The sequence below is a fragment of the Triturus cristatus genome, chromosome 6 (genome assembly GCF_964204655.1).
Source record: "Triturus cristatus chromosome 6, aTriCri1.1, whole genome shotgun sequence".
NCBI classification, from domain to species: domain Eukaryota; kingdom Metazoa; phylum Chordata; class Amphibia; order Caudata; family Salamandridae; genus Triturus; species Triturus cristatus.
The window spans coordinates 282,809,738-283,098,095 of record NC_140589.1 but is presented as its reverse complement, the minus strand read 5'-3'; the positions used below and the strand labels follow the sequence as shown (position 1 = coordinate 283,098,095).

The following is a 288,358-nucleotide window of genomic DNA, read 5'->3' as shown; positions in this document are numbered from 1 at the left end:
TGACAACTCCAGATGTATGATTTCATATTTGTTAATGGGTTGAAGCAGCATGTTGTATCAACTATGATACCTTTTGATTCACATGCCATGTTCATGCTATATACTGACATATACTAAGTTCGCAATGTTATATGTACTATGTATTTGAATCAGTATGATATGTAAATTGTGACCTTCACGATTCATTTTCTGTCTCTCTCATTCACTTACACATAATACAACTACATAATCTTTCGAGTAGTATTCATCTGATTATTTAGCAAGGACTAGGATTTCATTTTGATCAGCCACAGTGTAACAAGTCGACTGTGAGATTAGACGCAAGTCACTGTTCCAAGATGGCCGCCGACTTCGGCAATTTCTACTGTAACGTCGAAATTGTCAACGTTAATTATAGAATACTATAACATAGTGAGAATACTGTAGTAAGGTCAGTAACTTCCTTTCGTGCAACCCTGGGACAGCACATTACCACTTACATCAGGCACATTCACCCTATTATAAAACACCTTACAAGATGTCTGCCTCATCCTCGGCAGATTCGCTCCACCTATTTTTCGTTTTAATTGCAAACAGCTGTTTGGCAGCTCAATAATGCCTTTAAATAAACGCCCACAACCTCACACGCCGCTCGAGTTCCCACTGGCGGACGGGATTTGAATTCGTTTCCACTCTGACAAAAACGTGAGTAATATAACGAACATACTTGGCCCTTATTAGATGATGTAAGGTTTACATACCGTTTAGTTTAAGTGGTAGCGGTCGTTTTTTTGTAACAGCACCACTAGTGATTTGTTCTCAGACCTCCTGCTTCATTTTGTAGTCATAACATCGCGGCAGTCTCCAAGATCGGCAACATAGCACCGAGGTTCACTCTAAATGATGTTGAACTCCATGACAAACATAACAAAAAGTTGTCTTTCGATTGCATAACGCAAGACTACAATCTCCCTTTGCAACTATGTTTTAAAACTCGTTGATATAGCGCCTCACGATCTAAATTAATGAATATCTCGGTGCTGGACCAAACGTTTTCACTCTGTGGCAGTTAATTTGTCGCCCTACTTAGCTGACATCATGTTGCTCTTCCGCTCTTTAGATTATGCTGATTTAAGAACTTCAATCCAGGAAGGACCAATTGGCCCCCCTTTTGACGCACAAGAACAGTATATTCAGAATACTGACTCACAGTGCTGTACTATTCCTTCATAGACATCAAAAAGGAACACTATTACACAACTAAGACCGGGTAGGTCCTAATAAGAGAACTATAAACAAGCTCTCATTTCCTCCAATAGCTAAGTTCATTACTATATTATATTTGTTTATTGCTTTATAGAACGAGCACAACCAAAATCGATGAGGAGATGATATCACCTCTAAATGAATGCAATGATTCATAAGTAAGCATAGTATCAGAATGTTAGACTCTATTGAGCTACCATCAATAACGTGCATGCTTTGCACTCTTTCACCTAACCATGTGGCAATTATAAATGCTGCGACAACCATTGGAATGTGGTGTCTCTCTCACAACATTTATTAAAAATGATCGCTCTTTCACACACGGGCTATCCCTCTTTTCTCTATCCAGTATGAAGAGAACTTTATGTTTCAGTTGTTGTAATTAATTGACACTATGTTCACACAGGAGTCCCCTTTTGAAATCTCTACTGTCCTGAAGATGGTCTGACGGATTGACGCCCTCACTGACCGAAACGTCGACTACATTATCCATTTCCACATCATATATGTACAGCTGATTGCTCTCCAAACATGAGATAGATCTCTGTGTTCTTTATTGGATTGGATATTTTTTGTGTCATGAACTGTGGATAATATTTGGTTGTTTTCTCCTTTCATGTTACACTGCACATTCAATTGTCCATTGTACTCTTTTTTATTGATTGTTTATATATAAAAAGCCAGTGATTCTTTCACTAAAAACGATACCCCGTGTGTGTTGCATATCTTTGATTAAATTCAATCAAATAATATGTGGTTGAGTATCAGTCTTGAACTCATCTAAAAATTAATTTGCTTTGTACAAAGAAACTTAACTTCTCTAAAAAAATCCCTTGTTGGCACACTACTTTTGCAACTAAATTTGCCCAAGCCCTCAAGGGTATATTGGGTGTTACCCTAAGACTATACTGTTCAGCATATATAGCTGCCCATTTTATGAAGGAATGTCCCACTTTCCAAGTGTTCATTTTTCCAGATAATGGCCCTTGCACATAACCTAAATATAAAAACAAATATTAGCAACAGGAAAATATATAGATTCACTTATTTTCTAACTTATCTTTCACAGCATTTTGATTTCCATCTCCAAATTCTGCGGATATCGGACCATAACCAACCCAGTCTTGCAGCCTCCGTAGCTGCCCCAATACGGAATGAATGAGTGCCAAAACACATAGGATCTTTCCCCAACCTGCTGATAGCCTTTCTCAATACAGGTAATAGCTGTGCGATAGTGATCCTTCTCCCGTTTGCATGACAAAAAATTTCACCTATGATGAAAAACCCTTAGCTTTGAAAATGTTCCATTCCTCCACGGAGCGACAACCCCCCCACCCACTCTTGTTCAAAGATACCCATTTTCCCCTGCCTAATTGAATCGTCTTGGATGCTCTCAACCAGATCCTTATTCTTTGCTACTCCAGAAATATCTCATCACTACGGATGCCCGCCTGACTTCTTAAACCCAACAACTCTGATGCCCTAAATGCACCAAAAAACAACCACAACATGCATACCCTAAACTTGAAACATTCAAATTTGTCATAGCGGCATTTGTTGTAGTAAATTAAACGTCACTAGTTCTCTTAACCATTTTTTGCCACTTTGTTCCCGGCTTAGACCTTTTAAAACTCTCTTCACCAGTACTCCCTCCACTGGGTCCTGACCCCATCACAAGTGACCATAAAAGGAAATTCCTGCTAATTTTCCTGCAATAGTGGTGTGTGATAAACCTTTGTTTATCAAATGCAGCACAAAACCTAATAGGAGTTGTTCCTTATCTATCCCACTCCCAAGCCGAGCATCAATGTTACCATAACTTAGGATTCTCTCCAGGTTTCTTCTTGTGGATGAGGCTACTAACTTTTCTACGAGCTCGACTAGCCTCAATCCCCTCATGCCCAAACGCTCTGTGGGATCTTAGTCTTGTTAATGTCTGTTGTGAAACTTTTGCCACTAAAATTGAGACAGAGTGTCTGCGATACTGTTATTTGTTCCAGGAATGTGCCTAGCCTTAAATACAATGTTAAGTTGCAAACATTTTAGCAGAAAATCACTAAAGAGACGCAAACCTCTCGGATCCTTCACTTTCTGTTTATTAATTATTGCAACAACAGCCATATTGTTCACGTTGAAAAGAACTGATCTGTTTCTGAATTCGGCCCCCCAAACAAACAATGCTACAATCAATGGGAAGAACTCTAGGAAGGCTATGCTGTGCCCCTGCTTCAACCACTGCCAAGGCCAACTTTCAGAGCACCAACGACCCTCCCAAAACAAACCAAAACCTTTCGCAACAGGCACGTCAGAAAATATTTGTATCGGCCACATCATGTCTTCCTCGACAAAATACAAAGAGGCTCCATTAAAGTCCACAAGAAACTTCAGCCAAATGTGCAGATCTGCCCTAATAGCCATTGATATCCTTACTCTGTGATGAGGGAGATAGGTACCAGACATGGACATGGCCAAACAACTACAAAAAGTTCTGCCCGCCCTGACCATTCTACATGCAAGATTCAGGTAACCCAATAATCTCTGTACCTTTCTGAATTCCAATTTCCTTTTATCGATTACTGACGACAAGAAGGACCTTATCTCTTGAACCTTCTCAGCAGGTAGCCTGGGTAATATTTCTACTGTATCTATTTTGATTCCCAGGAAAGTCGACCTTGTGCTTGGACCTTCAGTTTTTTCTGGTACACCAAGCTCTTGTGTCATGACCTGAAAGATTTGTAATGTCTTCCTGCATTGATAAGTGTTCCTTTCACCTATGAACATGTAATAATCTAGGTAATGACAAACCAGCTTGTGACCACTAAACTGTGTAAAGCAACATTGCAAAAAAGTGCTAAAGGTCTCAAATAGGGCGCAGGATATTGAACAATCCATAGGGAGTACTTTATCCACATAAAATGCACCATTGAAATGCATGCCTAGTAACACAAAATCAGAAGTATGTATGGGCAGAAGTCTAAATGCTGACTGGATATCACTTTTTGCCAGTTCTGCTGCTTTCCCAGCTGACCTAACCAATTTCAATGCATCATCCACCGATGCATAAGACACACTTGAATCCAATTAGGAAATAAAATCATTAACTGACAGGCCTTCTGGCCACGATAAATAATGTAGTAGGCGATATTCCCCAACAGTTTCCTTGGGTACAACCCCCAGCGAAGAAATGATCAAAAAGGGAACACCATAAAAAAGGGCCAGCTATTCTGCCTGCTGCTACTTTTGAGTTTAGCTTCTGCTGAACTACTTGTGGAAGCTCTTTAGCAGATTTTAAGTTATCTGACCAACGCTTCTGCCTAGGCCCCTGATAAACAATTTTAAAACCCCCTTTGAAACCCCAAAGCAATTTGTTTTTTTTTTTTATTTTTTATTTTTATTGAGCTTGATCTGTTTCATTCAAACAAACAAAATATATATATTCTTAGTACAACAAGAGGTACATCAGTTAAGAAAAACAAAATCATTACAGCACAATACGAATGCACAATTAATATAAAATATAGAAAATGCAAAGTAAGTCTCTACATGTTTTACATCGTCAAATCATATCAGCCCTTCTCTCTACAGGGGGGTGATCATACATTTGAATACCAGTTGGAAATTGGGGCCCAAATCTGGGTACCCCGGAGTCTTGTTTTCCTGCCTCTTGTACTGTATATAGCTGTCTCCTGCTTATAGATGGCAAGAAATCGGCTAAGCCACATCTGAAAAGTAGGTACATTGGGATCTTTCCAACAAGCAGCCAAAATGATACGAAAAACGGCTGTGCCCAGGAAGACAATCCTCTGTTCCTCCAAGCTGTACCCCAAGGATTCGTCAAAACCTAAAAGAAATAGGGTTGCGGAGGATCTAAGAATCCGCCCGAATATTTGAGTCCAAAATCCTCCAATCAATGTTTGCAAATTATCCAATTTTGGGCATTCCGCAAACATGTGAATTAAGTTTGCCTGTCCCTGGCTACATCTAGGGCAGCAATCATCTAGTCGCATTCCCCAGGTAAAAAGTTTGGCCGGGGTAAAATAAAGGTTGTAAATAGTTTTGAAATATTGTGCTTTGAGATTGGGCGCTAAAAATAATGTTGTGTAGAGAGTTAGGGAGTAGTCAATATCTACATCTGGGTTTCCAAGTTTTTGTGCCCAGGATCTCTCCACCCGATCTAAATCGTCTTTAGAGGATTGAGAGAAAATATCATATAAAGTGCCTATCCTAGTGGCTCGTTTCTCAATAATAGAAAAAAAGGGAAAACTATCTAAGGTGATATTAAGTTTTGATTTCCGTATATTAGTAAAGACTTGAAAATATTTTAAATAATCTGTAGATGGAATATCAAATCTCTGCTGTAGTCTCTCAAAAGATGGAATAAAATTTGGTCCTAGAAAATGACCAAGTGTATATATGCCTAAATTCTCCCATCTCCTAGAGACATTATCTATCATAGATGATGAGATGATCTTGCTATGCCACAGAGATGTATATCTTGTTATTTTAGGTATACCTAATTGTTTTGCGGCCAGTTTCCAGATTTTCCATGCGTCTCCAATCACCTTGAACTTGGTCTTTTTATAATAAGACGCTTCCAATTGTCTCAGAAATAGCCCTTGACATTTTTCACCCAATCCCAGTTCAAAAATGGAAGGAATATAGGAGTCTATGTTGGGTAGGTTGGCCGGTTTAACTTTAAAGAGAGGGCCCATTTGTTGGAGTAATGTCGCCCAGAGATAAAATGTCAGGTTCGGGATACCAAGGCCACCTCTATGTACGGAGAGAGTTAGTAATGGTAATGCTCTCCTTATTTTACCATAGTTCCATATAAATTTAGATATCGTGGAATCAAAAATTTTGATAATACTAACGTCGGCAATCAATGGAATAGCCCGGAACAGATAAAGTATTCTGGGAAATATACTCATTTTGATATAATTCGCCCTCCCGATTATTGAGAGATGTAGGTTATCTACCCTCTTCAGATCTGTTTTTACTACCTTAATCAAAGGATCATAGTTAAGCCGGTTAATCTCTTTTACCTCAGGAGAAATAATTACACCAAGATAAGTTGCATTTCTCACTTTGTAGGGACTTTCAAATATGGTATTATTTGTACATAACACCATAGTTTTATCTCTATTGAGTGAGTAGCCGGAATAAACACCAAAATCCTGGGTTAATTGTTCTATTTCTGCTACTGCTTCGTCTGGATTCGTTGTAAGCACAGCAATGTCATCGGCATATGCCAATATTTTTGTAGAGTATGAGCCCACCGTAACTGGTTGTATTTGGGAGGAGTTAAGGAGCTTTAAAATTAAAGGATTAATCACTAGGGCAAATAATATCGGGGAACAAGGACAGCCCTGCCTAGTGCCTCTTTTTACCTCAATAAACTCTGACTCAAAGCCATCAATAAATAGTTTAGCTCTAGGGCTGACATACAGAGCTTTTAAAGCTTTGACAAAGCCTGGGCCGAAGTTATTATATTCCATTATTTCCCATAAGAACCGCCAAGACACTCGATCAAATGCCTTTTCGGCATCGAGTAAGATCATTGACATCTCTCCCCCCGTGACGCCCATGATGTCAAATAAGGCAATAACTCTACGGGTATGGTCAGTTGTTCCTCTCCCCGGGATAAAACCGTGCTGCCATGGGGATACAAGATGTTCAATGATCCCCCTCATTCGGTTTGCAAGTATCTTGGAATATAGCTTTGAGTCATAGTTTATAAGTGAGATAGGTCGATATGAAGATGGAAGCTGGGGAGGTTTCCCCTTTTTTGGAAATATTACTATGTTAGTATGTTTCCAAGACTCTGGTGTAGCTGAGTGATGTTGTATTCCCAAAAAAAGGTCTAATAAATAGGGGAGTATCTGTTTGCCCAGCACCTTGTATAACTCTAAAGGAATCTTGTCAGGACCAGCCGCTTTCCCATTGGCTAGATCCGACAAAGCAATTTCTAACTCTACCATTGTGATTTCTTTCTCTAGTTCTTCTCTATCTCCTTGATCAAGTACTCTAGATAGCTCTGATTCCGACAACCACTCGCTAAGAAAGGTTTTCATGTCTCTTGTAGATAGATGCTCGTTATCATTTTGATATAGTTTTTGGTAGTATTTTCGAAAGACATCTACTATATCTTGAGGGGAGGTATACTGTTGACCCTCATATTCTATATTCTTTATTTTGTTGTATGTCTCTTTCTGTCTAGTTTTGAGAGCTAGTTGCCTCCCTACTTTTTCCCCTGCTTCATAGATTCTGTTTCTATTGGCTTGATATATTTCCGCTGCTTTTTGCGTTAACGAGCTATTAATTTCGGTTTTTAAGATCAGTAATTTTTGTAGTATGTCAGAAGTTGGTGTTCCTTGCTGGATTTGTTTGGCATGTACTATTTCCAAGTTAATAAGTGCCGCCTTATGTTGCTTGTTAATATTGTCCTGAGTTTTCTTACATTTAGCAACATACGCTATAGTCTCTCCTCTGATTACTGCCTTAAAACAGTCCCATACACTAAATCTGGATGTACTATATTGATTACAGTCGAAAAAAGATTGAGAAACTGATGTAATATAATTAATATAATCTGGGTTCAAAAAAAGCTTCCGGTCGAACGACCATTGGAAATTAGATCTATTAAAACTATCCAAATCAAAAATTAATGTAAGTGCATTGTGGTCAGAAATAGTTTTGGGATCTTTAATTATATCAATTAAGGCTGTCCTATGTATTGATGTCATAATATAATCTAATCGAGCATACTTATTATGGGGATAGGAGTAATAGGTAAAGCCATTATCATTCTGCCTCAAAGTGTCCCAAGTATCCCTTAAATCATGAGTATCCATCAGACAAGATATTGCCCTATAGACTTTAGGTTTCCGGCCACTGTAATTCCGTGGGAGTCTGTTGTTTACCGATTTTTCTATATTAATGTTAAAATCGCCACACAGGATAAGTGGGCCAGGCCAAGAAGCCAATTCTAGTTCAAGTTCAATAAAGAGTTGTGGGTCATCCAAATTAGAACCATAAAGTGAGCAAATGGTTATATCCAATTCCAGTTGAACCACAACCCACCTACCAAATTTGTCGACAAGTCGACGTCTAGGACTCCCCAAACCGGGTTTTGCCAAAATAGCAACCCCACGCGTTTTAGATGTTGGAGATGTTGCTGCCATCAGGTTATATCCAGGAAATTTTAATAAATTTTTGTCGCATCCAGCTATGTGAGTCTCCTGAATACACAGAATGTCCACTGGGTCCTGACGTAGCAGTTGAAACAGTTGGGCCCGCTTTCTCCCATCATTGAGACCCGCTACATTCCAACATCGTAGTTTTACTCTCCCCATTCAAAACTATTCCCCATTGGACCGATACCACCGATGCTAAATAATTTGCGCCACCACCAGCCAACTTTGCATTCGATATTTACTCCGTTCCAATCAATCAAAATAGTTGATGTAAAACTCCAGTCACTTACGTAGATTATAATAACAAAAAAACCTTTAAGAGTTCCTATACTACAGATCAAGCTCTTTTCTGCATTTTTCCCCCCCCGTATCCCCTCCCGCCCCCCCTCCCAGCAGGCCCCTGCACCCAACCCTCCCCCCTCCCCACACATGATGTGAGGCAATTAGACTCTATAAGAGTCTTTAGTGATGGAGAGATGCTCCCAAGCCACCCAAAGAAAAACAAAAGAAGAAGGGAAGAAGAAAAAGGCCCAAAAGAAAACAATAAGGAAGATATAGAGAGGCTTATAGAAGCATATAAAGACTAGTATTTCTTATATATCTTTATATCATTCTATCAATCTATCTTTGTTAACTCCGAATGATGTCCAATCCATTCTCATTTCTCTCCCTTTACGTCAACTCTTATTTCCACAATTCTCGAATTCTCTATTGTATATATATCAGTGTTTCAATATAACAGGCTTCTTCCCATTCTCAATATCACTGATAGACCATTAAGTGATACTGTCTAAAAACTCTTTGGCTTTTACTTCCGAAGTAAAAAATTTGGTCTGGCCATTATATATAACTTTCAACTTAGCAGGGTTATTAAGATAAACTAAGGCTTTCTTCTCCATAAAGGGTTTAATAAGTTGTCGCAGACGCCATCTCCTCTCCACCGTCGTGTGGCAAAAGTCCGGTCTTACAAAATAGGAAATGGAGTCCCTAGTCCGTCGAGCTTCTGGCCTGGCTCTATCCGAGATGGCTTGTCGAAGAAGAAAGTTTCCGAAAAACACAAGAACTGCCCGTGGGTAATTGTCTTGCTTCCGCGTGGTTCGTATAGTGATTGGAGTTCTATGGGCCCGTTGAACCTCATTCTCCCAATTCCATGAAGAAAGCTCAGGAAGTGTATCTTTGAAAAGCTGAATGATGAAAGCTCGAATATCAGTACCTTCAATATTTTCAGGTATTCCAAGAACGCGTAGGTTGTTACGTCGTAAGCGATTCTCCATGTCCTCGAGCTTCCATCTTACATCACTCAATTCTGCTTCATGTAATCCCACTTGTTTCTGTGTAGCTGCAGCCTCTGCCTCATTAATAACTATACGGTCTTCCATTTCTGTCATTCGGGTGTTAAACGCAGTAACAGATTTTGACAGTTTACGCACAACGCCCTGGACCTTGTGCAAAGCAAGTTGTGCTTTGCGACCATCCCTTGATGTCTCTTCTCGATGAGAGGCGATAGCCAGAAGGACTGTATCCATCACCGAGGAGAGCGTAGCATCCTGTTGATTTGGAGAGCACCGCTGCGTCGGTTGAGAGCCGGTGGCTTGTTCTTGAGACCCCAGTGCGGTAGCAGGGGAATAATCCCAAGTTAGACCCTGGGCCCTCTTCTTCCGTATGGTAGCTCTTTTACTTTCCCGGGATTCTGCTATTCGCGCGTCTTGGTCGCTCTCCGTATCTGAGCCAGTATTAGTTTCGATATCCAGTTCAGAGTCATCTGACCATCTCACATCTTCCATTCCTTCCGATATTGAATAAAAGTCTGAAGGATCCCTGTCGGTGTCCGTTGGATCGGGAGTTATCTCATCCCCATCAGCTTTCTCCTTGCCGTCAGGAGCCTCCAGTAAATCTCCCAAATTTTTAGAAGTGGCGCCAAGATCTGCTATCTCATGACCATTCTCTGGCATATTGCAAATGGGTTGGTGTTGCAATACTTGCTCTTCCTGCTCAGCCAAAGCCAGAGTAATTGGGGTTATAGTGGCTGTTGGAGTGATTTCCAGTACAGTTACTGATGCTGACGTGAGTGAGCCTGCTGAGGTAGTCTGTATCGATAATGTTGGAGAGGCTAGAGCGACATTAGACAAGACAGGAGTATCACACAAGAGAAGATTCCCTGTATCCTGTATTCCAGCATTAAAGTCTTTCCCAGCCTTTAAATCTTGCGCTCCTACCATTGCACCTTTAGGCTCATTATAAAGCATAGGGCTGTCCACTCCAATACTTATAGCAGCCTTCACTTTGGTATTCGCTGTTTCCTTTTCCTTAATTATGCTGTTCTGAGTTTGTCCACAAGGTGCCGCTATAGGCCCAGAAATGCCTCTCAGGTCACCCGCGATTAGAGAAGCAGCTGGTTTCTCTAATGGGCACAGCTGAACCTGAACCGAAGAAGGCACTGGAGCGGGAGTCCTCCGGAGCAGCTCGATCACGGATGGCTCAGCGATGGCGACAGGCACACCCAGCTGCTGTCTTGGGGCCCCCGCTGACTTTCCAGCCCCCGCGCCGAGACCTGCAGCGCCGCCGCTGCCCTTCGGACGCATGCCGCCTCGCTTCATTGCAAGCTCTTTGTCACGAAGAGCCTGCTTCGCTGCTCTAGTCTTGGCTGCAGCTGCAGCTATCGTAGCGGCGTTTTTCGGCGCCATGCCAGAGGATACACGAGAGAGCCTCCGGAGAGACAGAGCTGACTGGCCTTCCTCCAGGGGTCCGTCCTGCTTCAGACGAGTGGATACTCCGCTGGCCTGGACACGGGCGATCAATCGGAGTACAAGCAATCCAATCAGGGAAGTGCAAAATGAAAAACGTAACTGTAGCGGAGTAGGGTCCGTAGCAGACTCCAGAGATTGACCTTCCACTCTGCTCACGGACATCATACCAGGATCACCACACGAGGCTTTAAAGAACAGCGAAGAATAAGGTAAATCCTTTTATATTCATTATTAGTTTTTCTTAATTTCTTAATTACAGCCGGACCTCTTCCTCTCAACCATATTTTGTTTTTGGCCTTTTTGAAACGCTGGCTTGGGAGCTGCCTCAAAGCGGTCTAACAGGCCGCCGCCATCTAGCCCCAAAGCAATTTGGATGCCGCCTCTGGATCTAAATAAAACTTCAAACAGCTTGATAATACCTCAAGTCTAATTGGTGTATGGACCCTTTGCTGTAAATTTAAATGACTGACCTCTCCCTTGCTGCCCTCTCCCTTGCTCACCAAACCTTGAGCCTGCGAAACATTGGGTGAGTGGGTGCTTTCCCCACATTGCGAGCACTCAGGCTTGTAATGGCAGAATTGCCTGTTACAAAAACCTCTGTTAAAATTCCAGCATGCTCCTGTAACTGGTGTCTTACCTCTCCCAGATGACACCGCCCCAGACTTTGGCGGGGCAATACTGAAAGGGCTGATAAGTGACCGGTAAACCACTTGCCATATGCGTCGTAGCTGGAGGGTGAGAGGAAGAACTCAATTGTAACTATTATTAAGAGTCAATGTTACCCCATGGTTTATCGTTGAAGATGGCTCTAAACTCCTCGTCATAAATTAACGAAGCGTAGCCACCAAAATGCGTTTGTGCCTTGAGTTTTATGTCGATGTACTTAAACACAGCCACTGCTCTTTCTTGATGTCGTTCACAGTAAATGCTCGCATAGATAAGGAAAGCAGATGTCCAATTTTCTATTGTTTTGGGAACTCTAGGTCTTTTAGCTAATTCCCCCTCTTCCTCCGTGGAGCCCTCTTTTGCCTGAATATCCCTATGTAATAGTTTAAAGACATCAACAAACGGATACATCCATATTCTATTCTTAGTGTTCTCCGATAAGTGAGAACCTAAGGGCATTGCAATACCCATAAACGGAAGTTTTTAATGGATATTTTTATCTTCCTCCTCTTCATCTTGATCATCTTTTGCAACCTCAACCACTTTCTTTGCTTGTTTACTACAACGCTCCAGTAGACCCCTTCCTCCTGAGCCACCACTTGTACTTCTCACCACCACTCCAGCTGCCCAATCCGGCTACTCTGAGCAGATGGAAAATGTCAGCTAGCTTTTTTTTTTAAATCAGGGAAAATCTGCCTGTTAATGCACAAAGTAACTTATTTGGTAAAGTAACGGGGCCCCTGCAAATACTGGTAATACCCAAGCAGGGAAATAACTGCATGAAAAGAGGTGGGAGAACAACTGGCACAGTGTGTTTAGACTATAAAAAGCAACAACTCTAGAAGAAGGCAAACCATAGAAAATACAAATAAAACAAAAACAGGGTTATTTTTTGGGAGAATTACTTATAAAGAATGTATTCTTTTAAATACACAAGATATCTTGTGTATTTAAAAGGGAATTACTTATAAAGAATGTATTCTTTATAAGTAATTCTCCAAAAAATAACCTTTTTTGTTTTATTTGTATTTTCTATGGTTTGTCTTCTTCTAGAGTTGTCGCTTTTTATATTCTAAACACACTGTGCCAGTTGTTCTCCCACCTCTTTTCATGCAATGCAATGCACAAAGTAACTCCAGGTCTGAGGAGTCAGTCTACATTTCAGGGGGAAAACTGGTAATGGCTGGACTTTGGGGCAGAGATACGGCAGGTAACTTAAATTCTGCTCCCCACCCCTCGTTTTTCAACACCAAAGCCTGGCCAACTTGGAATGAGGGCATTAGGGTGTGGTTCATCCGTATAGCCCCCTCAGGACATAGAACTCATATTAGTGCACCTCTCCCTTACTAAATATCCCCTCCGAACATGGCTCCCTTAACACATACATCACCATACACACAATACATTCCAACCTCTCTTCTCGGTGCTGCCTCTAAGTACATCGCTGCTACACTACAAATACCACCAATTAGAGTCTCTGAGCACAGTACTACACTGAAAAAGATGGTGTACCGTTTTAAGTATGTTATAGCTCCTGCCAAGACCCATTTTTGGAGCTCCGCTCACTTTGCATAACTGTTTACACAGTCCTGCCAAGTACCACACATCAGGCATAAGACTAACGCATTTTGGTATTGTGGTCCGCATCACCGCACCAAAATGCAAAGTCACGCATTTATAGCACCTCCTGAAGTTGCTGACAAATGGAGACCGGAGCGCTGCTATTAGCGCACATTAAAAAATGCACGACTACGCGCTGCTCTGGCAGCCCATAGTATGTTACAGACTGCACAACTAGTGGTGCAGTGCAACTACGGCACTGCCCTGGTGTTTTATTATAATTTAGATCTTCATCTGCCTTTCGGGTCGCGCCAGCCAAGCTACCTCAGCTGTGCTCTCAATGGGGCTGCAGCACCATCGTAGCGTTTGCAACATTGTTCATTTGCCACCGAGACAGAAAATTAAGTAATTAACTGGGCAGTGCGAGCGGGCGGAAGTTGTGTTTGTAAGTTTTGTTTTTGAAGCCCCCACTGCTCGCACCGCCGCCTGTGCCACTCATCATGATGCCCTGCTGTGACTGACCGGACAAGGCTGCTTTGAGGCTCCTTGTGGTGGCTGTGGGTCTCTCAGTCACTCTGGAGACCGGGGGGCTCCTGCCCCTGGACCTGCTGCAGCTGCTACTATCATGCTGCAAAGACAAATAAAACTGATGATTTTGAGGACCCATGCACAGCGCTGGTGATATACGAAAGGCCAGAAACCACGCTGCCAGACAGTCAGCCACCCTCCAGAGGGGTGTGCTCACAGCAGGATGCCCTCCACATCCACGTAGAATAGCTGGTACATGAACAAAGCTTGTCCCTGGAAGACTCTGGTCCATCGAGGTCTGGTGAGCCTCAATAATCTGACATTTAATTATATTGTTGTATCTAGTGTGAACGCATGAGCCAAGCAGTTCACACCTCCTGCTGGTTTGTATCAACTACCTTGTGGCCTGTTCTATTTTCTTGTGGTTGCTGGAGTGCTTCCATGTCCGTCCATTAAGCACTACAGCAATCACAAGACAATAGAACAGGCCAGTAGGAGCCTTGAACTGCTTGGCTCATGCGTGATCGGCGCAGCAGGCATGGCCTCGTGCTGACCTCACTCACTATGTTGACAGCACAGCACTGGATGCTGACACTGCTAGGGGTGCATTCAATCAGGACACTCCTTCGCTTTTCTTCCAGTGTTGAATGAAGAGGCTTCCATGTGCAGAATATTCTAATGCCCTCCAAAACACCAGGCAGCTGCAGATTGAAAGCAAGACTGAGTTATTATGATAATTTATTTGCAGGCCACTGAGATTATGCGCGCCGGGGGCCTCACATCCTGTCACAGTGCCCTTCCATTTCTGGTACAACGCAGCAGTTTTAAGATGATATTGTAGTTTCTCCTTGTTAAAATAGGTGTAATTTCTGCTATTTTTAGGTTTCCCTCCTCTTCATTGCTTGATTTTGCTCGCGAGAAAGTGTCACTCATTGCTTTTGAATGTCACTCACAATTACATTGAAATAATGAAAATGTCACATATAAGCAATCTGAAACCTAGGCAGCTATGTTTGAAGGGCAGGTACCAACTGGGGAGTCGATGTTGGGATCTTATGGGCTTTGGCCAGGCAGCACACCAAAGCTCGAGTCCTGTGGTCAGAGGAGGCTACATTAACAGTACACATGCTGGAGTGAGCGGCAGAGGGGGGTAACAGTATAGTATGACTGGGCTTGGAATCATGTGAACAGCTAACAATTGCTGAAACGACGTAAGTCCAAAGATGTAGCGCTGGCACGATGAACAATAATTCAGCTCTTGCACAAAGAGGAGTAAAACAGACACTTCAAGAGCTCTGGGTTGCAGTTTGTGTCCCAACTAGAATATTTACAAAGACACCTGACGGTAAGAGGGCCACTGTTGATGACGTATCTGCGACTCTAGTACAACCCGGGTGGATCTCGGCGGCCAACAGGGTTTAAAAAAAAAGGCAGTGCCGAAGAATACGGAAGTCCTATCTATCTACCTTGAGCTTTTACACATTTTAAAACTCTGGCCTGAAGAACTAGTAGCCTGGCGGCACCCTAACTCCGAGGTCGCGGGTCTACCTTGATCTTATCTCGCACTGCACCGCATACACTGTACAGCTTCTTCGTTTTTATTATCCCAATGGCTGACTCTGGAGAGCCGATTTGCAGCAAGCGGAAGCGGGAAAACGAAGCCAATGGCGGCTCCGAGGACGGTTCCGAAGCGCGCGTCTCTCCCTTCGCCGGTTTCCAGCTGCAGAGGGTCCTCGGGGATTCTGCTCGTGAGAAAACCATTTTTCTACACGGTAAGGTGAATGATGAAACAGGCGCTGAGAAGGATGCCGTGGTGATCTTAGAGAAAACCCCGTTTCCTGCAGATAATATCCCCGACATACTTAACGGCGACCCTGAGCCCAAACTGCAGATGCGCAACGATGTGTACAGCACGTACAGCCTGCACCCTCCGCCGCAGCTGAATGAGGTAAAGACGACTCTGATTTTTCCAGCAACAGAAAAGCATATTAAAAAATTTCTGCGGCAGGAGGTCTTTCTCATCCAGGAGACGGGGGAGGATTACAAGAACATCACCCTGCCTTTTATTGAGTCGCAAAGCTTCAGTTTACAGTGGGTGCACAACATACTGGAAAAGACAGCTGAGGCAGACCGAATAGTCTATGAAAACCCAAGTCCTACTGATGGCTTTGTCCTCCTGCCTGATTTTAAATGGGATCAAAAGCAGATGGATAACTTGTACTTAATTGCAATATGTCATATTCGAACAATAAAGAGCCTGCGAGACCTTTCCAGCGAGCATCTTCCCTTGTTGAACAACATCTTGAACGAAGGCCTGGACGCAATTCGAAAGCGCTATGCCATCAATCGGAGCCAGCTGAGGATATATGTCCACTACCAGCCTTCTTACTATCACCTTCATGTCCATTTCACTGCCCTGAGCTACGATGCGCCCGGCACATCCGTGGAGCGCGCTCACCTTCTGTCTGATGTCATCCAGAACCTGCAGCTGGACTCCCAATACTACCAGAAGCACACCATGACTTATGCCCTCAGAGCGGATGAGCCCTTGCTTCAGAAGTTCAAAGATGCGGGGAAATGCTAGTTGGCGTGACATCTGAATTCATTTTTTATAATATTTTGATATGTAGTTCTTTTTTCGATTAAATGCATTATTTGTTTTTACATGGCTGTTGGTCTGAAAAGAGGATGCATCTCCTATTAATTACCCCTTAGATGCAGGCTGGAACACCTGCTTCATATCTATGGAGGTATGTACAAGATAGATCTAACTGATTTTTATAATAAACTTCAGAATTTTAAAATAATTGATGATTCAGTATAATTTTGAGATGTAAAATAGTCCCTCGTGCATTCCAACGAAAGCACTCCATAGCAGGCTGAATGATGAACAGCCAAAGCATGAAATGATAAAAGAATACTCAACTGGTTACAGCCAAAACCCAAACATATGTATATTTTCAAAGATTGGCAACATTAGGTCTTGCAGCCAGCTGAGCTATCGAGTCAGGCCTGAAAAAAGGTCATGGATGCATCGTGCAACATTTGATAAATATGTTTCTTTCAGCCAAAACTAAAGCACTCGAGGCGTATGCCAGAGGTAGCAGGAATGGAGGATGGGTGATGAGGCCCAAAAAATACAAGTAATAAAGCATACAAAAATACAGATCCGAAATGGCAAAGCGCAAACTACAAAGCAGCTCTTTTACAAAACGTTTGGCCAAAACACCTTCAGTAAATGCAATCGAGTAGTAGGATTTTTGTTGGAAATTTTGAAACCATGAATTTCCATGTCATAAGCATACTACGTTAAATCTAAAAGGTATGCATTTTGAGAATGGAACATTTAATTTTGCCATTTCTTTTTATTTAGAGATGTCCCCTAATGTTTATCTTGTGGATTTTCCAAATTGCTTCATAGATCCATGACCTTTTAGGGGCTCTAAGGCCATAGCTGTGTGCCATTATGTGGTCTTAGTACTGCTACGTGATGCTTTTCGATTGTCCCAGAATTTCTTGGCATAACATACCTTGGAAACAGTTTATCCCTCGTATAAACTTAGGGCAAGATTTACTTATGAACCATGCAAAGCAGCGCAGCAACCAAAGTTGCTGTGCTACATAGCGCAAAAGGGAGACCGCAGGACAGCGCCATAACTACAAAGATATGACTGTGTTGCTGTCATCCCCTGCTCCCTAGCATAAGGGTGTGTGCGTGATGTCTGACATAGGTTTTGTACTAGAAGGGTACCATCAAAATACAAAACTTGGACATAGCCTAAAAATGTTCTAACTTTGCGTATGTGCTGTAAGTTTTATGTATGTGCTGTACATTATAGCACACATGCAAATTTAGAAAAATTCTGAGAAAAGAAAACTTGTCTCAAACATTACGCCTGCAGTGATAAAGCATACACTTTTGGCGCAAAGCCCTGTCTACCTTTTTAGGTTGAAGCCTACCAGACAGCCCAGCTGTTCGGTTTGCTAAAGACATCTTGGGGACATTAAGAAAGCTGACCTAGGAATGTAGTTCACTCGTTGCTTACCTTTGGCTTTGTGGTTTGTAACTCACATTTGCTGCCTTTTTTGCTTTGGACGACATATGCAAAAGAAACCATTGATGGATGGAATGATGGACATTGCAAAAATTCACCCCCAGTCACAAGGATCTGGGTTTAATCCATCATTCTTTTGCGCACCACACCACCCCAGTTTGGACCCAGCCATATGCAAATCAGTCTTGACCCTGTTCCTTATGGGAACAGTCCAACTTGAATTGCCAAGCCAGGTCCTCACTGGACCGGAAACAAGCATCCTGGGACCGGTTTCAGGGCATCACCCTTCATCAGCCAGGCTAGCTTGAATCCAGTGGTGTGAGCACGGGACCCACATCTGTGCATACCCTTCCTACTTAGGGTGACATGTGCAAAAGAAACAATTGATGGACTTAATGCTGGACAATGTAAACATTCACCTCCAGTCACAAGGATATGGGTTTAATCCATCATTCTTTGTGCACCACACCACCCCAGTTTGGACCCAGTCATATGCATTTCAGTCTTGACCCTGTTCCTTGTGGGAACAGTCCAGCCCGAACTGCCAGGCCAGGTCCTCCCTGGACTGGAAACAAGCATCCTAAGACTGGTTTTGGGCTTTCAGCCTTCATCAGCTAGGATAGCTTGACTCCAGTGACATGGAGCACGGAACCCACGTCTGGGCATACCCGTCCCACTGGGGGTGACAAATTAAAAAAGAACAATTGATGGACAGAAATTAGAACAATCTCATACATTTACCCCAGTATAGAGAGCTGGGCCTAAATCCATTGTTTTTTTGCTCACCATGCCATTCCAGTTTGGACCCAGCCATATGCAAATCAGTCTTGACCCTGCGCCCAATGGGAACAGTCCAGCCCGAACTGCCAAGCCAGGACCTCCCTGGACCGAAAACAAGTATCCTGGGACTGGTTTCAGGGCATCACCATTTATCAGCCAGGCTAGCTTGAATCCAGTGGTGTTGTGAGCATGGCACCCACGTTTGGGCATACCCTTCCCACATAGGGCAACGTGGGTCCTGTGCTCTCCATGCCACTGGAGTCAGGCTATCCTAGCTGATGAGGGCTGAAAGTCCGAAACCGGTCTGAGGATTCTTGAGCAAAAAACAATGGATTTAGGCCCAGATCTCTGTACTGGGGTGAATGTATGACATTGTTCTGCATTCTGTCCATCAATTGTTTTTTTTTGCTTTAGGCAGTCCAGCTTGAGTTTGCCTCTCCCATTGCTCAAACCATTTTTTTAGTGTATACACTAACTCACTTCCTGTAATCAGGCATTTAAATCTTGTTTTTATCTGGTCACATTTGCTGTACATTCAAAGACAAAAAAGAGGTCAGATGTCCTCCTCTGTCGTCACTGGATCTTGGTGTTTACTTTTCTTTCTTTGTTTTCAAAGTGAGAGAATTTACGTAACGACACAGAGTACCAATGCAAGAGGAGAGGGTGTTGGATGCTTTTTTTTTCTAGCACACAAAAAAATTAATGTGCTAATGTTTCAGAATATATCCGAATTAGCACAAACGAAGCACATTTTTATGTAATTCTGAAGAATGGTGGAAACATATTTGAATACGATCAAAACACATGAATACACTAGGTAATGACATTTGCACACAATATTGTTTGAGTGCAGTAAAACCATATTTCAGGGCAAACGTAATGATCATTTCTATTGAAAATGTGTTGTCTATAATGGCAGTGCGCTTTCACACCATGCATACCCCACACTGTGTCACTCCACTCTACGATATGTCACCACTCTCCGCCCCTCCACTCTCAAACACTCTACAACACGCCACTAAACTCCATTCCACTCCACTTACCCCACTCCACTGTGCCCCACTCCAGTCTAACCCACTTCTCTCCAATCTATCCCAATCCAATTTGCCCCACCCTACTCCACTTTGCTACAATCTACACTACTCCACTCCAATCTACCCCACCCACCCACTCCACTCTATCCCAATCTACCCCACTCAGTCTACACCAACCCGCTCCAATTCAATCTAACCCAATCTACCCCACTTCACTTCAATCTACCCAATCCACTGCACTCCAGTCCACCCCACTCCACTCAATCTAGCCCAGTCAACCCCACTCCAATCTATCCACGCCACTCCAGTCCAACCCACTCCACCCCAATCTACCCCACCTCAATCTTCCACACCAGTCTAATCCATTCTACCCCACTGCTGTCTACCCCACCCTAAACTACCCAGCTCTAGTCATCCCTCTTCAACCTACCCCACTCCATTCCAATATACCCTACTCTAATCTACCCCACTCCACTCTTCCCCACTCTCTCATTCCACTTTACCCACTCCACTCTTCCCCAATCTCAATTCCACTCTAATCTGTCCCACTTCACTTCACTCCAGTCCAATCTACCCCACTCCGCTTTATCCCAATCCAATCTCCCACACTCCATTACACTCTACCCCACTCCAGTCTACCACATGCCACTCAAATCTACCCCACTCACGTCCAATCTAACCCGCTCTACCCCACTCCAATCTACCTTATCCCACGCCACCCCCTACTACAATATACTCTATGAAATCCACCCACTCTAATCCACCCCACTCCAGTCTACCCCAATCTACTCCACTCCAATCTACCCCATCCCAATCCACCTGTCACCACCCAATCCAACTCCACTCCAAACTACCCCACTCCTATCTCGCTCCAATCTACCCACGCCACTCTGCCCCACTTTACTGCAATCTACCCTACCATAATCCACCCAGTATATCCTACTCCAGTCTACACCACTCCACCCTAATCTGCCCCACTACAGTCCAATCTATCCCAATTTACTGCATTTCACTCTTCCCCAATCTATCCCACTCCACTCAGCCTGATCTACCCCACTCCACCACAATCTACCTCAATTCAATCTACCCCGCTTCCCCACTCCAGTCTACGCCACCCTATCCAAATCTACCCCACTCCATTCTACTATAATTTATGCAATCTACCCCACCCCACTGCAGTCTAGCCAAATTCACCCCATTCATGCCCAATCTACCCCACTCCACCCCAATCTAATCTACTCTAATGTTCTCCACTTCATTCTACCCCACTCCAATCTACCATGCTAATCTACCCAATTCCCCCACTCAAATCCACTCTACTTTTACTTCAATCTCACTTACCATAATCTACCCACTCCACTCTACCCATCTTCACTCCAATCTACCCTACCATAATTCACCAAGTCTATCCCACTCCACCCTAATCTACCCCACTACACTCAAATCTAACCCAATCCACTGCATTTCACTCTTCCCCAATCTATCCCACTCCATTTACCCTGATCTACCCCACTCCAATGTACCCCACCCCAATCTACCTCAGTTCAATCTACCCCACTTCCCCACTGGAATCTATTCCACTCCAATCTACCCCATCCCAGTTTACCCCACCCCATTGTACTATAATCCACACAATATACCCCACTCTACTCTAGCCCAATCCACCCCACTCTTTCCGCAATCAACCCCAGTCCAGTATATGCCAATATATCCCACTCCACTCTACCCTCATCTTCTTCACCCAATCTACCCCACTTCAATCTACCCCACTCCAATCTACCCAACTCTCCCACCCCAATCCACCCCACTACAATCTCCCCTGCCATAATCCACAGATCCATCCTACTCCAATCTACCGCACTGCGCTCTACTTGAATACACTCTTCCCCAATCCATCGCACTCCACAACATTCTACCCCAATATATCCCACTCAACTTTACCCCAATCTACCTCAATCCAATCTGCCCCACCCATCCCAGTCTATGCCACTCCACCACATTCTACTCTAATATATCCCACTCTACTTTACCCTAATCTACCCTACTCCAATCAACCCTACTCAGCCCCAGTCTACCTCAATTCAATCTACAATCTGCCTCACTTCAATCTACCACGCTAATCTACCTAACTCCACCCCACTCAAATCTACATCAATCCTCCCCAGTCCTCTCTATGCCAATCTACCCCATTCCACTCTACTCCAATATACCCCACTCCAATCTACCCAACCCTATTAACTTTTACCCATGCTTAACAGCAGCCACACTTGTATGCAACATGGCTAAAACACAAAGCCAAAGATAATAGTTCTCGCATAAATGAGACTATTGGCTTTTTTAGTAGATAAGGTGTTACGTCAAATACTATGGGGCTGTATGGGAACACCCCTGTACTACCCAAAGCGCCTCCCCTTAATGTAAATGTAAGGATTTCTTTCCAGCACAAATCGCGATTTGCACTACAAAGTAAATCCCAATTCAAGACTGCCTATTTGTATCACTTTTTGTGACACTGCACCGCTGCAAAGCCTTGATAATCTCATTTTGTGCAATCGTTTGTTTTTGATCTCGTTTTGAACATTGCCACTGAAGGACAGCTATTATGACAAATATCGGAATGGGAAGCGGGACCCCGGGCCATTTTCCCACACATCCTGTGGGACCACAGTGAAGAGCGAATGAGCAGTGCCCTGGCGTGGGCAGCTCAGGGGAGTTCTCTGTTATGTGACTGTTTTAACATCCTACTAGCACCGGGTCCAGCTCCTGTGCTTTGATGTGACTGTGGACTCCAAGTGAGACCCTCTCTCCCTCCCAGCAGAGGTGCCTAAACAGACACGTGCGCTTTATGGTCTTGTCACTGACACTCGGAGCTCAATTAGCGAGGCTGCTAAACGCAACTTCCTTTCATCTGCTGATGCCAGGCAGCTGGGGGCCACCTCCCTAGACAGGGGAAGGGACGGGCCGCCCTAAGTGGCTGGTATCATTTATGTGTCAGCTGTTTATTCACCCCCTAATGATCCCTGTGTTTATCCTGAGCTTTCAGCGGGCGCTCTTTATTGTCGTCACAAGGGCGTGCAAAGCATAGCACAGGCACCAGTGCATCGGGGAGACCATGGCTTGGGCACAACGACTGGGAAGGAACGAAGGTAGGCCCAATCCGTGACTTTTTACACGTACGGCATACGTAATACACATGGCACCGTTTTGTAAGCCCAAAAATAATTTTTAAATACATTTAACGTATTTCATAGTGATCATAAAAAGCTCAAAAGCTCATCAGGGCGCTGAAGAGAACACTTTTTTGTCGCAGCAGGGCCATCCAAAACATGATCTGACTTTGAACATCATGGTGTGCGGGTCCGGTTAAGACAGTATGGCAGAAATTAGAAGTGGTTCTTTAATTGAAACAGTCTTCGACAACTCACTCATTCTCAAATAATAAATAAATAACTGTACAGTTAGAATTACATATGTATGTTACATAGACTTATTATTTGATGCACAGGATGTAAAAGCTATTTTGGAACTAGTATCCATAAGCAGTTTTTTTTGGGTTTTTGGCCCACTTGAAAGCCATTATTACAACGAGGGCCAAACTATCTGAGATTCAGTCACAAATCTTGGCGAGATGGACATCCTGATGCTCACTCAGTCCCCAAAACAGGCCTGGTCCTCCATCTCTTGGGAGATTCTGCTGTGTGCTTTATTGCCACTGCAGCACTTCTATGCCACTGCACGCTGCCTGAAATGCCGATAAGGGAACTGGAAAGTTGGGATTTTATTACGGAGCAATCTCCTGATTATTACACTGATCTATTACAAATGGTTTACTGGAGCCGAGAGCGAGAGCTTTGGCATTGGACTGGACATGTTAAGATGAAAAAATTTACTGACCGAATAAAGTTATCAGCTAAACCATTCAAGCAATAACAAAAACATCAGCTAATACCAGGAGAGGCCACCAAAAGTACCAGCTAAACCATTCAAGCAATAACAAAAACATCAGCTAATACCAGGAGAGGCCACCAAAATTACCAGCTAAACCAATCAAGCAATAACCAAAACATCAGCTAAAACCAAGAGAGGCCACCAAAATTACCAGCTAAACCAAGCAAGCAATAACCAAAACATCAGCTAAAACCAAGAGAGGCCACCAAAAGTACCAGCTAAACCAAGCAAGCAATAACCAAAACATCAGCTAAAACCAAGAGAGGCCACCAAAAGTACCAGCTAAACCAAGCAAGCAATAACCAAAACATCAGCTAAAACCAAGAGAGGCCACCAAAATTACCAGCTAAACCAATCAAGCAATAACCAAAACATCAGCTAATACCAGGAGAGGCCACCAAAAGTACCAGCTAAACCAAGCAAGCAATAACCAAAACATCAGCTAATACCAGGAGAGGCCACCAAAATTACCAGCTAAACCAATCAAGCAATAACCAAAACATCAGCTAAAACCAAGAGAGGCCACCAAAAGTACCAGCTAAACCAAGCAAGCAATAACCAAAACATCAGCTAAAACCAAGAGAGGCCACCAAAAGTACCAGCTAAACCAAGCAAGCGATAACCAAAACATCAGCTAAAACCAAGAGAGGCCACCAAAAGTACCAGCTAAAACCTCTTCACACCAATAGGTAAAAATACAACCTTAGAGATTATCAGACACCAACTTTCGAAATGTGAAAATATCGTATACAGAAATATCATCTGATCTAAATATTGTCGTAAAAATCATTTGCAAATATATCATCCCTTCAGGTGTAGCTTTTCTATTATTTAATCCAATGGTTGACATTAGTGTAAGCAATATTTAGGACACAATATTTATGCTAGACAATATTCTGACAAAGTAATCCTGGTACCGTACTGCCAAAAACTGGAGTTGAGGTTGATAGATCTGCAGGTCAGCAATATTCCCTACCAAGAACCAATTGTAATAAATACTTTCTCCATGTCAGTTCATTAGATGAACAAAAATAAATGTGCAAGAAACTGGAGCAACTAGTTACCCTTTGTAACTAATCAACTTGAATTATTACCACAGAGTGACAAAATTACTCTTTCCCTTAGTTTAATGAGTCCATAGAACTCAAAGGCATAGCTGTGAATAATACTGAGAACTTTTTCTAACCATGTCCAAGTGGTTCGGGTTGAAATGCAGAACACACTCCCAAAATGGAGAACAGTGTGTTTAGACCAAGCCGGAGCAGGTAATAGCATAGTTATAACATTGGTGGGCTGCTCACCTGCAGAGTGGGTGAGTGAAGATGTCTCAAGGTGAGAGAGAGATCATAAATATCATGGCTGACGTGGACCGCCTCTCGGAACAGGTGGTTGAGAATGCCTTTTGGACACCGAGTTACTTGTATTATTTTTAAAATTGCATAGTTTGATTGAGAGAAGTTTGAGGGCACTCAGACACAGCTATTTTTTAAACAATTGTCGCCACTCCCAAGGAGTGTAGTGGATCAAGTTGTGTAAACACAAAAAATAGGAGTTTGAAGAAGATGGCAGGCATATGAGCAGAGATGCTAACCATGTTGTCCACGAATGACATCAATTCTATGTCACAAATGTTTATTTAATGTCTCCATTCAGAGTTGTTTTCTAATTATTAATCAAATGTGTAAAAGATGAATACAACTAGAAACTCTTTTTCAAACACAAGTGACCTCTGGTTGATTTCCTCACACCGGTGCTGCTGCTATTTGCGCAGTCCTGGACCAAAAAGTCATTTTTGCTAAGAATAGTACAGAGTAGTCCATCATCTAAAAATGAGCTTTAAGAGGCTGACATGGCACGGTCAGCTGTCTCTTTAAAGGAGTCGTACCCTTTTGCAAGGATTTTGCTTATCTGTCTTTTGGTACTGTGACTCTTCCCATTTGTTTTAAAAGTATTAATTCACATGTGAAATAGGAACACCTTATTGTGTGGAAATGTTCATTCTTAACAGGCTTGTGGGGCCTGAGATTCCCCCCCCCTAAAGAAATGTGATCCTTTTTCGGTTGAGACTGCCTGACTGCTCAGCTGTTTGGTTGTGAAAGACCTATTGTGGTCTTATCAATAACATACAGGGACTTGGAGCCCACCTGTTGTTTTCCATTGGTTGGCTTTACCGTCACTTTCATTTGCCTGCTACTAATCCATGTCAATCTTGTGTTTGTCCATCTCATGGAGCATAGCCTTTTCCCCATCTCTTTTGATTGGCTGTCCTACATGCTTTCACTGCTCGCTTTTCAACCACTACTTTTTGATTAGGTCTCGCTGGCGTTAGCAGCGCGCATGCGCTACTCTCGCCATGCGAGGGCTTCTTGGAATCGATACGATTCCAGAAGCTCGCTTTCTGCTCCGCCCGTGTTTTGCATTGGTGTGCGTCATTTTGCGTCACCAATTATGCAAAACCGGGTGTTAAGATTGTCCAGGAGGCTTTTTAGTCCCTCCTGGTTATCACCCAGTCCACTTTTGGCCCCGCCCACTGGGATTGGATCTTTTACTTTCGGCGGGAGACAGTGTCTCTTAATTAGCCGCTAAGCTCTTTTTTCTTTTCTTTGTGGGCCACTTTCACTGCAGGCACAACGTGTTTTTTTTATTAACGGAGCATTGCGCTTTAATGCGCTTTAATGCGCTTTAAATTTTAAATGCAGTACTGGGCTGTATAGAGACCTCATTGCTGCGTTACATGAACGGATATAATAGGCTCTTGCTCTACAAGGTCTGCTGGCTGTTTGTTTAGCAAATCCATACAGCGCAAACTAAAGTTACATTACGCAAGAGCACATTCACACAGGAACACATTGCCTTATAGGAGGCACGGGAGATTAACTAATTTTCCCAGAATCACACATTGGTAAGCCAACGCCGTGACTCGTACAACACCAGCTTCCGCACGAGATCATCATGCGTGATATATCGCACGCAATCATCATGTGTGATTAATCAATTCATCTCCCCATGGTCCCCCTGTTTACTAAAAACGGGGTGCTAAGGAACATTCACATGCGCAATAAGAAGGGACCATCTCTTTAAATCTGTTTCGTGTTCTATCTACTCACCGTTTTTTTATATCTAATATTTGGCCTCTTTCTGCTCTCCCATGTGCCCCCTTCGAGATCCTCCTCTCATCCGCATTCTGCCAGCACCCTCCTACCCAATAGTCATCCACCACCACGTCCACCACCACCACGATGTCCACTACCATGTCCACCATGTCCACCACCACGTCCACCATGTCCACCACCACATCCACCATGTTCACGACCACCACGTCCACCACCACGACATCCACCGCCAACACCACCACCACGTCCACCACCACCACCACGTCCAGCACCACAACCACGTCCACCACCACCATGTCCGTCCTCCACCACTACGTCCTCCACCACCACGTCCACCACCACCACGTCCTCCACCACCACGTCCTCCACCACCACGTCCACCACATCCACCCCCACCATCATGTCCACCACCACGTCCACCACCACCACGTCCACCACCACCACGTCCTCCACCACCACCATGTCCACCACCACCACCATGTCCACCACCACTACGTCCACCACCTCCACATCCACATCCACCACGTTCACCACCATGTCCACCACCACGTCCACCACCACCACATTCTCCACCACAACCACGTCCACCACCACTTCCACCACAACCGCATCCACCACCACCACCATGTCCACCACCTCCACATCCACCAACACTACGTCCACGTCCACCACCACCATGTCCACCACCACGTACACCAGCACGTCCACCACCACATCCATCACCACCACGTCCTCCACCACCATGTCCACCACATCCATCACCACCACGTCCACCACATCCATCACCACCACGTCCACCACCAGCACCACGTCCACTAGCACCACACCCACTAGCACCACCACGACCACCACCACATCCACCACCACGTCAACCACCACCAACACGTCCACCACCATGTCCACCACGTCCACCACCACCACCACGTCCACCACCACCACATCCACCGCCAACACCACCACCACGTCCACCACCACGTCCACCACCACGTCCACCACCATGTCCACCACCACCACATCCACCACCACGTCCACCACCACCACGTCTTCCACCACCATGTCCGTCCACCACCATGTCTGTCCACCACCATGTCTGTCCACCACCACTACGTCGTCCACCACCACTACGTCCTGCACCACCACACCCGCCACCACTACGCCCTCCACCACCACGCCCTCCACCACCACGTCCACCACCACTACATCCACCATCATGTCCACCACCACCACCATGTCCACCACCACCACCATGTCCACCACCACCACCATGTCCACCACCATGTCCACCGCCACCACGTCCACCACCACCACGTCCACCACCACCACGTCCTCCACCACCACCACGTCCATCACCACGTCTACCACCACCACATCCACCACCTCCACAACCACGTCCACCACGTTCACCACCATGTCCACCACCACATCCATCAGCACCACGTCCTCCACCACCACCACGTCCACCACATCGACAACCACATCCACCACCTCCACATCCACCACCACATCCACAACCACCACATCCACAACCACCACGTCCTCCACCACCACGTCCACCACCACCACGTCCACCACCACGTCCATCACCACCACGTCCTCCACCACCATGTCCACCACCACCATGTCCACCACCACCACATCCTCCACCAGCACCACGTCCACCACCACCACGTTCCCCAGCACCACGTCCACCAGCACCATGTCCACCACGTCCACCACCACCATGTCCACCACCACCACATCCACCACCATGTCCACCACCACATCCATCACCACCACGTCCACCACCCGTGACAGGTAAGTGTCACTGGAGGGCAGGGGTAATAGGAGTGTCAACCCCGACTGTACATGGGACATTTAAGGATGCATTGGGTGCGAGAAGACGGGAATAGGGGCTAGAAGTATTACACCAGACCCAAGATACATTTTGAAGAAGCGCAATGTCACAGGGGCTCATGTAAAGGCACTCCCAGCATCTCTACCTCACAGTGGCATACCTGCACGGGCCACTCACTCAAAACAAACATTGGCATAGCCAATAGGTCTTGCCTTTGGGACCTTATAAGTGTTCAGCCATGCAACACTTGATGTTATTGCACCAAGGATATTGTGATGGATAACTAAACACTTATAAGGTCCCAAAGGCGAGACCTATTGGCTATGCCAATGCTTGTTTTGGGTAAGCACTCGACTAGAGTGCATATGTTTTCCAGCTGTCTCCCTTGTGTACTTCTTTTCTCCTGCACTCTGTTGCTCACTGTCGCCCCCGAGGTTCTCACTTCCCCTCCATGTTGCTCTCACTCTCATGTCCTCACCATTGTTACTTTCTCACCTGTGTTCTTCCCTTACCCCGTGTTGCTATCGCACCAATTCTTTCTTCCAAACCCCACCATCCATATTGCTTCCGCTCCCCTCCCTTCTAGTTGCTTCCCCCACCTGTGTCCTCCTACTCTTGCTGTTGTATCTCCACCCCACCCCCTGTGTTTCACTCCCACCTGCACCCTCCATGTTGCTCCACTCTGCTGCACCCTGCTTGTTGCTTCTCCCACCTATGTGTTGCACCCCCTCCTGCGCTTAATAAGACACTTGCTCTTTTTTTCTTTTTATTTGTTGATCCAATGCGAATTTGCAGATAAAACGCAAACAAAAGTTGCTGCGTCATATGATTTTCGCCCTTATTTTGCCATGCTGCACAGCATCAGGAATACCGTGCAGCCTGGCTAAAAACCATTAATGCCAATAGGTCTCAAAAGCTAGACCTATTGGCTCTGCCAATGTTTGTTGTAACTGCAGTTATCAATGCATAGGTTTAAAAAAAAATATTTCTATTGTTTTCACCGACACACGACTGGTCATCAAGAACATTGTTGAAAGCATTTCAACTACAAAAGTCATCATCATCTCCATTCTCTTTGCCGCAGGTAAGTCCCTTCCCACCTCCAAGTCAAGGTACATACAATTACAACTTCGTTCCATACGTCTTGGAATGACCAACTGACTCCCCCACTCTTCTTACTGTGTTTTCCGTATCAACTGTTACATCAAGCCTCCAACTCAGCAGTACCGCACACTCACTGCTACATTTACCTCCCCCTCTTCCACTCGCACACCTGCCACATCCTCCTCATTCTGCACTCCTGCCTCCATTTTCCCTGCTGCCCCCTCATCCCCTGAAAGGCCTCCAACAACCCCGCCTAGACATCTAGGTGTTCCATTACCTTATCTTTTTTGGGCACATTTGTTTCTTCTCTGATGTCTATTGGACTATATCCCCTTTCAGGGGAAAAAAGAAACAACCTTCCATTCCAGCCAAGGGGTGCAGAAAGACTGTATGACCCAACTTCGGGTGGGGGCTTGTGTCGATGTCTCCCTAACCCTTCATATTTTTAAGGAAAATGTTCCTTGTTATTTAGTAGGCTTTCTGGTTTCCCCCGTGGGGGGCAGTTTTGGGGGTAAGCACCCCTAGCCACTAGCCAAGTGAAGCAGAAGGACTGTTGTGGGAGTGAGGTGGAAGCATTGGACCAAAAATAAAAATTCCCTGATGTCTAGTGTGCTTTCTGTCCCACAGGAGTCAGATTGATGGTTAACCCTGCCAATTTAATTTGCGAGGCAGAAAAAATGTATGGCCTGTTTTTGGTTTGGGGCATGGCCTAATGCCTGTGCGGGCCAACCCCATGCCCTTTAAAGCAATTACTGATGTCTATTGGGTTTTTATCCCCTCTCGATGCGGTGGGATTGGGGGTAAAGACTGTCGCTCTTCACTGAGGCCAGGGGGGCAGAAAGACTTTTGTGCCCAGGAAAGGGGAGAGCACGGGCACATTACCAGCAGTCATTGCTCTGCCCTCAAAAATAAATCCTTGGTGTCAAAGGTGATCCCCAAGCAAGGATCCACTTGGGGCAGATAGCAATGGAAAAGGGAAATTCTCCCCTTCTCAATAATATCTCCCCCTTCAAAGTCAGTGCTCGGGAGGTGAGCTGAGATATGCCCCCGAGCAAGGCCTTCTTTAACACTGGTGGTACCCTATGCGACAATGTTTGTTGGCGACCCCCCCATTGACCACCACTGCTACAGATTCCTTCACCACGCCCCTTTAACAATGCCCCTCAGTCTCCAGAACCACTGTCTCTCGATTCATTTAGTTTTATAACACCACTCATACCACTGTAAGGCGTAAGAGCACTTTACATCACACACACATTGCACAGAGACAGTAATAGTTGTGGAAATCAGTGTATAGGAAATGTTACATCAGACAGGACTGCAAGGTGTAGTGTAGGAGTAACATGTCATCGATACTGGTAGGCAATATAGTTTAAGAGTCCTTATTCTGGAAAAGCACAAATTCAGAATTTAAAATGTGAAAACATTGTTAGGGGTTCTCTTTAATAACAAGAATTATTTTCTACCCAAATGAACCTTTTTAGCAAGATTAGGATAATGAAAGTTGGCAAAAAAACATATAGCTCTAACATAATTCTTGCAGTTTACACGGAGCTGTTTGATGACAGTTAATAGCTCAATGTTCTATATTAGGATTTTGACTTACAAACGACAAGTAACAAAAGGAGCTCTCTTACAGAAGCAGTAACCAACTGACCTATTTACATTACATGCACTTTGTTATCTGCATGATACACGTTTTTAGCAGCAGTCATTTTAACCTACTGGGCTACCTTTGGATGAGTCAAAACTTCCAGTAGACAAACCTCCCTCTCTTTCCAGGAAGACAGTTAATCACCGGAGTTATCTTGACATTTTAATTGATGCCTGATAATTGCTGGAGGCCAGGACCTCCGAAGCAGATGCTTTTTAAATGACAATATACTTGCAAAAATGACGCCCCTACCTCAAGTCAGTGCCCGGTGCAGTGACACCGATCGCACCACCCTAAAGCCGGCCTTGCCCCGAGCACTGAAGAAAGTTCTGTTTTATCTTGGGTTTTTTTAGGCACTGGTAGATAAATGATTTGCCCAGAATCATACGATGTTAAGGTGATGCCGAGACTCAAACCTAGTTCCCCAGCTCCAAAGGTGGCTCCTGTGGCCATTACACCACATCCTCTCCACTACACCTACACTTTTACTGTAATGATGTCAGCTTACCATGTACGCTGATTGCTATTTACAACAATCAAAAAAACAGTCTTTGGCTGCTGGGGAAATTCTGCCAAGCCGTGCTAGACATGTCCTTAGCACTTGAGAGGCAGTGCTAATGACCTGCTCAGCATGTGCTTAGCACGTAAGAGGTTAAAGTCAGTAGGCCTTTAAAGGTGGATTTTCATTACACAGAGTTAAATTTGTAGACAGGTGTTTTATTATATGGAATCCCAAAGATTACCATAGTCAGTTAGCTGCTTTCTTCCTGTATAGTCATTCACTTATGTTAGTTGCTACATGTCAGGAGTTCCATGTTCTGTATTCCAATCTGGAATGCACTTCCTTAACATGTGTATGTTTGAAAGCGCATCCCTCGTGCTCTTCTCATCAACGAAGTACGAATGCTGGTAACAGTCATTGGCAATCTGTTCTTCGTTGATGAGAGACGCACTCCTGTGGTTACGCTGTTACTTGCAATAAAGCAACACTTATTCTTCAAGCAACTGGCTCCTGTGTTTCCTGCTGCGGTATTTACATGCTTTACATTTGGCGACAAGTGAACCGATAGCGATTTATCACCAGTTTTGTGCATTTGGATGGATTGAACTTCCGCTGAGCTGCTCTCCTTCGGATCCCCTCTACAGCCTTCCTCCTTCTTCTCATCGTGCTCCGCTTTACCTCCGCTTCGTCACAGGTGTTTCGAGGTGCTTCATTTTATGGAATTGCGCACTCGCAGCTTGTTACCCTGTGCGGCACTGCGAGATCCACCGCACCAATTGAATGTGATGACATCATCATGCACCTGGCGCACGACGGCCATCTTAAGTGAGTATCTCACCTCCGAATACCTCTGCTCCGTACGTCTACTCGTTGTATGGTTCAGATGACATAATCACGCAAACAACGTTAAGGTGGTCATCTTGTGTATTTCAATACACTTTTCTTCATCTGCTCTCAACTAGTTTCCTTCAGAACAGCAGCTCCACGAACAGCATATTAACGCTGGGCACATCGGAAACCAGACTTCTCACAGAGGTATTCCGCATATTAACGCTGTGTACATCGGAAACAAGTTTCTTCACAGAGGTAGTTTTCTCCAGTTTTCTCTACACAACAAAACTGATATTTGTGGAAAATACTTAAACTTGTACTTCCTTATTTCGGATTTATTTTCTTTTACATGTACTATTGTAAGAGTTGACTTTTCATTATTCTGGTGTATCATCATGTTTTAAGTCATGTCATCTAACCAACATATAGTACATTTAAATCATTTTTTACCCTCATCTGGAAAAACCAAAGGAATTTGGGAAAATTTGGTTCCGCAGTTTTGAAAATTACCTAGTAGCCATTGATACTGAAGACTATTCTCGCAGAAGCAAATTAGCTATTCTCTTCAGCCATCTAGGCAGTGCTGGTCAACACATTTTTGACAATCTTCCAGTCTCTTTACCACCAGCTGGGGATAGTGATGGGTGGAATGTTTATACTGACACCATTCAAAGACTCAACAAAAAGTTTCTGGAACAACCAAGTGCAATTTTAGAGAGATTAAACTTTGTGAAAAGAAAACAAGATCCAAGTGAAACTGTGGAAGAGTACATTTCTGCCTTAAGAAATTTGGTGGCTGACTTTAACTTTGGTTCCTCATTCGATACTTATATTAGGGATCAATTTACTTATAGCTGCAATTACAAAAAGATACAAGAAAAAATATAAAGTTTTAGGGACCTTTCCCTAACTGAGGTAATTGATATGGCTAAAGGCATTGAAAGAGCTATAGTTTTTTTCTGAATGCATTGCTAATGATAATGTTTCTTCTGTTAATGTAGTTCAGAATGAGTCTTCTATTAATGCAGTTACTTTCAGAAACAAATTTTCTAAACCTTTTGTTAAAAGAACTAATACTATATGTTACAGATGCAGTTCAGGGTCCCATTTAGGTAATAGTCCTGTTTGCTCTGCAGTGGACAACAGATGTGCAAAATGCAGCAAGATAGGTCACTTTCAGTCAGTTTGCAGAGACAAACAAGTAATTCAAGTCAGTTCCATTCTCTCCCAAGATTGCACTGAATATAATATTAATAATGTTGATAATGATGTTTCTTTACAAAATGTTCCGCAAAAAGTTATCCTCTCTGTTGACACTGATTGCCATCCACTTCTTTCTAACCATGTCAAGAATCCTACCTGTCTGGTAATTATTGTTGATCTTAACATCGACATGAAGGCAGACTCAGGAGCTCCCGTTACAATCATTTCAGACATTTTATTTAAGATCACTGGTCCTCTCGCACCTTTTTAGAGAGCACAGACCTCATTCTAAAAGCATATAGTGACAAAAAAATTGATATGCTTGGTTTCTTCTATGAAAATGTAACTTGCTTCGGGAGAAACATTTACACCACAATTTATGTTGCTTTAAAAGGTAAGAACATTGTTGGTTGACAAGATTTAGCCAAATGGGTCTCAAACTAGTGCCTGGTTCAGACAACCCGGTACAAATTAATGGCGTGTCTGTTGCCTTGATTTCAGAGTACGTAAATAGCGATGTACAAAAGATTATTTTGGAGTTTCCTGAAGTTTTTAGTACATCCATAGGCAAAATAACTAAATTTGAACATGTTATTAAGTTGAAACCCAATGCAGTTCCTATTTCAAATAAACCATATCTATTCCTTTGAGTGTTAGGGAAGACTTTTAAAAGTTACTTGATGACATGGTCTCTGTAGGCATCATTGAACCAACTGATTCATCTGAGTGGGTCAGTCCGATTGTGATAGACAGAAAAAAGGATGGAAATATTCGTTTATGTGCAGATCTACGCTCCCTCAACAAGAACATTTTAGTAGATTGCCATCCTCTTCCCAAAATACAAGATCTGTTAACTGGTATCAGTGTCTGCATTTTTTCCACACTGTTAGATCTCCGCTCAGCATATCACCAGATTCCTCTTGCCTCCCTTTCCACTGATCTGACTACATTCGGGACTCCTTTTGGTGCATACAAATATTTAAGATTACCCTTTGGTTTGGCCTCTGCGGCCAGTGTAATTAAAAGATTCATGAACCATATTCTAAAAGGAACGGACTCTGTGGAAGCATATCAGGATGATGTGTTAATTTTTTCAAAAAACAAGGATGAACACATGATTACCTTAAAAAAAGTTCTTAACACATTTTTAAGGATCTGGGAATTACTCTAGGCAGAGACAAGTGTAAATTTTTCTCAATAGAATATTTGTGTCACACCATTTCTTCATCTGGTATCAAATCTAAGTTGTCTCTTACGCAAGCCATCTCCAAAGTTGCAATCCCCAAAGACAAAGATTCTTTGAAATCATTTTTGAGCATGACAGAGTATTTCCAGGTTTATTGCGGGGTATGCTCAAGTTGTACAACCTTCACGTGCACTCCCAAAAAAGAATTCAAGTTTTGTCTGGACTCAAGAAGTAAACAATGCTTTTGATCTGGTCAAAAGATTGATCACAAAGGCACCTGCTCTTTCATCTTTTGCCCCAGGTCAAAAATGTTTGATTTCTGTAAATGCAAGTCAATTTGGTTTAGGAGCAGTACTATGTCAATGTACTGGTGGGAAGGAGCACACAATAGGCGTTGCCTCAAGTGCATTATCTCTTTGAGAATCCAATTATAGTACAATAGCGAGAGAAGCTCTTGCATGTACTTGGGCTGTTGAAAAGTTTAAGACATTTATTTTGGGTACACCCTTTGACTTATTTTCTGATCATAAGCCATCACTTCACTTATTAAATGGAAATGGCACTGTGAAAGCTCTGCCAAATTGGTCTGCATACTATCTCGATTACATGTATATAATTTTGTGATGAAGTACATTCCGGGTAGACGCAAAGCCGATTGTCTTTCAGGATTACCTGTGGAAGACAGTCACTCCGATTCAAAATTTGATGACATTGAATGTGTTGTTGCTTCTATTGAAGACATGTTCAGTTCACCTTCTTTGTTCACTTACAACGACTGGATTTAGGCGTCCAAAGAGGACTCTGTTCTTCCGGCTTCAAAGAACATGGGTGTTTCAGGTTGGCCTAAAGAGTGTTCTTTACCTGCTTCTCTTAGATCTTATGCTGAGGTGTCAGATGACCTCTCTATTGTAAATATGCAGACCAAAATGGATAGATAGGCGCACTCCTTGTAGTATGTGGTAAATGAGTCTGAAAAAGTCAGTGGTTCAAATTGGTTAATCCTCCTGAGTATGAGGATGGAATTATACACTGGAAGCGCAGTCCTCAAGGCCTGAGGGGCGTCTAAAACATGCACTCAATATTAATTGTAGGATAAATTATTCCATTCTTAATGAGTTTTTTTGCGAATTTCTTTATTTTATCTGTTATTCTTCAATAGATTTCGTTCATTCATAATTCATGACGATACTTTTATATCCATATGTTAAAGATTTACATGGCCTGATTACCTTTCTCTTTAACACTTCGTCTTGGGATGAAGATCGTTTATTCATTTATTTACACTCATCCAGAGAACTTTTTCACTTAGAATATCGACAACTGAATGGTATGGAGCACCTTTCTAGTAACCCATATTTACTCCACTTGTTTTCCACGTTCTTTCACTTAAGATTTTGCTTGTAAAAGACATTCACTTTACAACTTGTACAAGCAGTTGGGCAATTGAGCCATTTGTAGTACTGAGCTCAGGTTTCTTTCTGTCTTTTAGAAAACCCCCTGATGAAGGGCAATAGCCCGGAATGCATTGGGCATCAGGACATATGTAAAACTTTAACATATGGATATAAGAGTATTGTCATGTATTATGAATGAACGAAATCTATTCAAGAATAACAGATAACAAAATAAAGAAATTTGCAAAAAAACTCATTAAGAATGGAATCATTTATCCTACAATTTAATATTGAGTACATGTTGGAGACTCCCCTCAGGCCTTGAGGACTGCGCTTCCAGTGTATAATTCCTTTCTATTGTAAATTACATTCTCATGCGTTGGGATCAGTCTGTTCCCCCTGTTTCCTTTTGTTTTAAACATTTTCAGAAGACCATGAAGGTCTTTTGGGTATAAGCGGTACTTCTAGAAAACTAAAAGAGCATTTTTGGAGGCCTGCCTTAGATAAAGATGTTTCACAATAGATATGCAACTGCCAAACATGTTTAGTCTCGGACAAACACTGGAAAACTATCAAATCTCCTTTACATTGTGTTCCTGTTCCTGAGGATGCATGGTCAAAACTAGCTCGTGACTTAGCTGGCCCCTTTGATTTGCTTCCTGCTGACAAACGGTATATTATTGTTCTAATAGACTACTATTCAAAATGGGTCGAATTTGAGTTCTGTAACACACCCATTACTTTGTCAGTGATTAATTTTTTGTCTGGAGTTTTTAACTCTGAAGGTTCTCCAAAAGAAATAGTCACTGACAATGCCACACATTTGACCTCTTTGTCAATGCAAGATTTTCTAAAGTCTCATGACATAAAGCACCCAAAGGTTGCTCTGTATTCCCCTTCTTCCAACGGCCTGGTTGAAAGAATGAATAGGTGCATAAAAGAGGGAATGCAATCTGCTTTTGCCTTCAATTGTTCCAGGTGATGACTTTCTTAAAAATAAACTTTGGTCTTATGTCCCCACTCCTCATTATACAACAGAGATCTCTCCCTTTAGACTTCTTAAGAAAAGAGACCCCAATGGCAGTTTGTGTCCTAACTGGATAAAAGTGTTGAAAAAGAATGATGAGTCATGTTTAGCTTGTAGAGACAAACAAAACATGAAAAGAATGTCTTGATTCAACAAAACATACAGAAAAAGCATTTTGACTCTATGTATGGCAACGTTTCTCATGATTTTCAAGTTGGTGATTGGTTCATGGTAAAAAATCCAAACAGGATAAAGAAAGGTGCCTCAAAATTCTCCTTCCCAGTACAAATTCTCAAGACTGCCAATGGATCACTCTTTTTGGACAAAGAGGGTTGGTGGAACAAGAGGGTTGTGGCCAAATTGTCTCCTGAACATGCGTCTAAAATCCTCATCTCCATTCTTGAGGATAACTTGAATTATTTGCATTTCACTTTAGGGATCTCATCTAATGAAGCTTCAAACAGTTCTGTAAATAGTCAAGTTAATCATAATGTTGTTACTTTTGACACTTCACGTACTAACTCACAATCTGTTGAATCTACTCCTCTACAAGTTCATCAACAAAGTGAAGTGAGTGGAGGTGCATCATCTGCATCTGGTGTATGCAGGTCATATCGTAATTGCTTGTTTCCCTCAAGGTTTAGAGATTTTTATTTGTATTAAGTTCTCTGTCACACCACCTTTTTTCCTTAGGACATGTCTTTTTATTTAATTTATTATGGCACTGAAACTTATCTGCAAGCTTGTTTTCTTTATTTTGGTGGGAGTGAGATGATGTAATGATGCTTTCTTCCTGTATAGTCTTTCACTTATGTTAGTTGCTACATGTCAGGAGTTCCATGTTCTGTATTCCACTCTGGCATGCGCTTCCTAAGCGCATCCAATGTGCTCCTTCTCATCAATGAAGTATGAATGCTGTCAATGGCAGTCTGTACTTTGTTGATGAGAGACAGACGCACTCCCGTGGTTACGCTGTGGTTACGCTGTTACTTGCAATAAAGCAACACTTATTCTTCAAGCAATTGGCTCCTGTGTTTCCTGCCACTGTATTTCCATACTTTACAGAGGTTAAAGCCAGTAGGCCTTTAAGGGTGTATTTTCATTACACAGAGTTAAATATGTAGACAGGTATTTTATTATATGGAATCCCAAAGATTACCATAGTAAGTTAGGTTTTTGGTGTTGATTACCACCTTTGACAAACTTTGGGGTAGATTTCCACTTTGGGAATCCTTGTTATGCTTGGAGGCGGTGTATTGTTTTTTCAGCTTTAATGTTGTATATATTTGTAATTTTATGACTGTACCGATTGGTTGTTTTGTTACAAAGCTTGGTCTTAGTTACAGGAGGCCTGGGAATCCTGAACACCATAGACAGCAGGGAGTAAGTATCTCAGGGGAAGAAGAGGATTGTGGGAGACTCCGGGGGAAAAAGCTTAATAAAGAAGCAAGTTTTACCGAGCTCTGTGTCCATCTTGTTTTTCTCTAATGATGTGACCGCCTGCATTTTTAAGGTGACCTGTCAATGATTAAGGCTATATGCCTAATTGGTTCTTAGAGAAAAGTTATGTCATTTGCTATAGACCTGATCTCTTTATTATGAAAATCTATTACAAATGTAGTAGTGCTTGCTTATTTATTGTAAAAAACACATGGTAAAGCCAATAGGCCTTTAAGGCTGGATTGTTAGTACTCTGCGTTAAAGCTCACAAACAGATATTTTGTTACATGGATTCTTATAGATTAGTATAATAGATGTTAGACCTGGCAACCTTAGTGTGGTTGTCCTTAAACATTTTGCCTGCTTACCTCCACTTTTTGCTCTATTCCTTTTGTTGGCCTTAGAACTCTGAGCACTTTACCAGTGCTAACCAGTGCTAAATTGCTCTGTACTCTAAACATAGTAACATTGGCTTATCCACAATAGGCATATTTAATGTACCTTTAAGTCCCTAGTAGAGGGCTCTCCCTATGCCTAGGGCCTGTAACGTAATTGCTACTAGTGGGCCTGCAGCACTGATTGTGCCACCCACACAATTAGCCCTTTAAACATGTCTCAGGCCTAAGGTGTGTATCCATGTGTTGGGGAGGTAGAAGGTCACCTAGCAGGAAACAATGGTTAACTGATCTTGTGTATTGTAAAGACACACTAAAAACGTATGAAGAAGAGCTCCCAATGGGTGTCAGACCAAAAGAATACTGGCTGCCACTGTCCGAATATCTGAGATCCAACCGGGATTTGCTATCCACTCCAACTATATAGCGGTATATATTACCATGTACTGTATTTGTGTAAGATATCATGATACATCTACATTATAAGTGTGCGCTCTGTATATGCTACTCCTACTGTATTACTGTAATCTGGGATGTTCTTTTTTGTTTTGAACTGTTATTATGACACTGCTGTCATATGTATGCTTATAACAAAAGCTTAAATACAAATAAAAAAAACATGTCTCAGGCCTGCCACTGCAGGGTCTGTGTGTGCAGTTTACATTGCCAGATAGATTTGGCATTTAAAACCCCTTACCAAGTCTTAAACTCCCCTTTTATTACATATTAGTTACCCCTAAGTTAGGCCCTAGGTAGCCCATAGGGCAGGGTGCTGTGTAACTAAAAGGTAGGACATGTACCTTTTAAGTTTTGCATGTCCTGGTAGTGAAAAAAACCCAAATGTTTCACTATCGTGAGGCCCACTCCTCTCATAGGTTAACAGTAGGAATTCCTTATTACACTTTTAATGTAATTCTTGATTGGGAAGGTGTAGTTCTGTCATGTTCCATATAATTGGAATGGTAATGATAAATCTTCTTTGATGGCAAAGATGGATTTAACATTACTATTCTAGAAATGCCATTTTTAGAAAGATGGCATTTATCTGCTCTTAAAGCTATGTGTGCCTGTAGCCTGTCTCCAATACATGTCTGGGTGGGTGACAGCTTAACTTTGTGCATTCCCTCTAGACAGGCACACACAAAGGAATGTTGGGTGTGTCTGAGTGCCCATCTGCAACTTGATGGCTTATCCTGGGCAGAATGGGAGGGATGAGCTGACACACCTGAATAGGCAGTGTTATGTCCCCACTCAAACAGTTGATTACTACCCCCTGTAGATAGTCTGGAGCAAGGCTAGGAAGAAAATACCTCTGTGCACTTCAAAGACCCTTCTTTAAAGTCACCCCCACTTCAAAGGCACAAGTGGGTATAAGTACTGGTTCTCTGATCCCACCAAATCAGACACTTGTGGACCTGTAAATAAACTGTCAGGAAGAAAGACTGCTGTGCTGCTACAAGGACGTCCACTCTGCTTGGACTGTGCCCTGGAAGAACTGCTTTTCTGCTGTGCTGCCCTGCTGCCTACTACCCTCTGCCCCTGTTGAGGAAGACCTGGACTTACATTTGAAACCAGAGTGATCTCCAAGGGCTTGCTGGCTTGCCTTGTGTTTCTCTGAAACTAAGGCACATCAAAGTCTCACCTCTGCTCCTGTGCCTGGTCCATTGGAAGTGGATCCAGATGCTTGCTCCAGTGAAACCGACGCATCCTCTGCGGCGTTAAGCAGAATTGACGCATCACCGCTGTTGGTATGGCAAATGGCACTCACAACTAGCACCATCGCCTAAAAGAACAGAAGCATCTGAAACTGCCGCCTCGCCGCTGCTGCAGTGTGAGTAGAAAACAGGGCATATGATCCCATTGCTCCCATTCTTGTGCGCCCACTCAGTTTTTCATCCTTTCATGGTAGAGGAAAAGAGCACTGTTAAATTGGGTATCAATAAACATCCATTACGTGTCAACAGCAACAAACGGGTTCTTCGGTTGACAATGCGCTTTACAAATTCACCTGTTATGTTTGTTACAGAGAAAGACTGCGATGATGTGGCCATTCAGCCATACAGGGTTATGGGTGTGTTGACATGGTTCATCTTTTGATTGACTTTGGCTGCCGCCAGTTTAAATAGATAAGAATTTACCTCCCCAGGACCAGTTCCTTGTATTTATAAGGATGTCAGAAGACATTTCACCTCACCATCCCGAAGAGATGTCAAAATAGTATCTGGATATCCTATGTTACTTAACCCAATATTGAGACAACAGGAAAGGTCATAAAAAACACCCTCCTGGGAGTGTTGGCAGTGCACTGGCCTGGAGAGTAGTTGGAGTTCACTGAAGCTACATAGGTGGCCTCCCCAGAAACCCCTCGACTGGGAATGTCCATCTGTACAAACCAGGCCCTTCCTCTCTTACATGTGTGGTGGCTTGAAGTCTCCACATGCTTAGGGCCAGATATGTTAATCAATAGGCTCCCCTTTGCCACTGAACAAATCAGCAGGGCAGTCGCTGGAAAATAGGCCTTGCAAAATGCAAGAAGTAGGGCTACGGTAAATGAATGGTTAGTATGAGAGATCTCCCAATTTCCCAAAGCATCATAAGAAAGGTATATGTTAGAATCTAGAGCATTCTCTTGCAGTGCAACCAGCATTCTTTTCCAGGCAGCAGATTCATCATGGTCATGGCAAATGATTTTAGCACATGGGCGCACGCGTTTCTCTGTGTTCCCCAGGTGTGGAGGCAGGCCTCCCCAATGACTCGGGTCTTTACCTCCAGCAGTGAGCTGTGTAGGTAAGAGCGGTGGGGCCCGGTGTGGGAGTAGGGAGGATTTCGACAGACGTAATTGACGGAAAAATTATTTTCCCTCATCGTCGTCTGTCGAAATCCTCCCCTCCCCCCACCCGCCCTCACCGCTCTTACCTGCACGGGCTTTAGCTGTTTACCTCTTTCCCAGTGTGTAGCGGATGCATGTAGGTGCGTTTGGGATGTTACATGTCGTTTGTATCTGGGAGACTGTGTAAAGGGTTAATCGTGTCCTGCACAGGGCCAGACGGGGAAAACATAACCAGTGCTGGGAAAAATGTTCATACCAAACACCCCTCCACCCCCACCCAGGACCCGACTGGCCGGGGGGGAGGGCAGTTTTGCAGCAGTGCTGCATTATCGGCCCCCAGTAACAAAAGAAGCAGTACTTCGCACCTGCAACAACCGCCACCCCCCACAGGGGGCTGGTCCAACTAAATTGGCAGGACTGAGTGGGGTTCCCAAGTCCGGCCTTGACTCCACCTCACCCAGGGGAGACTGCAAAGAGAAAGGTTCATAAGCGCATGGCTGGGTCATAGCATAGCAGTCCATCTTGCTATGAAAGCATCCCCTTAGCCTGCTATGTCTACAAAGGAAATGCCAGAGAGGTCAAATTGCTATTTCCACCTTGGTATTGTTGCACAAAATGGTGGTTCATTGGTTCCTCTCAAGGCTAGGTTCAACTCTGGAATCAGGAGGAGGTCTACTGCTGAAAACCTCCACCCTGGAAGATGAGGAAGCCATACCCCCAATGTGGAGAGAAGCAGGCCTCTGTCCAGCAAGGTTCAGCTGACTGAAGACTACATGGTGACTGTGGGTGACTCAAAGACGTGATATACACAGGAACCACAAGGACCTTCCTGGTCAGACCTGACCAACAATAGCAAGAGGATCAAGGAACTCTAATTTTGTCAAAGCTGGCTCTGTGAGACGACGTCCCCCAATAACACTGAAAAGGATTTACAAGGAGCATTACAGGACCTCAAATATGTTGAGTCTTTAACGCCCTCTACACACCTCATTTCATTGCAGACTTTATGATTGCTTGTATCTGCAACTTTTCAGTCTGGCAAGGTAATAGGGTCTTTTACTCTTTACACCATGCCCTAATGTAATATTGTGCTAGCTGAGACCAGTGACCCAGAAACATATGCATCATTTCTCTGTCCCTACGGGCCCAGAGATATTGTGATTTGAAATCGTGGTTGGGATGCAAGCCTCAATAGCATTTCCCCGGGGCTCTTCCGCGGGTTCAACTATTGAAAATGTGGGTTCTTTGCTTACCCAAGTGATCCCACCAAACCAAAATGCCAACTGCAGTCAGTCATTTTAGATATATATGATTTAGAAGTTTGGTAATCGTGGAGGACGTACTTAGGGTGATAAACCAACTTCAGCACCAGTTGCCTCCCTGCATTAAACAATGATGACACCAGGGAGGCATAATCTGCATCCAAGACCCCTGGACACAGACTACTGGATCTCCAGGAGCTTTGTTGATTGGACACAATATTTTCACAATAACAACTGGCTATTTCACACCATGAAAACATATTTGACTTGGGTTTGAGTGCTGTTCATTTTAGGTTTTGCCTAAAGGTGACTTTTAGCCGTCAATTGTCGAAGACATATTTTGGACAATAGCAATACTTACAGTTGGCTTTGAGGCAGACTTCCTTATTATCAGTTGGCTTTCTCATTTGCTTGCTCCGATGGTTGCCCTTCCTCTTCTGGTTGTCTCTCCTCTGGAGCACACTTCTTTACCATCCTTTTGAGCGAATGACTTGTATCCTTCCACTGCTCACCTTTAGGCTACCATGTTTTTCTTTTTCTGTCAACCCTCCATCAGAATGCATGTGTTTTCTTCTGCTCTTCTTTGTATACTGCACCTCTCTTAAATATCCACCCCTTTGTGTGTTCCATGTTGCTGCTGCCTATCCCTCAGCTTGGCCATTGTTTCCCCAAGGCTTCATTGATTTGTTTTCTTTTTTTGTTTTAAATTCTTCCTTGCCCCAAGGTCCTCCATTGCTCCCCCTTCATTGATTTCTCCATCCACCAGCTTCTCGTTTGCTCCCCTGCCCATCCTGTTGTGTTATTTAATTAAAAAAAATCTATGAATTTCGGAGGGCTGGCAGCTGCAATTCCTTCTGGGACGCTACTTTTACAAAATGCTCTTTCACTCATGTTTAAATTCATATGTATTAAGAATGGTGTCCATCTGCCATCTTTCATCCGCCATCTTAAAATAGTAAATAAATAAATAAAATTGTGCCTGCATCCTGCAGTATACATGTGCATGCATGGTAACACATGTAAGAGCATATGCCGTGGTGATGCCTCTGTGCATACATCATTGTGCTTTTTTTCTTTTGTTTTTAATTTTTGCTGATGTGGAACAGCATCAGTAAAAAGCTTTGTCAAAGCATTTAGGTCTACATGGAGCTAAAAGGCAAGACCCATTGCCTTTGACAATGGTTAATCAAATTCCCAGTAGAAAACACAAAAGAAGGGGTGAGGGTACGTACTCGCCTACTCTGAACCCCCATCAATACTTAATCCACCAAAGGGAGTAGGGAGTAATACAAAGATTATTTGTGATGGCACCTGCTATGTATGCCCTCACTCACACAAATGTGTGACATGCTTCATCATAGGGCTGCTTACAATACACCCCGGCATAGCCACGCATGGGATGGAGCAATAGGGTGGGGGAAGACAATACAACACAAAAAGAGACAAAATATGTCACAGTGGCTGGGAACGATGGTAATGAAAGTGCAGTGATAGGTGAGTTAAAACTAGCTCAGAGCTGTCGCTGTGACTAAGACTTTTATTCTTGGACCCTCTGGCCAGAGTTAAAAACGTGAAGGATGGAGGTGATTGGGAGATGCTATGTGATCCTACCACCCCTCCTTTACTGCCAGGTGTTCAACATGTTTCGGCCGTGTGTGTGTGCCCCACATGCAGGGGCACGCCGGCCTTCCTCAGGACTCTACCTGTCCCAGTATATCGATCCTCTCACCTCGCGTTGAGATACGAGAGTATCATAAAAAACAGATTTTCCGTGTCGAGGAATTACCTCTAATAAGTAGTGGGATTACTAAAACAGGGGAAAAATAGGGGACAAAATGTGAAGGAATTAAAAGAGAGGAGAACAAGCTAATAGGAGTAATCTTCTCTTTAATCCATAATATGCTATGTGTATCGTGATTAGTCTACACATTAATATAAAAGGGTATATCATTCATTCCCCACAAGACAACAATAGTACCTCATCCTCCTGGTATCAAATGTGTGCGACGATAAATGTGCAATCCACTCTATCAATGTATAATCATAACTACAATTAAAATATCAGCGTTACCCTTCATCCTGCTGAAGTCTGACCAGTCACATCCACTGCCCCACATGAGGTCCGGTGCATGTGTACTCACCGAGTTTACACCTATTTCAAGTTAGAACTGGCGACGAGCAAGGAGAGACCCCCTCTAGTCACACTCTTAATTGCAGGAGAAAGGAAGAAATCACAATGAGAGAGCGTCAAATAATCATTGCAGAATGGCAAGATATAGTACAAGATATGTCTCCAAGAACATAAAGAGCAATTCTAGTAATGGTAATAACTCGTTGTAGTTAGAAGACCGTTATTGCTATATAGAGACATCCGTCCCTGTTCAACGTCTACTAAAATGTCAAAATACATCGGCATGATCACCGAGGAAAAATCACTCGCAATGCCCCCAAATGAGCTTGACTAACAGGTAATAGCAGTCGAGCCACAAACACTATCAGATGGAACCGCCATGTCAGTACCCCCATGGTAAATCCCCCACTCCTTACTGGGCCATTTTTTGTCAAGGGGGCGCCACATTGGTGTAACTTGGGTGGATCAGTGCAAGCACCCATAATTGTTTAAGCAAGGCATGATATACTAAGCTTGGCAGAAAGGTTTTTATGTTAAAAAAAAAAATCCTCATTGAAGCAGGTGCTGATTCCAAATATTCCACATATTTTATGTTTAGTGATCTGTACAGCACATGTCTGATGTGTGAAATGTTTCAGACTTTGTCTAGGCATAGAATATTGTACTATAAGGGTTGCTTCCAGTACAAATCCTATGCTCGGGATCACCTACACACCTCTGAACCACTGTGCTAAGTTTGTGAGTGGCTCTAGGCAGCCTGTTTGACTTGAGAGCAGCAGGAGGCTATTTTTAGGCCACGCTTAAGACAGAATATCAGCTGTCTATAGCAAGACCTATTGTTATCTTACAGTGGGCTTAGCGCCTTCCCATTGTTTACCATTGTTTGGCTTCATTGCCACTCTCATTTGTTTGTTTGTTTCCTATTTGTCAGACTGTAAGTCCATCCCGTGCTTGAACTTGGGGTGCATACAAACAGGGGGGCACATGCTGTGCCTCCCTGAATGCATCCCCACGGTGACAGGGGCATTGAGGCCTTGTAGAGACCCCTTTGTTTCCCCACAAACAGCCTTTTCATGTGGGGCTCACAGCCATTAAAAGACTGGTGGTGGGGAAACTCATGATATGCTTGGCAGAAAGCGGGGTCCCCGCCTTACATATTGTATACCCCTGCCCGGGAACAGCGGTGCCCTGGTGCTGCTCCTGGCAAAGCAGTGGCAGTCCGGATAACCGCCTCGTAATACGATGGCCGCAGATGCTACTTTTTGGTTTTTGGTTAAGCACTCAATGAGAGTGCGTGTGTTTTCCAAGGTATCTCGCTTGCTTTTCTCCCTCTCCACATCGTTCTGCTCTCTTTTGCCTGTGTGTTTTTCCCACTCTGCCCCCACATTGCTTTCTCACCCATGTTTTCTTCCCACAAGTTCCACATTGCTCTTTTGCCCATTTTATCCCCCACCTGTATGCTTATGTTGCTTCCTTCACCCATACCAACCCCATGTTGCTTTCATCCTCCACCAGCGTCCCAGTGCTGCTTCTGCCCCACCCAATTTAAAGAAAAAAAGAACACTTTTGTGCCTTTTTTCTTTTTCATTACAGATCCAACTCTGTAACTAAAAAGAAAAGAAAAGTCACACTCTTGCACGGTGTGCACCCCTACAGAATGCCAAATCCTCATGTGCCCAAAGGTTCTTTTTTTAGTTCAATAGTCATGCATCACAGCATTGGGGATGCTGTACTGCATGGCTAAAACCATTGGCAAACTCAATAGGTCTCAAAGGCGCGACCTTTTGGCTTTGCCAATGCTTATTAATAAATGTAGCCCTCCACTCCTTTCTCCCCCATGAGGAATCCAGCATCTTTGGTTGCTGTGCTGCAGTCCTCAAGAATGTAATGTAAAAATCTGACAGCAAATTTGAGGCATTTTCGCCCTTGGTATGGCATAGATACCTCATTGACTGAGATTGAAATATCCCTTATAGTAGATTTGACGACTGGGTGTTACTGAATTTAGCCATTAGTTGTCATCACCATAATAAAAACGTGTTTCTTTAGATGTCCCTTATGTACAGGAAGGGAAATCCCTAACTCCCACTTATCATCTCCTTCCACCTTGACTGACGCTATGACTGACCCGCCTTTCTAAACGCTTTACACTTCGCCAAACTGCCAGAACACTCTTCTGACTCACCCCCCTGGCCTCTCTCCCCCTCACCTCATCAGACTCCCATCCCCGACCAATACAAAACCCACTTAATCCCCCCCTTTGCAACCCAGCTCCCCTTCAATCTTTTAACTCAGACACTAACGAACATAATCTCTCAACCTTGACGACTGAACTTGCACGATTTAGAGAGGATTACAACGCCCTTAAATCGATGAGCTTCCTTAATCACAGATTCCCTCTGTTCTTGCTCCCAAAACATCTCCCGATATAACCGATGGAGAACTACACCCCTATTCAACCGATCACATAGGCCTCTCCGCGCTGTGAGCTACCTATCCACTTCTGACCTCATTGACCTTTGCAATTCCTACCTACCTAAACCTTTGATTACAGATCATCCCCTCTCATATGCCAACATCCCAGTGAGTGTGGGAACTAACAGAATCCCTTCCCCACCCATCTCCCCTAGACCCCAGCTCAACTTACCACCATACATTCTTGCAATCCCACCAAAGACAACCCAAACCCCCTATCTTGCATGCTTGTGAACTGCCGATCCGCTGTCCAACATGCGACTGAAATATCAGAAACCATCCTCACCGAAGCTATTGACATCGCCTTCCTCATGGAAACCTAGCTCAATGACCACTCAATGGCTTTCCTTGACTTACTCACCCCCCTGGCTTCTCTATTATTAGGAAAGACAGACCTGACAAAAAAGGGGGAAGTCTAGCAATAATTTATAAAAATTAACTTCCTTTTAAAGGACACAGACCACTTAACCATTGAATACCTTGGCGCCGAACTCACTGCACAGGGCAAATAGGCCCAGAGAACTGTTTAACATTGTTAGAAAACAAACATCTTCTGCTTCCCAACAGAGGATGCGAGGAAATTGCTAACTTCCTCTCGGATAAAATCGTCAAAATTGATCAATCCTTCCATCTAAGTCAGGCCCCGCCCCCCCCCCCCAACTTGCCGTTGACGTTGCAATAGATTTACCTCCCTTGTTGACTCCGCCCCTACCTCCCAATCCTTCCACTCACCTACCCGTTTCAACTTCTCCTGAAGTCAGCCTTTCCAACTTACAGCTGAAACACAATGCCTCCTGGCATAATTTCCACCCTGTGTCTGAATACGCAGTCCTTAATATCATTTACAAACTCAAGCCGACTTCACACACCAAAGACCCTCTCCCTTCTAACGTTGTCAAAGATCTATAACCCATCATTGCCTCTTACTGGACTGCTATCATTAACACCTCCTTTGCCACGGGATGTGTCCCCAACTCTCTCCAGCTTGGACAAATCACTCCCATTCTTAAAAACCCCTCTGCTGACCCCTGAGACCCTAACAATCTCTGCCCTGTCTCAAACCTCCCACTTCTATCTAAAGCCCTTGAAAAATGTGCTCTCCGATAATTGGATAATCACATCTGCAATTACAACTTACTTGACTCCTTACATGGCTTCAGAAAAGGATGCAGCACAGAAACCGCCATGCTAAATATTGTCCATGACATCCACTGGTCCCTCGACAATGGTGAGTCCTGCCTACGTATTCTCCTCGACCTCTCTGCTGCCTTTGATACTGTTAACCATTCTTCCTTATTTAACTCACTTAAAGCTCGATTTGGCCTTAATGGTCTGGCCCTTAAATGGTTCACCTCTTATCTCCAACACAGAACACAACAAATTAAAATCAATGACTGCCTCTCTAACCCTACACCTTTCTCCCTAGGTGTCCCTCAGGGCACTATTCTCTCCACCTCTCTCTTCAACCTCTTTATGGAACCCCTTACCTTTATTCTGAAACAAGCAGGAATCAACTATCACCTCTATGCTGATGAGATCCAACTTTACTATAAGATTAGATCCCACTCTGATGTACTTTATCTAAACTATACCTTGAGTAAGATCCAATCCTGGTTCTTTTCCAAACACCTCAAACTTAACCCTAAAAAAACAGAAATCATTCTCTTCTCTCCTAAAAACAACCAGCTCCCCATTCAAGGCTGGCTCTCTGACCTTAATGCCCTCAACTGCTTGCTCTCCTTATCAAACTCAGTGAAATCACTTGGTTTCACTATTGACAAAAACCTTACTCTTAACAACCACAAAAAAAGACTCTGCTAAAGGAGCTCTCTTCACTCTCCGTCATCTTAAGAAAGTCAAACCCTTCATTCCATCTGATGACTTTAAATGGGTTGTCCAATCCCTTGTCCTCTCCAAATTCGGCTATGGTAATGCTATCCTCACCGGAACCCCCAAAGTACACCTAGCCCCTCTTAGATCTGTGCTCAACCTAGCGGCCAGGCTAATTACTGACTGTAAATGTTTTGACCATATCTCCCCAGCCCTCAATTGACTACCAATTGAAGAAAGATCCTCCTACAAGACTGCATGCATAAGGCCCTTCACCGTTGTACCTTACAAACAAACTCAAAAAAGCGGGCTGCTCCCGACCGACGAGAAGAACTAATGCTCTCCTCCTCCCCCCGTTAAAAAAGAAAATCACACAATCTCATTCTTTCTACGGGAATGCCGTGAACATCTGGAATGCTCTCCCTAGGGACTTGCTCTGAAACCCCACCTACCTCAGCTTTAAAAAAGACCTAAAATTTCACCTTCTCAACAAATAATGGGGTCCATAAACTCGCCTTTGACCCTACATTCAACTTCCCCCCCCTCTGGTTCCACTTTATTTTCTTCCTGACTCTTGCCTCTCCCCTCCTTTTTGATTTATCACCCTCCTCCCATCTACTACCCCTACCCCCAGCTCCTCCTTGAATCTCCATCGGACGATACTTCCTTTCTCCCTCAATTTGTTCTCACCCATCGTTATTAATCAATGTATTCATTTCCCGCCAACCAGCCTAGAATTTTTGTTCCCCCTTTTACTCAACAATGAGCTGTTCTTACGTTCTTGTTATCGTGTAAAATAGTTTTTCTTGATAACATCTACTCATGTAAATAGCTTTTTGCCCATTTGTCAATGTAATATTGTTTAATCTTGCCTGTCTGTGTTTTATCCTATTGAACAACTGTCAATGTTATGTTATGTTATGTTATAAAAAGCTTGTAGAGCGCACGGACACCAGGGGGTTTCATGGCGCTAAGCTTGAGTAGTGTTAACGGCGAGAAGGCTTAAGCATATGCTTGCGTGAACAGCCAGGTTTTAAGAGCTTTCCTGAAGCTTAAAAGATTATCACAGCTCCTAATCGGTAACGGTATGGTGTTCCAGAATTTAGGAGCAAGGTAGGAGAACCTGCGGCCGCCTTGTCGCTGGAGCTTGAAGCGAGGGGGGATAAGGAGATGAAGGTGGGCGGAGCGCAGATTGAGACGCGGTGTATGTTTGGAAATCATGTCGTTGATGAATTTGGGGCTCCTGCAGTGTAGTGCTTTGAATATCACGCAACCAGTCTTAAATGCTGTGCGTTGGGCTAAAGGTAGCCAGTGAAGTTCGGATAGGCAGGATCTAGCAGAGTGCCAGTTAGATTTTTTGAAAATTAGTCTTGCGGCCTGATTCTGAACCAGTCAGAGACGGTGAAGTAGAAACAGGGGGAGACCAAAGTAGATGGAATTAGAAAAGTCGAGACGCGAGAGGACCAAGGCGATTACAACCTGTGTGAGTGCTGAGTGAGATAATAGGTGAGAGATCTTGCGAATTTTACGCAGTTGAACGAAGCAATAGGAGACCACTGCCCCAACCTGTCCTTTAAGAGACAAGGTGGAGTCAATAGTCACCCCCAAGCTCTTCACGGCAGATGAGGGGTTAGGAGGGGCTCCTAATTCAGTAGGCCAAAAATGGTGGCCCCATAGGATCTCACTCTTCCCGGGCAAGACCAGTTCCGTCTTACCAGGGTTGAGTTTAAGATGGTTAAGATCCATCCAGCGCTGGATATGGAGCATGGTGGCTTGAAATTCGGCCACTGAGTCAGAAGAATCGAGAGTGAACACTAGCTGAAGATCATCAGCATAGTTAAAGGTAGTCACCTTTCTACTTTTTAATGAAAAAATCAAAGGTTTGAGGTATAGATTAAAAAGGAGTGGAGATAGGGACGAGCCCTGTGGCACCCCACAGGTGGTAGAAAGTTTGGGGGCTGTGAAAGAGCCAAGGCGGACTGCCTGTGTCCTGTCTTCAAGAAAATACTTTATCCAATTAAATGCAGGACAGCTGTCAATGCTCATGTAAAGCGCTCTGATACCCCCGGGTCTAGCCAGCGCTATATAAAACCTTTCAAATAAATTAATAAATAAATAAATACATAAAAAATGGCATTTTGCTTTTTCCATGTGTGCTGCACAAGCCAACACACACGGAAAAAACCAAAACAAGGAGAAATAATGCATTTCTCCTTGCTTCGCCATCTTAAGACCAGTTTTTACCTGGTCTTAATTTTGTCGCTGCCTCCTATGTACGCCACCCTTGTACATAGGGAGCAGCGCCAAACTGAATGGGTGTTGTGGTGGAATGCCCACCGCAACAAACACTGCCCACCCCTTTCACTCTAACCATAGCATGAAAGGGGGCCTTATGTACAAGGCAGCGTTTGTGGCTTAACGCTACCTTGTACATAAGGCGCAGCCCCTATCGCCACCACACCGTTACTATAGGTGACGTTGTGGTGGCAACAGGAGCTTGTACATATTCCCCCTGGTTCTGAGTGGATATTGGATTGTGGCTATTCACCTATGGCATATGCTATCTTAATTCGAAATCTTCAAATGGGACATGACAGGATTGTCCCAAGTGGGTGACCTATGGAGAAAGGGGTAAGTAATATCCTTTTCGCTTTTGCAGCAATAATATGACCTGGCAAATACAGAACGATATAGATACCTACAGGTGCGACACACCCTACAGATAAATATCTCAGCAGGAGAGACACTCCCTGAAGTATGGTCGTTAGAGGATAGTCTCCTCGACGAGAATATGCCTAAAAAAGCAATATCACTGACCTATCGGAAATTGATTAATCACTCTCCCGAACTCCTCATGCAACTTCGCAAGAAATGGGAGCCAGATCTAACAGTTAGAAGATGAGGATTGGTTTGAAGCATTGGCTTCACTCAGGGAAGTTGCAATCTCGTCCAGGCTTAAACTGGTACAGTTAAAAATACTTCATAGAACATATTTCTTGGGGCCTGCACTGGTCAGGATGGGCTACAGGGTAGGTAGACTCTGGCTGTAGGCGGCAATGCGGCAGTGAAATGCACATTTATACACATAATTTGGGAGTGCACTCAGATCAGTATATATTGGACAGAAGTAGTCCACTGCATGGAGGAAACCTTGGGACAAAACTTGGCCCCCAAGGCTAAACGGTGCCTGCTAAATATGTGGGAGCCATCGGACTTAAGTAGCAAAGAGAAAATATGGGCAACGTTGGGCCAGATGGTAGCTAAAAGGAATATCGCTAGAATGTGGGGGGCACAGGTGTTTCCAACAGTGGGTGCTTGGAAGAAGGACATGGACTGGTTCATGTTCAGGGAAAGAACAGTGTATGTATCCAGGGGATGCCCGAAAAAATGGACACAAATATGGGGCAAATGGAATGCATACAGAGAGAATATCTGTGCTCCTCCTCTTCTTCCCCCCCCCACTCAATAAATCAGAAACTATTGATAACAGTAACCAATAAACAGCTTTGTGTGTTTATCAAATGTGAAACCCATGTACCCCAGGAGAAATGTAACTGTATATTCATTATTTCACAATTGTGATGTGTGTAATGTTAATATAATGACATCAATAAAAAGATTTATAAAAACAAAATTCTAAATCTTATTAAGCAAATGAGACAAGAATGCTAAATGACAGTGCCACTAATTAAAATGTCCCAGTAACTACAGACAGGGGGACATATTTATGAGGGTTGCGTCACGTTTGCACCATGGAACATGGTACAAGCGTGACACAACCTCTAAGTACGATTTTTTAAGCCGTGCAAAGCCACTTTGGGTGGTTCTGAGTGTCTTCAAAACTCTAGAGTAACACAGCTCAAATCGCTGCATTGCATTACTCTGCCCTGGGAAAGCATTCCATGGGCATTGGATGGGTCTTCTCACGCAACTCCCATGGAATTTGATGCTTCTCAAGATTTGCAAGGGTGTGCAAACCTGGGGATGTGCAAACATCTTATGTCTTACCAGGGGAGGCATTCTGCAGCACCCATAGAAAGAGGAATATGCCTCCCAGGATTGTTTAAAAACCATTGTGCATCCAAGGCAGGCACCCTTGCACCACTGTGCAAGGGTACCTGCGATGGCGCTAGACTGCCAAAAGAGTGCCAGCGCTGGGAAAAGGACAGAAATGCACCATATTCAAACACGGCACATCCCTGCCCTTTTCCTGTCACGCCATGCAGTGCAGCGCAACACAGAAGGCCAAGGCTAAATTGCATATGTCGGGTCCATGACGTAGCACAATGAGCAAAAAACGATGGCTTGGAATGCAGAGTAATTACTTTTATGTTTTACTCAGATTAACAGGATCACAGAGCACATATCCCTATCATGGCTTCTCTTCAACTTAGGTGGATGCCTAATAACCTTTATCTGGAAGCTGCCACAGCAGTGTACCATTTGTGCTCAGAAGAAGATCAAAATTGCTAAAAATAGAAACCATTGAAAAAAGACATACATAGATTGCAGAATGTCCACAACGTCAAACCTTGGTGTGGGAACATCAGAGGTTTTCTTAAACATGATGGCTGGCTAACTGTTCCCTGGATGTCTCCCTGAATTCTCCTTTAACTCCTTGTGTCCAGATTCGAACTCTTCCTCAGGGGAGTATCCAGAAAAAAGAAATATCCTCCACTTCGAACAAAATTCCAAATGGAGTAAGCAAGTGAGGCAAACAAGCCTGGAACATGTTTGCTTCCTTCCCTGAAGCAATTCTGAAAACAATGTGGCTAAAAGGTACATTTTGAGCCTTAGTTCTTAATAAATGTGGTCATCCATCAGTCCCGTTATGATAATAATAATAATAATAGATGAGTTTCTAAAGCACCTGGTTATACTGACTATTATGTCCCCGCGCTGCAGCTAGCCTCCCATCTTGGTTCGGTAACATAAGACGATCCTACAGGCTCAGAGAACTATATGTGGAAGAGCCAGGTTTTTCGTTTTTTTCGGAAGATCCTTTCCAAAGGTTCTGACCTAAGTGTCTGAGGGAGGCCATTTCAGTGTTTAGCGGCAAGACAGCGGAAAGATCTTCCTCCCATTCTTACTCTTTTGATTAATGGTATTTTCACCTGTCCTGTCCCCAAAGATCTCAAGGGGTGTTAGGGGCTAGTAGACTGTGTGGGGAGCTAGGTCCCGTTCCCTGCAGGAGTCGGTGGCTGATATATAGCGTTTTAAAAATAATTCTTTCCCTCACCGGGAGCCAGTGTACGGCAGCATGGGCGTTCTTGGACGGAGCTCTCCTGGGCAGCATCAAAACAAGGCGAGCCGCCGCGTTTTGAATGCATTGTAGTCTTTGTATACACTTCCCACTTGCTCCAAGATATAGAGCGTTCCCATAGTCCAGGTGGGATGTTACCAACACATGGACCAGGGTTTTTCTGGCGGATACGGGGAGCACATCTAGCGTCTTCCGAAGGCCCTTTATTATTCCGAAACATTTCCCGGCCACAATCCTGGTGTGCTGGTCAAAGGAGAGCTTCGAATTCAGCTTCATCCCCAAGTTCCTAACCTGATCATTTGGGGAAAGGGTGGGGCCCAAAGTCTGTGGCACCAATCCTTCCTTTATTCTCTCCAATTATGTTTCCTTCTCCACATCCATTCATCCATCTGTCCCTCCATTACTGTTGATCCTTCTGTCTATTGATCCACCAATACACCCATCGGTACTATTCTGCATCCATTCATCTCTCCATTCATCCACCCACCCCTCACTTCTTATCCATCTATTCATCATGCATTCCATTCATTCAATCTTTTCTATCCTTACTTCTTTCATTCATCCCTGTCCCATCCTTCTCTGCAGCCCTCCTTCCCTTCCGATCGTCTTTCCTTTTGGTCCTCTTTTGGCATTTGTTCCCCTGCTCAACATCTCCATCATGCTGTGATCTTGCAGAGGGGAATATGATCTTCTATGTGGAGACCAGTGTCCCTGAATAAAGTCAAACGAGCAACAAAAAACTTTTTTTTAAATTATATGTTGCACACAATGCCCTATGGCATTACAAATACAATTGGCCGCACAACCTTCCATTTTTTTTTAACAACAGATTTTATTGATGTTCTGCAGTACCAAGTGGGCAGAGCCCGACAAAAGTCATACATGTACAGGGCAGATTGTAGAGACTGTAGGTACTGGAAAGTTAACTCCCAGGAGGTCTGCAGAACATCAGACGAAACACCCCCCGTCCCTCCCCCCAACCACGCACCGCACATCCCATGAAACGTAAGATAAAGTTACAGCAAGGAGCGTCCATCCACATCTGTAATGAGTTAATGCATTAAACAGGCGAGTCAATTACTAGCAGCCGCTCAAGAGGGTCCTGGTTTGCCGGCAGCATAAGGAGGGATAAATCTATACCCCGAATTTAGCCCACCTGGCCCAAATCTTCCCGTGTTTCTGCGGGCAGCCCTTCGCCTGAAACACCGCTATTTCGGCCGACATACATTTATCTAAAGCCTTCTTTCATGCCTCAATACCGGGGGGGGGAGGGGGAGGAGAAGCCTTCCAGTGTTGAGCAATATCCCGCTTGGCTAGTGTAAGGCCCAAGAATAGGAGGTGTCTCTTGTATCTATTACCCCCAATATCCTCTGTGCTGTGCAGCAGTTTCAGTCTGGGATCCGCTGGAATGTCCAACGCCAGTGGCTGCCCCATACAGGACAAGACGCCTGACTAGAAGGGTTGCAATGCCCTGCAGCTCCAGACTGTATGGAGGAACGACCCTTCATTCGAACTACAGCGGAGGCATAGGGGGGGACTGAATGGCCCCCATCCTCCAGAGGTGGAGGCGAGTATAATATATTCTGTGGAGGTACTTAAATTGAATCAGCCAGTATCTAGTGGAGACAGCGGAGTACCTGGGGCTAGCCAGCGCCTCGGCCCAATCATCGTCTGTCAGGGCCGGTACGTCTGCCTCCCATGCCGCTGTATGGTAGTTTTGGAGTGTGTGGTGAGGGTCTGATAAATTTGATGGATTTTGTGGGCCCCCAGATCTCCCATCAATAATCTACCCTCCAGTGGGTGAAACTCGGGTAAAGATGTGAGGTGTCGTATCAGGGGAGACAAGGCATGACGAAGCTGTAGATACCTATGGAACTGGGATTTGTGTAGGTCAAAATCCTCCTGCAACCTCTGAAAGGACTTAAGCGTTGGCCCATGCATTATATCCCCAAGTGTAGAAATCCCTATAGTGTCCCATCTGCGGAACCGGCCCAAGGTCGAAACAGGCCAAAGGTGGGATCCCTGCCAGAGGGGAATTGCGCCAGTCAACTTGCCCCACCAACCCATAGACCTGGACACTTGCGTCCATATCTGGATCACCGTCCGGCAGGCTGGAAGGAGAACTTCTAAGGGTGAACTACTTTATAGAATGTGAAGTAACGGGACGTCTGCCATGAAGAGCCTTTCCACAGCATAGGCTGGGTCCGCTTGAGAGCTGTTCCACCATTCATTGATCACCAAGAGCTGCGAAGCCCAGTAATATGCCCGAACGTCAGCTGCCGCAATCTGGCCGCAGTATGTGGACTGAATACACGTCGCAAGAGCCACCCAGACTGCCCCCCCTCCCCATAGGAACCTGATCAGGAGCGCATTAATTTGGAGAAACCACGACGGGGGAATAGGATATGGATAGTTCTGCAGCCTATAAAGGAAGCGTGGCAGGGATACCATTTTAAAAATGGCAGATCGGCCATATAGCGAGAGAGGGAGGTGAGACCACACCGTCGTTTCATCGCGCACTGCTGGGAACAAGGAAGCTATGTTGCATGACGTAGCTACGTTGGGACATTTTGTGATACTTGAAATCCTCATCCGCGACGATCAGCTGCGCGGCCCAAGCCTCACTCCTCTGCTCTCCACAGATGGGGAACAAGCTGGATTTGGACGGATTTGTGCACAGTTCGGATGTCTCCCCAAATAGCCGTAGAATCTGGAGTAACCGTGGCCCAAGGATCAGACATGAAGAACAAAGCGTCATCTGCATATAGCGTGATCCTATCCGAGCACTCTGGCGACCAGTCCAACCCTCGGAAAAACGCGTCCAGGCGTACCCACACTGCCAAGGGCTCGATTGCCAAGACGAATAAGAGCGGGGCGAGGGGGCATCCCTGTCTCGTTCCCCTGCGAATGGGGAAGGGGGCAGAGTGGTGTCCGGCCACGAGGACCTTGGTGCAAAAACAAGGCCCTAGGTTAATAGCCTCTAAGAGTTTAAAAAGGTAGGTCCAGCTCAACGAGTCGAATGCCTTATCAATGTCCGTCAGCAGGACGGCTACGGGACGTCCCAAACGGTGGGCCACCGCTACAGCGTTGTGGGCACGTCTAATGTTATGTCTGGTGGAGCGTTTTGGCATAAAACCAGATTGATCTGGGTATACCAGATCTTGGATACACGTGCGGAGGCGGTCGGCTAGAACCTTCCCCAGCAGTTTAGGTTTGAAATTCAACAGGGATATGGGGCGATACGAACCCGAATATTCTGGAGGGCGGCCCAGCTTGAGGAAGACGACTATCTTGGCGTGTCGCCAGTCTGCCGGCAGAATACCCTGTTCCGAGGCCTCAAGTCGTGCCCTAAGTAGGTGAGGGCCAAGAGTCCTCACATGTGGGCGCATGAAATCGCATGGGAACCCATTTGTGCCCAGCACACGTCCTGGGTGTGTACTGGATAGCACTGCCTGTATCTCATCTAGGGAGATGGGCTGATCTAGGGCGTCCCTCTGTTCATCCGAGAGGCGTCGAGGGGCAATATCTGAGAAAAAGTCATCTATGAGTGGGTGGGCTATTACCTCGCATTCCTCGTATAATGCCGCATAGAAGGTGGCAAAGGCCTGCACCACCGCCTCCGGGAAAGCACATACGTCACCATCCAAGGACCGCAAAAGCGGAACCTGCGTCGGGGAAGCTCTGGCGAGGCACAGCCTATGGAGCATCTGGCTGGACTTGTCGTCCCATTGATAAATCCTATATTGGGTCGCTGGCCAGGCATCCTTAGCACTATCGGTGAGCATCTGGTGTAGCTGTTGCTACACATGTAAGAGATTGCGTCAGGCCCCGGTGTGGAGCCCTCTACCATTTGGGACTGTAAAGTGACCTGCCTGTCTTCTAGTTTGTGAATCTGAGCCAGACGGCGGAGTTTCTCCTCAGCTTATATTGGCCCCTCGAATTGTAGGCTTAAAGGCTTCCCATAGGATGGTCAGGGACGGGGACGTCCCGACATTAAGATTAAGGTAATCGGCAATTGCCCGATGCAGCATTTCCTGATACCCGGCATCTCTAAGCAGCCAGGGAGGCATGCGCCATCTGTGGGGGGTACGGCGGGTCAACAGGCGGAGTCTGAGTTGGACCGGGCAAATGATCAGAAAGACCTCGGGGTAGGATGGAGGTGTGTGACACCCTGTGTATATAACTGTGAGGGAGGAACAGATAATCCAGGCATGAGAGGGTGGGGTGGACGGATGGTGCAAACGTGAACCCGGCCTCCGAGGGATGGAAGGACCGCCATGCATCGGCCCAGCCCAGTGTGTGTGTCAGTATGTTCAATTTAGACCTGGGAGGTGGGGCATCTAATGGTCTAGCCCACCACCTGTCTGAGGGATCCATTAAGTCATTCCAATATCCATCCAGAATCGTCAGGCTTCCCGAGAGACCTCCCCACAGCTGCGTTATTTTGTCGATGAAAGTCTGGCCTAGCGGAGGAGGGACGTAAATGCTCCCTATTGTGATCTGTTCCCCGGCTATAGTACCAGAGACGACCGTGAAACGGCCACCTGGGTCTAGCCAATGTCATGTAATCAGGAGTGGAACTCTACGGTGGATTAGGACTGCTGTACCTCGCGCCCCCCGTGTGAAGCCTGAGTGGTACACAGTGGCGAACCCATAGCGGGAGAGGCATGGAGCATTATTACCCAGAAGATGCGTCTCGTGAAGTAATAGAATGTCGGCCAAATAACGCCTCTCCAAATGTAGCACCACCCCCTGCTTGACCTTATTCAGTAAACCACGCACATTCCAGGTAAAAATGTTGAGTTCCCCTAGTGGAGGGTCACCTGCCATGTGAGCCATGTCTGGTCCTCAAAGTGTAATAAAATAGATGATGTGGAGACGTTGGGACAAAACGGTGCGTGAAATATCAAACAAACAACAAACAACCCCCTCAACTTCTCCCCTCCTTCCCCCCCATACTTCCTGAAACGTGGAGTATCTGTCGCGGTGGAATCCCGACCCAGGCCCCAAATGTGATGACCCAAGCGGATCCCCCAATGGATCCCTCCCCTCCTAACATTACCCAGCATAACTCAGAACATTAAGGGCGTATTAAGTTCAATACCTTCCATGCCAAATAATAGAGACCGCAGCCCCCAGAATCCAAATCACCCCAATATGTGGCTGTTGCTAGTGACCTGCCCAGTTCGTGGAAAAATAGGATAGAAGAAGTCTGAGACCCCCAGGTTCACCTCAGTTCTTGGTGCCCGTCTGGCTCCGAGCATGCCAGCTGGAGCGGGATCTGTGTCGCCGATTAGTTGCATCTCTGCTTTGTCGGCCACACCTGTGAGAACTTTGGGAAGAGTCTGAGTCTATAGGGGTGGCGAGTGCGGCTGAAGGTTGCGTCTCTCGTCCGTCCACACAAACACTTCCTTTTGGCGTTATAGATCACCTTCAGGCGTGCCGGGAACAGTAGTGCATAGGATACATTCAGCTCCTGTAGTCGACGCTTGGCTGCCACGAAGGACTGACGCTGCTGCTGGACCAACAGGGTGTAGTCTGGGAAGACCATGATGGTATGGGACTCAAAAGTCATCTTGTCTTTGTGGAGCCAGGCAAAGCGGAGGATGGCGTCCCGATCGGCATAGTTGAGTAGCTGAGCAATGACGGGCTTCGGACGTTCCCCAGGCGGCGGCTTCTTGGTCAGGGTGTGGTGGGCCCGCTCAATCATGTAGCAGGAAGACATGTCCCCGGGGGGAAGCAGCACCCTTAGCCATCCCAAAAGGAAGGCATCCATCGAGGGCCCCTCACAACCCTCCGGGAAGGTCACCAGGCGGATGTTATTGAGACGGGCCCGCCCCTCTGCATCCTCGACCCGTGCCGCTAGCTCTTGGGAGGCCACAGTCAGCCAGTCCACCTTCTTCTGGAGAGTGGACACTGTGTCCTCAACAGTGGACTCCTTGTCTCCGTTTCAGTGAAGCGGTTGACTGCCTTCCGGAGATCTTGGTGAAGGAACGACACCTCCAAGCCCACGGCCCCGATCTGGGACTTGAGGGCGGTTTGCGACTGATTAATGGCCTCTAGTAGCGTCGCTGTGTCCGAAGACAGGCCCTCTTCCCAGCCGGGGTGGTGGCGGGTTATTGGTCCATGGTGTGCTGCTTGGGGGCCGTCGCACCATGTTGATCTTTGCCCATAGCGGCTTGAGGGTCAATCCTGAAGATCCACACCAGATCCGCCCCCACTGCCGTCAGGGATGAGGAGAAAAGCCATAGGAAAAGGGCGTGCGGCAATCTGCGGGGCTCGTCACCAACCCCAAGCTGGGCGGGGGCACCGTATCAACGTCTCCAGTAGTCGCACATACCTGGGCCCCAGTTGATGCATGTATCCGGCCCTCTAATGTCCTCCGGTGTGGTGGGGGGCCGCCCGAGTGTCGTCGGGTTGCCAACACTCATGAAGAGGGCCGACCACAGACAACACGGCCCGGCCGCTCACTCATGCCGCCAGTTCTGGCGGTCCAAGTCTCTACGCCTTGTCTGTCTCCACAGGGAAGCTGGCGCGGAAGGTAGCGGCAGAGTGCCCCAACGCCGGTACTGATGATGGGCCAGGGCCCCGGCCGGCAAAACCCAGGGCTCCCAGGCGGTGACAAACTTCTGCAACAGGGTGGTCTTCACTGGTGATTATACCATGAGAGGTTAAGATGGCCACAGTCTCTGGGCCTGTTCTCCCAGCGCACCCCCGTCGGAGCTCACCCCTGCGGCGGACCTCTCAGCTCCAGGTAGGCGGGTTGAGAAGCCCCAATGACATCTGGGCCGGCCAGGCCCGTACACAGTCCAGTGGGTGCCAGGCCGCGAATGGGTCCCGCCAGGCCCCTAGCTCCGATCACGCGGGTTTGCTGTGCAAGGGGTGGGGGAGGGGCACCCTTATGGCAGCATTACGGCCACGCGATCCTCCCGCTCCGATCGCACTCTTATCACCCCTTAGGGATGGGGTCGTTGTCAGCGCTCACCCAGGACCTCTCAGGTCGGGATTGTAGGAGTAGGGTCTGCTTCCTATGGTCACCCCCACTTTTTGCTTTTGTTTTACTGGTTTTCGACTTAGATGTGGCTGTGGGCCTGCTAATCAGACCCACAGCCCAGCTGTTCTCTCTCTAAATTCATACTATGTACTTTAGGTACATAACCCAATTGGTAAGGATCACCTTATGAGTCCCTGTACAGTGTACCTTAGGTACCCAGGGCATAGGTGTACCCTCGGCCTACCAGGGGCTGCAGCATGTATTATGCCACCCCTGGCTGGCCTCCCATCATGACACAACTGGCTGATCACTCAGCTGGGGCAAGGTCGTGTAATCACCCCTTGCTTAGGTATAGTATTCCTATACCTACCTTATATATAGACACATGGGTAACCTGTAAGCCACTCCTATGGCAGGCCTTAACAATCCTGGAGGCAGAGTGCTTGGTAACATGTGAGATGGTGCTCTAGCATGAGCTGAGCCTGTCTGCAGCTTTCGGAACCATGTCCTTATAGCTATTCTATGATATCGCCTACCATATACTCTTAAAGTGCCTTATAATCCTTGCGGTTATGGTAACTATGGTTTGGCTTTATCAAAACATGTCGTGTAAGGTGTCTAACACTCTGGAATACTACCCCCACACCATTTCTGGCGATGAGGATAGTATTCCCCCCTTCTAGAGGGAGAAGACATGTTAAAATCCTACTTACCCGGTTAAAGTTAACCAGAGCCCCAGCATCGCAAAATGGATGCTGCTGCCACAGACACAAGTCTGACCTCCTGCTGCTGGGAGTCCTCCCAGCAAGGGAGGCTTGGACAATAGGTTTCCTGCCTTGGGAGGTGCTAGCACCACCCCAGACAGGACTTAGTGTATTGGGGCAGGGAGGGATGAAAGAAACAAGACACTGCCTGGGGCACACAAGGTGTCTCATGCATAGCCCGGTTCAAACCGGTGCTGGGGCACTCCAGCCCCAGCCCCAGCCCTGGCGCGAAACTGGACAAAGGGAAGGGGGTGTAACCACCCCCCTCCCTGGTCCCACCCATAGGAGGGACCTAGCAGGTAGTCCAGCCCCCCAGATTAGTATAAACGTGGGAGCTGAGTCCCTAGGACTTTAGATTATCCTGAACTGAAACTAGACACGAAACTCTGGACCTTCGACATTCGACGACAAGAAGACTGAAGAATCTCCCTTGTGGCCAAGGAGTGGCCACCCTGTGCAAACAGGCACCACCAAGCGACCTGCCGTTTGCTTTGCCCAAGTTCTACGAGGAACCGACTGCAGAGCCCGACCAGTGCCTTGACTTCCAGACTTCTCCGACCCTGATCCACATCCACAGCAGAGCTGAGATCCGTGGAGGCGACGAGAGACGTGGGACCGGCTACTTGGGGAAAATTGGTGAGTAGCTTCCAGCGCAGCTTCTGAGGCATCCTCGAAGTTGTGCTCTGGGGATTGAGAAGCCCCAACCCCGAGCACCATTTGCACCAAAGATCAGCCCTCCACACTCCACGAGTTCTGCGTGGGGCCCTTCTGCATTTTCCTGCTCGACGCATCTGTCCGGTTGCTGGCCCATTGCCTAGTAGCCTCAGTGACGAAGAACCCTTAACTTTCCACCACTGGTTTGGCTCCTCCAGACTGGCTCCTGCTTCCCTGTGAAAGAGAAGCACCTCAGACCTTCCTGGTCTGCACCTTAAGCGAATTTCGATTTCTGCGTGGGTTGCCTTTGCCAAGGCTTGTTGACTCCAATCGGGACATCGACTCCGCCATCAGCAAGATCCTTCTTGGGACAGCTCGTATCCTGGTTCTGGTCATCCTCCACGCCTCCTGGTCTACGTGGCTGCAGAGACAATCTTCAAGACATCACCTATGTTCTGCACAACATCGCCTGGTTCCTTCCTGGTTCCACCCGGTCACTGGCTAGTGACCCAGACTTTGTCCCCTCTGCTTTCAGGTGTTCTTCCTTCAAGATCCATCCTTGGGTCCACCGGACATCTTCCTCCTGGCCGCCCGCCAGCATCTTTTCTTCAGGCATCCATAGGATCCAGCGACGACACCCGACACATCTTCACACCTATGCACCCGTCTCCTGTGGGTGAGGTACCGCGAGTACTCCGGTGCTCCAGTGGGGATTGACTATCCAAGTGTCTAAGTCTTTAGTTGCTTCCTCCTAGTTACTTCGGAAGTGTCCTTATTCTTCCTATTTCTAACTACTACATTCCTACTGACTTTATTGTAACCCGCATGTGTGACTCCACACTGCACACGCTTCGCGTGGGCCTCCCACTTCCTAACTATTGGTAGTGTAGTGTAGCCCCAGCGATTCCCTAGGCCCTAGGCCTACTCCCTGTTCGTGACGTGGTACGTATACCACTTTCTTAGTATATGGTTTGCGTGGCCCCCGGGCCTAACTGTATTTTTCTTGTGTAACTTAACGTATGCTACTTAAGAAATTGTTTGTACTTAGACCTCTGAACTCATAAAGAGTGCTGATGGTATATGTTAGAATAAATACATTCTACTTTTATATATACCTGGTGTGGTGTCCTTTCGTTTGGTATTCAAGGGATTGTGATGGTATAACAGCTGGCTTCACATACCATACAGAGTTTAGCCTAAGACTGCTCTTGTCCATGCTACCACTAGGATAGCTGGTCTATAAGGTTGACTTTACAACCAATCACCATAAGGGTTGTATGGACTGATACAGGGTGTACACTAGAACTAGTGACATCATATAACAGGCCAACTTCTCACATTGGTGAGCAGCGGTTTGGATCTGAGCTTGCTGTTGTGATACCATTATAACCTTGAGATATCAAATTGAAAGATCACATTAGGTACTGTAAGGTACATATAAAACAAAATCTTAGAATACTTAAGTTCTACTGAACTTAGTTGTTGTAGGTTGAAGGGCCTAGCACACCCTGACACCAACCACTAGAGAGGTTTTAGTAGATACAACTAGTGTAGGTAGGTGCACACACCACACCCTCACTAGATCATGTCTCTGAGAGGAGATCAAGATGATTCTCTCTCAGGAGTGGTAAATCCTAGAAGGATACCCTCTAGATATGATAACCTAACTTTTCAGGAGATGAGACAATCGTGTACCTCCAGAAAGTTAAAACAAGGTTCCAACCCTACCCTCATTTATCTAGTGGAGATCTTAGAAGAGTATGATGCTCAGAGAGCCTCCCACGAAGGTACCTTAGGTACAGATGAGGGTCTGCCCTCTACAGAAGACTCCCCTCACCACACTGATCCAGATGAGTCAGAAGGGTTAGAAGAAGAAGGGACTTCAGGAGATGAGGTAGACAGCCAGGTCCAAGTTAGGAGACTTAGCCAGGCTAACTTAAGCCTACATGGGAGTCAGAATGGGATCCCCCCATTCAGACCCCCAAGTGGACTTAACCAGAGAGATAGGAGAGGTAGATCCCCCTTCCAGGGAATCTATCCACTCCCATGTCTCTAATAGCTCCAATGCCTCTTCTCATAGGGGAATGACTTCTCCACAGAGAAAAGAGCATAAGGCCAGAATGAGGGAAGTCAATCTGAGGATTGAAAGGGAAGAACTTGCCCTTGACAAGGAGAGACTTGCTCTGGCCAGAGAGCAAACGTTAAGTGGGTTAGAACCCACTGGTGGCAGCATTATCCCTAAGGATAGAGACAGGACATATGAGAATAGAAACCTGAGCAAGATTGTCCCTCCCTACAAGTGTGGGGATGACAACCACAAATGGATAACTGCTTTGGAGAGGGCTTGCAAAGTACAGCAGGTACCCCAAAGTCAGTGGGCAGCTATCTTGTGGCTCTCCTTCTCTGAGAAAGGAAGAGACAAGCTCCTCACAGTTAGTGATGAGGATGCTGATAATTACACTGTCCTGAAGAGTGCTCTGATTGATGGGTTTGTCCTAACCACTGAACAATACAGGTTGTTGTTCAGGGATACCCAGAAGACACAGACTCAGGACTGGACTGGCTTTGTTGATTGTGCCACTAAGGCTTTGAAAGGCTGGTTATTGGGTAGTAGGGTTAAGGACTATACAGGATTGTATAATTTGATCATGAGAGAACAAATCCTTAGCAACTGTCAAAACCAGCTACTTCATCAGCACTTGATTGACTCTGATCTGACTTCTCCCCACAAATTGGGAAAGAAGGCAGATAGGTGGGTCAGGACTAGAGTTAAGCAGAAATCCCAGAACCAGGGCGGTGATCAGAAAAAGGCAGACCAGAAGGGTAATGAGCAGAAAGCAAAAGACCAGAAGTCTTCACCAGGCCCCCAAAAGGCTCAGGGGGAGGGTGGTCCCAAAAAGGATAAAAAGAAAGATGGCCAAAAGAAACCTTGGTGTAACTTTTGTAAATCCAATTCCCATTGGTATAGTGAGTGCACCAAAAAGGACAAGCCCCCAACCACCATTGTCCCTAAGGCAACTGTACCCCCTAGTCCAGCTGTAAGTGGTGGTTCCCAGCAAAAGGGTGTAATAGGGTTAACACTGGGAACTGAGGTGGATTCTGGCCTAGTCAGAATACCAACTCAGGCTGTTCTGATCTATGACGGGGACATAGCTTTGTCCTCTACTGTGAGTCCCAGTAACCTGGGCAAATATAGACAGACTCCTTTAATCAACCATAGGATGGCTCAGGCCTACAGGGACACAGGTGCTAGTGTCACAATGGTGACACCTGCCTTTGTGGACCCTGGACAGATCATGCTAGGCGAGAATTACCTAGTGACCAACGCTAGCAATGCCACTACCTCCCATAGTGTGGCAATTGTTAACTTCTCCTGGGGAGGGATAACTGGCCTCAAGAAAGTTGTGGTAAGTTCAGACCTTCCTGTAGAGTGTCTGTTGGGAAATGACCTTGAAACTTCAGTTTGGGCTGAAGTGGAGTATAGGACCCATGCAGAAATGCTGGGAATAGATGCACATGTCCTTGCTGTGACTAGGTCACAGGCCAAAAAGTGCAACACTAAACAAGTGCTGGATCCTGGGACAATGGACCAGACACAACCCAAGAGAAAGAGCAGTAGGGTGAAGGCTGTGCCTTCGCCCCTGCCTCAGGTAGAGAATCAGCTCTCACAGGAGGAGGATTCTGAGAGCCCTGAAGGAACTGTCCTAGAAGAACTGGAACCTGACCAGGTTGAGTTTCTTGGGGCAGGGGGACCTTCAAGGGCAGATCTGAGGCAGGCACAATTAGACTGTCCTTCTCTTGAACCCCTCAGACAGCAGGCTGCTGCTGAGGCTGCAGGGAATGCTCAAGGTAAACATAAAGTGTATTGGGATGAAGGGCTGCTGTACTCAGAGGCTAGAGACCCCAAGCCTGGTGCTTCCAGAAGGTTGGTCATACCATGGAGTTTCAGAGGCTTCCTTCTTACCTTGGCCCATGATATTCCCCTTGCAGGACACTTAGGCCAGAATAAGACTTGGGACAGACTTGTACCTCACTTTCACTGGCCTCACATGTCAGAAGATACCAAGGAGTTTTATCGCTCCTGTGTCACCTGCCAAGCCAGTGACAAATCAGGTGGCACCACAAAGGCCCCCCTAATACCACTACCTGTGGTGGGTGTTCTCTTTGAAAGAGTGGGGATAGAGATTGTAGGACCAATGGACCCACAAACAGCATCTGGGCACAGATTCATACTGGTGATAGTGGACCATGCCACCAGGTATCCAGAAGCTATTCCCCTGAGGACCACAACAGCTCCTGTTGTGGCAAGGGCCCTGCTTGGAGTGTTCTCCAGAGTGGGGTTTCCAAAGGAGGTTGTCTTTGACAGAGGTGCAAACTTCATGTCAGGATATCTGACTGCAATGTGGAAGGAGTGTGGTGTTAACTACAAATTCACTACACCCTATCACCCACAATGCAATGGGCTTGTTGAAAGGTTCAACAAGACCCTAAAAGGGATGATAAAAGGTTTACCAGACAAGCTTAGGCGAAGATGGGACATCCTTTTACCCTTCCTTCTGTTTGCTTACAGAGAGGTCCCACAAAAGGGGGTTGGCTACAGCCCTTTTGAACTTTTGTTCGGGCATCCTGTAAGGGGACCCCTAAGTCTAGTAAGAGAAGGATGGGAGAGACCTCTCAGACAACCCAAGCTTGATATAGTGGATTATGTGCTTGGCCTCCGATCAAGGATGGCAGAGTATATGAAGAAGGCATCTAAAAACCTTGAGGCAAGCCAAGAACTCCAAAAAGCTTGGCATGACCAAAAGGCTGTGCTGACTGTGTACCAGCCAGGACAGAAAGTGTGGGTGTTGGAGCCAGTGGCCCCAGCAGCACTCCAGGACAAATGGTCTGGACCCCACACTGTTGTTAAGCAGAAGGGAGAAGTCACCTACTTGGTGGACCTTGGGACTCCCAGAAGCCCCCACAGGGTGCTTCATGTCAACAGGTTAAAGGCATATGTTGAAAGGCAGACATGGGCTTGCTCATGGCTACAGATGAGGGGCAGGAGGAAGAGAGTGACCCTCTCCCAGACCTGCTGACTCAGAACCCTGATGATGGTTCAGTTGATGGTGTGGTCTTTTCAGACAGCCTCACTGATCATCAGCAACAGGACTGCAGACACGTTCTACAGGCCTATAGATATATGTTCTCACTGACCCCAAGTCAGACAAAGTGGTGCACCCATGAGGTGGACACTGGTGACAGTCTGCCTGTGAAGAGTAAAATCTACAGGCAACCTGACCATGTCAGGGACTGCATAAAGATTGAGGTACAAAAGATGTTGGAGCTGGGAGTCATTGAACCTTCAGAGAGCCCTTGGACTAGTCCTGTAGTTCTTGTGCCAAAACCTCACACCCAAGATGGTAAGTGACAGATGAGGTTTTGCGTAGACTACAGAGGTCTCAATGCTCTCACTACGACAGATGCCCACCCAATACCTAGGGCAGATGAACTCATTGACAGATTGGCAGCTGCCAAGTTTCTGAGTACATTTGACCTGACAGCAGGATACTGGCAAATCAGGCTAGCTGAGAGTGCAAAAGCCCAAACTGCTTTCTCAACCCCAGGAGGACATTATCAATTTGTGGTAATGCCCTTTGGCTTGAAGAATGCACCTGCCACTTTCCAAAGGTTGGTGAATCAAGTCCTTACAGGCCTGGATGACTACTGTGCAGCTTATCTTGATGATATTGCTGTCTTTAGCTCCACCTGGGAGGATCACCTGGTCCACCAGAGGAATGTTTTAGAGGCCCTGCAAAAGGCAGGCCTCACTATCAAGGCCACTAAGTGCCAGATAGGGCAGAGCAAGGTTGTGTACCTGGGCCACCTAGTAGGTGGGGGTCAGGTTCAACCACTGGAGAGCAAGATCCAGACCATAAAGGACTGGACTCCTCCAATTACCCAGACACAGGTCAGAGCTTTCTTGGGCCTGTCTGGGTACTACAGAAAGTTTGTTAAGAACTATGGGTCCATTGTGACACCACTTAATGACTTGACCTCCAAGAAAATGCCAAAGAAAGTTCAGTGGACAGTAAGCTGTCAGAAGGCATTTGATGACCTGAAGCAGGCCATGTGCACTGCACCTTTTCTGAAAAGTCCAGATTACTCCAAAGAATTCATTGTTCAAACAGATGCTTCTGAGTTGGGTGTGGGAGCTGTTCTTTCACAACTGAACATAGGTGGTCAAGACCAGCCCATTGCTTTTATTAGTAGAAGGCTGACCCCTAGAGAGAAACGTTGGTCAGCTATTGAGAGGGAGGCCTTTGCTGTGGTCTGGGCACTGAAGAAACTGAGGCCATACCTGTTTGGCACTCACTTCAAGATTCAGACAGACCATAAGCCCCTCTTGTGGCTAAATCAGATGAAGGGCGAAAATCCCAAGCTTCTTAGGTGGTCCATTTCCCTACAGGGGATGGATTTCACAGTGGAACATAGACCTGGGACTGACCATGCCAATGCAGATGGACTCTCCAGATATTTCCACTTAGAACATGAAGACTCAACTGGTCAAGGTTAGTTTAATGTCCCTAAGTTTGGGGGGGGGTTGTGTAGGAGAGTAGGGTCAGCTTCCTATGTCACCCCCACTTTTTGCTTTTGCTTTACTGGTTTTCGACTTAGATGTGGCTGTGGGCCTGCTAATCAGACCCACAGCCCAGCTGTTCTCTCTCTAAATTCATACTATGTACTTTAGGTACATAACCCAATTGGTAAGGATCACCTTATGAGTCCCTGTACAGTGTACCTTAGGTACCCAGGGCATAGGTGTACCCTAGGCCTACCAGGGGCTGCAGCATGTAGTATGCCACCCCTGGCTGGCCTCCCATCATCACACAACTGGCTGATCACTCAGCTGGGGCAAGGTCGTGTAATCACCCCTTAGTTAGGTATAGTATTCCTATACCTACCTTATATATAGACACATGGGTAACCTGTAAGCCACTCCTATGGCAGGCCTTAACAATCCTGGAGGCAGAGTGCTTGGTAACATGTGAGATGGTGCTCTAGCATGAGCTGAGCCTGTCTGCAGCTTTCGGAACCATGTCCTTATAGCTATTCTATGATATCGCCTACCATATACTCTTAAAGTGCCTTATAATCCTTGCGGTTATGGTAACTATGGTTTGGCTTTATCAAAACATGTCGTGTAAGGTGTCTAACACTCTGGAATACTACCCCCACACCATTTCTGGTGATGAGGATAGTATTCCCCCCTTCTAGAGGGAGAAGACATGTTAAAATCCTACTTACCCGGTTACCCAACATAGATTTGAGTAGTCCTCTGCACATGGTTGTCATAAGTTGGGTTTTATGGCACAAGTATTAATGGCCATATCATGTGATTACAAGTATGCAATTTGTATTATTTCCAGCCCTGAGGAAGCCGTAGGTTATCCCGACCACGGCGAAACGCGTTGGCATATGGGATTGGAACTAACGATCTTAAAGAAGACGATCATTAGAGCTCAATTGAACTGTGTTTGAATTTGTTTCACTTCAAATGCTAAATGCACTGTATAAGTTGTGTGCTCCGAAAAGACTGTAAAAGTGTTTGTTCAATCCTCGGATTGAGTTTAGGGAAGTATGGTGTTCCCTTCCCTCATTTTTGGATGCACCAGAATATATGACGTAGTGTAGTAAAAATAGGTGATTACCATATGAGCGCTATTTACCCTGTACACCCAGTAGTATTGACAAAACTCTGGACCTTCGACATTCGACGACAAGAAGACTGAAGAATCTCCCTTGTGGCCAAGGAGTGGCCACCCTGTGCAAACAGGCACCACCAAGCGACCTGCCGTTTGCTTTGCCCAAGTTCTACGAGGAACCGACTGCAGAGCCTGACCAGCGCCTTGACTTCCAGACTTCTCCGACCCTGATCCACATCCACAGCAGAGCTGAGATCCGTGGAGGTGACGAGAGACGTGGGACCGGCTACCTGGGAAAATTGGCGAGTAGCTTCCAGCGCAGCTTCTGAGGCATCCTCGAAGTTGTGCTCTGGGGATTGAGAAGCCCCAACTCCGAGCACCATTTGCACCGAAGATCAGCTCTCCACACTCCACGAGTTCTGCGTGGGGCCCTTCTGCATTTTCCTGCTCGATGCGTCTGTCCAGTTGCTGGCCCGTTGGCTAGTAGCCTCAGTGACGACGAACCCTTAACTTTCCACCGCTGGTTTGGCTCCTCCAGACTGGCTCCTGCTTCCCTGTGAAAGAGAAGCACCTCAGACCTTCCTGGTCTGCACCTGAAGTGAATTTCGATTTCTGTATGGGTTGCCTTTGCCAAGGCTTGTTGACTCTAATCGGGACGTCGACTCCGCCATCAGCAAGATCCTTTGTGGGACAGCTCGTATCCTGATTCTGGTCATCCTCGACGCCTCCTGGTTCACGTGGCTGCAGAGACAAGCTTCAAGACATCACCTGTGTTCTGCACGACATTGCCTGGTTCCTTCCTGGTTCCACCCGGTCACTGGCTAGTGACCCAGACTTTGTCCCCTCTGCTTTCAGGTGTTCTTCCTTCAAGATCCATCTTTGGGTCCACCGGACATCTTCCTCCTGGCCGCTCGCCAGCATCTTTTCTTCAGGCATCCATAGGATCCAGCGACGACACCCGACACATCTTCACACCTCCTGTGGGTGAGGTAACGCGAGTACTCCGGTGCTCCAGTGGGGATTGACTATCCAAGTGTCTAAGTCTTTAGTTGCTTCCTCCTAGTTACTTCGGAAGTGTCCTTATTCTTCCTATTTCTAACTACTACATTCCTATTGACTTTCATGTAACCCGCGTGTGTGACTCCACACTGCACACGCTTCCCGTGGGCCTCCCACTTCCTACCTATTGGTAGTGTAGTGTAGCCCCAGCGATTCCCTAGGCCTACTCCCTGTTCGTGACGTGGTACGTATACCACTTTCTTAGTATATGGTTTGCTAGGGCCCCGGGCCTAACTGTATTTTTCTTGTGTAACTTAACGTATGCTACTTAAGAAATTGTTTGTACTTAGACCTCTGAACTCATAAAGAGTGCTGAGGGTATATGTTAGAATAAATACATTCTACTTTTATATATACCTGGTGTGGTGTCCTTTTGTTTGGTATTCAAGGGATTGTGATGGTATAACAGCTGGCTTCACATGCCATACAGAGTTTAGCCTAAGACTGCTCTTGTCCATGCTACCACTAGGATAGCTGGTCTATAAGGTTGACTTTACAACCAATCACCATAAGTGTTGTTTGGACTGACACAGGGTGTACACTAGAACTAGTGACATCATATATCAGGCCAACTTCTCACAGGGATTGTGTCCGCCGCCGTCTCCTCTCCGATGTTCACGGTGACAGGCAGCCACGGCACAACCTCCGTCACCCTCCAGCTCAGATGTGGCCTCGGTCGAACGAACATGGAGGAAGGCAATCCGGACCTCTATCGCCGCCGGAGCACCTCAGTAGGGTCGCCGTATGCCCCCCAACAAGAGACCCACTGGAACAGCTGCTGGGGTCCAGAATAACGTAGGATTTTGGCCCTGGAAGGGAGCGAACAGTGGAGCTCTACAGAGACGCGTCCGCCATATTCGGCTCCCAAGCCACGCCTGACAACAACCTTCCATTTTGAGGCAGACTTGAAACCCAGAAGACGGAAAGGTGGAGGAAGGGGTTGTGGGTGTTGCAAACTGTGAAGCCTGGATGTGTGTAGGCATGCGAAAAAAATGAAATAGCTTCAAGGGCACAGTTATCAATGGTGCAGTGGCATTGGGGTCTTGGGGTCTTAGGGGCCTACTGCACCCCATTTATGGATGTATTTACTAGTGGTAGAGGCTCAATTCCCCTGCTAGCATAAGGGCACATGGCAACCTTAGCACTGGCGGCTCCTCCGCTAAGGCAGAGGAGCGTCGCCCCACTGCTTCAACTGCAAGCTGAATCCCAAAAATAAAATGATAATAATGTTCCGTTATCATTTTCTTTTTTGTATTCAGCTTACAGTGGAAGCGGCGGGGCTGGGCTGGGCTCACCGTGTCACAGGGGGAAGAGTGGTGGCAGTGCCTTAGTGTGCATTACAGCCTGGGTGGAGAACATGCAGAGCCTGCCACCCCCTGTCTGAGCGCCGAACCACGGTGCTCAGACCAATCACAACATTGCTGTAAGGCAGCATTGTGATTGGTCAGAAGATTCTGGGAGGCCATGTGCTTCGCTTCCTGGTTCCTGCTGCAGAGAGGATGGAGAAGAGGCGGTGGCCATCAGTATTAAGATGTTTTTTTTTTAATTCCCCCCTCCCTCTGTCCCTCCGCCTCACCTCCCCGTTCAGTGTAGATGCCGCTACTTAACCTTAGTACACCATAGAACAACTACAGAATATTTTAGAATGGAATGCTTAAGTTTTTCCATTCTTAAAGAATTAGCTGCATAGGTTAATCAACTTTGTTAATTTGCTGTATCCGAGCAAGGTGCCTAGAAGTGGCTGCGATGTGTTATACAAACCAGGGTAAGCACATATATGCAAAAAAAAAAAAGTGCTGGGTCATTGTTGAAAGATCTTGGCTAGTTCCGGCAAGGGCAACGATGAAAATGATTTGGCAATTATCGAGCAGGAAATGGGAAAGATTTCTTGCTAGAAGAAATTGATAACATTTCTAGTGTGTGGGAACGGCAAGAACCTAGGGCCCTATTTATGACGGGGTTTGCATCGTGTTCGCACCAAGCAACGTTGTACATGCACGACGCAAACCCAAAATACGATTTATCAAGCCACGCAAAGCCACTTTGCATTGCCCTGAGTGACTTTATAAATCAGGAGTAACGCGGCGCAAATTGCTGTGTTGCATTACTCTGCCATGGGAACACATTCCATTGATATTGCGTGGGTGTTCCCACGCAACTCCAAAGGATTTTGAATCATTCCCAGATAAACCATTGCTGGTAGACTTGGCAACGCACCAAAAAGATACTCCTTTGCAGGGGAGGTAAAACGAGGAGAAATATCTTCATTTCTTTTCGTTACTTCCTCTTTGTATGTGTGCTGCAGCCGCACACACAGAGGAATATACCTCTGAGGCAGTGCTTAATTTGAGCCGGAGCTGAGCACCTGCACTTAATTAGTTTCCGGTGCTCGGCACCAACACCTAATTGTCAACACCACACTTAGGGCAGTCTGCCACAAGGTGGCGCTACTCATGTAATTTAGAGATGAGCAGTTTAACAGTTGTTTAGGAAAACAATGTACATAAAAAAATTGCTCATACCTGCCTCCCCAGCCATTCCTTTAGCTTTGGGGACCTGGAAAAATCTGAACTTTCGCATTTACATGCGAGAGAGATGGTTAGTAGATGTTTGGCAGCGATGACAGGGGCAATAGGTGGTGCAAGCTGCAGTGGCCTCCTGGTCAGAGCCCTGGCACATCATATTTTACAAATTAAGCACTGCTCTGAGGATTGTTTTGTGCAGTAAAAATAATCCTGCATGCAACGCAGGCACCCTTGCACCACCCAGCGTTGGCGCTAGGCAACCCATTGTGCATCAGTGCTTGGGAAAGGACAGGAATGTGCCATTTTGTAATAAATACAGTTCCTGTCCTTTCCCTGTCAAGCAGCGCAGCAAGATGACTTGCTGCGCTGCGTGACTTTCTTATAAATCTACCCCTTAGCACGAATCAATATTTCATATAAGAAATATCAATTCTGTTTTTTCTTGGGAGACAGACCTTCCCAAGGGGGCAAACCCAGAAAGTTTTAAGGCATGGGCACAGTGAGCAATTGCCCAGGCCTCCCAACTTTAAAGCCCCTCGAACCCCAACTTTAAAGCCCCTCCCCAGAAAGGTGATCTCTCTCTATATCACCTCTGCCTATTTCTCAACTCCTCCCCCTCTCCAGAGAAATCTTAAGGATTTTGGGCCCCTTGGAAAGACATATCAGTTGTTTCTGTGCGAGTCCATGTCTAAAAGTTTAACATAGGTTACAATTTTTGGACACTGTGCTGGCTTATATTTGCAGTAAATGGGGAATCAAATTTAAAATTGTTCCGAGCAGGGGGCCGTATATATGTCCTGCCCATGGCCCTACACATCCTTAAAAGGACACTGGGCGGGGCGGGATATTTCAAAACAGGACAGTGTTTCTGGAAGCCCAATAGAGCCGAGTGAATCCCAGCTCTGGAAAAGGATAACTCGAGGCAAGGCCCTGTCGTACTATCTGTTATGTCTCAGCTCAGCCCGGCTCTCTTGCTAAAGAAACTGACGGGGACTCTGAATAGATTTACTGCCATTGCGTGTACGTGAAGTCATTCAGTATTGTGCATTTATGTTACTAAATTCTTGTGTTATCGTCTATATAGTCACCTATCAGGGCGATGTATATCAGCGTGAGGAGTAAACCTCGCCAATTTCTGGTGCTGAAAATACTTTGCAAATTCTAGTCAGGGTTAGCAAATCAGCATGATTGATTGGAGCGAAGGAACATTTGCCGGGCAGGAGCCATTTGGCATTTCTAGATTCTGCCGAGCGGCTTCCTGAGGGGCAATTAGTATGAACGTGATAACGATGCCGCCGAGGCGCTTGGCTAGGCATGTATGAGCTTGGTTGGTTTTTATGGTGGTGGTTGGCGGCGCGGGGACGGTAGTCTGGAGAGGTGCTTGCATATTTCCAGGGCTGTGTTCTCATGATATGGAGTAACGACCAGAGCCGCCGACCTTGGAGCTGGGGAACCAGGCTCATCATCCTGTGATTCTGGGCAAATCACACAGTCTCCCCGCGCCTACCAAAAATGAATGTGTCCTTGTGCACTGTAACTGCTGCTCATGTAAAGCGCTCTAATACCTTCGGGTCGAGTTCGCGCTATATAAAAACTGCAACAACAAAAATAATAATTCGGGGTTCAGCTACTCAGGGTTGTAAAGTGTCGTGGGTGCCTGGAGAACTTGCCACGTCACTCTGGCGCTTACGTGCAGAAATTCCAGCCGTGCTACTAGGGGGCGTATGAACAAGGAACAGGGAAAATTAACGCTAAGGGCGCTTAGCGTTAATTTTCTTAACGCCTGCTATCGCTGGATAATAACGCCTGGTTAACGCGTTATTAACAACGCTAACCGCCTAGGCGATAAAAAATCCAGCGATAGCGGAATTTTGGGAGGTTATCGCTGGTAATGCAGCGGTAAAACTACAAGGATAGGGATATCCTTGTTGATAGCCCATGGTGGATTTAGCCATGTAATCCACCTCCCATTGGATTACATGGCTAAATCTGAAAATTAGCAGACGTAAAAAAGCAGCGTTAACCATGGTAAGCGCTGCTTTTTTGTCTCTAACACGGTTAGCGTGAAGCTTGATAATAGGAGAAATGTCGCATAGCATTTCTCCTATTATTTTGCTCTGGAACGCCCACTTTGCATCTCATTAGAGATGCAAAGGGAAGCGAAGTGAAAAAGGGTGCTAACATGCGATTTTGCATGTTAGCACCCTGTTGTTGATAGGGCGATATTTTTATCTCCGCTTCTTTGGCTTTTAAAGCCAAAAAAGCAGAGATAAAGCCCTTGTTAATATGCCCCTATGTTTTTTTAAGGCTGCTTCTCTTTAAAAGATTCCGGGGCATATTATGAAGGACGGCGTTAAAATTATCGCCGGTTTAGCGGCAGAAAACTGCCGCTAAAGCGGCGATAATGGGCTTGATAATATGCCCTGGAGAATTCCAATAGAAGCCCATGTTCACACCAGAACATGGACTGCTTTTGGAATTCTCAAGGGCATATTATCAAGCCCATTATCGCCGCTTTAGCGGCAGTTTTCTGCCGCTAAACCGGCGATCATTTTTAACGCTGTCCTTGATAATATGCCCCTTCGTTTCTAGAAAACTATGACCTACATTCAATAACTTTTCAGGAGGTGCAGCAAAACGCAGTGTTGCGTTGCGCAAGGGCTACAACACAGCACAGCGACATATCTATTAATGTTGTCAGCTGCTGCCTTACGTGAGGTACAGTCCCGCAGAGGAGTGCGTGCACTGCCTAGCACACGATTTTTACTGGAAGCATAATTTTAAAGTGCACATTTCAATGTCAGGACAAGCATAGAGGGATCTCAGGTACTGAATGTGTGCTGTGCACTCCAGCACACATGCAATCCATGGCTTTTTTTGAGAAATTAAAAAATTTATGTTTGATAGCGCCTGCTTTAAAGAGGTATTATTTTTTAAGGCAAAGCTGACAATAGCTAACTTAGTGGCCGGGCATTTGAGGCAAAGCCTGCGGGTGTTTGCACTGATCCACCCAAATAACATCCCAGTGACGCCCCCATGGTGCAGTGAAGTAAAGTGCTTTTTGCACCGAGAAAAGGGCACCATTCAAGGGCAAAATTCCTTTTTTGCTTGAAAGTAAATATTATGTACCACTTTGCATCGGTGTAGGACCTTGGGGGCACATGTATCAAAAGTCCATTTTGCATTTCCTAAATAGTAAATTTTAGGTAACTGCTATTTAAGGAATGCAAAATCCTATGTAGGAAAATAGCAATTACCTAATAGTGATTCCTACAGAGTCGCAATCACAATTAGGTAATAGCCATTAGGTAATACTACTCCATTCGTTCCAATGGGCCAAAAGGCCCATTGGTGCGAATGGTTTTGCATTACCTAATTGGTAATAGCACATTAGGCAATGCAAAACTAAGGGTGCCCAGGGGCCTAAGGACCACCTGAAGCACCCCCACCCCCCAAAAAAGTGCTCATGTAAAGTGGGCATGTGTGTGCTACAGGGCACTTTGAAAGATGCATTATTTGTGCATTTTCAAAAATTGCAAATGGTTACCATCGACTTGGAATTGATGGTATTAGCATTTCCTAAATGCACCGTTTGCATTTGGAAAATGCTTGGTACATGTACTTAGAGAATCACAAGCGATTCTCTATTTGTAGTCACAATTTTAGGTAATCACAAAGAAATGAGATTACCTAAAATGCATTGCCAAAGCCTTTCATACATCTTGAAAGACTACTTTGCATTCACAAATGGTCAAATATAGCGATTTGCACTGTTTGAGAATGCTAAATAGTTTGATACATGTGGCCCTTAGTTACTCTGGGGCTTAGCCTAATAAACTGGCACGGAGTGTTCTGCAGCAGTTAAATACTAGAAGTAGCTCCAGTGAAGAAGGATCCATGGTAGAAATTATTCTGTTTGATGCACTTGAGGTATGATTCTACCGCCACCAAAAACAAGCATTGGCAAAGCCAAAAGATCTTGCATGGAATTGTGTGGCATGGAGTGGAATTGCATGGCACGGAGTTTAATTGTGGGGTGTGGAGTGGAACTGAGGCATGGAATTGTGTAATATAGAGTGGAAATGTGTGGCGTGGAGTTGGTTGTAGTGGATTTGAGTGCAAGGAACCAGATTTATGTGGTGTGGAATTCTGTGTCGTGGAGTGGAATAGTGTGCCTTGGAGTAGTCAGTCAGTCAAAAAGAATTAGTCTCTAAACAGCATAAAAACTCACAGAAATTAGTCATCATTCAACGCGTAAATACAATTCGTCATTATGAAAATGTATATAAGCCATTAAAATCTTCTCATCAAATTCATAAAACAATCATCATAAAATATATGTGAATAAGATCTTATCATAGGCTTACATAGACAACACTGCATTCCACATAAAAAGATAAAAACCAGGCTTAAAAATGACAGACCTTCTAATAATTCAATAAAAGTCTTTTAAGGGCAACCAAATATCTCCCTAGGGCACAAGGAACATCCAGATAAAGCATATCCGGTAAAAGTACCCCTGCTTGCGCACTGTTTCCAATGCCATATTTTTAAAAAAGTGGTCCTAAAATAGTTTTCTAAAGGGTCTGGACTTTTAAACAATCAAGAGGATGTGTAGATTATCGCATTTTACCCTCAAGCCACAGGTACGTTACCAGATACGTCCATCATCTGCATTTTTACCTTATCACTGCTATAACATGGATTAATACTGATTCTCAACCTTAACAGTTGGGTCCTGATTTTCGTGTCCTTTATTAACTACTGTTTTGAATATGCTATCATGCTGTAATTAATGTCAAATTATTGTAACTTGTAACACGCTGTCTCCTTATGTAAAGCGCTCTGATACCTTCGGGTCTAGCCAGCGCTATATAAAACTCATCAAATAAATAAATAAAAAGTTCATATCTGAGGCAATAGTTGGGCAGTGAATCTACATAAGGGAACCTCTCCTCCTTTAGCCATGAGTTGAGCATGGATTGGGCTGAAGACTTCCTCATTAAGTACTGCCTGGCAATTTTCTTCGTTACGATGCAAAGTTCAATCCTCGTGGTTTCCATATGCAGATTCTGGAAGCCGAAACCCATACTAAGACTCATTGCACTATACATATACTCCAGGTTTTTCCTGACGCCCTTTGCCCACTATGTTCTCCAGATTTTTCCTGACACCCTTGGCTCACCCTGACACCCTTGTTCTAGTAAAGTTCGGAGTAGAACTGTGTGAAGAGGCGTGGTGTGGAATTGTGTGGCATTGAGTAGTATTGTGTGGAGTGGAGTGGTATTGATTGGCATGGAGTGGTATTGTGTGGCGTTGAGTGATACTGTGTGGAGTGGAGTGAAATTGTGTGGTGTGGAGTGGAACTGTGTGATATGGAAAGTTGCCCAAGTTGCCACTGAGTTGCCCTATCGCCCTTCAAGCCTTGTGCTATACAAATGCAATTATAATCCAATATCTAATACCTTACCAAGTACCGCGACCTACAGTCTGTGTTAATATCTGATGGTTTTGATGTGATGCAGGAGCTTGTTAGTATGTACAACACTTCTGAGAGAACTGGTTTGTTTATAAATAAATGCATTTTAGACCAGTAGGGGCTAGTGGGCAAGGGAGCAGCACACATCATACCGGTTGGGGATAAAGGGGATGGAACTAAGTAGCAGCAGCGTTGTGGAGCTACAAATGTTAAAAGCCATTTCCAAACAGGAGTTGCAGACGTGCTCAGTACTCAATCATGATAGAGAATGATAGTGAGTAACAATCACCTTGTTGTGAGAAGAGGTGAACAGAATAGGCTGTCGGAGGTTTAAACTAAACATATTCTTGAGTTGAAAATCGGGGAACTCCATGACAACTCACTCAGATGTTGGGGTTGGGAGGGTAAGAAGCAACACAGAGAAAGGGTGGTTAGGAAGGGGAAGAAACATCACTGAGAAGGGGCAGGTGGGAAGGGGAAGAAGTACCACAGACAAGGGGGTAGAAGGAGAAGAAGAAATAGCACCTCAATCACAGCATGACCAGCGGACAGACACTAATAAGGATGAATCAATCTGTGCTTGGTCCATGCTCCACAGAAAGAACAGGAAGTGAAGCCTGGCATGCGCTGGCCTCTACCATGGATCACCTCTTTAAACTATGAAAGACTACAACAAACTCAAAACACTGCTGCCAGACTACTGCTCCATATAAAGCCCCTGCCTTAAAGGTCCTACATTGGTTACCGGTTGCCAGAAGATCCACTTTCAAGCTGCTTTGTATCACCCTCAAAGCAATACATGGAACAGGACCATTTTTCATCAGGAAGAAAATCATAAAATACGTACAACAAAGAAAACTCCACTCCAGATTTGTGCACCATCTCAAAATCCCAGCATACATGAACAAAAACCATGGGTGGGACATCTTTCTCTGTTCAAGCAGCCAAACTATGGAAAACATTGATCAACAGATAACCATGTTATCTTCAGAAGATTACTCGAGTGGTCTCTTTACCAAATGACCACCATATACAAAATACAAATGTACAGCAATGGAATACACAAGACGAAAATGGTGCATATACCTGTGTTTATAAACATGTATACTTTGATTGTATGTATGTATTCAGCTATGTGCATTTCTTTGTTCAAATGCATGTATTACATATGAATAATAATATATACTGTTTTAATATTTATGTTTTACAGAAGTACGCAGGATGTGTACCCAGGATGTGGAACGCACTCCCTATTGACCTCAGATGCAACCCCTCCTTCTCTTGCTTCAAAAAGGACCTGAAACTCCTTCTCCTCAACCAATACTTTACCGACCAAGTCAACCAACCTGGCACCAATAACATTATGGACTCCCCCCCCCGCCCTCACTTTGACCTTCAAGGGTGGTGGTTATCTGACTGTTTCAACCACCTGCGTCTTTCTCCCCTCACTGTATTCATAAGAATTATGTCTTTGCTTATATCTTTATGCATCCTCATGTCCTGCAATTTTTCTTTTCCTTTGTGTATGTAAAGTGCTCTGATACCCATGGGTCTAGCTAGCGCTATATACAACTTTATAAATAAATAAATAATAACTATATAAAACTTTATAAATAACTAAAAAATAAAAAAATACACATGTATATATTACTTATGGTTAAAATATATACACTCCTTACATTTATGCTTAAAATGTATATAGTTTATTACATTAATAACATAAGTATTCGACTACATGCTTATGGGTACCTCCTTATTATGATCATGCATATCACAACATACAAGCTGACTCATGCTGTACCTCATTTACTGCTATGAACTCCCAAACAATCCTTTCTAACATCTTTCCTCCTCAATCCAGCCTTTATCCTATTCATTCAAATAACAGACTCACATGTTTACCTCCAGTCGGTGGTCCCAACTGCATTATTAGGATGTGACCACACATGATATGGTCGCACACTCCCATTTCTCTGTGGGAGCTTGTGCTGTGGCCGTAAACCGGCATTAGCACAAGCTTCTATATAGAACTATTTTTTTGTTAATCCCTGCACCGTGTGGCAGGCACCTAATGGTGCCTGCCACGTGGTGCAGGGATTAACAGGGGTGCACCATATGTGACCCCCCCAGGCCTCCAACCGGAGGCCTCTGTGGCAAGGGGGCCCTGCTAGGGGCCCCCACAGTCACTTTCTGACAGGCTTTCCATGTCGGAAAGCCCAGCATGAAAAGCCTGTCGGAAGCCAACATCATAATCCCCACAGCGTAAACGCCATACTTAAGGGATTATGAGCAGTCTGTGACTGGCTGTCGTGCTCCTTGAGCCCGTCGGAAGCCAGTCGGTCTGACCGGCTGGTTTCAAATCTGACAGCCTTCCTAGTAATAAGGCCCATAATATTTCACAAACTTTTCCACATATACTACCACCTGATACTTTATTTCCAATGACTCCTTATTCTTATTTTCTTATATCCAATGGTTCATCACCTCAGCTAAATCCTGGTTCTTAACTTTTATTATATTTTGGTTGTCCAAGTACCCCCTTTACCTAATAGAAAACCAAATAAAAAGATAACATAAAATACAATTTCCCAATCAGACCAAACCAATAAAAGTCAATGTGTACTCAAAAGCAGCAGCTTATCTGAGTACAAACAACCCCTATCTTCTGTGCCACAACATCAGAGGGTGGTCCATGATTGCTGGAATTAAGCTACAATTTCAGGATACCCACTGATAATGTAGATGATTCACATTTTTTACATCTTGCTAGCCTCATTTAATAGAAAAAAACAAAATAAAAAATACTTACTTGTATAAATGAATAGAGGGGCTTGGGTCAGCCCTCTTCATTATTTGGCCAATAGCATAGCCCACTTCAGCCATTGGCTCTCTTGCATTGTGAGCGACATAATTTTTCCTGATCACGTGTGCACATCCTCATAAAAAGAAGAGCACTTCCTTCATTGCTAAGGTCGGTGGGCCAATACTTTATGAACGCCCTTTCCTTGCTCTTATTTATCCCTTTTTTGCCATCATTATATGTGCCATTATCTTCAGGTTACAAGGACAATAGCTCCTTTTTTTCTGTCAAGAATCATTTGTCTGTGATGTGATGTGCATTAAAACTAAAAAGGGGTTCTATATCTGTTATAAGTTCTTTCACATAGTAGTTAACACCCATTTCTACCTAAAATATATTTCAAGGTTAATTATTTTTGAGAATGTAACATTTTTATTGCAAGCCTATGGCCACCACATTAAGATGTTGGACTATTTACTTTCTTTTTATTTATGAGGCATATGCTTGAAATAATAATAATAAAACATATTATTGCATCAAGGCCATATCTATTAGCTTTGTCAATGCTTCCTATTTATTGCAGGTATATGTTTCACAATTAGTGGCAGGTGGTTGCAATTTTAATACTCGTTATTCGGGTAATTTAGCTAAACAGATACATACCAATATGGTGCTCAAGTTAGCACGCAATGTAATGTTCATAGCAACATGGAGAGATTCTCAAACAGTTTTAGTTGACTTTCCCTTCACTTCCAGATCAAACTAGTAAATTCTTCAAATACTAAATAAGTGCAGAATTTCAAGATGGCCCTCATAGACAGCGCCATCTCACCATGTGCGGCATGACGCAGGACAACTTAGGTTTAATTTGATCAAGACTTGTATTTTGGGAGACCATTAGTTTTGCTATTTGTTAGCCAGGTGATTGATCTAAGGTATCCCCAAACCAGTGCAAACTAAAAGCATGGGTGACAGGAGTTTGCTATACAGTATTAGTCACAATTAAATATTAATTTTGTGACAGGAGTACAGTACCAAATTTCCTCAGGCCTGGCTAACATCTTCTGCTGGGTTTATTACCAAGAAAGCTATTGTTTAGTTGACACCACACAGTTATTTGAGACTCAAGCCTGTATGTAAGATGGCTTAATGGGCATTCCCGAGTATGTCAATGAAGCAAATAAGTAGCCTGGCCAGCTTGAGGGTATCTTAAGACCGGTTTAATGCAGCCTGCCTGAGATCGACTTTCCCTGAGCTAGCTACAAACATAACTGACACCAAGGGAACCACATACCTCAGCAGCAAAGAATGGAACACTACATACATAACATTCCACATCAAATCTTACAGACACAACATATCCCCCTCTCTTCCTTATCCCAAAAGTTACAACTAAACGTAAAACACCGAAACTATATAACACAAATGACTGCAAGAGTAACATTACTGTGGCACATAGTTCTGCAAGTACACAGGTGGTCTCCACTCGCTCCTTGTCTGATCCATGCTGACATCACCTTCTTCACCAACATAGCTTCGTCTCACCCTTTCTCCTTGATCACCACAACCAGGCACTCTCCCCTCAACAACATCACTCCTATGAATATCTTCTCAACTCGTCATCACCCATCAACATACACCCACTGCAGCCATCTTCTTCACTCTTCCTATGACACTCACCCCTTTTTAATAGAGTGCCACTATATGTCTATTCCACTTGTCACCATTCTCTAACATGATGTACCATTCATGTACTTTGTTAACTTTAAATGCCCCCCTGAACTTAGTGAGTCCTTTTCTTACACATCCATGTTTAACTTTGACCCAATCCCCTACTTTGATCGTGTTTCTTACACATCCATGTTTAACTTTGACCCAATCCCCTACTTTGATCGTGCACAGCACATCTTCCTGACTGACTAGGGTTTCGTCCTTTACATTGCAATCTTTTAACCAACTCAGTATCAATTTGGTCCTCGATTTCCGTTCTCTCATTACCTCAAACAGAGAAACCAGCATGCCACTGTTCATTGTGGTACGATGTGCCTATACCACCTCATTTGCCACCACTTTGAATGACCATTTAAATAGCTCCTTTCGCGAAATGGTTAGCCCTTTCTACAATACCATTGGCTTGGGGATTATTAAAGCAGTGCGATCACCCTAGACTAGAAGTCAACTGTGCACTAACTATCCGCCCTCTGATTGGTTTGGATTACTGCTGCATGAGATATATTAATTACTGTGGTCCATTTAATACTTCTTGGAAGTGGATAATATAGGAAATGGTGATAAATGTAGCATAGTTGACTGTATTTTGAGGCTGATACCTTCACATTTCGATATTAAAACCAACCGTCCACTACAATGCTTTTGTTACTAATTCACTGCTTTGTGGCTTTGAAATTAGGTGTTTGAATAATGTCAGATGAGACCTACTTGAAGATGTGATTAATGATTGAAATCAGGTCCATAAGCCATACATACGTAGAGTTTTTCTATAAATAAAATCAGAATTTTTCTCCTGTCAGTACAACCAAAATATTGTTTCCACAATTGGAAAAATTGAGAGAAATTCACCTAATTATTAACAAGATTATTATATGTGATTTGAGATTTTATCTATATTACTTTACAGTACTTAGACGTTATGTTACAACATGACTCTTGTATACATATTTATAGCCCTTTCAGATACAGATGTGTGGACACGCCCATATCGTGAAGTCTTATCAATAAAACACAGATCATGCTTGGCTCAAAGACAATTATCTTTTTAATGTCCTACTGTGGAAAACAAATAGCTCTTACCTAAAGTAGTGTATTTGTTTAACTCTTTTCATGATCGTACACAGTATAATATATGCGCAGGTCTAACCAAGCGATGGTTTAGATGTAAAGAGTGCAATTAATTTGTAATGTATTCAAAATGGAATATACATCTGGGTTCTCATCTGTATATGAACTTATCCTCTACAATGCCCCATCTGGGTCTTGCCTACCCGGTTTATTGACTAATTAAATTATGTAGTCTAATCTTCAACCACCTGCGTCTTTCTCTCCTCACTGTATACATAATAATTATGTCTTTGCTTATATCTTTATGCATCCTCATGTCCTGCGATGTTATGCAATTTTTCTTTTCCTTTGTGTATGTAAAGCGCTCTGATACCCACGGGTCTAGCTAGCGCTAGAACCTGAAGCTCCTTCTCCTCAACCAATACTTTACCGACCAAGTCAACCAACCTAGGCATCACTAACATTATGGACTCCCCCCTCCCCCCTCACTTTGACCTTCAAGGGTGGTGGATATCTGACTGTTTCAACCACCTGTGTCTTTCTCCCCACACTGTATACATAAGAATTATGTCTTTGCTTATATCTTTATGCATCCTCATGTCCTGCGATGTTATGCAATTTTTCTTTTCCTTTGTGTATGTAAAGTGCTCTGATACCCACGGGTCTAGCTAGCGCTAGGACCTGAAACTCCTTCTCCTCAACCAATACTTTACCGAGCAAGTCAACCAACGTAGGCATCACTAACATTATGGACTCCCCCTCACTTTGACCTTCAAGGGTGGTGGTTATCTGACTGTTTCAACCACCTGTGTCTTTCTCCCCTCACTGTATACATAAGAATTATGTCTTTGCTTATATCTTTATGCATCCTCATGTCCTGCGATGTTATGCAATTTTTATTTTCCTTTGTGTATGTAAAGCGCTCTGATACACACGGGTCTAGCTAGTGCTATATAAAACTTTATAAATAATAAATAAATAATCTTGAATAACCTATTCTTTTGTGAATCAGTGTACGTATTGAATAGTGTGATGGGCTGAATAGACTATTTAAACACTTTGTGAGAGTAAAATAATCCGTGGTCTTTAGTTTAAACATTCTTTTTAAACAGTTTAAATGATTTTTGACTAGATTGAAAGTAATATTTGTAAATATGATTTTTTATGGGGTTGTGTGTGTGGATAGAACACTGGAATGTGTATATTAAATTTCTTCCAATGGAGAGTTAATACAATATTAATGTAACTTTACAGCCTTGAAGTAGTTCTGGAGAAGGAAGAAAATCCTTTAAATGACCCGATATTAAATATGTTTTTATGTAGAAAAGATGTTCAAATAGCATTTCACCTATGCAGTACCTAAAGGGACTCGGCATTGCATTAATTATGGATCTACTATCATATTGTAGTGAACTCTGTTTGGAATTACTGGACGAACTATAGAGTGGCTCTCCCAATTTGGAATAATTCATGTGGGTAACCAACTTAGATTTGTACCCATTAAGTCCATTGGCAGCTGGCTCAGGGAGAAGGGCACCGAGGAAAGACACAGTGTGATTATTTGGAGAATGTGATGTTTTTTTCCCATTGCTGCCTTTTTGTAAATTCAAAATGCACATTCATCGTGTATGCATTCCAAAAATCTGGCATGGCTCGGGTCTTCGTGGATCCACACTGGACACCGCAACCAAAACCACACATGGAAGCGGGCACCTTACAAATGTCACACTCATCCGTGCATCACCAATTGCATTTTTTCCTCTCGTAGGACCCTTAACATGGCTGTACAACTGTCCAGACATTTTAAGGATTCATACCTCCGTCTACTCCAAATCATTGTTATTGTGCCTTGATTGTAGCACCGGCTCCTGTAAATTTGTCATTTGTAGACAATGCCTTATAAACTTGACATATTGCCTGTACTCTCACTGACAAAATGTATTACAGGCAGATTGATCAACGTGATATTTCCTACACAGACTCACCCAAACTAAACCAGTTTACATGCCAGACTTTTACATAACCGCACTAATAGCCTTTCCAACTGTTCCTCCCAACAAGTCAATAAATCCTCCTTTACATAGGTAATACTTAAAACTGCAGTTCTCCCCAACAATGAGGGTAAACGGACCCTGACTACATGACATCATTCCAATAATATTTTAAATCGGACCTGGATTTGTTTCATCTGTGCCTCAAACTTTGTTTAGAGCGAGCCTTAACATTGTTGGTAGAATGACCAATTTCTAAACCTTCTTTTTTTAAACAATAAAATATTGACCATAGAAAGAGCAGAAGATGTTATAGCACACAGGAGAAAAAGCTCAGTGATTGGCTCCATCCAAGAACCTACATTTGGGAACTTATCACATGAATTCGCAAAAATATAATTAATCCATAGCTTTTTAAATGTCTCTACACAACTGTATACAGCTGTAAATGAGTAGTTTTCGATAACCGCTGTTTTCCACCGATCGCAGACAATGAGACTGAAGCCAGAGTTGTCTATGATGTCACATGGAAACTCTGAGGTGATAAACTCCACATTATTCACAACTGACCATGTACAACTTTATGCTGTAATTCTCCTCTCAAATGCTTTCTCCATGATCCCATGGATCGGTCATGCAGGGGTATGGGGGTCATGGGAAAGCTATGGACAAAATGGCTTGATTATGTGTGCCCCTTCAACCAGATGCTGTACATTCAAAATTATATATACCTGGTCTCCTGCCAAATAGGCTCACCAACCTCTGGTCATCTTGCCCTCCTATGAAAAAGAAAACATCCTCGTATCTTGACACCCTCTCTCACTGCCCCTTACAACATCCTTCCATCAATCCATCCACACATTGAAAAACACAAAAGAAATACACCTGACATTTTGCCACCCAAGGTCTGTGCACTTCACTCACAGTGAGAGAATGGAGAGCAAGCGCTTTCCTGACAGCGCATCTCAGTGAGCCACTATAAGCATGTAGAGTAATTCCCTGTCAATGTAGTATTTCTGAAGATGGCGGTTGGTGGTACCAGTGTACCACTTGCATTCCACCCACCTCCCTCAGGTGTGTGTAATCCCGCAAGAGGCAGAAAAGATGACAGATCACCACCCACCACTCCATTGCTTTGCTTGGTCTCAGAGACGACATAACAGTGGCAAGCAACTTAGGGCTATATTTATGACCTGAGTGGCTTCATAAATCTTGAGTGAAGCAACGCAGAGCAAACCGCCGAGTTGTCTTACTCTGCGATGGGAAGGTGTTGTGTGGGTGTTCCAATGCAACTGACTTGGGTTTTTACAGAAGAACATAAGACACAGCTAACACTCCTCTGGTCAGACTACAATGCACACCCTCTTTCTTGCTTTATGTCCAGTGTAACCAATTCAAGTGATCTGTAATAACCAAACGGTGGCACACAGCACTTGGCAAAACTCTCAAATTAATAAATCAATTCCCTATGCAACTTTGGGCATAGTTGAACAAGGGGGTCCTACCAATACAGATTTGCACTGGATTTTATGGAATAGAATAAGAGATGAAAAAAAAGCTGTATCAGAATGTGAAATTTTGAATCTGGAACCACATTAAATTTTACAAATCTCAAAAATTGTAATTATACACACTGTACCACAAAAAAAACATTTAAGGGCCGTTGTGTAAAAAAAACGTACTATTTACTCACCACTCTGACAAATACCAACAGCAGGCATTGCAAAATGTTCTTTTGTTTGATGAAGCCATCTTGGATTTTGAGTGATATGATTGTTATGAGCCCCAATGTACCCCAATATAGGCCTGGGTAGATGCACCACCTTTTACCTATTTGTCCTACCTTGCTCTATATAACAGTTCTGGCGCTGAACTTTTACCTAGTTATGTGCTGAATAAATGTTGTGTGGTTTTCTTCGAAAACTTGCCTCATTTATTATGCATGAGGATTCTTAGTATCACACAGAAGGATTATCATCTTCTGTATAATAACTCTGTTCAAAAGTCACCGCTATCGTCATCATTGACTGACAGGCCCACAGTACCATTCTAGGTAGACCCCCTGAGGGTACCTTTTGGGTATATAAGCACCACATCTTCGCTGAGTAAACCAGAGGAGAAGTTTCCATGCTGACACGTGACTCTGGTGTCCCTACATGCAGAAGCTCCAGCACGCAGTAGTCTGACATCCCTTGAGGGGTGTCCAACTCGAGACCAAGGTGGGGTCCTTCGTTCTTTCCCATAACGGGGTTGGCTCTTTCCTAGGGGGTTTCTTGGCTTCACACCTACATACATGCTAGGTGCACTTAGCTAGGGGTCGCACCTTAGGAGTATGCTTGATTATTGCTATGTATCTATACGCCTGCATATATTCACTGTTTTAGCACCATGGTAGAATTCTACCTTTAATTTATTCTGTCGGTGCTTGCAATCGTATATATCTGTTTCTGTCTAATGGTTGTTGCAGCACACATATTATATACTAGAGTGACTCTAGTTCAATAAATGCTTGTTGAAAACTTCCCCATCGTTTACTCTGTATATCTCTCTGAGAAGAAGTGAGCATGAGTGACTGAGCGATAAGTACTGTACTGTTTTCACGATCCCTGAAGGATCAAGGGTTGTCATATTCGATAGTTGCCAGAAACTATACGCTCCTTGGTAAGGTTAAGGGGCCTACAGTGGCACTGTGAGCTAGCTGGTTTAAAGGCTAACATGTCCTTTGGGGGTGTCTGGAATCAGTCTGGACACAAATACCATAGTTCATGTTGTCTAAATGCACAGATCGTATGTATTATTAGAAACTACACGACATGATAGCTTTCACTGGATGGCCCCTTTAATATAGTGTTATTCGTGGCTCTGACAGAGAGTCAATAGCGTGAATGACTAGAGTCTAAATCCAGTAATTCACTGCTAGGCTACAATAACAGTGGGTAACAGTACTTGTCAACCACTGTGGCAATGTCATAAAGGAATTCCAGACTGCTTTAGCTGGGCTCCGTGAAAGCCTGTCAATGCAGCATTTGAAAGCAGGGAGCAATGCTTCTGAAGCAGAGGGAAGGCGAGGCACAGAGTGGTGGGGGTGGGTGGCAGGAAGACCTGCATTTTTTAAATTTGGGACAGGGAGGAGAGGCCTTGTTATGGCTCCCCATTTCTCATCTGTACCTGCGTAGTATCTGAAAGCAAGGGCAGAGGATTTTGGGGGGCCATGCTTACCAAAATTATAGATGGGTAAAACGTGAATTATGGGGATGTTTTTCAATGGGTTATAATAGACAACAAGGACAACTTAAGTTTCGCTGTCATTGTCTAATTGATGTTACTCGGAACCCCTTGGGATAAAATATCCTTGTACTTCACTGTTAATCTTCGCAGGAGTCACATAGTCATACAGCCAGCTGTCTTGACTCAAAGGCACTTCCTTCATCTCAGAGTGAAGAATATGCTTGAAGATTGAAAGACTAGACATATTGGTGCAACTTCACTGCCCATTTCACGCGCCCACCACTGTACAATCACTAACCAGCCTGCTTCAAGCACATCACCGTCCTGTGGGTCCTGCGGGTTATTTCCTTGCTAGGTCTCACATTGGCTCGGGCTGGTTGACCCAATTCAGCAACACTTTTTAAAAAACTTTATTTATGTTTTCCAAAGATACAACACCATCAAGAATGACCCACCATAAAAGTTTAGTATACAATTGCATACTAGTATAGCACAGGTAAAAATATTAGTTTCTTGTGATTCACATTATGAAAATTTCACCATCTCATGTAGGAGGGAGAGCCTACCTTAGCCCACTTTTCATGGTAATTCCTAAATCCCAGGCCAACCCATATGCCAGTTAGGAAGTCATATCCAAGCCATCCACTCCTTCAAGGCATTCCCATACAGGGCCACTGAAAGGGAGGAAGACTCAGTTAAGGAGTGAGTGCTCTTATTTATTTATACCACTTGTAAAGTGCATCTGTCACCAACTGGTATCCTGGTGCTAAGGTGAGTGGGAAGGTACCGCTGTTGGCATGAAATCATCCGGGGGGGAACACATATGCAGGATTTATTTAGGAAAAAGCCATGCTTTAGAGGTTTCCTAAATTGCAACAAGGCTGTTGCAGATCTAACAGATGGTGGCAGCTTATTCCAAAGTTTCCTGCTTTAACTGAGAAAGCCCGGCCCCCCGGTCTTGTCTTCCGAAACGTATTGTCGTAGATCAAGTTTGTGGTACTGGTGCGGAGGCTCCACCCCGGGGTATACCCCTTCAACCTCCTTCATCGGGGTACCGGACCAGCACCCTTTAGAGCCTTGAACACAATGCACATAGCGTTGAACAGAATCCTCTGCTTTAGAATTAGCCAGTGCAGTTCTTTCACGGCATCAGTAGCTGACGATCTGTGAGTTCTGTTTAAGGCAACAATCGCCACAGCCACTTGGACTCTCTACAGTCTGTTCAGCAGATACTCAGGTGTCTCGAGTAACAGGACATTACCGTAGTCCAGCCTACTGAGTATAATACTACGAACTACAAGTGATTTGGCTTGAGGGAGCAACAATGTTAGCACTTTTCTGATGCTTCATAATAGTGCAAAGCATGTGTCTGATAGTTTTGTAACATGGTTCTCCATAGATAACTTATTGTCCAAGTTATAGACCATGTCGGCTTGTACTAACTCATCACCAGGTGGGGTGTGCCAGATGATGGGGTTGGGGGAGAGAGCCATAGGGATCTTGTAAGCCAAACAACACAGAAATTCTATTGTGTCCCATTAAGTTTTAATGAGTTTGCATTCATCCAGCTGACTATTTCCAACATGCCTTTTTGGAAAGCTGTTACTATCGCCTCTTAGTTGTTATTGAGGGATGAAATCAGCTGAGTGTCATCGGCGTAATTAACCCCGTTAATGCCATACTTCTTTATCATAGTGGTAAGTGGCTGCAAATAGATATTACAGAATATCAGGGTAAGCGCTGACCCCTGTGGTACGCCCTGTTGTAACACTTTTAATGCAGAGCAGTAGTGGGGGGCAGAGAGACCGCCTGACCCCAGTACAGTAGGTAGGACTCCAGTCACTATAGTGCTATGCCTCTTACTCCAATTAAAATTAATCTGGACAGCAAGACTTTGTGATCTACTATGTCGAAGGCAGCCGACAAATCAAGTATGATGAAAACTGTTGAGTGCCCGCTGTCTACCCACATTCGTAGCTCGTCTAAAGCAATAAGTAGGGCTCACCCTGTACTATGTCCTGGTCAAAAGCCAAACTGCTCATCATCAAGGACGTACTGAGATTCCAGATATTGAGATACATTTCTGCTCAAATAGCGCGCTAAGATCTTTACTGGGAAGGGGAGGAGCGAAATGGGCCTATAGTTACTCAAAACCACAGGGTCAGCGGATGATTTTTTCAAAAGGGGTGGGGGTAACAATTGCTTTCTTCCAAGTTTGGGGTACCCTACCCATCTTCAAGGGTTGGTTACACACTAGCAGCATGGAGAGAGCAAGCTCCTCTAGCAACTCTTTTGACAGCTGTTGAAAACCAGGAGATTTAAAGGTTTGCTTGCTCTTTCCTTGCAGTCAAAGTATGCTTTAGTTTAGCTCTAAGGAGGTTCTTCCATTGATAATCTTTGTGTATCCTTTTGGCTGTTTGGATGCACTTCCTGTATCCCACAGGCCCACACCCAACCCTGCTCCATCTTCCGGAGTAGCTGTAGTCACATGTCATTAAGGAGCTCTCCATCACTTGTCGCACTCAGCAACGCACTGGACTGCAATTTTGGCCTCAAAGAGTAAGTAGTGCACTATTAATTGGCTGGCAAATGTATCCCCGATCGCTACTGGTACACTTGACATTTTAATTCTTTCTTGTAATATTTTTACATGGATGCTATCCTACATTGTTGCAAAATAAACTGTTGTGAAAAAGGGAAACTTTGTAAAACATTCACTGTAACCAATTACAAATGACAGTTTTCTATTTTAGCTTTCAGAGCAGGTTTCTCCAACAAGTAGCTTGTGAGTGACTGGCAGCTCTCCAGCTATCTGTAAGCAGCTCTCCCATGTGCGGCCCAGACTACTGAATTGGAAGCTTTAATTTGACTGAATTAATATACATACACCAAAATCTGGAGTGTATAATAGAGATGACAATGTGCTTTCTTTCAGATCTCATAAGCCGATATTTGGAGACAAATTGCTGAAATGCCAAAATTGAGTGATAAACATGTAGCTTTGGGAAGACTTTTTAGGTCTCGCCTGACCAGCACTTTAGCGCTGCTCTGGCGAGACTTATAGTAAGCGCGTTTTGGAAGTGCAAACAGTGGCTTTGCAGGCCTCCAACTACAGTGCATGTGACCCGTCCGGGCGCGCGCACCATTTGGAGTCCTGCAACCACTTGTTTGCTTTCACTTTAGCCGTGATTCATCGCACCATTTGGCAGCCTGCGTGCCCGCCCCCACTCCCCCTCCCACTCCGTCAGCTTCAGTGCGCGCTTGTTTTCAATTACATCTCTGTATAATTTGGGGGCTTTTCCCTCCCCACACATTTTTGTATCCCTTTGCACACACACTTTCTCTCCTCGGCCCAGCCCCTCCTCCCTCCACTCAATTGCTGCTAGTCACACACCAACGCGAGTATAAACAGTCGCTTGAAACACATGATCTACAGCCCTGTTTGGCTGCTTCAAACACTTTTTCCTAAATTTTATCTTTCGCACCATCTGGTAGCGCCTTGCCTAATGAATCGGTTCGTCCTTCACTTCTTTTTACCTCCCCCCCCCCCCGTGTTGGCCCTACTTTGACATTATCTGCTACTGATCAAAGGGTTGTATAGGAATAAACAAACGCTGTAGCAGTTTGAAGCCGCTATCCCAGGATAAACATACCTCCACACAGTATCACTACCCGCATTTAATCGGCTTCTGCACATTTCATTTTGCCCTTAATTTGCACACTTACAGGCAATTGTACTCTTGTACAGCTTTATAAACTGCTTTCGAAACTATGCACAATACAAACTCGACGCCTCCTATTTAGCACACACCTCGCCTCCCTTTCGCCAAAAAACGTCAACACGCATGCTTTCTTATTATCAAAACTGACTTCAAATAGGGATTCTACCAAGACCCCATTTCTGACTCTTAACTTTTTATTCTACCTCATTAAAAGCCCCTTAGATCTGCCTTGTATTAATACTACTTTTACAAACCCCTCTTCCCCGCCCACTCTTCCCATTTCTCCTGTATGTAAGTCTATCCCAGCTTCTCCCTTACCTGCTAAAATTAAGGCCCGTTGCACCTTAACCTAATTTCTCCCAGTAGCGCAACTTACTGTACCTACAGATTTAATTTACACTACAAATAAGTCATCCTACCGCCAAAGCACCGCCTGCTCCAAATCGCTGCTGCACCAAATTATTCTTTGCACTGTTTTGTTAGAAAACACGCAAAGGGCGCGTTCAGGTCTATGTTAGTGCTGGTTAAAGCGTGATATATGTAAACACAGACGCTGCGCTGTTTTTAGGCTACTAATACAACACTAGCATTATTCCGCAGAGTACTCCTCCTCACAGCAAATCGGTTGCGCCACATTTACTTCAACCATCAGGCATTAATTTAGCCTTTTATGCTATTCATAGCCCACACATATGCACTAAACAGCTTTTCACTACCTCCCATGACAATTTGCAGGGCTTATACCCACACAACCGTTTGACCCTTGCTTTTTTTCCCCTGCCCCTGTCAGACCCCTCCAACCCTCAATTACAAGTTGCTGCTGGTGCGCACAGTTATTTATCTCCGCACTCTGGTACTGCAATAACCTTGTGCACAGCATTAGCCCGCAGCGTCACACTGCCCATCTACTAATGCGCTCTTGTGCCGTGTATTTGCCCTTACTACCTATTGTTATGTATCTCACGCTGTGACTTACCACCTCCGATCGTTCTTTCCCTCCCACCCACTCATTCCTCCCTCCATTCTGCGACCGTGCTGGTTACCTTGGAATGTGACTTTTACAGTGTTAACATATCAAGCTGCAACCCACAAAACACTTTAAATCCACCTCTGTTCCCTCTTTCCTTCCCACCCACTCCTTCCTCACTCCATTCTGTGCCTCTGTGAGTTACATTGCACTGTCTGTATTCCAAACAGTGTAAGGATCACAAGCCGCAACCCGCAAACACTGCATTAGACATACAGCACGCACACAGTTTACCATCTCTGCACTCTGCTACTGCAATAATCGTGCGCAAAAGCATTAGCCCACAGCGCCACACTATCAATCTACTAATGCGCTCTTCCCCGTGTATTAGTCCTTACTACCTATAATTCTCAAGCAAACTGTTTACTGCACATGCCTTACAGTCCCCTTATTCTCCATACATTTTTGTATAATTTGGGGGGGTTTTACCCCCGACACATTTTTTGTTTCCCTTTGCGCACACACTAACTCTCCTTGGCCCAGCCCCCCCCTCCCTTCACACAATTGCTGCTAGTCACACGCCCCTGCGACTATACACTGTCGCCTTAAACACATACTCTCCAGCCCTTTTAGACTGCTTCAAACGCTGTTTCCCAAATGTTATCTTTGGCACCATCTAGGCGCCTTGCCACATGAATCTGTTCACCCTTCACCTGCTTTTTACCTCCCCCCCCCCACCCCCCCATGTTATCCCTCCTTGAACATTTTCTACTGTTGATCAAAAGGTCGTACAGGTATCCACAAACGCTTTAGCAGTTTTCAGCCACTAAAACACAATAAGCATTCTCCCATAGAGTATCACTCCCCACATTTAATTGGCTTCTGCACCTTCCATTTTGCCCTCATTGATAGAATTCCACACTTACAGGGCAATTGTACTCTTGTGCAGTTTTATAAACTGCGGACACTATCTTGTGCAGTTTTATAAACTGCGGACACTACAAAGCCGGAGCCCCATATTTAGCACAACTCCCCGCCCCCAAAAAAGGCCTGCCACATGCTTACACATTATCAACGCTACGCTCTAGCGGGGACCCTATGAACAACACATTTCTGGGTCTGACTCCGTATTCTGCCTCATTAAGCTTTGCCCCCTCAGCCCTGTATTAATACACCTTTTAAAAACCTTCTTCCCCGCCCACTCTTCCCATTTCTCCTAAGAGTAAGTCTATACTTACTTCTTCCTTACCTGCTAAAATTAATGCCCCTTGCACCATAACCTCATTTTTCCCATAGTACAACTTACTCTACCTACACATTTAGGGCCTCATGTAGGAAGCCAAATACCGGTCGGTAACGGCCGAAATTCGCTAAATTTCCCGTTACCGACCGGTATTTAGGCATTTGCTATGTAGGGGGCTGGTTTCTGGATTCGGTATTTACCGAATCGGAAATTAAGAAATCGGTAAAATACAGATTCGGTAAATACCGAATCCAGAAATCAGATGTAGGGAGCACTCTAAAGAGTGAAAATTAGTATTAGAAATTCGTTATTTACCACCAAATACAGGTTGGTGATAAATAACGAATACCTTGCAAAAAGCAATATTTTGCAGATTTAAGAGTGCCATGTGGCAGACATACATGCCCTTAGGGCATGTATGTGCGCCACATGTGCACACATGCAAGATTCAGGGGTGCAACAGGGTGTCAATGTGACACCCTGCCACCCTTGAATATGCTCCCCCCATTACCGAATCGGTATTTACCGAATCGGTAATGAGGCATACCTTCCCATTGATTCCTATGGGCCTCCAGGCCCATAGGAATCAATGGGTAGGTATGCCTCATTACCGAATCGGTAAATACCGATTCATAATTACCGAATTTTTCCGATTCGGTAAACTTTACCGAATCATTACCTACATCACATTTACCGATTCATAAATACCGAATCGGTAAAATTCGGTATTTATGAGTCGGTAAATGTGAGGCTACCTACATATGGCCCTTAATGTATACTACAAACAGGTCGTTCGGCAATTAAGGGCAAAGCACCCCCTGCTCCAAATCGCTGCTAAGCCAAATTATTCATATCCGTGTTTTCATACAACACTCGGAGCGGGCGCCTTCAGGTATATGTTGGTGCTAGGCAGAGCATGGCATATGTATACACAAAGCCTGTGCTGTTTTTAAGCTGCTAATGCAACACTAGCATTATTCCGCAGGATGCTTCTACCACATGCTAATCGGTTGCTACACATTTAATTAAACCATCAGGAATTATTTTTCCCCTTCATACTTACAATAACATACACATGTGCACTACAGAACTTTTCCCTGCCTCGCAGGAAAATTACGTGCTCGCACACACAACAGTTTGCCCTTCACTTTTTGCCTTCCCCTGTTGTACCCCTCCTCCCTCAATAACAAGTAGCTGCTCATCTACACAAGCAACTATCTCAAAACTGCCAGCAATGCTATACCAATATCACTATAGTAAACTATTACCCCACGCAGTAGATACTACCCATTTGTAATATGCATACAGCGCTTTAAGTTCAGTACAAAAACTAGTGACAGCACGGCATGGGTATACACACACGCTATACTAATTTATTCCTGCTGATCCAAACGGGCTATTTCCCTGCACAGTAGTGGTACCCACATGCTAATAGGCTCCTAAACATTTAATTTTACCCCTTAAAAGTTATTTTACCTCTTTATACACCTACAGGCACTACACACACCCTAAAACACTTTTTGCTACCTTATAACTTAATTTCTGCCGCAAATAAAGAATTTCCTGTTCACTCCTTGCTCTTTGCCCACCAGCCTAATCCTCCGTTTATTACATGTTACCCATTCAGTAATGCGATCTTCTATCATTTGCAATGCAATAGGTCTCGCATTTACGCGAGTTTGGGCTATTGGCATTGTAAATGACAATGCCTTTTATTTATGTTTTGGATTTTAAAACATAAATAAAAGGCATTGTCATTTACAATGCCAATCGCTTAAACTCTCACAAATGCGAGACCTATTGCATTGCAAATGCTTGTTACAAATGTTATTATCTCGGTGCCAGAGCCATTGCAGCTATGACTGTTCTTTATTATTCATGTAGAGGCGTTGCATATTGACAAAGCCTTTTATACATTACTGCTGGCAACCCTGATCGCTAGTAGTAATCTTACGTATAGTGGCCAATAATGTATGCTCCCCTGATGTTGTCAATATTACAAAACATATAATATTAGCAGCTCTCGATGAGTTTCATTAAACATAAGAAGCTCTTAGTACAGAAAGGTTTGGAGACCCCTGAAGGAACTTTATTCATTGCTACAGGTTTTTTTTCTAAATTAAGCTGAGTCTTTCAGTGTGGAGGTTGATTTGTAGAGTTATCTGGGTGGAGTGGTGAAGGGCATAGGTTTGTCAAAAAACAAGAAGCTGGGGTGGAGGCTGGATAAATAAGTTGACCCTCTGGACAGTTTTCCTTTTGCAATACACAATAAAAATATTTTTCAAATCTTAGTGGGGAGAACAGAGATATTTATTGGGCATTTATAAACATGTAATTTTAGATGCGTTTCCATGCACCAATAGACAATTTACCACACGAATTGTGAATCCATTTGCCACATATGTGGTGCGTAATAAGCCACATAATTCATGAACGTGATATTCTCTTCTCGGCTTCCTGTGTGTGGCATTCTCAGACAGCCCGGTAAAAACAGACTCAGCAGCCGCTCAGTTCTCACTGAAGTGCTTGGCGCGTCGCAGAAACCTTGTTAGAGGGAACCAAAATATTTGTCACGAGAAGTGTTACTTTCACACGGGCTCTTGTTTGAAGGCACCGGGGGAGCGACGACAGGAAACCAAAGCTTTAAACTTGACAGGCTGCTTGACGAATCCTGCTTGTAGAACAGCATCCCTGGGCGGAAATGGAAGGTTCCTCCGATAAACCCAGGTCTGCAGGCGTTTCCACGTTCCTGATGTTAGACACACGTAGCCGAGACCGTGCCTCTTGTTTTCTGCCTGTGCACTCACCGTACACCCAAACCTGCGCATTTGCACAGCCACCGCATGGACTGCTTTCCTGTGACGTAGCGGTTCTGATGCACAAGTTAACTTAGTTTTAGGTTTAACGCGGTGGTGCCGAACTTTATTTGCAGCTGCTTTTCTGCATGAACCCGGCCTGTCCCACTATTCTATTTTTAATGACGTTGCCTCATTGGCCTAACGCAAAATGACGCCACCTTGCAGAATGTGAGTTTTCTATATCCAGGGCCACCGGAATTATGCGGTAGTGGAGGACCAAATTATGCAGCAAGAAATGGCAAATTCTGCAACGCAATGCGGCACATTTTGTGATAGGATTATTTTGTAATTTGTACACCTGTTAACACTGTCTGGGCAAATATTTCACCTCATTAGTGCTAGTTTAACAACCAAATGCAGCCATTAGCAACTGAAAGGTGACCAGTCAACCTTTGACAAGGGCGTTTCACTGCACGGAAACACGTTGGTACTTTTTTTTAAAGTAACTTTTGATCTGTGTGGGCTAGAAACACATTACTTGTAAAAATCTGCATATGATGTAGCAAGTTCATAGTTATATGAAAAACGCAATGGATGCATAATCACATAATTCCAGTGGCCCTGCCTAGATTTTCGAGATATTCATTGTCCTTCGGCTGAATATGGGGCTGCTTGGGTTGTACCCTGTATTGCATTTAAATAGCACTACATACTCCTAATGAAGCACATTATATTCCAAGATAATTTTACTTTTCATCACCCCAATCCCAAGGACTCCTATCCTGATCTGAACGTTTTTTTTAGATTGCGTCTCTTCCTTTTCTATGCCATGTTATGAACTTTTTACAAGCTCTGCCATTTACACTGGCCCAGGTGGCTGCCTTGGTTTGCAGGCTGTGGCTTAGGCCCATATCTGAAAGTCCACAATACACTGGGGTCCTTGTGGATACCTGCCCATTTTTCTAAAGTTTCCTTGTCATACACAGAGTTCCAGCACTCCCAAATATTTATGAATAGATCACACTAGGAGGAATAACAACATCATTGCACAATTTATGCCTCACTTCTAACCCACGAGAAGGAAGAAAATCCACATGAGGGAGCCAACACCTTTTTGGTGTCTGTGGATGGTAGGTTGTGGGCTGTAGGTTGGTCTCTACAGACTTTGCGCTGTTGCGTGAGAAAAAGAGACTGATAAATAGACATATTGTGTTGCATAAGATGAGAATAGACAGTAAAAAATACCTACTCTAAGCTAAATGTACGAGTGGTCTGTCAAACAAACAAGTGGTAAGAACAAGGTTTTTAAAGCGCGTCAAAATCCAGGGTGGCTGTCAGTCATTCATATACTACCAAGGAAAGAAAACTTCCCTAGCCATCATGAAGGAAAAGGAAGATTCTTTCAAGGTCATAGAGGTGAGGATTATGCAATCAATTATTTATTCACCACATCAACAGCCCAAACCATATCATTACCAAAAACGACATTGCTAGAGACCAGCACGGTAAGTTTTCGAAGTCCAACCAATCAGGTAACCCTCAAAAGCCATGAGAAGAACACACACTTTTTTCTGCACTCTTCAACCATTCAGCCACAGGCGGCATCAACCACCAGGTCCTTAATCTGGTTTCTCTTTCCTCCCTAGAATAAAATGAACAGGACAGCCATTGTTAGATCAGAAAAGGATTAATTTTCATCAAAGAAACACTCCTCAAGAAAAAGGACACTAAGCACATAGCACTAAAATTCAAGGGAAGTCAAGAACATTTGATCAGCCTTCAATAACAACAAAAACAGCATTTTCATGAAGCCCAACTAGCTCATACCACCTGTCATCCTTCCAGGGCAAAAAAAAAAAAACATGAATACAGTGGACAGGGATAACCTGCAATATAATATAGTCTTCAATAGAATCTTACCTTTCCTTGACAACAGCTAGGCAATTTTTTTAAATTAGATTTCTGAATACTTAGGCTTCGATTATGCACGCTCAAAGTTTGCTAAAAACTTGAGAAGCATACTCTGGATTGGCTTGAGAAAAAAAAATCTGTAACAGACAGAGGACTGATCCATCACTCTCGTAAGCTCTTGTATGAAAACTTAGGAGGCCATTTTGACACTAATTGAGTGAGCCCTAAAAACTGAAGTATCAATGCCCGCCGCCTAGGTTACTCCTTTACCCACCACACTAGGGTAGAGGATGCGACAGGCCAAAATGTTTCTTGAAGGAAATTAAAAGCTGGTTGGTATCCCTATGGTGCAGGGCCCTCACAATATACTCTCTCAGTCATCACTATATACAGTTTTGTTTGGTCCTAAACACTGGAATAAAAACAGCACACCTCTTGGCACCCCTTAAACATAACCCTGACAAATAAGAAAAAAAAGGGTTGGGTGGAATGGCTTAACTAATCTCACCCACTGGTAAATACTTATGGCTGCATTCCCAGTCTACCTTTCTTTGCTTAGGCCACCATACCAGCTGAGAGAGGCATGTGGAAATCACCCTGGTCGTGCTCCAAAAGAAAGAACCCATGCTGGACTGCAGACCAGGTCCCCGCTGAACCGAACATAAGCAAGCCCAGACAGGTTTTAACCTATTTGGCCCTCTTGCGTAGGGTGATGCTTGGTTCAAGTGGCACAGTGAGCAGAGGACCCACATCTCGGTATACCAGTTACACTGAGGAATACAATAAAGCAATGGGTGGAATGCTCAACTAGATCTCATCCATTGGTAATAAAATGAGGCTGCAGCCCAGTCCATCGTTATTTTGTCCACAATGCCACTTAGGACAGGGTAGATGTTCTAATCAAATTGACCAAAATGTTCAGTGTGAGCATTCAACAAGGTAGCAATCTATAAAGCAAAGCAACATCATTAATTTGGCAAATAGTTGCTTCCTGGAAAGATCCTCATTTGCTGGTCACAAAAGGAAGAGATTCACGCCCGAATTCATATCCCAAAGGTGTTCCTGGAGTTCAACAGATAAACTCCATTAAGAGTTTACATATGAGCAGATGTTACCCACCAAGCTTCCATCCACTATCTTGTGGATTTTAGAAGCAGTGAGATAAACGCCTGCTTGTCGGAGTTGTTTTCCTGGTTAAAAATTGAAGTGCTGGAGTTGCCGATTTTTAGGGCGCGTGGGTGTCCTCGGAAACACTTCAAGAACTGGAAGCGGTGGGCTGATTACAGGGGCATTTTCCTTGCACCGGTTCCTGCGGATGGAGACTTGGGGCCTATTTGAATGTCAAGCGTAGTGCTGAGCTCTAATTGTATAAAGATGGTTCTGGTGGTGTCTGGCGGTGGTGTGGGGAGGGGGTGGGTTGGGGGGGGGGGGAGGGGGATTTTCTTGATAGATGTTGTATGAATAGCTCTTCATTGTTACTCTATATGGTAAAAATGTCAAGAGTTGTTGCTATTTACTATATGGCAGATCCCCTGGGTTTACAGGGGCCTGCAGCCCTTGCCTTCTTGATCAATAAAAAGTGTTAAAAAAAAAAATTGAAGTGCAATCCAGAGAAGTCAGATTATTTTCTTTGGCCCTAATCCTTGTGAAGCATGGCGCCAATGGTGGCCACAGGATATGTCCCCCCGTAACCTCAGTAAGCACCGTGAAGAACCTTGGGGTCAAGCTAGACGCTGACCTGCACATGAAGGCTCAGATTCAAACTGTTGCCAGCACCTGCTTTGGGCTATTGAAAATGTTGAAGAATTTTCTTCCCCTGCTCCCGGTCTCACACAAGAAGACTGTAGTCCAGGCCCTGATTGTATCAATTACAAAAAATGGGGTGACCCAATACCAGTCTTGGACCTGGGCTCAGTTAGATACAGAAAACAAACTAAACCTTTCTTTATGCAGTATAAATCAATTTATATCAAATCAATTCTTCGGAGCTCACGCAATGTCTGCTCACAGTAATTAAAACATTAGAGGTAATGATATGCAACAACCAAAAATGTCCAAATTAACATAATTTATTCAATCATAATTGGACTCGCAGTGGGAATCTTACTGCATTATTTGAATTTACAACAAAAGAAAGAGAGTGGTTGCTCAAGGGGAATGTGCAAAAGGAGAGTGCTCAAGTGAAGGGAATGGAAAGGATCCCAAGTGAAGTAAGAAAAGGACTTGGAGACAGTTCAGCGATTGGATTGATAGAAGAATATCAATTTAGGTAAACCTGGCCATACAGCATCAATAGTTCACAAGGTCTATTTACATACATTTTGCAATCCAGGAGTGTATAATTATTTAGCACCGCATGGATTTATTTTGTTTTTTTGGGTCCAGGCTTAGTGGGTATGGGCGTCGACGTTTCAACTCGACTTGGGGCACAAGGGGTACTTCAGGCCACGGCCTGTAGGTCTTCCTAAGGACTGGGATGGGCAACCAACTTCAGTGATGTGGTGTCCGTGTTCCACAATTAATAAATTGGGTGTCAAGGTTGTGCACATGAATAATTACAGGGGTTACAAGGTAACCAAATTGACCAAGTTAATAAGGCTTACCCGCAACATTTGCAGAGAGGACAAGTAGTGTCCTTACTGGTACAAGTTCAGGAGGCATACGTCCTCTTCTGAAGGCAAGGGGCTTGTGGGTATATTTTTGTCCGATAGATAATGTCCCTATGTAAGAATCCACCCTAACCCGTAGTTCAGGGTAGTATGACCCCTTAAATCGGTTCTTGGGCATTCAATGCAGACACTATAATTAAAATTAAACAGAAACAGACACGTTAGGATGCTGACTGACTTCAAAACAAAATTTGAACAAGAACAGGAGGCAGCGGGGGCCGTGTGGTGTGTCAATTACCTGGAGCGTCAGTCTCCTAGATCCCGCAATCCATACGAGAGGCAATAGCGGGGAACCACAGAGTTTATAAAGCAATGTATGCCTTGAGGACGTTCAATGGAACGTTCCGCTTGCGTGAGCGTGAGCCTCACGCTACTCAAGCTGTCATTAGTCGTGTTACTGGAAATGAAGGAAAGACTGGGTCCCGCGTAAATACCGGGCAGGCAAGGGATCGGAGATATGTTTCTTAGAGCTTCCGAGTGGGTAGTGGAAGCTTGGCATGAGTGTAATTGGTGGCAATAACATTAAACCATATAAGCAAGTAATGGACAATATTACATGGAACATAAACAAATTGTTTTCAGTGGTGATTGCATGAAGTATAGGTACTGAGACAGTACAATAAATACAGTGGTGATTATACTGCGCATGCAGTAATTAAAATACAAACAGACAATTTAATATCTAGGTGCAATATATACACTGGTGTGTGTACAACGCATTGGATCATGTTTTTAAAAAAATTAAAGCAATTTTAACAAACAGTAACAGCGCAATGTCGGATTGAATTATATCAAAACATACATATGCCTGTATCTTATCCTATAAGGGACGCAATGTGCGCATAATAAGTGCTAGTACATACAATATGCAGTGCAATATATACATCAAGTGCCATATTTGCAAGACAGTAGATCTACAGTTCATTGTACGTGTGTTCAGAGATCAGACAATGTGAGGTAATATACAAGTGGTTATGTCTAGGATTATCATGCTTAACCTATTTATATACAAGTACATGGTATGAGGTTTAGCCATTGTTCAGTACTGCCACCTGTTTTCCTATTTCCTCATATTCGTTGAGGCCCCTTGCTATCGTGTCAAAGAGGTGTATCCACCTACATTCGCGCATGTTCAATATGTTTGAGATGTCTTCCCCCATCCTAGGGTTGGGCTTAACTCTTTCTATGACCCACCATTTAAGACTTTCTGGTGTGTGTCTAAAAGTAGTGAAGTGGTCAACCAATGGGGCGCCCTGTACCCTGCAACGTATGCGGCTGCAATGTTGAAGGATACGGCTTTTGACTTTCTGAACAGTCTGGCCGATATACATGAAGTCGCATGGGCATGTTATTGCATAAATCACTCCAGATGAGTTGCAGTTGCTGTGATCCTGCAAAGTGTGGGTATGGTTGTTGTGTGTGAATTGTTTGACTTCATTCGCCATGGGGCATGCCTTCTGTTGGCCACATTTGTGGTGCCCCTTAACGGGTGGGATCCCCCACAGTGTCGCTACCTGGGTTTTTTCTGCAGTGGGTATTTCACTACATGTTCCCTTACATTTTTGCCTTTCTTGAAGGCGTGCAGAGGTGGTGACATGTCGCCTAATTCATCTGCAATCAGATGCCAATGCTGGTTAATGATCTTTTTAATGGTGTTGCTCTTGGTGGAAAAAGTCGTGACACATACTATATGTTCCTTATCATGTTGTTTATGCTTGGGTGTTAGAAGGAACTCTTGGTGGTTAAACCACGCATGTTTGCGTGCCTTTTTGAGGAGTCTAATGGGGTATCCCCTCTCAGTGAGGCGTGATATCAGTCCTGTAGATTCTTCAATGTAGTCCTTTTTAGAGCAATTCCTCCACAACCTCAAGAATTGCCCAAATGGTAGGTTATCCCTGAGGTTGCGGGGATGGTGACTGGATTACCGCAGGAGCGTGTTCCGTTCACTGCTCTTCCTATGTAGACTGGTATATAGTCTTTCTTGCTCTGCAATTATGGTGATGTCCAAGAAATGGATAGATGACCTGTCAAAATCCAACGTAAATTGGATGTCATTGGAACGTGTGTTAAGCCAAGTGTGAACATTTTTCAGTTGTTCTTCATTCCCTTTCCACAAAATCAGCACATCATCTATATAACGGCGCCACAATTCCACACATTCGCTGTATGGGTTGTTGGCATAAAAAATGTGTGTGTTCAACCTCATCCATGAAGATGATGGCTAGATTGGGGGCAAAGCTAGCGGTTCCCCGCTATTGCCTCTCGTATGGATCGCGGGATCTAGGAGACTGACGCTCCAGGTAATTGACACACCACACGGCTCCCGCTGCCTCGTGTGCTTGTTCAAATTTCATTTGGAAGTCAGACCGCATCCTAACATGTCCATGTTTGTCTGTTTAATTTTAATTATAGTTTCTGCATGGAATGCCCAAGAACCGATTTAAGCGGTCATACTACCCTGAACTACGGGTTAGGGTGGATTCTTCCATAGGGACATTATCTATCGGACAAAGATATACCCACAAGCCCCTTGCCTTCAGAAGAGGAGATATGCCTACTGAACTTGTACCAGTAAGGACACCACTTGTCCTCTCCGCAAACGTAGCAGGTAAGTCTTATTAACTTGGCCAATTCGGTTACCTTGTAACCCCTGTAATTATTCATGTGCACAACCTTGACACCCTATTTATTAACCATGTAGGTGTGGAACACGGACACCACATCACTGAAGTTGGTTGCCCATCCCAGTCCTGTGGAAGAAACGCAGGCCGAGGCCCCAAGTACCCCTTGTGCCCCAAGTTGGGTAAAAACGTCAACAACCAAACTCACTAAGCCTGGACCCCCCCCCCCAAAAAACACATCCATGGCGTGCTAAATAATGATACACTCCTGGATTGAAAAATGGATGTAAATAGACCTTGTGAACTATTGATGCTGTATGGCCAGGTTTACCTAGATTGATATTCTTCTATCAATCCAATCGCTGAACTGTCTCTAAGTCCTTTTCTTACTTCACTTGGGATCCTTCCCATTCCCTTCACTTGAGCACTCTCCTTTTGCACGTTCCCCTTGAGCAACCACTCGGTTTCTTTTGTTGTAAATTCAAATAATGCAAGATTAAGTAAGATTCCCACTGCAAGTCCAATTATGATTGAATAAATTATGTTAATTTGGACATTTTTGGTTGTTGCATATCATTACCTGTATTGGTTAGACACATTTGGACAGAAAAACCTATTTGGGCTTTATTAGTAATTATGGCCACAAGCAAAAGGTACTCTATTTCATCGTAACTACATTAGCGAGGTCTTGGTTTGCCTATTGTTCTGTCTTCAAATAATGCTAAACAGTTTTACTGGTAAATGCTACCAAGATACCAATTATCTCTGTGCAGCATTAAGAACATAATCTATGCAAGTAGTTGGGAAGTGTAAATACAATGTGAAGAGAAAACAGGGGCAAGAGTATAATCTACACACGGAGTGATAGTTAAGGAAACTGAGGACACAGCATGAGGGGAAGGAAGAGGCAAAAACATACCATACATTTTTGACTTTCAAGATATTTGTGTTAGAAAAAAGCGAAAAAGTAAAGCACTCTCTAAAGCAATGCAAGTCTGGCCACTCTTTATTGCACCTGTAGACCTACGAATTATTGGAGCAAAGGAAGCCTTCTGGGCCAGATGTGCACACCCTTTGTTGCCCAGACTCACCTAAAAACATTGGGCCAAATATCCTTTTCAAAGAGTTTTCTAAGATACTTGGAAAAAGGTTTCCTGAAGATGAAACCTGGAGCCACTGGCCAACCCACTTAGAGGCTATATTCCCCAAATTCATGCATACCTTGATCAGTAAGGACCACCTTCTGTCTATGGCGGTCAACAGTTTGTGTTCCTGTCAAAACACAGATCATTGTGACCAGTCTGATAGGATAATTAGAGAGATGGGCTGTCCGGTGAACTTCACCTCCTCAGCCATATTTAGAGTCTTCACTAAAGAACTTAGAAAGATCTAGAAGGTTTTCTTTGCATGACTTCCAGGTGTGGTTGATGACTTTATATGGGTCCTTAGTGGATTTTTTCAGGGGGGCGTGGTTTGGACGCCGATCGGGATGGCGGCGTGAGCCTGCAGCTCCGTGCCTGATCCCCGATAATTCTCCTGTTGACCGGCCAAAACGCGCCGCTGGTGGCGCGAGCCTGCTGTGCTGGGCGCCGGGACCGAAGCGGACGGCGAGAACGCGACGGCAGGAGCCCGGGCGAGGTGCTGGACCTGGATCGCGGAGTGGGACGTGTGGCGATCACAGAGCAAGATGGCGGCAGCCCCGAGCGGCGGAGCCCAACTGGTGCCGGACAGAGGCTCGCGACTGCGGGGGAGGCTCGCTGCTGGCGGGACTGGGCAGAACCGGTCGCCCACTGTCCGCGATCCCGGGGACCCGGTGTTGGTACGAGGAGCTTTCCGCCGCGGCGGCGGCGGGGGATTCTGCCGCCCCTCCCCCATAGCGGAACACAGCGACCTAGTGAGAGGAGTCCGGCTCCTGGAGGGAGGTGCGGTGCGAGACGCCACACACAAAGGCGACCAACGGAGACAGTGAGGGGAGCGGTGGATCCTGCACCGGGCTTAGGGGCTGAGTCGCTGCCCTCATCGCCGGCCCCGCTGGGGCACGGTTGCCTGCGGAAGGACGAAGATGACCGGAGTGGCTGCTGGGCTGCGGAGGGGACTGGCCCGGGCGCGGGATGACCACTAAGGGTGTCGTGCCGCCTTTGCCTCCCGGGCACGGCCGGGCGGCGCTGTCGGCCACGGCTGGTGGGGCCCACGATGACCCGGAGGGCTCGGCACAGGAACGGCGCCTGAACAAACGGCTGGATGGGATCCTGGAGGCGATCACCGCGACCAAGGACGCCTTGCATCAGGACATAGCGCAGGTTGCCACCGGACTGGGCCTCTTGAGGGCCGATCATGCCAAACTGGCGGACAGAGTAAAGGACAATGAGTTGCTGCTCCAGGAGCTCAAACCAGCAGCGGTGACCGCGGAACGCAAACTTGCTGATATCCTGGGCCGTCTGGCGACGCTGGAGAAACGGGCGGAGGACGCCGAAGGTCGCAATCGGAGGAACAACGTGAGGGTAGTGGGCCTGCCGGAAAAAGTTGAAGGGGATGACGCTGTGGCCTACATGGAGAACTGGTTTAAAACGACTGTAGCCCCGGAGGGCCTCTCCCCCTTCTTTTCCCTGGAGCGGGCGCATAGGGTCCCGGCTCGCCCGCCCGCGCAGGGCCGCTCTCCCAGACCAATGGTGGTCAGACTCTTGCATTACAGAGACCTACTGATACAGAGGGCGCGCTCGGAAGGCCCCTTTCAGGTGGCCAATAGCTCAGTCACGGTGTTTCCAGACTACACGCAGGAGGTCCAGAAGAACAGGGCTTCCTTTCTGGCAGTGAAAAAAGAACTGCGGAATGAGGGTCTACAATATTCCTTGCTGTTTCCAGCGAAGCTGAGAGTTATCGTGGACGGAACGACTCACTTCTTTCAGGCCCCTGCTGAGGTGTGGACGTGGTTGGAGTCGTATCGCGCTGGCACGGCCCGGGGGGGGGGAAGGAGGAAAGGGAGCGACAGAAACCGGTCCAAGTGCGGAAATCCCAACGCATCCGCAAACGCAACAAACTCCAGAGAGCAAGGCGGGACGGACAGATGGCGGACGACAGACGGGGAGCGCTGGCTGCGACGGCGATCATTACGGGCTCACAACGGGAGCAGACATCAGTGGGCTCGGACTCTGGTGAGGAGGCCGGGCAGTCCGGCGGAGAGGTATCGGAGGCTGACAGTTCTGGGGGGCCGGCGGTCACCCCGCAGACGGCTGATGGATTATTTAACGGGTGACAATGGGAGTGAGGCCACATTCACGACTCCTGGTCTGGCTGGGGGTCCCGGTGCTCAGCGGACTCGCAGGTATGGTGCTGCGACACTCCGGGGGTTATGGGCTCGGGGCGGGGGCTTGGCCTGCCCTGGGTCGGCTCTGAATCACCCTCGCGACGCCCTTAAGGCTTTCTGTGGAGACGACCACAGAGTAGGGAAGGTTTGGAGGGTTGCAGGTTTGGATGGGGGCTGATAGTGCATTATTGGGTCCTGTTCTGGGGAGTGGGAGGGGGGGGGGGCGTGGGGGGGAGTTTGTGGGGATGTTTTGGTTGAGGGGTTCTGCTGCGCTGCTGTAGGTGGGCCTGGGACACTGGTGTGCTGGTGGGGTACTGGCTGCAATGGGGACGTTACCTAATTTGAAATGCCTCACGTGGAATGTTCGTGGTCTCCGCACTATGTCTAGACGATACAAGGTACATGCCCACCTGGTGAGGCGCGGCATACAAATTGCATTCCTGCAGGAAACTCACTTAACTAAACAGGAACTCACTGCGCTGCAGAGGAGATGGCGTGGCCAGGTGTTTGGGACTACGTGTTCAGCGTTTGCCAGGGGAATGTTGGTATGGGTGAGGGCGGGAGTCCCATTCCAGGCCACGAATCAGTTGGTGGACCCGGAGGGTAGATTTGTGGCGGTGGAGGGGAGGCTTTATGGTCAGGACGTAGCTTTATGCATTATATATGCTCCCAATACCGACCAGGCCCGCTTTTTTGCTAGCCTGACGGACTCATTGGCGCACTTCTTAGCGGGCCCCATATTGATAGGAGGGGACTTCAACTCGATCACTGATGTGGCACTGGACCGGTCGCACCCGCCATTGGCCGACTCGCCAGTGCGCCGGTTAGCGGCGCACACGGCGGATTGGCAGGAGAGGTGGGGACTGATAGATGTGTGGAGGGAGCAACATCCGGGAGACCGGGACTATTCCTTTTTCTCCGCGTTGCACATGCTGCATGTCAGGATAGATGCCATTTTGTGCAGCGGGGCCCTGGCTCCCGTGATGGCCCACACGGAGTATCTCACTAGAACTATCTCGGACCATAACCCGTTGCTGTTGACGGTGCAGTGGCAGCGGCCGAGGTCGGCGGTCCCAACATGGCGGTTGCGACCGGATACATTGGAAGACCCAGTGTTTAGTGATGCGGTCCGGCAGGGCGTAGAGCACTACTTTAGGGAGAATGAGGGCTCCACTGCCACGAGGGCGGTGGAATGGGATGCGATGAAGGTGGTGACCAGAGGCATTTGTATGGGCAAATTTGCGAATGTACGGTCTACAGTCCTGAAGGCTCTGGGGAAGGCGGAGGGGGTGTTGCGGGATATGGAGCAGCGTAGGCCCGAGCGACCAGATTTACAGGACAGGCTGCTTGAGGCGAAGGAGGTGGTAGCGACTGAAACAGAGCGGCTGCGGTGTTTTGATTACAAGTTGTATCTAGTCAGAGTGCATGCGGAAAGGGACAAGGTAGGAACGCTACTAGCTAGACTAGCTAACCCAGAACCCCGAGGTTGCCCGGTCATGAGCATTCGAACGGAGATGGGGGAGGTGGTTTATTCGCAAGAGGCAGTGCTGCGGCGGTTCAGGTCATACTACACGGACCTCTATGAGAGCCAGCTGGGGGTGGAGGACTCCGCAATAACTGACTATCTGGCGACTATTTGTCTCCCGCGGGTGGATGCCGAAACTGCGACGGAACTGGGCGGGCCCGTCACGCTGCAGGAGATCCGGGTGGCCATTAAGCAGATGGCCAGAAACAAAACGCCGGGGTGGATGGCCTGCCGATCGAATTCTATGCGCAGTTTGTGGATGCCTTGGCGCCCAGACTCTTGCTGGTCTACGCTGAGGCCATGGAGCTGGGGCGTCTTCCCCAGTCGATGAGGGAGGCATTGGTGGTGCCGCTGTTGAAGCCCGGCAGGGACGCCTCTGATGTGACGTCGTTTAGACCTTTGTCTATGCTGACGGTCGATTATAAAATATTGAGTCGCATATTGGCCACTAGATTATTGCCACATATGACCAAGTTGGTTCATGAGGACCAAGCCGGTTTTATCCCCACCAGGAGCACGGCCTTGAACATTCGCCGCCTGGTCCGTGTCAGACAGCGTTTGGGGCCCTGGGCAGCGGCCAGCCGTGCTCTCCGTGGATATCGAGAAGGCTTTCGATAGCCTCGAATGGGGGTACCTCGATGCGGTGCTCGAGAAGTCCGGTCTGGGGGAGGGGTTTGGATGTTGGACGAGGGTCCTTTACTCCTCTGCTACAGCCAGGGTGCGGCTGGGAGCGGTCATATCCACAGCTTATCCGGTGCGCAGGGGGACAAGACAAGGTTGCTCGCTGTCGCCCCTCTTGTTCACCTTGGCGATGGAACCTTTGGCGGCACAAGCACGGACGAGGGCGGTGTATGGCGGGGAGGAGACGCATCATATATCACTGTACGCTGATGACCTCCTGCTGTACCTGGAGGACACCGGTGACGCTCTGGACGGGGCTATGGGGCTGCTGTCACGCTTCGGCAGGCTCTCAGGCCTCAAGGTCAATTGGACCAAAACCTGTGTTTTCCCGCTGCGGGCAGATGTGCCATATTCCCCTCCCACTCTGGATGTGGTATGGGAGGCTACGTGCTTCACTTACCTGGGGGTCCGGATATACCACGACATCGGGAACCTGTTGGACGGTAATATAGGGCGTTGTATAAGGGCCCTGAAGGGGTGCATGGCCTTCTGGGCAGCCCTTCCGCTCTCGGTGCTGGGCCGGGTTGCGCTGCTGAAGATGGTGGCTCTGCCCCGACTGCTCTATTATTTCCGCACCCTGCCACTATGGATCCCGCAGAGGACTTTCAAAGAATTGAAGACACAGGTTACGGGCTTCCTGTGGGGGACCGGACGGAGGAGGGTGGCCCTGACTGCTCTGATGCAGCCTAAATTCGAGGGGGGACTGGCGGTCCCTGATTTTGAATTATACTACCTGGCGGCACAGCTACAAGTGGTAACACAGAACGTTGCTAAAGTGTTCAGAGGCCCGGAACAGGGACGGGGGACTGGCATCCAGAGGCACGTTCTCTCCTACATAGTCATGCAACAGAAACTAGACCCAAGAGACTTATCCATTGAAGAGAGAACTCTTCGGCTCTGCTGGCAAAGGAGCATGAAGAGAGCGAAAGCGGCGCGACCATATGCACCGGAGATCCCGTTGGGGATGCCGACGGCGTTGCCGCATGGAGGCGACTGGTCCCCGCTGGCGGAGTGGGAAGAGCTGGGGTTGCAGATGGTGGGGGACCTCTACGTGGATGGGGCGCTGGCCCCCTTCGGGGTTTTGCAGGGGCAGTTTGGCCTCCCGGATGGGAGTTATCTCCTGCATGCGGCAGTGAGTGCGGCGCTACAAAAACATTGGAGGGAAGGGTTGGCGGAACCCACCGCGACCCTGACCTGCCAGTATGTGGTGATGGCGGCGGGAACGATTAAGGCGGTGACCTGCCTTCAGGCTAGACTGCGGCAGGAGGGGCTGGAGCCGCTCGCGGCATTGAAGGAGCGGTGGGAGGAAAGCATAGGCAAACCCATCCCGGACACGATCTGGAGCCACATCCAGCGGAGGACCTGGAAGGGTAGTGGGAATGCCCGCTTTCAGCAGGTGCATTTCTTCATCCTACATAGGGCATATTTGACCCTGGGAAAGATTAGTCAACACTTTAAGGTGCGGGATGCCGCTTGCCCGAGATGCTTAGTACTGGGAGCCGAATTCGACCACATGCTGTGGGGGTGCCCGAAGCTTGGGACATACTGGGCTGAGGTGGGGGAGATCTTGAATGCAATAACTGACCGGGAGGTGGTTTGACATGGCGTCGTGTTTACTGCTTTGGTTCCCTCACATGGCAAAGACGAAGGTGACGAGCAAATTCATAGACTTAGGGCTCATGTTGGCCCAGAGAGAAATTACATGGCACTGGAAATCCCGGGAGGGCCCATCAGTCGGGTGATGGATGTCCGAGTTGTTGAAATGGTCTAGATGCGAGAGTGAGATTAGGAGGCGGCAGGCAACTAAGGCGGATAACGAGAAGGGGTTGGAGTGGGTGAGGGCTTGGGAGATGATCGTACAAGCTCTGCAGGATCTCGGCTGGAGCGTGCGGAGCGCGTGCGTTAGGAGAGCGGAGTTCCTTGAGGCTGGGGAGACTAGATGCAAACCCCGATGATTGGTACGCATTAGTGTTAGGAACCACTGGTAGGGCCCACATCAGCAGCAGTTGGGGGGTGGGGTGGGCGGGGGGGGGGGGGGGGGAAGAGTTAATAGGGTAGGATTGTAGTGTTTATGGCGAGCGGGATCTGGGGAGAGAATCTGATAGGAACGAAAGCAGAGGCTCTCATGGGACATGGCCCGAGCATCGCTATGAGAAGATCGTTGTGATAATTTGATTCACTGTCAAACTACGCCGCCCGGCCTCCGGGATGTGGGCTAAACGGCTGTGTGTATTGCTACGACGAGGGGTGTGATCTGAGATTGTACGCGGATGCCGGTTGCCCCGATGGATGTTTTGTTTAAAATGCTGCAATAAAAACATGCTGAATGGATTTTTTCAGAAAGGTGGCCATCTAAACAGCAATTTTCAGGATACAAAGCAACTTATTGGCCAGGGTTGGTGGCGGACATTCCACCCTTAAGTGTCTCCTGATCTTCTCCAGTGGCGTGTAGATTATATTTCTGACATAACTGCTCCCTTCAGTTCCAGAGCCTCTGCTTCAGATATCCATTTCACCTCCTGGTTTATCTGCTCCCTTGGAAAATTTCCTGTTAGGGGAACGCATCTACAGTCTGTCCAAGTCCTTTTCCTGTTCTGAATCCCATCCCCAGAGGACAATCCCTGCCCCATTCTCCCTTCTGTGCCAAAGGTTCAATTCCCATGAGGGAAACCATCTAGTGACGGTCGGACTAGCAATCCATACCACATAGGTCCACCTCCTGGCCGCAATATGCACGATTCCTCCATGAATGCAATCTCTAAAAGACATTCTAAAAAGGCGTACCATTTACTCTTGCCTTTGCCATGGTTTCCACAGGCTGGCAGCTAGGTAGACTAGATCTACCATTTTCTGGAGCGCCACTTAAAGGCCCCTTGGGGTATTTTCAGTGCAGCCTGAAGTTGTATAGAAAAGGGTGTGTGGGTGCAACACAGACAAACTTCTATGGTGCCAGGGACCAATCAATGGCAGTCTTGGTAGAAATGGGTCTACCTTGATGCCCACTCTAGCACCTGTTCTGAAGCTGCACCAGTGGGCAGAGGACCATGGCAACCAAGAAATGGGCTCCCAATACACACCCACTGGTCCAAGAAATTGATTCTCAATACACGCCAAATGCACCGATAGAGGCAGGGGCTCTAGGTATGGAGAGCCAAGGCCTTTCAGGGTGTGTCCTAACTTAAAAGGAGACTACTTGATGGAGCTACCACCTCACATGACCATTTTGCACGCAGGCCATTAAGTCAACCTAATGGAGAGAAAATTATCCAGTATTGTGTGGTAAGAGCCTGAATGACTAGAGCATTGTTCACAGCAATCAATCATAGTTCAATACACCTACCAAATTGACTTGCTATCCTCATAAGAAGAAAACAAGTACTTATCTTCTTGCTTTAGCAGTGAAGAAAGGAAGTACTTGATGGACTAAGGCAGGATGTGCATCACATCTCGGGACTCAAAGCTTCTTCAAAGGAAAACAAGCTCTAATGTCCAAGGCCAATATAGATGGCAGGAGTAAGCAGAGCATGTGTATCTACAGCCACACAAACAACATGTAGTTTTGTTATGAATGTTGTTGATGCTGCTAACGTAGTGAATACATAGGTGATTGCATAATTAAAGCCTCCATGTCTTGGCAAAATCCATTCCCACATTTTAGAAGTCTGGACTGGCCGTGCACAAGTGCAAAACTGTTTGCTCTTGCACCTACTCGCTTCAGAGTAAAGTGATGTAGTTTGGCATTAGGTACAGTTTTTATGCTGGAGTTGGAGTGGTCCAGTGCTGTGGATTGCGCAATGTGTGATACTCATTGCTATAAAGAAGAAGACTTGCTAAAGGCAGACACTGCAATGATTAACTGGCTGGTGAGATGGGAGTCCAGATCTTTGGAATTAACTTGAGGTCTTCCACGAGTGCATTTCAAGGCTTCAGGTCACGAAGAACATTATATGATTAAGTTATTGGTTTCAATGATCAAAACACTTGACGTAAAATAGACATTGCAAATGTGAAGAAAATGTGGAAAACAGTAGCCCATAGAGATTTCCACTTCACATAAAAGGTCTGGAAATGTTTAAAGGGCAGAGGGTGATAAGCCTTAAATGCACTGTCCAATATTTATATTTTGAAGTCATTCTTAAGACCCTACATGGATAGCTGAAGGAGGAACTGCTGAAGACCCACAAGGAGGCTTTTCTCAGAGCCTATAAAATGTAGACTAGTTTTTAGTCCTAAGCGCCTTACTAACAAAACAAGCATTTACAATGCAACGTTCTCGGCATTGTTAAAGTTAGAGCTATTGGCATTGCTCGTGACAATGCCGTTTCTTTAAATGTTTTAAAAAGAAAAACAAACAAAAATAATGTCATGAGCAATGCCAATAGCTCTAACTTTACCAATGCCGAGACCATTGCATTGTAAATGCTTGTTGTCTATCTGACTGAGTCGCTAATGGGGTCGCTTTTATGTTATTGCCTGTGCCGGTTTTCTGCCCCAATCCAACCCTGCTTTCTAGCGCCTGGAAACAGAGAGCTGCGCTCAGCCACCTGCCATCTCGCGTCAGTCGCATGGGAATGTGCTGCCAAGAGTCTGACTCTAAGCGCCTTCTCTGCGCGTCAGCTCCCCGCTGCTTTCTCCGGCGTGGCAGTCTGTCACGACAATTGAATAACAACCGTTACTATGCCCCCATTGCCACTGATCCCACCCCTCGCCTATCTAACACTATTTCCATGTTAGTCAACGAGGCATTAACCAACGGGTGGATTAACAAAAAAGAGGCAGATTTCCTGATTGCCACAGAGCCAAGGACACCCTATTTTTACACTCTACCTAAGATACACAAAGGCACAACACCGGTCCCTGGGCGCCCAATAGTGTCGGGGATCGGCTCGATTCTGGAACCACTTTCCAAATTCGTAGACCATTTCCTACAGCCTTTAGTAAGAGATATCCCGTCCTTCATCAGGGATACTACTGATGTCCTAAGAATCATAGACTCTATAGAAGATTCATCCTGTATCGACCTCCTCATCACACTTGACGTTGAGGCGTTATATACTAACATTCCTCAAGGAGATACACTGACAGTCGTTGAAGCAGCTTTGAACGCATTAGAGTGGAATTCACCTACACCAGTTACATTCATCATGGAGTGTGCGTCCCTAGCCCTAACTGAGAACTTCTTCGAATATAATGGGCAACTATACCATCAATGCCAAGGCACGTCGATGGGCAGCACCTTTGCGCCAAGCCTAGCCTACCTCTATATGGCAACATTTGAGAAAGAAGTCATCAACACTGCACATAACCCGTTCCAACAACACCTTATTTTTTGGAAGAGGTTTATTGATGATATTTTGATTTTTTGGCATGGCCCCATCGACACTTGCAATAGATTTGTTCAGTGGATTAATCAACAAAATCCATTTCTGAAATTTTCTCATACCATTTCAGACACACACATTGCCTTCCTCGATCTGAATATTAAACTATCAGGCGAACAACTGTCTACAAGCCTCTATAAAAAATCCACAGATCGTAATAGCCTTCTCCTGTACCAGAGCCATCACCCCAGAGCGCTAAAAGATAACCTTCCCGTGGGACAATTCCTACGTATCAGGCGCAATTGTACCTCCACGAATGACTATAAACTAGAAGCCTCCTCTTTAGCTCACAACCTTAAGACTAGAGGCTACCCACAGAAGGTGATAACAAACTCAATGAAGAGAGCCTTAAATTGTCCAAGGGAGGCACTATTAGAAGTACATGATAAACAACCTGAGGACATCATCACGTGTGTAACTTCGTTTACACCCAATTCCACGTCCACCAAAAAGATCATCTTGAAACATTGGGGCATTCTAAACACAGGCGACCTGCAGATACCTACACCCAGGTTTGCTTATACCAGAACCAGTAACCTGAGAGACATCTTGATCCAAACGAGACCAAGAAAGCACACTACCCCATCACAAACCACCTTATGGGGCCTCCCACCGGTCAAAGGACACTTTCCCTGCGGTACGTGTACAGTGTGTAAATTTACAACAGCCACCAAAGAAATTGCGTTAAGACCTAATTTCAAGTGGAACATACTAAAACACACGAACTGTAACACTAAACAGTGTATTTACCTGATTACTTGCCCCTGTGAGTTACAGTACATAGGGATGACCATGCGTCCAGTTAAAACTCGCATAACGGAACACAGGAGCAACATACGTTGCCAACGAACAACGACAAAACTATACAGACATTTCATGGAGACACAACATACTTCTGACTCACTACATTGGGTCATATTAGAATCCCATGCCCAGATATCCAAATCCTCCCTTTTCAGACTCGAACAAAGATGGGTACATAGACTTTCTAGTCATATCGATGGCCTCAATGATGACATACCCTGGAGCACATTATTGTAACTGGGTACTGTTTACTCCACTTGCCTGAACCTATTCCAATCTGAGCTCTGGCCTATTTTATGTCCATGATTCATGAAATTTATTGTCCTCGGGGCAGGATACGAGGTTCTTTGTGGCCCCTGTGTGACCTTAGTGCTCATGATCACACTGAGTACAGGACCACTCCTTCACTACTTTTTTATACTTGTTATATTTTTATATATCAATGGACCATTCCACGTATTGTGTGATTATTGACACATACACCTGGCCCCTAGGAAGTTGAACTTAGTGAGGACGACAACATTGACACTCACATTATATGTCCATGTTGGAGAAACACGTAGAGTTACATGACATAGCCCTCAAGCCAAGTGCTAACCGTACGTCATTTATAATGAGCCACCACTATCATGATCGATTTACGACTGTCATGAATCTCACAAGCACATATTGTGTTTCACATCTGACGCCATTCGGGAGTAATGCATTAACCTGAGGCATTCTACAGTGCATGATTATCTCCGTTGAAACGCCCCATTCCCGTTTATGTGTACTCCTACCGTAAACATTACTCTGGTCACGCGTCCTCTTAACCTTGTGCCAGTAGCGTTATATATTGCTATACGCATGGCCATACCATCATTGAGAGACATCATCAGTCCGTGAGACGACGTCATGTAGTCACTTTGTGACAACGACGCTTCACTTTACCTGTGAGTAGACACTTGCTCTTTTAATTAACACGTCACACTAAGGCGGACAGCATAATATATTTTTTCACTTCACAACTCTACAGCGAGGCACTTCAATTGGCCGAGAGAGAACTTCACTGGGTTACCTAGCAACGATCACGCTCCCGTTAACCTGGGACCAATCATTTGATTGCATTGCCATACCATCATTGAGAGACATCATCAGTCCGTGAGACGACGTGATGTAGTCACTTTGTGACAACGAGGCTTCACTATACCTGTGAGTAGACACTTGCTCTTTGAATTAACACGTCACACTAAGACGGGCAGCATATTATAATTTTTTCACCTCACAACTCTACTGCGAGGCACTTCAATTGGCCGAGAGAGAACGTCACTGGGTTACCTAGCAACGATCACGCTCCCGTTGACCTGGGACCAATCATTTGATTGCATTCCCCGAACGCGCCTCGTCATGACGCGCCACACACGCGATGACGTACCCGGAATTGATGCATATCTTCTCTCACTCCCCGTCGGAACCTACCACCCCGGTTCCTGGCGGTTTGGGTAGGTCGCTTTCTTGAACGTGCATTCACGTCGGTGAGTACATATTTTATTGTCCTAATTATATTGCCCTGCTACACTCGAGGAGCCACATCTGCCCATTGTCTACCGGAGCCCTCCGGGTCTATTCCTACGGACTCGTTGTACCGAGGCCAGTGCCACCTGACTCGACCTTGTGTCCGCACCGGATGGATCGGGTCGGGACCTGGTAACTAAGGCTCTGCCTGGCTGCCTTTACGAATTTACACCTCCTAATTGGTGGCTCTCTCTATTTTTTAATATAGATGGTGTTATTTATATTTCCTTCAATACACAGATACTAATAAAATGGTGTTCTGGCAACTTCTTGTCCCCTCCTTTAGGACCCAACTGGGTTCCTTTTTAACCGCCAGCACCGTTGCTAACAATAGTAGCAACCATTGTAGGTGAGTCCTTTCTTTCCATATAAATTCCTTCCCTTTCTTGGATATTAATTCATCCTACTTACCCTGCACTCCCGAATGGCGTTCGAAACACCACTAGACAATGATATTGCGTGTTGCACGCCCGAGCACGGTGATCACTCTTGACACTATATCAATAGCTATGTACAGTATGAATATCTAATTTTATTTGTTATAAAAAGTCTCTTTTTTCCCCAACAGGAACAAACCTTAAGAAGTGGTATGTAGTAATCACCTTACCACGAATAATTTTGTAGACAGTAGTATTTTGATCCTGATGAATTGCCCCGATCCTCCTGACTCCAGCGGCATGAAACATGTTGATCACATAGAGTAGAGCTCTTGTCTAGATACCTTATTCCTAGCAAATTAGCCACTCTACACATTTTTAATAGGGTAGTTGACCTTTGGAATAAAGTTGAAGTAGGACCAACTGACCCGTTTTAAATTCCACTTTTCTGCTACATCTTCTTACACTAGGCCCCTCACCCCCAAGCACCCTCGGCAGGAACAAAAGATCCCCGACAAAGAGCCCCGATTTCGGGAGCCCGTCAAGGATTGCAGTGCCGACTTGACGAGGGGCAGTGCTCATATGATGAAGCATGACACCTAGCTTGCTGGGTGTGTGAGAGCACTAGTTCAAATTAAAGGAATTTCCCTTGCCTTCATCTGGGTGGTCTTTTATAGTTTTGACCACCTGTGATAAATTTGTTACTCGCTCTTCTCCGTCACTGTACATGAGGAACTTTGTACCCTTCTTTGTTACTAGTCTGTCAGGGTAACCAGGTTTGTGGCTTCGCCCTCTCCATTATTTCATGCAGCGTTTGGTTTTACTCTATTTTAAGTTCTTTCTGCGTTGCCGTTTCCTATTCATGTTTTCAAATAAGTACATTCTACTCGCCTTTGCGGCCAGGCTTCTGAGGGAAAATGTGATGTCAGTCTAGAGTCTAGACTAAAGACAGACTCCCGCTCAAACGGTGGCATGAGGGGAGATCGGGCACTGCGAGCTGGGGACGAGGCCACACAGGACTTGTGTTAAACAGCGCTTGCAGCTTCATCCGTGAAGCGCTATAAAGAACAGGCACAGCTTGGGATGGGCGTCAGTGTCCCAGGGAGGATGAAACGCCGTGCCAGCCGTGCTGGACGCAGCAACCGAGGTCGGAGTATTAATGAAATACCCCTGCCACAGGTGCATGGATATACTGAGCTGCTTCACTGGCTGGATTGCATGGAGGGTCGCACAACCTGGGCTGTGGGGCAGACAGGCTGCCTGCCCTTCACGCGCCTCTGCCTGCGTGGTCGATGGCTAAGACTTCAGTGACTAGATAAAAGGCACAAGCACTGCCGGTCTGGGGCCGTGTTTCTCTTCCCTCCCCGAGCCAACTTTCCACTCTCACCGTGCTGACGTCACGGTCCTAGACTCCAGTCCGTATCTAGACCCAGTCACCCCGCCGGGTGTTAACCGGCCGAATATCACCCCTGCACGGCATGCGGCGGCTCTCCACCAGTCCTGCTCCGGTCTGCTCCAACCCTCAGTGTAAACATCACCTGCTGCAGGTGGATCATCGGCAATTACGGAAGGGGCGTGCCCACCGAGCGTGAAGTCAGTAGTGAAGACGCAGGCGTTTCAAGGACAACCCCCCACCTTTTGTGTCTCTCTCTCATAGAAAGCTTGGGTATGGCGAGGCGGCTTTTACACTCCTCGGGCTGTGCAGGTTACATTCAGTAGCCTGGCTGTGACGTCATAAATGGAGAATACCTTGTTACAGTGGCTGTTTGTGATGCAATGGGCTTAGGACGCTACCTTCTAATGAATGATGGCATAGGCTTAGAACGCTACGTTCCAATGACTCGTGATGTCATAGCTCACAACGCTACATTACACTGGCTTTGAGATGTCAGGTAGGCTTACACCGTACCGCCCACTGGCTGTGATGTCATAGGCTTAAAATGCTCCATTCCAACGGCTGTTTGTGATTTGATGAGTTTAGAACGAATCATTCCACTGGTGGTTTGTGATGTCATAAGCTTAGAACGCTTCATTGTAATGGTTTGTGATGTCATGAGGTTAGACCGCTTCATTCAATCGACGGCTTGTGATGTCATACGCTTGGAACGCTTCATTATAATGGCTGTTTGTGATGTCATAAGCTTGGTACGCTTCCTTGTAATGGCTGTTTGTGATGTCATGAGATGAACAGGTTTCATTCCAAATGGTGCTTGTGATGTCAGGAGCTTAGACCGCTTCATTCCCTCGCCAGTTTGTGACGTCATAAGCTTCGAAGGATGCGCTCCTGCTGTATGCACTTCTGACAAGTAGGCGTTCGATCACCCTCATCATTCTCCAAAGCCAGGCATAGCCCACCACTGGCACGAGTCTGCACCGGCCCCCTTCCTTCCTCCAGTGGGGAGGAGGCGGGATGCCCGCGCTCTCGCCGGATGGTTAAGCAGCTGAGCTGACTCAAACAGGTTGGCCACAGCACGAGTCCCGGCCTCCCTGCGTCACCAACAAGCTGAGGGCACCGGAAGACACCACCGCAGCGTCCTTTTCGGATTCGGGGGTGTGTTTTGCTGTTGTCTCCTCGTTGAGTCTTCTCGCAAAAAACACGCCCCCCGATCCGAAAAGGACGGGGCCTAATCTGAGTGACTGACCTCTTCTCCAGTGGCTGGCCAGCATTTACGAGGCCAGCCAATGGAGAACAGGGGAGAAGAGGGGCAGGTTAAAGCCCCTCTTCTCCAAGTCATAAAATCTCCGACTTCCGGTTCTGCCTTTCGGCAGACCGGTAGTCCTCGACCTAATAAGTGCAAGCGAACAACGGACGTCTTGCTCTGCGACTTGTGAGACCAACTCAAATTGTGAAAGAAATTGTCCAAGACCAGGCCTGCCAAGTGTCCCAGGTTCACGCATGACCAGCTTATTCAAGTTTAGCTATTTTTCTCAGCATTCTGGAATAAGAGACTTGTTTTTTCCACTATTGAATCACCATTACAAGTTTGAGAATGAAAAGAAAAAACTGGCGCTAAATCAGCAAGTCCAGCATGGACCCAGGCAGTTTGGCAGCTATTCATGGCATTCATCAACCTTTGCCTCACAAGGCTGACAAAAGAGCTGTGTGCCAACTTGACAACCCAAGTGAAAAGTTGCTAAGAACTTCAACTTCCCAGCAACTGTCACTTTTTAACTTTTCATCAATGGCAAGGCAGCAGGCTGTTTCCGTGAAGGTCTCACCATAGTCAGATAGACGGTGAACAAGTTCCCCTTCGAGGTGTTAATTTTGGTGGGAAAAGCTCATAGCCGGAAAACAAAATTTCATGCCCAGGGCCATTATGCACCATGCAGATACTTTCAGTACCTTCTCCTAGTCGATATTTCTACCTAGGGACTTTGTCTCTGAAATGGATTTTGGATTTCTCCAGCGTGACAAGGCAGTAGGCTATGGCCAAAGAGGGTGCCACAGGGTCAAATACCTTCTTCCCAAGAGTCCACTGAAATAGATTTGTTGCAGCAGAGAAGGTGTATGCGGGACAAACTGGTTGTTTCAACCCAGTGAAGTTACGCCTTTTTCAGAACAGCACTAGTGGCCAGCCCTGGTCTTCTAGAGGCTTAAAGTTAGAATTTTTCTGAGGCCCAAGACTTTGCAGTGTTAAGCCCCTTTTTCCTCAGCTCTTCACCCAAGGCTCCCAGGCTTCGGGGGTGGAGGCGTGCTGGTTCAGCAGAGGTCTTGTGAAGGGTCCAGTTTTGATGAAGCAACTGGTCATTCAAGAAAAAGTGATTCTTCAGCTAGTCGTGTACCTGTAGCCACTGACTCTTGGAGTCCACTTCTTTGTCCTGGGTACAGGAGGGAGCCAGTCCTTCAGTGCTCCTCTTAGGTTACAACAACTAGGGTTTTGTTCTCTTCTGAAGGTTCAGAAAGTGTTCCAAGGAGGGTTCCTTAGGTGCGAACATTTATGGTTGAAGCCTATGGGTGGGAGGGACTCCTGCTGCCTTCCTTAATCAATGGGGTGAACTTTCCCAGGGTTAATCATTACCTCTTAATTGTAAGTTCTGATTGACCTACTGCAAACAATTCCATAATGTGCCTTACTCCTAAAATCGAAGAAGGGGGAAACCCTTACTCCCTTGTGCAGAGCCTGTGTGTCCACCCAGAGGTGTGGTTAGGGAAATGAATACTCCCCTCCACTGCGCCTACAGCAAACTAGTTTTCCTCCCACTGGGTTTCGAGCCAGCCTGGCTGTTGTTGGCAGGAGAGGAAACAAAGGCTTGCCTCCCCCTCAGGTTTGTTTACATTTAATTGTGAAAAGGCAGACCTCAACTTGCTCCTTTACAAGTTAATGGGCACAATCCAAAGGACCCTTACTGCAAGGGGAGAAAAACATGTCCCCACACTGAGGCTGTCTCTGCTCTGGGAGCAGTTTTCACATCTCATTAAGGTAAAGCACTGAAAGACCAGCTAACAGTAGGCTTATGATATATTATCTGACTGGATGTTCAAGCAAGTAAAAGGTAACTTTCTAAAAGTTACGGTCTCTAAATATTTGTTACAAATCTGACTTAAATTTGATTTCTAATAAACATTAAACAGTCTGAATGTTTTTGGGAGTTTTAGGTTAGTTACAAATTAAAGTTTATAATCTGTACTTTGACATTATCTATGATTTGGCTACAGCTCTGCCAGTGAAATTAGCTTTTGGAGGCTAGTCCCTGGAGGAGCATGCAAGTTAAATTTTTTGCATTTCACTTCTGTTGGGAGGGAAAAGTCCTTTGCATAGTGATAGACATGCACCCCTGCCTTGAGTGCTTAAGTGTACTGTGGTCTGCCTGTGACAACAAAAATCAGCATTAGGGATCCAAACACAGATCATGCATCTGTGTCATGACATTAGGTCATGTCTCACGGTTTGCGTTCTTGTTGGACTGGGAGGGGCACCCAAAGCACTACCCTCATAGTGGTGGAATGTTACTGCTTTCACCAGGAGTTAAGCAGCACGAGCACAGTGGTGGCAGCATACCATGTATCGATCAGTAAGAGTTAATAGGGACTTTTTTTAACCTGTGTCACTGGAGTGAGGCCTACATGCTCACTCACTTTTTAAAGTTTCAGTACTGTGTGCTTAACTCGCCCTTTGGCTTACATTGATGTAAGGTGCTGCACAGTGCAAGAGTGGTGACTGCACTGGTTGGGTGTGCATTTGGGAAAGGAACATTACAGGAGTAGAGCAGTGCATTGCATGCATGGTGAATGCGTGCACTGGGTGTATGTGTACCTGCGAGGAATGCAATACATGAGTTGTAGTGCTTTGCAGCGCATGCATGTACTGGGTGTATGTGTACCTGCGAGGAGTACAGTACATGAAGGATGTGTTGTTCAGCAGTGCATGCATAGTAAATGTGTGTGCTGGTTTGTGTGTGCCTGCAAGTGGCACAATGCAGCAGGGCTATAGTACTGAGTAGTGTGCACAGAATGAATGCGTTTGCTGGATGTACCTGTGCCTGGGGTAGAAGAATGCATGGATGGATGGAATAGTGCAGGACAGTAAGTGTGCAGTGAATATGCACTGGTTCAGTGTGCCTGTAAGGGTGCATTACATGGAGGACTCTGGGTTCCATTTTGGGAAGCCCAGGCCTGTCTGGTGAAGACATGAGGAGGTAGAGGAATTCCAGACAGACAGATGTGTATTGCTGCATCAGTGAGCTGAGAGGGACACACTGAAGTGTCAAGGGGGAGTCTCTCTCCCTTCTCCAAAGGGTGCTCTTTCAGGCAGAGAGAAAGATCTCAAGGAAGGGACCTGAACACATCTCAGGAAGGAGATAAGGCTTATAAGCTGAACACATCTCAGGAAGGAGATAAGGCTTATAAGGGAATCATGAAGTGTGGGGATGGGAGCCCAAGATCAACCTTTTGATGCACATATCACTGTGGAGAAGTGTAGCTCACTGGTTAGAGGAGGCATACCCTGAAGCAGAGATCAGACCCGGGACCTGGGTTCGATTCCCGACGCAGCAGGGTCCAGAGCCCAATTGTCCACGGACTCGATAATTCTCGCTTCGGTGCCCACTCTAAGCACGAGTTCACACTATGCAGCTCTGGGCAACAAGCCTGCTTAATCTCCACAACGGCCCCCCGCGGCGGGATGCCTGGCTTTCACCTTGGGGATGCCCAGTACGGGTTATCTTAGAGGGAAAAACCAGGACGGGTTCCCAATGCAAGCGCCAAGATGCCCGTAGGGTGATAGCTGCGCTCTATAAGTAAATCAATCAATCAACTGTGGCAGACATTCAGGTGTGAACTCTTAGTCACTCCCATGACTATGTAGTGGAACTATTATATTCAGAGTCTCTCCTGCTGTGTCAGATGGCATTTCAAGAGGGTGAGAAGAAGTATGCATTGTGAAGCTTTATGTTGGGGTTTGCTTCTTTTACAGGCCCAGACCCTAAATCGCATTTGGAGTCTGGAAATGGACTATAAGTAGGGGAGCTTGAGATCCCAAAAACTGTAATCTGCCAAACAGGCAGACGGGCAATGTGAGGAGGGGAAGCTCTGCAAGACCTCTACCTGTGACGACTGGGGGCCAAGGCCTGCTGGTGTTCCTGCTCGGTGAGAGGTCATCACTCACGGAAAACAGGGCCACTTACTTGGACCCTGGAGCATCAGCACCTGCCTGCTTGCCAAGAACAGTGTGGCCTGTTAGGAAGAGGAGAGCATGGAAAGGAGTAAGGTCAAGTGGGAAGCCCTGTCAAGTGGACTCCCAGTGGGAGGAGACAACTGCTGCACCGATCAAGTTGTTGTCCATGTCCAGATTCAGGTCAGCAATCCTCATACTAGGAGAGGGCCTCTGCGAAGGTAGCCACGTTGAGAGTGCCATGCAGTAAGGACAAAGCCTGTATGGCACCATTGCAGTGATCAGCATATGCCAATATGCCAGTAGGGGCCGTTGGGGAACATACTGCCTGTTGAAGAGGGCAGAAGCCTGTGTAGAACTGTACAGGAAATCCTGTATGCCAGGAGGGGCCACCATGGTGCAGATCGCCATGTGGTGAGGGCCGGTGCCTTGTCTCGTGGTGGTGAGGCAACCCCATATGCCAGGACGGGCTGCTGGAAACCACTGTGCCTTGCAGATCAGGCCAGAGTCTGATAACTCTAAACCGTGGTGACCCCTGGGTCATAACCAGAAATGAGGACTGTGAAGGGGGTAGCCCCTTGCAGCACACGAACACAGGAACCACAAATTAGTGGGCCTCCTGCAATACGTATTTAAGAGTTCACACCCGGGAGGTGGAAATACACACTCATTCCTACTTTGGAGCCAACGACAGGAGTAATACACAATAAAGTGACATAAAGCTATGTATACACCCCTCCCTTACAACCCCACAATAGACCTCCCTCTGCTCATACAGTGGCTGATGGCTGTGAGACAGAATGACACTACGCTGACCCCCAATATAGTACAGTGAAGAATCTCCCAAGACACTTGGTTTAGTTTTAGTTATTATACGTTTTTCTTAAACAGCCATTACAAGTCGTTATGGAGCAGTATCTTGGGGGGGCCTTGCTCAGTATCCTGATAGACCGAAGGATGTCTCTGGTATGCATTATTATAGTGGGGAATAGATGAGACAACAAGGCAAGTGTGGAGGTCAAACTAAGGAGTAGACATGACCAGAGATTAGCGGTAATATATGAACCCCCTTAGTGCTGGAGGCCTGCTTAGCTACAATACTTTGGTAACCTGGCGTATAGAGACATGCGATGTTCATCCCTTAAATGTAGGTCGATGGCCCATGGGGGTTGCTCTCTCCGATTGTAACACTGTCTAACCTGGTTGAATATACCCCTGTGATTTGCATTGGCTATATTGTAATGTAGATTATAAAATGCACATAAAGTTAAGTTTAACAAAACAAGCAACAAGGACTGCAACTGATCCGACCCATTGGACTGAGTGAGGATGCCATGGACACATCGCCTCATCATTGGGATTGGGATTGGGACCCCCCCCCCCCCACACACACACACACACCCCTTTCCTGGGGAACACAGAAATTTACTTTGCAGGAGGAGCACAGAAACAGCTTGGATAGATTCCGGGCCAGGCCACACAGGCTCAGAGGAGAGCCTGCACCTGCAGAGAGCTGCCTCGCCTCACACGTGCAGCAGACCGGACCGGACCTGTGAGTGCCCTCCAGTACACTGTACGCATCCTCTGAGACGGTAAGAACAAGGACAGGTCTATCGGGCCCTGGGGGAGTCACTGCTAAGAGTGCTGCAGTGCCAAGACACAACTATTTGCTAAAAATCGGAGTGGGCTGCTGGGTTAAGGCCTGCTAGTGAGTATTCCCTAGATGCGGCCACCAGTGAATGGGGAACAACCCTAATAACATTGCAAGGAGTGTGGGATAGGGATTTGCCATTGAAACACTAGAGCTCCAACATCAAAGGGGAAATGTGTTTATAAATGTCGTAATGAGTAGAGGTAGAAATAAAATACTTTGTATTAAAAAAAAGATTTTCACTGGATGTTGATTTATTGCTACTACTGTGCGTTATGAGTTGTGTTTACTAATCTGTATCCAAACTTCACCCCCCCCACGCCCTCACCCACAGAGGGAACCGTAGGCTGCTAGTTCACAACTATCACAGAGTAGAGTGCAGAAGGGGTACTTGGCCCAGTTGCTCGGGATCCATAGTAGGTCGGACCCTGGAATATCAGGAGTAAAAGGCCTCAACCCCACATGGTTGGGCCCAGTAACCTGTGGGGTGCCTTGTGGCCTGATGAAAGGTTCTGACAACTTCTAAATATTAGGTTAGGAGGCAAACAAGGTGTACTTGGGGGAAACCTTTTAATATTTAAAAGCAGGGTTTCCTCCCCTGTCAAAAAGCTTTGTTTTAGCAGGGCTTAAGCTGCTGCAGCCAGGATACACAGGTAGGCCCGATGTCATGATTCCCAGGCCCACTATGCATGGCACAATAGATGCTGCAGTCCACAGATGGCATTTAAGTGCCATGCCCTGGGTACATTTGCTATACCATACACTACAGACTTGTATGCACGTTAAATAAGTTAGTCACGGGTATGCTAGTTTAAAAGCCCAGCATAGGCACTTATCTTCTGTTTGGCAGAAATAATGTGTACAGATTTCTAAACTAGCAAAACAGATCGGGCGAAAAGTCTGGGGGATGGGGCAGGGGGTGAGGGACACAAAGGATGGTCATTTGCTACATCATGTATGCCTACAGTGCAGCTGAATGAACAGTACCACATTTAGTAAAAGTTGAAAGGCTCAGGAATCCATTCGGAAGGTGACATATCTGCCATATAAAGAGGTTTCCCTCCCACATGGAGCCACATATTACATTTGTAACACAGAAAGTAGATGCAGTATTTGCATGGCAAGGATGAATAATTTTCATTGAAAATGATCAACCCCTTGCCGAAAATAGGTCTCAGATACAATGTGCTTTTCTTGTGATGGTAAAAGTGTGGATGATTTTTCCCCTTAGTTTTCTTCTTGCACAAAGGTTTGCTTGATCGCCAAAGAACTGGGCTCATTAAGAGCATGCAATCTGAAACCCTAAATAAACGGTGGTCTAGCCGTTTGGATTGATCTCCACATACAATGCAGAGAGCATACATTCCAATAGGGGCCTGAAAAATCAAGATAAGGTAAATGCCAAAACCAAAGTAATCACAAGAGGCAAACGTAAGTTCCAAATTACATTAACTGACGAGAGGCGCAGACTGACAGCTGAAATCACTGGTCACCACAGAAGGACAGGCAGGGAGTACTCTAAAAGAATACAACAAAATGCCTATGCATCCTTTGGGGGGGGGGGGGGGGGGGGGGAGAGATCCTTTTTTTGAACACAAGTGCAGAATATAAACAACTGACATCAATATTGTTATGCATGTTTTTACAGCTTCGAATATACAACGAAAACAATTCTCAATTTACTTCACTCCCGTGGTTGGTCATGGTCGGCAGTCGCCGTACAAATCATCCCTCGATATTTGTTCCATGCCCCCCAGCTCTTGGACCACTTTTGCAGGCAGCCTAAACCCTCATAAACCACTCTTTCAGCTTGCATACACCAATCCATGTCTGTCACCCAGTCTCGGCATCTAGGACCTTTCGTATCCCTCAATGTCCTTGCAAGGTTACGCTTTGCGACCATACCCCACAGGGAAACCCAAGTTATTTATTTCGCAGTTAGGTCAGTCACATCCCATATGTTAAGGAGGCACCATCGGGGTGAGACCTCCAACTCTTTCCCACACAAAGGTAGAATTTTTGACAATATCTTCTCCCAGTAGAGCATAATCACAGGACACTCCCACCATTGGTGTATGAACGTTCCCTCCTGTCCACAGCTCCTGGGACATAATGGCGAGTTCAGCGCAGCCATTTTAAAAATGCCTCACTGGTATAGTACACACTGTGCAGGACCTTTAACTGTACTAATTTAAACCATGAACAAATCGCTACCTCCAGAGGAGACGCCAACACCTCCTGCCACTCCTCATTCATATCCCCTACCTCGTCCACCCATTTTAAACTTATTTTACCTAGATTTTTGGGTGTGCTTATGCATCCTTGAGACTGCTTTTGCATGTTATATATAGACTCCACAGCACTTGGGTCCTCATCTTATGGATTCCTTCAGATTTCTCCCTGATCCATCAGTCTCACCATCACCCTATAACATTCTAAATTCCTCGCATGGTTGTTTTCTAATTTGTGCTTAAAAACTTAGGTCACAAGTAGGAAAATGCTCAATAAAAATTAGACAGAACCTCTTCCCTTACTTTAATTATGTCAGTTAAAAGTAATTTTACTTTACATAACATTCTGTAAAAACCTAGGCAACTCCCCAATGCTCACGCTGCCATGGACGTCAGTCAGGGGTAGCAGGTAGCCACGGTGGGCCCTTTTGGTCCTTTGGGACTGCTCTCAGTCTGTGAATTTATAAATCCTAAACCTCTACCTCCCAAAGGTGTCCTCTTGGTGCTGTGATCAGGAAGTAAGGGAACACAAAACGGGAGAACCAGCTCGAATCAACTTTTCAGATTCAGATCAAAATTCCAGGTCTTAAGTTTTCAAAGAAATGCCATCAAGGTTCTTTTTTTCAGCTCCAAGAGAAGAATATTCAACAACTTTGAATCAAACACCAAAGAGGTCGCCACGCCATGCCACATTAAAAGCTGCAATACTGAATTTGCTGTAAGAATTAACATTACGAACCACCAGCAATCCAGATCATTTTTCGGCTAAAAGTGTTGGAAAGTTCTGAATTGACATCCTATACATAAAACGCTACCTTGAAGCATAGCAACGTGATGGGAAGCCAGTAAAAATATGTAATCTACACTGTGACAGGTTCAAATTTCTTTAAACTCGTGATCATCCCACATGCTGGATTTTGATGGTGGTGGCGGGCAGTAGATACAGCAGGAAGACCTGTAAGAATAGACTACAAACGTCCAGCCAGGAATGGACAAAGGCATCAACTGTGCACAATCTTTCCTTTTCTGAATGTTTCCCTCAGGATTAGGTCAAACGGTGAAGATCATAGCATGCTTGTGTGATTAAAGCCATTTGTTTAATAAGAGCTCAAGGTTCATTAAGACACCAAGATCCCAAACCGACAGAGCCGGACGGGTACACTACGGCTGAATCCCAAAAGATCAAATAATGTTTAGTAAGAAAGATATGACTGAAAAGGAGAAAATTTCTAACCAATTGTGGTCCATCTACTGAGTCAGTGGTAATGCTTTGTGCAAGAATGACAAGTCCAGACTTCCACCCCACTCAGCATCTGAGTATCATCTGCATACGCTTGAACCTGGTAGAATGAGCAAGAGAAGCAAGGCGGATGTTGAACGGCAGCCCTGGTCTCAATGGCCATGACAGCAATGTCTGGAACAGCTAGTGTAGGGAGTTCTTGTTTTCCTTGCCTTTGATCTAGCACCTTAGCAACAAATGATAAACACAAGGGGTAAGAGTGGAAGAGGTACTGAATCCTGGGATGTCACCAGGGCATCCGAGTGCATGAGTCCATTGGCACTAATCCAGATATTTTATTTAATTGACAAAGGACACAGTCAAATGTTACTCGACAGTTTTACAGCGTACAAAGTGATGTTAAATATGCGATTGTCAATCAGCACTTGCCTGAAAGGAATATTATGCATGCATGTGCCTGCTTAAAACGAGCAAAGGTTTGTACATCCCAATTCAGACATTAGATCATTTCACGTGTGACTGGCTTTAATTCTAGATCAAAGGCTGTTCTAATTCGGTTTAAGTTTAATATGCAACATCACAAGTTATATCATATTAGGGTGTGGAAATTACAGCTTTGAAGCTGAACCACAGATTATAAATATTGAATTTGAAATCTCATTACCTTCTTAAAGGTGATTAAGGCTCCATTCAGATCTACTACAGCCGACATTCCACACTGTGGGTGTCTGCTCTGAAAAGCAGAACAAAGGTAGGGGAACTACGACGTTTTTGCTATTTGATCTCAGATCATGTGGACATCAACGATTTGAACTGACTTTAGCCATTGCACAAGCCAGAAACACAAGTTGAAATATTTTAAGCATCCGATAATTATTGAATGGGTTAAATACCTCAAGCTTTGTTCAATTTCAGGAGGACACCTGGCAAAATTTAACAGGGGAAACTTGCATAGTAATTGCTGTACCATGCAGGTGAGTTAAACACCAAAATCTGCATGTTACTCCCCTCACACTCGTAATAGGTGATATTTATCGGGTGCGATCAATAACATACCACGTGTGAGAAGTTGGCCTGGCATATGCTGGTCATTGGTTATAGTGGCCACCTTGCACCAGTCCAATTCGACTCTTAAGGTGATAGGTTAAAGACAACCTTTAAAGAAAGCTATCCTAGTGGCAGCTGTGGAGAGCAGCCTTAAGGCTAAGTCTTGAAGGAGTGTTAAGCTTATTGTTTTACCATAGATAACCTCTTGAATAACCAAATGAAAGAGTAGTCCACACAGGTATATATATATAAAATATATGCATTTATTCTAGGAATAACCCCACTAGTCTCTTTATGAGGCTAGAGGTGAAGATACAATTCAATCAAGCATTGATAATTACAATAAATAGCACTGGAATCACAAGGCCCCAGGGGGGGACCAAACTATATATAAAAAAAAGTGGTATAAGAACCACGACAATTATACAGACAATGCCTAGGGAATTTAGGGTCGCTGGCCCCTTGCGAAACCACCCAAGGAGGGTGGAGGAAGGGGACCCACGGGAGACGCGTGCAGTGACTAAAGTTACTGTCGGGATCTCTATTATAGCCTATCGAGAATGTCGCGGTTGAATTTTACAAGTTTAAAAACACTACTAGCAGGAGTTCAAGTTCAACACTTTAGAGTTAAGCTTTTGAAGGGCCCACACCCACGAGAGTACCGAGGTACCACTGTTACCTGCCCCAGGGAAGCCGGGTGCTAAGTCGTTTTCGATGTCGGGTCGCGGGCTGATTTTCAATGGCAAAATGTGAAGAACTGCTGCTAGCCACAAGCGTCGTCGTGGTCATGAAGAATGAAAATGTAGATCTTGTAGAGAAGGACCTGAAAGCAGAGGGGACAGAGTCTGGGTCACGGCACAGTCACCAGGGGGCTCAAGAGAAGGAGGCCTTAAATGTCGGGTGCTTCCAGGTGGAAGAGGTGTAGCTTGGATCGTCAGCCACGGTGTCCAGGAGGAGTCAAGGAAGGCCAGCTTCTGGAGGGCGACTGTCTCACAAAGGATGAGGATCGCTGCGGTGTTAGTGTTTGGATTGGATCCACCAAGCCTTGGCAACCGCAACCCACGCAGGAAACACAAAGCAGCTACTGGTGCAGACCCACGAGGTCTGAGAGAGGTCTCCAGCAAGGAGACTGAAGAGCAGGCCTGGAGCAACCAGAGGAACTCTTGGAATTGAAGATTGACCTCTGCTAGGGCCCACAAGTCGAGAGACAAGGGACCGCGGGAGGCAGCAATTTGGCGTGCGTAAAGGTGCGCCCACGGGTCGCTGGAGCGGGCTAGGGCGTCGATCTTTGGCACAGATGCTGCTGAGAGGTTGGCTCAATAATGAGCCAAAGCACAACTTCCCCACTCGTTGGGGTCGGTTGCTGTGCAAGAGGTGGCCGGTGTCCTGGGGTATTGGGGATCTCGGCACCCACGGGGTCCATGGTGCAGAGCTTTGCTGTGCACACTCACTGGCCTCTGGGATGCTTGGAAACCCACCTCAAGGTATGAAAGAGTCGATGTCCGAAGGAGCAGCGAGGTTCCAACCGGGTCACTTGCAGTGTGTTAGGTGCCTGGCAAGCAGGGGGGTAACTCCTTTACCCCAAGGGAGATTTCTTCAGGTAGCTGTGCGGCAGCAAGTCGAAGGTCAAGATTGAAGTTCAAGAATAATCTGAGGCTCTGGGGACCCAGTATTCACCTTTATCCAAAGATTAGGGGAGTGTCCAGCTCCAAGCTCACCAATGAGAGGTCAGGCGGGAAAGGGTGGCTACACCCTCTCCCCTTTGTGTGTTTCCCGCCAGGGCAGGGGACAGGATGCCCCTGAACCAGTTCCAGGCGGTGTATGCAGAATGTAGGCACTGGAGAAGCCTACGTGAAACTCTGAAAGGCATCCTATGGTGCACCCACCCAGTTCCAATCCACATAGTCTGTCTGGGGAGGTGGGAACACCTCCCTGCAACAGGATGCCTATTGTCCAGCTGCCTTGGCTGGAGTTCTGCCCAGCAACAGGCAGCCAGAGTCGTGTGGGTGGCGGGTAGCATCCATTTTGTACTACGTGTGCACTTTTAAATTGGTGTCTAAATTCTGCCACTTTTCCCATATTGCCCCTCTAGCAGGGGGGAATCATGCCCTCAGTCTCATGGCTGGATTGGGGGTATGATTCCTACATGTTTGACACCAAACACGATATGGTTCTGTGTAGCCATTCTCAAGTTATCACGCTATCGCGATATACTTATAATGCGGTTAAGAGTATAAGGTATGGCTACACTACAAACAACCCAGTAATGATTTTACGAAGGTTGCAGAGGGGCCCTACTCAGGTAGGGGTCCCACCTCACACATCTCAGCACCCTGCCTTGTCGGATTAGCAAGGCCTGCTTTAGGGGTGACCTATGAGAATATATGTGTTGTATTAAGTGGGATACAGGATACCTATATCCCTGTAAGGAGTGCAAGCACCACCTTACCCAGACTACAGTAGTGGTCTGGTGATGTAATTTGGTATGGCTGTCCCAGGGGTGGAACAATAAGTGATGCAGCCCCTGGTAGGACTCTGAGGGACCCATGCCCTGGGTACCATCTACAAGGGGCTGATAAGGGGTCCTCAGTATCCAATTGATATGTACCTAGGGTACTCGCATCAGTTTTAGGGAGGAAGCAGATAGGCTGGGGTCCTGGATAGCAGGATCCCAGCCAGACGAGTCAAAAAACCATCCAAATACCAGGCAAAAAGTTGGGGGCAACCATATAGTCAGATTCCACCTTCCTACACCCCGTAGTATCGTTACTTTTCAGGTGCACTAAATAGCACCTACTTGTATTCAGGCCCTAAGTTGGTAAACCAACTGAAGCAGTGTTTCAGTAATTCAATTTACAGTGGATAAGGTGTCCACCACCACACGCTGCAAGTTATTGAGAATGAAATGGCAGGAGATCTTCACATGTACCCAGGCCTAACAAAAAAAAAGTCCCATGAACCACCAAGTTCACATGTACATTAAATAATCTCACCGTGCATCCAGATATTTGATTTTTAGCAAATGTTTGATTGCCAAAAAAAAGGTAAGGGGCAATGGACACAAGAAGGGAACAAACGCACAACTAGGTTCCAAAAACATGAACTGTTTGGTCAGAAGTTAGCTAAAGTTCACCATTCCCAACTAGTCCAACAATGACAACCTGTGTGACACTGAAGACAAAGCTAAAACTTTTCTGTGGACCACTTGAATTCAGCTTTATCTAGATGACAACAGAAATGGTCCCAATTGTCGAAGATGGCCCAGGTGCGGGTATGTATTACAGAGCACTGGATGACGCCGCTCTGTGGTACACCAGAGGGGAGGAAACATAAGAGACCAGTGTGCTGAATGCAATAAAGTCAGATTTGCAGCCTACTGCTTTTCGGCCACTGTCCTGAACCTTCAAGTGCCTTCAATCTGGGGACTCATTGACAGTGACCCTTTAAATCTCACATTTCTGCAGTGACTAAAACCAGCTGTTCTCATCGGAGTGCATTTTTGCCAGTCCTCCCCCATCTATTGTTTTCTCAGCAGGAGGCTGCTATCAATGCTTTCATCTCCACTCAAACTATTAAGCAAACATATGCTTTTCTTACAGGACTCGCCTGCAGTTTTCAGTGTTTCATCCAGACCACTCCTGAAGATTAAGTACAGCACATTTCATGAGGTCTCTTTACATTGGCCGACTCTCCATGGCCAGATTCAGTTTAATGCACTTTCTGCGGCACATAGATCATGTCATCATTGAACAAGGAGTCCATGAGCATTATGAGCAATCTCTTCACTCTGATGCTCAGGGAATCACTTAGTTTCACTGTTCAGGTGCTCTTTCAGGCTTCAGAACACCATTTATTTTAATGTCCTACCAAAGCGGCGTCATCTGGTATCGGACCATCTCAAGTTACATCTAAGCCTGAAGACCTGGTTATGCACCAAAGAAAGCGCCACTTCTTGGTGGGGTCTAAAGTGAAACAACGGTAATATGATATTTCCCCTTCTATCCCCCTTTCCTTTTCAATCCAAATAACAGACTAATATCCACCACTCAAATTACTTTCATATTTCACTATACTAATTCACCACTAATCCTTTATGGGTTCTGGAGTAGCATGCTACTCGCCAAAAAAGCGCTTCAACACCCCATCAGGTGTAACAAGCGCTATATAAATGCAAACCTTTTTCCCTCTATCCCCCCCGCTATCCTTCTGAATCCAAATAACCGACTAACATATCCACCACTCAAACTACTTTCAAATTTTACTACACCAATCCTTAATGGGTTCCGGAGTAGCACGCTACTCGCCAACAAAGCGCTTTGACGCCTAGTCAGGGGAAGTAAGCACTATATAAATGCAGTTACAATACAATGATTCTCTCTGGAGCCTAAGCTATCTAAAAGAATCGTAAAACAAAATACAACTCAAGGAGAAAGTTTCATCAACCTAACCACGGCCAGGAATCCACAAAATGTGTGTCCACTGAGACAGAAGGTCTAAAATTTGAGACTGACAGAATGGGGTGAAATCAAATTTGCTCAAACACGATCTAGAATTAGCAGACAAGAGCTGCAAAGGAAGGGGTAAGCGACTTACTTGTAACTTACTAAAAGATCTGTATAATTAAATGCACCACTGAATAGCGAAAAAGTGACATTTTGTGGTCAGACTCCCATCATTCAGCTGTGACCGTTAAAACTGTTTATCTAGTCCATTTAATCTCAAAACGAAAGTTTGAGTTGGGCGACCAGTTCAATGCCAAAGAACCTTCAAAATTGGACTGTAAGGCTGAGAACTAAGCCAAGTGGTTCTTTTTATATTTGAAGAGGGTCGAAAGAAAATTATAAAAGTAGCCGTTTTATAGACTTTATATTTGTCTAATGATTTCGGCAATTATTGTTTTAGGATTGCTGAATTGTATGCATTATTTTTCCAGCATGCAAACTTTCTAAAGCAAAGGAAAAATTTGTATCCTTGGTAAAACCTAGATGAGCAGGAGGTACTATGATGTTTTAAAATGTAAGTAATTACCCCAAAATAAAGTAGCATTCCACTTAGAGCATTTTCACTTATTGAAACTCTATTCAGTTGTAACTCTTCTATTGACCCACAGAGGTCTACTGGAAGGCAGGTCTGTGCTGCAGGACGCCTGTTAAAGGTCTCTAGGTGAATGGAGCGTATCCCATGTGCAGTTGTGAAACAGGACCATCAATTTAAAGCAGATCTTGGTTTGGTCTGGATTGGCTGAAGTGCACAAAAGTTTCTCCAATGTTGAATGTGCCTACACACCCCTTTATTGGTGTTACTGCAACAGTAGAGCCTCAACTAGCAAAAACTGCATAGCTCTAATTTCTTGACATTGTAGTAAACCAGAGTCATCTATAATCAAAGAACCCAAAGCTGACCAGGGTCAGTGCTTCTCAGACCGGTCCCAATGCTTGACACACCAGTTTGTTAGAAGATCACATTTCAAAGCAAAACCTCGAATACAAATAAGTTAAATACTTTAGTGATGCTAAAGATGTAGTTCCAACTTTAAAACGGGGGTGGCGGGGTGGAGTCCATGATAGTTGCTTAGTCTGCCAACATTTTCCTGATGAACGCATTATTTGCCTCTAATGCAGACCACCATTTGGGGTCTTTAAACTAATAGGGTGACCAGGCGGCATGCAGGATGTTGGAAACTGGATTTTTGTTGCAGTACCCCCCACACTTTTTGCCTGGCATATACCTTTAGCACCCACTGCTAGTCCCTGGTAAATGTTACCCGAGGTACTAAAGAGGGTCCCCTAGGGGAAGCAGCACAGATTGTGCCACCTTAAGGGACCCCTTTCACAAAGCACATGCAGGGCTGCAATTGCAGGTTGTGTCCTGGTGCAGGCAAAAGTGAAAACATGACATGTCACATCCCTGTGGGTCATGTACCCTGACACTGCATGTAATATGTGTAAGTCACCCCCTACAGCAGGCCTGACTGTAATAAGGCAGGGTGCAGAATATTACATGTTAGGGCATACCTGCATGAGCAGGTATGCCCCTGTGCTGGCCAGTCCTATTACTGCCAGTACACATGACCAGTGAAGCCATTTAAAAAAAGTGTTGTACACTGGTGAAAATGAGTTCCCTGGCTACATGATGGCTTAACTGAAAATAGGGATGTTTGGTATCAAACTTGTATTGGTAACCCACACTGATGCCAGTGTTTGATTTACTAATACATGACCAAAAGGGTACTTTAGAGGTGCCCCCTGAAAACCTACCAGCCTCTGGTGTCCTTCCTGACCAGTTTATGCTAGCCTGCCACCCGAGACGCTGTTCTTACCTAGGTCAAGAGCCTTTTGCTCTCAGGAGACCTAGAACAGTGTCTGGGAAAGGGGTGTAACACACCCTCCACAGGATGACCTGCTGATTAACCTCCTTGGGCTGGCAAGCGAAGAGCTGCCGCCTTTGGAATGTGAATCTGGCTCCCCCTCACAGGAAAGGAAGCTGACCCATTCCTCCAGGACCCCCTTGGCACCAGTACAGGCAGAGCTGACCTGGTACCAACCCTGCTGGCCGGTCTGCATCCTCGTCAAATACTGTGCCGTAGTCAACTCATCCTGCAGCTGTTGACTCTAGAAACCTGGGAGGACTGCCTGTCTTGACTTTCGTGAACAGCTGACCTGTTCTGAAGAAACTTCAAAAGAGGAGACTAAGGCCTCAGGAACCATCAAAACCTTTCACCCGAAGTCACCACTGCATATTCACCTCCAGCTAGAGTTGAAGTGGGCCACTGGTGTCAAGGACCTCCAGCCCTCCATTGTGGTTTCACCCCTCCTGGACTCCCAGATGTCACCTGCAGCCTCTGCATGCAGGCTGCTCCTTGGTGAAGGACCAAAGGCGTCCTCCCAAGCCCACCCAGAGGCCTGAGCGCACTTGCTGGCTCAGCCCGACTGGCCTCCTGGCCAGAGCTGGAGTGACCAATCTCCACTGAAATACATAGGGCTCCCGATGCAGTTTTGCACCCTGCCGCCCTCGTGCCGCTGGTGGTGTTCTGTTGGTGCTGCCTTGTACCTTGCCCACTAATCACCTTAACTCCGGGAGATTGGTCTTGTAAATAGCTGTACTATACCCATTTGCATAACCAGCTCTTCCTTCCATAGGATAACATTGCAGAACTCAAACAGTGCAATGTGTCAGCTTTAAGGGAAAATTTATATTTAAAAACATACTTACCAGAATGATTGGTCTCTGATGCCTAAACATATATAAAGATACTTGCTATTTTTATAAATTGGTGTGTGTTAGAAATGGGATTTCTGATTGGCTAGGGCTTGCGCCAAAGCCAGGCAGAAACCACCACTCTAGTCAGGGCAAGGAAGTTACACACCAAAGATAACCCCTGCTCACCCCCTTGGTAGCTTGGCACGAGCAGTCAGGCTTATCCCAGAGGCAATGTGTAAAACGTTTGCGTGCGCACCCAGCAACACCACCCAAGGCCCACCACAAAAGAAACTCCACACAAGGCATTATATAAAAATAGCCTTTGTATTATACCAAAACACATTAGATAATATTCACACAATTTACACTGTGCCAACTGACACTGGGCAGAATTTTACAAGGGACTATTTACACGGGACAGGGCCACATGGAACACTGTCGGAATCAGCACAAATCACCAATTTGTACATGTAGAACACATACTAACTAACACAAATTATCACGGTAAGCACAACCAGTAACTACTGGCACAATAATGACTTCAGCGTCATCACACTAGAATCAGGTATAAAACCTATCCTGCATCCATCACAGGGGGATAAACACATTATGCAATTTCTCATAAGTCTAACGCATTAGACCTTACCTCTTAAGTATAACTACACTAGGGGCATACATCACACAGGGAAGTACAATCTCCCTAACATCAACCTAAACAGGTAAAACAACCTCCTATGCAGAAATCCTATCTAGAGGTATAAAATGCAGGGTGCGCAAAACATACTATACACAGTACATTTCCTAACACCATAAGCATTAACATATGAATCACGATAACACCTCAATCACATTAGGGTCTAGGTTGCGCCAGAACCTAAACGTAGCAGCTGCCCACTACTTGCTGGGCAGCTGGGGACAAGAACAGGGCCTAAACGCTGCAGCTGGCACCAAGTGCTGCGCAGCTGGGAAAGTCAAATATGAGGCAGGGGCTCTCAATGGCCCTTGAAACCAATGGGCCCCACGTTGGAGCCATGTAGGCTCTAAACATGATGGGGGCAAGCATAGGAACGAACCCAGGCTCCTCTGGCCCTTTCTACTGTCGTGGCCCCTTGAAGTAAATATGCCCCCAGCACTGTGGAGCCACACGGGGCTTGGAAAACGAATCTGCCAAATGTTCGAGCCTCACGGGGCTCTGTCAACAACTATGCCTCCTTTCATTACAGCTGCCCTCTAGCAAGCGGGGCAGCTGTAGGACTGGTCCATCTGGTAGGCGCTCTGGCCCATCTGGGCTCTCCATATAAATAGCGGTGGAGCGGCCCGCTCTCTGGTGGGACCGCTCCGGATCTGGGCCTTGACCGGCACCACCCCGCCCCCTCGAGCCCTCACTCACTGGCTCTGGGGGCAGGACTCGGGTCCAGCTTGTGTTTTTCACCCGGGCCCCCTCCTGGGCACGGGACTCCTCTGCTGCACACGCGGGGCTCTCTCTCCTCCTAGGAGAGCCCCGCTGGGAATCGGCCTCCGGGTGCAGCGCACGGGGCTCCCTCTTCACAACGGGAGCCCCGTAGCAGTAATGGCCGGACTTCTGGGTGGCCATCCCCCAGCCGGGGAAGGCGGAAGTGACGCCAGCGGCCCCACCCCCAGACAGGCAATGGCGCCTGTCTTCCGGGTCACGCCGAGACACAGCCCGGCCGTCTGTGTTCACTGGGCGCAATGAGTGGTAGGTTCCCTCTGAGGCAAAATACCCAGCGGGGTGGGCACCCGCAGTAGACAAGGTCACAGCAGCCATAAGCGGGGTGGCACCCGTGCAGTTAAATAAAAATAAGCACGGCGGTCATGGGGGGTGGGCACCCGCTCTGCAATGAGGAGTGCGGCCATGAGGGGTAGGCTCCCTCAATATAAAGAGCAACTTAAGATGCAGCACTCCCAGTTGCTAAGGGAAAAAAAAAACACCCAGTCTCAAAGAGCAAATGGAGCAAAAGGTCCCAGCAAAAATGTCGTCCAAGGTGGAAAAGGGCAAGGCAGGGCCCAGGGCTATAAGAAATCCAGCAAGAGGTTCCAGGGCATAGCTGGGCCCAGGGAGGCAGCCCTCCTGGCAAGTCCTCCTGGGACCCAGCAGCAGCAGCACGCCCTGCAGGAATCAGGATCCAACAGCAAGAACATTTTACATGGGGTCACAGCCCCTTTTTATACACATTTTTCCTTTGTCTCAAGGTGCAGGGAAGGGGCGAACCAGTTGCAACTGGTTCCTGAGCACTTTGTTTTGCTCAGCCCCTCCCTATTCACAGAACAGGCCAGGGTCATCAGTTGCACCACAGGGGGCGGAGCCAGCATTGTGTGGGGAAAGCCCAGCCCTATTCAGGTCCCAGGTGTACTCCTCCCACTCATCAACATGCAGCTCTCTCCACCCACCACTGGGGCAGACCCATCCTGACTCCTGGGGCCAGGCACACCAGCCAATCACACGCCAGGCAGTCACTGCACATTTATGCCAGTGTTTAGAAGTGGCACTTCAACACTAGCTACTATAACGCCGCACACATCGCGCAGCATTCACTCTCACGAGTTCGCACATACCAAACTCGACCCTGCACTCCGCACGCATCAGGAACTACCATGGGCACACAGGTCCCCCATGCATTCCTATGGGAGGGCAGGTCAGTCTCACTAAATCACACAGAGCGCACGCGCTTTCCTCTGGGACACAGTGTGAAAGCGCCTAGAGGCCAAAAACCACTAGTACAACATAGGAAAAAGGATAGGATAAATGCAAAAAGTTCTAGGGGTGAACTTGCCAGAAGGGCCAAGTCCAACAGTGTGGATCTCCTTCTTGAGTTGTGGATGTCCTTTATTGATCTAGTGTATTTGCAAATGTCTTGCGTTTCTGTGTTAAGCCTAAGGCTGCTCAACCACACTAGCCCCTAATGGAGCACTTTGGCATTGCATAGCAAGCCTGTCACTCATAAGGAAACCCCTGCACACTGATGTACTGAATCTGATATACCATGTAAAGTGCTAGCTTCTTACACAGGACATTTAAAATCAATATTTCAGCTATATGACTCAGTTGCCACATTTTAGCGACAATTCATTGTAGCATTTTTGCAATATCTTGATATGCATCTTGAAGAGTGAAAATAACACCAAAGTTGATGTACCGTCACAATAGAAAACAACCAAAAGTCCAGCATTTTAAATTGCAGAGTTAGTTCCTAATAGGCACAAAGTAACAATTCACAACACAAATGCTCTTCCTTAGTTTAAAAAAAACAAACTAAAAACGCTATGCCTTGCACTCCTAACTGTATGCTTGATTGTCAGTTAAAACTTAAATATTCCTAGACTCCTAGGTCTAACCGGGACGCTTTTTCATCACTCCAGTCTAATAGCTCCTGTAAATTTACTATTGAGTACATTCGGAGGTGGTAAGATTTGTAAGGCAGACTGCTTATCTAGGCTACCTATTGAGAAAATTGAAAAACAATATTGGAAAACAGACTGAAGAGTGTTTTCTGGCATGTTTCAAGAGAAAGAATGGGTGGATGCTGTATCAAAAAAAAAAGATAAAAAGTTTGAGCAAAGTGATACTTTTTTTCTTTAGGCCACACTGTTAACGTATCTATGGACTTACAAATGTTTTAGAAGGTATTAGATGAATGGTCTATCGAAGGTGAAACACTAGTGTGGGGAACAAACTTGTACCACCAGAATGTTTGACAAAGAATAATATCTACAGCTCACACTGGTCATTTGGGTGCTACCATTACAAAAAATATATTTTTTTGGTGGCTAAAATGGACAGATCTAGATGAATGTAAAGCTATGCACAAGATGCAATAGGAGTAATAAGGTATTGATCAGAGATACTGTAGAATCACTTGTTCCTTCACCTAACAGCATGGCACAGAATAGGCCTTTATTTTTTATAAGCTCTCATGTTTTACCGCCCAACATGAGAGGTTATGTTAGTTTAGATTTGTAGAGCGCCAAATCACCAAAAGGTCTCCAAGCACTTGCAGCATAGACCAAGAACCCGGGAATCCCTTATTCCTGCTAGACTGAGCACACAATAGGGTGGATTTATCCAAATGCCTCAGTGAACAAAATGGTCTTGAGTTTACTCCTGAACGGGAGTAAGGTGGCTTCCCTACACATACTGTCAAGTAACTTGCTCCAGATCTGGGAAATCACCACTGAGAAAAGCCCCCCACCCACCAAGGTAGCTCTATTAAAGCGCGGGCAGGCCAACATGCTAGACTCCTATGACCAGAGACAGCGTCCGGGCACATAGGGCTTTAAACGGTCTTGGCTGTAGATGGGCACCGCTCCATACTGTGCTTCATGTGCAATGCATAGGCCCTTGAACCGGACACTGCTTGATAGGGAGCCAGTGTAGCTGTTGTAGCAGGGGGGGGGGGGGGGGTGGCATGTGCTCTTCTTGGTAGTTTAAAAATCAGCCTTGCTCCAGAGGCTCTGACCGCCCTGACTCCTCCACGCTTGACAGAATACTTGATGGCAAACTGTCGGAAAAGGCCATCTCCCTTATCTATAAGAAGCTCATTAACAATTTGGTTGACCTCCTGATCAGCCTGAGGTATAGATGTGACCACGATGTCGTGGGTTTGGACGACGAGGAGTGGCGGGCGGTGGTGGTGGTGGCCTCTCCCCGTGAGGTGGCCATCTTCTCCCGTCTCCGACTGGTTCAACATAAGCTGCTTCATAGATCTGTCGGGCCGCTGTTGATTCGCATGGGATATATCCAGGATGGTTGCTGTACAGGAAATTGTGGGCAAGATGGCAATTTTATACTCGTTATCTCGGAATGTGCAGTTATCCAGGGGTACTGGGAACTGGTGGTGGGCCGCATGGAAGAGGCACTGGGGCAGGGGATTCACTGCAACATCAAGTTGGTGTTAAACATCTGGGACCTGACTGACCTAAACTCTAGGGAGCGAATTTGGGTGACTCTTGGGTTCATGATTGCAAAACGGAACATCGTACGGCTTTAGAGGGCTCCAAATCCGCCGGCAATCGCGGACTGGTCCAATGACATGGACTGGTGCATGGTAACTGAGAAAAACATCTACGAGGCCAGGGGATGCCCGAACAAGGGGACACATGTCTGGGGCCTGTGGAACACCTATAGAGGGGAAATCTGTGTGCCCCCACGGACTAGAGACACTGTCACAGAGGATCTTGTTGCTGTTTAAACAAATGGGTTGTCTGATTATGGTCACGTGCATCTATTGGCTAATGTTGCAAATGTCCATTATGTGTTGACCTGACCGCACATTTGCTATGTATGTATCATGCCTATTTCTTTAATAATAATCAGCCTTGCCGCATCACTTAGAACCACCTGAAGTTTCCCCAGAAGTTTGTCAGGAAGCCCTGTGTATATTACGTTACTGAGGCGTGACACAATTAATGCCGTAACAACGGCATGCATGGTGGAAAATGACAACAGGGTCCCAAGCTTCCGGAGTTGCTGCATCAGGCCCGTACAACTCCCCACTATAGCAGGCACCCGATTGTTTAGAGTTAACTTGATGTCCAGCTTGATACCCAGGCTCTTCACGGCTGGCACCGGTGTCTGTGATGTCAAGCTCCTGGGGCCAAAAGAGACTGGACCAGGGTGAAGCCCCGATAGCAAGAGCAAGCACCTCTGTCTTATCCAGGTTTACCTTAAGTGAATTAGAAGTCATCCAGTTCATACTGAACCGGAGGATGTTCTGAACATTGAGCTGTGCATGAGGGGAATTATCAACTCGTACAATTAACTGGGTGTCATAAGCATAATTAAACACCTGAGAATCCAATTTTGCCAGTGCTTCTACCAACGGCTGAAGGTAGATATTAAATAGCAGGAGGGGACAATGCAGAGCCCTGCGGAACCCCCCCCCCCCCCCAAAAATCGCAGGACGCCCTGCCTGGACATACATTCTCCTAATTAGACCTTTTGAGATCGATCCTCCAGAGGTAATCCATTGGGAACAGTCCCGGTGACTGCCAGCCGTGGGACACGGGCCAACAGCTGCACGGGGCTCAGCTGCGAGCCTCAGTTCATCCAGCACTGGGAGCATCACCAACTCGGTGCCGTTGTGGGCCCTAAATCCTGCTTGCAGTGTATGTAACACCTGATGTTCTTCCAAGAAGGACGAGAGAACTCCAAGCACATGCTGCTTGAGAACTTTAGCCAGAAAAGGAAGTCTGGAAATGGGTCGGAATTTTTTCAAATTGATTTCCGCCCCTGTTTTTTTCAGCAATGGAATCACCGTGGCTTCCTTAAATTTGTATGGTATCTTCCCTGTTGCCAAAGAAAGATTTAGTAAGGACTGCACCTCTGGCCCTACCGCCAAAATGACCATTTTAAACACCCTTGGAAGGCAGGGATCTTCTGGTGACCCAGATTTTACTTTGGCCACAATATGGGCTAGACCATTTGAGTGAAGTGCAGGAAAGACAGCCGCCCTGAAAGTCAAGCAGGTCCACCACTGATCGAGGACATGAATTTGAGAGTATTGCCTATTTCTGTGAAGATGTCTTTGACTTTAGCTAGAAAGAAGTCTTGTACCTTTTCACTGCCAGCCTGATTAGAAACCGTACTTTGTTCTTTCATTCGACTCAACTCAGTACGTTAAAGGTCTCTTTCTAAATGTCTGTGGCCTCCCTAATTCTCACTTTGTAATAGGCAGATTTATTTCGGATAGATGCTTTGCAGAGGGCTAGTTTTGCTTTATACATCTCCTGGGATTTTAGGTGGTATGATTTCCGCCAGTGCCTTTCGCATCCACGGAGCCCGTTTTCCCCCTCTTAGTTCTTGCATATACCATGGGGCCCCCTTCATACTGTTTGTTATCCTTTCCCTTTGGGCAGGAGCCACCATGTCAATGGCTGTCCTCAGCCAGTATGAAAATTCCTCGTACTCAAGTCTGAATCACCAGACTGTGATCCTGAATGTAATCTCAATTAATGCTTCCTTCAGCTTGGCATCCTCTACCCTACGCTAAGTCCGTACCACCATCCACACTGAAGATAAGTGTTTAGGGCGGCTACCCACAGGGAATTTGAAGCTGCTCAGATAATGGTCTGACCAGCTACAAGGTCTGCATTCTGTTTGTAACCTGGCTGATGACGTAGTCCAGATAAGGTTTAAAGTATGACCCTTCTCGTGGGTGGGGGACTCCACAATTTGTTGCACCCAAAGATGGTCATAACTTCTCCAAACCTACTGGACACAATTTCTTGGTGTCAGATCCCAATGGTAGTTGAAATCCCCCAATACCAGAATCTTTTGGCATCTTGAGCACAAATCACTAACCACTTCTTGGAACAGATCGTTAAATGGCGGGTTTGACCAAGGTGGGGGGGGGGGGGGGGGGGAAGGTTTGGGGTAGTATACCACTACCAATATCAGGCAGGATGATTTGAGCCAGATCTTAATCCCCAGTACCTCCGCCCCATCTAGGCTCTCCTAGACTATTTTCTCAGTGGAGCGAGTCCTTAGGCTAAATACTGCAACTCAGCCCCCTCTTATTCCCCTGAAAATTATATACACATCAGGGCATCATAGTCTGGGGAAGTCAGGCCACTATAGCGGTACCCGAGGTATCCTCTAACCATGACTGTTAATGCAAGGAAGTCTAGCTCCTCCTGGAGGAGGGTAAAAGATTTCTAAATCATACTTTTGAAGGGACAGTGTTTAGCAAAGCAGCCTTTAAGCCAGAGGGCACGTCTAACCCAGCGTCCATAGCCCTGAGCCAGCACACCTCATTAATGGATCCCCGATGTCCACTAGCAGATAATCTGAGCGGAGCCGCTCTACTAGAGAGTCCGAGAAGGTCGGGGTGTGGTTTGCACTTTAATTCACTAAGTTCTTCCATGGAGTAAACTAATTTTTGACCAGGGTTCCTGGCCCCTGGCGGGCGCAGACGGGCTTGCCTTAGGGGCGCCTGCTGCACACGTCCGCTGCGCGTCCATTGCATTGGTCTTATGACCGGGAGTAGGGCATCAACTAGAGTGCTAACCCGCCCCAAGACGGAAGTGGAGCCAAATGCTTTCTCCACACAAACAGCACACAGCTGCAGTGGACCGGAGAGCAGGCTTTTTAGGAAGCTGGCGTGAGAGCAAAGGACCAAGCCAGTAGGTAAAAACTCAGATTTTAAAGAAATACAATGTTAAAAAATAGTTTAAAACTGGGCTGATCAAATACCTCAAAGGTGCAAAATGGCAATTTTAAAAGCACTTGAAATTCACACTATCGTTAGCTGGGACTATGAGCTGCAGGGTGGTTGGCGCGAGTAAGGGACACCAGCGGGTGGTTGGCGCGAGTAAGGGACACCAGCGTCTGATCTGCTGCGCGTCAGTTGCAGCAGCGGTCCTATGACCAGGAGTAGGGCATCAACTAGAGCGCTAACCCACCCCAAGATGGAAGTGGAATCAAATGCATTCTCCACGCACACAGCTGCGGTGGACCGGAAAGCAGGCTCTGTAGGAAGTGGGTGTGAGAACAGAGGACGAAGCCAGTAGGTAAAAACTTTCATAGTGGTAATTGATCATTTGGCTAGACGGGTTGAGGTTAAACCCATCAAGGTGCCAAATACCAGCAGTTTAACTGATTGTTTAAGAAAGATTTTTTTATCTGAGAAGGCTTCGCGGGGGAAATATTGACTGATATTGTAGTGTAGTTTGTTTCAGATATGCTTCAATTTCTGAATAGGTGTGGAGTGAAACATGCCAGCACACCCTTACATCACACAGAGGATGCAAGTTAAGAAGAGGGTCAGTCTGAAGAAAGGAGAGGAATCTAACAAGAGTAAGACGGTCAATTTTTCATTTAGGGGCAAGGAATATAGTGGGAGAAGTCTGACTCTGTAGAAAGAAACATACATCAGTCTCCAAATCCTACCCATCAAGGATCTCCACAATGTACGAAGTGCCTGTTTTGTATGGTCACCCCCCACTTTTTACCCCAATGCGGATAGTTGAGACTCAAAGTGTACTGAAGCCTGCTACCCAGGCCCCAGTGCCAGGGCCCTCTCCCCAAGCACAATAGAAGCAATTTAGTACTCCAATTGGCAAGGCCTTTAACACCCATGCCCTGGGTACCACTTTACTAGGCATTTACGCGGGGGTTAAAAGGGTCACCAGGACCTGAAGCACTATTTTTGCCACCCTGAGTGACTCAAGAAAACAGATGACAGCAGACCTGCCATTGCAGACTGCAGGAACAGTGTAAAATACTCCAACTCTACTTTGCCCTCACCATGAGCCGAAAAGTCAAAGCACTAGCTTCAATATGCACCAGTCACGCCGAAGATAGACCTCCTAACCAGAGGAGGCACGGTAAAATATTAAAGGTGTGGATGAATAAATGCAAGTTTATATGTACCTATAGTAGCCTTTTCTATTAAGGACTATGAGTGATCAGCAGTCTAAAGGAGAACATGGGCTGGCCACAGGCACCGAGGTCACCAGCTCCATTATGGTACCACCGAACATGGTCATGTTTGTTATCAAACAGGCCTCATCACTCCAGGCAGGATTCCAATGTCTGGTTTGGTGTATCATACACCCAGGTGGCTACCTTAGAGGTTGCCCACCTGGTTGGCCCAGCCTTTCCTGTGCTCTGGCTGGCAGCCTGCAGCTGCTACCACCAACACAGGAATCTGACCTCCGAAACAAAGGCCTGCCTGAGAAGGAGGTAACACCCCCTCCTTGACAGGATGGCTAATTAAGTGGCACATCAAGGCGGTAAGCTTCAAAGCATGCACCACCTCAGATATAAACCCTACTCTACTAAAACACTGGCTGCAGCGTGGCAACTAGAGGCAGCTTGCAGTCATTTTGTTGGATATTTGCACTAAACACTACTTTGCACTTTACTAAAAAAAGTTTCCCTCCGTTATTACCTTCATTTCTAAAAAAACACAAAAAAAACAAAAAACAAGCTTTTAACTTGGTTATTTTAAAAATGTATTATGGTCAGTCGTGTGGATCGTGCTCGCATGGGGGGGGGGGGGGCAAAGTGAGGAGTCAGAGCTCCTACCCTACTAAAACACTGGCTGCAGCACTGACCGATGTTGCGCCGCAAGATCATCGGCGCCTGTCCACAGCTGTCCGTGACTTGGGCCAAGCCATTCTGTCCGCTTTTTTACCCTATACCTCTAATAGAAACCTCGCCTACGAACTTTATCAACTGGAGACCGCTCTTGTAATAAAACTTGACGAATTAGGCATACTTGGCCAAAAATTTGATACGTTCCTCTAATCCTACTATCTTGTCACTCCAAAGCTGGTCCGAGGATGCTTGCTCCAGTCCAGGGAGGACCCGGTTTGGCAGTTCGGGCTTGACTGTTCCCATGAGGAACAGGGTCAAGAGTGATTTGCATATGGCTGGGTCCAAACTGGGGTGGGGTAGTGAGTAAAATGATGCATTTAACTCAGATCTCTTGACTGTGGGTGAATGTTTGATTCATTCAGCATTACGTCCATCACTTGTTGCCACAGGAACACCGATACATTCCCTTCAAAAACGGGTTGTAAAGATATACAATTATGTGGATGATATGCAACTGATCTTCTCCATCCATTATACTCTGGAGTAGAGGACCTTCTTTCAGAAACCCTGCTATACATCCGGGATGAATTATGAATTGAAACTTAACTCCAATAAAACAGATTGTGGGGACAATATACAGCAGTGACATCCTTTTTTTGGCCCCCAGAAATGGGGACTGCCCTCCATACCCAAGAAAGCAGTAAAGAGCCATGGGATACTAACTGATGAAGATCCATCCATGAAATCTCAATAAGTGCAGTGACATCCTCAAGCTTGCTCCAGCTGAGGAGAATTAAAAAAAAACATTAGTTTTCCTTTGAGGTAATTTTTCAAATTACCATTGCATTGGTAAATTCTTGTATTGACTATGCCAATGCACTTTCTTGATCCCAGTCAGCTTAAAGGACAGATTGCAATTGGTCCATAACCAAGCAGCTTGGCTGGGTTTTGGCCAAACTCAACACTGCCACATTACACCCTTGATGTGTAAGCTTCATTGGCTCCCTCTTACCAACAGATCTGTCTTTAAACCAGGATGTCTGATTAAGTCCCTACACGGCATTGACCCTACCTTTATTTCTGCAAGAATTCTGAGTTCCATCCCTAATCAACTCCTTCGATCAAGTAAGTTGCATTATACCCAAATGTCAAAGGAAGAGACTGGGAGGTGCTAGGTTCTCAAGGTATGCCCGGCGTACATGGAACTCCTTCCCAATACATGAGCAGGCTAAACGTCAACTATTTAGGGTTCAGAAAGCTGTTAAAACTAGGCCTTTTGGACAAGCATATGGTTAGTCCTTAGCAGTATGGCCGCTCTTGCTGCCCCAATTCCAGCACCAAGAGATCTTTTTCGTGAACATGCGCTTAAGTGTCTATAACATATGTACGCAGGCTGACTCCTAAAGGAGGAAGCCATCCTCCCTCTGCCCCAGGAACGTTTGCACCCAGGCAGGTGGGAAAATTGGTCAAGAGTTGTGAAAACCCAGAAGGAAAACTAGGCTTAGGGTGGGCTACCTGATCTGTACAGCCATTTTTAGAAGTGGCAGAATAGAGGGTTCTGGGTAGAACATGTGACACCCCCGGATGTGGTCACCTCAGGGGTGGATAAGTCCTAGGGCAAGTAAACCATTGGCCACTTGCACCCACACCCCTAAATCTAGGATTTAATTGACACCCCAAATACCAGAACCTCAGATCTGTGAAGACTGCAAAGAAGGAAAAAGACCAGAGTCCATGACAGCACAAGCTACACAAACCAAAGGCGGTATACTCTGCTCCAGGACGAGTAGCACTACTTGGACAGTTGGCACAGGTGCAAAGACCGGCTCCCCCAGAGAGAGGGACCCCTTGGAAATCACCACTAGGCTCCATTGAACTAGTGGCACCAATACACAGGTAAAAACAGACTCCTGGAACCAAAGAATCGCTGGCCATTGGGCCCTCTGAGGGACCACCCAAAAGTAAATGGTCCAGTGCATTGTGGGAAGCTTAGTCTTGATCTGCAGCAAGTTTCAGGCAGCTACTGTTTTCCCCTGGATATCACAGTAACATCTCGCTGATCTTACTGCTCCCGATGCTGGTTGGTGATCAGTCTGGTTACCACCATCTTTAGACAACTGCAACAGGGAACCACAAAAGACCTTCACTGACCACAGCAGTAGCCCAGTTAAACTTTTGCATCCATTTGCTCCCCAGAACTGTCTAAGCAGTAAACTCAGCTCTCCCACAACTCCTGCTTTAGCACCAAGGACAACTACGCAACTTGGCCAGGTAAATTTGAACTGAGTGATGTGGGTTCCCAGACCAAGCCACATCACCATATCCCCCTGTGGGTTCCATGGAACTCGACCCGCCAGTGACAGTCACTGGTACTCCCCCTCCCCCCCCCCCACCCCCATTGACTGCAATGGTAAAGTTTCGCAGTAGTGAGTTGCACAGATTTATTACATCTGCAACGATCCATAACTCTCGTTAAATGTATCCAATTAGGTTTGTTTGTGACTAAGGTCCTAATTATGACTGACTGGAAGTCAGCCAGTCCGCAGCAGCTGGGAAAATGCTGCCAAGCTGGCAGCATCCTGACTGACGAATTACAACTTTCCTGCAGGGCTGCCGGTGTTGCATTGGTGCAGCCAAGGTAGCAGCATGCTTCGGCTCTAGGAGAGATCATGAAGCCAATGCCGGTCGCACTGCTGTGCTGTCAGCAAGTCGGGTGCACTGTTTGCATGCAACATGTTGTGCATGGCAAAGAGTCCGCGCACCTACAGGACTGGCATGGGGGCTAAAACTGGGCCCTGGCCACACATGGGCCTATGTGCCCAGGGCCATTGTGTGGCCCTTTACCTGCCTTTCAGCCAACCTTTTCATGGGAGTGTCCATGCCACTGTAATTCAGACAGCTGTGCCCATGCTGGCACTGCCTCCATTGACTGCCGCTTTCCCCACCACTGCTGTGGGAGCTGCGATCTTGGAGGTGGCACAGCAGTCTGGAAGTAGTCTAGTGGCGGTCAGACCGCCAAATGACAATGGTCCCTAGACCGCCTAAGTAGTAATTGGGCCCAAAATGTATTTTTTTTAAATCAGCTTTTTTACAAAGATTGGTGTTGAAATTCCTTTAAGTCATGTCAATTACTTCTCATCCATGTTGGTACTCTGAAATGCTTAACACATGTTCCTCTATTAAAGCCGGACTACTGTTTATCAGACTACCAGGACGGGGCTATGGATTTCTTATTGTGAATCCAAGGACCATCTTTGGGGTACTGTGATAGTATTACATAGTGAGGCCTACCCAGCATCACCACAACACTTCCGTTTCCTACACAAAATTCCTAGAAAAGACCCTCCCCCCCCGCCCCGATTGTGTTCTCCATTCAGCTCAAAGTCTACCATTTCTAAAATCCATACAGCTACCGGGGGGGGGGGGGAGGAGAGGAGGGGGAGGGATAACCACATTCTCTGTTTGTTGCCACACATTTAAAGCTACTACAGTTTAGAAGCCGGATAAGAGCATACTTATTTGTCTAGTTCCGGTCGGTCTGATCATTCAGTACTGTAATCACTTTAGGCCCGTAATGCTTTTGGCAACCAAACGTTTTATAAATTCCAATTCATAGACCAAACAGTAAATGTTTATTTAACCTACTGGCGGTTGCCAGTAGGTAGTTATAGTTAGGACCTAGTGGTAAGTGTGGTAAGTGTCCTAAGGTAACTAACTCGTGCCCTTGTTCGGCACTGCTATTTACCCCACATGTTACATAATATCTTCTATGAAATCATTGATCATAACACTGCAACATTTGCTGTAAAATTATGGATGAGAAAGCTGCATGGCGGGCACTAGCTTGTTACCTTAGGGCACGAGCTATAGTTGCTTCAGATAACAAATTGAGATAGATTGATTTATATATATATATATATATATATATATATATATATATATATATATATATATATATATATATATATCTCAATCACGTAACATATCTTCTAAATCAATAAATACTTTCAAGCATGTATGGTTTAAATATCTGCAATTGTACACATTTTAAGACAGCAAGGCATACCCTAGCCTGGCTGCAATAGATGGAATAGCCTGTTCACCACTGCAGGTAAGTTTGATCCTTGAAAGGTCATGCTGTTGCAAAATTTTTTAGGAGTGAGGCGTTTGGAACAAACCATTTTGAACAATAAATTATGGCATATCCTACAACTTTTCATAAATGATAAATTGAATTCTTAACCATAAACCACAAAAGCACTTCAGTACGGATTAGAGGTTAATAATTCTGACAGCCAATGGACAACTCTAGCTGCAAATGTCCAGAATTTGAGATTAATTTGAGGGACTGAGTCACAAATCTGCATACACTGGATTAGTCCAACATTCGTAGCAAACCACTTTTTATGGATCCACCAAGGCTTGTCAAAGCAATACGGGAAATGTAGGATTTTGTGGATTTTCCAGAATTCTAAATTTGTAACACCCACTCTCAATAGGAAGACAGTAAAAGGATTAAAGTTGATAATCTTAAACCTTGCTAGGGCAAACAATCAAGTTTGTACAGCTACTTCAGTGTCTGACTTGCCACGGCAAATACCATAAGAGACCTTGTAACCACACAGTTTACAGGACAGTCCATACTGCTAGAACACAGGAACTATTCTGCAATAGTCACTGAATGGTTTCGGACTAAATCAATGCTTTAAGCATAGACCATGTTGGCCAGTAGTAAATGCACTCATGGCTGTGGTAGACTGCCATAGGCTGGGTTGTAACTATTATTAGTATCAGGACCCAAGAGCAGGAAGCCAATCGCACCAAAGTCATGACCATCTGACCACCCAACAAGGTACCGGGTGGTACCAGGTGGCACCTTCTCCTTTGCAGGCATTGGGGCTTTTGCATCCTTCTCTGCCATTGGCCACTGAAAAATACTTTGTCGATATGTGAAACCAATCTCCACAAAATAAAGACCAAATCCAGTTCACTTTTTTGGTTTAATAAACAGGTGCACATTCATAAATAAAACAGATCAAGGAAGCTTGATTGAATTGAAGTTACAGCCATCAATGTGCTCTAGAATAGAAAGAAAAAAAAAAAAAAGAACTATTAATTTACCAGCAAATTATACAATATTTATTGCTATAACTACAGAATATAGTCTGAGTTCCCTATGAAAAGTGTTTAGACTTCATATGTGAGGCTTATTTTTCCTTCTTTCCACTGGCAACCTAAGATATAAAACATGAAAAGATCACCCAGGTTTAACAGTGAGCTTTCTTTAATAAAAATCTTTGAAGCAGTACAAAAAATACCTTTAACATTCAAGCTGCAATCAGGGCCTATTAGTGGAACATTTTGGGGATCGCCACAGGAGGGTGATCCCCAAGCAGGGATCCACCCACTAGCCACCAAGGAGGGGGGGGAGCAGCTCCTTGGGCAAGGGCTTTGCTCCCACATTAATTTTGCCAGTGTCTGTGCCGGCACAAAGGTTCTACCACTCCGCGATCGTCAGTCTCTCAAGTAAAATGATACCTCACTTGTGTGGGTGGGCCAACTGCCTGTGACGGCCAAAACAGGGGTATAGCACCGCGAATTCTAAGCGATACATTTTTTTTTTTTTAAATATGCTTTTATTCGATTCTGCATTGGACAGCCACACAAGTGAGGTATCATTTTCTTCGAGATACCAAGGGGAATGCTAGGTGGTAGGAAATTTGATTCAGCCCGGTGATCCTACAACTTTCCCACACAAAAATGTTTAAAAAGTTGATTTCAACAAAATGTCAGGTTTGCAGGGGATTCTGGGTTGGGAAACGTTGGTGGAATCCATGCAAGCCATACCCCACAGGACTCCCCAGGATGTCTAGTTTCCAGAAATGTGTGGGTTTGGTAGGTTTCCCCAAGATGGCCGCTGAGTCAAAGCCAAAAACACAGGTCGCCCCACCGCAAAACCAGGTCGTTTTATGAGGGGTAATTTTGAAGTCTCCGCAATAGGTTTATGGGACTTTCCTGTTGTGTGTACTTGACCCACCCACACGATTGAGGTACCATTTTTATAGGGAGACTTGAGAATGTGGGGTGGGTGGGTGTTTGTGGACCCACGCAGATTCCAGAACTTTCCATTACAGAAATGAGGACTTTTTTTTACAAAGTTGAAGTTTTGCAAGGGATTCTGGGTAACAACCTGGTGAGAGCCAGACAAGTCACCCCATCCTGGATTCCCCGGAGTGTCTAGTTTTTAAACATGTATAGGTTTGCTAGGTTTCCTTAGGTGCTGGCAGAGCTAGGGTTCAAAATATACAGCTAGGCACTTTGTCCAAAATGTAACGTGGACACACATTTTTACATTGAAACTGACCCTTTTTTTGCAGTTTCCTGTTAGCGGCACTAGGCCTACCCACACAAGTGAGGTACCATTTTTATCGGGAGACTTTGGGGAATGCAGAATTGTAGAGCAACTATTACCTATTGACTTTTGGTTTATTTCTGCCTTCCAAACGCAAGGCAATGTGTAAAAAAGAAGTCACTTTGAAAAATGTCCTATAATTCACATTAGTATGGGTACCCACAATTTGAGATGTGCAAATAGCTACTGTTTCTAAACTATTTTGTTCCCATTTCAGAAATGTATAGGTGTCTTACATACCTATTGTTCACGGTTTATATTTTCCCAAATAAATTGCTGTAACCGGGTACACAAAAAACCTTTGCAAGACGCTGCTCATTTATTGGCTCTGGGTTCGCAGGGTTCTTGGTAAACCTACAAGCCCTATATATCCACACAACAAGGGTCAAGCGGATGTAACTGTATATTGGTTTAAAAAAACCTGTCATACTTAGAAAAGTAGGAGGTGAAAACGTGGGCACAAATGGCTTTTCTTCAACTTTTCCTATATTCACTGTATTAAAAAAAAAAAAAACCTTACAGATCTACACAAATGACCCCTTGCTGAATTCAGAATGGTCTACTTTCCTGAAATGTATAGCTTTTTAGGATCCATTATTGCTTTCATACCCTTTTTTACCATTAACTGGAAGGAGGTTGAAAGTAGAAAAAAAATAGCAAAAATAGGCTATGTCCCAGTAAAATGCCAAAACTGTAAAAAACAAAAGTTTGGTTTTCTGACAAAAGTCGGTCCCTGAAAGCTGGCGATTTCAGCACCACAAACCCTTTGCTGATAACATTTGCAGGGGGGGTGGGGGGGGGGGTGGATGAAGGGACTTTCATCTGCAGCTCTCCCCCCCCCCCCCCCCCCCATTTATAAAAAACAAAATAAGCTGTATTTTGGCCAATTTGAGTCCCCTCCAGGGGAACCAACAAACCCTGGGTACCTTTAAAAGACTCAAGTTTTTGAAAAAAAGGACAAATGTGGCATGGATACCTTATGTGGTCAAAAGGTTATAGGGGCCTAAGCGTGAACTACCCCAAATAGCCAAGAAAAGGCTTAGCGTGGGGGGGGAGCTAGCAGCGAAGGGGGTGAATGTAACAGTGGATGGAAGCGGGGTAGCAGAACACAGAAACGTGCCTCGGCAGCTCAGATGCGTTACCTTCGTGAGTCCTGCTTAACGTTCTGCCACAAACTGGACCGAGCCGGAGGAAACGTATCCGTGCACGTCGGGGCGATGGTCCACACTGCGGCCTGGAGAAAGCAGACACATTAAATCCAAATACGAACCAAGGCATCAACGGTCAATCATTTAATGCACAATAGGACGTAAAGAGGAAGACCGATGACCGGCACTAGTGAACAGTCTCTCCTGTGGGGTTGTACAGAGAGATCTTAAGTCATCCAGTTGCACCCGTATTTGAGGCGACAGCTCCCACAAATTCGCCTTGGACAGGTTAGAACTCTGGATTGGATTGGTGACTGGACAATCATGCCACGACAGCCACGATTGTAAAGACTTATCGCCACAGGACACAAAGGTGTATTAAGCTGAATATTTAAATGAACATTTTAAAACGAGACGCACTTGTGGGTTACCAATGACTAAACTACACTGAGTGAATTAAACTCAAGAATTTTAAGAATGCAGTGACAATGACCGGATTTAAACATGGTGTAGGTTCGGGTAATTTTTAAATGGAAAGTTTGTCACGTAAGACGCAAACTATTGTGGGATTTATGTAAATAAGTAATGAATGAACAAATAGTGAATGATGTCCATTGAAAAGTGCCGCCCGTTTCTGCCTCAGTTTACCACTTGCCACAAAAAAAAGTGGTAAAGAGGACATCGATGGAAAACACTTGTGCCCACGGTCAACGATGCTAAAAAGGTGCAGCGGCGTCCTCGCATATGCAGGCACTTTAACTGGTTTTCCCCTCACAGTACACTAGTCTGGATACATATTTTGTAGGGCGATTGCAGAAGTATCCCCCCCCCCCCCCCCAAAAAAAAACCACCCAAGTACAACTTTTAACTCGCGCCAGCAAATTAGGGTCTCTTTAAAAGACCTCTACAAAGTGGCTTAATAAATTGACGCACGCTGTTGATGTGGCGAGAGTGCAGCCCTTTGTATAAACAAGTCAGAACTTAAAATGTTACCATTATTATACTAAATGTTCTGGTGCCATCTAGTGCCCAATGTTTATATGTCTACTGAAGCCTTGCTATCAAAATCAGGTCTCCAGCCAGCACCAGCCATGAAAGGGAACGAGCACGTGCCTAGCTAGCAGTCTGACGTGCAAGCATTTATGTGCGTTAAATCTGGATTTATAAGGCGGCAACTGCTTTACGTGGGTGAATCTAAGTGATAAAGCAGGCCACACACCAAACTCAGTTTCAGGTTAACTCTAAAAATGAGGGTTGGCTTCAATCCAGCAGCGCCCTGGATTAAACAAACACATCGTTGAGGCAATTTGCCATCAGTACTTGAAGTGTAAAGCAGTGCAGGCACTCTCCCTTTCGAATGAAAGAAGTGCGGGTACTCCATTCCGGATAGCATCTGCCCATCCAGTAACCTTGCAGGCCAAGCTTTAATATGTGCCCACTTTATTTATCCACGTGTGCACTTCGTTTCTTGGATTATCCGATATTCTGAACAGGGCTCCGCAGCAAGGACATTCTAAATGCCAACACACGCCTCGTCGGGGTAGTGAGCGCTATATAAAATGTGATTTACAAGTAACCTTTATGGGGCGAAGGCGCTCCGCGGACAAACCAAAGCTCTTCTCCAGATAACTGAGGGTATTCGCTTCACAGCCTAAAAGGCCTACAACGTATTTTCGATAGTGTTCATTACCACACGTCTTCAGCTTTAAACTGCTGCAAATAACAGGTGCTGGTCATAAACTATTAAATTGCACTCAATTTAGCACCCCAAAATGGCAGGCCGAGATGGCCTTGACGGGATTTTAGGCACGTGATCTGCACCAGAAGCGAAGTGGCATTGCACAGGCACCCTTGTGAATGCATGGAAAGACTTACATACAGCTCCAAGTCCCAACAAACTAGGACTCCATTTCAAATGCACTCAGGGAATAAGCACTGTAGATCTTTGTATAGCATGAAGCTTCCCGAGTCTGCATTAGATAGAGTGCACCAGGGGCGCTTTGATATTACAGAAGGGGCTGCAAACGCTTCGTCTATGATATTGATAGCACAGGGACACGTAGCACCAGCGCAGTCTTTAGAGAGTTCCTCATTTTCAAGGGGCATGACCCCATGCAAATGAAGAAATAACTTTGCCTATGCAGCCACGCACTATTGAGGCCAACAGGCTCTTAGGAGGCAGAATGTGTGCCCCCACCCTTCTCCCCCGTAGCCCTCAGGAGGGGAGGGAACAGGGTGGACCCATGGAACACAGACAGCCCCCCCCCACCACCCGCAGGAAGGTACTTTAACTCACTACGCCCACCTGGATGGGGTTTTTGTGCCCACTTTAAAATGCATATAGCCGCTGCCTACACAGAAGATGTCGGACGGGCTTATAAACAGACAATCTGTAGTTCACTGAATGCGCTTCCTCCAGGCCACACATGTTGGCAGCTACCCTTGGGTCAGTGCATTCATGAATGGGGCGCGCTATCCCAGCAGGCACTAGATGCACTTTTTTAAAGCTACACCTTGACTCAAACTCACACAATGGGCCCTATATAGAAAACGGTCCTTAAAAGACTGAGGTGCGCAAGGTCGAAGGCAAAGACAAAGCCCTGAAGTGGTAGCTGGGATCTGACAGCACAAGTGTAATGTTACCAGGTCATGGTGTAGTATTCTTTAGAGGCGTCCTCACCTTTCCCAAATCGGTGCAAGATTGGGGCAGTTACGATCAATAGAGGTTGTTCCAAATCCTGGGTGCATGGGCGGAGACGGCCTGCTGAGTTGCTGTTATTCATTTATAAATATTTCTGCAACTGCAAAAGGTGCCCTGGAGACTGTTTAAAGCACGGGGTGCAGAACATTCTTCCACGATAAGCTGCAGGGAGGATCACAGGCAGACAGTTTGAAGGGGATGAAATTCCAGCACTCACCTAGCCTTTGTTTATCCGGGATGCAGCGCCGCGAGCAGAGCTGGTCAGCCAATGGGAGGTTGGAGCTGCAGATCACCACGCTGCAGTGAAAGTAGATCTGGGAGGAGGAAAGGAGGCACAAAATGCAACTTAAACCCAAGACCAAGTCACATTAGCGTACCGTGCAAAAGGTTTACAAAATGGAAGAACAGCCAATTGAACAATGCAGAAAGCACATCAACGCAACGGCTATGCTGGCTGGATATCCAATACCAGCCCCTGCGGCCATCAAGGAGTGTAGCAAGACTCCAGTAGGCATCAGGAAGGAGAGGCATCCATTCTAACCTCCCCACGAATTTAATGAACTGTCATTTATTTAGGGTTGACTTCTTGGTGCATTATGTACTAGGTTTTTTGCTTGCAGGGCCCTATGTGGGGTGTAGCTCAATCTGAATACAAGAACATTGCATGTTGAGCAGAGATGTCATTCAACAGCATGAACGACTTACACTGGCACCGTCACTCTCATAGCCCGTTACTTTAGACAGAGCTAAAGAGTGACAATGAGAGCACACACAAGAGATAAACAGTAAGAGCAAGTGAAGGCAAGGGGAAGCTGCAGGGACTGTGCAAGCAAGAATGAAAGCAAAACGTGTAAAATATGGCACCTGGCCTGAATAGCGTCTCCCATGCCATCTCTGCAATAAAAAAGGGATTACAGCCCCGCGGGCCACTGACCAGATAGGAGAACTTAGCCTACACAGACCACGAGTAACCTGAACAGACCAAGTGAACGTAAAAGGCTACGTTAGAGAACCATACAGAATTGGCTGGTGGTCATTCACCAGGACTCACAACAAGAGCCATGAAAAAATAGCAAGCAATTTACTGTTAGTTTCGGCCATAAGCTGAACACAAAAAGCCAGGAGGTGTCCTGGCACCAAGCCCACCAGGAAGGAATACCAGGTCAAAGAATCCCCCAAAACAAGCTCCAGGAACTAACAGTGTTGAATACTTGGTCTCGATAGAAGGCCTACATTGCTAGATGAAAGAAAGCAACACACCAGAGAGTCCTAAACCGACTATGGACAAGCATGAAGCGGGAAACCATCGGTATGTAGCAAAGGTTGACAAGGTTGAGTGGTCCACACCGGGAAACCAACAAATGTGCACAACCTCTTCACATATTAGTTTTATTGTTGCATACTAAATTCCAGCGGCATCATCTGTTTCGCTGTAGGTTGGATTTATTCCAATTATTCTCAGCTTAAGTTACAAGTAAAACCTACTCTTCACTATACCCCACCCAGATGCATGATTCACAGTTCTTCGGAAGAGGTCTAGATCTAACAACCTCTAGAAAACAAACCACAAAATACTCCAGACCAGACATAGAACCTTTATCACATTGAGCCGGAGAAAAGCAAGGCCACGGAATACGGCCCATCATGGTTCTTTGTAAAGAGCCACAAAACACAGACTAACCACAAACCAGAACTGAAGAGTAAAAAGGTACAAATGTTCCCCACTTGGTACACTATGGGAATCCATATCCCATAACCATTTATCAACCAAGTCTCATAATTCATTCAACTACTGGATGTGATCAATTAGTATTACTCCCTAGCCTCAAAAGTACACCAGCGAGATCACTTTTCTTGGGCTAAAGGTGGATACTCAAACTTACTTTAAAAATAAGGAGTACTTACTCCAATTGCACAATCCTTTGCTTACTCCCTTTTCACAATAACGTGACAATCTGCTTAATACCGCAATGAAGAAACTAGCACCCAGCCTGCCCCACTGCAGACCATCACTAGAACAGTTAGACAGCATTTTTAATTAACATGAACCCCAAATGTTGTAATATTAACATAGAACATGTTATATGAAGGAAAAAAGAAAAATGAAAAGGCACGCCACAAGGTTCGGCTTAACTGCCATACACAAACTTATCACTCATAACCCGCACGAAATTAAATCAAGTGTACCTTCCTAATACCACATCTGCCAACATTAAAAAATAAAAATCCATATGAAATAGTGCTAAATTTAATACTTACAAATATAAATTAGTCTACATTTTTTTTAAATTATAAACAAGCCATTTAAAATTTGGATTTAAACATTAAAGATTAAATTACTTTTATTTAAATCTATACAATACTTTTAATTGATGCATAAGGACATTTATTTTTTACTTTAGGTGGGGGGGGGGGGGTTTAAGTTAATTTAAACTTCAGAAAAATAATTTTAATGTAGTATTTAAAGACTGAATTCCAAATCAAGCTAGTGTTAAAGCATTATTTGTTCTATTTAAAATAAAGTTAGCAATATCTAAACATTTACAATCTTTTTCAAGTTAAATACCTTTTGTACTTTTTCCTATACTCTATTGGGAGACTCTGCAGTATGGGCAAAAATCTCAATTCGTTAAAGGGAAAACAAAAAACAAAAAAGCTTATCAAACTTGGAAAAAGTTAGTAATTTGTTAAATACTATTGTAACCCAATTTTATACATTTTTAAATAAAGAAAAACACTGCACCATAACAATTTTGAAAGAAAGGTTTAATTAAATTAACATTTCCCCAATTTTAAATTAATAGATTCCTATTAAATATTTTTCAATCCTAACATTAAGTGGACAGCATTAATTTATTACCAAAATATAATTATCTTTAATCTGAAATCCAAAGGATGTTAAAATATTTTATAGTTTATATAGTAGGGGTAGATATGCAGTAACACAATTATACTTATTAATATTTAACCTTTTTGAATAAATCTACATTAATTCCTATGGAGTTCGATTTCAGTCCCTAACCTCCATTATTTCCTATGGGAGCTTGTTGCAGTATCAGTGGGGGACCATGTGTGTGGTTCAAGACTAACTACTAGTTGGCAGTAGTAACTTGCACTCACATTTGGATCCATCCCCTTTAACAGGGTGTGGAGACATCCAAGTCTACTCATCTGTGAATAGCTACAGTAGTAAAGTTACTCAAAAGAGCAGGAGTAAATTTACCGGTGTACATTACGGACTAGTGAAAGTTCACTTTCTAAACAGCCCCTCAAGTGTAATTCACAGTTCTCTTGCAAACCTGGTACTTTCAAATCAGAGCCAAGAGTCGGTTTCTCTAAAGCAGGGAAACATAACAGAAGACAGCTACAAAAAAGTATCTTATTGTGGTGAACCAAGTCAAATCTATTTGATGACCCTGTGGTCAGAGGGAATTCGAAGAAACCCCAGTAATCAAACCGGTCTCCATTCAAACAAAGGCTAGTCTGAAACCTGCTCAGATGTCATGAGGGGATCTGAGGCAAACAAATGGGACCCTCCAGCATTTGAAGAGGGTCCACTGGTACCCCCATATCGCACATATTTAGCCCCCTCCCCCCCCCCCCCCCCCGCTATTCAGGGGCCTTTGTTACATCCCTGGAGAGGAGTTACATCCCTGGAGAGGATCCGCCTCATGTACAAACGCTTGCCACGCTAACAGTTCGTACAATGAGGTCCTCCTCAGCTTACATTCCAACACCAGAGAGATCACGGAACATGCATCAGTGTAGAAAGAAGCCGAACAAAATAATTTGCATAAAGGCTTTGTGATAAAAATCGTGATCAGAGAAAATGGATGAAATACAAATGACTTGAGCAACCAGGGACCATGACCTCTGTGAGGCAAAGAACAGCAAAGAGTCAATCCGAAAGTGTGAAATATTCAACTGTAGCAGACGTCCAATGAGAGAAAGTGTGCGTGTGCTAAACTTGTGCAGCAAAAGCGCCATTCCCAACAAAGTTAAAGTTGTAACATTGAAACTACTCTCCCCTCCCCCCGGAAAGAAAGGGTACTAGAAAAAGTAAAGTAGGTGGGGGAAATTGAATCAGAACAGCACGTCTTATCTTCTATATCGAAAAACAAAGATGACTCACACTCCCTCCCCAGATTGTAGAAAACAATCTATTTGGACTAAGCACTCCAAAGGCTATAGTTAGACCGATAAAGAACAAACCAGATCGGTTTCTAGAGTCAACCAAAAAAAGAACAGAAGATTCAGAATCCCTCTAGACATCCAAGTCAATCATAAGTTGTAAAGCACCCAAGATCAGGTATATATTTAAGGGGCACGTTCATCTTTGGTTGGCGCTGCAATAACATGCTTTTTTCAACTCAATGGTACTCATTTTAAACATCAGAATAATGAAGGTCTAAGTGGACTCGCCAGAATACAAACCGGTTACCAAGAGGTCAAACACACTCATGGAACAGACGCATTAGTCCACTGAGCTTCACCCGTTAGAGCAGCATCCAACGGGACAGACCACTCCAGGGAGAGGTCAGGAATTTAGGCCCTTTGGCCAATGGAGGGCTAGAACGTTTCATTAATTTTCCAAAGGCTAGCACAGTTGACTATTTCAGGAAGGACTGCGATATGGAAGCGGGACAAAGTGGTGATGAGCACCCTTCCTCTATACATTGAAATTTATTTCACAAATCTGGTTTGCTCAATTTATGATACAGCTTGCATTACGATAGGGTAACCTCAGTCTTGTATAGGTGAATGTTAATAAATGGAGAACTGAATGATGTAGCATCTATCCTCTACGGAATACCTTTTGGATGCAGTGGCACACTTCAAAAATATCCCCAACTGGTGAACAAGAGGCAAAACATACCAGACCTTAAAGAACAGCACATTGGAAGCAGCTTTATTACAAGAGGTCTTCACAATGCCATGGATGCTGTATTGTGCGCCCTCCGGGCCAGGTTAACTTCCCCATGCAATTTTTTTTGAACAAATAAAAAAAACAATCTTAGTCCAGCGAAACTCACCGTGCCCTGTGGGATTTGCCTGAAGGTAAACATCTTCATTTGAAATCTCTTAAAGTGGCTCGGAATACGCACTCTCGAATCCACAGCAACTGGGTGGAAGACAGTTTTGTAATCATCGGCGGCATTTTCACAGCTTAAAAAGGAGGGAAAACACTCTGAACAGGAGAAGGCAACAATAATGTGACCAGTCAGCAACAGCCCAATATGCCTGCAGTTCATGTTACGGCCGGAGTTGGACCAGGGAGCTAAAACAAACGAAGAACGCTGCACATTCCGTTTCAGAATCTCGCCCAGGGTCACACGTGCACCTAAATACCGCACGCCACACCCCCTTCTAGATCCAGGCTAAGGTTGCAGCGCGCGCGCCACTGCACAATCATGTGGAGGCCACTGTTGAATGGGCCTCCTCTCGCCAACTCAAACTGATGAGGAGTTATCATGGGAAGGGTACGGAGTGAAAACTACCGAAATCACACATGCCTCCTAGGAGATGGAACAAAAGGTCAAATCAAGCACCCATCGTAACATACAGAGAAACTAACCATTAGCAGAGCAAATAGGTCTCACCTCTGGGACCTATTGGCTTTCCTACTGCTTTTGGCAATGCTCTACAGGTATCCCACCAAATGTGTGTAAAAAACCAAAAGTGGGTTGACGAGACCTCTGCAGGCGGAGGCATTATTCCACTGTCCCATGCAAGCCCGACAATGTATGTACATGCATGCACTGGAATGCATGCATGCAAGCAAAGTGGGGCACCATTTGCTTTAATTTTCTTTAACCAACCCAAGATAGCAGGCCCCACTTCGACCAGTAAATAAAAAGTGGGGTTTAGCATAAAGTACAGTTTTTTAAATAAAAAACTGTAAGTCAGAAGGGGAATAGCATTGTGTGAGACAGACCAACACAGGGGTTGGAGAGAAGCACACAAGGTGAGAAGCAACCTAAAGTAACACCTGGAGCAATGGGTGGGGGTGGGGGGGGGGAATTACATGGTGGAAGAGAAGGAAAGAGCTGGAGAACACATGCACTCACAAGTGCTTAACCAATACGATAAAAAAGTTCCCTAAAAGTGAGCAATGGATGGACAGACTGCATCCAATAAGAGATGGGAAAGGCGCTATGCTCCAAGGGAGGGACACAAGATTGACCAGCTGGGAGTAGGAACGCCATTGAATAAGCAAATTACAGTGTCAATAACTCCAACCAATAGTAAGCAATGGGTAGTCTGTAAACTATGCTTGGCAAGCTCAGACTTGAGTTTTTTTGCAGCTAGCCCACAAGTGCCGTGTTAGGCTAGAAATAAATAAGGGCATGTATGGCAATTGAGAACGATAGCCAAAAAAGCATTTGATCAGCAATCATACCAGTTATATCTGACAAACTCACTACATCCAAATCTTTGTTGGATACTGAAAGAAACTGGGTTGTTTGAATGAGTGTGAGCCCTTCAAGTAACAGCCAGTGTCCCCCATTAGGGCGAGCCATCGTCACAAAATTAACCTATGCTTAACCCTGTGGTAGCTTGGCACAAACACAATCCGGCTTAATTTGGAGGAAATGTGTAAAGTGTTAACAGCGTACAAACTGCAAAAATTGAACACAGGAAAAAAAAAAAAACAAAAAAAAACCATCAATTTAGGAAAAAAATTTAGTTTGAATAATTTAACACCAAAATGACAATTTCAATCAGTAGAACTGAAGTTAAGTATTTTTAAAGGTTAAAGTGAAATATTGCCCCTATAAGATCAAAGCGCTAACCACGGACTTCTAGTCACACAAGACTGGGGCAAAGTCGAAAGTAATGGCTGACCACGATGGAACGCGGGTCTGACGCATGGAGTGGATTTAGCCCAGTATCCGCTTTCCTTCAGATTTAGAAGAAAATGTCTGAGAAGGTAAAACTCAGCAGGGCAAGGCAGCTGGCAGTGTCTGAGAAGTTGATGTCGGTGAGAGTTTATGTCGGTGAGCCGCTAGACAAACGCATGTTAAAGATTTCTACAGTCTAACTTAGCCTTTTTTTGGAGGTTAAAAATCCAGTGGGACAAAGCGGCAGGCTGTAGCTCCATATGGGCTCAAGTCTGAATACCCCTTCTGCAAGGAGCCACTGAACAGGATTTGCTGTGCAGAGCAATGTGGGAGCTTCAGTTAAATCAGGCCAACCGGCAACAGAACAAGCAGGTCGGTCCTGGTCTCCTCTTGGAGCACATTTTTGCAGATGATTTTCTAAGTGCCAAGTTCTGGAGGCCTGGAGAGGCACCATTTGGCAGGTCAAGGTGGTTGTAGCCTTTTCAGTCCATGAGGCTCTGATCAAGAGGGCAGCAAACTAGCCCTTGGAATCTCTTTGGAAGCCTGGGTTCAAGTAGAAGAGCAGGGTTCAAGTAGAAGAGCAGGGCTCAGGTAGCAGGGCAGACCACTGGGGCCTCAGAGGAGGCTTCGGGCAGCATAGCAGTCCTTCTTGGAGCAGAAACGCAGTCTTCTGAAGTACACAGCAGGCAGCAGTCATCAAAATGCTTCCACCAGTCCAGAAAGTGAACTGAAGAGTGGGTCTGAGGGTCCCTTTTTTATACCGGATGCCCACTTTGAAGTGGGAGAAATGCTTGGAGGCCAGCCCACCCCCAGAAGTGTCTGGAAATTCCTGCCTCCCTGCTCTGGTCCCAGTCTGTCTGCAGGCACAGTAGGCTGGTGTGAAGGGGTGTGGGTCAGTCTTTTGCAGTGCAAGTGAGAGCTAGCACCCCCCGCCCCCCACCCAAATCATGGCCATTTAGGCATACCTAGTCCCTATTGTGTGGCTGTCTGGGAGGAATATACAAAGGCCAACTGACATTCACACCTAGTCATGTGACAGAACAGGCTGCAGGCACCAAATGGTTACAGAAGAAAAATGCCAACTTTCTAAAAGTGTATAAAAAAAGTGGGTGGGTTAGGCCCACCTGGACCGAGCCCCTTTAAAGTATCAATTAGTGTTTGGGTGCTAGACTCCATATTAATTTGCACTATAAGAACCACACTGGAGTTGGATTGCCCTTGTGATTTATTTCACTTTCATTTAGTTATTTTCCCCCAAATAAACATCTCATGTCTTTTTGAAGGACAACTTTTTTTGTTCATATATACACTTCACAATAACCTTTCAACATAAAGAAACTGCGTAATCACATAATCATGTGAAGAAGAAAAAACAATAGTAAAGTAGACCAGTCCTTCATTCTAAATGAACACCTGGCAGAAATTTCATTATGAATAAACACTGTCCTGCCGGTGTGAGCTAGGTGGGATAGAATACTAAAGGAATAGGCATTTTGCCATATTTCCTAACTAGTACTGATTTATGTGCAAATATTCTTCCCCCAACAAGCTTGGTCAACGCGTTTGACCCTCTGCGATTTGTGGTGTTCGCCTCAGGACCAGGTCTGTGCTTTCACTGTGTTGTTACTAACTGGAATCTGCAGTGGTTTCCTGTTCAGAACTGCTTGTAGCAAGGTCTGAATAATCAGTTTTGCGACTGGTTTCCTTTTTGTTCAATGAAATTCATTAGCTTAGTTTTGTTTGGAGTGCGCGGTATGACTTGTTTGGTATCACAAACCGGCATGCCTCCCACAGAGCAGGGTCTTCCCAGGAGCTTTGATTGGGCAGAAAAAGCAGTTGAAGATCTGCATTGCTGTTATCCACATCTTCACTCCCTTCGCCTGTGCACAGCAGGTGGGAGCCGCAGTTATTTAGAGTGGTTTTGGTGCTGCAGTTACAAAATTGGAACTGCAGGCCCAAGGCCATGGCCAGATGTAAGCTTCACTGAGCTGTGCCAGAACCGTGGCTCTGGTTCATGAAGGTTGCCCCGGTACAGCCATTGCTATTTTGGAACTGCGGAAGGAGGGGGGCTCACAGGGGTCTGCAGTTCCGGGAGCTCAGCCACAAGTCCACAATGTTCTTTTTAAACATAGGGAGGGGTCTCTTCAGAGCACACCCCCACATGGTGAGGGAAGAGAGCTGCAATGGGACCCTCTACAGGAACTCACCTATTCCTTTCATGTGCACTCCTTTAATTGCACTGGGGAAGAGTCCCCACAACCTATAATGGCAGCCGCAACATTTTCTCCCAAAGTTACTGCCAGACAATTTTATTCTTCTGCTAACACAGATCAGTCTTTTGATCCGTGTTACTAAAGAGTCCGAGGGGAGGAGACAAGCCCTCGGCCAAATCAGCCATTAGTTTTACAGTTATGATTCAATCAAGGTCACTTCAGGCATACCACCTTTGACAGATACAGAATGTTAGCACTCTAGTTTCTTTAGAACACTGGGGAGGGAGGCAGCAGGGTCATGGATTCAAACAGAGGGCAGAGGGGAGGTAGAAGGGGCAAAGGCAGCAAACTGAGCATGCCGGGCAGGAGAGCGGGGCAGTGGCAGCACAAAAGACCACACAGGACTTGCAGGAGGAGCAGCGGCAGAACAGACCAGGGAGAATGCAGTAGCAGCAAGGCAACCATGCAGGAGAGGAGAGGCTGTGGCCGCACAATAAGCCTAGGAGGGCAGGAGTGAGGGCCAGGGGCAGGATTCCATGCAATGAAGGCCTGGTGGAAGGGGGCAGAGTAAGCAAGTTGAGCACCGGGCAAGAGTAGTGACAGCATAAGACCATGGAGGGCATGAAGGGATAGGGACATGAACTCTAACAATTGAAGATGTGGGGGGAGGGATCATAGGACACAGGGGAAGCAGGCTGACCAAGTTAGGCAGTCGGAAGCACCGAGGCAGCAAAATGGACAATGCAGAGCATGCTGGAGGAGCAGAGGCACCTCAATGGGCCATGGGGGTAAGGAGGAAGGGGGCAAGGGCACTCACAAAGGGCATAGGGGAGCAGGGCAGGGGTAACAAGCTAAACAAAGGACTGGCAGGAGCAGCAAAGGATTGCCAGGACTGGAGCTAAGGGCTAGTTGCATGGACAAAAGTGGGCAGGAAAGAGGAGGGCTGGGGCAGCAAGCTAAGCACAGAGGGACAACGGGAGGGACAGTGACAGCACAGACCGTGCAGGGCAGGGCATAGATGGACAATGAAGGGCAGGGCGGAGGGGGCAGAAAGCTGATCAGAGTAAAGATGGTGAATGTCGGGCAACCTTACTTCAGTGAGCAGGATGGCATGGGAAGGAGGGGCAAGGGCTTGCACATGAACAGAGGGCATGGGGTAAGTCCAGAGGCAGAAATAAACGGATCATGGAGGGAAGGCTGGCAGGAGCAGCTCAGTTGGTCACAGAGGGGAAGTGGCATGCACATAGAACAGATGGGAGGATGGCGGGGACAGTAAACTGACCACGGCAGGCAGAGGTGGGCACAGGTCTTGCAGATGGGGAACAGATGGCAAGCAGGAGGCAGGGCAGCATGGTGACCAGAGCCCAGGCTGATGTGGGTTGCCACCAGCAGAGTTGGTCTGTGGAAACCACGTATTGCAAATGACCAAAGGCTGTGAGCAGTTTGTGTTGGCTAAATAGGTTCTTAAAAATAAAAAATTAAAATCAGGAATTCATAAAACACAACTGTTAAATAGACTGCATTTAATCATGTTCATATGACCTTCCACCACCCCCCAAAAAGACCCAAAAAGTTCACAGCAAAAACAAAGTTAGTTAATGTGACATAGTTCGGTATGGTAATAATCTAAGATCTAGTTTTCTTTTTTTAAATAAGTTCACAAAAAATTAGAGGAAGGTTAAAATAACCTAATTCGGAGCTGAAAGGAGTTAAATGAATTCTTTAAAAAACCCCAAAACATCCACTTAAATTCAGCAGTTACAGTTCAGTGAACTTACTTGCACTCCCACCATGCTCTGCTTACGACCTCCGATAATACATCACTCATGACATGTTACAGGACAATAATAACTTTGTTCACTTAACTCCGTTCAGCGCCACCCCCCCCCCCCCCAAACTATAATCTTACTGTAATAACCATGGTTTACTTGGTATTTTCCCATATTTTTTTGCCTCCTGTTGCTTGGCCATGGAACCCTGTACTTTACTCCTGCTAATCAGCCATAAAGTGCTGGTCTATACACGATTGGCAGATTTAATTTACTTATAAGTCCTTAGTATATGGTACTACATGTACCTAGGGCCTGTAAATTAATTGGTACCAATGGCCGCTGCAGCACTCATTGTGCTAAACACTAAAATAGCACTTTACACATGGACTGCATGGGCTGGCCTGGAGCCATGTTTTAGTTTTAAACTGCCATTTAAACCTGGCAAAATAAACCTTTTGTCAGCGCCAAGGCTTCTTTTAATGCCTAAATATGACCCCTAATGTAGGCCCTAAAAGCTCATAGGGCTGAGTGCATGATATGTAAAAGGTAGGACATAATGTACGTTTTACATGTCCCCGGCAGTGAATGATGTCCAAAACTCCAAAGCAATTTTTTACTGTGGCAAAGTTGGCTCTCCCACAGGAAAGCACAGAGTTACTTTAGAACAGCATTAAATTACTTCAGTTTGGGAATAGCGAGAAAAAAAAAAAAAAAAAAAAAAAGATTCAAGGATTCATTTTTACTAATGAAAATCCAACTTAATTGTAAAGTCAGATTTATATCAGGTTTTGGAAATAAGTTTATTTTCCTGCTTAAGCCAAATGTCCCTTTCTGCCAGTGCCACCTCACTGCTTCCCTGGAGTGTTGTGTGCTGTATAGTTCCCAGGCAGTGAAGTGTTCCTCCCCTGAACAGGGTGGTCTGTTGATGTACCCAGACACATACACTTCCCAACTTCAAATGACGCTTAACCAGTCACTGGCAGATGCAGTTCACTACTGGGGTTGCCTGTCCTTTATCTCTCCAGTCAGCCTGGCACCAAACCCAGTGGGAGAGGAGGAACAGACCAAAACTGGGTTAGGGGTTGAATATTTTCTAAAGACATGTTTCCAACCTACAGGCTGGCACTTGGCATAAATGAGGACACCACAGACCTCTCGAACACTCCTGGACCTGTGTGGATCAGAAGGTCTGCCCCATTGTCTGGAGAACCTGACCAAAGACTGGACCTGCTAACCTGGAACATAGGTCCCCAGAAGGGACCCCAAGTTGGCTGACCTGTTTGAGCTATTGGAACAGAAGCTTCTAGATCTCTGCAACTGCCCAGTTCCAAGTGGCCTACCCATGCTGCTGCCGTTAGTCCAAATACCCATGTGAGCAAGAAGCAAGGTCCACTAGAAAGCTGGGCAGAAACAGCCTCTATGCAAGAGGCTTCAGATTTAAACCCTGCTGGTACCATCTTGTGACAAATGCAGCTCTGTTGAGAAATGGTCCCAGGTTTTTTAGGTCGAGCATTCAAGACCTCTTGTATATACATGTGTAGGTACTTTGTGGGCTCTGGAGATCAGCCCTAGGACTGGACTGCTTCCGCTTAGGGACTTTTATTTTCTGTTCAACTGCCTCTATTTAATGGTCTTGATCGAAAATACCCAGCAGAGGTCAGTAAAATACCAGAATCCCTTTCGCATTCTCTAGATTCCAGTCCATAGAAATAATCTTCCACAAGCACCCGTAGACAATATTTCACAAATCATGTATTTTCAGTGATATGACCACCGAAGGCCCCGATTTTATATTAAAAACAGAGCTTTGACTATACCATTTCCCGCTGAATGGCAATATTTCTCTCCATGTGTTCTTATACCTGGTGTGTCATGCAGTTTGGTGCTTACTTTCCCTCCATGTCAAACAGTAGATATTTCAGCACCCAGGCCAATGTGCTGACCCCCCCCCCCCCCCCCAGGATTTATAAAACATGTATTTCTGGAAACAACCTTAATTTAATCTCATTTTGTAGTTGCCAGTTATCGATGCATCACAGAATACACTTTAAAATGCTGCAAAACAGAGCAAGCATTCAGAAGATCTGAAGCAAAACTGGTTGCTTTGTATTTAACCAGACTGAACAGTCTATCATAGACCAGGGGCAAAATGTATATGATTTTATACTCCTCAAACTACCATGCTACTTCACGTACTGAGAACCAAATTATAACATCTTGTATTTTCAGTTAAGAGAAATTTGGGAAGCAAATGCTAGGTTAGACCTTCTGAAGATCTACTTTCCACAGCTAGGAAATGTAATTGCCCATTGAGATGGCCATGGGTACAGGCAGAGCCTGTAGTGCACATATACCATGCTCCCAAAAGAATTCTTGCTGCAGAAGCAAACTTTCAGTGCCTTGCAGCCTTGGACATCATTGAAGCAAGGGATGCACTAGTACATATGTTTAGTTACGTAATGTTGTACATCAACATAAAGTATAACTGAGAAGTCACAAAGGAGTTTTCCTAAACAATCAGTCATACAGGGACATAGGAAACTTTTTTAAAGAGCTGCAGGAAATTACACAATACCATTCCAACATCATATGGTGCATCACATAGTGCGGAGTTCGTATTAACAGAATCATGCATACCTGTTGACCACTATATCCCACTGTGGAGTGCTGCGTCGGTCACTGGAAGGTGTAGCCCAGCAATTATCCAGAAAGAGCTCTAGCTGTGGATCTTGAGTATACTGAAGTTCAACTTCAAAATACAGTGGCTCCTGCAAGTATTTCACAACCGGATACTCCTGATTACTGTAGAAGTCAGAGTAGGACAGATCTAAATTGGAGACAAAATAGTAATTAAGCAGAGGGCTTTCAAATTAATATAAACTTACTGCATAAGATAATAAATATCGTACCCTGTGTAAATGAAACCAATGCTTTTACGGTAACTTTCACATGCTACAACTTATTCCAAAGGGCAGAGTTTCTGGTGTCACAGAAAAATCAAATCAAAGAAACACAAACTAAACAAGCAGTTCACTTTATGTAGCAAGTTCTTAAAGAAGCACATGTTTAACTTACCCAGTGCTTCAAAGCACAAGCTTTCTATTTAAGTTTTGAACTAAGACAGGAGGAGGATGTGGAGTGAAATTTGTGGGTGGGTGGGCAGGGGAGACCGGGGAGGTACTGGAAAGAAAAAACCAGGGTGATGGAGGAAGATATACATTTAGATTACCTTCAGTTGTGTTTTCGATTTAGATACCCGTACGTAGGTTTCCATGAATCATGTCCTTATATAGGCACAATTTGCATTGCCCTTATTTAGGCAAAGAATCCCAGTCCCAAATACAGGCATGGTCACCTACATCCGTCCATCCCACATCACAACGAGTTCTTAGAAACCAGACCCTTAGGCCATCGGGACTTTCCCTAGCTAGGATTGATTTCTCCAAGAACTCAACTATTCTGTATGAACTGCTGTTCCTTAGGGGTTCATCCAGGAGGTCTTCCTCTGCCCGACTTTACGTCAATGCTAGCATTCCTAAACACCATCCAGGTATAAATATGCCTTCCCTTACCATGGCTAACTACGGCACAGCACAACTTGACTGCACGGTTCGCCACGGCAAGTTCGGAAGATACCATATCCCGGTCTGACGCACTGACCAGAGGCTGTCATCCCTACTTGCAGAGAATCCAGCTTCCAGTGTTCTGACTCCATTTGCGGGTCAGAGTTTGAGACCCGTAAAGAGATTCCCACCTCACTCATTCTAAAAGATATGGAGCTGACCAGGCGCGCAACACCCATTGGTCTCAAAGGGCTTCAGTCCCCCCCGCATCATGTGTGGCAGCCCAGGATGAGAGCTTCCCAGGAACACAGAGCCGCACCGAGCACTTCACAGGTCTTTAAAAGACCATTTGCATGTTAATGGGGCCTTACTGTTTCACCCCTTCTAAGAGCCCCTGCAGCTCCACTCTGCCTATTGCTTAAAGAATCAGCCCACCCGAATTTTGGCTCTAGTTGCGCATCTGGAGCGGACTATAACCTAGAGGGACTCTTGGCATACAAAACTTAGTATACATCATACTATAGACAACAGTACCTACTCTTACCTTGTACTACACTTAGGTTAGGTACACTGGGGTAGAATTATTTAGAAGCATCAGACGAGTATTCACTTTTTAGCCTGTGTTATTTATGTATATATGAAAACCGGTTATAGCTAAAATGCTAGTGCAGTATTATTTCTTACTGCTTACGCTGTGCGCACATCTTGCTTACTGTCTAATGATTGTAACAGCTCACATCTTACACGAGAAACAAGACTGTTCAATAAAACCTTTTCTTTTTTAAACGCCCTTCCATTTCTGTGTAACCCTGAAGAAACTAAGCATGCACGATTGAGTGAAACCATTATCTATTGCCTCCACGATTCAGAGATGCATTCCGATTCTAAGGGAAACAAAGTGGTCATGTTTATTCGGTTATCAGAAACTAATCCCTTTTTCATTCGAGAAGTTTCTAGTGACCTCTGAGTTAGCTGGCACACACAAGTAATTACGTTTAATGTACTCTATAGGAGCATACTGACCACAGGTGCAATGCAAAAACTACAGTGTATATTATTCCAATGTGCAGAGTCTAAGGGAAATAGGAACTACACTTCTATTATGCATCCATGATAAACATGGATTCCAAGTGGTGACAGAGCTATGAGTGACCATGCAGGTGTATTAAACATCAACCATCATTCAAGTTAAGCTTCCCTAGGATATGGACTTCTACCTGCTTTCATTTCAACTTGTTCTGCAAATCCTTATGCTACAAAATACACCATCAATGACTTAAAGTACCTGGTAACCATCACCTATTTCACTGCTCACCCACCCCTGTCTGTACTGAAGCCATGAAAAAAATAAAATAAAGCAGGACTCTCCATTCACGGAATATGGAGGCTGTCTAGATGCACGTTGGGTAATTTTACATGCAATCAAGGAAGAAAGTCCAGGTAGACCTCAGTCCTGGTTGACCCAAAACTAGTTATTTTCCCCATTTTGGCCCAAATTATGCAGGACCCCAACTATAGCATTTTCCCCATTTGGACTACATATTTGAGGGAGTGCAATTCAAGAAATGGAAATAATGGTCAAGACCTTGACAGAATTCATTCTTGTATTCAAGACTGAACTGAAGGATTATACATCTCCCAGAGCATATTTATTGTGCTGTCCCACAAAATGAAAGAAAAACCTTTATTAAAACCATAAAGTGGTGGAATACCACCAACATACAGCAAAAACACATCCAGAAATTACACAAAATTATTCACCATCTCAGAATTTCAGTTCTGCCTTGGACATCCTTTCATTGCAGACAGTTCATTTTATACATGTATGCACTCACAAGGTTCAGTCAAAAAGGAGTATGTTAACCTGTTTCTTTGCACAGTTTAGGACCTCCCAGTTTAAAGTAAGCCAATGGAAGGCTAGCTACTGGTTGAAATTAAACACTCCTAGAATGATGGGAGTTTTTGGAAAAGTTAGTCCAGCCCACTTAGGCAAAGACTCACATTGAGGCGTGCTAGCTAACTACGACAACATGCCAACTTTGTCCAGTTACTAGTGCACCAGTTATAAGGTGAAGTGGAAGCGGACAGTCCTCATTGCATGTTGACATATTTCCAAAGTCTAGGATCACAAGCAGATCAGCAAGGCTGCCCCCTACTTCATGAGCAATTATTAATTCGACCTTAAATTAACATTCATAATCTGGTGGCACATCAGTGTCAAAAACACAAGAGACCCTCTGTACTATGCTCATTTTCAGCCCAACTGCAAAATTTGACATTTCATTTTTAGTAAAAAAGTAATGGGTTAAATTGGCTACTCTACCAGCCAGAGGGGAACTCATTGATTGGCTGGGGAGAATGAAAATTAGCTCCTGGCAATGACCATATGCGTCTGTCTTTTGAGCAATCATGTTTCAAAGATCTTTTACTAGGAAAAAAAAAAGAAAAAGAAAAAAAAAGGCGGGGAGACACTTTTCTAAGATTGCCCGTTGCAGATTATGTAGAATAAGAAATTACATCTTGGACAGTCCTAAACAAAATGCTCACAAATCCCAGATAGCACAGAGGTTCAGTACACAAATGGTGTCCTGTGGACTCATGATGGGAGAGGGTAGAAATAGAAGGGAAGGAATCTGCTGAGGAAAAGGGATTTAATCGTAGAAATCCGCAGAAAGCTCAGATTAGCATTTGGAATATATAAAATGAAACTTCGTCAAATTGGGTGACATCACATTGCTGAGGAAATGGGATGTGCTGAAACTATCAAAGAATGGGTACCTCCGACTGAGATTAGGACACTTTATAAACCCAAGCAGAAACCATGTTTCTTCAGACTCTGCTTAGAAAGACAAGAATATTTTAATATACCAGTGAGCTCTGAGGTGATCTACCTCCAGCTTGAGCTTTGTAGAGTTACATCATTCTGATAGGCCATCTAAAAGAATTAAAATACACAATGGCATGCGGAAAAGTAGTGCTTTAGCTTTCCTCCTCTTTGTATCTGGCGGACTTACCAGCCACCTGCAGAGAAAATAAGTTATTCTTGCCCAAAATGGGAGATGCCACATACTTTTATTTTATGCAGGCCACCTAATTCTGTATTATACAGCAGTAGATTTACAAAATAAGCTTGAATGCCTCGTAAAATACATTTTATGACTATAGAAAAGATTAAAATAATGATCTTTGGTAAGATTACAATGTTTCTTGGTTTAGAAAAAGTTGAGGACATACAATCTTATAAGTATTTGGAGGTTATTTAACAGAACTCTAACAGAAATCTAAATTTGAATGACCATCTAAAAATCAGAAAAGATCAGAGCCTTATTAACTTTAGGAGACTTTGGGCCATATTACGATGTCGGGAGGACGCAGGTGGAGGAACAGACAGTAGGCCGGCAGTTCAGACCACCCAATTACAATGCGGCCAAATATGGTGCCGTTGCAAACTCCCATTTCTCTATGGGAGCTTGTGCTGTGGGCGGATTCCAGGAGGAGGACCTGGACGACTGTGCGTTGTCTGTGTGGGAGCCATTTGAAAAACTTGCAAAGCATTTGAGGATGTGATCACAGCATTGACCAGTTTGTTCATTGTGAGTTTGTCATTAAAGATGATGCAGAGGTTTCTGGTGTGGTCTGTGGGTGTGGGACCCAGGTCAGGTGGCCACCAGGAGGAGTCCCAGGGGAAAGTTCTAACTTCTGAAGATCAGGATCTCCATTTTTTCAGTGTTGAGTTGTAGGCAGCTCTTGCATCCAGTTGGCCATGTTGGACACAGGTGGTGTAGTTGGTCTTGGTGGTGTTCGGTGAGGTAGTGGCAGAGCATGGTCAGCTTAGGAGACAATGTTGACGCCGTGGGTTCTTAAAATGTTGCCGAATGGTGCCATTTAAACGTTCAACAGGTTTGGACTGAGGGAGAAGCCTTGGTGGACTCCACAGATTATCTTCTTGTGATCTGAGGTGAAAGTGAAGTCTGACTCGTGTCCTGTTGGTGTAAGGAGGTGAACCAACTCAGGGTGGGCCCATGGATACCAGAGTCCTGGAGACTGACTGAGTGTGCCATGGGAGACGGCTTAATGCTGCTGAGAGGTCAAGCAGGATGTTTCTGTGCTGCTGCGGAGACCTGACTGAGTGGAGTCCAGGAGGTGGTGTTATTTAAGATGGGTGGCGAGCTGCTTGTTGATCTTTCTCTGGGACTGTGAAGGGTAGGAGCGAGACTGGCCTGTTGCTGAGAGCTTTCGGGTTGGCTGAGGGTTTCTTCAGAAGAGCTGTGACCTTTGCGTGTTTCCAGCTGTCCAGGACGTTTCTGCAGAGGATGAGTCGATGATGCTGGTCAGGTTGGTGCTGATCAGTATGCTCCCAGGTTGTACATGTGGTGAGGGCAGGGGTCCGAGGGTAAACCCAGAGTGGATGGTCTGCAAGATTCTGGTGGCGTCATCTGTGGTGAGATGGCTCCTGTTGGTTAGGTGGTGGGTGGGGTTGCGATGTTGGTGCAGATCTAAAGTATTTTGTTGTGGAAGAAGTCAGAATGGTTATCACAGAGGATCTGAGAGGGGATGAAGGTGGTGGATGCTGCTGTTTGGTTCATGAATTCTGTGTTGGAGTGTTTTGTCTGAGTTGGAGCAGAATACGAGTGAGTTCTAGGGCCTCTTTCCGGTTTTATTTTTTAATTTTTCATTGAGCAAATACGACACTTTATACAGAATTGGCAAATGTCGGTGAGGGCATCGGGTTAATCTCTTATAATCAATACAGTCTGTTTAATACAGTCAGTCCATTACAGTATAGTATCAGTGTGTTCAATCACCACGACGTAAACGGTGGATGCTTCGCGAAGGAGGGTTGTATGGAGTTTCGTAATTGTAAACGTCTCGGTTCCCTCTATACCAGAGGTCTACAACCATTTTGATGCCAAGAGCCCTCCCTGTCAAGATATTTTAGGCGTAAGGACCCAAACTAAAGGTCAATGAGAGTGGAAGCGTGGGCAAAGGTGTAGCTAAAAGAAAGGGCCTCGTTTGAGGAATTGGCGTAGGGCAGCGCCATAAGTCTTCTTGCTGCGCTGGCCTACAACAATGTGAAAGAACAGGAATGCACCTCATTTATGAAATATGGTGCATTCCCGTCCTTTTCCCCCTGTATTGCACACAAATTGTTGCAATACTATCTGACCCATGCAAAGTTGTGGTGAAGCATTGTGATTATTTAAAGCAATCTGTTTTGTAAAACATTGACAAATCAAATTCAGGCAACAGTGTGGCATTATTTGATTACTATATAGGTGGTGCAACTGACTGAAACATTTGTAACTTGTTACTCCAACAGGTAGTTATTTAAATCATGGTGTTCGCATCAATAAATACCACAAGATCACACCACCCACCAGAATACACTACCGCACACCTTCAACATGACCATTTATCCGCATACCATCCATCCCTCAGCCAACACACAATCCTCAATAGACTCCTGGGTGCCAAATCACTAAAAGGAACTTCACAGTATAATACGCTATTCACTATATATGGTGCATTGCCTAGATCATACCCATCCCATCACCCAATATCACTCTGCACCACCATACAAGGACTCCAAAGTAGCACTCTTCTAGTTCATCTATTACAACAAACCATTATCAAAATTCACTATCACCTTTACTACACATCTCATTAGAAAGTGATTACACTACCTCATCTTACAAAGTGGTTCAGAAAGCGAAGTGATTAAGAGAAATGTAGAAATTACCTGCAAGCACAACTAGTCAACCAGAAAGAGCAAGTTCTGTCCCACGAGAGCTGCATGCTCCCATAGCAATCTTCAAAGATTTATTGGCTGTTGGATCCTGGAGGGATAGAACTTTTAGTAACAGTTGTTTACTGCATGCTGAGATGCAATTTATTTTCTTCTGACAGATTATGGTCACAGAAAATAGAGCATCAGTGTGATGAAGAAAACAACTTTACAGAAAAAAAACGGTTGCTTAACCTAGCACATTCAGAACTCCGAACCCTTACTGTAGCTAACCCAAGTTAGGGAAATTGGTCTCATCCAGTATTGGTGACCTTTGTAGAGTCCACACCACTGAAGGCACTCCGTTCACTACTACATACAGCCCTTGCTTTTCAAGGCTTGGAGAGCTCTGCAGGGAAGAGGTACTAACTGAGGATTGCTAGTACATTTTATTTCAAATGATATTATACCCAGCATATCTTCTCCTAAGTACAAGCAATGAGGTGAAACTGGGTGGACTATCTAAATTCCAAAGATTACCCTCTTGCCCCAATCTTCACCCCACGTCAAATTGCTGGCTATGTGGAAACTTACGACCAACAAGAAAGGAGTGCCGTACATTGAATATTCTAGAGTTGGCTACAAAGCGTAGAAGAGATCTTGAGTTGATCAAATCATACATTCTGGGAAAGGCTCAAACCTATTCACATGAGGCATTGACAATACAAGTCCGAAGGAAAATACTCTACATGACTCATCTTACACATCACAGACTTCAACCTAGCTTGGGCACTTAAGGGGCAAAAGTGTAGGCTATGTTCATTCCATCAAAGAATCCTGGCCACACCTGTGCTGTTGCCCTAAATTGAATAAGGATTGTCAGCATCTTTGCCAGATTCTCATCGCAAAGGGGGTAAGGACCTGTAGGGAGGCTTCAGCCTTGTGCTTCACTGAATCAATGAAAAGAAACCTAGCAGGACTAGGGAAAGTCATGCACTCAATCAGGATCACCATAAATGAGGCGTTACAAGGTGATTCTTGTATTCTGCTCTTCTTCCTCGTCCTTTTAGTGTCTTGTACTCTGCTGCCAGCCAGTCTCTGAGGTCATCTACTGTTCTATTTGTGTATGTTTAAGTGTACTGTCAGTTATTCTGTGCTGCTCAGCATCAGGAATAACCGACAGTACACTTAAACATAAACAAATAAAACAGTAGCTGACCTCAGAGACTGGCTGGCATTAGAGTACAAGACACTAAGAAAGGACAAGGAAGAACGAAAAGCAGAATACAACACCTCGTCCCTCCTTTTATTTATTTCACATTTATAGAGCGCCTGGTTACACCACAAACGGTGTGTCCCCGCGCTATGACACAGGAGAAAGAAAATAGCAGTAAGGAGATGCTAATAAGAACTCTAATAGTTCTTTTTTCCATAGAGCCATGTTTTGAGTTGTTTGCGGAAACGTATTTCAGATGTCTCTGTTCTTAAGGGTATTGGAAGAGTGTTCCAGGCCTTTGCTGCTAGATACCTGAAGGACCGTGCTCCCTGCCTGGCTCTGTGTATCCTGGGTATTTTAGCCAATGCCATGTCCGATGATCGTAAGGTTCTGTCAGGTTTGTATTCCTCAAGGAGTGAGTGCAGATACTTAGGGCCGGATTTCATGAGGATGCGGTGCCCATAGCATAACGCCTTGAATATGACCCTCTTTCCTACTGGCAACCAGTGGAGTTTCTTCAGTGCATTCTCTGCGTTAGCTCTTCTGGGTAAGCCAAGTACCAATCGAGCAGCAGCGTTCTGTGCCCTCTGTAGTTTGGCAAGTCCTCCCTTGGTAGTTCCAAGATAGAGAACATTGCCATAGTCCAACTGTGAAGTTATTGTTGCATGGACAATGGTTTTTCTAGCATTGGAGGGCATGAGGTTCAGAATTTCTCAGAACCTTGATCGCTCCATAACATTTACCCACAACCCTATGTATTTGGTTGATGAAATTCAACTCTGCGTCAAAAAAGATACCTAAATTTTTGACTTCCATTTTAGGGTTGGGTAGTGGGCCTAAGGAGGCTGGCCACCAGGCAGATGACCAAATGGTAGGTGATTTCCCCACAATCATTACCTCCGTTTTATTCCCATTTAATTTAAGACAGTGGTTTGACATCCATTTCGCAACCTCTGATAGGCAGTTAGAGAAACGGGTGGCTGCTAGTTCATCTGTTTGAGACAGTAGGACAATTAGTTGTGTGTCGTCCGCATATGAGACGATAGACACATTATGTTGTTCGACCTGTTCGGCCAACGGACTTGCATATAGGTTGAAGAGGGTCGGGCTTAATATGGAGCCTTGCGGTACTCCCTGCTCGAGAGGCATGCTCTTTGATATATAAGATTCGTGAGCCACTCTAAAACTACGATCAGAGAGGAAAGACTTTAACCAGCACAGAGCTTTACCCATGATACCGTATGCTTCCAGTCTTTGTAGGAGCAGTTGATGGGATACAGTATCAAAAGCTGCACTGAGATCGAGAAGGATCAGTCAAGCGGTATCTCCTTCAGCATGTTTCCTCAGTGCTTCAGTGGCATAGAGTAGAGCTGACTCCGTTGAATGTGCACTTCTAAAGAGATTGTGAAAGATGTAATAGATCATGTTTATTTATATGGTCAGTAAGTTGCTTATTAGATATTTTCTCCGCAATCTTAGCTGTAAAAGGTAGTAGAGAGATTGGACGTAGGTTTTCTAATACAGTGCGGTCAATGCGGGAATTCTTTTTCAGAGGTTTGACAATAGCCTGTTTCCATTTGTCGGGAACTATGCCATCTTGGAAGGAGCGGGATATAATGTCCATAATATGGGGCATGATAGTGTTGGCGCCCTCCATAATTATATTAGGTCTGGCGGCATCAAGGGGGGAGCCGGATTTTATTCCTCTTGCTGTGTCCTTAAGTACGTCTAGGCTGTGTACGGTGAATTCGTCCAATATGCCTCCTACATGGTATTTGTTGTTGGCATGAATAGTATTAGTACCAAGACTTGCCTCTGTAGGAAAAGTATCATAAATGTTCTTAACCTTAGAGGCAAAGAACAAATTTGTCACAGTTCTCTTTGGAGGTAGGAGTTTCATCCGGCTCCTTCTGAGTTCTTAGCGACTTCAATATCGTGAATAGTTCTTTAGGAGCATTCTTAGCGCCATTAATTTTCTCCGTGTAGTAAGTGCCTCTGGTTTTCATGATTAGTGAGTGGTATTGTTTGAGTTCATATTTGTATTCCTCTCTCGCTTTGGTACAATAATTCTTCCTCCATATACGTTCCAGCTTTTTACATTTCTTTTTAACTACGGCTAGTTCATTATTGAACCATGGTGCAGTTGTACCCCTCCTTTTAGGGATTCTGGTGTTCCATGGCGCTATTTCATTTAGTGTCTCGGAGATCCACGAATCTAGTTGGTCATTTGCACGATGTGTCCCTGTCCCATCTAGGTTCCCTTTCTATTAGAGCTTGCGAGAAGGAAGTGGGATTACATTTTTTCCAGTTCCTAGTAGTTATTTTCTGGTGGGGTTGTTTAGGGAGTTTTCTGTGTGTAGGTAAGGAGAAAGGCACTAGGTAGTGGTCTGACCATGGGATAGGACAAGGAAGTCCCACCATTACATCTTCGCAATTAGTGAAAATGGGGTCTAGTAGGTGTCCTTTTTGGTGGGTATGTGTAGTGACCCTTTGGGCTAGATTTAATGCGAGTAGGTCTTTACACAAGAGGTTTATACCCTCGTCCTGTTTGTTGTCAAAGTGTATGTTTAAGTCGCCTAACACCATAAATTTGTTGTGTCTGAGGGCAGGTTGCACTATTGTATCCACTAGACTTGATATGAACTTGGTGACTGGGCCCGGTGGTCTGTATATTAAGATACCACTTAGTGTAGTGCCATCTAATGTTGACAGCGTGTATGAAAGGGCTTCACAGTCATCAATTCTAACTTGTTGCACGTCACATGTCATATTGACTTTAAGGATTATGGCAATACCAACTCCATTCCGTCCTGAGCGGTCCTGTCTAACTATTTTGTAGTCAACGTTAAAGGCATCCAGAACATCTGGGGTGGAACTCTCGTTAAGCCATGTTTCAGTAAGGAATAGGGCATCTAGTTTATGTTCCTCAAGTAGATCTTTAATTTCATATTTGTGTTTGGCCAATGATCTGCCGTTAAGCAGGGCCAAATGCCACACGTGAATATTATTAATCTGTGTCTCTGGCCTGAATTTGGCTTGGCAGTGCCCACACTTCAAAGTGTCTTTGTCTACATTTAGCCTATGTTTGCATGTAAGGTTCAGTGGTTTGGATAACATGAGTAGCTCTTCCCTGGTGTAGATAATCCTATCTCTGGGAGTTGCGGGACCAGGGGACCAGGCCCCTGGGCCCGTACCGGCGCAGACGGGCTTGCCTTAGGCACGCCAGCGGCGCGGTCGCCTACACGTGTTTAAGTAGAGGAGTCAGGTTAGCTCCTCCCCTCCTCCCACCCAGGAAATACGTCAGCTAGCTCGGCCGCGCCCTCCACACAATCGGCACAAGCCGTGATGGACCAGGGCGGGCGGAGCTGTAGCGGTAGGCCAGGTGAGCTGCAGTAAACAGTACAGATGACAAACACTTTAAAACGCGCTAACTCGTGAAACTGACAGTGTATCGGCGCAGTTTAAAAGCAATGTAAGAGCAGTTTAAAAGCAGTCACAGTAAAAATAGCGATGTGCTTTAAAATCAGAAAAGATTAAAACATTAAAACACGTACTCTCGCTGAAATTCTATCTCCTAGTGTCCTTTGACAGACTAATTACCTAATCTTTATAAGGACGCCACATTTTACAAGTTGATGGCGGCACGGTGGGTCTCCGGCAGGCACCAAGGGGTACCATCCTTTTTTAATCAAAGTTTACTTACTAAATCAGACTTTAACGTCCCGGTATTTATTCATTTTATCAAATAAGTAATTACAAGCAACACCGAGAACTTGCACAAATGAGATAAGGGCAAAGTCATTGCGGGGGTAGGGGGGAGTGGGGAGGACCGTTTTAAACAATTGCTTTTCTCTTTGCAGTAAGGATTAATTGTACAGTTAGTATTCGGAAGAAAAAAAAAAGTCTTGAGTTGGACTACTCCTAGTCTAACGTAGAAACCACTGACCTAGGCCTGTGTACCAGCACTGTAGGAATGGTGAACATCCTCCATCATGTGCTCAGTAGTGTTACTCTACAGCACTGCAACCAAGATCTTTGTTTTACCAAAGCAAATGGACCTATAAACTAAGTATATAAAGGTCACACCTTAATTTACTACTAGCTGGCTCTTTCCGCTGTAGAGATTTCCCACATCACCCATAGAATGTTAAGTCACTTGTGATCATCTTTACTGCACCAGAACCTTCTACTTTTCACACTGAAGGCCAGGAGGTGCAGGGAGACAGTCCCATCGCTATGCAACTTCAGCAGAAAGAAAAAGTCAGCATCTTTCCTTCTCTGCCGTCAACCCTCCCCCCTACCCATAAAGAAAGTAACATGGAGTCTATTTTCACACAAGTTAAACATTTGTCCCTGAAATAACTATTTCAAAAGCTGCATTTTGCAACTGGAGTACTAAAGAGATAAGCATGTTGAGGAGGTACATACAAACTACTACCACATCTACAAGACAATACTAGCTTGATAGAATTTCAGCTTGTTTTAAAGGTCCAACTTTACTCTACCTACATTTTTTCATTAATCCTAAAGTGCCAAGATGCTACATATTGCATTGATACTTAACACAAATGCAAACAATCCATAGGCTTTTTTAATTTACTATGCTGCCTAATCTACATACCTCTGGAAAAATACTCCTCTTCAAAGACTTATTGATCAAGAACTGTTAGAAATGGGATTTCTGGTTGGGTAGGGTTTACGCCCAAGCCAGGCAGAAACCACCACTCTAGTCATGGCAAGGGAGTTACACGCTGAAGATAACCCCTGCTCACCCCTTGGTAGCTTGGCATGAGCAGTCAGGCTTACCCCAGAGGCAATGTGTAAAGCGGTTGCGCAACACACAGCTGCAACACACTAGGTACACCACAAAAGAAACTCGACACATGGTTTAATAAAAATAGCCTTTGTATAATCCCAAAAACATTAGAATCCTAATCAAACAATATACACTGTCAACTGGCACTAGATCATAATTTACAGGGGATTATATACATTACAGGGCCAATCGGGCCACTGTCCGAACCATCACAAGCACAAGTAGCAAATCTAAAACACTACCAGTAACTACTGGCAAAATACTGTACTCCGCATAATAACCAACATAAACGGATAATATCTGCATTACATTAGGCATAAAACACATTATGCATATATCACACTTGGGAGTGCACTATAGTAACACTCCCAGGTGCATTCATCACCCTCAGCATAAACCCATTATGCAATCCTTTAGGGCCTGAAGCCCTCCTAGTACACATAGGTGACCCCAGGCCAACTGGCCTTCGGTGAGGCTCAAATGCCCTTTGTCCCAAAAGTCAGGGTGTAAGGGAGGACCTTCCACCGGCCCTCTGGCAGCCTTCAATCAATCAGGGGGGTATTAAAGTGCGCTACTCACCCGTAAGGGTCTCAAGGTGCTGGGGGTGGGGAGTGGCGCTCCGGATCAGTCGAAGAGCCAGGTCTTGAGGTCCTTCCTGAACGTGTGCAGGGTTGGAGAGCATCTGATGTTCACAAGGAGGCTCCTTCCAGGTCTTGGCTGCGATGTGGGAGAAGGCCCTCCTGCCTGTTCCGTTTCTGCAGATGACCTCTGCCAGGGCGAGGTCGGCGGAGTGGAGGTTCCTCTCTGGTACGTGGAAGGATACGGTTGAGATATTTGGGTCCAACGTTGGAGGAATTTGCAGGCGTGGGTGAGGAGTTTGAAGGGGACACTCTTCTCAAGGGGGAGCCAGTGGCGGTCTTGCAGGCGTTTTCATGCGTTTGTGACGCGGTGTTCCAAGGAAGAGTCTGGCTGCAGCGTTCTGGATGGTTTGGAGTTTGTGTAGAAGAGTTCTGTTGATTCCAGCATATAGGGCGTTGCTGTAGTCCAGTCTGCTAGTTATGAGCATGAGGGTGACTGTCTTTCTGCAGTTGGGGGGGAATCATTTGAAGGTCGTACGGAGGATGCGCAGGCAGTTGAAACTAGTGGAGGTGACAGCTTTGACCTGGCGGTTCAAGGAGAGGGAGGAGTCGAGGATGCAGAGGTTTTGTGCTTGGTCTGTAGGGGTGGGAGGATTCCTGAGGGCAGAGGGCCACCAGGTGTTGTCCCAGGCGGAGGGGCAGGGTCCGATGAGGACTTCGGTCTGAGTTGTCCTTCAGGCAGCTGTCCTTCATTCAGGCTGCCACGTTCTTCATTCCTTCCTGGAAGCAGAGTCTGGTGTACTCTGAATTCTTGGTGAGTGAGTGGATGAGCTGGGTGTCGTCGGCATAGGATACAATGCTGAGCCAATGCTGTCCAACCAGGGCGACGAGGGGGGCTATGTAGATGAAGAGCGCAGGGCTGAGCGATGATCCTTGGGGTACTCCACAGATTTAAGGAGCAGACGGCAGATGCTTTTAAGAATTTTAAGGGCTGTTTGCAGGATATAGCACGTTGGATGAATGCTAACAAATTAAAGCTCAATGCCGGAAAAACCGAAGTAGTTCTTCGGCAAGGGCTCAGCGCCAGATCCAGTGATGTGGTGGCTGCCTGAAAGGGGGTCACCACCGACACCTGCTTCGCGCATTCGGAATTTAGGAGTGAAATGGGAGGCGGATCTTTCCTTCTCCGCTCAAATTCAGCAAGTCTCGTCAGATTGCTTTAGTACATTGAAAAATCTGCATAGAGTCCTTCACTTCTTACTGGAGGATTGCCAGATATCAATAGTACATGCTACAGTCACATCCAGGCTGGACTACGCGAATAGCCTAGATCTTGGTCTACCCAAATATGCCATAGGACGTCTCCAGAGGATACAGAATGCGGCTGCGAGACTGGTTTTACGGATACCCTTCAAACACCATGTCTCTCTGCATTTACAGAAGCTCCATTGGCTGAAAGTGGAGAAACCAATTCAATTTAAGGCCCTGATTCTGGCGTATCGGGCCCTTAAGGGAAAATGTCCTAGGTACCTAAAGCACAGACTGAGTTTATATAAGCAAAACCGGGTGTTCCGATCAAATTCTCAGATCTTGCTGCAAACCCCCTGCTTTGTGAAGGCACGGCTGGGAGGGAGGACCTTCACAGTTGGTGCAGCCTCACTGTGGAATGCCCTACCAGTTGCCCTGCGGCAGGCAAACACTGAATCCGGTTTTAGAAAAGCCTTAAAAACTTGGCTTTTAGGGTACCTCAACTTCTAATGGTTCATGACTCGCTTGCCACAACTCATCTGATTGTTAGCGCCGGGAGACCCCTACTTGGGGTAGCCGTCGTGCTCTATAAATCTCAAATAATGATATCGGTGGGTACAGAGAGGAAGGGGGGGGGGGGGGGTCTGATCCTCTGGGTTCTGCCAGAGAGGAAGGATAGGATCCAGTAGAGAGCAGCTCCTTGTATCCCTGCGTCGTGAAGTCTGGCTGAGAGCATACAATGTGAAACTGTCGAAGGCTGCTGAGAGGTCAAGGATTAAGAGGGCCGCAGTGTGTCCCTGGTCGAGTAGCATACGGATGTAGTCAGCAGTGGCAAGGAGGGCGGTCTCCATGCTATGGTTGCTGTGGAATCCAGACTGGGAGAAGTCTAGGATGGATTTCTATTCGATGAAGGCGGTCAGCTGGGTGTTTACAAGTCTCTGACTTTGGTAGCGAAGGGGAGGAGAGAGATGGACCGGTAGTTTCAGAGCCATTGGGTCGGCTGTGGGTTTCTTGAGGAGGGGTTTAACCTCTGCCCGCTTCGTCGTCTGGGACGATGCCGGATCTGAAGGTGTGGATGGTCCATCCTAGTTCGGGTGCAGTGGCAGTGCGGCCCTGTGGAATGCGTGTGGTGGGGAGGGGTCCGCTGGGGCTCCTGAGGGGGTTATCTTCATAGTCGCGGTGATGTTAGACTGGCGGGATCCCAGGTCATGATGTTGGGCTTATCGGAGGCGGTGGGGAGGAGGTGGTGGTGGTGGTGGTGTCAGTTCGCTGAAGTTGTCGTAGAGGGCCTTGATCTTTAGATTGAAGTAGGAGCTGAGCTTGTCGCAGAGTTCCTGGGACGGTGTGACGTCCGTGGCTTCGCAGGGGGGCTCTGTGAACTGCTGTAGGACGCTGAATGAATGAATAGGACACTTATAAAGCGCATGGCTACCACAGGCCTCCCAGCGCTGAAAAGGCACACCTAAAACTGCAAATCTAACTGCTCAGGAGAACAAAAAGGTTTTAAGATGCTTGCGGAAGAGAAGATGGTTGGCCTCAAGACGAACAGGCAACTGATTCCAGCTTTTAGCAACAATGACAGAAAAAAAGACGACCACCGCACCGGGCTCGCTTGAATCTAGGGACAATAGCAAGATTTTTCGACTCAGATCGTACAGGTCTTCTAGGGACATACAGGGAAATAATGGATTGAAGGATCGGTGAGAGCTAGCCACCAAGGATTTGTGAGCAATACACAATGCCTTAAATTGAAATCTTTTATCAACTGGCAGCCAATGGAGTCCCTTAATGTACGGTTTCACGGATTCTCTATTATGCACCTGAATAAGCAGTCGAGCCGCACAATTTGACCGTTTGAAGCTTTTTTTTTTATAGTCGAACAGGGAGAGCCTAGATAAAGCACATTGGCATAATCAAGCCTAGAAAAAAAAAAAAAAAAAAAAAAAAAAAAAAAAACACAGTGCTTGTACCAGCAGCTTCCTGGCTGTAAAGGGTAAAAGGGGAAAAATACTTCAAATCATTTTAAGAATGGCATAGCAAAAGCCAGCAATCCTAGATGCCCGAGTTTTAAAACTAAGGTTGTGATCCAACTAGACTCCCAAGCTCTTTACTTGGTCTTTAGGTGCCGGCATGTCACCCATACATTTGGGCCAGAGTACAAACAATCGGCCAGGATAGACTGGTTATTGTATAATAAATTGAGAGACACAATAAGCCGAGTATCGTCCGCGTATGTAATGATCTTAACCTCAAACGACTCGACGATAAATCGGCCAAAGGACGCATACACACATTAAAAAGAGTGGGGCTAAGAGAAGAGCCCTGAGGCACCCCACACTGCAGTGGCATCCAATTGGAGGTAGCATTATTCTCAAATACTAAAAAAAGATCGATCCAATAGATCGGACTCAAGCCATTTGTGTAAAATACCAGTCACCCCACTTTCCTCAAGTCGCGCCAATAAAATTTGTTGATTTACCGTGTCGAAGGCCGCGCGGAGATAAAGTAGAATAATCGCAGCGTAGCCTCCGGCATCCAAGATTTTCCTCGACTCCTCAACAACCGCTAGCAAGGCAGTTTCAGTGCCCTGCTGGGGCCTAAAGCCCGTTTGAGAGGAATGAAGGCAATGGTTGCTTCCCAAAAGAGCAGAAAGACTAGAATGAACATGCCTTTCGCATATTTTGGCAATCCCAGGAAGTAACGAAATAGGATGGTAATTGGCAAGCACTCTGGGATCTAAGGTGGGCTTCTTCAAAAAGGGCTCTAACCCTAGCCTGTTTCCAAAGAGAGGGGACAATTCGAGGAAAAAGCTATTTACTAGCTCAAGAATGACAGGAGCAATTGAGTCAAGTACCTGGTTAAGAATGCAGGTGGTGCCACGTCACTAGGGGAACCAGATTTCAGGTGCTCCAATTATATTTTTAAATTTTCCAGGTCCATCGATGGAATGGAGTCAATAAAAAGTTGAGGAAAGGGGTTCATCTCTAGTCAAAGGGGGATTAGCCCCACCTACTAAAACCGAAAAAGGGGGAAAGGCCAAATAAAATGTTCTGAATCTTCCTATAGAAGAAAAGCCAATTCGTTGCAGCGACCTGCCGCATTTTCCAGGGGCAAGGAGGGCTCAGGGGGTTGCATAAGAGATTTGGTAATTGTAAAAAATTCACCGGGGGGGGGGGGGGGGTTAGCCGCTAACAATTTTATTTGTAAAATAATTAGATTGGGCAGATCTAATTTCAGCTTTGTAGACTAATTGCATCTCTATATTTAAGTTTCACAGTGATTGAGAAGTCCTTTCTCCAAGTTCTTTCATGATGCTTACAAAGCTGTTTCAACTCCCTAAGTTTAGGGGAGTACCAGGCAGCGTCATGCTCAACTTTTTTCCTAAATGACCATTTTTTGGGAATATGGCTATCTAAAGAAGTCTCAAGCCACTGATTGAATTTAATATTATCACGTTCAGGGTCATTACTAAGCACCGGCCTAGTGCTATCAAGAATAGACACCCAAGCGTCCGTGGAGAGATTAGCCCAGCTCCGATTCCAAAGTTTTACCCTTTCCCTTGGCTGTCCACCCTCCTGAGGAGTCCAAGCAAGAGGGACCATGAAGTGGTTTGACCAAGGTAGAGGAATAGGTTTATCCACTATCAGATCGCTGATATTGGAAAATAGAGGGTCCAAAAGATTACCTTTGAGGAGTGGAGCCAGACACTTTTTGCTTCAGGGCCAATATGTCTAAGATGACAGATATCACCTCAGATTCAGGGTGCAAACCAGGTCAAAATGAATATTTAAGTCACCTAGAACTGTAAAGTTAGAGGTGGAACTTACTAATTTGGCTATGCGGTCTAGGAGCTCTTTACTAAAATTGACGCTAGGGCCCGGTGGCCGATAAGAATACCCGAAAAAGTACATGTGGGGGAGAATCCCATCGTAAAAAAAACAGCCCTCAGTCCGAAATCAAACTGACAGTAATCTGACAGCGAAAAATATCCTTATACACAATAGCCAATACCCCTCTTCCTCCTACACGGTCTTGTCTCTGGATCAAATACCCAGACGGAAGAGTACAAACTAGTGCTGGATCTGCAGTACTAGATAGCCATGTTTCCGTATGGAACAAGGCATCAAGATCGTACTCCTCCAGAAGCAACCTCCATTCTGTAGAATGTTTGGGAAGGGAGCGACAATTCAACATGGACATAATGAGTCCTATTGGCATGAGGGGAGATCGTAACCCTAGGTTTAAGAAAAGACTGAAATTCAAAAGAAAAGTGCCCACATTTATGATGGCAAGTATCAGGAGCCATGGAATGGCTACATGTCAGGGAGACACGATCTTTAAGCTGGAGTAGTTCGTTATAAGAATATAAAAGCTCACCTCTGGTCACAGAGCCAAGGGTCCTGGCCAGGTTCAGACAGGCTTGCCTTAGGCTTCGCAGGTGGGCTTTGTGACCAGTAGGACGTTGAACAGTTACTTGACGTTGGTCTGGATTTTGTCTCTTATGAAAGTCTGTTTGGTTTGTTATGCGCTGGTATTCCTTCAGGGAACTCCTGTAGTTCTGTGCTTCTCTGGTTTCGCCAGGTTTTTTCAAGGCGTCTGCAGGAGTGTGGCTTCTTGATGAAGGTGCTGCGTAGTGTGGTCCAGGGGCTGGTCTGGATATGGAAGTGCTGGTTGTAGACAGTCGGAGGGGGATCCTGTGTACAATGGTGGGACCTCCTCCTGGGCGATGGAGGTGGTCCTTCCTCAGGATCTTGTAGCAGTCTGGGATGGTCGAGGCGATGTCGGGCTGGAGGAGGCTTAGGTCCAGGTTTCTGTGAAGAAGGCAACATCAGGCAAGAGGGTGTCGATCAGGTCCCAGATTTCTACGACGTGTTAGTTCAGCAAGTGCATGTTGGAGGATGCATGTCAGGTTTTCGAAGGTGCGTGCATCGGGCGGGCCTCTGACGTTAGTGGGAGCTAGGTCAGTGGTGAAGGATATGCGGCAGGGTCTGCACGAGAACTGTTCGTGGGTGGTGTTCAGCGAGGATCTTACGCAGTCGGCATGTCTTCCAGGATTGAGCGTGTGAAAGGTGGTAGAGTCGTAGTGATGGGGCGTTGGGTGACCAGGGTTGCCGGCGCTGGTCAGGTTACCGACTGATAACCGGTGCAGATGGGCTTGCCTTAGGAGCCCTGCATGTGTCCACTGCGCGGTGCCATTAAGTAGGGAGGCGTGAGCGGGGACTGTCAGGGTGGGAGGAGCCACAGGGGCAGCAGCAGTGGTAAAACAGGCTTGGCGAGTGAAAGTGAATAAATATAAAATAAAACTCAGCACAATGAAATAAAAACTCAGTAACACAAATGCATAAAAACTCATTAACAATGTCAAAACAATAACCACAATGAACTCCGCTGACGAAAAAAATCACCAGGAGGCAGGGTGGGCTGATTGTGCGAACGCTGACTGTGGGGGGCTCTAGGCTGTGGCAGTGAGGCGAAGCTGCAGGGGAGAGTGCTGGCCTGGACCCACGGTCTAGGTTTCACCTAGGCCTTGGCAGCAAAACTGATGTGCGTAGCGCACTGGGGGCCTGGGGTGCAACTCACCCCTTCCTAATCATCACCCAACGAAATGGCCCTACATTGCAGCTGCCCACGCTCTCGCAGTGCAGCTGGAAAAGGCAAAATAAGCACTGGCACCAACTGTGCCTCTTAGGTCCCTCTCCAGGAACTGAAATTGCCCCAAAATGAAGTCCGCACCGACACCATGGGGCCTCAGGGAGTGCCAACACTGCTCTGCTTAGACCCCACTCACTGGGGCTGCTCCTGGTGCCTTTGCGGCACCCGCCAATACTTAAAGGTTTGCCCCATGAGCCCCCTCTTCCAGTACCTCCTCGATACCACAATGCGCAAGGACAGCCCCACTCACTGGGGCTCCTCTCCGTCGACTCCTCCAGTCTCCCAACACGGGGGAAGCTCGGCGGCATCTTTCCTTGTAGGACACGGCAGCAGTGGGATGCAGAGTGAACTCTACGCCGGCGTCGTTCCCTCTGCCTTTCCTCCAGGAAGCTTGCCCGCCTTCCGGCAGCAACAGGGGCATGTGGAGCAAATTCTCTGCCTATCACGCTACCTTCTCAGAGGGCAACAGCAATGCGGGGTGGGCTCCAGCTGCGCCACAGAGTAGACTCCCGCCTCAAAAAGGAGCATAAATGCAGGGTGGGCTCCTGCTTCCCTCCAGCAGCACGGGGGAATCCCTACACCGGCATTCCCTCTGAATCAGTCGCAGCCCAGCGCTGCCGGCCACCAAAGTATCTCCTGTCCTGGGAGAATCCAGAAGAGCATTGCAGCACTCCTGAGGCGCTAAGCCCCCAAACGTTCCAGGCCAAAGGCTGGGCCCAGGCAGGCCAGCTCACAAAGCCTGCCAGCAGGGAGGCAGTCCCTCGTGACGGTTCCTAGTGGGGCCCAGCAGAAGCAAGTCCCCAAGTAGCACAAGGAAGCAAGCACACTTTCATGGGGTCACAGCCCCAGTACATACTCATTTTTCCTTTGTTCTGCCCTGGCATGGGGCTTGGGGAACCAGTCTCAACTGGTTCTGGGGGTGTTGAAGCACTCCGTTTACCAGGCTTCCACCCTCCTTTGTCAGATGGGGCTCAGTCCTCAGACACCACAGGGGGGGGGCGGAGCAAGCCTTCACCAAGGCAGGTACAGACCTATTTAGTGTCAAGGGACTACTCCTCCCACTACTCTAAATGCAGATCTTCCAATCAACCTAGCGCTGACTCACCCTGCCCTCCCTGGAGCCACACACCACACCAGCCCCTGTCACTACAGAGCCAGACATGCAGACAGCACACAGAAATGTCAACTTCTAAAAGTGCATTTCTAAAATAGTGATAAATACGTGCACACCATTGCGCAGCATTTATTACTATTCCAAACATACCAACCTTGACCACGCTGCTCCTCTCACATCAGGAATTACCACTGAAACACTTATCAAGGAATACCCAATGCAATTCTATGAGAGGGCTGCCTCACAGAAGTGAAAAACCAAAATGGCTGTTTGTCACCACCAGGACATGTCCTACCTTTTACCTACAATCACCCTGCCCATAGGGCTAGCTAGGGGTGACTGACATGCAGTAAAAGGGGGGTTACAGACGTGGCACACTACCCCCATCTGCCATGTCACAGCGGCAGTATCACTGTGCCCACAGGCCCTGCAATGGCAGAGGCCTGAGACTGGTTTGAAAGGCTACTTTGGTGGGTGGCGCAAGCAGCCCTGCATGTCCACCAGTAGCATTTAATTTACTGGCCCTGGGTATCTGATATACCACTTTACATGGGACTGATCGGTAAATTAAATATGCCAAACAGATGTAGACCAATCTTACCATGGACAGCAGTGCTAAAGAGTCCTAAAACCACCAACATCTTGACAGACAAAAGGCTAGGAGGAAGGCAAAAAGTTCAGTGATGACCCTGCAAAAAGGGTCAAGTCCAACAACAATTAGAATCAAAAGGATCTTTAGAAAATAAAATGACCTAGAGCTCACCAGAGCAGAGTTTCAAATAAGAAAATAGGCTGCGGCACCCTAAAGCAAACAAAGGACTGGTCTGAAGCAAATTAAATATCACACTAAAATCACATACACCAGTTCCAACTTATGGCCCTCATGCTTTAGCTGGCAGAAGTTAGCTTCTAAGAGACAGTGTCTTGCTGAGAGCAGACACCCAACACAGCCCTAGTAGTGGACTTGGTAAGCCATGTGCTGTTGAGCACCTGGCTGTTAGCCATGAGCAGCCAGCTCATTGTTGAGCTGGCTGTATATAAAATATAGATTAGGCACACAGGATGGTATGCAAAAGTGGGGAGGTTTACCCTTTTGCCCATTAGCCAGTTATTGTCCAGTAGTCAGCCCCGCGCATGGATAATGGAGTGTACAAATAGTACCTCACCCACCAGCTCCTGAAAACGCTTAGACAAGTGGCAGAAGAGAATTGGACCTGCTGTCTGTAACCTGTGGGGAGAACTGAAGGGCTGGATGTACTCCCATCTTGTACCCAGGGCAACGTGGTCCGCAAAGGTCAGTTGCTACCTACTGTGACCACAGGAACTGCAAGGTTATTTTCCTTGCTGTAACTAGTGAACCAGTTACAACATGGACTGAAGTGGAGTGAACCTTACTGGTGGCCTCTGTTGGAGTGTCCTGACCTGTAAGTGCTGTCCCTGAAGCACTGGGAGCATTTGAAGTTAAACTACCCCAGAAAGTCTGAAAAGTTGGGACTAAAAGATTTTGGACTCCAAGATCTTTATAACACCAGCAGGACCTTATGGCAAATGTGGCAGATTTTGATAGGACTATTCGAAACCGCTTAAAGCTCGCCTCACTTGCGGATTTGAGCTCCAAAAAAAGACTTCGTCCGAAGTAGAAATCTTGAAAGGATGAAGGCACGAAAAGTATCCAACTGACAAGATGATTGCGGCAATCTTGAAACTTACATTTCTCCCACTCTAAGCTTTTGCTGCCTAAGCCTATGACTTAAGCAGGACCTCGTCCATCCGCTGTCTGGCTTTAAGAGGACTTGCGTATACAACCTTACCCCACTGAAGGATTTAGAATCCTTCAAATAAAATTAAATAAAAAACTAAGTCAAAAGGTAAAAACTTTGACCAAGATGACCCACTTTGTGTATCCCACTTGCACATGTTCGCAGTTGGCCTGAAATTGCACCTAGATCCTAGTCAACCATGAAAAGTAATTTTAGATTTGCACTTTTTTTTCTTGGTGCTTTTCTCCTTAAAATTAAAAAGCAAAAACTATTGACTTTGAATATCACAGGGATACAGTCAAAACTTGACAATGTAGATGGACTGAAATTCATCCGGTGTTACGAGTTAGTCTGCCTTCAAGAAACATGGTCCCTAATAGACCTCTAGATTAATAGGCTTTGCTTCTTCTGTAACCCTGCTCTGCCAGTCTCCTCAGGGAGGAGGGGGTGGCACAGCAATCCTGATCTCTTAATTGTAACAGGGTAATACACCATGGTTTCAATCAATACTGGTAACCGGCTTAGAACCGGGTGATATTGGTGATTCTTTTATCATAACGTTTGGATCAACACATTCTATTGACATGCTTAGCAGGCAATCCAGAACAGAAATACTGCAGGGTGTGTTATATATTTTATGAGCAGGGATTTTAATTATCCCCTTGTGATTCCAGCAATTTGAGGGTGTATGGTTTGGTTAATGAGTGGCCAATCTACAGCCCACTTTAGACGCTCCAAGCAGGGTGATGCCTTAAATAACATTGCCTTCTTAAACGACAATCATTTTGCCAGTTTGTGTCAAAGATGATCTTATTACTTATCCTACCTTCTTGGGTGGATTGAAACCAAGCACAATAGATTTTGCCATTAGCCAGAATCTATAGTCTTCTGGGTAGTGATTTTAAAGTGATACCGAAATGAGTTGGTGATCATAACCCTCTTGGCAGCAAGTTTGAAGACTGACTCAATCTCGCAGTATGCAGACGATCCTGCCATCATGGACCAAACCAAGTTAGGCTTACAAATGTCAATGATCTCCATCGCTACAATCTAGCGAATAACTTGCACGTGAACCAGAACAAAACCAAAGTTGTTGTATTTGGTAAATATCCGCATTAAAAAAAACGCACTGGCAGATGGGTGACCTACATATGACAGCCCCAGCCTACAACTAGCTCGGAATGTGGCCATCAGAACGGGCCAAACCAGTCGTCCATCTACGGAATCTCTAAACAAAGGGCTCACCGTTATCCACCTGCTAAAGCATCTCAGCTAAAGCATCTCAGTAACCGTCTACAAAGTAGAACAGCTGAGCCCAGGCTGACTGAACTGAGAGCAAAACTGGTCCCGGCTGTCAACTATAGCCGCATGACATTTCCCTGTGTCTTCGATAAGTGTTTATTAAACTCCCTACAAGAAAACTACTTGCTCCTCGGCAGGGCAGAAGATTGAGGCTAGGGGGGGAAATTGGGCCTTGGGAGTCCTGACCTTGCTGTACAGGGGACTTAAAGTACTACTTCAGGGTCCCACGGGCCCCAGAGGCTTCGATCAAACACCATCAGAGATCAATCTTTGACAGATCAGGGTCTCTGTGGGAATTACAGCTAGCCACTGCAATACGCTCTTTAAAGATCAGGACAGAAACCCTGCACACACAAGACATTACACTCAGCATGGAAAAATGTAGTGAACAGGCAGGTGCTTTTAACCTCTTGAGCAAGACATTGGGAGTCATTGGCCCAACCCTGACAGAGGCGCTGGATACATCTTACATTCCAGGGAAGGCAGTCCTATTTTCTACAGGCACCTAGTCCAGGCTCACAGGAAAATACTCTATGAGGCCAATTGCCTTGCCAAGCTCATTTTAATCCTGAACTGGCCAATCAAGAAGTAATCTCATGCAGGCTATGTAAATAAAGTAAAGAATCTTGGCTCCATTTATGGTGCTGCTGCTCCAAACTGTCCGAAGAACATTGCATGCTCCTTCCCTGGTCTCGGTTGAAAGGCATTAAGCACTGGAGGGAGGGATCGTATCCGTGCTTCACTGAAAGCACTCCCAGTACTCTAGCAAGATCGGGGAAATAAACAAGCCTAATCTGCTACTCACTAGCTGAAGAGGAGACAACAGCACTGTCCATACTCCATAGGTCTAGCACTCTGCAATTAGCCAATAGAAGATCAGTTCACCAGAACTGATGGGTCTTGAGTAGAGTATTACACGGTTATGCGGCCTGGGACTTGTCAATCACCAATACAGCATCAACATCTATCCAAGGTAGCCCTCACCCATTGAGGGTAGGAAATCTCACCAGCTAACCGCCAAACAGTGTGGTGACCAGTCGTGTGTAGTTGGTGCCCAAACAGCAGGTGGACCAATATCTTTGCACTAGGCACATTGAACTTTACACCCTCACCCCTGTAACGTTGGACACCAATTCCGAAGTCAACTTTGACTAGTCTCTGGGAGGTTTTAATTTTTTTTTTTTTTTTTTTTTTTAACACCAAGGGAACAAATCAATGTGCGCTGTTGAACATGCTTTTAATATTCCACTGGCTGTAACATCAATTGTTTTTTCTATATTTCGTGTAATGGTTGACATGTCAAGATTAATTGAACAAGGAGTTGTAGTCAGGTTGGGAGATGCAAACACGTACAGACGAGCACTGAAAAGGCTGCAGCATGGCGAATTAAAGCCGTGGCGAGAGGCAGCCCGACGGCAAGACCCATTGTCCTCGCCAGCCACACGCCACCATTACAGCATCCAGCAGCAGCACTGGTAAATAAAGCATAAGAGAAAAGAACGCAAACTGCTGCATTAGGAAGCCAAACAAAATATCAAAAGAATTAAACTACTGAAAGTAATGGGGAATACAATGCACCCATCCACGAAATGTTATGGGCTTTACAAATATATTCAGCAAACTGCAGTGCACAATTAAAGTGGAAGTACAAAGAAGGGGGCTGACCGAAAACCCACAAACTATTTTCTGTATATTGAGTTCGATGACAAACTCACAACTGCCAAATTTATTTGTAGTCACACCTACAAACGACGACTATTTACTATATAGGAGATGCATTCCATGTCTAGCTTTCCAATGATTCACATTTCAAAACATTAACTTCCGCCTTTTACATTTCGACCTTCACATGTTATACTAAAAGATTAACCATAGTCGCAGAATTACTCTAAACCCTCGATTTAAAAAAGTTATAGTAATTCAGTCACATCGTCAATAACTCTAAAAGAGGCAACTTGTGACTAGTAAGCAAGCATTTAACAAACATTTTCTGATGACATGCATAAAGAGGTAAATAAAGGCTATTTATCGTCAAGCATGCCGATTTAGATTTTAGCAATGTCAATACTCATGCAACAGCACCGGCAGAGTAAGAAAAAATCAAAAAAATAAAAAAATAGAAAGTTAAGTTGCACACAAATTGTTCTATCCATCAATACAGTTCTATAGTTTACCTTTGCTCAGTCTCATCACCAGGGCTAGAGACCCAAATACCTCCTCGGCAGGTGGTAAAACGATATCCTCGGAAGCGTAGGACACCATCAGAGAATCATTGATGTGATAAATACAGGATATGCTCAAACTAGGGGAAAGCAGAAACATTTTCAGAATCCAAATTGCATTTCACTTAACTATTACACAATTATACTTACTTGTATTTTGCTCCAGTTGGGCTTGATCGGAGGTGGAATATATTATTTTCATAAATGACGGTGTTTCCTACAAACTGGAAATAAAATGGTGCATATGAAAAATTAGTGACAAATGGGATAAGACAACCAAATTACAAAACACACAGACCCAAGTTATGAGAAATACCAAACCAAGACAAGCCACATCACTCCATGCAAAATTGACGTATAGGATGCCATAGAATACCCTTGAAGTGGTTCCACAGGTTTTGGCATTAAAGACGAATGTTGCGCTCAGATCCGTTATCTCAGTAGGTCTACAACGCCGATCCCGTAACACCAGTTGACTAAGATCCATGCCTTTTAACACAGCCTTTGGAGAGGTTGTAATGACAATGGTCCCATTTGGATGACAATCTGCCAAAGTAAACCAGTGTAGATTAAGTGAAGGATTTTAGGGATGGAAGAAGTCAAAGAAAAAGTGCATCACCTTAGAACTAACAGAATGGCATTAAACATCGATTAAATCTTAAGCACTTGGCAGATATGCAGGTAAAATAATGAAGAGGCTGCTGTGTTACAAGTAGACGAGCCGGTGTAATGAATGCTTTGAGTAGGGATCTTAATATGGCTAAACTGGGGTTGAGACAAGAGCAATAGTGCATTTTATTTAAAACCAATATGAGATGCATGCATTTGGAGATGCTAAAAAAAAAGAAAAAAAAAAAAAAAGCATTTGCCATTAGGCACATAGTTTCTGTAACAAAGCCCTTAGAGATTGGAGAAAAGAGTGCAAGCAGTTTCCCAATGTATACTGAAAACCAAGAGTAGGTGACTAGCAAGCAGCTGAAAGACCATGAAGATTTTTTAGTACAAAAGGTTCGTGTAAACGAGTAGCACCAAATCAGCTTGAGGGGGGAGGGGGGGGGGGGGGGGTCTTTCCTCAAAAAAAAAAGTCTGAAACTAGTTGTCCTGACTTTAAGAGTTTTAAATAGCGTCAACTAGACCAGAGGACATCAGGTATCAGAGCGCTTTACATGACCAGTGTCGTCCCAGATGGGCACATTCATTTTTGTTAGGCACAGGGAGATTAAGTGATACATTTAATCTGTATTGCAAGCCAGTCACCTCAAAAACGGACACCACCAATGCTCTACTCACAGAAGTTACAAAATCATCTCTAGCACCTTTAAAAGCCCCGCTTCTTTCTGCAGGTCGCCCAATAGTCATTGCCAAAAAGTTTGATCGAGTTACCGAACCTCATAGAGGTCCATACTAGCTCCCTCTGAAGGCAAGGGTTAAAATTAAACTTGCCTGCTTTACTTACCGAGCCTTAAAATCTAAACATCCTACCTTCCTTCCCTCTCTGCTACTCATTTCCAGTAGGACAAGAAATCTGAGGAAAAAAGTTTCTGGCTTTAAAGAAATTTAAATCCCACCAAGATACACAAATCCTTCTCAGATGCGGCCCTTAAACTCAAACGGTCTCCAACGAGATCAGACAAGACAACAGCAGTGTTTTAAAAAGCAAAACATTTATTTGAATGGGGAGTCACTCGATAGTCTTACATCTGAAGCTCATATTTCCATCTACTCTGCTCTTTTCTCCTCCTATTTCATCTTCCCTCAATCTACCTGTTTGATAAAATCTTCCAAATGGCTATGCCTATATCTGGGTCTCAGTTAGGGTTGTTTACTGTAAAGCCTGCCAACACAGTTGGTAGAGTAGTTCTATATAAACTTAGAGAAGAAAAAAAAAACTATTTTATGTGGCAGAAGTTAGAACATTCATGCACAGGGAATAGGCAACGTACACCAGAGTTTTCAAATTGGCAGACCTGTAGGAATCTGCTTGGAAGAAAACAGTTTGATTTTGGGCCTAAATACGTTTTTGGGGCTTCAATAGACATTAATCAGGCCTGGAAGTATTACCAACCTCTAGATGTAAATCCTGAATATTGGGACAAATTCCTGGCATCTCCTCATTTCGTTGGTATCTAGGAAAGAGTCCCAAATTCTGAAAGGATCCAATCATCTTACCCATTCATAAAAAAAGGGTCTAATTTGCAACTCTAGAATTATGAGCAGACTACTCCCCTGGACGCGTAGGAAAGATATTTGCTGTGCCACTCTTGGAGCATTTCCAAGCCAGGACAGTGAAAATGCATGGCCTTTTAATCATTGGTTTCTGCCAAAATGCAGTAATGTTACCATATGGGGTATCGGAGCGGTTCTAAACAGAAAATGCATAATAAGGAAACCACCAAGTCTACGCCACATTTATAGACTTTGTAACAGTCTGAGATTTCTTGAACATCGCAAGAATAGGCAAGAGCAGTCAGTTTACGCCAGGGAGAAGGGCAGTCTACCTTATCAAAGGAAACATTACCATCACAAATGTGCTGAGCAGGGATTTATTTTGACACCATTTATATTCTTGATATACATGACCTCCAAAGAGTACTGAATCAGATACCCAAGTCTCTACGTAAACACATGCACATGTAAACAAGCCTATATGCAGGAGAAGTAATAATCCTAAACACAACATTAGGTATTGCAAAAATACCGTACAACCCTATGTAATGATGCCAGCCTAACTTCGAAAATTAACACAGATCTAGAGTAATGGTTTTTAGCAAGTGGGAAGAAGCATTGCAATTATTCCTGGCACCTAGATAGTACTAACTTAGAACATGTTTCATCATTGTACATTCCTTAGCTTTAAATCTCACAAACTGAGTTTCCTGCCACATACATAACTTATCGGTTACAAGCCTATCTGCTGTGGTAGTCCCCTCAACAGCATTCGCTACTTGGTGGGGGAGGGGAGACACCACCCAACATATGTAATGCTGGTTTAGAATGCCAAGGTACAGCCGACGTTACCATATAACAATGCATGTTTATCATAAGATTTGGAATCCAGCTATACTGGCTGAAGAGGGGTGAAACCCTGAAACTGGTCCTAGGATGCTTGTTTCCAGTCCAGGGACGGCCTGGCCTGGCAGTTCGGGCTGGACTGTTCCCATTGGGCACAGGGTCAAGACTGATTTGCATATGGCTGGGTCCAAGCTGGAATGGCATGGTGAGCAAAAAAACGCTGGATTTAGGCACAGATCTCTGTACTGGGGTGAATGTATGACATTGTTCTGCATTCTGTCCATCAATAGTTTTTTGCATTCATCATAAGATTTACACCTTCCTGTATTGCATGGAGGGTAAGATTTTAAATAACCTACTGGCGTTTGTAATACCCTCCAGATACAAGCATTTGGGTTAGAATTTGGGCACACCGCTGGTGACTTGAAGCTGTTGCAGTAATCAAAACATGAATGCAAAATATTTAATGCTGCTTATTTCCTGTGATGGCTAATAAGAGAAGAACTCTGGCGGCAATAACCACAAGAATTACACCAGGTCACAAAACTACTTTTGTATTGATCTAGGATTACAAGCTGAACCCAAATTTCACTCCTTAAAAACGCAACACACCAGAAAGACTAACTGGATAGAGTTCTGAAAAGGATCATTACTGCACCGTAAGGTCATCAAGAAACATTTTGCTGTATTAAAAAAATAAAAACACGTAATCCAATAACTAAAAAATTACAGATCAATGACAATTTGAAAAATAGTATCTGCGTGGGGGTCTACGATCTGTACTCCGCTATTTAATTTTTCAAGACAAAGCAGGTCAGATTGGTTTGCCCAGTTTTAAAGAAGTTAAAACTGCTTTTCAACCCAAGAGGTTTATTGCGAATGGGATTACATGGAATGCCCAACAATGAAAATATTTAACCCAGAGTAAGTATTAAATATTTTCAGAATTTAACTTATTAAAAGGTTTTATGCCATTGCAATTTTAGCCTCTTTTCGGTTTTACGATCATTTTTTTCATTCTATGGTTGTGTGTACATTGTTGCAGTTTGTATGTTCACATTATTGTAATTTATCAAACCAATAAATAAACTGGATCTTGACTCCAAATTCACACACCAGTGGTTGGGGAGAAAAGAGGTCATTTGTGATACACCAAGATGTTAAAAAAACAAAAAAAAAAAAAAAAAAAAAAAAAAAAACATACCCAGGCACAATCTCCAAGTTGTACAGGTTAAACAGCAAACATTCAAACACAATAGTGCCCTTTTGGGCTATAAACTAATAACTTAAAATATATATTTTGGCCTCCAAGTATTGATCATACTAGATTGCGATTTCTACAAAAAGGAGGGATGTCCAATTGAAGAAAGCACTGCCTCATGTGGTAGTCAAAAAGCAGCAAGTAATACAGCAATACAGATTAGCATTTTCAACATTGAAATCACCGATTTTATTTATTCTGGGGTTCATGTTGAGAGGGAAGGAGGGTGTTCATACAATGTACCTTCTCAGATTAGTATTGAGGGAAGTGAAGCAGCCTTTTTCCCCTCCGGCATTGACAAATGTATAATATCAGGAATCCTTATTAATCGTCCCCCTGGGCCCGTCTCCATTGATACTTTGAAATTCAAATTTTACTGTGGTTGGAGATCTGGATTTGCATTTTGAGGATACTCCTTGTCTGGCAGCAATGATTGTGGCTGCAGATTTGGAGGGGTTGCAGCTTTTTCAATATGTGACGTCCTCCACACAGATTGGGGGATATGTTGGACCCTATTTTTTCAAATCTGGCTGGGATATTGATCATGCATCCTATTCCACTCACTTGTTCTGCCCATTTTGCCATTTATTTTATGGTCTTGTATGAGAACTTGCCAAAAAGTCACGCCCCTGCCCATGTGGCACAGGCACGGCAGTGGGTTAAGCTCACCCAGTCTAAGTTCTGTGAACTGCTGGCGATCAGCCAGCCTATTTAGGACAGCTGTATTGAGACTGCAGATGCACAAATGGAGAAGTGGATCTTTGGAGCATTAGATAAAGCAGATCTGGTAGAACATCCCATTTTTCGCACACAGTCAGCTGAATGGCTTAATGAGGATTTGATGGTTTTGAAAACTCCGTGTCAGTACCTTGAGCGCCTTTGGCACAGCATATAGCCCTGCATGCAAAATATATTTGGCAGTGCAAAAAAAAATTCTACCACTGTAGTGTTCAGAAAGCACGGTGTGACTTCAGCACCGATACAATTCAGTTTGCTCAAAAGTTCTAATAAGCTAAAAGTGCCCATGATTGATTCCGGGAGGGGGAAATTACACGCGATATAAGCACAAAGTGATATTTTGCACATTTTATTGGACTGTCTAAAGGTTCAGACCGCACGGACAAGGTCTTTATGTCCAATTTAAAAAAAGATGGTATAAGAAACTGTACAAGCTGTGGAACTTTTAATCAAAATTAGTTTCTTGGATATAGCATGTGCTATTGGCAGGTTTACGATTGCTGTCAAAAAGGTTTGTGTATATAGATCAGCAACGCTTAGATAATTTATGATGAGTTATTTGTATGTCATGGGGGAAGGGGACGACAAAGAAGGGGTATGTTTTAAGTTATTAGTTTTTATAAGATTGTAATCAATGGGTTGTTTATTTTGTTAAAAATGTATAACTACTTAAGTGAATGTATTTATAAAAAGCGGTCAGGTTTGTATAGGATATGAGATTAAGGACCTAAGGTCTAAATAAACATTTGACAGACTGAAAGCTCTACTTGTGAAATATTTCACTGTGGTGAAGTCACTCATCACCAGCTCCACTCAGTCTCGACTGCACCATCAGAGGTGGGATGTAACGTCCTAGCACAGTTCTTTGTGGAAAAGGTAGCAAAGTTATATAGTTTATTTCCTGCAAAAGCCAGAGATGCCCCGTGTTTGAGCACCTGGTTCGACTGTTTGGCGAACAGCTGTGCTATCAAATTCAAGGACTGGTGCCGGGCGGTGGAAGCATGCTGTGCCAGTTCCTGTTGAAAAATCCTCCTCTGGACCCCTCCAAGCCAGAAAACTATCACCTGGTCTTACTGCTACCACTATTCTCCAAGATCACATCCTGATTGAGAGACTCTGGAACTGTGGGGTGGGCCATGAATCGCTGAGCTGGATCGCCTCTTATTTGAAGGGCGGCACCTTCTAGGTGTCAAACACCCAATCAATCAAAGGTGCTTCCACTGAAACAAGGGGTGCCACAGGGCTCCTCCGTAAGTCCAACTTTGAGTGAACATACGACCGCTGATGGAGATCAAACGCAATGGCTTCACCATCATTTCATATGCAGATACCACAGCTGATCACACACACAGAATACGTCCCACATGGCCTCTGCCTGGCAGAGCTGGCTAGGTGGATGGACCTGAATTGCCTGAAGATCAATGCTGTCAAATCAATGCAGTGGCAGGAAAATATTTTGGACTGCTTAATATGCAGAGAGAAGTCCTGTGCTTTCTGTCAGTCATAAAAAAAACACAATAAAACACAGTAGTTCAGGCACAGATTGTGTGTGGTCTCATCTATTGCAATGTTTTGTACATTAGTGTAACAGGTGCAGATTAAGAGACCCCAGGGAATACAGGACTCTGCTGCACAGCTTTTATTGACCTTGCCAAAACGCATGTTAAAATGGGACACACTTAAGTTGCACTGGCTTCCGGTGAAGCAGAGATCCGCTTTCAAAACCCTGTGCTACTGTCAAAAGGCACTTGCTAACAAAGTTCCATGCTACCTTCAAACTTTGGTTAGACCATTTGTACCATCAAGGCATTTAAGATCAGCAGGGGAGATGTTGGAGACTTCTCCCAAGATATAGAAAGTGTGCACAGATGGGAGCTCTTTCAGCTATTTAGCGCCAAAATTGTAGAATGCTTTGCCTAGATATTTACAGGTCCAGTTGGAACATCATTAGGAAAAAATTAAAAAGTATATTTTAAACAGGATCTTTGGGGGTGTAATAGTTGCATCTAGGCCTGCTGATACCTGTACCTAGCACTGGGACACCTCGTTTGAGGTAGCTATACTTTAGAAAAATAATTTTTGTAGTATTGGTATTATAAGTAGTAGTAGCTAGCATTACCATTAATATTACCTTTACTCTTAATACTACTATCTCTTGCAAGTTCTGCGGATAGAGGCAATAAAATGTGAAATTAAGGTCTAGGCCACAGGTCTTCAGTCTATGGTGTGCACCCCCTGGGTGCATTGCCCATTTGCCCAGAGAGGCAATTGGCACTCAACGGTGGTGCGTCAATGGACCATAAGGTTAGTGGGGGGCTGGGGCAGTCTCCCGTTCAGGGTAGCCTTGTGTATGGACACCAGGCTCCTAGGGGTCCGGAATAGTCAAGGAAAAGGAAGAAAACATTTGGCGGGACAGCCGGCTGGGCGCCATGGATAACGCCCCAGGGAAGGTCTTTTAAATTTTGTGTTTGCTATGAGTCAGAGGGACAACCCACTGGGGGCTTTCCAAAGATGGCACAGGGAAAAGGGCAAGGCTTGGGGGATCCTTCCCTGCATTTGCATAGATGACTGCTGAAATCTGGGACCTGTGCTTTAGCTGGGTGGGGGGGGGGGGGCATAGAGACCTGCTGTACAGCCCCTGTCAAGTGCTCAAGGTCCAAGCGGGACAGTTCCAGCCCAGGTTTTTCCCCTTTGCATTTTAGGATTCTTATAAAACCTTAGTCATGTTCCTCCGATTTGTTTAAAACCGGACTGCTAGTCGGCGAATGCAAATAAAATCTTGGACTGGAGCAGTAGGTCATGGCATCTACTGCTGTCAAGAAAGCAAACTTAGAACAAGAAGTCTGAAGACCGGTCAGGAAACTCTTGTAGCATGAATGGGTAGAAGCAGATCTCGGACTTGCATTTCTTTAATAAGGGGTCTGTGTTTACAAGTGAAAAGGTACAGTTTATAATGCACTCCCATACAAAAGAGCATCTCCAACATCTGCTTTCTGTCCACCCAGTGATACTGCCTCCGTTGCCAAGGGGCTATGAGCAACATGCCTCTAAATGATTGCGTCATGCGGGTGCAATGAAGTAATTGCCACTGTCAACCAGAACAGGCAAGGTAAAGATGGGTCATTGCAGTTTAAACCACCCATGACTGGAGCTTGAGTTGAAAGACTCGATCAGAGAGGAAAAAGTTTAATATACAGGAATGTGCACTAAATTTGGTAACATCTGGTCCAATCCTCGAAATGTAGGTCTTATGAGGCCCACTTTACTGGATAAATCCCTAGCTTATGAAGCGGGGGGGGGGGGGAGGGCAGATAATTGAAGGCTTTTGAATGATAGATGGTTTTCGCCCGATTAAAAATATAACCACATTTCTCTCTGGTGGGAAACAGTCGGAACACCATGGTCTAAACAAGTGTTCTGACTCCGCAAGCCCTACCACGCTTGCCTTAACCACACATCTGCATGGTTAAGGCAATGCATGGTCTAGCTGCTGGCGGACGGAAGCAGGAAGACTTCGCAGGAAGCAGTGAGGCAAGTAGGGCTGGGTCTAGTGCTGGGTGTTTGGTGGGCTGGTAGTGGGTAGGGGTTTGTTTCGAGGGCTGGGTCAGGATAGTTTTGTGAGCTGGGGGTGGGTCAGAATAGTTGTGGGCTCGGGTGTCGTTTTGTGACCTGGGGTTGTATTCAGGGCTGGGGTTGGAGGTAGTTTTCAGAGGGCTGGGGGGTCGGGTGTAGATTTCAGAGCTGCAAGGTGGGGGTAGTTTTCAGGGCTGAGAGTTTTTTTTAATTAGGGGTTGGTGTATTAGACATCAGGGGAATGGGTATTCAAGGTAGTTTTTAGGGCTGGGTCATGGCTGGACTACGTTAAGGGACAGTTTTAAGCCTCTTGGCAGTGGGAGGAGAATGGGTGGTCATGGTAGTTTAGGGCCGGGGGCGGTTCGGGGTACTTTTTAAAATAGGGGTTTGCCTAAGGGCAGTGAAAGGGGTTAGAGTAGTTGTAATTACAGCACAAGGGGGTGGGGGGGGGGGTTGAGCTAGTGTTAAAGGGTTAGGGACAGTATGGGGGTTGGGAGGGGGTAGGGGTATTTGGACCTCAGGGCGGGTAGGTATCTTAGGGCGGGGGGAGAGAGGGTCTCAACCTTACCCATGCATACCCTATCACCATTCATGCCTTTACCACAAAATTATCTGTTAAAGGAATGAGAGGTTAAGAAATTTTTTGTTTAGGTTGTGTTGTAGAAGCATGTGTGGTTTATCCACTAGTGGTTCTATCATACAACCTTCTCTGGTGCATCTTTGTAGCTCATTTGAGTGCAGTTTCTAAGCCAATGGCTTGGGGAAAGAAAGGATCTTAAGGGAGCAGACAAGCCTTCTGCGGCAGCAAGATAGATCTGGAATAACAGGTTTTAGAAGGTCATAACTGTATACCAGCAATTTACAAGGCATGCGAGGTGAGTGTTCTTAATCAGATGATTAAATTAGTGATAACAATCCAAAGCAAATCAAGCACTTAAACAGCAATACACACACGTGAGAGAGACTAGTTAGTATAAGATGGATTTCTAGCGATAAACTGAAAGGTTTGAATTTTAATGACTACAATTTCATATTTATTGTTTATTAACGGGTTTAATTTCTCTGGTCAAGATAAGCTGGTTTTACAAAATAGATCTAGATCCCTTTTAACAATTGTGAATAAAATATATAGATAAAAATCAATGTGGTGTGCCTGTGTTTAGAGTACAGTGGCCACGTTTCCCCACGTGAAAACCTGTGGGTCCGACATGTATAATGTATTGATCAAAAGTAAATATTACATAAAAAGGTTACAAAATACACTGGCATGCTTTACTTGTCTGGATGCCTTTTATGCCAAACAGATTTCATGCAATAAACACAAACTTTTCCATGTAGAAAAGAACACAGGTTCCAGTCTTTGAAGAGTACAAGTATGCATGGTAATGGCGGCAGCTGAAAGTCAGATTACTAACTACACTGAAAACAAAAGGAACAGAATGGTGGCATGGAAGGGTATCACATACCTCCTTAAAGCTGTGTTCAGGCCATGGTACCAAGATGGGCTATTGGTTCCCCATTAAAGGCCTTTGCTCTACATAAAATTTAAGTGCTATTCACCAGATTATTCTCCATTGAAATCTCCCTCCTTTATGGTGCAAAATACACCAGAGCCAGCTGTGAGGTGGTTTCAAATGCTTTCTATGTGACATTCCATGCCACCCCGCATCGTCACCAGAACAGGGTGGACATTGTAATTTCCAAGCTGGTGTTTCTACAGAAAGCTCAACCCAACCCCCTCCTCCTTTAAACCAAGCAGCAAAGTTAAGCTCTCTTCAGGTATTCAGCAACCACCATGGTCAGTGGACTTGCTTCTGCAGAGTTCAGCCCATCAGCCTTCGGCATGCAGGGAAAATGCATGGATTTACTGGAATTCTAGCTAGATCATACTACACCAGCACTCCACATCCCTTGAAGGTTTTACAATAGTAGCTGCCACCTCAACTGCAGAGCAATTGATGCTGGAATGAGGTTGGTCTTCTTGAAGTCTTTATCAAGGCTTTTAAGATTTATGAATGCATGCTGTTCCCAGAAAAAAAAAAAAAAAAAAAAAAAAAAATTATATATATATATATATATATATATATATATATATATATATATATGTGAAGCACAATATTTGTCCCTCAAGGAAGCCAATCATTTAAATTGGAGGTGGCTCAGAATTATGGTTAAAGCACTCCAAACTGGGCGAATGTACTCTGCCATGGGAAACAATCAACACTATAGAGGATTCTCAATACTCCCAGACACCCTTTACCGTTAGAGGTCATAGAAAATTCTCAAAATCAAAAAGCCAATGACACCACAATGCTGCTAGAAGAGCCCTCTGCTGCAGATCACTAAATTAAAACCATCACTAGAGTCACAATAGGTCTTGTGTGCCCAAGTTCATTTAAAAGTTTTTTATTTTTTTATAGTCATATCAAGTTTAGTGTGCAGTTCCATGGTCAACACTATACAATCCGTACATATTAGTCAATACATTCGGTGTATGGAACATTGTTTACATTTAATCACTGTTTTATTCATGCAGGACAGTCTCAATGTACCTAGAAGCCGATCATTTTGCGCCATACAATCTTTCTGGCTCGAGGGCTAGGAGAGAGGAAACTCTAGAACAGACAGTGCGATGCAATTTCCCATACGTTTGGGAAGGCAGCCAAACTTTCTTGAACCTGTATACTATTAGTGCCTATATTTTGTCTGTATGTTCCAGATATTCCCCCACCACAGGTGTACGGTGCTTGAAGCTTCCAAACTTGTGCAATTGCTAGTCTAGTGGCGAGTGATTGGTTTTCCCTTTGGTGTCGCGTGGATAGTCTTCACTCTACTGCTCCTCCATACAGTCCTCTTTGGGAAGCCATGGTTATGCCTGTGATGTGAAACACAATCTCCTTTCAGTAAGATTGTGCATCTATGAACACTCGCCCCTATATGGAGGAGTGTGCATGTTTCCCCAGAACCCTTTCAACAGGTCCGGACTGCTAAACATAACTCAATGTTTTTGGTCCAGGTACAACCTGGTCATTCTACATGCATTTAACTTATCTTGTAATTGTATTGAGGACTTGGCTGCTGTAGCCAAATTATGCACCAGGTCTCCTCCAGAATCTCAATATTAACATTAAGTTTCCAGTTTACCATTTGTGTTTATACAAGTGTTGTAAATGATTTCTTGCTTTGTCAATGGATGATCATTCCATCTGAATTTGCTCCCTGCCAGCAGAACCCATTTTGTGCTATGTGTTTGTCCAGAGTAGTAGCTTAGTCACACGAAAGTAGTCTTTTTAAGCAATATTTTAAGTTCTATTACTAGTACATATTGCCCAGTCAACAAATAAGTCTGTCAATGCAGGGTTACGGAAGCTCCAACTCGAAGCCAGGATACCAGGCGTGAATCCAGGCTTATACATTACCAAAAGACCACATGGAGGGAAAAATTCAGTCTACGGATATTCCTAGATACATTTGTTAGAGTATTAGAATGTTTCCTGAAGGGCTGATAACATTCCTCCAGTTAAGACCTACACAAATCAGGATTACACAAATACAAGTGGAGGCAAGTTAAATTTAGGAAAAACAAGGACACGTGTCAAACGTCCTTAAGAGTCCCAAAAGACCACACTTGCAGACTAAAGACAGCAATATGTCAATTTTTTTCTGGGAAATACTTGCTTCAAATACCTTGCTTTGATGCTGCCTGCATTAAGGTTTCCACTAAATCAGCCACACTGTACTGTACCATCCTTTTCACATGTAAAACACCAGATTTGAATGAAAACTGAAGTTGTCAAGTTCACAAAGCGCTCAAGTACTTGTTACAACTGCTTCATCGCTAAATACGGTTCCATAAAATCCAGGATACCTGGAATTTTTTAAATTAATGAAAATGAGCAACTGAGCTCTGGAGGTTTGATGAGGTCTTGAACATAAAGTAGGACTGAATCCAAGTGCCAGCCCCAAGTTATGTCGTAGAGGCTGTGACAAGTGTACATGGTATTTTGGAGTGCTTGAACTTACTGGGTTCCATCTTCCCCATCTAACATGAAGATAGTGAGTGAAGCTGGGACACTTCTCAAACTATACAGTGACGTGATGTGTGTCTCAGATCTCAGTCTTTCCACTTCTATGAAGGCCAAACAAATTTACGCTTACATGTGCTAAAACTAAGCTTCCATTATTGGGTCTTGATTACCTGTTCAAGTTCCCTTCCAGTTACTTCATCTTCACATTTCTCAATCAAATCAGTAGGTATTGCAGTTATCTAGACCCTTGGTGTGTTTCTATGTATGAATAGCACATACTTGAACCGTTGGAAGAGCACAACGGTTTCCAAATGGCTGTTCCCTACACCATAGTATTCCACAACTTGTGAGATTATATATATATTTTTTTTTAGGCATTATATTCTTGATCTAGCAATCCATGGCACCAAGTGACCCCCAATTACTGTAAATTAGATTTGTGCATTATTCACAGGTTAATACTCAATCCCCATTCAAAGTCAGTCACCTTCACAAAGCATGCAAATGGTGTACACAAGGATTATCAATTTTTGAATGCTGTGCTTTACATGACTTAACAGTAAAAGAAAGTGCCGATCCCATCAAAGTCATACATTCTCAACCAGCTGGATTGTGCAGGAGGAGTTCTATTGGTTAATGGTTCAATGCTCATGCTTGGGACTTCCCGTTTTTGGATTCCATGTTATACACTCCAGACATAGGATTTTAGATCCAGATAGGATAAAGCCATGAAAAGCTGAAAATGATGTAATGAAATAGAATATTGCGTTTCACCGTAACCATGAATTGTTTGATAATGTACTGGGGGGGCAGAAAAGTAAATATTTTATGTTTAATGACCGTACGCAGCTTAAAATCTAAAAGAAAGTGGCCCAGATATTAGGTTAACTGCCCCAAGTTGCACTCATGAATAGTGGTAAAGCTGCATTATATTCAGGGTGTATACACTGTTTATAAGAACATTACCTATTTTTTCTTTGGCTATGTAACTGCATGACATCGAGAAATTACTCCTAGTGTTGCCAGCCGGATCTTTCAGAGAGACTGGAATGGTAACTGCAGTAGTGCCAACGCTGTCCTGGAAAAGCAAAACCAGATGCATCAACCTCCTAAATTGGTCTCTGGTCAAACAAAAACTACACTTGTTACTGCTCTTAAAGCACTTCAGATGCCTCCACAGTAGGTTTCATAACTACCTCAGAGCATCCATCTTCCATGTATAAGAAAGATCTTTTGCCTTCTTCCCCCCCCCCCCCGCTGCAGGTACTTTAACCAGTTAAATAGCTGGTTCTACCCTTACAATTGGCTAAGCATTTGCCATTTCAGCCCAGATGAGCAATTATCAGTCCCATACCACATGAAGGAAGCCTGCCTGTTGCAATTTGCAGGGAGGACGGTGATCTGCTGAGCCTGGGTACAGCCTTGTGATTTAGTGGTTAAATACGCTTGGTGTAGATAAGTACATTTACATCATGGATTCCTTACGACAGTCTTGGGGTAGCGCAGCATTCCGCATTTCTCTTCTGTGAAAATTCTACCCAACATCACTTCCCACTAGGCTCTACCTACATCTAGGCTGGAAACAAAAATGGAGAAACAATGGTAAAGTGAAGATCTGGCTTTTCTCCTAGGCTAATGTGATAGCCACTTGTGGGACAGGTTCCAACAGGTTTGGTATCTCCCTCTCCCCATGTAATCCTGACCGCATTAAGTAGTGCATTGTGAGTGAGGAAATAACTTGCTCCCAAGCCCCAGGAATCTGTGAGGGCGTCATATGTACAGAGTGCCATTAGAGCAAAAGTCTACCACTAATCTTATGCTGGCCTCAGGCAACACTTGCCGATTATGTAACCTGGTGAGTGTTCTAAATTCTGGGAGACACCACAGCGGAATCTCAGGGGCATACACCCAAGGGGTCTCAAACATTTCAAAACAATGCCAGCATAGCTAGTCAACCTTTAGAGTGGAGGGTTATACCAGAGAACCGACTCCTACATTATGACGAAGCCTATCTTTGCACCAAGCTACAAGCACTCTGTCAATTGCAACTGATTGCCATCGCATCGGCCTCTGCAATTGAGTGGCAAAATATTAAGCCTCACTATTTGGAGTCCCTAGATCCCATTTATCCAATGGCCGCATAATGTTATGCAAGGTCACTTTCATTCTTCCCTTGCCCAAAACCAGTCAGTGGGGATTCAAATTCACCAAAGAGTTTTGTAGGCAATAGCACCAGTAAACAAACTACAATAATCTGAACAGGATCAATATTTGCTATTGCAATACATCCCATTGGAGAAGGGGGGGGGGGGGGGGGGGGGGGGAGGTTATACCAGAAAGCTAGCGGTTGTCTGGTGCCTGTCAGCACCTGACCTATGTTGCAGAAAATCAGACATGTGGTGTTGCGATACATTGGGTCCCCAGATACCAGAACAAGTGCTTCGAAGACGTGTATTGGGGGAGGGGGGGGGGAAGGGAGAGGGGTCAGTCAGTGCCATCAAGGTAGACTCTGGATCTTGCAGGAACCTAGAGCAGATCAATTTCATGATGTTCATAAAACTCAGTTGTAAACTTTTTTAAAGCTACTAGTACTTGTAAAGACTACATTTTGGTGACCCTTTAGAATTAGCATCAAGTTATGGCTAGGATGCCAGAACATGCAGGGTGACCATGACCCTTTGACCTCATATGTGGACCATACGGATTTCCATCTGCCCACAATTGAGCAATACCCATTATCCACTAAATTTCTAGAATAAGCATATGAAAACTGGTTTCTCCATTGTTCTCTTGTATACAATTTTAACATTCCAGTTTTAGAAATTCTTCCTCCAAGTATTTGACCCTTTAAGTAATGCGTTCTTGCAAGAAAATGGGTTTTGAATCATTGAATCTCTTACTATACCATTTTTAACAAGTCTCATAATTTCTGTCCCCTCTCAATTTGGTAGTTCTAACTTCTGGTCTCTGCATTCTATAAGCATTAGTTTGAGAGGATATCAGTATTACAACAGAATTTGATTACCAGAATATGCAAAAAGGGATACAATCCATAAAGAAGAACAAAAAAGATTCTCAGAGGAAAAGTCTGACGAGTGGTAAAGCAAAAACTTAACCGTCCCTGCCATAAGGTTGGTCACAACAACTAGGTAGAGATTAGCAAATTAAAGAAACATTCTTCTTGAATGTATTGCAAATTAATACCCAGGCATCATGAAGTTCTCCGAATGACTAAAGCTGAACACATTGGGAAACCAGAGATCTAGAATAATTTAATACTCTTTAGTGAACCCCAGAGGGCAGTTTGAATTTAGAAAATTGGCAAGCTAGAGCTCATGATAAAGTTCTGATTGCCAGAGTCACAGCTTAACCAAGAGTGTTTTCCATTATTTTGCTCTAGCTCATGGAGTGTCAATTTCCCAAGGGTTTAGATTGTACCAATTTACAAAGAGGATAATACAAGAACCTCCCCATTGGCAGGTCAGTCTTATTGATTCAACTCAAAAAATTTGGGAAAACGTTAACCTGATCTGAAAATTGGATCCATGGAAATCAACTTCCTTTCAGAACATCAGCAATTGGAGTGGAGACTCTAGAATATCAGGCCTGCTGTGCACATCGGACCAGTCCATCACTGGACACAAAATTGACCCACCTACAAGATTGTCCTCTAGAATGGTCCTGTGAGAGTTTCTATGTAAGAAGTGAGAAAGCAACTTCAGTGCTTTGCTGATGATCACTCCATCTGGACATCTCTAACTTGTAAATACTTCTGTGACTATCAACCTCTGATCAAACCCCATCGAAACATCCCAACAAATTTCATTAACTAAATTTGTGTCAGGCTTTAAAAATTAGTTGGATCAAACAAAGCCTGGTGACGTGTCAAATTTTGGTTTAACATTTACCCCGGACTACATTTAGTTAGAACTGGGCAGCAGAGCATGCTGCTTCAAACTGTTCTTGAGTGCAGACGAAAGGAAACTGAAGAACGTCTTTTATTTTTGTGACCAGCTTGCCTAGTGTTGTGTCAGTGGTAGCTTGCCCCCTACATCATACATATGGGTATACCGGAGTACTTACTCTCTGGGACTGTTCCTTAAAAGGATCTTTTATTAACTCATTGAATGGGTGGTTTTACACATTTTTGTATTTTTGGAAAGTTGCCATTCTTTAGTAACCATGTACCTATGTTTGGAGGTGTAATGCTTACTGAGATGGAACATTGGGTAGCTATTGATGCATTTTTACATTATACATGCAACCTCTTTTGTATTGGAACATTAGGCTAATAAATGTATGTTGTATTGCCTGTAACTCCACGTAAAAGAAGAGTTTAACTGGTGAACTTATCCTGCGCTCAGCTTTCCTCAGATAAACAAGCACTTGAAAGTAGGTTACGTACATGTTACTTTAATCATATGCGCATGTTACTCTTGTGCCAATGTGATTTATCAATTGTATGGAAAGGGTTTTGAGAATCTCAGGTCTTTTATAACCTGGAATAAACTAATGAAATGCAGTGTCGAGTTAAACAGCAAGATACAACACGAGGCTAAATGAACAGCAAACAGCTTTACTTAAACTTACCTCATAGGCCACAAGAGAAGATGCCAGAGGAACTGAAATATCGACGTGTGTGCCATTGTCAAACAGCAGATAGCCACGGGTTTGGTCAGACTGATTGGTCAGACGTACGTTTCCAACATAAGGTGTCCAATCCTGGTCTATACTCCCCCGTTTGATTACAAGGTGCAGGTAAAGGTCATCACAATAGCCTGTTGCGCTGGGTAACACTGAAACAATATTTCAAATCATTGAGTAGATCAAACACCAATTTTGTACTTTGTGGTTAAAAGCAAAATTAGTAGCCATACCTATATCCTGAAGGCTTGCAACGATTACAGCAGGAACAGAAAAGGGTTTGCCCTGAGGAATCACGTTGAAGCCAAATGTAACATTCAATGTATAGACGGTGAACGGCCAAGTTACCTAACAAAGTAAAAAAATAAACAATGTTGCACAGTTAACCATTTGGTACAAACCTGATCAATGGTCCTTACACCCACCTTCTTGTTGACATTAGGGTCATCAAATGGGACATTCACTTTGTAACTAAATCGTCCGTCTGGATGTTGGAGCTCGGAGATAAAGTATCCTTTAGCATTAGCTTGAGCTGTAGTTAGTGTTACAGGACCAATGGTAATAAACACGAGATTAACATCTTGAAGAAATACCCCTACTGTCACATTGAACATTTTCGTTGACGGAATAGTTGCTGTTAAAGGAAAGAAAGGAACACATCACAAAATTACCTCAGTCGCTACAAAGGTAAAGTTACAAACTGAGATGCCCTACTTACAATTAATTACAGTGGGTGGGTGTGGCATGAATGGAGTTGTAATGTCTTTTATGATGGTTTGTCTGGTCTGCCCCCACTTGTCATCAGTCCACTCATTTTGCAAAAATATGTTGACACTGTAGGTTAAGCCGTAGATCCCATTCATGACATGGCTCTGAAAATTAAACATTATGCCTTTATTAAGCTACATAAATATGTATGTGTTATATGGGTTACAGCTATAGTATAAATATACGTCATAACAAGAGGTTATGTTTAATAATCTACCACAAAGTTTACAAACCTGCACAAAGATTTAGAATCTGTGCAGCAGTTAACTGTTCTCATCTGGCTTCTTGCACATCTCGGGGTTGTAACCGATTTGGACCAGGTATGCGATGTCTACTACAGGAGGACACACCTCTGATGGGCCGGAGTCTAGATTCAGACTTCCTTTACCACAAGATACCCTAGACTCCTGCACTCTGTACAATGGCTGACTGGACTTTAATTTAAATGAACAATCTTGGCTCGTTCAAATGAATCCACGGGAGGTTGGATCATCCAGCTCAATTTGAAAGAAGGTAAGATAGGTGAGAATGGCCCCTCCTGTAGTAAAAGTCCACCTTCAGCCTTAGCGCAGATGATCAATGCAGACTGGGAGGTGTAAGGGGCCTCAGTTTGTCCTCCATTGCAAGTGTTTGAAGCAATTATACTAACGAGGAGTCTAGTGAGATGGTACAAGACTGTTTTGAAGCTCCTCAAGAAACTAACACATTGATCTCTGGGAAAAGCGTGCAGGTTTGAGCTATTAACACCATTGGTTAAGCCCAGGTTTGCTCACAGAAAGTCTCACCATAGCAAGGTATTCCATTACTCCTTCGGTGGGATGAGTCTGCCCCTCAGAATAATAATCCAGAACCTCCCATTTCCATTGACAAGTCCTTCGCCATTTCTACACTCCCTTGTCTCTTTCAGGCTTCTCCCACTTCCCTTCATTAGTAGACGAGGACTTCAATAGAGGGCAGACTTTAATCCCACCCGGCAATATGGATACAAGATTCGTCAACCCATTCAAATGAGCATAGTAAACTCTGTATTCAGCTGCTTCAGATAGCATGGGCATAGAGTGAACTACAGTTGCATCTGCTCACTAAACAAAATAGACTGTCACAGCAGGAACACCACAAATCAGACAGATAAGAAAACATTTCATCCATGTCATACCAGTACTTTAGCTGTTTATTGCATTAGGGAAGAATCCCATTTTGCAAAACCACTAAGTGGGAAGAGGCGAATGGACACCAGAAAATTGTGCTCAGTGCTGGTAAACAGTCCTGTATTTTTAAAAAAAACAAATAGTAAAGACCTATTGGGAAGATATATATCAAAACCTTGGGACTCTTCGCAAGTGTCTCATTTCCGGACACCTTTTGTGACTCTGAAGGGGAGAGGTAGATTTACAAGTTCATCGACCACCTATCCACAGTTTGACACATGCAGAAGCTGAAAGCCAGTATAGAGTATAAACGTCATGCGCTACGAAGTGGTAAGTAGGGAGACATCACAGCAGCATCCAACATTAATCCATAGCACACGCTGCAACTGAACATTAGATACTTTTGGTAATAAAGGTATTTTTTTCCCCAACCAAACTCAATGGTAACAATGAACTACTTTGAAAGTATGAAAGGAGTATCTGGCCAGCCAGTTTTTAAATATTTGACATGGAGATCTTGGGCAGTACACTAGTCTGCTTGGCTATCATGCTCGGTTAGGTGGATTCAAAACAGAAGAGATTATGCATCTAGTTCAGAACAATGGACAATGATCTTTGATAAGTAAGACGGCTGCGCTGTGAAAATTATGCAGAAAAATCTCACCCTAGAGAGTGGAAACCAACACAAGGTTTTCATAAGTTAGTTTGTGGTTAAACATTTACCCATTACATATAACCGGGTTCCTCACCTTGTAATAGCCACTTGGTGCACCCAAGGGGATCTGGATTGTTGTAGCTAGACTGTCATTTTGGATCACATACTCATTACGAACATCTCCAGCACTCAGTTTCTGCAAGTTGACCCCCAAGGCACCACTGCTCGCCTGGACGTTGTTTGCGCCAGCCATTAGAGGTCGAATCAGTCTCTCTCTTGGAACACTCCACAAGATAGCGTCATCCGTATACTTCAGGTCATCTGAAATCGGCATGGAGAAAAGAAGCCAACAGTAACATCTTTAGAGTGGTCTAAAATTCTGCAATTCAACTAATGGTCGCAGCACAAAGAAGATTTCACTCACCAACAGGGCAGGCTACTGCGGTATCAACCATAAATACCATCCAGCGCTGTTTGTAGTACGAAGTAGATCTCAAAACTGAGAAGTCAACACCACCAAACTGCAAAAAGACTACACCATTACTGCATCCACATTTACTAACTATGCTTTACAAGCAATGGTTCTCAAATCCAAGGTTTCTTCTAGATAACAGGCAATAACCACCTCAACCAAAGAGCTGATTTTACAATGGGGCCTATCCAGCATCAGCCTCCCCATTCATCTCACTTCGACAGAAGGCAGAGTGAAGATTTAAGGCTGCTCAGCGGGTCAGAAGACTTCTAGACAGCTCCCAGGTAGTACTTTAGATCACCTTTGCAAACATTTAGATTGTGTGAAGCTTCTAAGTGACACTATAGGCCAAGCACATCCCCCTCATGACTGGTGTGATGGCCAGAAATGTTAACCTCAGTGGGATCCCACTTTAAGTTGCTGCTTGTCATAAGCTAAAAATGGAGCAATACAGCTGTACAATACTTACAATCCCTGTAGATGCCTCCGATGCATTGTAAGCAGCTCGCAGCACAATCCGAGAGGCAGTGGTACGGATTCCATAACCAGCATCTTGTGCCGCAGTCAAAAGCATGACTTTCCTTCCAGATGGGAGGTGGAATACAATCTGCCACACAGACCCATTACCAGCCACTGCCTGAGAACACAAAGGATAATTATGGTAGAGGGCAGCACCAGTACCCTGCTGCCAAAAGCATTGGGCCATGGCAACAATTCATGCCTTTAAAACTGCATTTCACCATTGTCCCGGATTTTTTTAATTTTTTTTTTTTATCATGGTCCTTGTTTGCATACTCTGTAATCCAACATTAGCTTCAGATACCGTGCAAGGGCTTCAGAATTCATTGATCTATAGAGATAGGAGTTGCATCATTCATAATACTGAATGCATACTTAAGAACTTACATCTGGAAAAGCTGCGGCCCAATCCTCTGGCTGATCTTGTAGGAAGCCCTCTGAAGCCAAAGGAATGCTTCTCTCAACAGACACCTAGAAAGGAAGCATGGATCAGACTTCAAAGAATGAGTCACTGATCAACTATCAGTACAAATCTGGCCAGTACTGGACGCTTATTTCACCTCACAGAAGGTCCCACCAAAGGTTACAAAAAAGACTTCAGAAAGTGATAGTTTTGTCTGAGCACAACTGTGGGAAACGTATCTGTTGACATTGCCACCCCATCTGTTGAAACAAGATTGAACATTTTGCAGTGAAAAAACCTTATTTAAACAAGCTAAACCAGAAAGCTGTAGAAGAGAGTCAGGCCTTCATTTTTGAGGATTTATTTTGTGCTGGAGCCCACGCATCACAAAAACGTACTGCATGTCATGATATTGCACACCAAACTAAAAGCCCAAGTTCCGTAATGTAGTAATAGAAACTTAAGATAAGTCAAACCATTGCAAATTCCGCAAGTCCCTGATGGTTTGCTGCTTTAAGAAAACTAATTCATTAATATACAACAAATCTACAAAGTGGCATAAGAACACCATCCAAAAACCTGTAAACGACGATAGTACAGTTGCGTAATTCATACATTGTAAATTGACATTCCTGTACAAGTCTTTTCTACAAAATAGATCAGCTCACTCGGATTTAAAGTAGCCTTCCTGAGAACAAAAAGGTACAGGTCCAACAGGCATGGCTTGAATGTAATCATAGTCCAAAGATGACCAAACCATGCCGGGGTGGCGACTGTGGATACTTAAAATGTCATACAGTTTGCCATGGATATGGCCTTGTATCCTTGTAGTGCCTGGGGGTTACCTTGCGGTTGCAGACCCAAGACTGGACCAGCCCTTCTCTATAGAGTACCTTTTGGCCCATCTATATCACAGTGGGTGCGATGTGCCCATTGCGAGGGTGAACCCCAAGAAGCATCCCCGTGGTTCTCTTGGATGGGTTGGAAGTGGTGTATTTGTCAAGCTGTGGTGGTAGGAGTATGGGGACAGCTAGGAGGCTAGAGGCTGTCATGGACTGCATGTTCAAACCCTAGGCCAGCATTAATGCCAGTCTGAGCTTAGGGTAACTATTTACGTGACCAAACGGTCATTCATTTGGGGTGTATGCTGGAATCAGATTGGTTTTGCAATGTGGGTGTGACCTTTAGGGGCATTACATTTTGGTTTGTCATCATTAATGACTATAAGCCGGTGGTTCCCTTTAATGTGTTGTGCTTTTGTAGCATCTGAGGGTACACCGCCCGTAGGACTGCAGTAGTCCTCTAGGTATCCTACTAGTGTTCTTTTAAGCAATGATTTAAAGATAAGTTAAGTATGCTCCTTTACCAAATGGCCTTTGTAGTAGTGATAGAACAAGTGGAAACAACGGGTAGGGTTATGTGGATGGTGTGAATAGTGGGTGTGCAGATCTCTTGCATGTTTATGCTGTGCTTTTCATTAGGGAGTGCTGATGGGAGCTCCACAATTAACACTCACCTCTGCCTTTATTTCTATGGAGTGCCCTGTGGTAGTTTTTTTTTTTACTTTTTCAATAGAACAGTACATCAATTTCAATGATAATTGGTTATGGATACAACTTACATACATTGGATTGCATTAACTGATACAGGTGAGGACATAACAGTGCAGGGCATTGTATGATATGGTAACAAACTGGCACGGTCGCTAAACATTTAGCTTCATGATAACAGTGCGTAGGCCTAGACATGAGGTGAAACTGGGCATTTAGTTGACAGCTCAAGTCAGGCTTGTTGTGGACGTCCATTTTATCTGTCTGGAAACAGGGAGCGTCTCGGTCCAGCATTATAGTATACAGTTCGAGTGGTACCCAGGGGAGACATACAAGTGGTGCGTGGTAAGCAGGTGTCAATAATATATCTAGACATGTCAGAGGGGTGCAGTCTCAGGGCATGCCTGCTGCATGATCTGCGGGCTGGGGCGGGCACGGGTGTGCCAATAAATAGACTGTAAGGGCCCCCATATGTCCCACGGTCGGGAAGACAATGGTAGCAACTCTGCATAGGTGGAAAATTTCTCTTGGCAGATTATCAAGTCTGAGCCAGTCCTTAAACTTGGGTGCCATCCCCCCTGCCCCATCGGCAAGAAATCCGTCCCTTGGCCAGCAGGAGTGCTAAGGCAATGTACTTGCGGTACGGCGCAGGAATGAGTTTGGTGTATCTCATTAGGGCCAGTAATGGGGATCGTCCAATATCTGGTATGGTCATTAGCATTATAGCGTCGAAGACTTTAGTCCAGTAGTCCTGTGTTGCAGGGCAGGACCAGGCTAGATGGAGAAAATCAGCCCCTGGGGTCCTGCCTCTGTCGGAGGCTATCAGTTTGTGTCTATACATTTTGGCCGGGGTATAGTCTTTGGAGGAACTTAATATGCGATGCGTAGTCTGCTGCTAGCAGAGACCTGCTCAGTTTGTAAACAGCAGTACTCCCACTGGTCATCAGATAGCTCATAGCCCAGTTCCAGGTTCCAATTAATGCGTGAGTGAGTCGGAGGTTCTACCCGCTGTGTATGCACTGGGTGGGATAGTGTGGATACAAGACGTCATGCACTTGGAGCTTTAAGCATCAAGTGTAAGGGATTGAGAGTGGGTGGCTCCGCAGGGAACTCTGGAGTGACAGAGCGGATGCCTTGTTGAAGGCGAATATAAGAAAACATCTAGTGGGGATGGATGAAGCCCCTGGAATACCTGCTCTCGTGTGCGATTTTGTCCATTATGGTAGAGGTCCCCCCCATGGGGCAATTTTGGTCAGTTTCCTGAATTGGTGGAAAAGCTGTTCCTGAAGGAGTGGTATGGCAGGGTGGTAAGTAAGTGGGAGCAGCAGGGAGTAGAATAGTGGGCTGTGTAGCTGAGTGTTGAGGCGGCACCATGCATTTACTGTGCATGAGACAGTATTTGGAGTTTTGTCCCTAGGGCAGGGTGTGGCACAGAGCATGCAGTCTATAGGTATGGGGTCAGGCAGCCAGTGCTCTGCTGCCAGCCAGTTCAAGCACATAGTTGCAGAAGAGAGGCCGGCGAACCATGTCCGCCAGCGCTTTTCCTGGCCGTTCTCCTTCCCCATAGCGGCACGCCACCCAGTATTTACCCCGGAAACGTACTCGATGAGGGACTCACGAAATTTGCTTTGGGTTGTACTATCGGGATTGGAAGATAGTTTTGCTTCAAGGGTTTTAAGTTCTATCTATAGTGTCTGTAGAGTGAGTGATATCTTCAAGCACTCCCGCTCCCTTCGAAATACAGAAGCCACGCAGGGTTACCTTGAACGCCTCCCAGATAGTTTCCACCGCATCTACCGATCCTTTGTTTCTTCGGAAGAAGTCCTGGATTTCTTCCTCAAGTTCGGTCTGAAACACTGCATCTAGTAGGATTGTAGGTTGCAGTCTCCAGCCATTGCGGGGTGGGCCGTATTCTGATGAGGAAAGCATGAGCTTAACCAGTGCATGATCAGTACGTCCTTGCGAGATGGGTCACTGTAGCTATGGCTGGGCCCAACCCTCGTGACAATAACCAATAATCTAATCTTGCCCATGAGGCAGCTTGTGCCGTGAAGTGTTCCCTCTTTTGTGGTGATGTATATGCCTCCATGCGTCCACCAGCAGGTAGGTCACTAGGATAACTTGGATGACTGTGCGCGCGGAGGAGAAATGTTGAGGGGCTGGATGTGACATTAAAGCCCCCCCCCCCCCCCCCCCAAATTACATGAGGGGAGCCTATATCTGAGATCTTGTTCCAAAGGGAGGAGAAAAACTCGGGGGAGTCGACGTTGGGTCCATAACAGCATGCAAACATGACGGAGTCTGATCCCAGCCTGCCCGATGCAATGCAATATCTCCCCTGTGTATCCAATGAAGTGCCCACCAAGGAAAACAGGGACTTTTTATTTTTAGGAGTATGGTAGTGCCCCTGGCGTATGAGGCGTAGGAAGAAAAAAAAAACAACTGGATCTGCCCATCGGTGTGCAAAATTATTGTTGTGCCTGTAACATTGCTATGTGGATGTGGTGCCTGTGAAGATATGCTAGTATCTGACGTTTCTTATGCAGATTCCCTAGCCCTCTGACATTCCAGGTGATAATCTGGAGTTAGCCGTTCAAGGTTATGTCAGCCATCTGCCCGTCTACACTTGGGGACTGGACATGGATACCCGCATGGAAGACCGTGTGCTTGCTATGCAACGCCGTACGTTGTGCCGATTCAATAGTAGATACAAAAACAAAGAACAAGCTCCCCCCCACCCACCCACTGAAGCATCCCAAACATGCTTGTATCGCAGTTCCCTCCCCCCCCACCCAATCCCTTATCAAAAACAACATTCTGCGCCTCAGTGTAATAAGTCAGGAAAGGGGGATACCAGTGTGGGGGGGGGGGGGGGGGAATATCCCTAGGTGTGCACACTAGGGCCCTTCACCCCCGAGACTACTTGTATTGGGGCTGTCCGTCGCCAAGGGTTCTCGGCGTATATGGTGTCTATGTACGCTAGATAAGGTTGCATGGTCGCATAGGGGAGCGGACTGATACGAGACCGTGCAGTAACGCAGGCTTCTTTGTAGTACCCTGTAGAGAGGGAAGAAATATAACTGCACAGTGGGATGGTTTCAGAATAGGTTGATGATCTGTGGCGAGTCTTATTGTTGGTAGAGGCAGGCTTGAGATAATCTGTACCACAAGATCAGAGTACTTTCCATCTAGAAAATTCACTGTGAAGGGGAGTGTGGGTTTTGGTTCAAAGCCTGTACACTGCTAGCATATTACTACAGAAGGTCTTGCTCCAACAACAGTTCTAATTTTATGGCGAACGCATTATTGAAGGTGTAAGGAATGTAGTCAATTTAGTGAACCTAATGACCGAGCAGTGCTAAAAAATTTAGTTCGTGGGCAGCCTTTTATTCATCAAAATAGTTCAAAGCACTTTCATTAAAATTACTTGAGATGACTGAGGAGAGAGGGTTTAAGAGTTACCTGTTTTAATACGATTAGACTGGTGCCCATGTGGTAGCTACAGAAGGAAAACTCTAGGCTATTATGATGGGGCAGTCACATTTGAGAGCTTTGAATCTTGTAGCAGGTGCTTTGGAGTGAGAAAGACTAGTAGCAAACGTGAAAGGATGGGAGTGTTGCTGTGTCTAGTAATGTAGGCAGGGATTAGGAAGGGATATGCTCCATTAGTAAATTGTAGAGGTCCTGCTGTGTGGGGAGTGGAGGGAGATTAAGAGGTGTGGTTGGAAAGGCTGGTGACTGGTTATCAAGCAGGGTCTCTGCATAGGGGTGGTGCTTGAGGAAAGATGCTTTCTAGCATTTGCAGTGGCTTGTTTTTTTCCATTTTGAGATCTTTCTAAAATCAATCTCAGAGAAGTTATTTGTAGGAATGTGTTCTGGAATTATTGGGGGGGGGGGGGGGGGAAGAAGAACAGACAAGTTCTTATCTGTATATTTCTATACCTATTCGAGGGCTGGTGACCGATGGGGAGTAGATGCCATGGTGTAAAGGTTACCAGACTCAAGTGACCAAGTCTTGTTTCTATGGTAAGGAGTTAAGACCAGAGGAAAGGAGATTATCTTTAATATTTGTATTTAGCCTAATCTGACACATTGCTTAAACATATTCTAGAGTAGTAGGTTATGGAGCAGTAATCTACAATTCAATGAAGGAAGATCTAGATTGGGCGCTAAATGATTACAAGGATCTAATAGAGGTGAGCAAAAAAAACAAAAAAAAAAACCGTCATTGGGAAAGTCAATTGGCCTGCAGATGCTTTTGCATCCTGTAACAGGGAAGGAGCCAGTAGGAGCGGCCAGGGGGCTATAGTTTGAAGTAATCCTTCTGCAGCTCAATGCAAGCATTCAAGAAGCAGAAGGATACTCGGACAGCTAATTGCATTAGTTGAGAGAAGAAAACCTCACTGGGTTCAGCGCAGATGTGCTTGACAAACTTTCAAGCAATGACTGAAGGACTGGTGGAAAAAAAGCCAGTGGTTGAAAATAATGGCCCTAAAGCCCAGTATATGTAACAATCTGGCAATTGGTAGAGCGCAGGGTATCCAGGTGCTGGCAGGTACCAAGGAGTCAGTTGAACAGCCAGGTCTTAAACGTTCTTCAGAAATCCTGAATGGTCGGGAAGGTTCCCAGGTGCAGGGGATGTTCCATTTCTTGGCTGCGAGGTAGGAGAAGGCACATCCTCCTGCTCTGCTGCAGTAGAGGAGTGTGAGCCAAGGCGGGGGAATAGGAGTGAAGGTCTCTGGTGGGCATACGTAATTTCAGGCAGCAGTTGATGTGGGTGGGTCTGATGTCGTATAGGCCCTTGAATGAATGAGTGAAGAGTTAGAAGAGGCTTCTCTTCTGTACCAGGAGCCAGTGGAGTTCCCCGATGTGGGGGGTGGGGGGGGGGGGGGGGGAAGTGATGTGGGTGTGACACAGGAGGTCTAGGATGAATCTTGCTGCAGCATTCTGGACATCTGGAGTCTTGAGGAGGTGCGAGTGGATTCTTCCATAAAGTGAGTTTCTGTAGTCCTGACAACTAGCGATTAGGTCTTGGGTGATGATGCATCTGGTGTTTTGGCGGAGCTACTTAAAGATCTTGTAGAGCACACAGTATGTGGAAGCAGGCGAAGGCTACAGCATGGACGCAAGATTCCATGGGGAGTTTGTTATCCAGGCTGATGCAGAGGTTTCTTGCGTGTTGAGTGAGGGTTGAAGTGGGTCCAAGTTAGTTCGGCCACCATGAGCCATCCCATGGGGATTCTTTGATGGTGAAGAATATGACTTTTGCTTGTCCTGAAAGATCTGTTGATAGCTCAGCTGTAAAAACCTATGCTTAAAAAGAAACTTGTTGCATGTCTGAACTAGTCTTAGCTATTGGTACTGTAGTGAAGCCCTCTTGGGCACATTTTGGTTCCATATTTTACACGTTTTAGCAGACTGTTTTAGAATGGTTATCTTTCACGTATTTTATTAGTAAGATATGCTTCTAAGAAACAGGTTTCTGTTGAGGCACTATGAACTAGCTACGAGTCAGGCCAACAGTCTGATGGTGTAGATTGACTCAGTCCCTGCATTCAAACGTACTGTTGTCCTAATATGCAGTCATATCCTTTAATGGGAACCATTTACCATGGCTCTACCAGCTTTCTTAGGTCAGGTACTTATTTAACAGGTATCCCCAAGTAGTTCCTGTGTGTGCCAGTGGTACCCCCTAATCACCTTTAAACAGATGTATGTGGTATTGGGAATACATCCTCCTCAGCTTAATAAGTACCAATTGGCTGTATGTTAAAGCTTGAACTTTTAAAAAGGATACCCCTCTATAGCTATCCCTCCTCTGAATGCAGTTTACTACAATAGCAAATCAAATGCAAATTCCTGCTAATTGAAAACCTGCTGTTGCAGCACATTTAACAATACATGGCTTACAAAACAGGGTGGAGACGTTACCTACATGGTTGAGGCTCAAGAAGCAAGAAATGCTAACAAAAACCTTCACTGTTTTAATGAAGCTCCTTAACCAAGCCAATACAGCCCTTATGATTTCGAAATACCAATAACGTTTCAGGATCATCAACATAGGTTCCAAGGCACCCTACCACATACATTAAACACGATTGGTTCTTTTCAGCAATGACGGGACTACATGGCCAGCACTAGCTGGCTACACACCATACCAAAATTTAGCAACACTAAATAACTACACTATATGGTCTAGTTGGACTATATCGATGTTTAACAGTGTGTACAAAAGCAATTGCCTCAGCGGGGGCTGTTTAATGTAAGGCACAGCCAACTGTGGCTACAAAGCTTTGTCCTATAACAAAGACTCCCACCAGACTGGAGGAGGTTTTGTTGTGGATTGCAAAAAAACAAACCAGCTTGAAGCAGTATTCCCCCATATGGGATCCCATGATAAACATGGGATTCTCACAATGTGCTAGCCACTAGGGATGGTTCCCCAGATTGAGGACTGTGTCACATGGGGTACAGTTTTTCCTGCAGGTTATACCGTAACACATGGTACACCATCACTTGCGGCTTTGCCGGAGGTTTTGAAACAAATCAATGAATATGGATGGCCCCTGCTCTGTATTTGGGGATGAAATGGTCAATTTTGCTACAGTACCCTAAATATTAATATCAAAGGGGAGGCTGCAGCTGCAAACAATCTATAGGTCGAGATAATTTGGTGGACAGACCAAATAAGCCACAGCCGTAAAGGACAACACCAACCAAACACAAGTGTGTATATCATTTTTTTTTTTTTTTTTAACCACACTGGGGAAAAAAAATAAAGAATTATTAAATCATTGGGTGGATTGCCGCAACCCGAGATCTTGGATAGATGTTACAATTTCCATAACAGCGATACTATTAAACAACCGATAGGTATTGGTGCACATCCTTCTCTTACCTTTCATGACTCATAGACAAACAATCAGAGCGAGGGTGATCAAAGAGCAGACAAGAGTATGTGAAACTGAAAAGATTCCCTGTGCTAGTCTGAAGTCAGCATAAACAAAACAAGGTAAAGAGGCACTTCAACAAAACCCCAATTCAAAAAGGTGGGTGCAGGAGTTGCTGCTAAACAGGCCACACAGAGAACTCTCCTTCAGTACAAGACATGGGCAGTGAGACTGCTAGACAAAGTGCCACAGGTTATGATAGTTCACCAATATCAGAGTTTCTGGATGCGAACACAATTAACTTCATAGAAGTTGAAACCCCAGACCAGCAAGTCAGCCCTCCAGACAGACTATACAAATTAAACATACAAATGGAGGGGAAATAATGAAGACCATAAAAGTACTATTCTTTGCAGAGGTCGATTTACCACAAGAGTTGGTAAAAAGACATTTTACCATCATTTTCAGTGCTTGTCCCCGAAGAGGTTAAATAAGAGTATGCAGCAGAACAGGCGCTTACACTAGCCCTCGGATTATACCGCAAACATGTTGGCTGGGATAAGGAGTCCTATTATCATACTCATAAGCTCCAGCCTGCAAGTACAACTACAATACCCATTTAAACATGAAGCGACTAGTAATTCGGTCAACACAAATTCCAGGGTGGTGTTGAACCCTGCGTTTCTCCTAAAAATAATCCCTTATTTCCAGTAGCTAACCAGATCATTTCTAACCCATAGTCTTGACATTTAAGCAGCCATACATGCACATTTGCAATTTAAAATTCACACAGTATGGCTCTGATGAACTACATAGTCTAAAACATACGAAACAACTTTGAATATTTCCAATGTTTTTCCCTGCCAAAACATAGCGCCTGAAATGCACAGATTAAACCGCATTCTTCATGTTCAGATTAGGACTTGATCACATTAAGCCAGAGTAGATCGTATAGTATTGGGATTTGCTGAAAAAGGCTACAAATTCAATTTCAAGAAAACAAAAATGGCTTTTCTCAGTGTCCCGTTAGAATACAAGATATCAAATGAGGGTAAGAGCCAGTCAGCAAATTTTAGAGAAAAGTGCTCTTTTACAACCACCAAAAACTTAAAATACAATCTTTGTTGGGATTCTTCAACTTTGGCAGCACATACATATTATGCACAACTGAAAATATTTATACGATTTAATTGGTTGTGATTTTTCCAACACAGATTTGACATCAGAACATACACAAGTACTCCGTCGATCACTACAGACTGACATGCTTGCATCAAGATGCCTACAAACACACGTCAACCAAACAAGTTTGGTCATACATATAATAAGGGTGCCATTGGCTGCACATCACATTTAATGAAGGACAGTGCCAATTGCATATACATGGCATCTATATTCAAATGCTGAAATTAGTGTTGCATCCACTGAAAAAATACTTCCTGCAGTACAGATGGCTTTTATTAAGGAGAGACCACTGGCTCAAGGGAAACAAATAATTGTTACTCCTGTCGCAGCCTTCGTGGCAGTTACAAAGGCCAGGGTTCCTAGTGCAAAAGTCTTACATCCTACATCCCAGATGGATACAATGGGCCACTTCCCTGACTGCTGCTAATTCAGATTAAGTTTGACCATACTTTACAAACTCAATTCAATAGTAACATGAACACTCCATGCCCAGTATAATTTTGCCTCCATCAATACAAAAATATACTGTTGGTTCAACCCAACCCGTTACAGGGGCCAAAAACCAAAACTCAGCGGCATGTGCCGCAGTACACAGTGTCAAGTAGAATGTACAATGTCATCCTCAAAACAATTATGCAGTCCCCAGGGGAGTGTACTGCTTAACTAACCAAGCTAAAAATGGAGTCTGGCACTTGAGAAAATTAATCCTGAATTCCCCACACTGAGTGTGATTCATATTTGTGTCCAGTCTTAATGAAAACACATTATTGGGACCTAAACGGGTTCAGAGTCTCAAAGGGCAATACAACCAAGCACAAATTCCTTTGGGGAAAGGTGGCACAACTTAAGTGTTTGATACGGGTTCATGTGACACACATTGAAGAATCTGTAGGCTGGAATACATGTAGGGAATTCATTGGCAGATGAAGCAGCTAATTCTGCAGTTAAGACTACAACTGTAGCTGTGTTTACTCGTTCTCATATGTGGATACAGGATATCTTAAAAATGCTCACTTTTCTTGGAAGGACAGCTTGCGCAGCATGCTGGGTGTCACTAAGGATGCACCAAGGACAGTTTCCTATTCAACAGTAAGGATCATTCATCCATACCTTCACTAATTCACCCAAGAGTTGGCAGCCGGTACTAATCCGCTATTAACATGCTTTTGGATTACACAGCCATTAATAAACAGTTACTTCATTCTGAGCTAACGAGTATTGGCAAGAAGCTTCATTGATGCTGGTTAGTTTACCTCTCCGCTTGGAGTTAAATGCGGGTTGCCATTTTTGATTGTCTAAAGAAATTCCAACATTAATAGCCTTTAGAAAGTCCCAAAGGGACAAAACAGGTTTCGGCTGAGATAATCTATCAAAAAACATCAATATATCTACAAATTCGCTAAACCATTGTACTTTTAATCGAGAGGCTGATTAAAAAAAAAAAAAAAAAAAGTGGATGTGAAGTAAAAAGAGAATATCTATTTGAATGTTTGAAGTGGTCTGATTCCTGGGGCGTGGTCTGTAAACTATACAAGTAACACGAGTACCAGGACTCCTAATGGACATACTAAAAATGGACCTAAACAGATCTGGTTGAATAGATTTTTACATGAGTGCTCCACTATTTATTTTTAGCTGATAACTGGCCTTGGGGTCTCAGGCTCAGATGTACACATCGTGGCAACAGGTGTTCTAGCACCACCGTTGAACTTTTACTACTGAGCTCAGATTGAGAGGATGTGCAACTAAAGAATCACTAGCCACGAACAAAAAAAGAAAAAAAAAAAAGTGTAGATAGCTTGGCTGCTGCCAATGCTTTGCGCAATGACACCCCCTTACCTAAAAAAGGGCCAAGCATCCCAGGTGTGAGTGAGCGTGATCCAACCAAGACCTCAGGCTAGAATGGACCATAGCAGCCCCGGAGGCTGTCCATGCTGGTGTGGCAGTCACAACTTCGATATCACAGAAATGCTACTGGTGGCATGGTCGGTATAAGCAGACCACACTGGTATTCCTTAGTTGTGACATCTGTCAACAAGTTAAAATATCCACCATTGCATGTTTACCACAGACACCCCTCGGAGTATCCAGCAAACCTCTCCAACGAGTTTTCCTAGACCAATGCAGCCCCCTTAAATTGGATGGTACGTTTAAATGTATTCTGCTTGCTATAGATTCATATGGGTGTGGCCACAATGATCAGCTGATGCTCACAGTTAAAGATTTGTAAGTCTTCTTTGGCAGATCTGCAGGGCTGCATTCCACTCCGACATGGGCCCTGCTTTTGCCTCCTGCTTTTGCCTCCAAGGTTTACAGGGACGCAATGGGCACCCATGGCGTGGCTTTGCATTATTCCTTGCCCTATCATCCGAAGGGAAATTAGATAGTGGAGAGGAAAGAAACTTGAAGCAATCTTTAACAGCTAGAGTGTTCGGTTCAGGTTGTAGTTGGATCCATCACTTGTATGGTGTCCAGAGAGCATTAAATAACTGCCTAAACAATGTTTGGGTGGCTGGATCTCATATGAAATCTTATTTGGCATCCAGATGTGCATTCCAGATCTGGACTGATAAGAGTGCAGATTTTTGCTCTGTCATTTGTAGGGATTCATTACGCTCATGGGTAGTTTGCACCCAAATATACTTTGTGGTGTTAACATTGGATCAGTAGAACATTTACTGTAATAACGTGAAAAGTGGTGTTACGGATATTTCAATGGAAAAGTGAAGAAATTAATTTCGCACTACATATGATCAGGCGAAAACATTAATGTGTAGAATTCATACATGTAACTAATGAGCATTTATACAATTGAGGTGCTTATGTGATGCACTGTTGATTTTATGCGTGTGATTTCATAGAGTTGTGTCATTTATGTTGGCCAAATTCTGTAGGCCTGAATTGTATTTTTCCCCTGGAAACGCACATTAGAAACATGTCTGGGGCGTGGCTTCGACACGAACCAAGATGGCGGCGTAGCTCTGGAGCTCCGCACTGGCACCGCGAACAAACCTGTTTTGCATGGAGACAGGATCGCTTCAAGACTGAAGATGTAGGTTTGTGAACAGTGTACTTGCTGGGAAGCTTTTGGACACTTTCCTGCTGTTTTACTCCAGTTTGACAATTTAATTATGCGAGCAGTTTTTCTTCATAACGACCGCCATTTTAACTCTGAAGCACAGAGATGCTTGCCTCTCTTCAGAGTTGCCCAACTGCTACTTTCTAGGAGTGCTTGCTACCAGTCATTCAAGTTGGGCAACTGAATTCTCTTCATTACTACCTATTGGTGCTTTTTCAGCATTTTAAAGGAAACGTTATGATAGTTCTGTCAATGGCCGCCATTTTGTGACTCCCTTTCACATCTCATAACCAGTACCTAATTTTCAGGAAGCGCTTGGCAATTGTTACCTCAAGCTGGATAAGCAAATTTTTCATCATTACTTTGAAGTTTCTACATATTTCATGAGATGGTATGACTTAACTGCCTTATGCAAGTCCTCTCACCTTTCTTCATGGCTCCTATGTATGATATGACTGGTACTGAATCTAGTCTTTGGAGTGTCCTATACACTCATTCTGTCAGCGGTACAAATTCTGTGATCATTTCAGTTACGCCGAATATACATCATTGAAGTCTCCCTTTTTCAAAATGTTTTGACGTCTTTATGCATTTGAACATTCTTTTGCCTACAAGCAACAGGCTCAGGCACTGAAAAGCGAATATTGCACTAAATATCCTTTGCCTCTATGGGGAGGCTAACATTAAGCTGAATGCTTCTTCTAAACATACTGCGCAATCAGATTCTGACTCTGCTCTCAATGACATGGAAGACGTTTCCCCTCAGAAACCTGATCACCCGTAAGGCACCATTCCAAAATCACATCTTTCAAGCAAACTACCTGCGATTTCTACCAAATGGCCTAAAAAAGATCTTCCTTCTCCAGTGAACTCTTCTTCAGCATCCATGGATCTAATCCTGGAGGAAATCCGCGCTTTGAAACCCTTCATGGAGGAAACCACTTAAACTTTGCAACATATGGTCTTCATTGGAGTCTTATGCTTGTTGTGGAAAGACTTCAGACCTCTTGCTCTCGTATTTCAATTCTGGAATCTGAAATCTAGTTAAACAATGAGGATTTAGAAAATCAAAATCGCAGAAACAATCTTCAAATTTATGGTCTTCCTGAATCTTGAGGGTTCCAATCATTCTTGCCTAAGCTATTGGAATGGTCTTCTACTATTTCTCTTAACATTCAAAGGGCTCACAGACTGGGTACCAAGATTTCTACTAAGCCTTGTGGAATCATGGTTTTTCTTGCAATATACAGACCTTTTGCAAGCCCCGTCTGTAGTAAAGTACAAAAAACAGTTTTTGGGGGGAAGGTCAGACTATTGTTCTCTCAACATGTAGCTAAGGTTACAGCTGACAGTCTAAAGAATTCTCTTGATCCCTGCATTTTCAAAGTCACATAAGGAAAAGATTTCCACATTTGATGATCCAGCTGTTTTACAGGAGTTCCTTCGTCAACATGGAGCTGTGGCTATGGACACTTCAAAATCTACTTGGTTACTTTGATTCATCTTGTCTGGCTGTTTTTTGTTTCGGTTATTCCTGGATTTCTCTTGCTTGTATTTTTGGAATGCACATTGCATTAGGGTGTCTTACATTTCTCTTAAGTCATTTTAAATGTATTTTCTTATCTATATTGCTCCCTTTCTTTTTTATACAGGTATAGTTCTTTCCAGTCGTTTGCTTCCCCTGTGGTCTCTATATGTTGTCTTACCCTTGGTCCTTCTGAGGTTCGGTGGAGTTCCGGCAGTGTCTTAGACATCTTGTGTTACCACCCCTCAATTAGTCTTGTATCGTAGTTATGTCTATCTCATTTAAATGACAATTGTCTTCTATTTTATGACTTGTACAGTCTACTGTTATGTTCTACCTCTTAAATTCCCTGTACTTTTAATCCATTCCTCTTTTCTTTCTAATGTTCACTGTCGCTCCCCCTTTCCCTTCTCCTCTACTCAATCCTCCTATCTATATACTTTTATTTTCTCGCTCTCAATTTTAAGATTGGTTATGGCACTGTATGCTTCATGATTCCTTAGGTTACTTCCTTCCGGTTACATTCAGAGGAACTACATGGACTATCAAGGGATTATATAATCCCATTAAAAGAAACATGTGTTCTCCCATTTAGCAAAGTTAAAAACTGACATTGCACTACTCCAGGAATCACATATGTATGATACTGGAGCATCCAAGTTAAAGAAATGTTGGGTAGGCAATGTTTTCTTCTTCTCTGGCTTTGGGTAAGAAAAATTGTGTTTAGATTCGGTCATAAAAAGTTTCACGTTTCAGTTGTTCATCAAGAATCTGACTGATGGTAGTTGGGTTATTGTTAAATTACAATACCATTAATTATCTTTAATGCTTATGGCCCAGTTTCCGTTGATAAAATATTCTGGACACAGATTTCTGATAAATTACTTTTGTTTGACGAGGACTATATTGTTTTTGTAGGTGACTGTCCAAAATGGGGTCATGAATTTGATTGCAGACACTCCAGTTAAATTTGTAAACACTAAAATGAATTCACAATGTACCTCCACCATACGCCGTAAATCTCTAGTCGATATCTTGACTGTCGCTCAAATCTTCGAGACTACAGTTACTTTTCACCCCCACATCAATCACAATCCCGTATTGACTCTGTAAATCCTTAGCTCAGCAGGTCCTTTACTCTGAGATAGGTTCCATTTTAACATCCGATCATGGCGCGGGTTTGTTGATTTTGGTTTAATACCTTTTGTCCCACATGCTGGTAGATGGCGTTTTAATAATTCATTACATGTAGATCCTAAATTCTCTAACCAATTCCGTTCTATTGCTTCCGAATTTTTTGCTATTAATACAACTCCGGAGTCCTCCCCTATAATGATTTGGGATTATTTTAAGGCAGCCGCGATTTTAAGGCAGCCGCGAGGGGTTTCATAATGAATTTTGTCTCACAAAAGAAAAAAGGTTTTGAAAAACGAACTAAATTACTCACTAAAATTAAACTAGAATACACTTACACTCCAACACTGAATCTTCTTACTTTTAGTAGACTATCCACTGAAGCAGTTCCCCCCCTATCTTTCGAAAAGTAGTTCTCCTTTGATTCTATACACTATGATTCTTGTGCACATTCCCAGATATTATTTCAAGAAAATGGATTTGCTTCTACTGAAGTTTCTCTGGAAAGACAAACCCTCTCGAATAGCTTTGAACTCTAAAAAAAGACAAACTTAATGGGTGCCTTAAATTCCCAGACTTCAAATCTTATCACTATGCCTTTTCCCTAAAACAAGCTTCCCATTGGATTTCCTCCGATCTCTCTAAACATCCACTGGTGTGGTTATCTATAGAAAATTCTCACCTCCCATTTTGACCTTCAAGAGACCCTTGCTTTCACCAATATCTTTTACGTTCCTCCATTATTTCTCACTCGTAAACTTTTAGCTCCTCTTCTACCATCTTATCCTTCTATTACTTCGCCATCTCAACAACCCATTTAGCACAATAAATCATTATCAAAAATCGTACCATTTACTGGAAATCCTGGAGACCCAAGGGTTTGATATGGATTTCTCAACTCTATTAATAATGACCCCTTATCTTTTACTGAACTCTAATCTAAATTCTCTTCCTAACTCTTTTAAAAAAACAAAATCTACAATCTACTTCCTTCTCTTTTTATCTCCTTACACTTCCAACTATCCCCAATCGCCCTATAACAAGGTTCTACAATTTTTCCCCTTATTAGATACACCCCCCACCTGTGTCTTCTATTTACAAATGTTTATTACCTTCAGAATGACAAATCGAAGACTGAGTTGGCGTGGGACAAGGATTTAGTACAGTGCTGGTCTGCCTCCATGTGGGATAAATTGTGGCTAAAGATCCACAAGACATCAAGAGCTGCGAATACCACCCAAACCCTTTATCAACGTCTAGTACGTTCCCCTGCAACATTAGCATCTTTCTCTCCTAGTTCTCCATCTACCTGCTGGTCCTGTACCAGTTCAAATGCGGATTTAAAACACATGCTATTAGATTGCCCTAATATATTTCAATTATGGCAATTAGTTTGGTCCCAAATTAATAAGATTTTTTTTTTTAGAGTTAATGTTCCCTTTTCTTTACCCAATATTTTTAGGCTCATTGTCACCTCACTAGCCTCAATCACCATCGAACTTTAAGTTGTTAGATTTATTGTTTGCCTTACATATAATAACTTCAAACTGGAAACAAGAGGATAAAGTTACTTTTAAAGCCTGGTGGAGTGACATGTTTCCATCATAGACTCAACACCAATTATGTCACCCCTATCTCTCTAGCAATTAAAGGAATGTTATGGCTTCCACTTACTAGATACCTATCCTGGTCCGCTTCTTCAAATGTTTCTACTGTTAGTTGTAAATGCATCAGATGGCCGTAAACCGCCGTAAAAACACCTTGTTGTCTCTTGAAATATTAAGAAATTGTCTTATGCCTGCGGCATTATATTGCAATATTTAATTACTGAGTATTTGATATGCCTTCAGTGTTTAATCTCGTATTTTGTTTTTCCTCAACCTTTGGAGTAACATAATATATTGCTTTCCCCTTCCTATCTCACCCTTACACATAGTATGTTTATTGTAACCGTTGCGTTTCCTATCCCTTTATATAATCCCGATGTTAACTAAGATTTATTTTGCTTATCCTACTTTTCTTTTTCCTCTGGTTTTCAATAAACTAAAACTTAAGAAACGTTGGTTTATTTCATGTGGAATCCGTTCTTGCTCACGTTGGTTGCAGGTGGAGAAATTCATGGTTAGCCAGAATAAGTTGAGCTCAGGGAGGAGAGGTTACATTGAAGGGAGATTGCGATAAGGGACCCTGGTACTTTCGCATCAGAGAACGCCTGGGAACATAGCTGTCACATGGAAAGTTACCTACAAGGAGGTGGCTTGCTTGGATGTGTGATGCCGTAATACCTTCTGGGATACTACCTGAAAGGAGTGAGTGAGAGCGAGCGCACACGAGAGAGAGCGAGCGCACACGAGAGAGAGCGAGCGCACACGAGAGAGAGCGAGCACAAAAGAGCGAGCACAAAAGAGCGAGCACAAAGTGAGAGCAAGCACAAGAGCGAGCGCGTGCGAGAGAGTTCCAAGTGTGCAAGAGTACAATAGAGTGCGAGCGCGAGTACAAGAGCGCGAGCGCAACATTTTTGGAACAAGCTCTGTAGCTTTATGCTTCGACCCATTCAAGGAGTACTTCTTAGGAAGTGTTCACGTGCAGACACCTTTACCAAACTTGCCTTGGGGAAATGCTAAATAGGAATGTCACGTTAGTAGTAATGTAGGGACAGACTAATGCCTTTTACCTACAAGCCGCCAATGAAGGGGAATTTGGACATCGAAGCCATCATTTTCTGTATTCGGATTCTGGAATTGGTTATCCTGTGCATGCTGCACAGACAACTTTACCCGTAGGTTTGGTTTTTTATTAGGTCCAATGTCTTTCTACACCCTCATCGATAGGTGCTTGTATGTCCAACTATTCTTGGCTATGTAATAAAATAACGAAACTTAATGGGGAGTCTGATTCTTTGGAGTCGTAGTTCATTGGAACAGTAATGATCGATTGGCTAACAATTTCTCTCCTCCACACTTTCATGCAGAGAATGATATTGGCCTGGGGTTCGGGAGTAAATCTAGAATGTAGAACCCGGCTCCTTCAACTGTCCTGGCGCATTGGCGGCAGATGCACCTTTTGACATAAATTAACGTTTCGCTGTCTTACAGGAATTACAAGACTTCTGGTATAAGCGGTCTAATGACTTTCTAAAGAGCCAGCCACTGACGAGAGTAAAGGAGCAGAAAATAATAACGGAGGGAGTTAAGAGGAATATCGGTAGAATCTTCCTCCCGTCAAGATTTTCATAAACAGTGATTCTACCCTGTAGTAGTGAAAATGTTTAATTTATGATTTCAGTGAACAAAAAAGTGCTCCATGAGGTGTCATGGAAAGGCACGAAGTGTTTTTAAAATACCCCTCACACACTATGAATCCCATGGGGTCATGCTTCATCATAGGGGTCTTCCTGTCCCTCTACGGGGTGGGGCGTGCTGCGACAAGTATGTGGGAGCACTGTTTGTGAAGGAATAGGCTATGTGTATTGAGAGTGGTAGTGAATAGTTACAAAATTCTCTGGCTAGTGGAAAAAACAAATGTATTCAATTCCCTGGATGAGATTATTAAAAAAGGGTGGGGTGTTATGTAGGGGGTGTACCTCAATCTGATACTCCCTACTGGGTCAACATTTCGTAACCAGTCCCCCACTGCTTTACTCATCAGGACCTAAATATGATCCCTACTACACTCAAAAAAATTTAGATTAATGAATTGTATGCCTATTTCTCAAAACCAAACTTCAAAAATTATGCAAGTTTGGAGCAGGTTTGTAAGGGTACAATGACCTTTATCGTTTTGAAATGACACATTTTCGGTATCTTAAATGATAAAAAAAACAAAAGTAAAGTAAACAACCTGGGGGTTGTTCATTTAAACACATCACCATACTGTGGATTCGCCTTCTCTGAAAGAAAGTGATATTTTTCTATTGTTACTAGCCGAAAGGGTTGTTAATCCAACAATTTCATGAGAAACTGTCCGCGATATGCGGAACATAATCACTAATTAGTCGTGGTATAGAAAACAATTATCCATTGTTACAATAACAAAATCCGTGAGTCGTTCACCTATGTCAACAGAATTTGTTAATGCCCGATATTTGCGAAATATAATAGCTGGTTATGGGCACTTGGTTAGGGTATAGGAACATACTTGCACGTCCACCACACTCATATTTTATAGTTAGGTAAAATCGTACATTTAGGTCGCTAAACATGTTAGTCGGAACGGACATAACCCTATATATTGTACATGTACGTAATGATGTTCGGATACACACATTGTTAGGAATAGTTATCCTGCTTCATGAGCTTGCACCAGGGGGAGAAGGGAGCCTTGTAATAGTCACTGTATGCAAGGTGGAAAAGCAAAATGAGTTCGGGTTTATCAATCACGCCATGTCATCATGGCGCTGATGCAAAAGACCACTGAACGTACCATGGAATTGCCTCATTTTTAAAGACATGGGCCACGGTCTTACTTACATGCTGAAGGTCTCTCCTCACCTCTGTCTGCCACCGTGCTGCTCTGTGTAGTGTGGTGCAGATACTGAAAAATTTAACCAGGTTCTCAATTGCATGTTGCCGGAAGAGGCGCCCGGTTTAAAAAGACTAGTGCGTTGCATGTTTCAAAATGGCTGCTTGTTTACGTCCCATGCCGGGAGTTTGGAAAAAAACTCACTTCCTGGATGGGCAGGAGACAGATTCTCAGTTCTTTTCAAAAAGCAAAATAAAGATTGTTTACTTGTTGGAGGACCCCGGTTTGTAAAAAAAAAAAAAAAAAAAAAAAAAAAATAAAAAAAACTATGTTTCTTATTTAAGAGGGAAAACTGTGATGTCCCCGTTTTTTCAAAAACAATGAGTTTTATCTTAATCTAAATAACAAAGATGGCAAACAACGAAAAAAGTTCTTAAGATTTGATGTTGTGATTTGGATCATTGTTACAAAAATTCTGTTCAAACAAATGGAGTAATAACGAGATGACTGGTTATAGTGGGTGATGACAGGTAGCTATATTTTAATGTCAGGATTATTATGGATCCAAAAAGAAAAAGACCACAATATATCCATGTTTCAGATGCTGTATTCACAGGTGCATTTATGGTATGGTGGTATCAATTATTTTTAATAAAAATTCAGTTGTGGTCTTGACCATAGTTTATAGGGTCTGGCAGGGTCCTTAATTTCGATGATGGGGCGGTACTCGTTTACCAGTGTCTTCTTTTTATGAACTTTTATGGAGGGAGTATCTTTTCTACGTTGCAGAGCTGAGTCTCTCAATGATGTATCCCCTTACATAGTTATATGAAAAAGGTTCCTCGTATTGATAGAAACATTTGTAAAACTTCAAACGTGGATGACACGCTTAGAATGGATTTATAGGCCATTTCTTATAATTGGCCCCATGGAATTGCATCATTCAATCCTCTGATATTTGTTTTAAGTCGAACCAGGGGATGGGGCACTCAAGGCCCGCCAATGTATCCACCACAGTGCTTTGGACCACCTCCATTCCCACACCCCCAAGGGACATACCCACCATGGAGCTATCCTCCTCAGGATTTCCCTCATTTTGATCAGCCTCATTTTTTAAGATCACGTCAAGGAAGAAACAGAGGAAGGAATAGGAGAGGGAACAATGTTCATTGGACACCAAGAGAAGATAAAGTAAGAGTCAACCAGGAGCATGACAAGGGCATCAACAAGCAAGAAATGAACCTGGTTGTGAACTTAACTGATGAAGAACTCACGACAGCCCAGATCTCAGTTTTGGAAAAAGGTCTAGGATTTGTGCCAACATCTAACATGGATACATTTCTACTATGGAAAGAGATGCAGGAATTCATGAGGAGATTGAAATTGCTAATCTTCAAAGAAAGACATCCACCACACAAAAAGGGGATACAGGCCTGAAACCAAAAATCAACCTTTACACCGTCTAACTGTACCCTTCCAATTGAATTGCTTGCTTTTGAAAAAGCAGTCATGAAAGATTTTGAAAACCTTGATCCTACTACGAACCAAACTTTTCAGAACATAACAAAAGATGAAAGACAAGCGATACGAGAACTAAGTAACAACCACAAATTGGTGATAAAACCCGCTGACAAAGGAGGGGCAATTGTCATACAATCAATGGAACAAAATGATAGAGAATGCAGACGCCTCCTTCAAGATAAAAGAAACTATGAGGTTCTAAATCAGGATCTAACAGAAAGGATAAATATGAAGATAATGAGTATGGTAGAAGAAGCCCTTGCCCATGGATGGATGACAAAAAAAAAAAAGGGGGAGATTTTTTAATCCAAAACTCTCCTACAACACCTTACCTGTACACCATCCCAAAGATACACAAAAGACTAGAAAACCCCCAAGGTCGTCCCATTGTGTCAGGGATAGGATCGATCTTAGAACCGGTCTCAAAATGTGCAGATGCATATTTAAGACCAATGGTGAAAAAAAACATCTACCTACTTGAAGGACACCAAGGATGTCCTGGTACTACTAGAAGACCTCTCCTTTGACCATCAACAGCAACTTTTAATTAGTTGTGATGTTGAGAGCCTGTACACTAGTCTCCCCCACACTGAGACGCTTAACATCATTGAAGGTCCTATTTGATACAGACTGGGAATACCAAACCCCTAGAAATGTCGTCATGGAATGCTGCAACCTAGCACTTAGAGAGAATTTTTTCTAATACAATCAAACCTTATATCTCCAGAAGCACGGGACCAGCATGGGGAGCACATTTGCTCCTAGCATAGCTGGTCTCTATGTATACCATCTTGAGACCACAAAAATGTTACATCCAAGTAACCCTTACCACAAGTGGATCAACACCTGGAAAGGATATATTGATCATCTGGGATGGTGATGAAAGCACCGCAAATCGTTTCATCACTTGGCTCAATTTCCAAGATGACTTCTTGAAATTCTCCAGTACTATTTCTAACAAAGAATTGGTCTTTCTTGACCTCAATATATAACCAAAATATGGGAGACTCATGTCTACAACACATTTTAAAAACACATCAAAAAATGGTCTAATGTACCAGAGTTTTCACCCTAGACATCTGCGTGACAACCTCCCCTATGGACAATTCCTACATCTCAGACGGAATTGCACAGAAGTCAACGACTTCAAAACTCGATCCAAAAGACCTAAAAATGAAACTTTAGAAAAAAGACAATACCCTAAACAAGTCATAGAAAAAGCCTACAAAAGGGTACGGAATAACTGTAGGGCTAGCCTTCTGGAACCTACCAATCCAAAACCTGATGAAAAACGACCATTTTGCATTACAACATACAACACTAATTCCAATCAGGTCACCAAGATCAACAAACATTGGCGCATCCTCAACTGTGGAAGTCTAAATCTGCCAAAACCTGTTTTCTCCCACAGAAGAGGGAAAAGTATTTGTGACATGATCGTACACACAAGACCCCGCAAAAATTAACTCGCATGCCAATCAACAGCAATGGCCACCATACATGGACATCATCCATGTGGCAAATGCAAAGTCTGCTCACTTACCAGAAAAAGTAAAGCACAAAATGGGAACAGAGAAGATTTACCTCATGTAACAGTAACAGTGTACCTTATCACCTGTCCATGTCAGCTTGAATATATAGTTATGACGACAAGACCAGTGAAAACCAGGATAGGTGAACACAAAAGCAACGTCAAGTGCAGAAAAGGCACCACAAAAATAGCATCACATTTCCTGGAACTAGGTCACAAACCGGAAGACATAACCTGGACAGTGATTGTCCAAGTACCAAATGAGAAATATCTTCTTGAAAAGTAACAAAGATGGGTGTTTCGACTTAAAACAAATATCAGAGGATTGAATGATGAAATTCGTTGGGGCCAATGATAAGAAATAGCCTATAAATCCATTCTAAGCGTGTCATCCACGTTTGAAGTTTTACAAATGTTTCTATCAATACGAGGAACCTTTTCATATAACTATGTAAGGGGATACATCATTGAGAGACTCCGCTCTGAAACAAAGAAAAGATACTCCCTCCATAAAAGTTTATAAAAAGACGACACTGGTAAACAAGTACCGCCCCCATCATCGAAATTAAGGACCCTGCCAGACCCTATAAACTATGGTCAAGACCACAACAGAGAATTTATTAAAAATAATTGATACCACCATTCCATAAGTGCACCTGTGAATACAGCATCTAAAACATGGATATATTGAGGTCTTTCTTTTTGGATCCATAATAATCCTGACATTAAAATATAGCTACCGGTCATCACCCACTAGAACCAGTCATCTCGTGATTACTCCAATTTGTTTGAACAGAATTTTTGGAACAGAATGACCCAAATCACGACATCAAATCTTAAGAACTTCTCATTGTTTGTCATCTTTGTTATTTAGATTAAGATAAAACTCTAATTGTTTTTGAAAAAACGGGGACATCACCGTTTTCCCTCTTAAATAAGAAACAGCGTTTTGTTTTTTTAAAAAACACAGGGGTCCTTCAACAAGTAAACCATCTTTATTTTGCTTTTTGAAAAAAACTGACAATCTCTGTCTCCTGCCCATCCAGGAAGTGAGTTCTTTCCAAACCCCCAGCATGGGACGAAAACAAGCAGCCATTTTGAAACATGCAACGCACTAGTCTTTAAACCGGGCGCCTCTTCCAGCAAAATATGCAATCGAGAACCTGGTTAAATACTTCAATATCTGCACCACACTACACAGAGCAGCACGGTGGCAGACAGAGGTGAGGAGAGACCTTCAGCATGCAAGTAAGACTGTGGCCCAAGTCTTTAAAAATGAGGCAATTCCATGGTACGTTCAGTGGTCTTTTGCAATCAGCGCCATGATGACATGGCGTGATTGATAAACGCTAACGCATTTTGCTTTTCCACCTTGCATACAGTGACTATTACAAGGCTCCCTTCCCCCGGTGCAAGCTCATGAAGCAGGATAACTATCCCTAACAATGTATGTATCCGAACATTATGTACAATATATAGTGTTATGTCCGTTCTGACTAACATGTTTAACACAAATGTACGATTTTACCCAACTATAAAATATGAGTGTGGTGGACGTGCAAGTATGTTCCTATACCCTAACCAAGTGCCCATAATCAGCTATTATATTTCGCAAATATCGGGCATTAACAAATTCTGTTGACATAGGTGAACGACTCGCCGCTTTTGTTATTATAACAATGGATAATTACTACGAACGCGTGTGTGTTTTCTATACCACAACTAATTAATCATGAAATTGTTGGATTAACAACCCTTTCAGCTAGTAACAATAGAAAAATATATCACTTTCTTTCAGAGAAGGCGAATCCACAGTATGGTGATGTGTTTAAATGAACAACCCCCAGGTTGTTTACTTTACTTTTGTTTTTTTTATCATTAGAGACTGAAAATGTGTTATTTCAAAACGATAAAGGTCATTGTACCCTTACAAACCTTCTCCAAACTTGCATAATTTTTGAAGTTTGGTCTTGAGAAATAGGCATACAATTATTCATTAATCTAATTTTTTTTTTAGTGTAGTAGGGATCATATTTAGGTCCGGATGAGTAAAGCAGTGGGGACTGCTTATGAAACATGTTGAGCCAGTAGTGAGTATCAGATTGAGGTCCACCCCCTACATAACCCCCCCCCTTTAACATTCTCAGCCAGGGAATTGAATATATTTGTTTTTTCCACTAGCCAGAGAATTTTTTATCTTTTTATAACTATTCACAAACCCTACCACTCTCACCCCCACAATACACATAGCCTATTCCTTCACAAACTGTGCTCCCACATACTTACTGGTCACAGCACGCCCCGCAGAGGGACAGGAAGACCATGATGAAGTATGACACCATGGGATTCATAGTGTGTGAGGGGTATTTTAAAAACACTTCGTGCCTTCCCATGACACCTCATGGAGCACTTTGTTCACTGAAATTATAAATGAAAAAATATCTCACTACTACAGGGTAGAATCACATTGTTTATGAAAAGAGTAAAGGAGCAACCAGCACCTTTTGGCTGGATTCCAAAAGTCAGGTATCTAATATGAGAGAAGATTTCAGCAAAGGAGTTTAGTCCATCATACCATGCACTGGTGCCAGGCCTCAGCATTCAAGGTACAAGAACTGATTTTGCCACCGCTAGCTGCTTGTAAAGACAAACCACTTGTCTCCACTGATCAGGTTAAGTTACATTATGTGGCCAGTACTACAAAGAAGTCCACAAGGACTCCTGGGTAGTCCCAACACTTGTTACCCTACAGACACTTCCTCTACAAGTTTCAAGCAACACCAATGTTTTACCTCAGTTGGGGATGCCGGAGAATGAACTATTGTGGATTCCAGTGACAGCTGCAACTACAACCCATATATCAGATGTGAGCATACAGCATGCTTCTGCTACTTATAACAGTTGTTTATGTGGCACCTTTGGAGGCATCTACAAGGTCTCCTTAGCCTGCTACGGCCACTCTTTCAACAGACTACTTCGGCGATGAAGAGGACTTCTCTTCTGACTTCACACTTCACTACAAGGTGCATGTGACTCTTCTTTGGTTGAAACATACTTATCTGATCCCTAAATGGCATTACATTTGGATTGCCATCTCACTATTGCAGATTCTTTGGATTGGATTTCTGATAGTCTTTTTGCTAATAAATTAACATTAATCGCCGACAATGCCCTCCCGCAGAACTTGGTCGAAGTGCTGAAACTTCAACCATTTTCACAAAGTGCAAAGAGACCTGTCCCTCGTGAACATTTCTGCTTTTCCTGTGCTTGGAGTGGTTTGGGATAAGGTCCCACATGTTATTTTTTGCCCTACAGAGACATTGCAGATTCTCCGAGTGTTGAAGGTTGCAACGTGTGATCATTACCCATGGATTTTTTATAGATCAGAATGTAAACAGTTACCTCAATGCTCGGAGATGGAATTTTAGACTATTTGTACGTGAAGATTTGTACCTGAACTCTAATTATGGAGAAATGTTTTGTTGTCACCACACACGTCACTGTTTGTACACAGCTAGTATTCCATGATACAATTTCACACAATGGAAACATTATCCAGCCCCTCCAGTGGGTAGTTCCAGAACATGCATGGACACATTTGCATATTTTTCTTAACAATCCTTGAAATCTGTGTCATTTTACTTTAAACTTGCCCCTTCAACTGACAAAGAAAAATATTCTCACACAACTGATTTGGATTACTTTATTTCCCAACTGACCCTAAAAGGCCATGACTTCTGGAAAGACACTAATTAAATTCAGTTTGGGTGACGAAAGACTCACAAGTGCAGGGAACAGACTAGAGCCTGTTTGATTTCAAACCATATTTTTAGAGGAGAGTTTTGTCCTCGAAGTTTGGTCTTTACCTTTTGAAGATAGATATGTCAGTGGGGAACAAGAAGTGTTCCTTAGTGGAAATGAAAGGGATTCTTTGCTTGGCCACTTACTCAGTTGCAAAGATATGGCACTATACGGATTGTGTAATGCTTGAATGGCCAATCTGGCAAGTTGTTTGAAGGGAGTACCAGCTTCTTCGATTCGTCCAGTCATTAGATTACTTTCAAATGGAATTTATTTGATGTTGAACGATCAAGGTAGCGGTGGGATGAAAGCAGGTGTCACATATGTGGTTTCTCTCCCAGAGACATGTTGCAATTATGTGCAAGTTCCACCCCAGCACCATTGTAGATGGTTACAGGAGTTTCCTTAGGGCCTTCCATGCCAACGTTAATGCATTGACAAACTGAGCAGACTAAAAGCCTTTGTGTCAGAAGAATGTAGCACATCTGCCCATTAAACCTTTGTACTGCAAGTAGCAAGGTTGTCCTCCCAAATTCAATCACTATTTTGCACACCACTGCCTCGCCATTTTGGTGAACTTGTGCAAAGCAAATGTAATGCTTCCAACACTGCTTGTGTGGTGCATTTAAGGTGGTTGGGTTTGGCTTGGTTTAAACATTTGACCATTTGTGGAGTCATTTCCTCCTACGTTTTCCAGGCATACCATTTGTGTCATTCCTCATATGTGGTATTTTGGCTCAATTTTGGCTGCTCTGCAATGGATGTTCCATATCTAGGCCAAATGGTGATTAACTGCGAGTCCAGCAGTGTCAAGAATGCATGATAGTTATTTGGGGTGTTTTTTACTTCAGAACTGAATGACTAACAAAGGCAAACCACACAGGACAAAAGGACAGGAACCAGTCTGTGGTGCCCTTTTGAATGTGCACTGAACGTCTGCCTTGCAATGCAACTGGTACAGTCTATGTACTTGGATCTGCGGATGCATCCAATTAGAGCGATCCCATGAACAGACAATTGCTTCAAGATGCCTTCTATGAGCCATTCTTCTCCTGGGACATGGATACTTCGGCTCCCGAGTTCGTGGATACTGGACTCGGGAGCCGAAGCATCCATATCCCAGGACCAGAATGGGTCATAGAAGGCATCTTGGCTGATGGTGCGGACCACATTTGTTCTTTGGAACTAATCAGCAAGGCCATCGTGGATGCATCATTCTTCGATTCCTTTGACACTGGAAGCATGGAAAACATCTTGGGAACCTCCACTGATTATGGCCCTAGTTTACGTTAATGGTTTAAACGTTCATTCTTTTAAAGCTTTTTTAATTTGGCATATTTTTTAATTTGTTTGTAAATGTGATCGTTTAGGTAGAAGCCAAGGGGTGTGGGGAAGCCCTCTTGGTTCTCTATTTTAGTTTCATATTTCACACATTTTAGCAGACTTGTTTTTAGCATGGTTCTCTTTTACACATTTAATTTTTAAGATATGCTTCTAACAAATGCTTTGTATGCTGCTTTTTATTTAGTAAGCCTTTCCTGCAACATAATCTGTACCCTTCGTTCAACGCTAGGAACACTGAGCAAGGTACCCTGGTACCTGTGTGGCCCACTTGGAAACCGCTTCTAACATCTAGACTCATTGCATCAGAGTCGTGTCCAACAGTGGTTTCATTATATAAACATTTCCCGGTCCCTTTGTCGGGCAGAGGGGAGATCCTGGAACTAATGCAGTGTTTGACATGTAGCTCTGCTAATGCAGATCTTCCATCCTGATCCTACAGAGAGGGATTGCCAATCCAAAACCAAACCAAGACATCCAGGTATGGAGTCTCAAGCCAACTGAAGTGGCAGAGGGTACACCCACCATGCTCAGAGTACGGCTAGTGCTAGGTAGGGATATATAAAAATCTGACTGCAATTTTTGGACTGTTTACTCTCTTCACCAAGTGCATAATGCTGGTTATTTTGCTTTGTTTTATCTGCCTAATAATCACAGCCAATTCTCTAGGCAAGATTAAGACTTACAATAAATGTATTTTAAACTATTTGCATCTTTCCTGTGTTTACCAAGGGCATGTAGGCGTACACAATGAAAGGGGCAAGGTCAGTTTCCACAACTCCTTTTAGGAATCAGTGGCATGCTTGAGAATGCCAAAATCATCCGTCCCAGGAGGGTTAGGGTTTCCGGTGGGGCACTGTGAGCTAGCTAGGATTTGGGGCAACAGTCTGATGGTGTGGATGGACCCAGTCCCTCCATTGTAACGTCTTGTTGTCCTAATGCGCAGCCTTACCTTTTAACCCCTTCTATGCTAATGACGGAATGGTTCTGTCATGAGCACATGCTGAGGAAATCCCTCTGCTGCTGACAGGAATCTTTTTTTGCCTGGGGAGGTTGGAGAAGAGCTTCCCCAACCTCCCTAGGCCCATTTTGGAATTTCAGTGCAATGACGATCGCACGCTATCGTCATTGCTACAAAATCGAAACTGAAACTTCATTTGTTTCTCAGTTTCAGTGCTTGTTGGGCATCATTGGAAAGGGGAGAATCTCCCCTTTCGAATGATATCCTTCCCTAGTGGATCCCTGCCTGGGGGGGGGGGATGGATCAGCCCAAGAGGGTGATACCCAAGTAGAGATCCGCCCACTAGCACCAGGGAAGGGGGAGCAGCCCCTTGGGCAAGGGCCTTCGCTCCCCCATATTTGTTTGGTTGCAACAGTCTTTCTGCCCCCCCAGGGGGCAGATGGGGCAATAGCAATATTGATGTTGGGGTGAGGGCTGCCCAAAAAGGGCATTGGAAATGCCCTCACCCCAGAGAAATGTCTGCCCCGGGCAGACAGGGGCAGTAGCCCCCAATATGCCCCCCCCCCCCAGGGGAGCAGAAGGCCCACTAGGAACCAGGGATTTTGTAAAAATGTTGACTTGAAGGCTGGCCACAAAAAGGGCATGGCAATGCCCCCCCCCACCCCGAGAAATTTAAGTCTTTCTGCTCCCCTGGGGGAAATTGGGGACAGTAGCCTCCAATCTGCCCCCCCCAGAGGCGGAGCAAGCCCACTAGAAACCAGGCATTTTTTTTCCCCATTGAGGTTGGGGCGGGGCTGCCCAAAGAGGGCATGGCAATGACCCCACCCCTCTAAAAGAAAGTGACAGTCTTCCTGCTCCCCCAGGGCAGGGGCAGAAAGCCACTAGGCACCAGGGATAATTTTTTTTAAAATTTAGGGGTGGGGCTTCCCAGAATGGGCATGGCAATGCCCCCCCACCCAAAAACAAAATGCAACAGTCTTTCTGCCCCTCCCTGGAGGTATACTGGGGCAGAAAGTCCTCAGGATTTTTTTTTTATTCAGGGTTGAGGTCAGCCCAGAATGGGCATGCCAATACCTCCCCAAAAACAGCCAGTCCTTCTGCCGCCCCCCCCCCCCCATTGGGGGCATATCGGGGCAACTTTCCCCACCCGCCCCCCCCACCCCCCCCCCAAATTCCCCACCAGGGAGACAGAAAGCACCCTTGGCACAGACTTTTTTTTAGCAATGTGTCTACCTGTGGATTTTGGGCCCTAGAGCAGCCGGCACATAGGGAAACCTAGCAAACCTGTACATTTCATTTTTTTAAACCTGACACCAAGGGGATTCCAGGATGGGTTGACTGGTGTGCCTCACAAAAAAAAAAAAAAAAAAAAAAAAACACATTATCCTCACATTTCTGTGGTGGAAAGTTCTGGGATCTGCGTGGATCCACAAAATTCCACTCACCCCACATTCCCCAAAGTGTTCTGAGAAAAATTGTACCTTACTTGTGTGGTTAGGCCTAGTACCCGCGAAAGGAAACGGTCCAAAACGCAACGTGGACACCACATTTTCACAGTGAAAACTGACTTTTTTGCAAAGTGCCTGGCTTTGTCCAATGCAGAATTGGCTAAAAACTTATTTTTAAATAAATGTAGCGCTTAGAATTCCTGGTACTATACCCTAATTCCCCTATGTTTTGGGCTCTTCCCAGTCACAGGCACTTACCGCACCCACACAAGTGAGGTATCATTTTACTCGGGAGACTGAGGGGTGGGGGGGGGGGGGGAGGGGGAGAAACACTGGGGTAGGACATTTGTCCCGGCACGGATTCCACCCAAAAATACGTGGAAAAGGTGTTAATTTTGAAGTCGCCTCAATAGGTTTTGGGCCCTTGCCTGCTGCGTGTACTAGACCCACCCACACAAGTGAGGTACCATTTTTCTCACGAGTCCTGGGGGAATGCGGGCTGGGTGGAATTGTGGATCCACGCTGATTCTAGAACTTTCCACCACAGAAATGAGGAAAATGTGTTTGACAAATTGAGGTTTGCAAGGGATTCTGGGTAAGAGAACCTAATGAGAGCCAGACAAGTCACCCCATCCTGGATTTCCCAGAGTGTCTAGTTTTCAAAAATATATAGGTTTGCTAGGTTTCCCTAGGTGCCAGCAGAGCTAGGGTTCAAAATCTACAGCTAGGCACTTGACAAAAAAAAAAAAAAAAAGGGTCATTTTTCACTGTACAAATCAAGTGTGTTCACGTTGCATTTTGAGCAGTTTCTGGTTGAAGGCACTAGGCCTACCCACACAAGTGAGGTACCATTTTTATCGGGAGACTTAGGGTAACATAGTATTGTAGAGCAATTGTTATTACCCATTGACTTTCGATGCATTTCTGCCTACCAAATTAAGGACAATGTATAAAAAATAAGTCATTTTGAAAAATGACCTACAAGTCTCATGCTAGTATGGGTACTCACAATTTCGGAAATGTGCAAATATCTACTGTTTCTAAACTCTATATTTTGTTCCAATTTCAGAAATACATAGGTGTCTTTCATACCAATTTTTCCATGTATATATTTTCCCAAAATAATTGCTATATACCTGGTATATAATAAAAAATAAAGCAATTGCAAGACGCTGCTCAGTTATTGGCTCTGGGTTGGTCGGGTTCTTGGTGAACCAACAAGTCCTGTATATCACCACAACCAGAAAGGTACAGCGGATGTAACGGTATATTGCTTTCAAACAGCTGTCATAATTAAGTTACAGGTGAAAACCTTGACACAAATGTTTTTTTCCAACTAATTTAAAAATTCATATATTCAACGGTTAGCTTCTAAAAAGAAACCTTGAAGGATCTACCCAAATGAAGAATGTGGTCTACTTTTCTAAAATGTATAGCTTTCCAGGATCCATTATTGCTTTCATACCCCATTTCTACCATTAACTGGGAGGTTGGAAGCACAAAAATAGCCTAATTTCCTATGTCCCAGAAAAATGCCAAAACTGTAAAAAATGTTGGTTTTCTAACAAAAGTCTGCTTGTCCCTGAAAGCTGGAAAGATTGTGATTTCAGCACCACAACCCCTTTTTTGATACCATTTGCAGGAAAAAAAAAAAATAAAATAAAAAAAACAAAAAAAAAAAAACACACCACACAGACGCTTTCATCTGTAGCCCTTCTTTCCCAAAAACAAAATTTACCTGGATGTTGGCTAATTTCTGGGTCCCCTCCAGGGAAATCCACAAACCCTGGGTACCTTTAGAATCCCCATGATTTTGGGAAAGGCGACTCAAATATGGCATGGTTACCTTGTGGTCAAAAAGTTGCAGGGGCCTAAGCACGAACTACCCCAAATAGTCAAAAAAAGGCTTAGCACAGGGAAGGGGGGGGGGGGGGGCATTAAGTGGGGACTGTTTAAACAGTACTTTACATGGACTGCATTGCAGTCCATCTTTTTTGCTTGATTGGCCACTACAGACTGGGACAGTTATGCAAATCAGTTTTGCATGAATTAGATTCGGCTTTTTCCAGCTTGAACTGCCAGGCAATGCATCCTCTAATAAAATCAATTTCGAAGGGCTGTAAATCAGTGAGGTGCAGGTGTCAGGGCTTTAAGTGGGATGGAAAAACTGGGGGCTCTCAAAGGGGCGTGGCTAATGTAATTAAGGGCGTGGCTTAAAAACACAAGCTAAAAATCTGTGCTTAGCATAGTGTGCCCCTGACTTATTTCGCGGTTTGTCACTGCATCCAGATATATGATACAACAAGTCACATCATACCAACAAGATAGGACTATTGGCTTTGTCAATGGTTGGTAGTTGCACAAGATAAATAAGCAACAACTATGGCTTGTGTAGAATATTGAAAAAGCTTCCACTCAAAGCCCTGCGGACACCACAACGATGTTTCTGCTCCAAAATTAGTTTCAAAAAGAGAAGGGAAATCCAGAGAGAAAATTACTCTTTAAAGGATTTCCCTTCCCCCGACAACGCTCACCTGGCAGGATGTCATGCTGTAACTTCTCCACTAGTGAGAAAAGCAGTGTGAGCAGGTGCACATCGTTGTGCCAGCAGTGGTCACTGCAGTCTGGAAAAAACAGACCGCCTGAGACAGGGCACAAAACAGAGCCCGATACACCCGTTTTGAGGCACCCCCCCCCCCCTTAAAAAAAAATACTGCTTGTGTTCAGACCCTGTGAGACCTGGCCCACTTAAAGCCCTGGCAGGTGGCGATTAGACACTGAAATGCCATAGAGCTTAATTGATAACTCATAAGCTTCACCTTCAGACCCTTACCACCATGTTATAAGATTGGGTCCTTGAGACAAGTCATGACTCACCTTTGGCAGGTTGGTAATCAATAAACTAAAGTTTCACATCAGTTTTAGTGGTATAGTGACAATCATGAAGTTTGCCACATTCATATTTCTTTTGGCCCCCAGGTACCAAAGGGATAGCTATTGGGAAGAGCTGAGAAAACCGAGATGGTCCATAAATCCTCCCTCGTAACCTTTAAGATGGATGCATGCTGGACCAGCAATGGGTCCGGTAACACCTGTAAGAGTAAGGCAGTTCCCCATAACATCAGAGTCTACACAAAGGAAAATAACAAAATAGGCCATTGGACTAATGTCTGCGATAAACCAACCTAGTACAAAATGTGCGACAACAGCAAAAATAAAATGTACATAGTAAAAGTGCCAATGTGGTATTAGTTAGTGCTACTTTCCTACAAAGGCTTGACACTAGTCATTGGCAGCATGAAAGTCTGCGTCTTCCTTTGTGAGAGGTAAGGTACCCCTGGCTTCAAAAAGCAGAACAGAACATATATGCAATCACAACAAAAGGGAAGTGATAGTATGTGATAGGTTAGAGATTAAAACCAAAGTGTATTCTATTGGAGGGGACACAATAGGAATAACGTGCACGAAAGCAACTTTATGGATAATCTTGTGATATTTGTTTAACAGTGAAAACCAATCAAGGTCTTGCTGCATCCACTGAGGTTACACCTCAGCCAACACACTAGGTTGTACACTGCAGTAGACAAACCACCTGACAATATACAGTAACTGATTATTTTGCCCCTCATACATGAACTGTTGTGGCTGGCAGGATTTACCCACACTAGGATATGGTATTGTCAGACTGCCACCCAGGACTGCCTTTCAGAATGCAAGACTTGTGTTGGCAGCACCGGACTCCCAGCCACACCATCACCAATGCTGCCAAGCAACAATTAGAGACTTAAGAGTCATCATAGTTTTTAACCTAGCTGAGATTTATTCAAAAGCCTCAGTTCTGAAGGAGGAAAACTTGCAGTACTTGGGTTGCAGGCTGCTGCCTTGATTTATCACAGTATGCAAAATGGTGTAGTTACAATAACTTGCAAAGTCAGCCAATATTGGAGGTTTCTCCTACATTATGGCCACAGCCGACCATTCTTGATTTTTAACTTCGGATGAGTGGGTTCCCCTACACATTGTCCAAGTGGCTGAAGGAATATGGGCAAGTGTCTTATGGTCACGTATGCTCTTACTTTGTGGGATGCTTAAATCGTCCAGACCAACCTTGCTGTTCGATATGGGTATAAGGCCAGGGGAGCCATGTTCCTAATGTGCCAACGTAGTTACTGTGGCCATCAACACTACTTGGAAACTCAATGCTTCAATATTGCCTGTCCCTTCTAGTGGCTCCCATACCACTTTCCTGGGCCTGGCCTCCCACATCTCTACCCTAACACACCTTCACAATCTTCCATTATAGAAGGATTAGGTGGGCAAGTAGACAACTGCTACAGGCAACTTACAATCTAGCAAGTAGCAAGAGATACCAATCACAGGATTGAAACTCTTGCCAGTAGCTAGCAGTGGCAGTTTGCTCAGAATGGGGGTGGTGGTAGGGGGGGGGGGGGGAAATTAAAAAGTAATCTTACCTCCTCTGCCGCCGCTTCTCCAGGTCTGCTACAGCACCAGAAGCACCCCGGCGTCCGGGCTCTCAGCCAATCAAGACACCGCAGGAGTAGTGTTGTAACTGGTCTGAGTGTCCTAATTGGACACTTAGGCAGGAAGTGCCTGGGGAGGCTGGGCATGTTCTCCACCAGGCTGTGCATTACAGCCCAATGGAGAACATAGCAAGTGCGCATTTCGGTTTGACATGCCCACTTGGAGTGCAAACCATTGCTCCCCTGCTCTGGCATCAGAGCCCGCCACACTTGACTCCCGCATAGAAAAAGAAAGTGATAACATCCGGTTATTTTTTTTCCACACTGCTGAAATAGCAGAGGGGCGACACTCTCCGCCTTAGCAGAGGAGCAGTCACTGGTAGCTAGTGCTCCAGCCGGACTGCCCTGTGGCCATAACTTTCATTCCTGCTAAGCGCCAGTTACCACAACTCAATGTGACCTGGACTGCAGAGCAAGGTTCTCCGGAGTTGGTCCTGGAGGGCCAGATTTTAAAAGCTACATTTATCTAAATGAGGATATGCTAAAAATCTGGAATGGATACTGCCCCCCGGGACAAACTTGAGAACCCTGCTGTAGAGGAACGAGTTACCATATTGGATCTTACTTCGTCCTTTTTGGGGGAGGGTGGGGAAATCACCTCCACCCAAACACGTGGCTTGCCTAATGCTCAATCAGGGCACCTGCTACAGTCCAAGACTTAAGCACCCATACCCAGGGCATACTACTAGGGAACGTGTCCCTACACACAGAATTAGGATATCACTTTGTCAGTTCTGATCACATGGTTCCACGCGCGATTATAAAAACATTCTGCACTTACTTCCATATAGTTTGTTTCACAGATAATTTCTCTGGCACTCCACAGGTAGGTAGGGCACATCAAGTTCTTTACATAGGTCACTGCAGACACCATATCCGGAGTCGAAGAAATATCAATTCTCACATTCATAGAAAACCTTGCGTCATCCTGTCAAAAAAAATAAATAAATCTACATTTATTGCAATAAATGAGTTTCGAGTATTCGGATAAATGTGTACCAGCATTAGTCAATTTAAGCTGCAAAAAGTGCTTTACTTTGAAATTCGAACATGCAATGGGTCAAAGAAAAACAAATGCGTGGTAGTCTGCATCACATCAAGGAACTGAAACGAAAAACCTATGGAAAGAATTAACATTTAACTAATCTTTGATAACGGCCTTCTAGTTATTTACAAGTACTCTGTCCATTAATAAAAACCATGGATATGTGACTAGAAAAATGTGGCTTGCAGACAATTAGTAAAACAAGCTCACCGGTCTAATCTAGCAACATTTAAAATACATTTTTAAAAACGCAAGGCAATTTAAAGAAAACCCATTGTATAACTGAATTAGCAGGAAAATAAAATATATAGCTCTTTGGCAACAACCTCAAATCAATAGAATACATTCACACAATCTTCAAGTGGCCTATTTAAGTGTTACACCTTATCCAGTTGGGTTTTAAATAAGCTAAAAACATGCTCCATATGTAGACCTAATTCCGTAATACCCAAGTCGAAATGAAACTTGACAAGACAGATTTTATTTCTGTATAACGTTGGTCTACAGACATCCCCCACAGATCAACGGACACGGATCATACACATACTTGCAGATTTAGCAACACCTACAGAGGTTGATACACACCCAGAGGCACCTACACAGACCACCAGGCAAGCACCCCACCTCAGGAACCCAGACCAGAAATGCATCCACCCATGCACACAACCAGAGGCGTTACAGTGCTTTGGCTGCTTGCCTGGCACTATGCCAATTTAGAGTGCTACAAGTGGCAATAGCTAAAAAGAAAAATGCACGGACGTAGGAGCCTTAAGATTGTAATTGTTACTCAACTAAAGTAGTTAGCCAATCAAAAGGCATCCAATCTGCTTGGAGGATGCAGTAATACCAAGTAGTGAGCATAAGACTGGAAAAAACAAAGGGTAACCGACAGAACGAGGACTAAGGATCTGATGGGAGTTAAAAACATGAGACTGGCTGAAGAGTGCTAGGGAACTACGAGGCTAAACTAATGAGTTTTCTACGACAGTATTATGCCTGTGAAGACCAAGTTTCTCAGTTTGAAGTAAAACTGAAGACAAAGGGAACACTTAAAATGCAAAAGTAGAAAGGTGGTTCAATGGCTCCAGGCATGAGTGACAAGATGCTGCACCAGGTTAAGAAAACTGTGGCTGGAGTGGGAGGAAGGTAAATACCACAATCAAAAAGTTATGCAAGGCAGTTCCTCAATCAAGCTAAACATTTCCTCCACTCTTCTTCCGAACAAAATTTCAATTCAGGAATATCAACCCCAGCCACCAAACAGTCTTCATAATCTTCATCAATTAGATATCACCATGAGGGTTGTTACTAGGAAAACGAGATAGGAAATCAGCTCTTCCATTTTTCCCTCCCGCAATATGTTGGATATCGAAATGATATTGAAGTAATCTTGTAACTATTCTCATTATTCTAGGAGGGCAACATTTAGTAAGACATCCTCCTAAAATGTTAACTAAGGGGTTATGATCTGTTTGAAGAATAAGACGTTTTCCCCAGACATATGGTCTGAACTTATCAATTGCCCATGCACACGCTAAAAGTTCCCTTTCGATCACAGAATACTGTAATTCTGGAGATCTTAGTACCCTAGACGCAAAACCAATCGTTCTTTCTACTCCATCCTCATCTTGTGTCAAGGTTGCACCTAAACCCACTTGACTAGCATTGACCGTCAAACATGGAAGGCTTGGGTCGAAAGGTTTAAGTATGCATCCCTTCCCTAAAAGACTTGACTTATCGAAAAGCTGATTCACAATCATCCCAAACAAACTTGACCCCTTTCTTGAGAAGATTGCTGATGGGACGGACAATGTTAGCATAATGAGGAATGAACCTCGAGTAATACACACAACCCTAGAAGTGATTTAATTCCTGTCAGTGGGAACAGAAGCATTAGGAATTGCTTCAAGAAGCCCAGGTCTAGGTTTGACTCCATCCTGGTTAACACGACCTAAATATTCGACTTCTGTGCAAAAAACTTGCACTTCAACTTTAGAACAATTCCATGTTCTTGGAATAAGCCTAAAATCTTGTTTAAAATGAGTTCATGGGAGGAAGAATTTTTGGCAAAAATGAGTACATCATCCTGAAATACCAACACTCCATCAACCCCTCTAAGAATGTTCTTCATGACACGTTGAAATACGCTAAGCCAAACGGCATGCGTCGATATTGAAACGTTCCCAAGGGAGAAACGAATGCAGTAAGATGACGTGATTCCGGATGTAGCTTGACCTGGTGGTACGCGCTTGCCAAATCAAGTTTAGAGAAAAATGTTGCACCCTTGGTAGATGCAAACAAATCGTGGATCTTTGGAAGGGGATGAGAGTCAACCCAGATCTCTTTATTTAGGGATCTTAAGTCCACACATACCTGAGCTGACCACACCTCTTTCTGGCCACAACCAAAGGCGAAAGCCAAAGAGAAGACTATTGGTTCAATGACCCCTTTTTCACAAAGCTGTAGAATTTTTCTAAATCTGACACTATAAGGTACTCCCCTGAGTTTGTGCTTGACCGGTGAAGATCCTTCTTTTAGTATAATTCTATGTTTAAATCCCTTAATCTTCCCTAAAGTTGGACTAAAGACAGTCGGAAACTTATCTTTGAGGGTCTGTACTTCATCCGGACATCCAACAACTAAAACTTGTTCTTTTGTCCCCGGTTTAAGTATCATACCGAAGAGTCCTTGGTGGAACCAACCTAATATGTGGAGTCCCTTTCACAGCAACATAAATTGCCTTTTATCCTTATACCTTTGAAGGACATTTCTTCCTCAAAGAAACCTAACAAATCAATTTTCCTGCCCTCATAGGATACTGGTGAACGGCCAGGAGGAAGAAGAGGTAGGTCGCCCTCCCACGTTTCTTCGAAAAGTTTTGTGATCATGGTTATCTTGGCGCCTGAGTCAACCAACAGTTTAACACATTTATCACCCACACATATCCACAATAGGGTCTTCACAATTTTTGGGATCACCTTCAATAACTTCGTGATTGTTATCATCAGAAACAGAGATAATTTCAGAATCTGAGGAAGACTCCTAATCAACCATACATACTGTCGGTTTTTTTAATTTTTGATTTTTCAGCTTTAAAACAAAAATTAGCAACATGACCAATCTTCTTGCAATAGTTACATGTGACATTTGATGCTGGACACCGTGAACCTTTGGGTTGAAGAGAATATCCACACCTCATGCATGACGTCACTTCGGTTCTAATTTGATGCAGTGTTCTTAGAAAGTTTAGGAAAACTAGATGGACTTCCTTTTGAAGATTAATGCTTTTGACGATAAATTATTGGAGTTTAAATTGATAGCGTTTACTGGTTCAGTAACTTTCTCCTCCAACTCCTTTAGAGATACCATTGATATTTCGATGCTTTTTGCTAGTTTTATGGTTTCATCCAAGGACATATCACCCATTGTTAACAATTTGGGTCGGATGTTTTTGTCCAGAGTGACATACAAATTGGTCCCTAATGAGTTCTGTGAAATTTTCAAATTTACAATCAGCCGCTAGTCTGCGTAGCACCGAAATATAAGAATCTCTATCTTCACCTTCAGATTGTTTTCTTTTGAAAAGCTTGTGTCTGATAACCATAAGGCTTGGTTGTTTATCAAAATGAAGTTTTTGAACACTTTCCTGGTAGACATCATTGAGAGCAGGATCTTCTTGAGGTAAGTCTGGTAGATGTTTGAAAATTGATCTGCCCTCAAAACCTAAAGAGTGCAAAAGAAGATATTTTTTCCTTTCGGCATTGAATCTGGAAGCTCCTATTGCACCTAGGTAGGTTTCAAAAGCATTGTGCCAAACTTCCCACCTAATTGTCGGCTCACCTGGTGTCAAGAAAAGGAGGGGGGGGGGGGGGAGGGTTTACAGATTGTAAGGTACACATTTTGAAAGAAATGAGTAATATTTATACTATTATGCGTAGTAAGTGGTATAATGTACAATAAGTTTGTATGTAAGTAACGATGAATAAGGGCATAGAGTACAATATTTGTCAATGTATATAGTGTATGACTTAACATAAACTTACCCTTTGAGATAAAAATACTATATATATATATATATATATATATATATATATATATATATATATATATATATAGAAAATTAACAATTACAAGTTTAATTGTACGCACAATAAGCTGTGCGCATCAGCATGACGAGTTGTGACGAACGCTAATTTAACAGGTATTGTCTGCAGCTGTGTCAGCGAAAAGCTTAAGACACTCCGCGTTAGGTAATTGCTTCAATAGCAGCTGTGCGTGTCAGCGAAATGGAGGCTGGTGACACACGGAATGTTGCCTGGCAACAAGGACGTCACAAAGATACTTGCGTGTCAGTATTCATCGAAATGGAGGCTTGAAACGCGCCTTGAACATTGCTGGGCAACAATGAAGTTACAAAGATACTCGCACATGCGTTGTTGAGCGCTGACATGATGACGATGCAGGAAGACGAAAGGTCGAATGTGCGTTTATAGATGGCAGAATTTTACACACTGCTGCTGCAGCAAAAAGCTCGTGGTGGCATAGAATGGTGGATGCACGAGAGAGGGAACACGTGTCGTGCGTTAAGCAGAGTTTAAAAAATGCGTTTACACGGTGAGCTTTTCGTATGTGGAACGAGAGATAACAAAATTAAATCACGGAAGGCAGCGCTTTAAAATAAATCATATATATATATATATATAAAAAAAAAAGTCAGAATAAAGCGCTCAAATCGCCCTACCGTACTTGGAGGTTAAAAGTTCTCCCAAGATTACACAGCTTGAAGTAAGATTTGCCGAGGTGACAGCATAGATAGATAATTCTCCAGAGTTGCCAGATTTTTTCTTCTTGAAAATGTGTGTTTTAGGAATTAAGTACAGGATAACAAACTTGGCAGACAGGAATCTTGACTGGAATTGTCTTGATTGATGCACGCAGGGTTGTCCATGTAACCAGCTAGTCGCCAATAAAATGTAATTGACCAGGATTCAGATGATTTCTGGTTAAGTTATTTATTGTTACATGGATGAGGAGCCAGCCTGCAAGCAGCCAGCTCCAACAGACTCCCAACACCAGAACGAATCTTAACATTCCACAGTTACTAAGCATCGCATTGGCTTCTTAAAGAGGACACAACATACAAAGTAATATTGATAATACAACCCAATATATATACACACACACTTAGTTACTACACAGGTTAAGAAAACTGGCTGGAGTGGGAGGAAGGTAAATACCACAATCAAAAAGAGTTATGCAAGGCAGTTACTCAATCAAGCTATATTTCAATTAACAGTTGAATGAAGGACATAAACCACTCACAATTTGAGAAAAGCAGCTTAATGATGAGGCACGAAATTCAATGTTTCCCCAAAAGTCTCTTGTGATGGTGTAACCACACTGTGCAGCAAATGTAGGCGTAACCTCAAACACCGTGCCAGACCGATCTAAAACAAATTATGGTTACAATAAAATAGTTAATTTGCTTTAAATTTTGAAACTATCCACAGCTCAAAAGGTAAAGAATTTATATACAGAGGAGAAAGTTCAATGGTCTGTTTTAAGCGAAGGAGGTTCTATTCATCAGCTGCATATGCTAGGAGTTTGAAAGAACAGTTGGTGGAATGCCTTGATTACTTACTGGTAATAGCATTACCCAGTCTCTTGCCGTGATGACTTGCATAGAAATGCCCCTATGCCTCCAATCACAACCCTTTCCCACATATAACCACACTCCCTTATTTCCTGTTCTGTACCAAGCCCAAACACCACACAGTTGAACCGGTTGAAAAGGGCGGGGAGGGAGGGCCGGAGTCATCACGGCGAGTGAAAGACTCAGAGGAATACTATTAGCAGGAAGTAATATAGGCATTAGCCCTGCATTCCTCTCACCGTGATGACTTGCTACTGAGATGTACCAAAGTTACAAGAAGGCTGGACAACTGCACAGAATATATAAGTGCAAGCCTATGGCAAACGCAAATTTACCACAGGGAAGCCAGCAACATGGAACCCAACAAATTCTGAACCTTTGGACCCCAGACCACCTGAAAGTGAGACCCAGAGATAGGACAGTCCAACTGGCATCCAAACAGAGGTCCAGCAAAGTATAACCCTGCACTACAGCCATTGAAGCAGACATGCCCTAAAGAAACCTCCCCTGCATTCCCAGAGATGACAGACCTAACTGCCAATATACAAGTAGTATGTCAACTCAAGGCAGGAGTCTAAGGCTGATCCCCCTATGAGCAAGACCAAAACACACAAAGAAATGAGACCCGAAACACCTGCAGAGGGTCCAGGTAGACCAGAACTGCCCTTTGCAAAACAAGCGCCATCTCTCCAGCAGACAGAAGATCAGGAAACAAACATGGGAAGACACAGCTCCTGTAGACCGTGACAGACAACTCCATGGGCCTAACCAAAGAACACACCTGTTCAACAACTGAAAGAACGGAGACAGGCCAGACAAGACTACCTCACCCAGCTGACTAGCAGATGCTACAGTCAAAAAACAAAAAAAAAAAGAGTGCCTTCTTAGGAGAAGAGCAAGCAAAAAGAATCAAATTGGATTTAGAAAGCCCTCACTCACCAACCTGGTTGGTGACATGCTTCATCATCGGGCCCCACCAGGAAGGTAGAGTATCTCACCGGTGTGCTTCGATGCCAGAATTACTGCGGAGCTGGTTAGTATTGTTTGAGTGGCAAGTGCAAGGGATTGGGATTTTGAATGTCTGGGTTGTGTCCAAAAATAATTTTGTCAAGTGAGTGATGTAGGTGCTGGAGAGATTGTTCAGCTATATCTCACTTGTGTGTGGTTGACATGTTTCTGCCTATGTTGCTATTGGCTAAGAATTCTTCAGGACCAGTGTGTAGACCCCGGCGGTATGAGCGAGCTATGGCTCACCCTAACCAGGTGGTCAAGTATGTGAAAAACAGGAAAAAATTAAAACCTGCTGTTTCCGCGGGAACCTTCTTAATTGTAGGAACCCACCATTATTCTGAAAGTAAGAACAAACATACACAGATAAATACGTTCGTTAAGAACGTAGTCACAGGGCGTTATTCCAAATTAATCATGCACTGATGCTCTTCTCGAAGTGCACTGCAACTCATCTCAAGAAGCTATTGTGCGGTAAAGTGAGATATGGAAGTGCACATAGTTTTCACATTGTTAGTGGTAGTGACTAGATCCACTCGTAACGTGATGGTACCGTGTTTTTAGCGCCATTTCACCTGCACACCTGCTAGGGCGTTAAGTGGTATAAGTCTGTAAATACATACCCATTATCGGGACTCTCAGAAACTCACCAGGTGCAGTATGGCTGGTGGTTTAACGAGTAACTGAATGGCAAAAGGATAAAACTTACATGTGGGGTGATCATTAATCACACCATGGGTCTCGGGGGGGGGGGGGTGAGCATGGGGGTGATGCATAGTAGGAACACCCTGTAGTGAGAGGTAGAGGAATACGCTGAGGCTAGATACAGTTCCCACTCAAGCAGATTACTTATCTGTATTGTTGCGTGATCGTAGAATTTCTCATGCCGGCAAAGCCAGGTACCTGCTAGAGCCCTCAAAAACCGAACCCCCGTCAATAGGTCAGTCGGTATTTTGCACGTTTTTTTTTTAAAGGGCTGTCAGCATCGATCAGGGGCCCTCGTTTTTTTTGAGTCGGCGTCCCGATGGGGCTCCATGGTGCCTACGTCTGTGTGCAGCATCAGATTGGTAAATCAGGGATGTGGGCGTTGGATCATGTGCCCCGCGGCGTCAAGAGTAATGCTAGATCGCCAACTTCAGTATGTGCCTATGGAAGATTCAACAAAGCTTTGACAGATGTTCTTCTCGTCTCACACAGTTTACATGCGACAAGGAAGAGAAAGTTAAGGGGAATGTTACAGTATTTTAAAGAACAATGAATGGAAAAAACTCACAGAACAAAGATAACGTATGCGCTCATGCGTACATGAGTTCTTCAGATATGTCATCCCAACATCTGCATTGGATGCCTGTCCGACAATTACAGTGGAGTGTGCGATAGCAATGGTGCTACATGCATGCTTGCTGTGTCACACTTCTTTATTCTTAGTTGGTGTGTGGCTATTGAATCCCTTGTGGTGCGCAATGATATCGGCCAAGTGCGCGCATTACTAGTTAATTGCCTCTTGCGACTTGAGTATTAGTCAACCTAGGCGTGCGCGTAAGATGCTACAGCCACCAGACAAAACTCCCAAGGTGAGAATAAAAAAAACGACAGACACCAAGTGCTCACACAGGGGATACTGGAGAGCCCGCAAAACCAACAGCAAACCCCCACACAGACACCTACTGAGGGATAGAAAGGAAAAAGGAAAACCTTATAACGTCCTTGAAACAGACCTTGATCATTCACCAGGGGCCCCCCTGTCCCAGGGGACCAGAAAGTCATAACAGCCCACCCAGGGGCATTTCAGAGCACGAGGCCGAGGAATCTAAAGGGAAACCACAGGCGTACTCACACCAAGCCCAAATGATTCCCAATGCAGAGCTTACAACCTCCTGGTAGACAATCTTCCAGATGCCCACACTCGAGGACACAGGTAGATATACCCTCTAACATACCAACCCACACAATCACCAAGTCCACAACCGCCGTAGAAATGAAATCAACAGAAACTGCCACTCCAGACAGAACGGGATCTCGCCAGAGCCACCATCTGCTGAACCAGAAACCCCTGGATCAAGAATACAAACTGATAGCAAACAGCAAGCCCACAGGCCAAGAACCCATCAGGATATTCCTCCCCAAAGCAGAATCTTCTTACTCTGGAAACAAACCATGGATGACGTGCCTTGTCAGGGCACACAAACCAGCCCCGTAACCGACATTTTGGAAAATTTCTTGGGAGAGAAAAGCCCAGAGAGGATGGACCCCCTCCCCTCACCCCCTTTGCACAGGAGACTGGCCTGACAATCCAGGATTCAGTTTAAAAATGCCCTTAGCAAACCTACAGACTGATCCCCCAGAAACAACTCTGCACACCAAGAAGCCATGAGATGACAGACGACCCATGTAACAAGTCAGGGAAAAAGAATCACAGGGTTTATAAAGTGCAGCTAATCACCCAATAGGGTGTCCAGGCACTTTCTGGCCCCAGACGCTTATTCAAAAAGCCAGGTCTTAAGGGCCATTCGGAATTCCTTAAGGGAGGGGATGGTCCAGAGGTGTATAGGGAGGTGGAAGGAGCATGCTCAAACTTCTGCTTCGGTAGATGCCAGGAATATGGGAAAGAGAAAGGGAGGCAGAGCGTAGGCTTCGATGGTTAGTGGAAGTTCAGGCAGTTGTTAAGGTAGATGGGTTTTGGTTGTGTAAGGCAGTTGTGCATGGGTCAGCATCTTGAATTGGAATCTCCTATACAGGGAGCCAGTGTAGTCTCCTGAGGTGGGGTGTGATGTGGGTTAGTCCAGGATGACTAGTCTGGCTGCAGTGTTCTGTATGGTCTTAAGTCTCTGTAGAAGGTGTGCAGCGATTCCTATGTGGAGGGTATTGCCGAAGTCCAGTCAGCTGGTGATGAGGGCTTGTGTCATGGTGTATCTCATGCTAAAGGGGGGGGGGGGGGCACCTGATCTTACGTAGCATGCGTGGAGTTAGGAGGAGGAGAGAACATTGATCTGGGATATCATGGTGAGCTTATTAATGAGGATTCCAAGTTTTCTAGTGTGGTTGGAGGGAGTAGGTGCGGGTCCTAGATCTGATGGCCAACAGGAATCGTTCCATGTGTTGCTGGTGTTGTCAAAGATCAGTACTTCAGTCTTGTCTGTTCAGCTGCAGCAGTTCTTCATCCAGTCGGCGATGCTGGTCATGCATCTGTGGAAGTTAGTTCTGGAGGTGGTGGGGTCGGTGAGTGAGGGGATGAGCTGGGTGCAGTCTGTGTTGGAAATCATCTTGAGGTGTGGGATCAGACAATGTTGGCCTATAGATATATGCGCAAAAAAACTTCAAATCTCAGCATTTCCACCCGCCAATCAGACTCGAACCCAGCAATATGAGGCAGATGTTATTTTATTGCAATCCTCAAGCCTGACGCGTTTCGGACACCTTGTGCCCTTGCTCACAGCTCAGAAATTAGTTTGCAATTTTATAATTGTGTCATTGTGTTTCCACCACGTGATAATAGACAAACATAGGCACGGCTTTTTCTTGCAAAGAAAAGTCTGTTTCCTAACTCACATGGTCAGCACAGTCCACATAAAATATGCCAACAACAACATCTGCATAAATGCATTTCTAAACACTTCAAAAGGTCACAACCCATATACAAATTATACTTCAAAAGTTGGGAAGTATAAATTTCAGATTAATATATGTTTAAAGCGGGTCACAGTTAAAAATTCGAATTAGGCTAAATGCATAATTAATATAGTAAATAAGAAATGTTACATATATAACTATAGGAATCCAAAATTTGAAGATACTAAAACTAGAGGCAGTTCATTGTGCAAAATTCGCGAAAATATCATGTAAACATCTTATTGTGCAAAGTCATGCCAATATGACTATAACTCCTCCTGTTTCAACAACTTACTGCTTAAATGCGCAGAGGTGGGGATATAGTGCTCTATGCCAGCGTGCAACTAATGCAAATAAGTGACAAGTGCCTATAAAGTGCCATTGTAATACAAATGTACCCTATTTAAAGCGCTTGTGCTACTAAATCCTAAAACATTACATGAAAATCTAAAAACCACAAAGGCATCTTAGTTTAAACCCTACTTTAAAAATACAGGGTAAAACAAAAACTTAGCAGCCTGGACACTAATGCAGTTCATAAAGTTATGTACAAAAAAAAAAAGTTAATTTATATCTGTCAAATTTACCATACGACACTAAAGAACATGGTAAAGGTCCTCCGTGTTGTTGAGGTCATTAGGTGTTTTGCCATCTAATTCTAGTATCATTTTGGATTTTAATTTCCTCAACATCCTTTCCCCATCTCCTCCTCTTCGGGGTTTAGGAATAGCTGCCACCATAAAGTATTCCAAACAACTGAGATAGTTAGTGCATTTTTTTTAAATGACGAGCCACCGGATACGTGGCATCATTAACGTTGGCTCTTAGATGCTGTAAAATTCGGACGTGCACCTGGAGCTTGGTGCTTCCCACGTATCTTAAGCCACAGGTGCACGTCAAACTGCAAACTCAGTTTTACAATTGTAATTTCCTTTGATGAAAACTTTAAGCTAAAAGGATTCAGATACGATGCATTCTCTCCAAGCCTACATGCTCTGCAAGAGGAACACCTAGTGAACCCTTGCTTAGGTTGTAGCCACATCTTAGCAGCAGCTAATTCAGGATTTGTTTTGACAATGTGTGTGGTCATAGGCCTTTTCTAAATGTGAACGTAGGTTGTGTGGGAAGGCTGGGGGCTAGTAGCCCGTCAGTCCAATTTATAGGCCAGTTATGCCCAAGTAGACTGAATCTCTTTCCTGCCTATTACATGAGGTTATGGGTCTGGGACACTCCACTGTTTCAGGATTTTCAGTATAGCTCGGGTTAGAAAAAAGGAGTCCCTAGGTCTTGTATGGATTTTATTCAAAGCTTCCATTAAAATGGACTCACTGTAGCCTCTCCTAAATCTAATGAGGGCCTGTTTACATACAGTGAAGTCCTCATCAGTGCTGCAGATCCTCTTTAGACGCAATAACTCCCCAAATGGAATGCTTTATCAAATGTTTGGGGTGTGCGCTACTGGCATGGAGTGTCGTTTTTCCAGCCATCACCTTTCTATGTAGCGTAGTTGCTATGCTTCCATTTTTGATATAGACCAACATCTAAAAATTCCACACATTGTTTATTGATCTGCGATGTAATTAAGAGTAGAAGTATTGTTATTAATCCTATTGATCAAATCAGTGGCACTCCTTGCATCGCCTTTCCATACAATAAAAATTAGTCTATATACCTCAACCAATGTTGTACATGGTTGTTTTAATCAGCGAGGAATGTGCGTTTAAGGGTCTGCTCCTCCCATCAACCAACATGCAAACATGCATAGCGGGGGGAGAAGCAGACCCCCATCGCCACACCCCTCTTTTGCAAGTAAACATAATTGCAAAACGTAAAATAGTTATTAAAAAGACAGTAAGATGCTAGATCTAAAAGCATTTTGTTAGGAATATAACAATCCAAGGCTCTCAATCCGACAAAATGTTTCAAAGCATTCAATCCTATTGTGTTCTATAATGTGTACAGAGATTCCATGTCTAAAGTAATGATCCTCTGCCCACTGTATACTCCAATTTCTCAAGAAAGTCACCTGCATCTTTTAGGTAGGTAGTGGTTTAACCAACTCCTGTAAAAAATAAAAAAAATAGTACGCATATTGTGACACATGTTCTCCCACACTCCCTATTGCTGGGTCTGCCAGGGATAGACGAGATTTTTTTGTGGACTTTAGGAATTACATACTCTGCAAAGTTGGATGTTCTACATGCAGATAACTTATTCTTCAGTTCTCTTGCTGAATTGTACTTTCATATTAGTTCTCGTAACAGGACTGATCTTCAAGATGCCTACGTGCTTCTATTATATAGTCCTTTTGAGGCCGAATGACAATATTGCCTCCCTGGTCAGATTTAGTAATAACTATTTGATGATTGTCGCTTAATTTTCTCAGCTTATTGTATTGCACGTCATGATTACTTTTGTAACGCGTGTTTGATTTGGTGATTGTTTTTTTTAATATAATATACTCAGTAACAACTTAATGAAAAATGTTAATGGCATCTTTGGGCATTGACGGGATGAAATGAGACTTCGGCTTAAAAGGGCTCATGTCTGCTCCCCGTTGTTTAATGCTAGCATTCAACAGCCTTTCCAGTGTTGGCTGTATGTCCCTAGAATTGATCATTCTCATTGTTCCCTTCACTGAGATCGTGCATAGCCAATAGTGTGGAAACATCAGCTGGTGTATAATTAAAATCACTAACAGGGCAGTAGGATAGCCCTAAAGCTGTAAAGCTAAGTTGTTTCTCTGCTTCTGATAGTGCAATAGTGGATAGATTAACAATGGTATTTTCATCCAGGGCTACTATATTATATACACACATACACATGCACTGGGGAGGTTGCACAGGTGGAAAGTGTTCAAAACTTTCAGCTTCAATGCATAATAAATGAAAGTGTTTTTTCCAATCAACATATCCTCATTAATTGCTTGCATGTAATTTAAGTGTTAACACTTTCTATTACATGCTTTTTTGCTTGGGACCATTGATTAAGGATTGTAGTAGACTACAATGTAGCATGTTCATTTGTCCACAGAAAAAGAATAAGGCAGCCGATTAGGTTGCACGGAGCAGAGTGATACTTAGACTGGAGAAGCAGAACATAGCAGTAAGAATTTGTAAAGAAATGACTCTGTATGGTCAGCCCAAAAGTTTGACAGATGGTGGCCATTTGTAATGTTTTCACATTGTTACTGTGTTTTAAGAACAAGTTACTTTTGTATGAAGCCGAACATTACACACAAGTGGAAAACAAGTCAAGACATCACAAAGTCACCATGAAATCCGCAACAAATATGCTACCACCACCTAATCTGGTACAACATGCGCATCACCGCAGACTAGATCAATGCAGACTGCATCAATGTGGAAAAAAACAGCAGTAAGGAAATCTGGACTATCATCCATGAGTTAAGCACACCACCAGAAAAATCACTCGACCTCTGCAACAAACTGAATTCTTCTGCAGCAAAAACACCTCCACATACAGTAACCACAACCGGGCCCCACCACCCTCGCAACTCAACTACCCATCAAGGTTTAAGAACAAACCCTGACATCCTGGCCTATCATTGATGCAACCTCCAGCACCACAAAGTCAATCCTCTCTAAATCCTCTATCGGACCATAGCTACCACCACACTATTACTAAAGGACTCCTACTGATGAGCAAAGCACAAACACCCACCCTAAACACCTTCAACTCAGCCACTTTCCTGGACACCTAGAATCATGCTACTGTCACGCCCCTGCTCAAGAAACCCTTAAATGACCCAGCCATGCTTAACAGACCCATATCCCCTCCTACCATACATAGCTAAGATCCTAGAGAAGGTGATCAACTTACACCACACCGACCACTGCAGTAACCATCACCTCTTAATCACCACACAATTTGGTCAAACTACTGCAGAAACTGCGTTCATTGCCATCTCCGATGACATCCACATGACCCTGAAAGAGTGGTACATGGAAAATCTCATCTTCCTGGACCTCTCTGCAACATTCAACACTGTTTTGCAACCCAATCCATATCAAATACCTTCAAGAGGTTGGCATCCAAGGACCTGCTCTTTGCTTTAACAGATAACATAAGATGCCAATCTAGCACTGTACTCCCAAGAAGCTCACAAACTCATGTGGACTATCTTAATATTAATCTCTCAGCTCTAACCTCTCCAAACCATACAGGATACCTCTGGCCACTGTCATTTACAAACACATCAATATCCTGCCCTGCATCAACAATGCACAATTCATACTCTCCCTCGCTAACAGGAACCCCCAACATCAAAAACAAGATCACCTGCATAACCAAAGTCGCTAACTGGATGAAAGCCAGCTGTCTCAAGCCTGACTAGCCATAAGTGGCAATCTTACGCAAGAACACCTTGAAATGGTACTCCAACTGGTGGCTGGCCAAACTTGACCTCATATCCATACTAGGAAACTCAGAATCAGATGTCCAACTGAGAACAGCACAAGTCAGTGAAGTTATTGCATCCTGCTTCCACACACTGAAGATGCTGTGAGGTCATCAAATGGCTCCCAAGCATCACCAGATTTTTCTTGTTTTGCACTTACACCCTAGTCACCAGCAAGTTGGGACAACAGAGCACATGCTACGCTGGCATCAGAAGACTGCAAGCCGTCCAGAACTTGCATCCAGACTCATCCTCCACCTCCTACACAGAACTCACATCATATCAGACCTAAAGGAGCTCAAATAGCTCCCAATACTCACACACCTACTGGAAGGACTACTGATCACCTCGACTCAAACAATATTTGAATAGCTCTAGGATCAGCTCTACATACAGCACAAGACTCCCTGGACAAAACCACAAGTGTCAGGATGGGAAAGAGGAAATTAAGAGGGGATTTGAACAACGAACAATCACCCCTCCAGCCCCACAATACTGGATACCAAGTTACAATGTCCCATGACTCACATGGACACAGAAAGAAGTTGTCCCTCACTTAAACAATGGGTTTAAGCTCCAAAACATCAAATCTGCCCCTCTTAATGCTTTACTCCATTCAAGTGATGCAAGCCCAATACAGCTACTCCAGGCCTCCGACAGAGGCTCCAGAGGTGGTTTTACTACCCCCCGTGAGAAGCTGGCTTGGTATATGGTGTATTCTTATGTAAGGGGGCACCTTGCACCAATCCAGACAACCCTTCTTGTGATTTTAGTGGTCTTAGACAACCTTAGAGAGCTCTCAAAGTGGTAGCTGTGGAGACCAGCCTTCAGGCTTAGTCCAGAAGGAGCGTAAAGCAGCTTGATTTACCAGAACATAATCTTATAGCTATAGATTAAGTGAAATAAAATACATATTTTTATAAATGCACGGTTTGGTTCTATTATAAGACACTCACTAACATACATCTCCTAGCCGGTGATATACACAGTACTTTGCAATAAAAACAGGTAAGTAGCACGAAATACACAGTGGTCGCCAGGGAAAGACCAAACCATATACTAAAATAGTGGTATACGTACCATGACTTGAGTCAAAACTATACCCAGAAGATGAAGTGCCAGGGACTTAAGGAACCACCCAAGGTGAGTACCCAGGAGCCCCAAGGAGGCAGTGTGGAGAGTGGGAAGACAACCACAGGATCAATGCAAGTCAATGGGTAAATCGCGGTGGCAATTTTAAAGAAGGACCCTTACCAGTGGACCCTAAAGAAACCCAGTGGAAGAAAGGTTGGAAATCTACCCCACCCGTGGATACCTTAGGAACCAGTATACCTGCATCAGGGAAGCCGCCTGCATAGGTGTGTAGTGGCGTCAGAAACCACCGAACCTATTGGAGAACTTTAGGAAGAGGCTGCTGCTGGAGAAGGTGAAAGTGTCAAGTGGAATCCAAAAAGGTGATTTTAAGATGTGAAGAACCTACAAGCACAGGGGACAGAGTATGCCACTCAGGAGTGACCAGGGGGCACGGAAGATGAATGCCCACCGATGTAGTGTTGCAGGAGAGCAGACAGTGACCATGAAACTGCAGCTGTGTGGAACATGTGATGCTGTGGAAGACCAGGAGGTGTACACGAGCTGTCCCATGTCAGTTGGAGAGTTGAAAGGGAGGGAGGGGGGGGGGGGGGGGGGGTCGGTGTCCAGTGGGAGCACCAACTAGCCTTGGCAACTGCAACCAACGTGGAAGTTAAAGTAGGTGCAATGTTGACACCATCAAGGCCCAGGAGACTCACCACAAGCAGGGGAGTTGGGCAGGCCAGAGCAATTAAGGGAGCCCAAAGAATTCAAAGATTACCCTCACGAGGACCCACAGGCCGGAGTCACTGGAGTCGCAAGAGGCCCTCGAACAGCTCACCGAAGATGAAGGCCCACGTTGCAAGTGATGTGGTGAGGACAAGGATCTTTAATCACTGGAGATGCTGGAGGTGGGGGCTACTTGGAGTCCGGACATCTTAGTGGAAGGAAGCCAATAAACCTTTGCAACTGCAAGTTGGATTCAGTGCACAGGGGTTTGGTTCCTGCGACCAAGACAAGGGATACAGGCCTCAAACTTGGCGAGAGGGCAGGCCTCTAGGGTTGTGAAGAACCACCACCTGTGTAACTGACAGAGTACGTGGGAGCCCAGGATCAGCAGACCGATCAGCTTAGTTGCAGTGCCTGCAGAGGCAGAAGTGGCTCCTTTACTTCAAGGGAGATTCCTTCAGGTTTCTTGGATGCACACAGGCCTTGGAAGTTGTGTGGTGCACGGACATGGACGTTGCAGCAGATCAGCAGGGTGACTAGATCAGGAGTCTTCACAGTTGCAGCCTGGATACCCAGAGTGAAGTCCTACAAAGTCCAGAGTGCCCAATCGAAGAAGTGATGTCTGAAATTAATCTTGCCCCACAACGAATCTAGGGACCACACCCACAGGTATGTATGTATAGCACATTTATAAAGCGCTCCTGTCACCCATCGGGCATCCTGGCGCTGTGATCTAACTAATCCTGCAGCAAAGACAATACTGTATCGGCAAGCTACTCAGTCCTTGGAAACAGGTGAGTTTAATTCTTTTTTTAAAAGAGAAGAGATCTCCTAAACATCTAAGCGGCAGTGGCAGATCGTTCCACAACTTAGATGCCATATTGACAATAGAGCGTCCACCCCCCATCCGCTTTCTCCGGATTTTGGGGACAACTACCAAGTTAGCTGAAGCAGAGCGGAGAGATCTAATAGGGATGTACCAAGAGAACATCTCCTGTAAGGGTAGTGGTCCCAAACCATGTAGGGCCCGGAAGACCAAGCATAAAGCTTTAAACTCGACCCGCTGAGAGATAGGCAGCCAGTGCAGATCTTTAAGTGCTGCAGATGACGAATCAAAACGTCGGCGGGATAGTGCTAACTTAGCAGCAAAGTTCTGTACCCGTTGTAATTTGCTTAATGCCGTGATAGGTGCCCCCAGAAGCAGTGCATTGCAGTAATCAAGTCTACTTAAAATGATACTGCGCACTACTTCTGGTCTAGCATGGGCGGGAAGCAAAGGGAGAATCTTCCGCAAAGTGCGCAACAGCCCCATACAGGAGGACACTGTTTTATCAATGAAACCCTCTAGTTGAAGATTGGGTTCCATTGTCACACCCAGATTACGAACTGAGCTTGCCGCTGCTACCGTACCCTGAAAGGAGGGAGGCCAAAAGTCCTGCGGTAGAGATGGTGGGACACGGTCCGCTGAGCAGTGCAGCACCTCCCGTCTTGGAGCTGTTAAATTGCAACGAATTATTACTCAGCCAGGTCGCCGTGGAGACCATACAGTGGTGAAAGGTCTCCAGTGACACCGCCTTCTCCGCCTCAAAGGAGAAGATAAGTTGGGTGTCATCAGCATAATTGGTGACAGTTATGCCAAAAGATTTAATTAACTTGACCAGGGGGCGGAGGTAGAGATTGAAAAGAATGGGACTGATGGCTGATCCCTGGGGTACGCCCTGCCCTACCCTTCTGATGGTAGACTTGAAGGGAGGCAGGGCAACCACCTGATGTCTGTTGGCCAGGTATGAAACAAGCCAGTCTCGGGCCAGACCCATCACACCAGCTTCCTCCAATCTCCTGGTCAAGATGGCGCGTTTGACCGTATCGAACGCTGCCGACATGTCAAGCAGCACTAAAAAGGCTGCCTGACCATGATCGGCACGCGAATGAAGGTCACTCAAAACGGTCACCAAAGCTGATTCGGTTCCATGCGCTGGCCTGTCCCCGAACTGCGCCATGTCCAGACAGTCATTGGCTTCCAAAAAACCGGACAGATGTTTCGTGACCAGTTTCTCCAAGATCTTAATCGGGAAGGGAAGCAATGAAATAGGTCTGTAATTAGCGGGGGATAGGGGGTCCAGTGATTCCTTCAACAGCGGAGAAACTACCGCAAGCTTCCAGCTGTCCGGAACGTGGGCGGAACCGAGAAACTGACAGCAGATTGCATGGAGAGGAGGAAACAGCTCCTCCCCAAACACCTTCCAAAACTTGTGCGGAAGTACATCAAGAGGAGAACCTGAAGACACACTATCTGCTAAAGCAACAAACTTTGCAAAAGAGGGGGAGGGAAAGCTGTCCAACCCTGCTCTCCCAACCTCCAACTCTGATGTAGGCGGGAGAGCGGCCTCTGAGATATTGGGACTCAGTTTACTCAAGATGGTCGCTTAAAGGTAAGCCTTTAAATACCCCAAGGAAAGGGTTGGGACGATTCAGGGGTCACTCCCCAAGGAGGGGCAGGATACTCCTGTCCTTTGTCCAGTTTCGCACCCGAGCAGGAGCCAATGGCCCTCTGAACTGGACTATGTATGGAGGGCACCAAGTGTGCCCTGCATACAGACTGTGGCGCTGGCAAGCGCCTCCACCCTACCCCAATACACTAAACCCTGTCTGGGAGGTGGTCATACCTGCCTGTGACCGGATACCTATTGTTCTGCCTTCCCCTGACGGAGTTTGGCTCAGCAGTAGGAGGGCAGAAGCACATCTCTGGCCGGCACCAGCCCTAGATTGCTGTCTGTCTGGAAGACTGGTACCAGGAGCACAGAGGGCCTCCCAAAGGAGCTTTACGGTGCATTGACTCATACCCCCCTCCACACAGTTTACGGAGGTACGATTCCAACATGTTCGATACCAAACAGGATGGGATTTGTTACAGCCAGGTTCGATATGGTCATTGCGCGATGACACGGTGCCCCTGCATGTTAAATGGCTGTCTCACAACCTAGGTGAACGGACTCCGTAGGTGTGTCCTGTTCATGCAGGGGCACTCACACTTAGAACCGAGCACCCTGCCTTCAGGATTGTAAGGCCTGCCTTAGGGGGGTGACTTATATGTTTTAAGTACAGTGACTTTAGATATAGGTAAACCTAGATCATTCGTAAGAAGTGTTAGCACCAACTTACACAGGCTGCAATGGCAGGCCTGTAGTTGCAAAGTGAGTGGTCTCCTATGGGTGGCATAATACATGCTTCAGCCCATGAGGGACCCCTGGTGTATCTATGCCCTGGGTATCTTAGTACCATATACAAGGGACTGATTGGGTTGCACCAGTGTCCAATCTGGGATGTACCCAAATACTTACCAAACCAATTTAGGGTAGAAGGCACAGAGACTGGGGTCCCGATTAGCAGGATTCCATTCCGACTAGCCAGAAACCGCATTACATAAAGCAAAAAGTGGGGGTAGCCATAACAGCAGATCTTACTTTGACACCCCCCTCCCTCCGTAAATCACCAAACTCAGAAGGCCTCTAAAACTAAGCAGACCAATATACCAAGAAAAGGAAGCGTCTCCCAGATAACCAAGTCTGGTAAGGCACCAGAGATTATATAGGATTCAGGAACCTTCCCAGCACCTAAAGAACAGGAAATCCTAGAGGCAGGTGAGAACATGACAGTGAACAAAGGACGAGGGTGGAGAAATCCAGCATTTGGAAGTGGATGTGATCAAATTTCTACTCTCCTGCGGGAAGAATTGACAGATTTGGGCTAGACTGGATGCTATAGACCGGGCTTTACAGGACCTTTAAAAACATGAAAGGGTCCCAGATGGTTTTTTCTCCCCACCCAATGAAACTCCTAATGTACGAGGCCATCCAGGTTTGCTAGAGCCTACTCAGAGGAACCAGCCCCCGTGATACTCTGAATTTGATCCCTACACCCCTGGCAAACGTTTGAAAGTGGTCAAGATAGACCACAAGCTCAGGGTGGTCCCAGGGGATACAACTATGAAGAAGCACCCGCAGGGTTGAGTGCAGCCCACAGTCAGAAGTAGAGGGAGGCAGAATAATGCAAGAGAAAAACTACTCAAAGAAACAACGAGTAATAGGCCTAGCCCCTGCTGCATGTCCATATGTAGTCATCGTTTTAGGGGTTCCTAGATTAAGAAAAGGGAATTATACAAAGAATTGTTTAACAAAACCATAAACTGGCTGGCACGTAAGAGGCTTTCTGCACTCACACTGACAGGCCAAAAATATTTTGATGGTCCAAGGAGGGTGTGGTGGATTGGCCCAGGGGCTGCAGACTGCCAAGGTGATTGAATCATTGTTAATTTTAATTCCCCATTCCTAGCTAAAAGACTTTATTGTGAAATGTGAGCACACATTTAGAGCAGAGTAATATTGATTGATGGCCCTTGGTTACTTTTAAAAACCTAATTCGAAAAAAAAAAAAAGGGCCCCCACTCAAGCTTTCAGCTATGTAGGATGGTCCGTCCACAGTAAGGGCTCCCCTAATTGCAGACAGGGAATACGCCAGCTGGGCCAATACCTTCATCCCCACCTATAATTGTTACAACGCCCTTTCAGACATGGACTTGTCAGGTCAGAACCAACGTATCACCAGGCAACATGCTTGGGGAGGAGAGATCAGAAGAAGTAAGATCAAAAGATACACTAAAAGTAGTCATGGTACCCCGAAATCCCGAGGGTTTACCAAATATGATCAGCTGGAATATAGCTGGTTTAAGCTCTGACAGATGAGAAGGGGACTGATGTTTAAATCCTTTGATATTATGTACATTCAGGAGACCTGGGATGTAGGGGGGTCAGTTATTTATGGATGTTTTGTCATGTCCAACCATGGAAGGGGCAAGGGAGGTCAAGCAACTTTTGTGAGCGTAAAGGCAGACTGAGGTGGAGCAGATAGCTTTTGACTCTGGGATTGTTTTGGGAGTTTATATCATTTCCCTGAAAGGGGACGTTCTCAATCATACGAGTTTATAACTCACTGTCCCCAGAGATTGCTTTTTTTTTTTTTTTTTAAGGTCCCGACAGATACCTTTTATTACATTAGTGGGGGATTTTAGTTTGCATCCATGTACGACCTGTACTATAAGGATGGAGATTCTGAGCTGGGCTATGAAAAGGTTCATTTTAGCCATTCACGCCAGGGAGATGAGATTAATCTCCTATCAGAATTTAATTTTATTACCTTATCAGGCATGGAGGATTATGGTTCACACAAGACGGTACCAACCTCTAATGGTAGGGGAGCTTCTGCCACCACTGATTTTATCTATGTTTCTGCAAATCTGTAATCACTCCTAGTGGGGTTCAGGACCTTTTGGAGTATTTTAGTGACCACAGCCCCCATTTGGCTGAATTTAGCTGTAGTGGTTTAGGGAGGAAGCCTCTCGACTTTTAGCATTTCCCTTACATTAAAAGAGCAGTGTAGGCAGATTGGCTGGGGTAGGATAGTTAGGATCTTTTGAGGAAACTGGCTGGGGTAGGATAGTTAGGATCTTTTGAGGAAACTGGTCAAGGTATGCAGTCATGATTTCTAAACTCAAATTCTCCAGACCAGGCAATCTTGAAAGCATACTCCAATATTGGCAGAGAGGTACAGAAAGCTCTTGGTACTAAATTGAAATCGAATAAGGAAGGCCCTAAATGGTTTGACAAGCCCTGAACGAAGGCTTATAGGACCTAAAGCCGGTCCTTAAACAAAAGCCAGGGAACATGCTGGCTGTTCAAGTGGCCAGAAGAAATTCTGTGCAAGCACAAAAGAGCCAACTGATAAAAATGGCATGGGAGGATTTAAAGGAAGCGTGAGGAGAGAAATATTCTAGCCTTCTGGAGAATTGTGAACCACCCTGTTTTCAATTGAACAACACTACCAGACATGAGAACCAATCTTCACTAAGAATTGGGTTAAACATTTTGAAAATATTTATTGCAGTGACTGTGTCCCTAGCTCTTATCCAGTGCCCAAGTGGGGGTCACTACTGACATTTGAATTAGAAGAGATCAGAGAAGGCATAGCGGGAATTACATTTGGAAAAGCGCCGGGCCTGATGGGGTGCCGAGAGATTTTTAAAATCATGTAAGGATCTCTAGGCCCCACTTATTAAACATCTGGATTCCGCAGCTCGTGGCCATATTCCTACATCCTAGAAACAAACAATTGTTCCAGTTTTTAAAATGGCAACCGAGAGGACCCAGCGTGCTACCGTCAGATATCACTAATAGCCGCTAAGGTCCTGGGCAGGATTCTCCTAAAACGATTGGCAGATTGGTCTGAGCAACAAGAAATTGTGGGATATCAAATATGGCTTCAGGCAAGGCGACAATTGAACAGAATTTTAATCTTTATTAATTAATTAATAAAGAACTGTTAACAAGCATTGGCATAGCCAATAGGTCTCGCCTTTGGGACCTTATAAGTGTATAGCCATGCAACAGTTGCGTAACTAAATACTTATAAGGTTCCAAAAGCGAGACCTATTGGCTATGCAAAGCGGCCTTGCGGCCGCGAGGGTGATCGCGATCAATCAAAGCTTTCATGGACCTCAGCACAGCATTCGACACAGTGGATAGATCTAAACTGTGGGCTGTGCTGAGGAGCATGGGAGTGGAAGAGGCCCTCACAGCCCTTTTTGCACCCTCAACACACGAGGCTAGAGGCTTCAGTGAGATTTGGCCCCATGGGAAAATGCACTATGCACTTTCAGGTAAGACGGGGGGGGGCAGACATTTTGACCCCCATGCTTTTTATTTTGTACCTTAATAGGCTAGATTAGTTTAAGATAAAGCTTCCGGGACGTGCCAATGGTGGGAACTTGAATGGTCCCGGCATTATTGTACGCAGATGACTCAGTTCTTATTGCGGACATCAAATGGCTTAGTTATTTTTTTTTTTATGAATTTATGGAGGATTTAGGACTCAAAATCAATTTTAAGTCTTATACTATGACAGTAAGCCCAAAAAACATGAAATCTAAAACGATCAATGCGTTGTTTAAGTTAATAAAAACCATAACAATGTTGTAAAAGGAAGGTCTGTCGATTTACAGTCATTTCAAATTTTTGAAAGGCATTTAATTTTTTTTTTTTTTTTATAAGACAGTTTTCACATAAAACAGACTAAAATGGATCAAGTTGCGGTGTCAAAATTATCAATATTGGTATCACATCAGTGTTAATGTAAGGTGCATTTGTGCAGCGGATTAGGGTTTAGAAACAGTCAATGGATAATTGAGCTGGACTGGCGGCATGAATATCCTTGGGCCATGTTACCTTTTCATAAAGTGTCAGAAACTTAATCTTACAGGTCAGTTGAGGACCTGTTGTGCCCAGACCTTTAATAATGGCAGATCTGCAAGTTCGAATGCCCCAGTCGTTAAAAAGCTTTTTTTTTTTTAATAGCGAAACCCAGATAGATTTTAAGAAGGGGCAAAATAGATGAGAAATACAATATTGCCTTACTGCACCACATAAGCTACATGTTTTAGGGCCATTTTACTTCCATGTTGGTTGGTCAAACTTAGTAACACCCCAAATCTGATGTTCATCTTATCTGAAACTAAAGCTAATGGCCATGTTGAGTTTAGGTATTCCGCCGTGCGTATTGACATGCAAGATTGGAGGACCATCCAGGCATGGTACCGCTTAGCTAATATGCTTTTATCTTCTAATAATGAATGAAGTTTGGCCGCTTTGTTTATCACTCCGCGGAAGGCTTGAAAAGGAGGGGGGGGGGGGGGGTGAGGAGGTTCTGCACCCAGAGTTCTGTTGTGTTTGTTTCCTTCAATGCGGTTTTCAAGAACTTACCGTGATTTGAACTTGGTTCTTCTGCCTGGGCTCGCCACAAGACATTGGATCGATTCAACCAAATTTTGTAAAAAGTTTTAATTGCAGGGTGTTTTCTCCTAATCTCCTGTTGGAGAGACTAAATTCCAATCGTACCTGCGCTGGGGATGCGTTCCATGGTAGACTAAAAATCTCACTATACAAGAGTTTATTGCTTAGGGAAAACGGATAAGGTTATTTAGTATTCTGTTGGATAATCAATTAGATTGGGGATCTCTGGTAAGAGCACGTTTGCAATCTTTCAACAGGGTAGCATATGGCACAGACTCCTTTTCTAAGCACTTGGGTCATAGCCACGTGAAATCTATTTTACATCTCTATAATGTAAAGTGAGTCTCGAAAGTGGCTTTGGAGCAGAAATATGGGGATATAAACCCTTCCGCCCAATAGAAATTTCTGAAAATAAATTTTTTAGGAGATTGTTACAAGTTCTCCAGAGAAAAACGTGCATGAAGAGAAGCAGTTTTTATTTCTTATTTTATTCAACTTGGCAAAACACTCTTGGTTCTCAAAAGCAGAACAGCAGCATTGGGCCCCACCCCTTTGCCCAGTAGAATCGCTAGAAATCTAGGCATCATTGACTATCAACTTTGAATGTGAGACCATATAGCCTCCACATGTGACACCTGCTTTGGCACCATGCGCCTTCTTAGAAAGATCTTTAAATGGCTCCCATTGAACTCCGGTAAAATACTCACCCAGGCGCTGATCATTGGCCGGCAATGCCGGGTTCCTCACCTCCAACAAATACCTTACGCCCCAACCAGGGGCACCCAAAATATAGCAGCATTTATGGTTAACAACCTACCACCAAGGCCTCCATCAGCCCCCCACACCGAGCCTTAAATCAGCTCCCTAAACGCAAGAGAGCCCTGTTCAAAGTGCTGTGTATAACTTGCACATCTTTATTAGGCTCTGGTCCCCTAAATACCTGCAAACAGGCTCGCTCCTTATACCCTTAGCAGGAACTTGCGCTCCAACAACCAATCCTTTCAAAGGCTCCGCCAGATTGTACGGATAAATACAGAGGCCGTACCTTCTCACTTGAGCCCACGCCACTTGAACAAAACCACCACTGACCATACGCACATGCCCTAGCTTTACGGAATTCAAGAAGCATCTTTAGTCCTGGTTGTTCTAAAATACTAAAGGTCAGCTATCTGCCATCCAAGCGCCAAAACGTCCCTATCGGGATGAGTCATGTGCTATATTAAGCAATTATAGCATAATATATGGCCTAAGAGGGTGCAAGAATTTAATAGAAAAATTGTGATAGATTGCATGAATATAGATGTGAGCCACCATGAATACAGATGTGAGCCACCATGAATACAGATGTGAGCCACCATGACTAAGCTATGTCAAAACCTCTAGACCACTGATCTGGTCAGTGAGACTGCTCTTCCCCCATGCAGCTCCACCACTAAGTGCTGCCCCCGAGCTCAGTTACAGGGTGCTAGAGGCCCTCCTCCACCCGCAGGCTCCTGCCTGTGCCTCACCCTGGTGGTCCAGTGGGAGAGCACTCTGCTCTTCTGCCCTCTGCTTTTTTTGCTCTGTCTGTCCTCTTCCCCCTCGCGTTGTCCACAACACTGATGCAACCGTGGAACCTCCTCCCTCCAGTGTGTCCTTCCGCCTCCCACTTTCCAGCTGAAGGCCCTTCCCCTGATCCTTAATGGCCACTACACGGCTGTGCCGCTGGCACGTCAAAGGCAAGCCCGTCTGCGCCCAGACCGCGACCAGTGCCAGGAGTCCCAACAACTGCCAGCTTTTTACACCAAGCAACATTCAAGGCCCGATCTCATGCAGACACTGCACGTTCACCCACGTCCAGAACCCCAAGCAGCAGCCCCAGCCTACTGGACATCACCGCTCAACTGCATCCTCCTCAATATGCGCTCCCTACACAAGCACGCCATAGAAATCTGGGACCTCCTCAACACCAACGCACCAGATTCCACCTTTCTCAAAGTCTGGACCAACGCCAACCCCGTGCCGGCCACCACCACCATTTCAGCCCGATGCAAGATCCTGTTATCATGACCATCCAATTCAATGTAAGGACTGAAGGGGAGAGCGAGTGGATCTCTGGATTAGAACTCGTGATCTTCAGGTCAATTAAACACCATTTATAACATCAACATCCTAATCGTTGAACAATCGCCATTTATGGAGCGCTACCGCCATCATGTGGCCACAGTCTAGTTAACTCGCCTCTAGGCACGTCGCCATTCCTTTCCCATTAGGATTCGGTTCGTGTTTCCGTAAGCAACGTGATTAGAATATTGAAAAGGGGAAAATCACATCAAGTTAACGCCAAGAGCCTTTTTGAGTCCGGCAAAAATATGACCAGAGTTGAAGCACATGTAAACTGTAACGGGATACAAAGTATTCTGAGGTTACATGTCGCGTGGCGTTTCAAGGAAAATCTAGCGTTTCAAAATATTGCCCAATGCGGACTACGTAGCTCTCTGCCGAGCTAGGAAGAAAACGCTTTATGAGCGCTAGGTCTATAAACATCAGGCGGCATTTAAGGTTTTTAAAGTTATAAATTCCAAATACAGACGGAAAAAATGTAGTTTCAAAGGTCAGAGCGCCTGCTATCTTTTTTTCATAAATCCAAAATTCTAACATGTTCAGATTTGCACTGCCTCACCAATTACGGAAGCAACGGTTTAGAATCATCATCCTGCTATTTGGAGTTACTTACGATAGCTAGAACCACCTAGAACCACCCATTAAACTAACTTATACTTTCAAGTTAGAATAGTGATGGAAAGGTGCGAGCAATGAATTGCTTGCAATCAACCACATGGCAACGAGGGTGGTACCTTGTGCCCCCCCAAGGATGTAAATATATCCATTGCTAGCAAGAGCCTTCTTAATCCTCCCCTATTTTAGCGTCCGTACGACTGGAATTATGTGGCGATAATGGTCCAAATTATGTGGCAGAGTTGATTAAATTGTGCGATAAATAGGCAAATTACATATCAAGTATTTGTCACAATAATATACAGACCCCCAATCATAAAAAGCATAGGTTTAAGCCCTGCATTTATCGGGATGAAAAACTATTCAAGAAATGCTATTCGAAATAGGAATTGGCAATGAATGATTTTTTTTACGGTGACACACACACTCACCGATTAATGGACGCTGCCCTTGCTTTGTCTCAAAGTAAACCAGTTAAAGTAACTGATTTTTGTATTCAGCAGAAAGCAAGCGTTTATTACATTGGTGCGCCTTTCAATCTGCACGCTCCAATTAAGAATAGAGCTATGAATGACAGCCCTGAATCCAGGAGACCAGATAACCCTGCTACAATTTAGGAAAGACCCGAACACGTGCATCTAAAGAACACTACAACAGGACACGGTAACAGTTCACTTCAGCGCTCAAACCTCATCTCCCTCTCCAATCATGTGTCTGACCTTTGACCCCGTTGAACTCTCACCAGCCTCAGCCAGGTTCCCACGCAAACATACAAAGACTGGAAAGCTGGCTCCTTTAGGAAGTACCCAGTGTTAACAATATATGCCTCCGGGAACGCTTCCTTACTTTAAACAGCCCTTCATACAGATGACGTATTGGGACGTCTGAGGAATCGGATCCAATAAAATTTCGACGTCTTCTGGGTTCTTCTAAACTATGGAGGGCCTTCTAGAAATTGCCGTTTAACAGCACTCTTGAATAATGTAACAAAACAGGTTCATAGCAAATAAATAAAAACTTTTCAAGTTACTTGAAATTACATTTTAGTAGGTAAAGGTTCGGTCCCTTGTAAAGACAACAGCCCCCCCCTCCCAGGCCATCAAATTGGAATGAAAGTATCTCGGCGATGTCACATCTTTAAATGCCGAATAAAACAGGCAGCTAAATGACCAGACACGGGCTGCAAAGTACTGGGTACATCACGTGACCCGCCGAGGTGTGCGGCGTTTAGTGGTCGCGGTCCATCAAATGAAGCCATGTGTCAAGAGTAACGAAACCATATTCATAAGCAAGTCTGTCCATGGAATCGTGGTAATTCCGAGATGCCCTTCTTTCGAGCTGCCCTTCTTTCGAGCTCAAGTCAGTAGAACATAAAGGCCAGAATCTTTGCATTCTGGGACTTGTAGTTCATATAGAAAAGAAAAATTGCAAGTTCCAAGATGCAATGAAAAACAGGAATGGTTGAGCAAGGCAGCTTCACCAGAAACAAAGCGGCACCCCTCCCCACTTTGCTTTTCATCCCACGGCCGCACATAGGTCTGGCTAACATCCCTGGTACACGTTCTTCGAGTATTTCAACACAAATGTACTTACAACTGCCCCCCAACCCTCCTTAAAAGCAGGAGATGATTTGAAGGTACATTTAGCCTGAACAAAAAGGCAACCTTAAACATCCTTTGGCCAGAATAGAAGGACGTGGAATACAAGTCACCTCTTAAAATACACTAAAAGATAGGCCCAAAACAATATAAATAGTAGAGGGAGAAAACGGAATGCGTATGGCCTATGGTCCATACTACAACCCCCCCCCCCCCCCCCCCCCCCCCCACCGCCTCCCCTCCCCACCACCACTTCTCACCAAGGACAGAGAACCGCACATGTTTGCCCAGGAAGTAAGAAGCATTCAGGGAAATCCTCGCCAGCGATTCTACGCAGTCCACGACCATGGAGTCTGGAAACAGAGACACAGAAAGAGAACAAGTGTCATATTGCGGTGCGTCAAACATTCGACGATAAATGTCGGTGAAATCTGAGAGTTAATTTAACCTGCAGCCAGTGTGGGCTGTGCCAAAGCCCTGGAGACCAATGCCAATAAAAGGGTTAACCTGAAGAAAAGAAAGAGAACATTAACGAAAAGAAGTCACAATTCATCCCTAGAAAGGTTTCATCATGGCTATCAAAATAATTGCATGAGTTTAAGAAAAACATAATGCGCTTACACAAAACTCTTTCAGTGGGGTCAATAAGACCCAGGTACAACTCAAACCCCAAACAAAGGCTTTGCGTGTTATTGGAGTTATATTTGCAACATTTTCGACTTGCTCTATAGTAAGCTCAACGAGTGCATTAAACTATTTACAAGGAAACGTTGCCTCAAAAATACAGAGCTGACCAACAAAGCTCATACTTCTAACTACCTCATCAAAAAAGGCATCGCTGGACCCCACAGTCACCGGGGCTGATGGCAACAACCCTTTGGAAAAACACCGACCACAGCCGCCAAAGCAAAGAAGAAAACAAACAGCTGAGCCTGCACCTAATAAACGGACGAACCCACAGGAAATCCGGATTCACTTCCGGTTTATAAAAAGCCGGCTGTTGAGCCAATGGGCCACTTTAAGACCACCCACTTGTTGCTGCACGAGCACACCTTTGCACCATTCTCCTGATGTTATTGGCGCGCACACTCGCCTGCTTTACAATTGAGTATTCAATGTACACTTTTTTGAAGGTTAAACGTCAAGGACATGAGTAGTCAGCAGCCAAGTGAGTAAAGTAGGCGGCATTTCCATTCACAGGAGCCCAGCATCCCTGAAGTACTAGTTGTAACTACTACTCCTGTCAAGAGTGAGGGTAAAATATGTTTTTGTTAAAAGGCACATTAGCACCACTATAGAAGACAAAGCAACAAGCCATAAATATTTCACAGTTTTATTATTGTCTGGTATTTCTTTCAGTTTCTTTAATTTCTTATAGACCGGGCATCTTC

The 288,358-nt window shown here is 44.7% G+C and overlaps 2 protein-coding genes across 2 annotated transcripts; one reads left to right on the top strand and one right to left on the bottom strand.

The window, feature by feature from the left end:
- Positions 1-15,322: 15,322 nt before the first annotated feature.
- On the top strand, positions 15,323-16,746 carry DCPS (decapping enzyme, scavenger). Its single transcript, XM_085610641.1, has one exon. The coding sequence runs from the start codon at positions 15,549-15,551 to the stop codon at positions 16,521-16,523; it is 975 nt and encodes a 324-aa protein (XP_085466767.1). The 5' UTR covers positions 15,323-15,548; the 3' UTR covers positions 16,524-16,746.
- A 139,037-nt stretch (positions 16,747-155,783) lies between these two features.
- LOC146816765 (uncharacterized) lies at positions 155,784-287,932 on the bottom strand. Its single transcript, XM_085610640.1, has 22 exons — positions 287,787-287,932; positions 287,416-287,474; positions 287,228-287,320; positions 263,643-263,767; positions 258,057-258,203; positions 222,292-222,375; positions 221,855-222,022; positions 221,338-221,434; positions 221,008-221,234; positions 219,061-219,214; positions 218,768-218,976; positions 218,576-218,690; positions 218,289-218,494; positions 214,665-214,776; positions 201,463-201,632; positions 201,237-201,310; positions 201,039-201,166; positions 174,528-174,717; positions 166,097-166,229; positions 161,281-161,377; positions 158,357-158,448; positions 155,784-155,881 (listed from the first exon to the last, which is right to left on the bottom strand). Exons 1-21 carry the CDS (start codon positions 287,801-287,803, stop codon positions 158,372-158,374), a joined length of 2,682 nt encoding a protein of 893 aa, XP_085466766.1. The 5' UTR covers positions 287,804-287,932; the 3' UTR covers positions 155,784-155,881; positions 158,357-158,371.
- Between the last annotated feature and the right edge of the window lie 426 nt (positions 287,933-288,358).

Bases quoted from the DNA above. Each gene is read 5' to 3' on its own strand.
- DCPS (XM_085610641.1), top strand. From the start codon at position 15,549: ATGGCTGACTCTGGAGAGCCGATTTGCAGCAAGCGGAAGCGGGAAAAC.
- LOC146816765 (XM_085610640.1), bottom strand. The intron at 218,495-218,575 runs GTATGGCTACTA...ATATTGTTTCAG, and splicing joins TGCAAGCCTTCAGGATATAG to TGTTACCCAGCGCAACAGGC. The intron at 201,633-214,664 runs GTAATGTTCTTA...TTACTTTGGCAG, and splicing joins CATAGCCAAAGAAAAAATAG to ATTGTCATCCAAATGGGACC.